Here is a 269,798-nt window from a genome sequence, read left to right on the forward strand (position 1 = left end):
GTTTCTCCTTATTTTCCCCTCAAAGTCTTTCAATCACTCAGTTCAATTTCAGTTTCAAGGTGCTTTATTTTCATGCCATGCAAGAGTGACAAAGAGCTACAAAGAACAACAGTAATAACAAAAAAATTAACTATACAACCTATAAACCAATATACAAATCATATGCACAGATACAACATAAACAACAACATAAACATGCTGCCATATTTGCGCAGCATAACATACAGTATGTAAATAATCAATTGCAGATGTTAACAGTCATTGCGCTTCTGTATCAATGCCAGGTTACCACATACAATACAGCTAGTGAGGCTGTGTGTCCTTCACCCAATAGAATTGGTGAATCAATCACTCTTTCACATACTCACACAAACACACATACCCGCAAGCACACACATCAGCCTATTTAAAATACAGAGTAAAAATGCAAAGCAATGGGCACATTTTAATGGTACAGAAACCTTTTTCTACAATCCACACAACTTTCAAGGCTTCAATGCATAAACACATTTAAGGAACCGCAATTAAATTGATTGCTGCTTCCCAATTCCACGCACAATCCTTCAAGACTTCTGTACCCCAATCCACACCTCACACTATGCGCATACGACACTCTTTCCCAACACAGGAGCTCTCAAAGGCCAATGCAATCAGGTCCAGACATGAGATACATTAGTTTGGGCTGGCCTGAGAGCTCTTTGGATGGAGGGGTATGAATCGGTTCAACAGGTGTGGCAGTAAGAAAACAAATGTCATAGTAACAGCCAGAAACTTGAACAGCAGAAAGTTCATTTTGGATTCATATGAATGCTGAAGTCCAATTATGAGCATTCTCCTATCACCAGCTTCTTTAACCTAATTATGGTTTTCTGTTTTTATGAAATCAGGTTAACTTGTTTTTCTGCAGTTGGAGATGAGAGATCTTGGGACAGTTACACATTTGCACACATGGATGTTTCAGGTTAACGAGACTCAGTACCAATTTGTTCACACCCCCCTCAATCCACAGCCATCTTTATTTTATTGAAAAATGAATTGCAGGAACATGCTGTATTAATAACAATAATTTTAGCCAACTGAGGATTCTAGAATGATGTTCCACTCAGTTACCACCTCTCTATAACCCCTACAGCCCTACAACCCCATGATCGCACTGTTCCACCATATTCCTCAATTTAAATACCACCCGCCTAGCTCCCCATACCACCCCTCATCCCTTTAGCCAAACCTAAGCAGCCATGCCCCCTTATCCCACAAAAGCGTGAAGTGCAGCACTGGACCTTCCCATTGAGAAGAATCATAGTCTTTGTCAGACCTCAGTTGAGATAATAGGCCATGTGATAAAAAACATAAAGAAGAACTAGGACAGGAAGCAGTTCATCCTGACCTGCAGATATCGTTTAAATGGAAATTAACCTCAGCTCCCCATGATATTTAACTTCCCCTCAAAGCTGTGTACTGTAATATTTCTTCTCTCATTTTTCACAGTGCAAAAGGCTTTACTGAGCTGTAGCGTTGGCATAACCGCATTGGATTTCTTAGTCCTGAGGACAAAATTAACATAAATCGCTCCCCCAGTCTGCTCATACAATGCTGCTGTTACAACACTGAAATAAATAAAAATTAAAACCATAAGTTGTTGGGTCACAACAAGATTTATGTTATAAGTTCCTGAATTTGACTGAACCACCTAATTACATGTTTTAAAAAATGCATTGCAAATTCTTGCTGCATTTCAGTGATGAGAAGCAAAACAATTCAACATTATGTGAAATGTGTTCCTGAAATCACATAATCACATACAAATGTGTGCCAATGTATAGCCAGTTCATAGTCTGTAAAATGAAAATCCAAACGAATAGCTCCACAGAATAAACCACAAAAATTACATGAAGCGTTCTATGAGCTGGAAAGTAACCCTAACAAGTAATACACTCTATCAGTGGCCCTCCATAAGAGCAATAATTAATGAATAAATACTACATACATTCATAAATGTCTGTATCTTATTACCATTACATACCAGGTGACACACACCATGTGCATATTTTTGGTTATTGACATAAGCATTTATGAATATCTATGACGTTATGTAGCTTTTACAAAAGACCATTCATGGATGTCATACACAGTAATGCTGAAATGAAACTGTGTGAGCTTTAAAAAACAAATGACAGTGGATTGAAGCAGATAAGGAGGAGAGGAACCAGTTGGGGGGTGTGTGGGAGGGGAGGTTTTCTCTGTGTGCAGCGGTAAGTGGCATGAGAGATGGCAGTAATTACACACTGTTAAGACTGGGACAAATTACGGGCATCCATAGAAAGCCATTAATTGCTCTGGTATATGATGTCTTCCCTCCTCTGTTCAGGAAGACCTGACACCACCATTTTAAAAGGGGAGAATTTGGCATTAGCCCATATCCATAGAACATGGCTGCACCTCCTACAGCATGTTTGTTTTGTTTTTATTTTAAGGAGTAATTCAAGAAGCATTATGATGCGTTGCTATGAAAAAACAAAAACTCCAAATTCTTTGCACCAGATCCATTACTCAATATCAAAGACAAAATACATTGTGGTTAGATTGGATCTATCTTTAAAAAACCATCATGATGCTATCTATATTGAGTGTGTCATATGTATCACTGTATCATATGTGAAATTATATATATATATAAAGTCACAATTTTATATTTTCACATTCAAGGAACTTGTGACTTTAAGCTTGCAAGTTTGAGTCCAAAATGGAACAATGCTATTGAGTGACTGAGCTGATATGGTTGTGCGATACTGTGATGGCGTGAGCTCCATGGTGGGTCTGATACTAGTGTCAGATTCTTTGATGGAGTTGTCCCTGCGGCAGAGCTGATATGTGCATAATAGGATATGGGAACTCATATGAAAGTGTGTGATACTGTCATGGAGTGGGTTCCACAGTAGAGCTGATCTGAGAGTGTGCGATACTGTCATAGAGTGGGTTCCACAGTGGAGCTGATCTGAGAATGTGTGATACTGTGATGGAGCGGGTTCCACGGTGGAGCTGATCTGAGAATGTGTGATACTGTGATGGAGTGGGTTCCACGGTGGAGCTGATCTGAGAATGTGTGATACTGTGATGGAGTGGGTTCCATGGTGGAGCTGATTTGAGAGTGTGTGATACTGTGATGGAGTGGGTTCCACGGTGGAGCTGATTTGAGAGTGTGTGATACTGTGATGGAGTGGGTTCTGTGGTGGAGCTGATTTGAGAGTGTGTGATACTGTGATGGAGTGGGTTCTGTGGTGGAGCTGATTTGAGAGTGTGTGATACTGTGATGGAGTGGGTTCCATGGTGGAGCTGATCTGAGAATGTGTGATACTGTGATGGAGTGGGTTCTGCGGTGGAGCTGATTTGAGAGTGTGTGATACTGTGAGGGAGTGGGCCCCACAACAGAGCCGAGGTGGGTGTAAGATGGAAATTGTAAAAGACGCAGATAGACTTCATCACAATCTGTGATTCAAGCACAGAAAAATGAATCACTCAGGAAAAGCTTAGAAAGAAAAGAGAGATTGCTACATTTCCAGTGACTTGTATGTCAGTGAAGCCCATGGGCCGACGTTTCCTCAGCACTGGCTCTCAGCCCTGCGCTTTTCTTTCTTAATGGATGTAAAAGTCATCAAACACACAGCAGATGGCAGATTTCTGCTGGACCTGCCAGCTGCAGATGAATCGGCGGGAGGCAGACTCTTCTAAACTTAGCAGCTTCTTTAATATTGGCTTTCATCTGTATTTTGCTGGGGAAATTAAACCTGGCTAAAGTTTTTGTAAAAATGTATATAAATACTGTAGATGCTGTAGCTCCCCCTACCTGACACACATGCATATAATTACAAGTAACTCCAAAAGTGATTTTGTTATTATTATTATTATTATTATTATTATTATTATTACAGTATATGAAAACACGATTGCATGAATACATACACATACAGATACACATACCTTAACATGCATGCAAACATATATGTGGATACCTGCAAGCTCATGCATGCATGCACACTCTCAAAAACATACGCACAAATATACTGTAACTGTACACACACACATGCAGATTGAGAGCACCTTCATTTCATTCACCACCAATAGTTTCATTTCACAATGGCCAGGGCCTACTGACGAGAACAAAGATGTAATTCTATAGGGTACTGCTAAGGCCTCCAGCTTGTTTGCTGTAAATTTCCTGGATTAGCATGGTCACATAGAAGTATAACAGGTCGTAGAGTATGGAACAGTTCCACCTACAGCGAACACATTTCCTTTCACAATCTCCCTTTCCTGTGCAATAATGTCTCCATAAGGAGCCCATTGACAGCATGATTCAATGGAGCCAGGGCTGCAGGCAGTATTGTGCACTTTCCTATTGTTTCCTTGAAATTCGTTATTTGTGTAACCATTATTAAGGGTTTTGAACAGTCTAAGCAGTTACACAAGGTGCACACTGTGTGCAGACTTACAAGATGAATCATTTCAGTTATTTTTTGCCCTCTGTGGTAATATGTTAGCTGTGGCAATGAATGCTATGCACTGCATATTGTCTTTTGCACTCTTTATTATAATTGTTACAACATATCATCCCATAGTGAAGCAATACAGAACTCAAAACCCGTACTATATCCTGAACATTGGCATGATAAGGGGGTGTTGTGGCAACCCCCAAACTATATTCATATAAATTAATTATGTCTGTACACATGTACATATGTATGTATATGTACATGTATATTTCAGATAAATATGATAATAAATATATGAATGACACCCAGGAGGCATCCTTAACAGATGCCCAAAGCATCTCGACTGACTCCTTTCAATGCAGAGGGGCAGCAGCTCTACGTTGAGGTCCTCTCTGATGGCTGACTTCCTCACCCTATCAATTTTGAAAAATGCGGAAATGATCTTGAATAATAGACTGTCAGGTGACTGCAACATATAATGGGGTTTTCAGCAAGGGCTAGATTCATGATGAGTAGATCGTATATGGGGGTATTCATTTCTCAAAAATAAATAAATATCTTGCTGACATACTTAGCCAGCAATAGCTAGCTAACGTCAGTGTTTGCAAAGCTTTGGTTCACATACCTACCATTGCCTTCAGCACTATGACACTACCCTAGTCTGCAGTAATGTTTTAGAATGAGTGATTGTGCAGGGACTATGGTAAGCAAGCTAACTACTTAAATATAAGAAGCTGTGTTGCAAGTTACAGTCAGCCATGTTGACCATAAGTCACACCTTTTTTTCATCAACGCTTCATAAAAACTAATAGGAAATAGTACAAATATAAGATGATATGATCAAAGAGAGAGCCACTAGACTACAGGAAACTTCTCAAACAAGCTGTTGTCTTGTCCCACCACAACACAATCCTTAACTGCATACGTGCCGTGATTGGTCAGAGTAATGTCGGCGTTGGTGAAAGGATGTCTTAAATTCTGATTGGCAGGACTAGATTTTTTGAAAATCATGGCCATCAGATTGTCTCAAAAATCTACAAATAAATGCAACCGACAAGCGATGCACAAATGTGAACCAGCTACATTTATTTGTGGACTGGCTACATTTATTTGTGGAATCAGTTACATTTATTTGTGAATCAACTGCATTTATTTGTGGATCCGCAGCATTTATTTGTGGATCAGTTACATTATTTATTTTTGAGACAATAATACCCCCATAATCATAGAGATGGTTTCCAGGTAGGAGCCTCTCTCAGGGGATTTACTCAACACTGGAATGTCTGATAGAATTTTTTTCACTGTTTATAAGGTAAGAAGTTGGTTATTTAAAAAAAAATTTTCACATTTGAAATTGTGTTTACACATACAGGAATACTTGTTTTCAGGTGCTCCTGAAAATGCTTTCAGCATAATGGAAAATAATACATTGACTTTTCCTAGCCTATGTACAAAAAGTTGATTCATTTGTTTAGCTCAGGGGGTAAGTTCTTTTTGTAATTCCCAGTAGAGAAGGATTAGCAGTTTGTTGTCTTGTTCCAGACATTTTTTCGGATTATTTTTAAATATCGTAATCATCAGTGTGAAGAGTCTTTTCTACTGTATGCAGGTTATAGTGCTGCACCCTGTATCAATGACCAATAAATGCAATAATTTCATGTTATTGTTAGATGCTGGCATCTAATTTCATGACCATTGGGCATTAAGGGTTTAAAGGAGACAAAAATTGTACATTTCCTATGTATTGCAAAGTCAGTATCTTTTCTGAGCTTGATAATGTATTTTATTTAAATATATTGCAGTATAATCAATTATACAAGCAAGCTGTATATTCAAGTTAAGCATGTGCGAAGTGAATTACAGTATATTTCGTAAATTATAGCCTGCAGCCCTGCTTCTTAAAATTGAGTTCTGCTGCAGTCTGCTACTCTGAGGACAGTAAATCTTACCACTGAATCTTTAGATAAGCCAGATACTCGGCTCCATGTTCTTAACACTGGACACTCTGTCTCTCCAGCGTTGAAGATGAAACATTCCAGTCTGGCACAGGTTGCCAACCAACCAGAGCCTCCTGTAGTTAAGCAGCAGGATGAGACGATGGAAGAAACCCAGGAGCAGAGTATCTCTGACATGTGTGACAAGATGCGACATGTAGATGAACACATAGATTATTCTTTTCAGAAGAGTGTGTGTGTGAGAGAGAGAGAGAGAGAGAGAGAGAGAGAGGGAGGGAGCGAGAGAGAGAGATTCATTACAGCATTCTGAGACTTGGTTCAAGCTAGATTGACAGCAGCTGATTGTCCTTTGCTTCAACTCTGCAATAGCAATTCAACAGTCACTGCAATTGCACTTCTCTCCCTCTCTCGCTACTCCCCCCTCCACCCTCTATTCTCTCTCTGTCCCTCCCATTTTCCACTTCTTGCTCCCACCCCCTGTCTCTTTTTGAAAGGTTTTTGGAAAAATCACAGGAAATTGCTCCCTCTCTCTAATGCAACGCATTTATCTTGGCACCTGAGGGGCCTGTCTGCAATCCTCTACATATCAGAAATTTAAAAGGGAAGAGCGGTCTATTTTTATGTGCATTAGGGTAGTATATTAAGGCATGGAACTCCCTGAGAGTTTTAGGGATGAAACACATCGTACTGTAAGGATCTTTTGTGTTGTTGTGGTTTTCAACTCAAGCACATCTGGACTGGTCCAGTAGTGTGCCCTGCCAAAAGCACTCATCCCTCACAGTCTGCTTTGAAATCCTGACCATACCAGTGTCAACGGTGCCTGGCAGTCCCATGAGGTGATTCCACTAATTAGTAGCACATTGGGATCTCGAACTGTTGCATGAGGTGTGCTCAGGGTAGGTGCGAAAACCTACAGGACAGTAGATCTCCAGGAACAGGTTTGGGCAGCCATGAACTATGGTATGCCTGCACAAACTGTGCATGAAGTGCACTCCTTCTTCAGTAGCTGAATTGCAGAATGAGAATCAACAATGTTGTCTTATATGGTAATATTGAGCCAGATACCAAACCTAATTTTAAAGATGCTTTTTTATTTTTTCGGTGCTTGCCCTTTTGCATTTGGCATGCAAGTTCCTCTGAATACTCACCGGGATTGTTGCACCCAACACCACCAATGAAAAATAACATATAGAGGTGCAATTACGGAATGCAAACAGATTGATTCAATATTGCTACAAAAATGGCACCATGAAAAGGTGTCAAACATGCCATTTTTTAAGATAAAAAAATGAAGGATTGACACTTTAACACAAAAAGGTATTAAAAAAAATGAAAACCCTTGGTTCAAATCACTCAGTCCCAGCACCCTACAAGCTCTTCTTAGACAAAAGACCACTAGTACCAAACTCCAGCTCAGTGCACCATATGACAAGGGCATTAAGGTGCCTGGCACACAAGCTCTATTGGCTATGGTCTGACAGAGAATGAGCCACTTTGTGAAAACAGAATGGGGAAAAATGCCTTTGTGTTACTTGCCAAAAGACAAGCGATCTTCCTTCCAAAACATCCTCAGGAGGTTCAGGCAGGGCAACTGATACCCCAGCAGGGGAAGTGGAGGTGACCTTATTCACAGAATCAATACTGGGCTGTCTCAGAACACATTTTCAAGAAGTGGGGGCGGGGATGGCTTTCATTAAATTTATGAGTTGAACTCTGGCAGCCTTCGCAAGGCTCACTTAATCAAAGGGCTTCAGAGGGGCTTTGCAACAGAGACATTTAATCTGTCTGAGAGACAGGCAGGGATCTCAGTGCTCAGGTGCTAATGCCCAGATATACTGGAAGCCCAGAAGGCCATTCAATAGCTGCATTTCCAAAGCCACCCTAATTCCGGGCAAGTTGGCATGTGCCGGCATATCTTGCTTTTCCATAGTCACTTCTGGGCCCCAGTGGTGCTTCGGTCGTCCCTCCTTCGCATCTCATGCCTGTGCCTTTAGCCCTTAAAATCCTCTTATTCCTTATTGGGTCAGTCAAGGTATAGGGGTGCAGTATGGTCAAGGGTGGGACTACCAAAATATGGACATTATCAGTCTTAATTTTAAGTGAATGTAATCACCACAGAAGCACTGTAAATGATATGGGCTGAGATCATAGAGGTTCTGTGTTACAGTACAGAATGCCCATTGCCACAGTACAGTACTTGACCATATCCTTTAATGTGTTTTCAAAAGCTGTATCAAATTGGAAGGTTTCCATTTAGATATCGCAGATACAGAACTTTAAATATTAAGTTCACAGACCTGAGCATTTGATGAGCCTGAAGAATGACTAAGAGAGGGGAGAGAGGGAGAGACTGAAAAAGAGTTTGATATTAATAAGATATTCATAATGAGGAAAAATTGTTGCAGTTTCCATTTCCACAAGACAGAAAATAAATGTAAAAATTGGCATATAAATTGAGATCCCAGGATAATGTGAATTGTGACTTTTTTTTTGTTTTGCTGTTATCAGGTGAAGCTAATTTACAGACCAAGTTTTTTTATTTCACATTGTATCCAATTTTATTTCACTACATCTATTATTCAGAACGAACTGGCTATCTTACATAGTATTGATCATCACCATTGTAGTCCTAGTCATGCCTGTCCAATCAGTACTAATAACTATTTTAAAAAGTATCCTGGGCTAATTACAGTAGCTTCATTTTTTATATATATATTATTTTATAAATCCATATTATATGTAGTCTGTTACTACCCAACATTAAATGTAATTTTAACCAAGATTTTGAATCAATGTGAAGATACAAGGTAGTTACTTAGCTAGTTGCCTATTCAATTTTTACTTCTATCGATAGTCTACCTGTAACACTGTTCTGAATGTTCATTATGGTTTGTAGTCTAAATGGTTAACTTTAGCTAATGATCACTATAATATAAATATTCAATTTAGTTCGAATTAGCTACAATGCAAACGACACACCAGCACGCGGATAAAACAATTAATGTAGTAAATAGAATTCAATTCTTTTATTCATAAGTCTTTTAAAGTTACCAATTTCTTGCGCATAACATTAATCATATTCATTATTATAACATTAATCGCGTAACATTAATCATATGTATTATTTTAATTTTAAGAATTATACAATATTCAAATTTTATCATTAATTTTGTTTTAAAGTCGCCCGTCACATGGTTAAATAAAAACATCACGTTATCTTTTGAGCATACATAAGTGTGCCAGTTTTTACATTTTATTTTCAAATAATAAGGGAGCTTCCCATCGATAGTTTATTGATAATGCCATATAGTTGGGGGATTGTTCCCCAGTTTACACATAGCTCACAGTCTGGCAAATGACTGATAAGTTAAACAATTTATAAGTAGAAGTCCCTTCTCACCTGCTCTCACTGAATGAACAGATCCGTGAGAAAATAAGAGTGAATGAGCAATTAAAGACCTCGCTAAGGACACGTAAACGGAGTGAAAATAATGTATGCTGGTTCTTGCAACGTGTCACCTTGTCTCTTCCGGCTGAAAATGGCAATATGATGTTTATAATAAAGCACCACTGTAGAATAAATCGCACGGATATGGGACTCCGCAGCCTCAACAAACGCAGAGAGGGGACGGGCAGTAAAGTTTTTTCCGTATCTCCTGTGTCAGAAAGAGAAATAGGCCATGCACACTCGCGAACTGATTTTCCCAAGTAATGATCAAGCGAAATATACTGCTGTTCAGTTGTTAATGATTTAAGCTTTAATTTGCATCTTTCTTGCTGTTCACGGGAGTCCCGCACTTCATTCAGCCAGACCATTACTGACATCCAGTGGTCGGATAGTGTACTACAATAGGAAGGATTGCGTTGTCCATGCCGCCACGACAGTACCTTTTCTTGTCAAACATGAAGCAACGCATACAACATCCCTCGCCATGCGAAATACAACATATATCAAACTTTATATCAAAATTATATAAAGGTCTATATGTTGTATTTATATTATTTTTATGTGAGAAAAAAGCTATTATAATCAACATCTGATGAAGAATATTGTGGCGGATGTAGGCTCAATTTAACTGTAGGGTGCAATTCCAAATAGTTATCAAATGGTTATTTAGATAACCGCTTGTAATTTAGTCATTTAAAACATTTTAATATCATTGGCGTTTGGTGGCTCCTGCTGGCAGCGAATGGGCAAAGCATTTTCCTGTCGATGGGAAGAGGGAACGTGCGGGATTGCGGTATCCTCGAATGTCACGTCACCGGAAAATAAAAAGGGTTTTTTTCTAAATACAATCCAGCCAGGTTTTCCAGCAAAGGCATAATGTAATGATAATGTTAATTCCTGTAACAGGGTTCTAAGGATCTATATCAGTAAAGGTTAGGTTATAGTAAAGCTAGATTCTGTGTTAAATTGAAGTTGGCTCTTGAGACGAAATTCGGTTGTACAATAAACCTGTCGTTAGCAGTTGTGGTTTTATATTATATTGTATAATTATAGTGTATAACTATATGATCCGCTGTGCGACCACTTACATTTCATACTCGACCCTTGGCAGCACAGAAAGTTATGTTTAAAATGGTAATTCCTGAGGAAGACCTCCTCCACTCTGGCTGCCCGAATAGAACGTCGGTGTGAGCGCATGCGCATCACAGTCCTTGTTAGACTGAGGGTGTTGATTTACAAGCTGCAACATTTTTGTGAGAAAAATATATTTTAAAATTCAAATACAATAAAGGAACGAATGTGCTTCAGAAAACGAAACTGCTACCGTCCTCCAGATCACTTTAGTGCAAAAATTGTAAGTATCACCAGGACGTCAACTACCGCAAGTATTCTGTCGGTTAGCTAGCTTGCAAGCTTCCTAGCCACAGTTGTAGCTGGTAAGATAGCGAGTAGATGGTGGGCTTTTCCCGTTTGAAAAGGTTTGTGATTATTCCAGAATAGGTCTTGATTACGAAGAAGTACGCAGTGTCCAAAATTTGTTATAGAATCAGACGAACTTCAAGTTTGGTTCATTAACCCGAAAGTATTGCAGTATGCAAAACATTACTGGGGCTTTTTCGGAATTGTCACCGCAAAGTGACTTCATCATGGTGTTCTGACTTTCGCAAAGGGAGAATGAAGATTGCAAGATCGCTAGCTAGTCTAGTTAGCAATTTTATTAGCCAGCTAGCTAGTTGTTTTATTTCAAACTATTGTACATTTTCTGCGTATTCTTAGTATGGTAACTTGTTAGGTGCAGTGTATCCGGATGAATCCTTTTAGAAAATAGGGTAGGTACTCGAATTATGTTTGTCAGTGTAGCTGAGATTCGTGTAACATGAACAATGTCAACGGTAGCAGTAGCAGATTGTCATGTATACAAGTCTGCTAGCTACATTCTCATGAATTTCAAAGCCGGGTTAGACAACTTCTTAGATGTGGTCGTACTGAATGTGCGCAGTTTTCTTTGTTGTTTTCCTTAATTAAATAAAGAGTTCGTGTTCTTTTTCCTTGAAAACCCTCAGGTTATCATTCTCAAACTGGTCCAATTACTTGGAATGCTAGTTAATAAGTTGAATTATTGCAAACTCATTGGGTGTGGAAAACCATGCTGGTGGCATGTAGACATTACAGAAGCGGTAGGCTACTGTAGTAATTATCTTGCCAACTTTTCAGTCTTCCTTCCGTGGGTTTGTGCATCTTCCTCTCTAAAGAATGTTCTCCTTGCAAGACCACCCCTCCACACACCTCTCCCCCCCCCACCCCCCCCAACAACGCCTCTCTCCTCTCATAACCACCCACTCCTTTCAGTGTGAGCTGTAGTAGGACGCGTTGACAACGCTTGCACTTAACCTTGGGGTGAATTCATTTTCCGTGCGGGCGGGGGGGATCCTGCTTTCTCTCACTGGGTAGACATTGAGGGAGTGCGAGACTTGGTGGACCTACCATCCTATCCACAGCATGTACCTTAAAACAAGGAGGAGGGAAGTCAGTGTCCTAGTGAAATGTAACTTGTCTGTTGATGATAGCACCAGTGTGTGAGGAAAGCTGTCGGTTTTCTGTTGTTGTGTTTGCGTCCCTGTTCATCGAAAATGTCTCTTCTCAATGGTTTATGATCGCCAAGCCCCTCAACAACATGCAAATATCTATTGAAGAACTGTGTAGCTGCAATTTGGGAGAACAGAAATCCTGTTTCCTCCCTTTTCTCTCACCTGTACTGGCAGGCTTCTGTCGTGTGACCTGCACTCTTCACTGGAGGAAATGCCACAGAAGACGGGGAATTAGTGGTGACTTGGTGAGAATTAAGGCACATCTGGCCTCTCTTCATGAGTTCCGTCCTTGCCCTTTGCTTCCTGGCTATGGACCTGGCAACCACTTTTTTAGTACTGCCACTCTCTGGAACTCAAATACCTCAGCCTTTGGCACATTGTCCCGGACCTGTCAGTCACGTTCCTCTGGCGTTTCCCTGTAGCACCGCCTCTCCACGGCGGTGGAGCGGACCTACGGAGCCTCCGCTCGCTGAAACCTGCATCACCGCTGGTCAGTGACTACCCTGGTTAAGATGGCCATTCGGCATTAACCAGGGCCATCTTACGACACGTTTATCACAAATTATTTATTTGTATCTTGTAGATTGGATTTTTTTGCTTGTGCTTGAGTCTTGGCTAAATGTTGGTCAGTTATACCCACTTTCTGAGCTCTATCCCAATGACTGCAACTTTTTCAGCTCCTCCAGGACTGCAGATTGGGGTGGGGGACTGGCATATTTATTTATACTGCCACCCATTTACTGTCAGAGTATATTCCTATTTTGAGGTGCAACAAATTAAAGTGGAACTGTCTAATCCAGCGCATTGTGCTGTGATGTATAGATCTCCTAAAATAAACAAGGATTTTATTGAATAATTTTCAGATTTTCAACTATGCCTGTGATTCTTTGTGATTTTAATATTCATGTTTGTTGTGCCGCTAAACCTGTCATTAGAGATTTTATTTTATGTCTTATTGACTCGTTTAATATTGTTTGGTTGCAATGTGGCCCTACACATGGAGCATGGTCACACCCTTGATCTCATTTTGTCCTTTGGCTTTCCTGTCTGTAACATTGAAATATGTGACACTTGCCTGTCTCATCACAGGCTCATTGTGTTTGATGCCACGTTGCCTTGTCATGTTTTCAAACCTCGTGTCCCTGGTTGTTGCTCTCACTTCATTACTGTGACTCCTCCACTGCCAGTCAGTTCTCTAATGGCTACATAGCTGCTCCCCACACCTGCACTGTAGAGGCTCCGCCTTCTCACCTGAAGAATGGCTCACTTTATTTAATTCCACCTGTTCAAACACCCTTGATTCGTAAGAGGCCCCTCTTAAAACCAGGCAGCTCAAACCCAGAACTCCGGCCTGGCTAAATGATGCTACCTCTGCTCTTAGACAGGTTTGCAGGAAAGCAGTGGGTATGTGGAAAAATGATAAACCTCAAGTGTCCTTTGGTATTGTGATGGACTGTCTGAATAAACCTGTTGCTGTGAGAGTAAAGTATCTCTCTGATATTGTTTCCAAAAATGGTCATAGACCCAAAGTCCTGTTTAATACTATAAATGGAGTACTTAATCCTGCTGTTCGTATTAGCCTTGATGTAGGCTATCCTCTGCAACTTGTGAAAAATTCCATATATTTTTTTTGGCATGATTGTTGCTATTAGAGCACACATCTGCTTATGATCCTTCTGACTCTCTTATGGGCACGTCTGTCCTGAATCAGTTTGACCTGTATCTCTGTTTTTTCTCACGGAAACAGTTTTTCATATGAAGCCCACAACCTTCCCCCTGACATTGTTCCCTCACACCTTTTTAAAGAATCTTTTGACATTGGCTCTAACAATTTGTCAGTTGTCAATAGCTGTCCTGTCTGGCTCTGCTCCTGCTTGTTTGCATTTAGCAAAAGCCCCCCTACAGGCCATATTGCCCTATAGCACTGCAAGCCTGAGTATGCTCATCCACACTATGGCTATCTCTCTTCCCCTGATGTATCGTTATAGTCAGCATAAATGTGTGGCCGTACGTCTTTGGACATCAAAATTTCCTTTGAAATTTAACACTGGGACGTGCTGTAGATCATGTGTGGCTAATTTGGTGTGAATCGGGGAAACAGTAGAAGTACAAAAAATGTAGCTTTGCAAAAAAATCTAAATGGCAGAACATTCAATATGGCAGACACTATTGGTTCTATGAAATTATTTGTTCAGCATGAGGAGGTAGACTTGTGGAAGAAATTAAGAGCATGTACATGAAATGGGACAGATGTAATAATTATTTAAATGTTGCAATTTTTCAGGTTGCGCTGCAGCGCCACCTAGTGTGTCAGTTGCATGGGTGTCCTGAATGATGAATTGAGTTTGAGCATGGGTGAAGGGTGAAAATTTAGCAGGAGACAAAAGGAAAATAAGAGTAAGAAGAAGAATAATCCTAGCAAAAACTGTTGGGGTCCTACGCACCCGTGGTTAATTTTTAATTAATTATAAATTTTTGTTTAGTAATGAGCAGTACGTGTGTGGCTCAGTACACAGGCCCTGTTCCATCAGAGCAGGACTCTGTGATGGTGCAGAGTGAAGCTCCACCCCAGTCTTTGGCCCCGCCCCTGCCCCCACCCACACAGCGCCCCAGCTCTTGCTGCTTCTGTTGGTGCTGCTGCTGCAGCTGTTCCTGGTACGGCCTACCACCACGACAGGCCTGCTGCAGGTACGTACTGTCATACTGTGCATGTGTATGTGTGCGTGTGTGTGTGAATGCACTTGTATGTGTACATGCATACATACAGATGGGTGACAGAGTGAAGGAAAAACCAACATTAAGTGTCTTAGTAAGATGTTGGGCAATCAAGAGCCACCAGAACAGCTTCATTGCCCCTTGGCATAGATTCTACAAGTCTCTGGAACTCTACTGGAGGGATGGAACACCATTCTTCCAAAACGTATTCCCTCACTTGGTGTATTGATGAGAGTGGTGGAGAGCGCTGTCTAACACGTTGGTCCAAAATCTCCCTTAGGACCCTCCCACTGTAGGGGTCAAATATTCAGGCCTTTACCATTCTCTTGGTGTGTGCCACACATGCACTTGTCGAGAATATGGTGAAGTATGACTCATCTGATCATATCACTTTTTTTCCACATCTCTGTGAACCAGTACCTATGGTTTTGCACCACTGACCTCTCGAATGTGCATTTGTCTTTGTAATGAGGGGTTTATGCACTGCAACCCTACTATAATATCACTCTATGTAGTTGTCGGCAGACTGTTCTTGCTCACATCCTGCATTGACATTCTCAGTCTCTGAGAAAGTTGTCTCAGTTGCTCTTCTGTTTTTCCTTACATATCACACTAATGAACAAGCATCAGGTCATTGAATGTGCACTTTCGACCACGATTTCCGACCCTATATACTGATGTTTTTCCCATAGGTCTAAATGCAGATGTCACTTTAGTCACTGTTCCTATTGAAACGCTAGCCAGTTGAGCAGTCTTTGTGACTGCATCTGTCCCCCAATAATGAACCCTCTTTAAAAGTCACTTGGATCTTTTCCTCTTGCCATCTTGATTCAAAATCGGTGTCAATTTTTATACGTGCCACTGAACATGATAGGATGTTAATTGCTTAATTGTATCATTCAGTACACCTGTATGGAAGCATCTACATTCATTATGTTTCTCCACTCATTTATTCAGGGTTTTCCTTTTATTTGTCACATTTCTGTATTTATATGTACATGCAGATGGTTTGTGTGTGCATGTGTGTGTACATACATACATACGTAGCTGTGTCCCAGTGCTTGTTTCTCTTCGTTAGGAGTGAAGAGGAGCGCAGAGTCAGGAGGAAGAGATGGGAGACTAAGCTGGAGACCCTCAGTAACTGTGAAGCCTGGTGAGAATATACTGAACTCGCTATACAGCCCTGTGCTCACTGTACACTATACAAGCTACACGTTATGCACATTATTCACACACTATACACACTGTGTACGATACACAAATTCACCACATAATATGCACATCGCACACACTGTGGACATACTAAACATACTATACGCTCTTCAGACTGAAAATACGCACTACAACATTCCCTATACACTATTCACTTAACAAGATACAATACGCCCAACCCAACACTAGCACATGCACTTATATTAGCACATGCTTACATGCGTGCACGCTATACACACATTAAACTCACTTAACATTTCATATGCTGTGAATTATTTACAATACACAAACGGTTACATGCTCACTGACATGACTGTACACGCTGTTATACACAACCACAGAAGAGTACACAGACGTGTGTGTTTGTACGTGCAGCTCCAAACCCTCGGCGGAGGAGATGCGTTTGTGGGCGGAGTCTTTCGAGTGTCTGATGCGGAACCCGGCGGGCCGAAACCTGTTTCGTGAGTTCCTGCGCACGGAGTACAGCGAGGACAACATGCTGTTCTGGCTGGCCTGTGAGGACCTCAGACAGGAGCACAGCAAGACGGCCATCCTGGAGAAAGCCCAGCTCATTTATGAGAACTACGTTTCCATACTGTCCCCTAAAGAGGTAGCCAATCGGAGTGTTCTTACTGTGATGCCAACAGCCTTTTGGAGTCATTTTTGTCACTGCATCTCTATTGTGGCCGAGCCAACTGGAGAACTCCTGTCATTGCACCTCTATACTGCCATTACTCTAGGAGGCAATTAGTGGTTATTTGACTGCATCTTCATTACAGCATGTCATTCTGCTTCCTGCCAATTGGCATGTTCTACAGCTAATGCTGGTTTACCCCCCCCCTCCCCCAGGTGAGTCTGGACTCCAGGGTTCGGGAGGTGATTAACCAGAGGATGCAAGACCCCACAGCCCACACCTTTGACGAGGCGCAGCTGCAGATCTACACCCTCATGCACAGAGACTCTTACCCCAGGTTCCTCAGCTCTTCTGTGTACAGGTCCCTCCTTCGAAACGGCTCCTGCTCCTCCTCTCTGTCATAGGCCTGGCTGTCCGTCACAGGCCACACCCACCGTCATGTCATGGGGACTTCACACACAGCCCGCCAAGAGAAACCACTAGTTCTCTCTCTCTACACCTACTACTTATTTACCCCCTTGTGCTCTGTACACACACACACACACACACACACTTTGTGTCTATGTCTGCTGTGTCTACCTTAGTACAATGTCAGTTGTAGACCAGGGAGCAAGCCAGCAGATCCTAATAATCAGACATCACAACATAATAGTGTCACGTCAGCGTGAGACTGGGTCTGTGCCTGCTGTGGACTTTTTGTTCACCTCTTGTGTAGCTGGGATTTTATATTTGGGAGCTAACGGTACACAAGACAGAAATCTGGGCATCAGTCAGATGCTGAGAAACTTATGAGTGTGTGTATGAATGTGTGTGTGTGTGCGCGCACGCCTCTGGGAGTGCTTGCCTATCATAAGAAATGCAGACTTGGGGCATTCGTACAACAAAAATGTAATTTTTTAAATAATCTTGACCATGAAAACGCACTCCAACCTGCTCAGTATAAGGTCTTGCACAGTTACGAACTGTTTAACTGTTTAACATTCAGCTTCTGTTGAGATGGGCATCCAGCATACGAAACTCAAGTCCGGTCAGGTTCTGCGTGTGGTTCGGGTGCAGTACCGACTGAACCGCTCTGGGCCTGGTTCTGTGTGTGGTTCGGGTGCAGTACCGACTGAACCGCTCTGGGCCTGGTTCTGCGTGTGGTTTGGGTGCAGTACCGACTGAACCGCTCTGGGCCTGGTTCTGTGTGTGGTTCGGGTGCAGTACCGACTGAACCGCTCTGGGCCTGGTTCTGCGTGTGGTTCGGGTGCAGTACCGACTGAACCGCTCTGGGCCTGGTTCTGCGTGTGGTTCGGGTGCAGTACCGACTGAGCCGCTCTGGGCCTGGTTCTGTGTGTGGTTCGGGTGCAGTACCGACTGAGCCGCTCTGGGCCTGGTTCTGTCCCTGTGCTCGATACTGGCCTCAGATCCTCCTGTTCGCCCCAGTCCACAGTGTACAATCAGCGCCAGCTCAGTTTATGTACCGTCTGTTTAATGCCAGACAATGTGCCAAATTACCAGATATTGTATATGCAATTTTCATTTACCAAAAGTTACCCAGAGTGCTCCTATTGTCATCCTAGTGGCCATTAGGAGTGTTTTCGTCACATCTCCATGTCACCACAACAGCAGCCATTCAGGAGGGCTCCCGTTAATATGCTGTGCTTTTCTTTTCCTTAATTCATACTTCTGAATTGTAGATTTATCACTGTACTGGTGCCAAATGTTTGAACAAAGCACTCTTTCCCATTTTTAGAATGGGCATGTATATATTTATATAACTTCCATTGTACTGTATATACATACTGTATCTTTGTACATTTCTGAAATAAATTCATAAACGTATGGCTTAAAAATAGCATTATATAAACAATAGCTCTGGGCAGTCACTGTTCCCAATCATGTGATATGTTTAGCTTTAAAACAAAGTGATAAGAATGTACACTGATTTGTGATTTTGGCAGTAGTACTCTCATGATTAGGTTTTTTTAATCTAATGACAGGCTGTGTATTTACAGAAAGCCAGACACCTGGGCGTCTTTAATATAGGGCAGAGGTGCTTATCCACAGAAGGTCTTTTCACTTGCATTTATCTGGCTGGTTGTTTTCTGAAGCAGTTTTGTCTTTAATCTTGCTTTCACACGTCAAGAGCAGCATCTCACCCTATATCAGATGCAAAAGCTGCATATAGCACAGGTATGTGTGCAGGTGGTTATGCAGCTGTGACACATATGTGTGCAGATGTTATGCAGGTGTGACACTGGTATGTGTGCAGGTGGTTATGTAGCTGTGACACAGGTATGTGTGCAGATGGTTCGCAGGTGTGACAGGTAATTGTGCAGGTGGTAATGCAGCTGTGAAACAGGTATTTGTGCAGATGGCTGTGCAGGTGTGACACAGGTAATTGTGCAGATGGTTGTGCAGGTGTGAAACAGGTATTTGTGCAGGTGGTTATGCAGGTGTGACAGGTATTTGTGCAAATGGTTATGCAGGTGTGATACAGGTATGTGTGCAGGTGGTTATGCAGCTGTGACAGGTATGTGTGCAGGTGGTTATGCAGCTGTGACACAGGTATGTGTGCAGGTGGTTATGCAGCTGTGACACAGGTATGTGTGCAGGTGGTTATGCAGGTTTGACACAGGTAATTGTGCAGGCGGTTATGCAGGTGTGACGCAGGTATTTGTGCAGGTGGCTATGCAGGTGTGACACAGGTATTTGTGCTGGTGGCTATACAGGTGTGGTACAGGCAATTGCACAAGTGGTTCTACATGCAGTGTGTGGCAAGGTGATTCTAACAACAGTTATTACAGGATTATTCTTGTTGTAAACCTGGTCTTGTGTTCTTAAGTACAGTCTAATTACACAGGCATCAGGGAAGAGCCCAAGGGCGAGGAATGCTTTGGACACCAAACACACATGTGAGCGGAGCTTGGGTGTAAAATCACGGTTGGATTCCATTTATGTTTGCCACTCTGCTTCAGAGACCTTACCTCTTCTCTCTGTTCTTTTTTTCTAGTTTTGTCAAGGAATCACACCAACGCACAGTACAATTATTCTCAGCAACATTTCAGAGAATAAGCTATTTATTTTATTTTTATGTATGTGTTTTTTACATTTGAAGATATGGAAGGATGATGAGGGCCGAGTTCCGTTTTATTATTAAATCCATCTTCTGAGAGCAGGTGTGCTGCCAATTAGGGCTTCTGATACTGGTGCTATTTCACCCCGTGACCACAGGGGGGTGCTCTGCCACATTGTGAACAAAGCTGTGCCTCAGCATCGATCACATCACATTTTGCTCAGTTCTCAGTGTACAGTCAATGTGAACTCGACTGATGAAGCTTTTTTTTATGGAAATAAATGAATTGAGCTTTGCTATAAAAAACTTTCTTGGCATGCTGGTTTTGTGTGAGCATGTGTGCGTGTACCACAAAACTTTCTTTAGACACGTTCTCTCACAATAGCTGGTCTCTCTTAATAGCCAGGAAAAAAATATGTGTACGCGTACAAAAATATGATACCCATAAGCTGTCAAGTTTTTTAAACACAGACCTACTTTTTCAGTTCCTCGTTGATTATCAATTTGATTATTAATAGTCAAATTATCTTTCACAACTGTGATACTGTATACTGCTACTGGTAGCTTCAGTTCCAATAGCATACATTTACAGTTAGGTGTCCTAGTATTAAGAAATAAAGTAGATGATAATTATAGGACAATAATTGTCTCCAACATAAATGCAGTGAGCTCCATGTTTGGGACAAAAACATACTTTGTCTTGAGTTGGCTCTGTACTCCACAATTTTAGATTTGTAGTGTAGATTCTCAGCTTTTATTAGAGGGTATTTTTATACATTTCAGAGCAACGTAATGTTTGACTTGACAGGTGTTTCTGATTAGTCAGGTGTGGTCAGTTGCTGAACTTAGAATTTAGACGAAAGCAAGGTTGGAAGTGTCTGGAATGCTGGAGAGGAGAAAGGGCTGCCTTGCGTGCAACATTACTCTGCGAGCACATTTACACACTCTTAGGGGTGGATTATGTGCCCATTGCTCTCTGACTGTTTTCACTTTTAGGGGTGAGTCGTTTGTAACATTCTACCTGACGATGTTTACTCACTTTCAGGGCAGACTGTTTGTGGCATGCACTCCCTGGCTGCACTTAATGTGTGAAGAAAGCACAATACAGAAAGATAACACAATGATCTGAGTGCAGCCCCTGAACATTTCAACAGCAGGGAGCAGGCCAAACCTTGTGAACCCCAGTGACACACACATACTTAAATAGATCTGTCTGGTGTAGTGTGTGAGTACAGGCAGGAACACATAGGCCACCGCATTAAGATTACTGAGGCTTCATTGTCCCTTGGGTCCAGCTCAGATATGCTAAAGTGGATCAGGAAGCTGGCTTTTGGCAGTGTATTGAGTTATGCAGGAGCAGCCCCAAGGTGGAACCAGAACATGAATTTTCAGTTGGTTTGAGTCGATTTGTGAGTTTCCCTCAAATCTGCATTACTGATTCAGGGGCACGCTTCTTCTAGGCAACTGTGATTGCAATGGACCAAACCAGGCAATGACAAAGTGGCTTTAAATTTCATCAATCAAAGGGCCATTTCTCCAGGAGACATCCTGGCTCTATTGCCTATGACACTGCCACGTAAAACATAAAGGTGCTGGCACTGGACAAATGTGCAAAAAGGTCATTTTAGTTATAACCTAGTTTTGAGAAGTTTTTGTATTGTTGCTTTAAAATTACTTATGTTCATCTCAATCGTATTATTATTATTATTATTATTATTATTATTATTGTTGCCTTTTCCCCCTTTGTCCTCATCAATTTGATGCAACTGCCCATCAATGCACGAAGTAGCTTAACTGGATGTACCCAGTGGTGCAGTTTAAAGTTTTAAATAGTTTTCATTTTATACAACGATCTTACACTTCCCTGTTTTACACTTTTTTGACTGTTTTTTATTTGTTACTTTACATTTTTTCTACTGCACACTTCTTACTGCAAAACACTGGGTAGGGGAAAATGTCACACTGGCAGATTTACATTTAAGAACTGAATGTCCATGGAAAATAATCCCTGTCTTTTTATCAAGATTCTAGAAAATTCCTATAACAATAAAATACTTCTATAATTAGCAGAAGTAGGAAAAGTTCCATAATGAGTATATTTGCTATTGAAACGCGCTTTAAGAAAACTGCAGTTGTGACAAAGACAGATCACTTAATAGCGTCACACTGTGTTGTTTTATGCTTCTTGTCCTGTTTTTTTTCTCTTTTTTTTCTTGATTCTATAAAACTGACATGGCCACAGCCCAGTAGCCTACTTTTGACACAGCATTTAATGTGATTTGTTGTGGACTAGTATTTCAGTGAACTATTGTTATTGTGTATTGTAAATGCAGCCACTTTCAGTCAATGAAACTTAAATCATGCAACACATGTATTCACAAAAGACCAGTCTGTTGCAGGCACCATATACTGTTCATGTATTGTATTTTGTAACATTAGTTTGATATAGAAGTGGGTTTATGTAGGATAGCTTAGGTTGTGATTTGTTTCATTATCCGGAAGTGTGGCCAAACCTCCCTATTAAAATGGATAAATTTAGGCTATATCTAAAAGGAAAATATTTATTACATTCATGTGTTTATTCATTTCAAATCATCCTTTCACAGTGCGTCGTGACGATAGATGACTCCTCACGGTGTAATGAGCAATTTGGAAGAAATTAGGAAACTAAAGGACACGCTGATTCAGCCTTCGATCAATAACCTACACCAGAGGATTTGGCAATGCGGCCATACGTGCAGTGTATTATGGAACCATTAGCTATTCCCCACGGGGGAACGGCTCCTCCCAGGCTATTGCACAAAACAGCGGCCGTGGTCGGAACATTCCCGCCAAAGTATTGGCTAAAAGTACGCTGCAGTAACTGCAATTATAATTTCAGTATTCAGGAGTGTAAAAACAAATGGGAGAAACTGGAGTAAAAAAAATGTGTCCCATCGCATGGAAGAGCTTCATAAGCAAATCTGCCATAAGACTGAAGTTATACTGGCTCACACAGGCATCTATTCCGGTAGGTTTATGTTGGCTAATCTTGTATATATAGGCTAACCCGTTAAATAGCCTACGATAGTCTATAATATCGTTATGTGACATGGTACAAAGGCAGTGTTACAAAAAAAATTGCGCTAACGAGGAAAATAAAGACATTCGTCATCCGACTGTAGGCTGTATATTAGGTCACAGCCTACCAGAACAGGAATCCTTAGTGTTCTTTACGGGACCCAGGGACAGGGCTGTGCGCCACGAAGGCAGTTCTCGTTGCTCCATCAACGAATGAGAACGAAAAACTGTCTTTCGCTTAGGTAATAGCTCTATAGGGACGTTTCCATTCCGTTTGTCCTTATGTAAATGATGGTCGCATTTACGTTTTCAATAGGCAAGCCCTTTCATTTTAAATGGATCCAGATTTGAAACTTGTTTTGATTGTAGAATAAGCTAAGAAATAGAAAAAAGTTGTCCATCCCACCGTACTCTCTCTCTCTCTCCCCCTCGCTCTCCAACACACACACACATACACACACACACCCAACACCACCCCCTTCTATCTCGCACTCCCTGTCCACTCTCTTACAACAAACATGGCCGCTAAATCGGATGGAGCAGCCGTGTCTTTGCAGAATGAGATCCCAGCTCCGAGCCTGCCTAGTCCCGAACAACAACAGCTACAATATCGTCATGTCGTGAGGCATTACTCGCTCCTGGACTGTTGCTGGGTGTTTTGCGCCCTACTGGTATTTTTCTCGGACGGGGCAACGGACCTGTGGCTGGCTGCGGACTACTACCTGAGACGGGAATACTGGTGGTTCGCCTTGACGCTGGTTTTCGTGGTCGTCCCATCTGTGGTGGTCCAAGTTTTGAGTTTCAGGTGGTTCATGTACGACTATTCGGATATGAATGGCAGCGGAAGCGGAGCCGCAGCGGTGAGTTCGGCCGCGGCCGCTGCAGCAGCGTCCACAGGAGACGGTAATTTCAGCACCAAGGCCAGTGGACAGCGGGGCGCTGGCAGCTCCGGTGGGGCTGTGGCAGCGCCCAACGCGGGCAGGAGGAGCGGCATTCAGAGGTGCTGCAGAGCTTGCGTCTGGCTGTTTCAGAGCATCATTCACATCTTGCAGCTGGGACAGGCTTGGAGGTAAGGCTGCTGTCCGCAATATCATCGAACAATTACAACGGCAGTGAAGGGACACACCTAAAAGAAAACACTCGATTCAAACAGTGCTAAGAGACAACACCTTGAATGATGTAGGCTGTATGTTTATGACGTAGCTTGTTCGGTGATTGGCAATGTGTGTGCTTGTGGGTGTAAGGGGAAGGAGCAACGTGGTATTTAAGCATTGCAGTTGTCGCAGCTGTAGGCGTTATTGGGGTCGTTATAAAGTGTACCTCTTGTTTGTAGCATTAACTATTAATTGATCATTTGCATTTCTGGAGCGGCGTGGTGCCACTTTTCCAGCCGGAGTTAACATTCACGGGTTATCCCGATAGTTACCTAATGCGGGAACATGCACAAGGGAGATGCTGTACTTGAGACCATTGAGTTGTACAATATTTATCGCTTGAAAAAAACTGAAAAATGGATTCGCAATTACTGTTTGGCCGCTGCAATTTAGAATCTGTGGAATCAGGAGAATCTGAAGACGGGAATACAAGACAGAGGACGCATCAAGCCGCCCATATTTCCGGTTGTCTTGACTGCTAATCGTTGTGAAGTAAAAAGGAAGCCTTGGTCAATGGACAATTCCCCCGCCGCGCGCGTGGCTGGAGCGAGGCCCGTCGCTTTATCCCGCGTTAATAACCCTTTGTCTGTGGTTTCACGGAAGGGGGGGGGGGGGGGGGGGGGGGGGGGGGGAAGCGAGTTAGGGGTGGTGCTTTGCTTTTATGTAGTGGAGCGGACTGTGTCACTGCAGAAGAGCCAAGGACAATTGAATAAATCATTGTCTTTAAAAAATAATTTTGTAAATTTGAAATGCCTCACTCATGGTTTTTCATTGACTCTCCCTGAAGTGTTCACAGCCATGCTATAGGAAGATGGCACATGTCTGCATTTCTGCACTTTCATATGCGTTCATATATCAGTTCCGACTCCTTTACCTGCGATTGTATCGCAGGTATTGACTCGGGCAAGTTATAGAGTTCAATTACAAATGACATCACCCCACACTTTGATGAGATGCAAGCATCCAATCTGGATGGAAACTTCAAAAGGCACAGAAGCAACAGCAAACTTCCATGATCCGCACAAATGATTTCCCTCCTGTGAGGTTAGCGAGAAGCTGGAAACAGAAGCCATGATTAGAGCAGTGGTTTCAAAACCTTTCCTTGGGTGCAACCAGCCAGATCCAGGTATTTTATTTTGTTGTCCATCTCATGCACACCTGGTGCAAGTAATCACAGGCTTGATTAGTTGTGGCAGGTGTGCTTGCGATGGAACACATCAAATACCTGGACCTGGCCATTCCAGCACTTTTTGGTAATTTGTATTTGTCCTAATATTGTAACTTGTTCTTCTCCCTAGTTTGGCTTGGCAGAAGTTACGTCAGAATAGTGTTCACTGTGTGAACTAAACTGTGTTCTTGGCTAGAAATAGCTGTATGAAACGAGTATCGTATCTTACTGAACCTGCGTTTTGTAGTTGTCCATGACCACGAAATGTAATGTAATGTACAGGCTATTAGACCACCTTACTAATGTTCATACAAATGTGTCGACGGAGTCGTGCTGGGAGTCAGTTCATTCAGTTGAAGGAATGAATTTGGAATTCAATTCATAAACTAAAAAGATTCCAAAATGTTCTATCAGAATTTTTCATTTTCCATTGACTTCCTGAATTGACTGAATTGAATTGTAATTTACCCCAGCTGAGCTCATGTGAAGTATGCTGTTGTGATGTGAAAGAAGATGAGAGACAGTGGTTGAATGAAAAAAGGAGAGGTTTGCTCAGTGATACTGAGGGTGGTGATCAAAAGCCTTCAATCATCATCCTAAACCCCACATCTTCACCATACCTGTCTGTAAATCCTCTACCTTTGTGTGTTACTTCCCTCTGCATACTCCCCTTGTTTTGTTGAAATGTGTCTAAATAAGGAAAGGGGGTGTACACTTAGCCAGTTGTCGGGCAGGAAGCTGGAGGCTTGTCTGGACTAGCCTACGCCCAGGGAACTGTCGGATGAGTTCGATGCAGGGAAGGGATCCAGACAGTAACTGGCTCCTCTCTGAGAGGCCTCTGTCCTGAAGACTTACTTCCTGGGCAGCTCTCCCACAGGGCTTACAGCTGAGCCTTTGATTTCCTGTTGTCATTTTAATTTTTAATGAAGGTGGTTATGAGAGAGGGGTAATTCCTCATCACATTCTCACTGCGCTGGTGGATGAATGAACACATTAATTAAAGAATGTGTCATTGAATTAATGCATGAATGGGCAAATTAGTGCGTGAGTGTATAACTGAATGACTCAGCAAGTGATTGTTTGACTGATTGAGTGAACAAGGGACTAAATGAGTGGGTGAATGAGTGAGTGTGATTGAGTATGTGAGCAAGAACTCAACATTGAGCTGAACATGCAAACTATAAGAGAGAAAAATAAACCTGCATACTACGCAGTATATAAATTACTAAAAACTGCAGTGAAGACACTGGCTAAGACATTGTCTGAGAAAGAAATTGTGCTGAGAATGCGTATTAAATCCACATGCTCACCATTTTAATCTCTCTCTCACTCTCTCTCTCAGTCTCGCTCTGTCTCTCTGTTAGATTGAACAGTTAGGACACCCAGTAATGTTCGATGTGTTCTTTGTGTTCTGCGTGTTCTGCTGTTTATTCCACAGGTCTCTGTGTGTTATCTCTGCACACAGAGCTTTTTAATTGAGCTGGTATGTAAATAACCTCTCAGCATTTGTATGTGTTATAATGGCAGTTATAATACCACTCAGTAATAATGAAATGTATATGAAGCAGATGCAAATAGATGAAACAAAAGTACTATTTGTAATGAAAGTTCATGATGTGGTGGACGTGCTCTCTCAAAAGTTTTGGGGCATCTTGAGATTCACATTAGCCACGTTACCTCCTCCTCCTGCAGCCAGCTTCTTGGTGCAGTTCTGATACATCAGAAATAGTTGTTTCATGCCTACAGTCCCTACCAAAGTGTTGCAAAAAATGAGCAAAGTGCAATTATAAGGGCCTGTTAATTAGGCTCTACCCTATAAATAAATTTTATTTTATTATTTTTTGTCTGTCAGAATGTCCAAAAGCTTAATATTTCCTGGACTGATAATTTCTCCCAGGAAAAACTAGCAATTGCCTGCTAAGGCAAACTCTAGTGTGTGCCTGTGTGTGCAATGGTTATGGGATTCAGGATGTGATTGTGGACAACAGAAATGTCTCTTAAGGGAGACTTGTCCTCTTTTCACTATGGTGAGAGCGTAGTGCTTTGAGATAGAGCTGTAGATTGAGTGCTTGCCTTGGGCTGCTTTTGGTTGGGCCCATGGTAATCAGGTTAACCAGGTTAATGCTGTTAGGCAATGTGTAGCTCATCAGCAGGGCTGGGGAACTACCCCTGTGCTTGTGTAGTACAGGAGATTTCCTCACCTATGAAGTGCTGCAGATTTCCTGGGAGCGGTGTGCGCTCAGATGCAAAGTGGTTCAGGTGTGCTGTTCATGCAGCTATTTTGGGATCAGTGTGTGTTTGTCGTACGTTGCAGGATCAGTGTGTCTTTTGCATGTTGCAGGATCAGTGTGCTCAGTAGGATCAATGTCCTGTCAGGTACGGAGCAGGAGGCTGGAGAGAGCAGAGAGGGATGAGACAGATAATCACATCAGTAAATCACCAAAGTGATGAATACGTCCCTGAGCACAGCTAAGCACTAATCCCCAGGTGAGGTATCTAAAGGGGCATTTTGTGCTTTAATTATTATTCTTAATTTGCATAAAACCCATATTATTTTCTATTTTCTTTGGACACAGAGTCCAGGAAGGTTTTTATTCTGAGAGCATCACCCAGGTATTCTAACCACATGAAACAGCCATGCATTAAAGCAAACATTTACATGCAGACCCTGCGGCCCTCCAAGGCCAGATTTCAGTGGCTCTGTAGGCACAGTCACAGTAGGCCATCCAGGGTCATGGTAGGCTGGGGGTGCTTTAAGTTGCCTCTTGTGCTTGATTTCTCTGTCTTTCCACCATAAATCCTCTCTGCCCAGTTCAGCGGACCCAGGCATCACCCTGATTACGCATTACTGCATAACACAAGATTAGCTGGTGCACTGTCAGGTCAGAGTGGGTCAATCTCAGTCAAACAGCTGACCAGTCAGACCTATTAATCCAACGGGGAGCGGGAGTCAAACCCGCAAACCGCGTTCAGAGTGGGGGACAGAAGCACAACGAGGAGGGGGGTGTGTGAGAGAGAATAAACCTTGGGGGGCGTGGCATGGCTGGTGTCCGGCAGGACGTCCCGAATCTGGGATTATGGCGAGGGCTGTTAGCAGATGGTCAGCAGGCTGTACAGATATATACATAATTAATCAGTAAGTGTACTGGTAGGGGGTTTTACAGATGGTGGCTGAGTCCCATAATGCACTGTCCTCCAGGAGGTCATCCAGAGCCTAGAGCTGCTCCTGACCTTTATGCACAGAGAAATATAAGGGCCTGTTTCTCTCTCTCTCTCTCTCTCTCTCTCTCTCTGTGGATATATTGCTAAAGGTTTACATACAGGAGCAAATGCATTCAACTACAAAACTGTGTATCTTGAAATAATAATCACAACATATACTGATATGCATATATAATTATATATGAATATATAAATATGAATTCTTAAAAAGTGCTTTTTATCTTTTTTTGTACCATTGTCTCACTAGTTTCTTTCACTCTGATTCAGAATTGGGCAGGCAGTTCCATATTGTGCTGCTAGCAAACTCCCCAGATTTTTTCAAAATCAGGTGTAGGGAAACCTGTGTAATTAGTGGGATGAATGTTGCCTTTCCTTTTTTGTATCTTCCTCAGGTTCGAAGGAAGTGGAATTCTGTCTTCGTCTTTAAGTTCACAATGTGACCTATTCTCTTTTCTTTTCAGTGCACTGACATTGACCCTTTGGAAGGGCTGCTTCACCAGAAAGTGATGTTGCTGTAGCAGTAGTTCAAGGCTGTTTTAGCAGAAGCGTTAGTGAAGAGAAGCAAACTCTCTGCTTCCTAATGACTGAAATCCTGCATCTACCCCCACAGACCACCTCTGATTCTTTCTCCTCTGGTAAATGTTTGCAGTCTCACATTTTTTCTGTGGGTGGAGAGGAGCTGCCCCCCTGGGCCATGAACTCATCAACTAGCCGGCATAGTTCTACGGCTGTCTGGTTCTGTGCTCATCTGGGGTAGACAAAGAAAAGTGAATAACCATAGTGAGTGAGTTCATATCAGTAGAAGTTACATCCTGTGATGCTTGCTGCAACAAATCTCCCAGCTCTACTCCTGTCACCAGGAGTGGTGGGGCCCCCTCAGATTAAGATGAAATAAACACAAGTTTGAGTGCAGAGAGCTGAAGGAGTGTGTGAGTGTGTGTGTGTGTGTGTGTGTGCATATGCATGAGTGTGTGTAGCAGGCAGTACAATGGTGTGCATTTGAATGCGTGTCAGAATGTGTCTGTGGTGTGTGTGTTTGCTTGTGTGTGTGTGTGTGTGTGTGTGTGTGAGAGAGCAGCCTGCCTGCCTCCCCTCAGTCTCTACACTTTGAGTCTGGTGCAGGCTGCCACCCCCTGAGAGGCTGACATATGTAACGGACGGAACCTCTGTAGCCAACTCCCCTCTCCAAATCGAAATCTTGCTCTCCCATGTCAGACACACATTCTTTTCTCACATGACTGTGATCTCTTTTTTTATTGTCTTGCCAACCCTACCCTCTGCTTTGAAGGACAGTGTTTTACATGCTCTTTTATTCCTGCTCTTGAAAAAATAACACCATTGCAATATGGCATAACTCACCCATTTTGGGTAACTCCTCTCATCCTTAACATTGTAGAACCCATATATTTATTTTTTATTTTTTTCAAGAAAACCACATTCCTCGGTCCATGAGTTGGTATTCATAGAGGTTGGTATAAGGTTGGAGAGTGGTGGTATTCAGAGTGTGAGGTTGGTATAAGGTTAGAGAGCGGTGGTATTCAGAATTTGTGGTCGGTGTAAGGTTGGAAAATGGTCAAACAGCTTTCACTGCTCAGCTGCACAGATCTGTGCATGGTCTGGGTAGTTCATCCTATTCACTTAGCCTCCAGTATCAGTGCATACACAGCTGGGATCAGCAGATCTGTACAGAGGCAAAGAGGATCAGACCTGGATGAGCACTGCCTCAGACCAAAAGGAAAAGACCTTCTGTCACCCCCTTTCCTGTCTGCCAGATTAACCACAGCCTGACCTGCTGCCGAAACCATTAGCAAGGCCTAGTGTCTGTGTCTACCCACGTTTAATACTGCATCCATTCCGAGGGGCCACTGTATGACACTGTGGAGCCCTGATTTTGGGGGTGCTGGTGATGCAGAACCCTGTATAATCCTGGTTCTAGGGACCCAGATGCCATCAGGCGGGTGGACAGAAAGGAGTGTTTGTAGTTCCACAGTTCTGACCGTTGCAGGTACCGTAGCTCATTCCAGCAGTCAGGGGCAAATGAGGGAAAGTAGCAGGGCATGTTGGCATGGATAGGAGTGATAGTCCAGGGGTGTTAGGCCTGTTGATTGATTACAGAAAGGATTTAGTGCATGAATCTGATTTATATTGCAGAAGGAAGGGAATAGCTGGAGGGGTGAGTGATGGATGGAATAGATAGATGGATGGATGCATAGCCTGATGAGAATGAGAAAGAAGAAGAAAAGAAGAAGAATAGATGATGGTTGATGGTTGCAGAATATAATAGATGGCTGATCAGTGCCATAACATTTACTAATGTTTTTATTCTTGTGTTTGAGTGTGACACAGACTACTCCAGAGGCAGTGACAAAGAGATATTACACACTGCGACTACTGCAGGAGTAAAAGGGTACCTGCGGACCAGAGCAGCCAGGAACTGCATCACAGAGCATCAAGCTGAAAAAATTGATAAAATGACGCTTTATCGGCATACACATAATGCATAACAGTTATAATTAGAATTTACATCAGTGCTACATCATTCACAATGTAAAACACAGAGGGGAACACTACCAGTGTTAGCCTAAACGACAGCGCTCCCATGGTGCCAAATAATGATCTGCTAAAGAACATTAACTCGTACTCCGTTAGCTACGATAATGTGCAGTCATCATTCTGACGAAAAGGAACAGACCCTGCAGATGCGTTCATACAAGGAAGAATAGTAGAATCGGATGAATACTGGAATGATGGATGGATAAACTCAAAAGGAAAAGAACTGGAAAATGAGAATGCAGATGAAAAGTAAGGCTGGAAGATGTATCATTATTGTGATTTTTCACATTTCCAATTTTGAATAATACTGAGGTAGATTGCCAGCTGAGAGGGTTTGGGGTTGAAATGACTGTATGATGTTGTTCAGGCAGTAATGGAATATTTTTCATTGATTGAGTGGCACACACTTACTGAGCAGACCTCAGTGTCCTCACCCCTGCAGTAGTCCACCCCTTCATCGTGCCCTTCTCTACCCACCCAAAGTCCTGTAGTCTGCTGTTGTGTCTTTGTTCCCTGAGCAGATCAGGGTTTTTGGGAAAGACTTCCCTCCTCCATTAGTATAAGAGTATCATCATTGCACAGTAGGGTTTCCAGATGTATTTGTGTATGTCTGGTTTGTGTTCCTGACCGGACAATATATTGTCCTGTCAGAGTAATTTGATGGAAGAAATCTATTGGCAGTTTGTAATGAATTTGCATCTCAATCACCCTTGTGATCAGTTTGCCGCAGTTTATTGGTTCCCACAGTGCACCCCTTCATTCCCAATAAAGCTTCCAACTGCGCATGTTGTCCGGTTTTGACAAATAATAAATCTGGCAGTCCTGTCACACAGGGATTGTATTTGGATGCATTTCTCTCCTACTGAGCTCTGAAGAGGTTACTCCAGAGGCAAAGAGAGCAGGGAAAGGGTGGAGGAGGGAGGGAGGGAGGGAGAGAGGGAGGGAGGGGGAATGAAGCAGATGCAAGAGAGAGTGGGAGAAAGAGAGAGAATTGTTCTTATTAAAGCCCTGTTTTATACAAACAAGGTTTCACTCTCACAGACACAAAAATCACATGCATTTCACCACTTGCATTTTCTACAAAAAGGTGTGTGAAATAACTCAGTTTTTTTCTTCAGAGGCGTAGAGTCAAGTTGTAAATAAAGTCCAACAAATAGTGTATTTAAGCATTTTGAGGTGATAATTGAATCATAATTGAATAAGAAAAATCTGCAATTGGACCAGAATAGCCACCAAAATGCATCAACACCCTCCTAGACTGAGGAAGTTTGGAGGTCAAACAGAGGGAATTCAACAGCCAAATATCTTGTCTGTGTAAACAGAGTATGTGTGGTGACAATACACAACACAGAAATGGTAGAACCTTCCAGAGCGTCGAGCAGCTGCCTCACCCCCTGTCTCATATTTTGTTTGTGTGCTGTTGTTGTTTTTGTCCACTGCTTTGAGTGTCATTCCAGCATTCATTCAGTTGCAGTGAGAAGCATCGTCTGATTGTGTTGGACAGCTGGCTGGTGATAACACACTCTTGCCTTAGCCTTAACCCTGCTCCAGGAAACCTCTTTCAGAGGAAAAGTCAATGTAACAAACAAAAAGCTCTGTTGTGTACCAATGTCTCTCAGTCGTTTCAGTCTGCATAATTAGTGCAGGCTATGTCATTAGCTTGGCTCATAAGGGAGGCAGGTGAGCTTTGGGATAAGAGACAGAGAGAGAGTGGATTGGCATTGGATCCTCTGTATTTGCACCTTCCCTCTAAGCTCATTAAAGAGGCCCTAGAGACAGCTATTATCTCGGCCTTATGAGATTATTAATGGCTTTACACACACAGCCTTTAAATTTACCACCAAGTATAGCACAGGTATGGCACAAGTGCCAGGTATGGCAGGTGCATTCTGTGTCTCTGAAAGGTATAATTGCAACATTGAAACAATATAGAAACACTCATACTAAAACTCTTTACTCCAACACCAGCAATCACTATTACCAATTCCTACAAACCACCTGTAGTGCAGAGAATATCTTCATTGGATGTTGGGAAATTGATGTATCTTCAGGTGCCACGTAAGAGCATATCCCGCACTAAGAACAGCACAGGACAAAATGCGTACTGTGCTGTTCCAGCTGTGGCAGCGATTGGCGATTGAATTAATCCAGATGCAAGAGCAGGTAATGTTGCAAGGATGGAATGGGAAAGCTCTGTGGGAGCCTCGAGGTCATCTTTTATTCCTCCCAGAAGAGTAATTATTTCTATGGCTTGGCGTTTGGCACAAAGGTCACTGGTGTCATGGATTCCATGATTTTTGTGAAAAAAGAAATAACTAGCAAGTCTCCTTAGCAGTCTGAATTTAACGCCATGTCCAATACAGCTTCCTAATTACTGTGTCCTTGACATATGCTTACTGTTTAGTGTGTATTTTTGTACACAATGGGCAGAATGAGAACATACCATCCATAGTATTTTCCAATGTAACTCCAGAAGTGTTGTAAGATGTCCCCCCTTGTAGTAAAAAGGTCCAGTCTCTTCCTCTCAGATTTATGGGACCCAAAGATGGCTCCGCCTCTTCTTCACTGTTCACTTCACTTTTACCTACTGAAAAGTTTGCACCCATATGCACTCAGCAAAACCTCGGAAATATGCATATCATGCAAGGATTTTAACCTTCTGGAGGAAAGCGTCATGGTAGGTGTAGTTCTCCCAGTCTTCTAGTGTGAGAGTGCACCTCTTCTGGTTGCATGGGGAGGCTTGCTTTAAGGTCTTGACTCTAAGTGAAGGTTTTATGCATGTAGTAACTGCTGTTTCCCAGTGTGTGTGCATATGAATGCATGTGTGCTTGTGTGCTTGCGTGCACACGCACACTCAAAGAACATTTGTATGTGATCATGGCTACAGTTTCCCTGTGAGTTTTCTGTGAAGTGCTGTTCTGGCTTGATGAACACAGGGTGACGGCACTGGCCAAAGCTCCTCGTTTACAATTTTTTCCTCTTTTACTCATGGCCCAACATAGCTTTTGGAATCGGAAGGTCTGTATGTGGGTACTTGAGTGTGTGTGTGTGTATTTGTATTGTGTATGTGTGTCTCTCTCCTTCTCTCACTATATTGGTTTCTCTTTTCTCTCTGTCTGTCTGTTGCAGAGTAATGTTTGATGTGTTCTGAAGTTTATTCCACAGGTCTCTGTGTGTTATCTCTGCACACAGAGCGTGTTAATTGCGCTGGTGCGTAAATAACCTCTCAGCATTTGATTCCACACTCTCCCTCTGAGACACCAGGAGTAAATTACATATTCACTGTGTTTTAATGCCGTGCACATTAGTGTCATCACAGTAATAATGCACTCAGCTTGGTAAGTGTCTTTGGTAAGCGTCCCAGAGGACAGCTGTAAAGTATTTGATAAATGGTTGATAAAGCGCAGTGGTGTATTAGATGCGCCCACCTTTTTGTGTTAGAAAAGTATTCATTTTAAGTAAAATCACCTCACCAGATGGCTTCTGTACTTGCAGATCTGTAGCACTAGCTTGCTAGATAATACAAGAAGTGCATATGGATTAGAAAAGAAATTTAAATGGATATAAAAGCCTACACCTTATCTATTGCCTCCATTTGGAAACACAATGTGTTGCCACACATAATGTTGCCAAATGGAGGCAATAAATAAGATTTAGGTGTTGGAGCATGTGACACACACATGCTCCTATAGGGCAGGCACGGTGTGATGAATGCATTTGTGTTGCAGACAGAATCTGTTTGACATGCAAATGCACCAGGCTGACTTTTGTGTGCTCTGCGTGCGGATTGGTTAAGGGTGGGGGGTGCAGTGGGGGTGTCTGTCTGCTGGGACCCATCCTCCTTTCATCTCACCACTGGAGATGGTTCCTTCAGCTCCTCTGCCCAAAAGATTCTGGGACTTTTTTCCCCCAAACCCCCGACTCAGGGCCCCCACTGCCCCGCTGCTGTTACGGTCATATCAAAGCCCAGAGAGATCTCTGGTCACACTGAAAACCTGAGAATCCATTTAGCCTTCCTGGCTTCTAAATGTTTTAATACGGCCTTTTAATGCTTTAGCAACGGCAGTGACACTCTTTTATTGACCTGACTGTCTCTGCCCTCTGTATGTTTCATTGGTTGAACATACTGTATGCTATGTTACAGAGATTCATGGTTGGGTGGTAGTTTTAAAGGGCTGGTGAAACACAGGTGAACTTGCACCAGTCAAAAACAAGCTTTATTTAGAGCTAGCCCTTAACCTGGGCATTAAATTGATTTCTAGCAGGAAATGAGAAATGTGATGGCATCTCATGGGTGAGTCACAGATGGTCACATGACTAGGGCAGGCCTTGCGCACTTTCACAAAAGCACTGCTTCTGTAGCCAATTTTCCACTGGGCTGACATTTAGATGTTTCATCTCCGGAAATAAGAGGTTGTCAAATTGTCATTTCGCTGAGAAGCCTTTGTTAAGTCACTAACCACACACAAATGCATGCTGACAGAAAGAGAAGGAGTGTGGGACATGTACACACACACACACACACACACTCAGTCACTTACCACATATCCAAAGAGAAAGACATAGACACACATTATTGTCCTTGTTCGATTTCCATGGATACAGCCAAGGAACCAATGAAGGCTGATTGGTGCTGTCCTGGACCAAACACCAATCACTGTGATGACTACTGCTCCCTCCTCTATATTTCCACTGCCATCGTAGCCCCAGCTGAGGGGAATCCATGGACACAACTGCAGCACAAACTGGAATAAGAGTGTTCCCTGGCTCACATGTGTTCACGTATTTTTCTTAAGTGTGTTTAGGTAGGTCATTTATTATGTAAACATAAATCTACAGACACTACTTTTGCCTACCACAGTCTGTCTTTTAGTCAGTCTGTGTCTTTATTTTGTTTGTTTTTTTTTTTTGTTTCTTTCTTTCTTTCTTTGGCTGCAGTGTCCCTGTGAGCCGTCTGTGGAAGCTTTTTGTTTACTCTTTTTAATTTACTTATGGCCGTCCTCTTTCTGAGACATGGCTTTTGGTGTAGGAGGGTCTGTATATGGATACTACTTGAGCTTCTAAACGCAACCTCAGCACAGTGAAGAACTGAACAGAACTGGCAGGCCATTGGACATTCAGTGCTGATCTTTGCTTCTGGGAGCTCTGCAGGAGAGATGGTGTGATTGCGAGTGAACATGGCAGACCCTGCCTTTGGGGACATCTAGTGCTAATTTCCACCAGCAGAATGTGACAGGGGCAATATGGGACAGCTGGTTGTCTCTGTCGTTGGGCCACTCCGTAAATGCATCACAGGCAAGTGTGGCCATCCCTGATACTGAAGAGTCGCATGGCGGCCTCCTTTGTTATCATGAAAATTGGCAACTCATATAGACCCACCAATCCAACTGTATAATCAGATGTTCAGTGAATCATTTCAGTGCTGAGTGACAAACCCAGCCGATTGTCGTTCTCTAAGTCCAGGGTTGGAGACCGCAGCAGTATGGTGCCTCAGAAGCTACCTGGAGGCTTTTGTGTTAAAGGCGTCATACACAATTTTTGTGATGAACCACATTTTTTTGTGTCTAAAGAGGAACGTGACATTTTCCCTGACACTCTGGGTACATCTGTGAACTCCTGACCCCTCACCTCTAACCTCTGACCTCTGACCTCCTCTCTCCTGTCTCCCTGCCCTTGCGGGCGCACAGGTACCTCCACGCGCTGTACCTGGGCGTGCAGAGCCGCTGGAGGGGGGAGCACGAACGACAGCACTACTACTGGCGCATGATGTTCGAGAGCGCTGACATCAGCATGCTGCGGCTGCTGGAGACCTTCCTCAAGAGCGCCCCCCAGCTGGTGCTGCAGCTCAGCATCATGATCCACAGCAACAAGGTCCAGCCCCTGCAGGGTGAGCGGCTGCATGTTGTTGGGACTGTGCCATCACGCCGCCATTAAGTCGTCACGTCTCGTCCATTACGCCATTACATTAATGCATCTCTCTCATTGCATCATCATTAATTCGCTTAATCTCACCCACTTACACTGACTTATCCTGCCCCTATCACCCCCATTCGTCCTTCTCCAGTGGGACAGCCACAGATTTACCCAGATTTTCCTCACCAGCCAGGTGTGCTGGTGAGAAGTGGATTGTGCGTTACTAAGGAAGGGTGGGGGCTGGGACTTGATTACCACTGGTTCATTATGAATTAGGCAGTGCTTATACTGGTGGCACAACATATTTTTGTGCCTTTTTCACGACCCACTTTGGCCACATTAGCAATGCCACATTCAGTGTATTCGTGCAGGCAGGGGTGTGCGAGGTGGCCCGTTTGAGACTACCAGGGGCTGGGGGTCAGCACTTGGCTCTACAGACAGGTGTGTGCTCTAGAAGGCTGTTGGGGCAGGTTTTGGTGAGTGTCCAGTGGGCTTTACCACTGGAAGTCCTAGAAGTGCTTGAAGAGTCCTCACCTGGTGGCTTTAGCTCCATCCCCTTTCCCTCCTGAGCAGGGATTGGTGGCAGTGGATGAGTGGCAGGAGGCTGGGGGGCAGCTTTTGGTTCCTCAGAACTGGGTGATTTCCTGATAGTGAATAAAAAAGCACTGTACACTGTACATGGTATGCACAAAGGTTTTTTTTTGTTACCTAAAGCAACACAACATGTGGTCCTTCATTGTGCAAAGTTGGTTTCCGTTTTTTCTTCTTTGGAGGAGGTGTGCCCGAGGGTGGGGGTGATTTTCACACCTGGGATTTTATTGTGGAATTAAGGCATTCAGCGAAACATAATTGCATGCTGTCTTTTTTACTTTTTGTTTTGGCAAGCTAAACTGAGCATATGGCTCACAAGGGGGTCAAAACAGGGGGTCTGCAAATTTAGTGAGCATGCTGAAGGGGGTTATCTTGATATGCCTGTGGTTTGAGTATGCATACTACAAACTGAACAACAATATTGCAATGTTTTGTAGAACTTGTATTGGGGGTGCAGTTTGTGTAGCTGGGGGTTGGGAGATCACATTGCCATGGTGGAGGCGGGGGGGGATGATTTTTGGCTAGGTTGTAATTTATTAATTTATTATAGAGGTTTTTGATTTGACACTTTTTTGGAGTTGTTTTTTTAAATTTTGTTTGAATTTCATTAAATTTTTTTCTAGTGTAATGAATTGACCATGATGTTTCATTAAAGTCAAAGTCTCTCTCTCTCTCTCTCTCTCTCTCTCTCTCTCTCGCACTCTGTCTCTGTCTCTCTCTCTGTTTCTGTCTTTCTCTGTAGGCCTCTCTGCCTCTGCCTCTCTGGTGTCTCTGGCCTGGATGGTAGCATCATATCAGAAGGTATTGCGGGACTCTCGTGATGATAAGCTGCCCATGTCCTACAAGGCGGTGATGGTCCAGATCCTGTGGCACCTGTTCACCATCGGGGCGCGCACCATCGCCTTTGCGCTCTTTGCCTCTGTGTTTCAGCTGTACTTTGGCATCTTCATCGTCACCCACTGGTGCATCATGACCTTCTGGATCATCCAGGGGGAGACGGACTTCTGCATGTCCAAGTGGGAGGAGATCATCTACAACATGATGGTGGGCATCATCTACATCTTCTGCTGGTTCAACGTGAAGGAGGGCGGGGCGCGCTGCCGTCTGCTAGCATACTGCCTGGTGACGCTCGTGGAGAACGTGGTGCTCACCGCGCTCTGGTTCCTCCACCGCGGCACCCAAACCTCTGACTTTTGCGCCCTGGTGGTGGTGTGCGTGGTGCTATGCAGCTACGCCTTCGGCACCTTTTTCATGTTCATCTACTACTGCCTGCTCCATCCTGACGCTGCCATCACTGCTGGCCAATGGGGTTGCATGGGGGACAGTGGGGAGACGGAACCTGGCCTTTCTCCTGTCCCCCAGCCCAGCGCAGTGACCAGCCCCCCTCGCACCCTGCAGAGGACTACGGGGTTGGAGCGGGACAGGGAGATTGGGGACAGGGACGGCTGTCCGCCTGTGTTCCAGGTGAGACCTTGCGCCCCGCCCTGCCCGGAGCCCCACCCAGTGCGGACTGAGGGGCCGGTGATCCGTATAGACCTGCCTCGGAAGCGCTACCCGGCCTGGGACGCTCACTTCATCGACCGCCGCCTGCGGAAGACCATCCTGGCCCTGGAGGCCACTTCCCCAGTCACCCCCCGTCTGCAGTACCGCACCTTGGGGTCTCCTACGGAGGTGCTGGAGTACGAGACTACCGTCTGACCCCTCCCCTCACCATCCTCCTTCACCCCCTCACTCTGTGTTCCTAGCAAAACTGGCTTATACACCCTCCCCCCTCCTCTCTCTCTGTCACTGTATCCAGACTCAGCCCATGTCATCCCATGGTTCCGCTTCTGGAAGCTTTAACAGTGTGGGAGAGTAGAGGCATGGGTAGAGGTGAGTGTAGCCAGGGTGCACCAACAGAACTGGTAGGAGTGTATAAGTATTACCGCCCCTTCCATTGCACCCATGTAACTTTAGAATACATTCATCTGATTGGTTTAGGGGCCCTTTCTGAAGTGACACCCACAGAACTGTACAAGAAATGTTCTTATATGTGGTGCCACCAGTCACAGCAAGGATCAAAGGTCAAGTGGTCAGAGTTCAGAATGTTTATAGCTCAGCCTACAAAGGCAGCAGGAGATTCTGGTAGAAGGAGCTGTAAATGGTAACATTGTATGGAAAATATTCATATTTTTAATGGTGACAATTCTCATGAAAGTTTAAAAAATTGCTAAAGGAAACTGAGTGCCTGGGAATCAAGACTTAATACTGCAGTGCCCAGCCAATTAATAATGCTCTCTCAGATTGTCACCTTAACCTTGCAGCAATTTTGTCGCGGCATTGCACAGATTTTACACTAAACTTATCTGTCAGTTGAGGTGTCAAATTAGCATTGATAGAAGGGAGGAGCTGTGTGTTGAATTGCTTCTGTATGGTGCAAACTTTATTACCTATATGGCATATCTGTAACTACTTATTTACTTTTTAAAATTATTTTTGTACTCAGTGGCCATGTCTTTGATATGATTCTTATGCTATAATAATTATATACATATGATTATTTTATTGTATGTATATATTAGACTGACATGACAGACTTGAGTGGGTGTTTTTTAGTTTCTTTTTTGTTGGTCACATGCTTCATACATCGCATGGTGACTGAAGCAGGGTACATAGTGAAGGGTTTAATAAGATAACAGGTTTCAGAGTATCAACATATACTTCACACATTCACAACCGTGCACATTTACAGTGAGGACATAAAAATTGACATAAAGACATAAATATACCAGATAAAATATAGAAAAACACCAGACACAAACAAGGGTTTTAATAGCGGTTTGTATACATGAATTTAAATAATAAGTGTGTGGGTATCCAGAGGCGGGTATGGCAATCTGAATGTCACTGAAACATTTTGCATAGTGTTAAATTTGAGTATATCTGACACAAAAACTGGGGAAAATGTTCTCTGGCAGAGTTCACTGAACCCATCAGCACATGAGCAGCTTACTGTACTAGCTGGGGAAGAGCTGTTTCGGTGTTCATGTCTGTGAAGTCGCAGAGAAAAGCTGTGATGCTGAATGTTTGTTAGGTGGGCAGAGTGAAGGCCTCTCGGTGGTATGTGGGATCCCTTCTTCTCTCTCTTGCAGCTAAAAGTGTTTCCTCTGCCCAACTAAACCTCGCACTGCATCAGTTTGTCTTTGATCAACGCCTAATAAACAGGAGTGCAGCCAACTCTCCTGTCTCTCTCCCTCTCTCTCTCTCTCTGTCTGACTCTCTCTCAGTGTTTGTCTGTCTGTCTGTCTGTCTGTCTCTCTCTCTCTCTCTCTCTCTCTCTCTCTCTCTGGTATACCCTGTGTTGGATAAGCATTTATAATCCAAGTCTCACAAAACTTTTATTTTTTGGTTCATTCAGAATTATTATTTTTTGTTATTACAAGACCACATAGAGAAAATCTAATGCAATTGGACTGTCCTAGGTGATCTGTGATGCATTTAAATTTGTTAGAAAATAAATAACTATGACAACAACAACAATAATAATAATAATAATAATATTAATATCATTTAGGGGACTTTGGGGGAAAAACAAGTTCACATTCCTAATTTTCAGGGAATGTTACAAATTTTGTCCTAATTTTTTTCATAATATATGAAAAAAGTCATGTCTACTGAGCTATTACAGCTTGCTGTCTCCTGATAAAAAAAAGAGGTAAAATAGTTTTTATTTTTTCGAACTGTTTTATTTTACTATACCCTGTTTCACCGTGATGTTTGTAGTAAGCTAAATGGTGAGTTTGGTGAGACTTGGAATTTATGGAAATTGAATGTTCTGATTGGTTGCATTGTACACAATGTTCTGCAATACACAGAAATGGCTGTTGTTCTAACGGAAATATTTACAGTATTCGATTTACCAATATCCCACTGTCATCTGTTTCAATGTTGGTGCTAACAACAAACCTGGTTTATACTTGAGTAATCTGTTTTATATGAAGCACACTGATTTAACCTGGGGGGTATTTTGCGAAGCTGGCTAAGAAAATCCGGGTTTACTGAAATGAACCTGACTTGATTTAGAGTTACATACCCTGGATCAGCTCAGTTTCACGAAGCTGGATTTCAGCTCAAGACAGCCAGGTTTGGCCATTGAAGTTTCGGGCGCATTCATGGAATATTTACACAGCCCGAGTAAGTGAATGTCCATGAAACATTTGGTTATAGTAAAATGGCAAAATAACGTGCAATTTTTACAGCAGATAAGCAGGAACTCATTATGGAGTTTTATGAAGACTACAAATCTATAATTGCAAAAAGGAACACAACAGTAATTAATAAAGCGAGGGACACAGCCTGGGAATCGATTGCCCAGCACATAAATGCGTAGGTAGTCCAGTTGCAAAATCAGTGCTGTGCTTTGCATCTCCTCAATTTAAAAAAAGTATTCTGATAGTATTTTTGTTGTGTATTTAAATGTTTTAATAATATGACAACATAAAACGGAAATACTTGACAAAAAAGGTCTGTAATGTGTTGTTTGTAAGCCAGTGGTCCATCCAATGGCCAGCTTGAACTACGTTCGCCAACTCCCAGCCCCAATGCATATGTGGCATGTAGTCAAGCTTGCTTCGTGAAACAGAAGTTATCTGAAAACCTATAAAAACTTACTGATAGAAAAATCAAATTTACCGCTTAATAACGCTTTGTGAAATACCCCCCCCCCCTTTTTTTTTTGCATCAGTTTGTGATGGTTTATATCCTTTTGTACTGGAATATTCTGGTGCAATCAATACTTCTGACAACACACAAGCAGTCATGCTTAACACCTTTCCTGTCAGACTGTTACTGTATACTGCAAAAAAAAACACAATAAATGAAACACGGTAATAAGTCTTCATTGGGAGAATAAACATAATGTGTAAACAGTGTCTGCCTTTACCAAAACGGGTGTCTGAATTCTGTCCTCACAAACCTGTCAAAACTCACAATCCTTTTCTTTAGGGACAGTTTGATACTAGCACTAGCGCTGTGAACACCCAACTGGGCATTGGGTTTGCACTGTGGTGAGAAGTTATGCGTTTCTCACGCTGAGCGCAGGGTCTTCACAAGCCTCTGCCTATCTTTTCTCACCTCTTGGCTCTCTCTTGGTTGGTCTTAAGTGCTGTGCAGTTCTAACAGGCTCTGAATTCACTTTTAAGATGAGGGTCTGGTCCTGGGAACAGAAGGCTAGCCAGGTTGGAGTGAGTGTGCAGCCGTGGGTTACCGTGTGCTGAGCCCCCCTGATGAAACCTCTCAGCTTGGATTCTCAGAGAGGCAGAGAGTCCACTGCAGACAGAGGTAATGTATTTGCAGAGTCTGCTGGCGTTCATTGTTACTCACTTGGCTTCTTGGGTCTGAATTTGTTGCTGATTTTAAAATGAAAACAAGAAGCAGATGACTGTGCTCCTCTCTTATTATTATTTGTGGCTCTGGAAACATTGTTATCCCTTGAACAGTCATGCAAATAAATAATTTATATTGGGAGGGGGAGTGAGAGAGAGAGTGAGAGAGGTATGTAGCCCTTACTTCAGGAAGCTCTAGTTAAAGGTCACTTCCTGTGACAGCAATGATACATATCAATGAACTTTGTGTAGTTAACAAACCTTCACATCCTGCAGTAGGCCGAACACTTTTTTTCTGGTCCTTATAGAAAGATATTTTACACTTCTCTTTCTTTCTCTGGAGCACATTTCCTGCAGGGGGATATTGAGATCACAGTTTTACAGCACCACCCTAAAACTTGAAACCCTGAAAAAACCCTGAAACTAAGCTGGCATGCATGTTCTGTGGGTGTTGTCACATCATAATCAGTAGTGTATTACCACAGTGTCACAGATCGCTGTGTGTAAACTTACTGAATCATCATTTAATTGCATAATGTTTTGGAAGGCCTACTCCCATAGCCGGCAGGGGGAGACGGATACTGCCCTCTGGTGTATGTAACAGATAGCTGCAGCTGAAGGTGGTGAGAAGTGGAGATGGTGGACAAACTGCTGCTTCTGAAGGTTTTTCCCTTCAAGCACAAGGCAACTAAGCCCAATAAAACAAAATTCCTAAACTGCTTTGATGGGAGTGATATGTCACATCCTTTTATAAAGTAACCTTTGACTCCAGACATTTTTCACTTTTACGATGACTCTTTAACATACGTACCATAGATATTTTTCATATTAGAAATGAAATACAGAATTAATTCTTCCAACCATATCCAAGCACTGCCTTGCACTACGAGGAAAATTAGTTGCATGGGAAGACACTTTTCTCCAAATTGCTTACAGACACAATTCCACTGAGATATGCCCCTCCCTGCCCTATTGAAGCAGTCTATGGGACAGGGGTATGCAAAAAGGGCTGATGCATTTCAGGGTTTCATGCCAAATTCTATTCTTAATGATTAATTATTAAGTCCAATCATACTCTGTCTCTGTCTGATTGTTTTAAGCTCATAAGCTATGTTGAAGACTACAGGTGTACCTTTGGTGAAAATACAGAAGTGGCCCAGTGCTGAGGCATACAGCTCTTTGTGAAACTAAACTGGCATATTCTGTTGGACCCAAATGACAAAATGAATACTTCAGCCCTGCATGTGCTGGAGGTTAACAGAAATGTTACCAGAAAGCATGTACAATATACAGTACATGTGCACACACACACACACATGGGATTTCACCCTGAATTCTATTTTACTTTCACAGTGTATAATGCGTTCATGTCCACTGCTGTCTGGCTGCAAGTAAGTGTTTGCTATTTGAGTTTCCACTTGACAGACGACACTGTAAGACATTGAGGCAGAGTAATCTCTTTATTTGATGGGATTTCAGGAGCAGAAAGAAACCGCCCAGGACCCTTCTCTACCAGAAGAGAGGCCTTACTGTCACAGACTAACACAAAAACAAATATAACCGCCCTAAATCTCATTGTTATTACTGTCTACAGAGAATGCAGTGGCCTAGCCCTGTTCAGAATATACTGATTCATCAATTCAGAGTGATAATAACAATTGTAGCCTTAGGTAGGTATTATATAGTAAGAGGTAAATTATGTTTTAGGAACTTCATGGTAGATCAACTACAATGAACTGTCAATAACTGCCTTGTCTGAACCATCAGTCGTTTCCTCCCCAAAGCAAAATAAAATGATTGGCCCCTGCCCATTCCTGATTCCAAACCTCACTCTCCCATCATTGCTATTATATGCACTGGGATATGAAGCTGAAGGCAACTTTCTACTTTTGGGTGAGTGAAAAAGAGTCTTATTCTGTCAGGGAGCTGTACTGTACCAAGTCGGGAGCAGGGGCCACATCCATTTCAGGAGTCCTGCTTGGCAGAGAATGGGAGGAGCCAGCAGGGAGCAGAGAGCTGCATCAATCAGTCCCCCATGTGAAATAATAGTATGCTGAAGTATACCTAAAGTAGACTATTTTACACTTTAAAATACTTTAAGTATAAAATAGTGTACTTGAGGTATACTTCAGTTTAATATTTTTTCACATGGGTGGGGACAGTGTGACCATGCTGGAGACCCAGGAGAGGCAATGTGGAGCCCAATTGCCCTCAAGAGTGTCAGCTTACTGTGATATAATGCAGCCTCTTATGTAATAATGCTGGATGTCATTCTGAGTCCCTCAGTGGCCTATCCTACAATCAACCCTTACCCCTTAGGGCATGCACCTCTGTCTCCATCAAGGGTTCCCCTGTTCCAAGCTGTAATTCTGCTCTCTGACTGGGCTGGATGTACTGCATGATGAAATTGAATGTGATGTTCAGGGACAGAACCGTGACTCCACACAGGGCTATCTCTGGAAAGGTACCGGCATGTGAAGGTGACACCCGTCCCCTTGTCTGTGCGCCTCTAGTAGGTGCTTACAGAGGAAACCTGGTGAAAAAATGCAAATAGGAAGCTTTGGGAGTATCAGGCTCATAGTGCTATAAGGTTATGTACTGCCCGCAGTACTGTAAAGTTATGAGCAGCCTGAACAGGCTCACAGTAAGCTACTGTAAGGTTATGAGCAGCGGGGTCTGGCACGTGGTCCTGCAAGGTTATTAGCAGCCTTGTCAGACTCGTAGTTGCCTTAAAGTTATCAGACAAATGAAGTTACCCTTTTATACAAACGATGTGACTGTCTGCATGTAGTCTGAATGTATTTGCAAAATCTATTTAAGAAATTTTCTTAACTCCTTTATCTATGTACGAATATATTTTCTTTTTTATTTTATTGAGGCGGGTGAAATACGTATAACTATGTGCATTCTCAGCTTTTTTGGAATTCCCTAATTTTACTGAAATAGTGTTGACCATGATGAAAAAGGGGAGGTGTCTGTTTATATTTTGTATATGTACATACACATACATTTCAATTATGTAGCTTTTTCTTTTATTATTTAGAGCTCTTTACTGAAAATATGTCGTCCAATACAAGCCACAGTGTTACCAGTCAACAGAAAAAAGAATGCAATTTTTTTAAAACAATGTAGCCGAGAACCCCTAGCAGCCAATCCCCTCTGTCCTATCCAAATACGTTGGAGTGGGCGGGGACAGGGGCTCACGCCGGGTAAAACGCTTTCGTTGTCTTATTTCTCTTTCACTCGAGAATGGCAGCTGATGCCTGCGGTTCCCACCGTGCGGCAGGCAATAGCTCGAGCACCAAACCACATAAAGAGCACCTGCGGAAAAGTAAGGATTCGCGCCGGAGACAGGCAGCTCTTCTCTTTCTCAACAATATCTCCCTTGACGGACGGCCAACGTATAACCTGAGCAATGGCAACGCCGTCCAAAGAGGGACCACATTTAACGGTCTGGACGCTGGGGCGCCGGTGGTCGGACAGCCACTGTTGTCGACGAGCAGTTACGGAACCTTCCCCAGTCTGTCAACGTCCGCGTCTGGGGGCGTCGTTACTCCTGCGCCGAGGACCGGGGTCGGCAGTGGTCCTCCTGTCCTAGTCCTCCCCACTGGTTCTGGCTTTACTGCTAGCGGGGTCAGCGAGCGGTTCCTGGAGGGGGTAAAGGCTGACCCGCTGGCGTCCCAAGCTAGTCTACTCTCCCCGGCTGCAGCGCCCCAGCTTGTCCCGCTGCTATCAACCTGTAAATCCCCGACCCTGCTCTCGGTACAGAGCTGTAATTCTGTGAATCTGGAGTCCCGACAAAGGTAAGTCACGAAAAAGGAGACATGATGGTTGAATTTCTCCTTTGCCTAGCTCACCGCCTGGCGTGATCTGGGGATTTTCAACCGTAAATATTACGTTGGCGTGATGCAGCGTTCCTTTGTGCCGTTTGCCAACGTGCGGGGTCAAGGCAACTGGAAAGTAAATAGCTATATCGTTACATTGAAGCTGTAGTGGGCTGGCTGTTTACCTTATCTCGAGATAATTTTTGGTTATTCTGTTCTCTAAGTTACAATGTTTTTCGGCTCCACACTGGAAAAACGTGGTAGTTCAAAGCCAGCTAACGTTTCCTGTATGGTTGACGTAAACGAGCAGAATAGAAATGTCCACTTCCGCATCTAGGGTTAGACTACCGTAGTTACAAAGTCTGAGTATTTTTTTTTTATGTTCATGAAAACAATCTGTTCTTCCGTTGGGAAACTTTCGTAGACATATCCTGTCAGTGGAATTGAATTCACTTTTACTGCAACGACAGTCATAGTTGAAATAAAATGTACCATTAGGAGGCTAATGGGAGGGACCACTACTAACCTGTAGCATTACTAACCTGCTAGTTTTTTTGTTCAAGATATATTACATTTGAGAACTCGTAACAGATTAGAACGACCAGACAGTAATTCAACCCGAGTTTGCCTTGGAGGCTGAATTGTTTTATGAGCTTATGTAACTTTGCTCCTCTGGCGGACTTCAGGGGCCTGTATCACGAAACAGGATTACTGAGTTAGATGGTTAAGTGTCGTGAGTAAAACCTGGATCCCTCCCAAAAGTAAAAACGGCTGTTTGGGGTTTTGCTCAGTGCAGTTACTGTATCCATCTAACTCTGTAATCCTGCTTTGTACGGCCCCTGGTTCCAGAGCTGAGGTACACTAAAAGGTTGGAGAACATGGATGCGCTCAACACTAACTAACGACGAGTAAATAATTAAGACTAGCATTAATCATACAAACTTTAGTAATAATAAGAATATTGTTGTCTAAACAACTACTTTATGTTTTAAAACAAAACATTTTTGTTTATCTGGATATTTATTGGAGGAGTTCAGGTAACAGTACTATAAACATGGTTTAGTATCCCACATGAGATTTGAATTTGCAACCTAATTTGCATCCAGACCATTACCCTACATTTCCATCTAGCTATGAAATGTTTTCAGTGCCAGACATGAAGTACTTCAGCCAGACCTGAACATGCTATATTGTATAACAGAAAACAGGAAATTAAACCTGCACAACAGTTGGATTTGAACTTTGGAACAGGTCCAGTGACAACAGCTAAACCATACTGCCACCCACAAAGCATTATGTAAATTGTAATATGTGATCACTATCTGACTGCCATCATACAGTAGCAGCATTGACACGCTAACAGTGACAGCACAGGTGCTATCAGACTACCAGATACTCCACTCCATATTCTTAACATTGAAAGTTCAGTTTCATTGCGTTTGATGCTGAAATGTTCCAGGTGGAGTCCTGTTGTTGCACCTGTCAGCTTTAGTTTCATTACATTGCTCACAGAGGTCTTCCAGTCAGCCCACTAGCCCCTTCCAACACTCTCAAAGTGTGTGTTTACTAAAGCATGATTCTTCTGCAAGCCTCTCCTGTGCTTACAGAAGGGAAGGGTTCTGGAGCCTATGGGAATCCCCAGTGTCAGGAGTGTTGAACTCCAGTCCAGGAGGGTCACTGTCTGCAGGTTTTTGGGGTCTCTTTTAGGCAACAGCCAATGTAGCCTTATAGACATCGGATGTGAACTGGGTGTCTGACACTACTCCCCTATGTCCTTCACATGACCTACAGCTCCAATCCATTTTGTCTGTAACCAATCCACTGTAACCTACATCATTCCCAAACTTAGGCTCACATTGAGATCCTGTATATGTTATATAAAGTCAGCCATCTTAAGGTTAAGGAAGGCATATTTCTTACTTTCTGTAGCTAAAGTAAGGCATTGCTGAATCTGAGGCCAAAAATGCCTATACCCTCAGGTTATATATACTGTCGGGCATGCCATGTGCAGGGCTCGATACTAACGTTTTTTCATTGTGGTCCCGGGAAACGTCCCAAAAAACAATTTTGAGCAACCAGAAAATGTGGACCGTCCCAAATTGAAAAAGTTGAATTGGCGGAGGGGGGCTATGTATAAAAAGTGAAAAAGTGCTGTAATTTCTACATGGTGAAACTAAAATTTAATAAAATACTTTTTAATAAAAGCTGAGAATCCGCAAATTAGCCATATGTGAATTGTTTGATTACAAATCTAAAATTGTGAAGTACAGCAAAATGAGTGCCATGGAAAAAGCCATCAATATTCCAAGCAATAAGGCTGTTTTGGTGCTTGCCTTACTGGCTATGCTAATTTGCAGAATACTTTTGGGGTTACCACTGTCAAATTTTTTGTTAGTAGGCTTTTAAATGGTTTTGAATCTTCTTCAGATTTAGAAATGGCTGACTCTGGGCATCACTGTCCAATAAGGATGTAACGATGCAGTCAGCTCACGTTTCTGTATAATACACAATACAGGGTTCCCGAATGGAGAATGCGTTTGTAAATATTACCGTTGTCCTAAACACTGTTATAGACACGTCTACTGAAAGGATTGCTCTTCAGATAGCACAACATGTGGCATTGAGCTTGGAATGATTGCTGTACAATGATGGTTGGGTGCAATGGCTGGTGTTGCGGGGAATTCAATTTGTTATCGTAGAATTTTCGCACCTCCATTGCGTACTGTCTGTCAGTGTCAGCTATTGGCGAGTGAGAGGGGGTGGGAGCTCAGTCGGCTCAGTCTGAGTAATGTGACAAACGAGGATGGAAACCAAAAAAACTTTTTCCTCTGCCATCCTGATGGCGTCCTGGGGATGATTTCTGATCCCAAACACATTTTTATCACCCCCAGGACCTGGGGGGTGCTGTTAGTCTCAAGCCCTGCATGTGTAGAATGTGGAGCAGGGCTTTTTGAGATCAGAAGGCTTGTTGGTTTGGATCTAGGGTGGGCCTCCTGCATGGCGGTGGTGTCTTTGAGAGAACACTTTAACCTGGCTAGTCTCAGTAAAATGCCAAGCGAAAGGAACTGTGTCATCTTTAATTGGGGGTGGGCATGTTGCACAATGGAGCAGAGACACAATGGAGACAAAATGATACTGCAACAAGCCTTGTAACTATGGCAACAGGCCATATGATGCAAGGCCAACAAGCTGATACGAGAAGCGTTGCACTGATTGGCTATTGTTGCCTGTGGGCTAGATGGACGGCCAGTGCTTATGATTCAGTGGAATCAGTTGATTCGGGAACAGGTGAGTTTTTGCTGGGGTGCACAAGTGATTACATGCACTTGAATTTCGCCCAAGGTCACTTAACATTTAAATCTTCTTCAAGGTCATTGTCTTATAGCTCTGCTGAGTTAATCTGTGTCTCTCACCCCTCTCTCCCCCTCTGTCAGTCTCTCATACTCTCTCTTCCCTCTTATGTGAATGTCTCAGTCTGTTACAGGGGATTAAGCCACACTCAGGAAGAGATGAAGGTTAATTCCATTTTGTAAATTGTTTTTGGGCGAGTAACAGTTTGGTTAACTGTGGCCTTTTAGAGCCAACAGTTTCATGGGTTTTAGGGTAGAAAGAGAAAATACAAGTTTGTGCAAGACACAAAATCTGCGTTACATGTCTGTTCAGCACAGTGCTTTCCTGTTTCTGTTCCCCATCTACGTTCTGTGTGTTCACAGTCAGCTTTTGCAATGCCTTTCAACAACTTCAAAGCGCAGTTCAGCTCTACTGCAGTGATTTGTGGGTTCCACAGCGTGATGTGAAGGGAGTTTATTGCTCTTATTGCAGTGTAACGATGCCTTCACTCACAAAAACATAAATGGAAGTGAAAGACGTGCTGATGCTTTGCGGCAGGAAGTGCAAAACAAGTCTAACTTGAATGATATGAAGAGGCTTCAGATTTGAGGCATAATGTCAACAATAACGTAATTAAGATGGCATATGTATCGCTATTCACTAATTTATCTGTCACACTCTTAATGATTTTTCTAATTGACTGAAATGCAACTAAAGAATAAATCGAGCATTTGAAGCACAAATTTCCTGCAAATATTTATTATATTTATATTTATATTTAGCTTTTATTCTTTGTTTTTTTAAATGTAGAATTTCATAGAATTTGGAGGGGAGATGGGGAGTGAAGAGAAGCTGTGGTTTGAGGGGAGGCAGAGAGGGGTCAGAGTGAAGAGCCATGGGGCGTATTTCACGAAGAAGGATTACTGAAGTTAGCTGGATGACTGCTCTGAGTAAAACCCAGAACAGCTCTTTTTACTTCAGTCCATGTTCCAGATCTGAGAGCGTTCCGGGTTTTACTCTGTGCAGTTATCCAGCTAACTCGGTAATCCCGCTTCGTGAAACACGGGCCCGGTTTGAGGGGAGAGGGCGTGCAGGGGATGAGGAATTACTTTCTGTTACTTAAATTAGTATCATTTGTAATATGTGTTTTATTTCTGTTGTAGTATGTTGTGTTTGTAGGGTACTCTTTGTAGACAGACAATTTTGAATCTATACATATTTCAGTATTTAATCTCAGGAGAACATTTGACTGACAAATGATTCAGGTTTTATGAAAATAGAGAGAGAGAAAGATGAACATGTGTAATTGCACAGAATCTTCCTGTGCAAGTAAGCTCAGGTTGCAGGAATGCTTATGCATGTCATTGGTACCTTTGTGTCCTGTGATAGCAGGTTGTAAGCAGCAGTAGATGCAGACAGTCCCCAATGCGAGCTGTCTAAAGACCCACCAGATACTTGGCTTTATAGTTCTAACATTTTGAGTTCTCACCGCCATTGAGGCCAAGACGTTCAGATTTGATGCGTCTTAAATGCATTTAGGGTTGAGGCCAAGTAAAATTCTGTGGGATTGCTCATTCTGTACTGTAATGTAGTACCGGAAACTCCTTTTGCCAACCACAACTATATTTAAGAAACAGATATGATGAAAGGAACACAGGAGTTGAACATCCATTGAGTCCAAACATGCTGTGACTTTCTGAGAAACTATGAGTGCATGAATAAATATTTCTTGCTGTGTGCCAGAGAGGGCCTGTAGTGCAGGGTAAAGTGTGCTTTTGAAATTTCTCATTAGTAATTGAGAATACTCGCCCTCACTTGCCCTTTGTGTGAATCACTGGGGCCCTCATCCCTCCACTCAGGCTTGGGTCAGGTTACTGAGGGCCTGCACTGTGAGAGTTTCAGCTGGGCATATGTTTAAACTATTCAGGTTGGGTGCCATGCTCAAGGGTACAACAAGTGTCTTACCTAGGAATCAAACCTGCAACCTCAATTCCCTAGCCATTATACTACAGTACACTGCCAGTGTTTTCTGTGGATATCTCAATTGGTTCAGCACTATGTACAATCTAACTGACTGATGGGCTGATTGATTGGTTCATTGTTTGGTTTCTTGACTGTTTGATTGAAGGGTAGATTGAGTTATTCACTAGTAGTTTGGTTGATTGGATGACTGGTCAGCTGGTTTGTGAGTTTACTGATTGATGTGTTCATGACTGGATTGATTGACAGTTGTGTCCTCCTTATTTTGGAACAGGTTGCGCAATCAGTCCGGCTCTTCTGTGCCAAAAGGGGGTAATAAGGTCCATTTCATCAAAAACATGAGGCAGTACGACACGCGGGGCAGCAGGTAAGCACTGCTGCACACTTTGGCACCCCAACACTACAGAACACTATTACACACAGTAGCAACCCAAATCATCTGTACACTAACACCCAACGCAGTAACCCAATACTACTGAGTGCCATTAGACAACCCAGTAACCCCACAGTACCTCAGCAACTCAACACTAATAACGACTAAATAACCAAAACCCAGCACTACTGAGCACCCATACACACTTCAGGAAGCCTATACTATTTAATACTGATACATACTGCACAGAATGGACCCTGTGGACCCAACACAAATGCCCAACCCAGTGACCCAACACTACTGGCTAATAATACGTACCTAAGCGACCAACTACTACCAGTCCAGTTTGGTATTGTCTAATCTGGGAGGAAGTGTAGTTTTAGGCTGATCTGTGTGTGTGTGTGTGTGTGTCTCTGTGTGTTTCAGGATTGTGCTGATCTGTGCCAAGAGGTCCCTGTGTGCTGCTTTCTCTATCCTGCCCTATGGGGAGAGCTTTTACCTCAGGTACTGTACAGCCTCTGCAGTGACATCACCCGCAGTGACATCATTGCTGTAACTTATGCCATGATGCAGAAATAATGTTTCCACATGCTTCAAACGAACTGCTTTTTCAGCACGTCGTAGAGCGTTGGAAACTCCTTTCCAACATTCGAGTATGGGAGGTCTGCGTCCAAATTTTTTTGTAACTTTCAGAAACTGACATTCCAAACCCGACGCCTACTTTCCACAGCAATTGACCAGGTGTGCAGGCATGCAATGGGCAGGGTTTCAGGTGGTCTGAAAATTATCCGATGTTGTTTGCTAACCACTAGTAAACATCAGAAGAAGCTGAACTACCCCGTTAAAAAAGAACCTTCTAAGAAAAACTGTCGGTGTTCGCCAGTATGCGCATTTGTATGACTGTTCACGATCGCTCATTCCAACTGCTTATGTCATCTGTCTTTGGGCCCATTTCAGTTGTCCTCATAACACGTCCTCACCTGGCCGTTTGGCTCTACCCAACAGAGGAGGTTAGGAAAGCACACAAGGACGTGTTACGAGGACGACTGAAATGGGCCCAAGGACAGATAACGTAAGCAGTTTGAATGAGCCCACAATGGGCAATTACTGTAAAAGCCCCACCTGCCGCTGTGAAATGACGTGGCTCCTCCATGGCATAGAAATGATAATGGGGGACTTAATTTGTGAGGAAAAAAAGCAGTGTGAAGCGTTGTGTGTCAGGAGGGTATGGTGCTGGTGGGTCAGTAATTGACCTTGCTAGTCTGTACAGCTGGATGTCTTATCATTTTCCGTTTTCCTTCACAAATAAATAGTCTCCCTCTCTCTCTCTGTATCTCTCTCTTTTTGTGTATCTCTATCTCTCTGTCTCTGTCTTTCCCCCCATCCACTCTCCATCTCTCTCTTTCCCTCTCAGTGACCCTAAACTGGATACCCAGAAGCAGAGACACTCTTCTGGGGGTGCCACAGCCACCCTGGACATGATCCCTGCCTTGGAGGGGGTGGAGCTGGGAGCGTATGGCAAGGTAAGGGGGCGGAGCTAGGGGTGTTGACTCACCCTACTTGAGTGACACTGATGGTGTTATGCAGGTCAGTGCAGCACTGCACTCCTCACCCTGTGACATTACAATCCCCTAGCAGGGCCTGCTACCCTCTTACCCTGCACTGCTCTACTAAATTTTAGAACTTTATTTATTTCATTTTATTTTTGGATTTGTTTGTCATCATACAAATTAAAATCTGGTGGTTGTTGTTTTCTCATTCGTGTTTTTCATGAGGTCAGCTAATATGATTACGCAGAGCTCAAACACACACTGGCCAGCACGCACACAAACTGTTCTCTGTTTTTCAGTGATGGTCATGTTAGGCTGCTTAGGCATGGACTTTTGATGGAACTGTGTGTTTGTGTGCGTGCGTGCGTGTGTGCGTGCGCCTGTTGTCTCTCCAGACGGTCTCATATGCTAGGTTCCTATTCCCCACCAATGCCCTGGTGAAGCAGAAGAGCGTTCCGGTGGAAATGAGCATGGGAGCGACCCCTCTAACCCGCAGCAACATCCAGAGGAACTACACTGCCTCCCGTCTCAGCAGCACCGCGGGACCTGATGCAGGTAAGAAAAATGAGCCATTTGTACTTTGTGGCATGTATAGCTAATTCTGAAATAATGTGCCCTTAGGGTAAATGGTCCTGCGGTAGATATTAAAAGTGTTATAAGTGTCAAGTTAAGGTCCTTAAATGGCTCCTTACAATTCAGTTGGAGTTGGACCTGTGGTTGGAATTAGAACCAGCACACACAGGGTCCCCCTGGACCGATTTTGGGAACACTATCCCAAGAGGTCGGAAATGTGGTTGTGGTTTTGCAGCAGTGACGCTCTCTGTGACCTCCAGGTGTGGAGGACCTGACGGACTACGACCCAAACCTGCTGAGTGACCCTCAGTGGCCCTGTGGGAAACACAAGCGAGTGCTGATCTTCGCCTCCTACATGGTGAGGATGCCAGCACCTGACATTAAAAGCCCAGTGCCCCAGCACTGTAAAGGGAATGGGGTGTTGGAAGGTAGAAAGGTGTACAAGACACACCCCTGTGCATGCATGTGTGTGTGTGTGTGTGTGTGTGTGTGGGTTTGTGTGTATGCTGTAAAAGTTCACACACACCCTCTGGCCTCTCTCAGACCACTGTGATCGAGTACGTCAAGCCATCTGATCTGAAGAAAGACATGAACGAGACCTTCAGGGAGAAGTTTCCCCACATCAAGCTGACTCTGAGCAAAATCAGGAGGTACGGGAGAGCGCTCTTCATAAACACTGTATCTGTCTGCTGGTGTAAAATTAACTGTGTGTAACTGTGAGAGACTTTATAAACTATGTGCGTCCCTGTAAGGTGTGCATCTGTTGGCGCGCACACAGGCGTGTGTGTGTGTGCGCGCGTGCGTGCATGCATGTTAAAACCCAGTGCGTCTCCCCTGCTCTGCAGTCTGAAGCGGGAGATGCGGGCGGCGAGTGAGGACTGTGGTCTGCAGCCGGTCACCGTGGCGATGGCCTACGTGTACTTTGAGAAGCTGGTGCTACAGGGACGGCTCAACAAGCAGAACCGCAAGCTGGTCGCGGCGGCCTGTGTAGTGCTGGCTGCCAAGATCAGCAGCGACCTCCGCAGGCAGGAGGTGAAACAGCTCATTGATGTGAGTACAGCTACTGAATGATCAGCCCACTCTTTACCCTTTTGTTATCATTAATTTTTACTGTAGCATTGGCTAGTCACTCATCTTTCCTTCATTCTGCAGAAACTGGAGGAGCGTTTCAGGATCAGCCGGCGGGAGCTGCTCCCACTTGAGTTCACTGTGCTGGTTGCCCTGGAGATGGCGCTCTACCTGCCGGAGAGCAAGGTCATGCCACACTACCGCCGTCTGGCACAACAGCCCTGAACCACGCCCATCAGAACTCCCCTGAAACCCTGGAACATGCTTGCATACACAACCACTCGAGCGAAATGATGATGATATTATCATTTCTAAGATGCTTTGTGATGGCAAAGCAGGTTACCAGGACTACCCTAAGGGGTGGAGCCATCTTGCATCAGCAGTTTGCTCTACTTTTGGTTATTTGATTCAATGATTGACAACGCTTGGATCCACCCCATCGTGGGAGTTGGTGAAGCCTGCAGTGCACAGAGGAGAGCTGAAGAGCTTTCAGGAAGCAGTTTATCAGCACCACGCCAGCACAGTGCCCCAGTGTGATCCAGTGCGCCCCATCCTTTGGCCTGTCCGTCTTCCAGACTCCACCTACTCACAATCCTTCTGTTCTTCCACATTATTCATTTTGTATTTGTTCTTCATTGTGATCTACAGGTGCAACTGTGTGTTTTGAAGATGTTTCAGAAGAACAGTCAGACTCGGGCATCTAAGCCCTATGTTCCACCCACATGCTTTCCTCCTTCAACAAAAAGGTTAATATTTCCTTTGTGTTTTTAGGTAAGGTGACCTTGGATCAGTTTCTGATCCCTGGTTGGTTGAAAGATGAGGTGTCCTTCATTTCCCTTTTCTTCCTCTTGTGAAAGATGCAGTGGCACAGGAGGCCGTTTCTCTGCTTTTAGAGTTTGTGAATGTTGTTTGAACCTTTTTTCTTATTTATCTTTTATTCTTGGATAGAGAAGAGATCTGAAATCCAAAGACATATCCACACATATAGCCCCTTTCACTATTTGTGGTATTTATTTTAAAACTAGCATTCTATTTGTGACTGAGTGAGTTGTTTCACTGTGGTTTTTATACCTGACTAATAGCAAGATTATTTCAGCATATGTTTTAGTGTATTTTTGATCAGGTGAGTAGAAGCACTGGTGTCATGAGAAATATGAAAGATTCTTGGTCTAAGTTAGAAGAGCAGTGTGTGGTTGGATTTTATTTTATATGCATAGATTGCTCTTCGAGATGTTGACCGGGTCTTTATGGGTGTTATTGTTATGTAGTGTAAAAAAGAAATTAAAAAAGCATTCCGGTGCTTGCTCAGGCCTGCTCTCTATGTTAGAGATGAAATTAATAGGCACGTTTCTGGTGCTGCCATGTCAAATTTTCTGTCCATCTCCTAGTGGTCCAGTTTCACCTGAAGAGCAGTGTGTGACAGTGTAGCCATCTCTACACTTTCTGTAGAATTTCAGTTAGCGTGGGACATGGTGTTGTGCGAGTGGTCATTTTAAAGTGATGAAATGTTGTGATGTTTTGTTATTCAGGAATGCTAGCGGAACATCGACACACACATGACTGGGTACAGCTTTGCTTTCGGTCCGATGGGGACGCACGGAGCGCTGTTTTGTAGATCAGGATGTCCATGCTGATTGGTCAGTCCTAGAGATAAGGCATCATATGACTGTAGCGCACTGTGTAATCACAGCGTTGAGGGCTGTGGATGCCAGTATAAACGTCTCTGTGTTCCTGAGCCTCTGTCATGTGCTGTGCTTTCTGTGTGTGTGACTAAACAGCTCCAGGGCTCCACACCTTCTGGTGTCATGTGTGATCTTGTTGAACATTTCTCCTTTGACTCACTCACAAAGAGATTTTTGGTCATGTGTTTTCTTGTTGACATTGTGTTATAAATCTAGAATAAGAGATGGTGTGTTTTGCACTTACATATCTGTGCTGTCTTGGATTGGTATTCCTGGCCAGTGTACACTGTATGTGGTGTGGCCAAAAAGTTGTCACTGTTTGTAAAGTACAAAGGGAAAAGCATCATCTGGCCGTTCGTTTTGTACTGAACAGACTGTGTCGTCTGTAGTTGTGCTAAAATGCAAAATGATGTGGCACGTCTTAAATGGTGAGACCAGCAATAGCAATCCTATTCATACAGAGAAAACTATGTGAAATGTCCTTATTTTAATGCCAACTGTCATCTTTTAAATTTTTTTGTTCTCAGGAAATATTTATCCTACATATTAAATTGAAAACTGTAGTTATGAGGGGTTTAATCTGTTTTTTTCCCCCAGTGCAGTGCTTCTGTTTGGGAAGCTGCATGTTCCTGTCTGTGGTGCAGTCTTTATGTTGTCTAGCGTGTTCTGCACAGGCCTCCATGGGATCGGCAGGATCTGCTGTAGCCTACCACTGGGGTTCCCAGACTGTCGGCTCAGACCCACTGGTGGGTCATGACTAGTGAGAGGGGTTGAAGTCACAAGTTATTGTACTCATTCCAAGGACATTGACACTAGTCAAATAAGGCACTTGCACCTGTCACATGCATTTTCCCTGCAGTTGTCTTGACATGCTAAGAAAGTGTTTTCCCATATTTCAACTTTTGTTTGCATTTCAATTAGGGGCGGTGCCACTGATAATGTTTGCTCATGAAACCCGGTTCAGAAAGTTTGGGAACCCCTGTCCTACAGTAACTCACTGGAGCTGTCCTGCAGCTTCTCCAAACTGTTCTTTCCCCACCCACGTGTCCTGGTGTGAGTGTTGGAATGCTGTTGTTATGATATCTAGTCTGTGGAACACTCCCCCACCCTCCGGCCTGTGCACCTGGAAGTCTCCAGGACAACCGCAGCCACACACAAATCAATCTCTGGCCGGGGCACAAAACATGCTGGGAAAGACTGTCGGTGATCCCTCGATTTCTGAGAACTATTATACGTTATATTATGCACAAATGTGGCTTGGGGAGTCAAATAACTTAATCCCCCTCCTGATTTCATGGGAAGCCAGAATAAAAAAATGGTAACGTTGCACTCAAAACGGGTATGATATGCAGTGATTGACAAAATAGGTAAACATACAGAGGAAGGGAAAAAGCACAGTTGTTGTGGCTCTTGGCCTGATTTCAGTGTGCTTCATTGTGCCCTGACCACATAATTTGAGTTATCTTGCACAAAATGACAGACATGCACAGATGGGAAACTCTTTGCATGGAGCTACTGATCCCGTTCAGGTCTGATGGCCATTTTCTCACCCACCTTTCTCCTCGCAGGGGTCCAGGCCCAGGAACTGGCACTGGCGCAGTAGCCATCTTGCTTTTGTGTCCACTGTGATTTTCTTTCAATTTTCTTTCTTTCAGAGCATTTGCTACAGTATGTCCGTTCTGTGGTGGAGCAGGGAAAGCACGGCTCCATAGACTCACCAGATGCTCCGCTTTTATGTTCCTTCCATCCCCTCTTCTTAACCACAGAATCTTCTGGTGCTATATTACAGTACAGAACTACCATTGCAGTATTGTACTCAGTTATGCACTTTCACATTAAGAGCCTCAAAACTTGAATGTTTTGGCTTCATTTCGGTGGGGGGAGGAGAGACACAACTTTTTGTGTTAGCGACCTGTGGTGTATTTGGTGGGTGTATGGATTCTGTGGGGAAAGGTAGCACTGGGCCCCCACCATCAACGTCCCTTCCCCTCATTGCACAGCAGCAATATACTAGCAGTAGAATAGCACAGAATGTGCAGTAGGGCAGCAATAATTCTGCAGTGTCACTCAAGCACTTGGTAGAAAGGTCGAAAAAGATTTTAAGACCCAGTGTGATATGGGGAAAAAACCGGTACTGATTCTTGTCTATGTTTTTGTGATTGGAAACCAGGTTTCTCCTATTTATTTGATTCTTCTCTTTCGTCTTTGCTTGTGTTTTTACATGAATTGTTTTATTTCGTCATGTTTCTGTTAGGCCCAATGATGATGCAATATGTGATTTTGTAGAATCTAGTCTATCTTTGACAGTTGTCACATTCGTTAATGTACTGATGTGGAAGAAAATCTATAATGGTTTGTTTTTTTCTGAAATGACAGGACAAATGATCAACTCAAATATATTTTCTGGCTGTCGACTACATGAGAATCTGTGTTTTATTTCAAACAAGGGAACCCAAATTTTATGTAAATTTCAAGATTAACAAACTGCTTTAATTTGTATACAGTAACTTAATTTATGTAATATTGCAGAACTGTCAAAATTATACATTATTAAACATTTATGCATTCATGTTTTGATAAATACAGAATATACTGATTTTGGGTATTTATTACATCCTGGTAGATTTGATTAGTTATTTCACAGTTGATTGATATGCAAGAGTGAAATTGGCTGTTGTAGAAGCGCTGCATTGTCGCCTTACTCTATACTGACTTCAGGTTTTTTGTACAGTTGGCAGTGTGCAAAGAAGCTTGCCAGGTCTTGTAGTAGTGACAGAGTCCCTACGGGTCTCCAGGCTTGACACAGTACCGGATGCACAAGGGTGTAGGTACATGACAAACCTAGATTATGTAATTGTACATTCTGGCAAATTAGAGTTGTAAAACTTTGCATATTGTTTCAGAGGACGTGATGTAACTATTGCACTGGGTTTTTATATTGAACATTGAACATGACCCATATAAAATGTGTGTACTGTTGCTCTCTATACGCAGCGGTGACAGTAAGATTTTTAAGCCTTCTGAGAAGTTTCTGCCAAACAGACTGTCAGTGATGGGAAGGGAGGTACAGCACCCCATCATGATCCATAAATCATCCTGCCCCCTCCCCCCATCATTACTGTACAGAGGATACAAGGAACAGAGCATGTTGTCTTAGCTGTTGCCATTTATTGCTGACAGACACTAGAAGGCATACCGCCAATTTCCGGCAGTCTTTACACAACATAATGATTCAGTCCATATAATGTGACTCCTATGGCATTCAAGGTACTTTTAAAAGTGAAAGGGCAAGTATGTGTGTAGGTATTAAAAGAATAGCTGTACTACTTGTATGCATAGGATATGTTCAATAAAGTGCTAGTAGTAGGTTAATTATACAAAAGTTTTTTTTTTTATATTCCTGACCATAACTTCATTGAATTTGTTGAACTTGTAAGTTCTTTTTTATAAACAGGACTAAATTGTTCTTACATTATATGAATAATAAAATATGATTATATATATATATATATATTGCTATAACAACAATGATATATCAATCACTGTAAAATGTTTATGAAATATTTTTTATTTCCTATGTTTAATAGTTTACGGGAAATTTAAATTCTGTACACGAGGTGTAAATATTTATTTAAAAAAATAGATGTAACAGTTATTTTTAAATTGGTTTTCGCCCAGAGAATCCGAGTATCCTTATAGGGACAGTTCACATTTTTTAGACCCAGGTCCGGTGCGGACTCGTCTAGCCCCCCTACCGCGAGTACACGTAGCTCATTCTGTGTTAGCTGTAGTGTTAGCTTGGTTAGCCAAATAACAGTGATGGGAACTGAGTCACCCCCTGGCAGCTTTTTAATAAAGAAGACACTGAATAAACTAAACTTAAATAAACACTCCGTCGTTTCTTTATTTCCTAGCACACATCATGTAATCAAAACGTGCTAATATAACAAAAAAACTATTTTAGTTACTTTTCCTTATCAGCGGAAAAGATGGCTAGTAACTATCCCCTGTTAAATCTTAGCGCTTGTGTAATGCTATGCTCTTACTTGACCCTGGCCTGGAAGTAGTCGCAAAGTTCGTAATCACTTCCTGCCGTCTGGCTCCTCCTTTCCGTGTCAGCCATTTCTGAGAGCAGGTAACTGGTCGTGTTGCTCGTGAAATAAAACTAAATACTGCGTGATTGTGGGGACAATTAAGCAAAGCAAAACGGTGTCTATGAATGTGAACAACTTACAGTTGTACGATTCACTGTTTTCATCATAAAACTACATTCTTCTGAGTATTTCCTAGCATTGTTGAAGCAAGCACAGTATGGCATCCGGGAGGCCACATGTGCTTGCTGTGGTATACCGTTTTATAGGGTACTGGAGGTACACGCAGTTGTATGATATGAATATCAATGTATAGCTACCTACTTGAAGGTTGGTGTGCACATACCCGCTCACTATATCAATGATCAATAATCGTTGATGTGTTGTGACTATAACAGATCGGTTAGCTATGATACGTTTGCTGTTGCTGGTCAGTTGTAGCCAATTGTGTGTTCGGGAAAGCTAACGTTAGCTAATAGGTGTTTATTTCCTCTGCTGTGAAGTTCACAGGAACAACTCAAGATGCAGAACGACGCTGGTGAATTCGTGGATTTGTATGTCCCACGCAAGTGGTAAGTAACAGCTATGGCCAACTAGCCATTATGAGCGTTTTGTTTAAAACACCAATCCTGTTCTTACGTGTGGTCTGTTTAAACATTGTCGGCTACCTAGTGCTAGCGACTTATGTACGGTTTTACCGTGAAATATGTGTATTTAATAGTAACACCACACTGAGCCTTTTACCAGTATAGATTTGATGGCGTTGGTTTGTGTTATTTTTTACGTCGATCAATCGTATATTTGCCCTTTTCGAACTAGCTGTAATTTTTGGATGAAAATTCTGCAGTGTCTGGAAATGTCGTTCATTTGGCTCGCCAATTGTCTGCCTTTCAGCTCCGCAAGCAACAGAATCATCGGAGCCAAGGACCATGCATCTATTCAGATCAACGTTGCAGAGGTGAGTTCAGTGATTTATTTTATTACCCTTGTGGGATTAAACACGCCTCAAGTCACAATATCATAAACAATAATTAATCGTCTTGACGTGTGTGTAATTTTTGGATACCAAACATACATTTTAATACAAACTTCATGGAACCACAGAGCCAGACGAATTAATAGGACAGAAATTGAATGGCAAGAACAGCCCCCCTCTTCAACTGTGCACTTGCCTGAGTGTGAATGTTCCTCCAGCTGCGCCACTGCAAGTTCCAGCACAGTGTTTATTACATATGTAAAATTTGGGAATTCAGCAGAGACTTGCATCCAGGAACCGACAAAAGTGCTTCTGTAGAGGTTTTGGCAAAGAGCACAAATGATGCCGAGCCAGTTATTTGTGCACAGACCTCCAACGTTAGTTGCCATAGTAGTTACATAAGTGATTGAATATGTATTTAATGCATTAATATCTGTATGCAATAAGCTTTGTAACAAAGGTGTGAGTTTTATTATAAAGTACTTGACCAAACAATGCAGATGTAAATAGTGGGTAGTGAATTAGCTTGTGTTTGTGAGTCTGTAATGGTCAGTCTGCTGAATTGGCACTGGTGGTTGGTCTCACTGTGTCTACATAATATAACCTTTTCTCTCCCCAGGTTGACAAGGTAACTGGCCGTTTCAATGGCCAGTTCAAGACCTATGCCATCTGTGGAGCCATCCGGAGAATGGTATAGTCCACATCCTGCTTTACAGTTTCTGCATGTGATGGCATATGAGTTTTGCATGTTGTAGTAGTAGTAAAACAGCTGAAAGCTTATCGAAAGTAGTATTTGATTTTTTCTTCTCATGTGCAAATGTGGCAATTCCCCAAGATATTCTAATTTGATTCAGATTTTTCCCTGGAACAGACTGACCACCAGAGCAAGTGTCCTGGTTAAAATCCCAGTCCTTTACCTTGCCAAAACAGTGATAATGTGTATCTCATTCCTGGCAGTCTATTAAGAGACCACATACACAGTCCATATGATGGGACTCCTACAGGCCTAAAATGTTGTCTTGACGCAATAAATTGACAAAGGCTGGTTTGTGTGTGTGAGAAAATTAATCTAATTTTGCTCTGATGTTCACAGGGTGAGGCAGACGACTCTCTGCTGAGGCTGGCAAAGAATGACGGCATTGTGTCAAAGTAAGCCCTTTCACTGTTGCCATTGATGTAGCTGAGCACGTCACTGTTCCATAACCCTGCGAAGGCGTTGCTGGATTGGTTCTTGCTCTTAAACTGTTTTGAGTCCCAGGTCTCTTCTAATTATGGTAACATTTAAAGAAGCCAAAACCATCAGTTCACTACATAAAGCTTTGAAGCTGCATTAGTTGTAGTTTTTGCTGTCTGTGTTAGCTGCTGTTGCAGTTTATGTTCCACACTGGGTCTCCACTCATCCGACTGCTCTCCCTTTCTTTCAGGACCTTCTGAATCACAGGGATGTTCTGCTTCCACTTTGTTGAATAAAATGTTGGAGAAAAATACATGGGTCTCATTCCTTTGTTTGCTTGTAACGGTCATTCTGTGCTGTCTCATTCACTGTTTTAGGACAAAAATCAGCATCTAGTTTATTTCATCGTTTAGTCGGGGGACAGGGCTGTCAGTGACATGACGTATGCAGTGAAGTTATCTACAGATCAGGAGATTAGAAATCTGGTTGCAGATGGTGTTCTAAAAGTTTCTAGTTTTTCGGAAAACAATTTTTAGTGTGGAGACTGCAACTTGGATCAGTTTAAAATCTCCAGAATCACTAGTCACAAGTTAAATACCAAGCCAGAAATCGAATGGGGAAATTTCACAGATTAGCCATCCAGTAATAAAAACAAAATGCACAAAAACATTTTAGGATTTAGTTGTTGACCTTTAAGAACATTTGATGTGTTTAAAGAGTTTAGCTGTAACAATGCATTACCTTACCTTTCACACTGTAAAGTCAGGATGCAAGTTTTTATTTGTGCTAGTGGTCCAGTGATAAACATGTTCACTGATTGGCTAGACGCTTGTGTGTACGGAGTTACGATTGGGTTGTAATAAAGCCAATCATTCAGCAAATCAACCAAGGTCAAGCTTAGTAGAGGAGTTTCATGAGCGCACTGCAGTGTCAGTTTGGTCATTTGACAAGTCAAAATTATTCTTATTCTTCAGTATCCCTCCATCTTCATTTGATTCTTATACAAATGCCCATTAGCCCCTTTTGAAATCCCTTATTTTAATGAATTGATACTGGTGCAGCAGAGACTTCATACGGGACATCCTTAGGAGAGCACTCCTACGCACTCGTGCCTTAGCTGTAGAGCCCACAACCGAGCTAACGTTCAACATAATACAGTGAATGCCTGTCTATGTGGGCTGGAGAAAATAAGACCACCTGAGGGTTCCGTGAAAACAAATGAAAAATATTACCCCACTCAGCCAGTGACACAAAGTGCAAACTAAATAAGGATCCAAATGCGGAAGACAAATAAGCACACACAAAATAAAATCCATCTTTTAATGGTGGTGCGTCATACAATTCATTTATTGCTACTTTACAAATAACTAAACATACACTTGTTGAGACGGATATGAAGTGTCTCACCACCAGCAGTAGTGTAATTACTTTTAAGTAACATTTAGATGCCTTCTGTACAAACAAGGTAACTACCCAAACAGGTAACAATTATTTTGTGATTTTTTTTCTTCGAAGCATAACAATGTGAAGACAAATATAACAAGGTACAATTAACAAAGAAAGGGTGAGAAAAATGTGAGCATGTGTTTTTTTATGTACCACACTTCTAAGATTTCTGAATGAGGATCAACAATCAGGGATGGAAGAGAAAAAAGTGTCCCAAGACACAACATTCATTTAATTTTATTAATGTTATTAATGGATATCAACTACTGTACATGATGAGGACCTCTCAATTTATTTTTATGTTCACATATACAGAACCAGTGGTCTGTATCTTACTAGACAATTCACATTCTAACAGACACATACAGCAAGTACTCATATGTACAGTAGTCTATTTACACTGTATACATGTCTTTAATGTACAGATACACACAGTGGTCATTATTTGCATAGATTTAAGCTATATTGTAAAAAGAAAAAAATGCACCGCAAATTTAAGTGATGACCTGTTACTGCACAAAACAAGTATGGTTTACAACAATGAGACAGAGACAGAGAGTATAGGATATTTGAATTGAATCGAATTGAAAGAGATAACGTAAGAGAGAGAGAGAGGACAGCTGATTTCTCCAGTTTTCACTTAACTGTAGCTGCATAATTTTACCATACAGCTGTAGCCTTTGTTCAGACCTACAAAAACCAAAAGTCATACACAATCTGGGCTCCATGTTTCTAGGACTCTGCAGTACAGCATCTGGCCAACAGTGCTTTCACACTACATGCTCAAATACAGGATGCAGGTCCCCATTTCTGAATGTGTTCACAGCACGTCATCCGTGGCAACTAAAATATGCAGGATATACAGTAGGGAAATACGGAAGAAACTACGGGCCTGTTGGCAACTCTAGCGCTCTGGTACAAAAAGGATGCAACAGAATTATCCTAGAAATCACTTTTAAGCTACCTGCATCACATGACACAATGAAACAGCCAACCTGCATCACATGACACAATCAGACAGCCAGCCTGCATCATATGACAATGAAACAGCCAACCTTAACAATCCCAAATAAGACTAGAATGGGGTCATGTTCACCAGACTGCTGAACCCCACTGTACAACAGTGGTGTGTTGGACATGGGAACATTACTGAAAACCAGGATTTTAAAAGACATTGTCTGTCTGTCTCTCTCTCTCAACAGATTGATACACAGGTTTTCGTGGGCTTGGACTGATACATTTGCATGAAACAAGTGACCCACAGTTCACTATTCAGAGACTGTGGGTCACTTGTTTCATGCAAAGTTTTAAAAAGGTTTTCCGTCTTTTCGATGTTAAAATGATGTTGCTCAAGGGCTAAAGAGAGTTCTCCTCAATCCCACTTGCAACAGCTCATGTCCGTACATCTAACTAACTACAGTGACTTGTCAGTAGCTAAAGACTGGAGACAACATGGCAATCGTTTTCTACACGATACTCACACACAGATGTGTACACCTTGATCATATGTTTTTTCATATTATTAATATTGGTTAGTATTATTATTATTATTATTTTGTATTATGACTAAAACATTTTTTGTTTACTAACTAGGTAAACAATGTCTTAAGCAGCTTTTCATTTTGACACCAAATCATTTAAAATCAGGATCGTATACATTGTGAAACATGCATTATTATAATGTACGTACATACAAATGTAGTGCTGCCAAAAAGAAAATACAAACAAACATCCTGACTATTGGTAATTAGCCGTTGTTAAAGTATATTACTGTTGGTACAGGGGTAATTCATACAAACTACGGCAATACAGGAGGGTGGAAGGGTGGGGTGTGAGCGGTGTCCATGACCTACAAAACAATTCCTCCGAGAGGCAGGGGTATCTCCATCAAATAAAACTATAAGCTCAACATCTACACACAAATGAATCCACAAGTAAAAATGAGCCAGCCACATACAGCAAACAGTGACTGCGACAGATTCATTCAGATACTCTGCAGTGAGGCTCTGGGTTGGCCTGCATTCAGGCAGCATGTTCACACAGTCTTTAGATGGGAGACGAGAGGAGAGCCTGTGTGAAGGCCTGGTCCTTCTCCCACAGCCTGATTTCATTTCAAACAAATCAATCCACAGTTTTCATCAGATTTTAAGTTCAGTCTCGGCCCAGAGAAAACAATCTAATTTCCCTGACAGGCCCCCGCATTTTCAGTTTTCACATTTTTTCTCAGGGTTTTTCCAGATTTTTATTTTGAATGAGTAAGAACAGGAGTGAATCTGTCTAAATTCCTAGAAATCTGAACATACAAAAATCTTGACGAAAAACCAAGTTAATTTTGAAAAACATAATTGCTTAGTCACCAACGTATTCAAATCCATCAGCTGAAGACAATTAGTTAAATTTCCTAGCAATACTAGGACATTAGACAACATTGTATTACAAGAACGAGGAACAACCCATCGTCAATAAATAGCCCAAAATGATTACTGAATAAGCTTTAAGAAAAGTGGTTTAATCCAATTCATTATTACATAAAACAAAATAGTTTTTTGTTTGACTATAGAGTGAAAGAGGTGGGCCTTAAATGGACTAGAATGGGTGGCAGGTGAGGCATATGCAAGTCCCCCTGCTCGGGAGTAGGCTCGAACATCCACCATAGTAACTTCTGACCTGTGGTGTCTTCTCTGTCTGTTTCGCCCTCCCTGCTTTCTCTGTCTGAATAAAGAACGAAGAGGACAGACTATTCACTCTCCTTTTTTTAATAAAAAAAGGTTTTATTCTCACTGCCTAGCACTGATCATGATTAAGCAAACCGGAAAATAAAAAGCAGTTCATGCAGCACAGCTGTCATTTCACCCCTCGCCTCACAATCTGTCATTCATTTTACACAATCTGCAGTTTATCACAATTGGAGAAAGGAAAAAGCATGAGGGTCAGGACTTTCTCCTTCATCAGCAAGCAAAGGGCACCGATCAGGAAAGCCACCTCGCTCTTAATATTACAGGTAACACAGCTGCAGGCCAGACTCAACCCACCACCCCCAGCTCATATACCTGAGCGGAAACCAGAGGTGTGAAGTCCAGGGGTCAGAAAGTCCACCCATGAACTTGGAGCGGATTTTACCGATTAGTTCTACCTCCTGGCTGAAGAATTGTGCTAATCATCAAATCCAGGTGTTGGGAACAAAATATTGGGGAGGACTTTTACTTTCTGAAACTGGAAGTTCCACCTCTGATAGAAACTAGGACTATGTTCCAGCGCATACTGTACGTGCACACTACCTTTGAAGTACAGAAGTTTGTGACTGATGTTTCATGAGCTATTCCTAAACTGAATCGCACAACTGTGCATATGCAGACAAATTCCTCAGATATGTTGTGTACTTCAGAAGACAGAAATCAGAGTGCTTTGAAACACATTATCTGTTCTTGCCAGATATTCAAATGCCATAGAAGAAAACACCAATTGAGGAGTTTGTGTACAAATCCAACATATGTTCTGTCTCCATGGTATTTCACTGTACAAGAAATACTGTTAGCACAACCACATCATTTCAAATGAGTCATAGATTTGAAAAATGTACTCTACCTACATGCAGATCAAAGTTCATGGCAGGGTGATGATAGCAATGTGCGTTCCACATGGAACCAAATGTACATTTTTTGGTTCCGGCTGTTCACTTGAGTACTTAGCAGTATGTACTCTTTAGCATTTGCAGCATGTGCCGGCGAGGTCTTGACCATTTGCCACGAACTGTAAAATCACTCCCCAGAGCAGCAGCCCTGGCCCTGGGAAGCAGCAACATCAGCAGGTTCTTGTTTCCACCTTAAAATCAGTAACTCATTCAGTCGATGAAAACCAGCACACCCTGTGGCCGCCCAGGCTCCTGTGCTGGAATTTCAGTAAGTGTGTGATTAGCTCCCTTGCTCCCTGGGGGCCTTGCTCTTTAGCTAACTGTATCTCATGTTACGTAGACGGGCGCCATGGCTGCGGTTCAAAACCCTAAGCAGAGCTACCCCTATTGCATATGCACAGATGCACGTGCTACCCGGATGTGCAGTGCACATGCCTGTGTATGGGGAACACAGGCCTGGTTTCAATGGACAAAGAGCGGTGACAAAACCTGGAGCAGAGGGGCATCTCTATTACACACCAAACTGGGGGTGTCTAAGAGGTACCTCGATCAATGCAAGGTAAGACCAGCAAATATTAAATAAATGTGCATATGTGTGTGTGTGTGTGGTAATATATAAAATTATATATACATATATACACACACATACACACACAGATGTGTGTGTATGTGTGTGTGTACACCCACATGTACCTTTTAAATTCACAGACAGTGGACAAGCATATTCATCAGAAGAGAAAAACATAAAAAACAAAAAACATTTCACAGCTATACCCCCACCCCCAAAAATAAAATAAATTACAATTCTTCAGTCAAATAAGCATCTGTATCCCTGATTTAAATTTTTTATACAAGGAGTCCATTGGGGTAGGTGAGTTAGTGTAGACATTGAAACAATCCAAGAAGAATAAAAAGCTTAAAAAAAAAAAAGAAAAAAAAAAGAAATTAGCCACACCCACTCAGAGCTTCCAAAGGAGATATGGTACTGTTTTTCTGATGGGTTTGAAGAAGGCCCCCACATCAGTAGATATCAGGACAGTCGGTATATTTCCTATCAAAGTACCCTCCTGTGTAGAGCCAGTCCTGGGACCCTGTGTATGGATTCGTACCTGAATGGAACCACCTGAAACAGAAGGTGAATATTGAGGAAACATCACAGAGAGACCCCCATGTTCACTAAGCAATATAGATGCAGCATCACCATGCTCAGACTGCTGAAATGGTGGAAGTAACCTTTCACTGCTCTGTGCTGCTCTCAGCTACTGCAGCTCACTTAAAATGACCATACATGACACGTCATTTACTTCAAATAATCACAAAGAAAGATGCATAAGGAGATGCTGCCACCCAGACCAGTTGAACCCCTTTCCATGCAGAGGCAACACTACAGCCAACTGCCCCGACCAGTCTGCACTGGAACAGACCATCTGGGTGCTTAGCAGCCCAGAGCATTACCTCATGGATTTATGGACTGCCCACCCCTCCAGCAACATGTGGCATTTGCTATTCAAATATCGATGATCACACGTTTCCATAATCATCTGTCACAGCACAGGTTTGCGGGGTTAGCTAGACATTCAAATCAAAGCATGCAAATTAGGTAGAAACTGGAATCATGGGAAAGTGTGTTAATTTAATGAAATGAACGCATTAAATGTGTGTTAAATGAATGCGTTAACTTAAACAGCCTTACGCATGCGTGTGTGAAAGCACCGCTAGACACAGACCCATACATACACACAGAGGGACAGACGGACGGACAGAGGAAGCCCACGGCCACGTGCTTATGAAACACACCTGGTGCTCCACTCCTCCTCGTCTTTGGCGCGTTCCTTCCGCGCCGCTCGCTGTTTCTCCTCTAGCCGTTCCTTCTCTCTGCTGGCCGTGTCTGCAGGGGATTAAACACCGCTAAGCCCAAACAGCCTCAGCTTTCTGTGTGGTCCACTGTGGCAGAGCAGTGAGTGGGTGCAGCTGTACTGGGGTGGGGCAGCTTGTGGGTGTGCCTATGATAGATGGGGCAGGGCATGGCATAGGTGTGATTGGACTGGGCATGGCCGGGTGTAGGCGTGGTTAGGACAGGTAGGGCAAGGTGTGGGTGTAACTGTACCTATATCACCATTCTCCATGGCTCGGATATCGGGGCGCAAGCGGCAGTCTGTGGGTGCGAGGATGCCGTCCATCCCTGGCTCCAGCTCATTCAGAGACATGGCAAAGCTGGTAAAATTATACATCTACAACAGACAGAGAGAGTTTATACATCTACACCACAGAGAAAAAGACCATGCCTCTAGAACTGAGAGAGACAGATTACACATCTATACCAGAGATAAAGATTACGTACGTGTGTGTATGTGTTTACGTGTGCATGCTTGCACAGTGTATGTATAGTGTGTGAATATAGGGTACCTGTATACTGGGAGCAGGGCAGGGTTAAGTGTGTACAGTGTATGTAGAGTGAGTGTAGCGTATGTGTAGTGTGTGAGTATAGGGTACCCATGTAGAACGAACTGGTGCGGTTTTGTGTGTACAGTGTGTGTAGCTTGTAGTGTAGGAGTAGACTGCATGTACCTGTACAGAGTGTGCAGGGCGGGGTGCAACTCTCCATAGCAGTGTGCTGCCGGGAACCACGGCAACAGTCTCCTGCACCTCAGGCATGTCATCTGCATCCTCGTTCTCCACCACAGCCACATCCTCCTAGTGCAACAGCACAAACATCCCATCACTGCGCCATGCCTACTTACATGTCAGTGGTTTACCCACTGCCACACACTAGACACCACCTACAGCTACGCCCACACCGCACGCACAACTGCTGGCTGACTCCCGTGATCAGTGTGGCTTATCGTGTTTTTGGCTCCATCTCAATTCTACACTGGAATGACCACATATAGACAGAACTCACATGTCCTATCATGAACAGTTACAAAAACAAACACAAAGACTAAGAGATCTATGTACTGAGGAGTAGGGAACCTTATGCAGTGGCTACAATGCTAGCATTGTACTGCTACAAATCCCAGTAGCATTGCTCTGCATATTGTATGGGTTATGCTAGCCAAAACTAGCATAACCCATACAATGCTAACACCAACATAACTGTTATAATGCTAACACTAGCAATACTCTGCTATAAAGATAACACTAGCATTATTGTGCTACAGGACCATTACTCTGTTATAACGCTAACAATGTGCGCTAACACACCAGCTACAAAGGCACCAGTGATTTTACCTCAACAGTGTCACTGCATATTCACTACAAGGAAAGTAAACTCTAAAATGTTAAACAAAAAAATTAATAAATGAATAATGAATCATTTTTACTTGACATTTTAAATAACCACAAATATGAAGCAAAAAGCTGAGCAACAGAACACTCACACTCAAGCCAAAACACATTAGACCGAAGGGCCAGCAGCTTGGCTTACTCAAGACCAGGTTGGCTTAATTGACCTGATTTTAATACACAATCCTGTGCAGTGATTGTGGAAATGGACATCGCGGAAACATCCCTGTCAGGCCAAGGTCTGGATACCAGATGGCCATCGCCATAATGTGTGAATTTACATATTTGTTTTACAACATTTCATTGCCTCAGTTCCTTGTTAAACGGTTTACTGACATTTAAAAGACATTTAAAAATTTAAAAAAAATTATATCCAATAAAATCCGCCCAGTTTTATCCGTCATGGGAAAGAAAGCAAGGTTAAAGGCATACTAATGCAAGATTTTTACCTTACAAACATTATAAAACAACTGTGCTAAGGCATGTCTATGGTGCCTTCACAAACTTGTGCCAAATTTGTGCACCTTTACCTGTATTTGTTGTTCTAAAATGTGTTTGGGGCATTTCTAGGCATGGCACTTTTTTTGAGTGGGAAGGGGTGGGTGTGGCTATAGAGCCTGTGGTTTGGGATCAGATTTCAGCAGTCTGTTGCTAGCTAGCTAGCCACAAGCTCAGATACAGCAATACAAAAAAACAAGTGAGAGGACTCGTTCAAGAACTTAACCATGGAATTGCTTTTTCTCTGTGGCATCAGCTGAAGTTCACCAAGGGGATGAAAAGCGACGTGGAGTTGCCATGTTTTCTGTTGGACCTGTAAGTAACGCTAATCAGCTAGCTATGTTAGCTGGTAGCTAGGCTGCCGAAATTGGGTACTCGGGGTGAGTGGGCACATCTGAAGACGGGGGAGATTTCTTTGACAGTAAACACAGGAGGACCACAGCAAGACAAAAAAACCCCGCATAGTATGCCTTTAATACAGAGATAAACTGGGTATAGCTTCCCTGGACAGGACATGGAAAAGGCCCTAGAGTGACAGCGGCATCTCCAGCACGAGGTGCTGCGCTCACCTGCTTGTGTTTCCGAGCGTCACCGGCCCCTTTCCTCTCCGTTTTGCGGTGCGCCTCGTACTCCTGCGGGTCCGCACTCCAAATGCACTCCGTCCACTTCCCATACAGCACTCTGTGCCTCCTTTTACTGACACCCCAAAACACAGTATGAGGATTGATCTATACACTGCAGATGCACGCACACACACGCATGCGCATACACACACACACATTTTTTGAGCTCACCTTTTGTCCTGGATGTAGCCCTCCACTTTGTGCAGCTCCTTCCCAAACATACCGCACGGCTTGAAGTTCAGCACACACTTATCTCCAGTACTGCACAAACCCAGCAGAACAAGGAAAGACAAGCATACATTAGTAATCCATGGCAATCGAGGCTAGATTCAGGTACCCAGAAGGCTTCAAAGTCCGTGTGATGAATTGTGGGAAAAAGCTCTGTGATGGATTGTGGATAAATGCTCTGTGACCGATTGTGGGTAAAGGCTCCGTGATGGATGGTAAGCAAATGCTCTGTAGGTAATTGTGCTATGACAAATTTTGGATAATGTTTGGCCATAGGACAGACATAGTACCACAGACACAAACCGAGCACCACTGCAGTACTGACCACCCCATAGCAGGCATTAACATATGAGAACAGTGCCGGTCCTAATGGCTCACCTGTGATTGAGGATCTCTACCGTGCCGTACTGCTCGATCCACAGCTTTCCCAGGATGATGTTGTGTACGCAGCAGAGGGGGTTTGTCCATGTGTACACCTCTTTATGTCTGAGGCACAGAGATCACCGCAGGGTAAGCATACACTGGGGACTTATAACCATCTGTCTTATAAGACACAGGGTGTTTGAAACTACCCTGTTGAATTACCTTGTAGCAGTTATTCAAGGATATAGACATCAGCACTTGCCCTTCAGCTTGAAAGGCTGTCCACTACATTGGCTACAGCAGTGTGTAGCTGCAGTTGTTTTGCTATATTTTGAATGTGGTTGGATTTGCAATCCTCTCACAAATAAGGCATGCAATTTGTCACAAAATAATAATAAAAATGCATACACACTTTATACACAAACGCATTCTCACACTCTCACACTCACTTCAGAAGCTCTAGAGTGATAGTTCCCCGAGGCTCTGCCTCCACACTCTTGCCCCAGAACTTGAGTTTGGGATAGATGGAGCCGTGGAACACAAAGTCCTGGTTCAGGCTCTCTGCATGGAAGGCGCTAATGGGGGGGTGATGGCTGACCTGCTCCGAAATCAGACGGTAACCCTCAGTCTCCCTGGAAGGAATAAAAAAGGAGAAAGAGAGAGACATCAAATATGGCTAGACCACTATTTTACACAGGTACCAAGAAGTGAAACTAAACACTTGGAAACAAATGTGATGTATGAACACTGTAAAGTATCGATTCAGTCATATCTGATGTGCTCTCTCAATGTGCTCTGTGGTATTTACAAATACCACAGTGCACAAAAAATCACATTCGTTTCTGAATGAAACTTAACATAGAAATTTAAGATTTATGTACACTGTGGTATTTCTAAATCTCATTTATTCAGCTAAGCTTTTAGTGTCTAAACCACTGTCCAACCATTAGATTTAAAGTTTTAGACTGACAGATTAGCAGAACAAATGCATACAGAAATCTCATTAATTTCTAGATATATAATATCTAGGCAGTTGTGCACTGAAAGGTCCGATTATACTGTATTCAATATTGTGTAACAGTGTATTGTACAATGAATACACTACCACACAGTCCAGGGTGGCTTTAAATTGAAAGAAAACTTAATCACAACCATGTACAAGGTCGTCAACCAGATAAAACTGATGTTTGAACTTCATTCCACACATTCATCTGTAAAGAATTATGAAGTCATACAGATAGCGGAATACTGTGCTTCACTGGTCTATATCTGTCAGGCCAATAGGAAGTGGTTTACCTCCACTCACTGTTGTGTGTGTGGCGTGGTTGACGCCGCGGTGGAAGTGCCCAGTTTCTACATACTGTACCAACTGCACATGTTCCCGCTAGGGCATATTGCTTACGTTTTAAATCCCAATTATTAGTTGATTAGGAATCAAATAAAAACTGAAGTGAAAATATTTATAGAAATATATAGCACATATAATAAAAACACCACGCACACACATTTTCTCTCTCACCTGAGGAGTTCATAAGTCTCTCCCAGCAGGGGGTTGAAGGGTTTGCCAATTCTGTCCCACTGAGACGCTACAGCAGAGACAGCAAAGGCAGCCACAGCCTGAGAGAGACAGAGAGCGAGAGTGAGAAACACCAATAACAGAACACACCTATTCATACACTAGACTCTCAGCACATTCTCATGTGCACAGGGTTAATTGTCGTATCGTGAGAAATCTCACAATACCCAGCCCAAGTATGTGTGTGTGTGTGTGTGTGTGTGTGTGTGTGTGTGTGTGGAAAGTCATTAGGAAAAAAGTTGATATATAGGGCTGTTGAATGGCTTATTCTGTTAAGGCAGCACACAGTACTGCACGGATGAGTTCTGATGAGAGAGAGCCAGTACGTGTGCGAGCGTGCGAACAGCGCTCTAACCTGCATACGGTCCAAAGGGTCGGGCGTGGCGCAGGCTTTGTGGATGAGGTATGTGTGCTCCATGTACTCGGAGATGCGCTGCAGGAAGCTGAGGGGCTCGTTCAGCACAATGGGCATGGCGATCTTCGACAGCTCCTGCGCCACAGCAGCAAGCACAACCAACACTGGTATGACGCAATACGTGCGACTGTGTGGTAATGGGCACAGGCGTGATTCATCAAAGCCAAGTGTGACACAACGTCCTGCATTCTCACCAGTCCGATGCATTTCTTCAGAATCCCCCACAAGCTGAAGTTATTCCGAGAGATCATAGACGCCGGTAAGGCAGTCCTGCAAAAGTCAAGCCAAAAACACATGCACACTGATTTAAATAAACAGCGTCTGGTAAACTAAACAAAGCACACCTGGGCTCTGCCTCACCTGCGTTGCCTCACTCCATTCTCCTGTAGCTGCCTGTCGCTGTCCTCCTGCGTCCCCTCAAACACTATTGCATCTTTAAAGCTGGCCTCCGACACCCCCTCGTAGGACTCGTCCGACTCCAAACCTGAACCACACATGTACGAGGCCACACACACAAAGAGAATGAAGAGAAACACATTGGTGGTGTAAAATGTAACATCAGATTGTACACAATGCTGGTTATTTGGTCTGCCATAAAACAGAAACATCCGAAACAGCATGAAAGCACTGTCACAGCACTGTCAGAAAGCTTAAAGTCCATTCAGTAGTTCTGGCTAGCCTGTGGTTCTTTGAGCACACTGCTGTCCTAACAGGCAGAAAGGTTGCGTCGGGGTTTGGGGCAGGGTTGTCGTGGGTTTTTGTAGCTCTTACCTGTCACGGCATCATAGAACTCCTCTTCGCCATTCATGATTGCGCACTGAAGCTGGCCAACTCTTCTAGTGTTGCATCATTCCCGTCTGTGCCGAATGCCGTCAATCGCACTCCACCACCAACCACAGCGCAGGCCTAGGAACCATGACACACCCACAAATTGATGCAGGCGACTACGACATCTAACGACTAACCCACCAATCACCGTGACAGCCAGCCTATGGGGTCAGGTAACAGCAAGCTGAAGTATCAGCAGGAAGTGGCGACCAGACCTCACAGTTCTACAGTGTCAGAGAATCCAGTTCTGGAGGGGCAGAGAGTCTGCTGGTTTATGGTGAGGTTCAGCTTATGTTAGGTTTGTCACAGTGTTACCATTTTGGAACAGTACTTCTCTCTAGGGTTTTCGACACACTTGTTCCTGGTTATGGTTATACACTTGTTGTACGTCGCTCTGGATAAGAGGGCCTGCCAAATGCCTGTAATGTAATGTAATTTTGACACTGGTGTTACTAGACCTCACAAAAGCAAACTAAATAAAGTGGCGTCAGCACTGCAGAAACATAGCGAAAATAAACAGGCCTACAAAATAAGAAATCAATTATTTTAAGCGTTGTACTTTAAGCACATAAGTAAAGCAAATACACAATAAGATAAATTAACTTGGGTAAATAACCAAAGGTGTGCCTACTCAGGCGGAGAGCAAGCTGAAAACATGCCAAATGGACACAGATGAAGGTGCCAGCGCATTAACTCAATCAGTGCCGGAGCAGGCCTAGATGATGCTCAAGTGGCTGCTCCTACGGCAAACCCCTTCTTTAGAAGGGTGCCTCCGGCTACACCATTCAGCACGCCCCCGTCACCTCATTTCCTCTGGGAGCCGCAAATGTGCAGGGCTGATCAGTGAGCTTTACCATAGCAGAGGCAGCAGACCCTGAGGAGCACCCTGTGACCCCCAGCCTATCTTTGGCCCAGCAGCGGAGAGGGCACCTGATAGCAGGCAGCAAATAAAGCAAAAGCCACCGCACTGGGAAGTGTGGCAGAAAGGCACCGCCCAGGTGGCTCTGAGCTGCAACAGGAGGAGACCTGTGGGCCGTGATCCTTATCGTTCTCTCCAAGCCTGCCTGCCGGGAACACGCTGGCTCTCTCCAACCAGACTGCTGGAGGAGTTCATCCACAGCTAGAACATGGAGCAGCAATTCTGCCGCCTGCCCAGCCCCCACTGGGGCTCCACTTTTGGACCATCCAGCCTATAGAGCTATTGGCATTCTGTGCCCCCCCCCACCACCCCTTTCAGAGTGCAGAGGAGGAGCAAGCAAATATCCTGTGTCTAATTCAGTTCAAATGCTACATGCAAGCAGAGTGCTTCAGGAAGTCAGATCAGCTTTCTGTGAGCTTCCTGGCAAAGGCTAAGGGCTTGGCCCCGTTATCGCTCAGGTCCGTGAGATTGTGCTCTCTGGCACCGCTTGCCCCACAATCTACCACTGCACCCGAGGTGTTGCAACATCTTGGACAGTGTTGAGGAGCGTTCCACTGAGTGAGGTCTGTGCAGTCGCTACTTTGTCATCGCTGCGCACTTTCTCCAGATTTTACAAGGTGAACCTTGCATCCCACTACACAATGTCTGCTGTCGGCAGGGGCACAGTAAAAGGTAGTTAGTACTATTCCTCCTGAACTTGCTGGTATGAGTCATCCATACTTTCAGCCGTACTGATGATCTGTCAGAATGGAAGTTATGATTGTAACTATGGTCCAATGAATACCTGGAAGACCATCAGTACATTCTGTGACTCAAAATCTTGGGGTGAGAAGATTCTGTCAGGCAGGCCGTAAGCCAACAGACGGTTTTATACTGCAGGGGCACTGACGTCACTGAGGGTAAAGTGACTCGACCTGCACAGAACGCAAGGGATAATATCCATACTTTCATCCATACTGACAGTTTTCCAGGTACTCGTAGAACCAGTTACATTCCTAACTTCCGATGTGCACACCAGCGTTTTTGTTTGACACGGCGGTAGGCACGGGGCAGGTATAAGTTTCACAAAAAAGATTTATACCCTTATCTAAAGTTATAAACCATAAAAAGTGCTTATAAGTATGATTATTTTAAGTCTGCGCAGTCAGAAACTGAATTAGAGCATTTAGAATGCTGGGCAGCCATATTGGCTTGGCACTCCAGGGGCACAGTGTTCAGGAATTCCACGGCATTGAGCAAGTTAAGTCTGTAACACAAAAACATACTGTACACATGCGCCGGGACTGGACAAAGAGAGCACTATGCTGGTTTAATAAGCTGAGTCACCCAAACACAGTAAGCATCACAATGCAGAGGGCCAGACCTATATTGGAACACGACGGAGCCTTCACTGGGGGACCAGGGGAGCCATAAACACACTCCACTGGCATCACCTGCCAACTCAACCACCCCCAATCACCTGCCCACTCAATCACCCCCAATCACCTGCCAACTCAACCAGCCCCAATCACCTGCCGACACAACCACCCCAATAACCTGCCAACTCAACCAGCCCCAATCACCTGCCAACTCAACCAGCCCCAATCACCTGCCAACTCAACCAGCCCCAATCACCTGCCAACTCAACCATCCTCAATAACCTGCCGACTCAACCAGCCCCAATCACCTGACCACTCAATCACCCCCAATCACCTGCCAACTCAATCAGCCCCAATCACCTGCCAACTCAACCAGCCCCAATCACCTGCCAGATGCACCAGCCCCAATCACCTGCCAAATCCAGCCGCCCCAATAACCTGCCAACTCAACCAGCCCCAATCACCAGCCCACTCAATCAGCCCCAATCACCTGCCAACTCAACGAGCCCCGATCACCTGCCCACTCAACCACCCCCAATAACCTGCCAACTCAACCAGCCCCGATCACCTGCCCACTCAACCACCCCCAATAACCTGCCAACTCAACCAGCCCCGATCACCTGCCCACTCAACCACCCCCAATAACCTGCCAACTCAACCAGCCCCAATCACCTGCCCACTCAACCATCCTCAATAACCTGCCAACTCAACCAGCCCCGATCACCTGCCCACTCAACCCCCCCAATAACCTGCCAACTCAACCAGCCCCAATCACCTGCCCACTCAACCATCCTCAATAACCTGCCGACTCAACCAGCCCCAATCACCTGCCCACTCAACCACCCCCAACAACCTGCCGACACAACCAGTTTAGAACTAGCACTCTTTTATTACAAAGCCAGTGATTGGCTGTTGACAGGGTTTTATTTTATAAGAAATATAGGAAGATAAAGCTAATATAGGAAGACAATGTGTTGAGTTGATTGTGGCAGTAAAGCCAGACCACAGTCACTGCCATGCAAAGTCACCACCTAAGCCCTATTTTCAGCCAGTAAAAACCCTGTTTGAGAAAAGAATAAATTCCAATAGGAATGTAGTTCAGGGTTGGCTGACACGCAGGGGACACTGCACTGTTATGTTTTAATGGTAAATGGACTGCATTTATATAGCGCTTTTATCCAAAGTGCTTTACAATTGATGCCTCTCATTCACCCATTCACACACACACACCAACAGTGAAAGGCTGCCATGCAAGGTACCAATCAGCTCGTTGGGAGCAAGTTAGGGGTTAGGTGTCTTGCTCAGGGACACTTCGACACACCAAAGGCAGGGTATCGAACCGGCAACCCTCCGACTGCCAGACAACCGCTCTTACCTCCTGAGCTATGTCGCCCCAACACCATACAAATGACTGTATTTTGTATCTATGTTGCTTAATAAAAGACACATGCATGCAACACCCCTCACTGCAAACACACACAAACACCTTTGTGTCACAACTCTCCAACGTGGAAAACACACACACACACACACACACACACACACACAGTATTGAGACTGCAATGACTCAGGACCTTCGGCTGATACCAACGCCTGACTACAGTCATGCAGAAGCAAACATATTTCAAAGCTCTGGGTGAACAGGAAAGCCACTTCATGAGGAAACAGGATTTCACAAACTAAAGCAAGCTATGGCAACTTCAACTCCATTTCACAAGACAGCCCTTACACAAAATAAGAACCTGTAAACCTCTCCATATGAACTAGCCTGTTTTTAGAGATGCTTTGCTCTTGTATGTGTTGTATACAGTCACCTTTATCGCTTTTGCCCCTGTATACATTTTCTGCACTCCTAAAAGAACAGCACAACATCCGTCCTCGTCAATGCCACTGCAGCTGCACTCTTCTTGGGAGTTTCTGACCTGTCAGGTATGCTTCATAGCCATCTTTAATACTACACCCAGCGACTTAATTACCACAATTAAGGAAGCCATGCAGAATTCTAAATGAACATGAGCAAGCAAGGTAGAGTTCCCAAAAAGAAAAAGAAAGTGGTCTACCTCAAGCCTTACAGGCGATTGAAATGTGTGTGAATCGTGAATCCGCGCGAGGGTTACAATCATTCCATCAAATACGACCAAAAACCACTGGCCTTCAGGTACTCCCCGCACCTTGATGTGGCGTTGCGTAACCCCTCTTCCGCCAGGTTCAAACATGACGAATTTATCCACCGTTTCTAACTGAGGTCGGAGCCGAGACACGTCAATTTAACAGGAGAGCAGTCTCAAGTTCACGAATTTTCAGCATTTCATCAAAACGTGCCTCGTTAATAACAGTCTAGCCACCTCACATGAAGCATCCTTCCCAATTACGCTTAGCCAGCGTTAGCATGAAAACCAAAAACGTACCCTGCCTACAACCGACGTTAGCACGCTTCAGAAGTCTCCATATATATAATGACATTATTAATGTATGTCAAAGTGCACAGCTAATTAATGATGGACGGCCAATACATGTGTCACCGATAAACAATCTCAAAGTAAACCAGGTAATATCCAAAATCTGTCATGCTTGACTCGCAGATATGGCTAAAATATATATATATTATTTTTTTAAAACAATTCAGTAGCCAGGTAGACAATGGACGAGTCGGACTGTTTCTGTTCCCAGTCGTCTAACGTTAGCTAGCTATGGGGTAGTGAAACATAAATCCCCAGTCGCATAATGCTAACCCCAAGATGTGAATACACATAGCTCGTGCTAGTTACATTCAGCGAGACAGCTTAGTTCTACATCTGGACGACCACGACCAACTTAGCAAGCTTAACCAGCTATTTTCAATAAACAATTAAATAGCTATGATATCTGGGTATGGACATTGTCCAATATCTGAAAAGGAGTAGGGCGCTGACATAGTGCAGTGTGCTAGCAAACATGCTCGTTATAAACAAGATATTAAATAGCTATCTGACTAAAACAAAAGCACTGACGAGCGATACGATTAAGAGCCATCCATAGTCTTCAGCACATGTACATTACAATACAAGTCCTAATTATCAGTAACGTTTGGTTGCATGTTTACAGCTATCCAGTTAGCTTTAGGAAGCAAACAGATAACGTTATCGGCTAGGATGGCCATTACTGAATAGCTCATGTTACCTAACGCACAACTGCAATGAAAGCCCTTTCACTGTATGCTCACGCATGGACAAAGACACATCTTAAATTAACATATTTACTTTACCTGTGTGGTTACTGATGCGAATGACGTTAAGTCGACTAGCAACAACACGTAAACTGAACACCACAATCGGTGAACTGACCCAGAGGCGGAAGTGGCGGATAAAGATCTATCCCGTCTCAAGCAATGAACCGCTCGGCCTGAAAGCATTGAGCGTACATAAAAATGCCTGAATCAAGGCAGAAGGAGGGTCGACGGTGAGGTGATTGAAAGGTCATTTGTTTAATGAAAGCGGATGAACAGTGGGCGCACCAATCGCATCGCTCCGAATGGAGGCGTCTTCCTGTGTTAGAGGTGGGCTACAACGTTGTTTTGGAGGAAGAGGAGCATCACTCATGGGAAACGTTCGTAGAGCGTATATAGGAATAGATATGGAGTTCAGTGGAAACGTTAGGAAAGCAAATTTGAATCCGCGTTCGTGTATAGATTACACTTTTTTTGAGGAGTGTCGTTGGCGAGGTGGATATAACATTATTATGGTGGACAATAGCATTTTTATTCTTGTTTTCCAGTAATCAGCAGCCAGCTCCATATTCACTACATTTCCAAAAGTATGTGGACACCTGAACATCACAACCATACGTATTTGTTGAACATCTCGTTACAAAACCATGGGCATTAATACCGAGTTGTATTCCCTTTGCTGCTGTAACAGCCTCCATTTTTCTGGGAAGGCTTTCCAGTAGATTTTGGAACATGGCTACAGGGATTCGCTTCCATTCAGCCACAAAAGCATTAGTGAGGTTGGGCACTGATGCTGGCTGTGTAAGGCCTGGCTCGCAGTCGGCATTCCAATTGATCCCAAAGGAGTTTGATGGGGTAGAGGTCAGGGCTCTGCAGGCCAGTCAAGGTCTTCCCCATCAAACTCAGCAAACCATTTGTTTATGACCATGCTTTGTGCACAGGGACACTGTCATGTCATGGCCTTTCCAAAACTGTTGCCACAAAGTTGTAAATGCACAATTCTCTGGAATGCCATTGTATGCTGTAGCATTAAGATTTATTTTCACTGGAACAAAGGGGCCTAGCCCAAACTATGAAAAACAGACCCAGACCATTATTCTTCTCCAGTACAGTTGGCAGCATTCCGCCAAACCCAGATTTGTCTGTCAGACTGCCAAACAGCGAAGCGTGATTCATCACTCCGGAGAATGCATTTATACTGGTCCAGAGTCCAATATCGGTGTGCTTTACACCACTTCAGCCAACACTTAGCATTGCACATGGTGATCTTAGGCATGTTTATGACTGCTCGGCCATGGAAACCCACTTCACGAAGCTCTTGACGACCAGTTCTTGTGCCAATATTGTTTTCAGAGGTAGTTTAGAACTCTGTAGTGAGTGTTGCATGTATGGTTAAATATTTTAGATAATAGTAATTTCATGAGACTGATTACTTATTGCAATTATACCGCTATGGCTATGAAACATGTGTCGTGCAAGGACTGTTACAATGGACACATTTTAATTATCTATCCTCGCTATTCTATAATTAGTAGAGGTATATTCCCTTCAAGGCCATTCACAGTGGTCCACATGTTTCCTATCTGTGTTTCCTACCCGCATATCTACCAATCCATTTACATTTTTTCTCTGAAATAATTCAGTTAAAGCATATAGCTTCTTCAAAAGTAGGTATCTTTAAATTGGTGTGTCAGAGCCAATTTTCTTTTATTTTTTCAACAGCTTTAGTATGTGTTCACATATTGCTGAATCTGCACATCAAGATATTGTATGAGACAGTAGCCTACTTTTTAGCCATGCGCATTGAAGGACACATGCTCCGAGACATTACCTGGTGCATGATTCATGTGCTTGAACATACGGTGTCCTCATTAATTTATGGGACAAACACATATTCTTGATTTGGGTCTGTACTCCACAATTTTAGATGCATAAAAGTATAAAATGCAATACTTCAGCTTTTATTGAAGGTTTTCTTTTAAAGAGTTTTGGATTCACCATTTAGAAATCACAACACTTTTTATACATAGCGCCCCCCAACCCCCAATTCTGGGCACCATAATGTTTAGGACAAATGGCTTCACCGGTGTTTCTGATTAGTTAGGTGTGTTCAATTGCTTCCTCAGTGCAGGTAAAAGAGAGCTTTCAGCATCTAGTCTTAATTCTATGCTTTTGATTGCCGTTGGCAGTCTGTTACTGGTGTTTGTCAACAGAGTTGTGCCAATGAAAATCTAGGAGCCATTATGAGGTTCAGAAATAAGAAAAAAACAGTCAGAGACACAGGCCAAACCTTAATCTGATCAAAATCAACCATTTGGAACATTGTTGAGACGAAAGAGAGCATAGGTGTACAGAGCCAAATCAAGAAAAAATATTTAATCGTCCCAAATGTTATGGAGGACATAGGCTAATTGGAGACATATGGATGGACATTTCATATTAACTTATGGACCGTTATTCAGTCAGATCAGTTTTCAGGCACATAATGCTTTATTTTTCTTTATTATTTGGTGTGGCAAAGCCTCTCTTTTGTTACATTTTGTATTGCTTAATTGATCTACATCTGAAATAATAAAGTTCTGAATTCTGAAAGTGTTGACAGCTAGTCATTGTAGTTAAACTATTTGTGGAAAATGAAGAGTTTGAAGAAGTGCTAAATAGTCACTACCAAATCTGCATTGGGTTAAAATCAGTTTCAGTGTTAAAAGTTATAGAACTTTAACCCTTGTTTCCAATAACCTTAATTAAGACATTAATTGGAACAAAAACCAGTATACAGGGATACTGTAGGATCAGGGCTGGGAACCTCTGACCTACAGGATTCAGGTAATCCGTTTTCCAGTCATCCCTTGGAAATCCTACTAATCTGCTTGCATCTGCACACACACTTCAGATTTGGAGAGTTTCTTAGCAGTGCTGTCACAGAAAACAAACTGCTGTTCTACACAGTGAAAGCATGGATAGGAATGCTCATTGTTATAGCAACAACATTTTTTTGTTGTTTCTTAGCAGCCAAAAAGAGGGAGCAATTATAGTCTTTCAGGAAGATATGGTAGGGACATCCAACAGATTGTCACTACATTTTACATAGTGATTTTTAGCTTGGCTGCACAATGGAGTGGTCTAGTGCAATAATGTATGTACTGGTTGATTGACAAAGGCTTTCACTTGTCTTTCGCAAGATTAATATGGACGCATAATATTACACTTTTAAACACACCATAGTGCTCTCTGTGGAACATTTGTGATAGCCTACTCCGCCATGGTTGTCCCTAGGGACAATTTTTTAAATGGGGTTTAGACAAAAGATAATTTTGTATAAACAAGATATATATTCACTTCCCTGGGGAATATAAAAAAATGAATGTGCATTTCAGTTTCAGTTTCATTATTAAATCTAAGCCCTGTGTATATTTTAAGCAACCCTTTTCTATTCAATTTGGTAATAGTCGGTCGAAGCCCAGTTCAGATCAAATATGAATTAAATGAGGCTAGAAGGCAATGTTTTAACGGAAAACTAGTGCTGCTGGCATCTCCGAAATGCCAGTTTTTGAACGCCCGATGGATTTTTCTGAAAACTCGTCATATGAAGATTAAACACAGCTTTGAATGCAAGTAATGTTTAGAGTTATAGTAATGTGCTAGCTTTGGACAGAAATACAGTCTAAAATGCGCATCCCATGTTTTTAGCATGAGATAAATAGATACTCTTATCCATTGGAACAACTGTAATATCCAATTCTGAAGTCGAATATCCAAACTTCTGATTATGTGCACTGTCCCCATTTCCTCATTTTGCTTGACATTTCAAAAAATTGGATGCGCTACACTCCATGAAACTGTAATTTAATTGTCCTTTCAATGTGGCGCATTGATAGGACATTTTTTCTAAAGACCCTACAATATCACACTGGTTCTGTAGGATTCTCTTCCCATGCGCAAGATTTGGTTTTATTTCTGTCATTTATTGTCATTCATAGATCACCACAAGATGGCTCTGTCAGACTATGAACAACAGTGAGTGCGAGCGCCCAAGTCGCAGATCAATTAGCCCTGGGTTAATCAAGAGGTGAAACACTGTAGCAAATGGGCATTTCCATTTGTGGAGAGTGTGAAATGTTTTGGGGTAAAAAGCTATCATGCTGGAAATGTTTACAATACGAAATTATATGCAATGTGTTGTATGTGCATGTATAATAGGAACTATGCAATTTAATTTCAGAGGTGGAAAGTCTTGGGGTCAGAAAGTGAAAGTCGTGCCATATGTTTCTTCCACCCATGAACTCAGCCTCCATTTGATTTAACCAATTAGTTTTATCTCCTGGCTGAAGAAGTGTGCTTATTGCAAATCCAGGTGAATGGAATGAAAGATATGGGATAACTTTTGCTTTTTAGGACATCACACCCAACAATCAATGGGTCTATTTGAAAGCATTAGCCTACTACAGAGGTGGAAATTGTTCTGGCGCTCCTATCCATGGAACAAAATCGATTGTAAAATGAAATATTTCAGGATTAGTTTTATGAAGAGAAAAAAAGTGGTTATTGTGTTGAAGGCTTGCTTTCAGCAGCAGTAGATGGGGTGCTTAAACCAGACGGGAGTTTCCAGAGACACCGATTGGTTAGCAAAGATAAAGTACACCAGCTTGATTGGAGGAGGAGATAAAACCCTGGACACTGATCGTTTGACACTTTGCGCTGTCAGCTGTAGCCTGCATAAGGTACCAAGTGAGAAATGTCAACTCTACCACGAGCTGTTGCGTTTTCTTCCCGGTTGTCATCCAGGAGACGTGCACAGTGATACATTTGGAGCTAATTAGTTTAAACAAAGTTAGGAGATTATGTTTCTGGTCTTTTTGTGTGGGCTTGATTATGTCCTTGTAAATATACATGTAGGCTAATACTGTTCGTGCCCAGCGGAATGAACGGCGATGCCACTTCACCAGTTCGTTTAATTAAGATCCAAGGGCACGAGGTAGAAAAACAATGAACTACGAGAACGGGGACGGTGTCACCCAGCGACAGCCACCGCAGTCTCCGCACCAGCTTAGAGCTGAGCAACAGCAAGCAAGCGACCAGAGGCATGCACAACGATCCATAACGCCAGCAAAACCTAAAGACTCGTTAGCAGCGTCCCTGACGAAGATCAAGGCGAGCTCCAGCGCACCAAACTTAAGTAATAGACCCGGGGACCGCAGCCGGCTGCCCCCGCGCACCCAGTGGAACGGGAGAGACTTGAAACCAGAGAAGGGGAAACAGTCCGGGAAACCCTTAGCGCCTGTCGCTGGCTCCCATATGCACCGCCGTAAATTGTCTGGCCCGAGGAAGCTGTCCGATCGGAGCAATGGCTCTGACGAGCTTACCAAGGATTGCACTCCGGACAAACTTTCGCCCTCCGACAGCAGCTCCGATCCCTTCGATTGCACTTCGGAGGAAAAGAAGTTTCCCACCACAAGCAGTGACACGGAATCCCTCAGTCGAGGTGCGGGGGTAAATGAGGGGAGAAGCGAAGTGGCGCACGGGGACGGGGTACCTGGCAGGAATGGTAGAGCTGACCAGCAGGTGAAGATGTCTGTGGGCAACGACGCTACTGTCTCACTAGGACAGGAGACTGGGCAGGGGAGAGACTCCCCGAGTGATGAGCGATCCTTCACTTCCTCCGACAGCCGTCTGAACTTCAGGGCTTCCTTCACCTTATCCGACCTGCAAGAGGAGTTAATCCACGGGATGCAGGAAGAATTCGTCAGGGAAATCGAGGAGCTCAGATCAGAAAACGATTATTTAAAAGTAAGTGTTATGTTTTTTGGGAATACAACGTGCATGGGTAGCTATTGGCCCAGATAGGGTTGCTTAGCACCATGAGAATATCTTCCAAAACCCTCATCGATTTTACGAGGATTCATGTCTTCTACATGAAATTCATGTTGGTGTGATGGTCCCCAATTTAGGAACGGTGAAACTGCAAAGATATGCACTGATTGTATAATGGTTAAGGAACTGGGATTATAACAGTGGTTGGCAACAAGGAAGCTATTGTTTTAGTAGTCTATACCCAACTCTATGTTGGCTACGATAACTAAGTAAATATTGTCGATCACTCTGTGTGTTGTTATGTTGTGAGTGAGAAAGTATGCGTGACGTAGCCTAGCCTGCTGTTGGCTATATTCTGTCTCAATTCGATTGGGTTGTGAAACTAGTCGACTCCTGGGATTAGCCTACAGGTTGACGTATTGTCTTGTGTCATCCGGTATTGTTTCTGACAAGCGACAGAAGGGCCTTGTTAAATAAGTACTTGGCCGTGTTAAGCGACTCAGAAGTCACTTGCAGCCCGTTAATACAGTCACAGTACACAGTCACTGGACAGTCTAATGTATGTATTGTGTCAATAACGTATTCAGCATGACAGAGTTGCGCGTTTTCATTTAGGGTTTTTCACTTTGTAGGCCTAAGTGAATGTTCTGACCCCTATTCTGACACCTCTATTGGCCAAGCACCTGGCACCCGGGCAAGTGCTGTAGTGGACTGAGCGCGTGCCAGGCTCATGGCCAGTTTTACCAGCGGGTGTACTGCATAAAACCAAGTGCCACAGAATGGCCCGCTTTCTGGAGACAGGAACAACACCCTTCTGTCAAAACAAACATCATTGGGCTCAATACCATGGCAACTAATGGATTGAATACTCTTACCAAACTGGACACAATATTATTTATTAAAAAGAAACAATGGCTCCAAAACAGATGAGTAGTAGTTAAACTAAAGTGTTTGGGAAAGGATCAGAAACTGTGGTGGGTACATGTGTAAGAAATTGCTTTGGAAAGCAATTTAATTTAATGGTAGCATGACACAAATTATGTTAACTCTTATTTATTTGCTTTCATGATACTGTGTTTGAGTCGTGGAGAGGATAAGACGGTGATAGTGGTGATGGTGATGATGATGATGGTGATGATCATGATGATGAAGAAGAGGGCAACAAAGATCGACTCATTGTTTCCACGCTGTGGCCACAGGATGAGCTGGAGGAGCTGCAGGCGGAGATGCTGGAGATGCGGGACGAGTACCTGGAGGAGGACGTGTACCAGCTGCAGGTGCTGCGGCAGCAGCTGGACCAGGCCAATAAGAGCTGCCGCATCCTGCAGTACCGCCTGCGCAAGGCCGAGCGCCGCAGTCTGCAGGTCGCTCAGACTGGCCACATAGACGGAGAGCTCATCTGCACACTGGAACAGGACCTCAAGGTGTGTGAAAGGGGGAAAAATGTTATAAAAATGATTCAAAAGCACAAAGAAGAACAGCTATTAGTGAAGTCGATAATGATATCCCTCCCCCCAGGTGGCGAAAGACGTGTCCATTCGGCTGCACCGGGAGCTGGAGGCAGTGGAGAGGAAGCGGGCGGAGCTGGAGCAGGAGAACACTGACCTGAGAGAGAGGCTGCAGGAGCTGGAGGTGGCCAGGCAGGTGCTGCAGGCTGAGATGGAGAAGACCAGAGAGGTATACCTGGGCAGGCCCTCAGGGGGGTGTGGCTGAAGAGGGTGGAGCTGCAGTGGGACAGGCAGAGCTGGAGTAAACTGAAGATCTCTCAGTGGGGTAGATTTAAGCTAGACCTGACTTGGTTAGGCCTGGCTAGACCAGGTGTGGACAGGTTGGGTTGGGCTTAGCTAAGTCGAGCTAGGCTGGGTTTCAGGGGATGTATGGTCACCATGAATCCGTTTGGTTAAACAAGTGCGGTTTGGTTTGGCTGGGTCAGTGTGGACCACCTGGATTGAATTAGTGTGGATCAGTTGGGTTGGGTCAGTGTGGATTGGCATCAACATGTGGCTCAGAATGGCAGCTGATTGGCTGTGATTAGGGGCAAATCATATTCTGCTGTTAAAGATCTACATTCAACAGTCAGGTTCTACTATAAAATGGCCTCTCATGTCCTGCAGGTGCTAGGAACTGTGAAGTAATTTGCCTCAGAAGTAAAGATGGTTTGTGGAACATAAATAAGTGTCTTGTTATTATTATCTATTTTTAAACTTGACTTACAGAGTGGTTCGGGTGGATATTTTTGAATCCATGAGAATTTCAGGTATCCTTTGATACATGTCACCATGTTGCGGGCAGGGGTGTAGCACAAAATTCCGGGCCCTATACATTGGCAGTCTCTGTGGGCCCCCTTCCTCTCTTTATCCATGTCTCTCACGCATCATTCCTGGCTTTTCGAGGGCCCTCCCCCCATTCAGGCACTGGGTAGCCAGTCCCACTTTTCCCCCCACTATGATGCCCCTGGTTGTGGGTGAGGGTGTGGTTTTAGGCCAGGAGTGTGTGTGCTGCTGGCCAGGCTAGCAGCTGGCCACAGGGGACGGGATGGGGGAGGGGGGGCTGGGCTGGGTTGTGCTACACAGGCATGTAGGAGTATTCATTGCTCATTGCATTGCTGCTGTTCTCATGGCATTCTTATGTGAGACAGAAAAAGAGGTTTTAAATGTCTTTATTTAAACATTTATTGAGAAAGGGAGAATATGAACAATTCAAAGAATGACACCCCCCCCCCAAAAAAGCAAAAATTTATTTAAAAAACAGTTGTAAAAATGTATGTCAATACATTAATCCTGAATTTAAAGGCTTTCTGTTTACCTACTCAGGAGGAAAAAGGAAAATAAATAAATAGTTTAAATAAAACTTATTTTACTGTTTGTGTGCTGTTGCATTTTGTTAATATGCTTTGGAAAAATAATTGTGTTTATCATGTCAATAGAATTACATTATGATTGAATTGCAATTGACTTGAGAGAGAGAGACAGAAAAGGAGGAGAGATGTAGAGACCAAGATATAGAGATGAGAGAGGGAGGGAAAGAGGAGAGGAGAGAGAACAGGAGGGTGAGAGAGGGAGAGGGTGAGAGAGAGAGGGAGTAGGTAAGAGGGAAAGGAGGGGGGGCATGCTCACACAGAATGACAGATGGGAAGGGCTTTTCTGCTTGTGAGGAATTTCCCTCCCCCAACTTCCTTTTACATTCCTTGAACAGTAGAAACTAAATATAAAGCATCGATTGAGCTCTGTTCTTCCTTTCTCCCTCACTCTCTCTCCGTTTCTCACCCTGACTGTCAAATTCATATTCAAATTCAAGTGGCTTTATTGACAATAACAGCTGTACAGATATTGCCAAAATGTACAGAAGTACATATATTGATAAAAATTAATAATCTGTGAACTTGCTCTCACCCATTGCTTCTCCAGCTCACATTTACAAATGACATACTTCAAAAGATGTTATTATTTTCCTTTTTATAAATTTGGGAAAAAGTGCATCTCTTTATCTTAATGGCTTGATGAACACTTTAAATGTGAAGAAAGAAGTGATTACACCGGGTCTTCAAAACACACACAATGTCTCATTCCGGCCTGGCCACTTTTATCTGTGACCTGCTGCTGCCACAACATGACTTCCTCGCCCTGCTCATTCTGACTGTGTCCAGTTGCACAGTGGGTTTCTGCCACCCCAGGGTTAGGATTTGCACAGTTGCAAAAGCAGCATGTCTGCCCTTCAGTGGGTTGAGCTGAATTCCTTTGGTATGGACACACAGTAACAGTTGCTGCTTTCATGGAAGGGTTGTCAAGAGTAACAGGAGATCTGTGAGAGCAGTGACCTTTATATTTGATAACCTCAAAGGGAAGGGGGTTCGTAGAGGAAAAATTGGGGTGCATTTTCAGAAAGGCTCCAGTAGGCCTTCATGCAAAAGTACATTGAGATCATGAGTTAAAAGGTGCTATATGGATGCATTACATCATCCATTATCCATGAATACATCATAAATACATCACACTTTTTCAGAGGAACAGAATATTTCAGAATATTCCCCTACCTGAAAGATTTATGTGACAGGGTGTGGGAGTTTATCTGGAATTCTTCGATAGTGGATTGGAGGAGTCACAGTACATTTTGAGGTTCCCTAGTCAAGTCTTGCAGTTGAATCTCACAGCAGGGTATTGTCTGCATACTCAATGCCAGACAGCTCAGTTAAAGATAGAGGGAGCTGTCGTAAGGTGAAGCTACCAGCACAGCAGAGCTTTTCAGCTTTTACTGATACAAGTTTGTGAAGGATCTGGAATCTGCTTATTGATTTATGGTGGGTTTCATTTAGGATTTACATCTATGTATCCCTTTGTGTGTGTGTGTGTGTATATGTAGTATATGGTGATTGCTGTAAGGCTGCACTCATGGCTAGCCATGTCAAAACCCCCACACAAGCTGTGGTGAGACATGTCTGGCTCTATTTATAGCTTTTGACTGCTGCTCTCCATCTGATCAAACCTAGGCAGTGCACCCCAAACATTCCTGTGATATTCAGTGGAACAAGTGTGTCAATCTGTACCCCCTTTAATTACACTCAAACCCCACCTATCTCATCAAGTGCCGGCCCTGACAACTTCTCTACACTGTGGCCAATTCCAAATTCTAGCACTCTCAACACCTCTCTGGTACAGGAACAAGATGTGTAGCTTTGACTTTGTGCATCTTATGTACTGTCCTGTTGTTTTACATAACAGAATTCGCTGAAGAGGAAAGGATCCCGGTCCTCCTTTAAGACAGAGAAGAAGCTCTTGTCTCAGGTAACAATTATTTAATTTACATCAACACTAACACTTAAACATATAGGGCCGGTGTCATGGACACAAATTAATCTTAGTCCTGTTTCTCATTCCATGCACCTGACTCAGCATCATGGGCAGCTGTGCTTTCTGTGAGCTCCATAATTTATGGGATGACATATTTGTTTCTTAATTTTAGCACTGCACATTTGTAGATTTGTAATTAAAAAGTTCACGTGTGGTAAAAGTGCACATTCTCAGCTTTTATTTAAGGCTATCCTTATACAGTTTGGTTTTACCATGTAGAAATGACAGCACTTTTTATATACAGTCCCCCCACTCCACTCCCATCTGGAGAATGATATGAAGTCTTTAGAAAAAGGACTTCCGTGGAAATTATCAGAGTATGGCAGGAGATCTGGCAAGGGAACGGAAGGGACAGAGTAGCAGACCTGTGTGATGTCAGGGCACTGTGATGTCACAGGCACTGATGCTCTCTGTCCCCCACAGGAAGACAGTGCCGATCTGAGGTGCCAGCTTCACTTCGCCAAAGAGGAATCGACACTGATGTGCCGCAAGCTGGCCAAGTTGGTCCGTGAGAGTGAGGGGATGGCTGAAGAGCTGGCACGGTTCCGCTCCCTGTATGGCAGAGCGGAGGGGCTGGTGGAGGGGCGGGCTGCCCCAGGCCAGAGCCACGCCGACACACGTGAGGCAGACATCAGGGTTCACCTGCAGCTGGTGGAGGAGGAGGCCAACCTGCTGAGCCGACGCATCGTAGAGCTCGAGGTGGAAAACCGTGGCCTGCGTGCAGAAATGGATGAGATGAAGCACCCGGAACTGCTGGAAGGGGCGGGGCAGCAGGGCGGAGCCAGCAGCAGAGCCAGAGCTGGGGAGGTGGAGCGACAGAGCACAGCACTGGTAGGGGAGGTGGACCATGGCAGGGTGGGGCCTGACCCCAGTGCACAACCTGAGATCCTGTGTAGCGGGGCTGCTGACAGGGTGATCCAGTACGGAAACCACGTCCTACTGTGCCACCTGGACTCCAGGGTGGAGCCACACCCCGGGGCTCTGAAGGGGCGCGGTGATGAGGGCCATGCCCACCGGACCCATGGGGGCCTCAGCCTGGGGATGGGGAACTTTCCAGCCCTCCTCAAAATCCGAGACCAGGCCTGCCTCCTGCACTCTGCCATCTGCCTCCTCATAGCCTCTGACTCCTCCCACCTCCACTCCCCCATCTGTCAAATGGCCACTCCTGCACCTCTGTCCCCCCACAGCCTCACAGAGCAGGGGATTCTGGGTAAAAGCCACACCAAAGTGGACACTCTGGCCCATGGGCTAGAGAACCTGCAGGTCCAGCTGCTGGCCTTCATGGAGAGGGTAGAGGTGCTGAAGGGGGTCAGGAGGGTGGAAGTGCAGGTTGGGGATGCCCTGCCTGCACATGTGGATGCCCAGGATGCTGAAAACCCTGTAGGACTGAAGGTAACCGAACTGCAAATGCACTCATGTTACTGCGCATAGCACAGTCAATGAAAATACTGAACCGTATTCTCATGGACTCCACAGGGACGCCACAGTCAGGACCAATCAGAAAAGCAGGTCAAAGGTCAGGCAGAGAAGGGGCATGGACATATCCGTGATCAGGCTGTGGCCAAGTGCACGCAGACAACGGAGCAACCAGACACAGTGGAGGTAACGTCACGGCTGGTCATGCGTCTACCAATAAAATCTGCTAATTCTTTCTTTTAACCATTAGACCAATAATGATTGAAGACATGGGGCCATATTCATAAAGCAAGTCCAATAACATGTCTTAAATTAATGACCAGCTAGTTACCCAGAATCCAAATGCAGATGTTACAAATTGTTTACAGTTTTACAATCTGTGTGGCTGCCGGCTGGCTCATTCAGTTAAGGCACTAGTGGTGCATCGACATGCACCAAGGTCTTGGATTGAATGCAGACTAGGGACAACTGAACGCAGCTGCGATTGGAAATAGCAAAATGGACATTGAAAATTAGGACGAGAACTGAACATATACAGCCCCACTCTGGGCACCAATATAAAAAAATAATAATGTGTGTGCATGTGTGTTGGTACCTGAGAGTGTGCTAGTGTGTGTGCTGGTGTAAATAAAGTTTTGCGTTTTGCCCCCAATCCAGGATCACAAGGGGTACTGGGTGGACCTGCCGAGGTGGGACGTCCTGCTGCCGGACTGTGGCCTGCAGACCCTACAACAACACAAGCTGTGCAGTCAGGACGGCCTGCTGCTCCTCTCACTGCAGCTACGTTGCTTCCTCAAGCACTGGCGCCATGGCAACAGGCTGGAGCTGGAGCAGAGGGGGCGGGACTTCCTGGAGGTCAGTCATTCACTCAATCAAGCAAACCCCTGAGCTCTTAAAGGGCAGTGATCTCACCCATGGGGATTCAAGAAGCATCATTTAAGCAGGGGAAAGGACCCACTGAGTGAGTGGCAGTTTCACTCAGGGCAAAGTGAACACATGAATGGAATAAATGAATGAATGAGTGAAGGAATGAAACGAGGTAAATTGAAGGACTGAATAAATGAATAAAGTGTGCTGTGTTTCAGATGAGCAGAGTGAAGAGCCTGTGTCTGTTGAGGGAGGAAGAGGGGCCAGCTGTTCCCCAGAGCGACAGTAGCTCCCCCTTGCCTGTCCAGGATCCCCTCCCCCTGGATAATCACAAACATACCATACCCCCGGATAACCACATGGAGGTACAAACCTACACACCCTGCACTCCACAGGGGTATAAAACCAGTGATTCAGTAACATTCAAAGCATGTTCTAATGAATATAATCAATATAGGACTAATGAGTGCATACATTTTTGCGAGTCATTTGGATGAGAGTGTCTGCCTTTCTGCTATATAAACATGAATTTAAGAACACTAGCTTTTGCTAGTTATTAGCATTAATGTACAATTGTATTAATATGCATTGTATTAATGTACAATTTTTCCCCACATAAGAAGGTTTAACTACAGACCAACATTGTGACAAACATGTATTTCTGTGCTGGGGTGCAGTTGGGGGGTGTGAGCTGTACCCTCCTGGAGCTGAAGGGGGTTCTGCAGGAGCTGACTGCAGAGATGCTGGTGGGACGGCGTGTGTCCGCAGACCTGGCCCATACGTTTGCCTGTGCCAGATCTGCCTGGGAGGCTGAGAGGACTGAGCTCCTGAGTCAGATCAACCAGGTGAGTCTTACCTTACACACAGGTGAGCCCCATTTTATACAAAGGTGAATTCTATCGGCGACAAATTAGTGCCATGATGGACATAGATGGTAAGTTACTTTCGGGTGAAATTAGCTAGCTAATGCTGTTAAGGCTGTGATGGACAGGAGCAGAGTGTGGTTGCCTAGTAAAAGCAAAAAAAAAGAAGTGCCTTTTTTAGGCTTCATAAGATCAAGACAAGCGTGCGTCTCGCGTTTTCAAGCCGATGAAGCGGCAGGGGGGAGAGGGGAGCCGAGAGCTCAGGGTGGGGCGGTGGGGGAGGCCGCCTCGAGTGCCGCGTTGTCCTCCCACGGCGTTGATATTTCCAGACGTGGGCTGTGGGTGTGGGGGGGGGTGAAGAAGGCTGCGCCCAGTCGCAGCTGTTGCGTTGTCCGGTGAATGAGGGACATCTTATGCGGTATAGATGTGGCCAGGGCATCGGAACTCACTTGGTCACACCCCCCATAACACCCCCAGGGCTACGGAAGCGGGAAACCCCACCGGCCACCTCAAGCCAGGCTTTCCTTTTCATGAGCTCCTCCTCTGGGAGCAGCTCATGAAGGCTGGGAGGCTGAACATTGTATTGCATATGTTTAGGAATTTAGTAGAGATGCTTTTAAAGAGCAGTTTACGCGGCGGACATATTTACGTACAATCCATTTCCACACCTGGATAGTTATCAGAAGAAATTGAGGTTAGGTACCTTGCTCAATGGTAGAAAAGCAGTTCTGTGAATCAAACCCACTACCTTTGAGTTGCAGATCCAGTTCTCTATGCACACACCGCCTTCCAGAGAGAGAGAAGTAATCTGTGCAGCTACAGAGATATAAATCTTAAGCTCTAATAAACTGAGCTCTGCAATTCCTCCAGTGCATTTACCCAGTTTCTCCCTTTATCAGTCTTATCAGTCTCTGCATGGTGAGAAATCAGAACAGGACACTTACACAGGAACAGAAGCAAATGGAACTGACCTACACAGGTAATATTAACCCCCCATATACACGCACACATGCAGTCATACATACCTCAAACACTCGCCTGCATATCCACCCATTACATTACAGGCATTTAGCAGACGCTCTTATACAGAGTGACTTACACAACTTTTTTTACATAGCATTTACATTGCATTCATTTATACAGCTGGATATGTATGTACAATGTTGTCCTGCACGGGAATCAAACCTGTGACCTTTAGGTTTTTTTTCCCCTCGTGTGATAGTTTGGAACAATGTGCAAAAAACCACATCTCCTTTTTTTACATCCCTATTCATGCAGCAGGTTAATCTTGTTATAACTCTTAATTGGCAGTTCTGTTGGGTCTCATTCAAAAATCAATATAAACAGTCAATCCAAAGAATCTGATCTAAGGGAAATAGGAATTGAGCACTAACGTCTGTAGGCTGAACATAGCTTAGAGACACGTACTCACCATGCAAACACTAAGACACTCAGGCTCAGCTCCACTGTATTAATGTCTTAATCCTCTTGACTCTGTTCAGGATTAAACACCTCTCCTCCTCCAGTGCAGAGATGCTTTGTCCCTTGCACACCTCCTCCATCCACAGGGGTGAGACTGCAGGAGCCAAGGGCCAATCAGGGCCCCGGAGGAGCTGCCAGTACCAGGAGAGGGCTGATCCATACAGGACCTGGGACGGTCCCCTCAGAAGCAGCAGCTTCCTGGATCTGAGCAGCGCGGAGGTGAGAAGGAGCCACACAGCGCCAGAGCGGACCGGCCTAAGGCTCTACTTCAGCCCCCCCGCCATGCGCCGCGCCCACCGGAGGGGGCAGGGGCCCCGGCCGCCCCTCGTCTCCAGCAGCAGCGGCAGCTGGCTCCCCCTGGAGGCCAACCTGAGCGATGACATGAAGGAGAGGACGCACTGCGCGCGACGGGCGCTGCAGAGGAGGCGGGCTGACGCCGCCTGCCAGACGGTGGGCGTGGCCGGCGCTGTGGCCGTGGCCAGTGTGGCTCTTCAGACTGAGGGCCCTGCCTCCGGCCGCCCCCCTCGCCGCCACCTCTCCAGCCTGGAGAGGGTTCCTGGTCATCCCCGCTGCCGCTCCCCAAAACCGCAACGCAGGGTCTCCACACCCTCTTGCCTGCCCCTCTCCACCTCCCCAGCCTCCTCATCCACCCTGTCCTCATCCTGTGCCTCCTTGTCCGCTTCTTCCTCGATCTCCTCCTTCACCTCCTCCACCTCCTCGGCTGCCCCCAGGCCAGAGGCGCCCACTAGTGCCCCCCTGTGGAGGGCAACGCGGGGACAGAACGGGTCAGCTTGGGCACGGTCCAGCATGCCCCGTGCCGGATCGTTGCCGGCCAGCCGCGGCGCTGGTGTGGTAGAGAGGGGTGGGGCTGTGAACCAGTCCGGGGAGGGGCCAGGAGCAGGCAGGGGTGTAGGGGGCAAGCCTGATGCGGGGAGAGGGACCGGGGCAGTGCACAAGTATGGCATCGTGCAGGAGTTTCTCAGAAGCGTGTGTGGGCGGGGCCAGGTGCCTGCAGCGAGTGGGCAGGGGAGGGGTGGTTCCAATGGGCGGGGGAAAACGGAGAGGGCCGCCCCCCGAGTGGCCGTGTCGGCAGGAAGTGACAGCGCCACGTGCATCGTCAATAAGCGGTTCATGAGGCACAGCCTGAGGGAGGAGCCAGGCCGGGGGGGCAGGGCTCTCAGTGCCAGAGAGAAGAGCAGGAGCAACAATGCTCTGGAGGTGAGACTTCCCCTCTCAAACCCTGCCCCCACCCTAGAAACCTCCTCCAAACCCTACCCTCATCCCTTACACGTTACACATTAACAAAAACACCTGGTGTTTAATTAGCAGTGCGACAATGAAGGAACAAGCGTTTTTATATGCAACAGCTTTTTCTTCTGAAGTTATGTCACCCTCCTCCTCCTCCTCCTCCGCTTCCAGGACACTGCATGCGACTGCACCCCTCACTCCTTGACCTTCTGCTTTGCCCGCCCATCACGTGCTGGTATCCCCCATGCCTCTGGCCAGTGTCGGCTGCACTCAGGGGAATGCTGCCAGTCTTCTCAGGGGAAAGGACAGCCAGCCGATGAGTGATGTGACACCTGGCCAATCACAGGAGTTCTCAGTGACACAAGCCTAAGCTTCACTGTTTAGAGACTGTCATCTTCAGGACCCTGTCATTCAATCCCAGACTCGTGCTGTTCTGGAACTCCGATGATAAACCCATCTGTGGAGAGTTTTTGAATGCTGAGTGTTAGAACCCATCTGTTCTGGAATGCTGAGCTTTAGAACCCATTTGAGGAATTCAGGAATGTTGACGTGTAGAGCCTAATTGCAGAGAGTTCTGGAATGTTGACTAATGAAAGCCATGTGTGAAGTTCTGGAATAACAGTCTAAAATCTGCAGTCAGTGTTCTGGAACATTTATCTGTAGAATCCATCTACCCATCTATAAGAGTTCTTATTAATTACATGCACTGCTTAAATAAGGCCAGTATCTTCTAGAATTTACTTTAATTAGAAACACTTATAAGGGGCGGAATGCAGATCACAGCTACATTGAAAATGGCAAATACTGAGAACAGTGAATAATATTATATACAAGAATGTTATTTCATTTATGTGATTGAGTATTTTTTTAGGTAGTATATTGCTCGTCCTTGCTGGGACATAATATTTATGTAAATACAAACATGATCAGAGTACTGTAATATAATTTTTATATATAATTAAATAAATAATAAAGTTAAAATAATAATTACTTTTACTTTTAAGTTGTAATTCAAATATTGCTCACAATAAATCCTGAATAATTTTTTTTTTTAATTCACAGCTTCGAGTGATTTGTGAAAGTTCACAGTACTGGGACATTTGAGGTGCATTTAAGATTAATAAAAATAAATAAATTGAATTCACAGCAGTAAACTAATAGTAGGGGAGGAATTCCTCTGATCCAGAACTTTAAAGGAAGGTCACTGTGGGGTTGTGGGCTCCTGGGAGAGCAGGGGGTAGTGGGATTGTTGTAGGTTATGTTTCCTGGGGAATACGTGATTCCTCAACAGCTGAGGATATTTCACACACCCTCACCCCTCCCCCATCAGAGATCCAGTTTCTCACAACCCTTCAATCATTGTCCACTGACCTGGATTCCTTACAAACAAATGCAAGCATTTGAATATTTTTTTCCTTGCACAAACATGGCTTGCCAGATTGTATATTGGTGATTGGTGAATAAATATTAACTCCTAATTAACATCTTGATTTCAATATTTCTATGACAGTGTGTGATTGGTCACAGAGGTCATTTGGACCCAAAACCCCTCCCTCCACCCTTTCAGTCTCCGGGCTGGGTAGAATGTCTGGCTGTTGATATATACAGTTACTGGGTGAGCTCCACCCCAGTAAATACAAACCCCTACAGGGGAGAGGAGAATGCTCCAGCAGGATGGCTCCATTTAACACTCTAAACAAGTGTGCGCTGGAATGCGTAGCCATGCAAACAAATATAATCAGCAGATTCACTCTGCCCCATTAAATAAGGAATCACAACAATTAGCCTTTCATCTCAGGCAGTGCTTAAAAATAGCGTTCTGAGTCAGACCGGTGTGGCGCATGACGTCAAAGCAAATATTGTTATAAACATATATTATCTGCCAACACCACTACACATATGGCTGTGCACTGAAAGTCCAGGGCCTGAGAACAGAACTGTAAAAGGAGGATCAAGCATAAGCGCAGAAACATCGCCACATCAAACAGACGAGCCTTTCATTTATCACAAATAATGTGGGGTATGTTTGGCGCTTCATGCATCAGCTACATTTGTCCAAAATTACTTAAATTATAATTATATCTGCACAAACATTTTAAGAAGTGATCTGGTAATCACTGTGACTTACTATATAGTAGGTTACAGGGTTGCAAGCAGTATAGAAGTATGATCTACTCATACAAAGAGCTGCTCTCTGAATTCTGAGAACAATATAATATAGGATTTAATTTGGCGGGGCAGTGCTGCAGCCTTACATGATTACTGTATATGGTAAACAGTATACCTCACAGTAATGGTAAAATATTACCAAAATGTAACCAGTTTGCCATAGCAGAAGGGACGGTGTGTGTGTGCCGTGAAAGTCGTGAAGTGTAACCGTCCTCACTTTTACTGGCCGAGAGCACTTGCAGGTAAAATGTGTCTGCACTTCAGTTGGTATTTTGCAATCTTTACAAGCCATGACTTCACAGTCTATAAATCTGGTCTTATAAGGAAAAGGTTTACAGGTTTGATTCCCAAACAAGACACTGCTGCTGTGCTGTTGTAACCTGAGTTGTTTCAGTATAAATGTATACTATGTTACAAAAAGAAACAGTCACTCTAAAAAAATGGAGAGAAAAAAACAAGGGACTTAGTCAGGCGGAGGATTAAACGCTCTGTCATCTCCTGAGGAGAAAGAGTGCTGCAGTATCAGAGGAGAGAGAGAGGGATTAATCTCTCACCGAAGTCCAGAGTACTGCTGCGAATGCTGTGGCGGCCATATGGACAGTGGGATTACAGACATGGCTGAAATCAAACTCTTCAGGTCTCCCAGCCTGAACTCCATCTCTGCCATGCAGTGCCACCTCTAGCATTAATAAATGTCTATACAACAAAACAAATCAACATTTCTGTCAAGATTGGTTTTCACCCAAGATATAATATAATATAAATACCATTTTGGTCTTCTTTGTATCACTTTAATGTCGAATAGAGTAGGTGACAAGTTGTCAATCAAGTCTGCAGTTCTAGCCCTTTCTGTCTCTTTGAGACTACATTTTCCCCGCTAGGGAATAACTGCATTTCAATCCGGAATCTTTCCACGTGTTTGCACAGCAAGTCATTCAGGATAAAAGCATCTGCTAACTGCCAGAAAAGTGTTAATCAAGCCTAGCTTTGTTTGGCTCCAGCAGACTAGACACAAGAAGGGTACAAGGCAGTGTGACTGGCTGCTGTCACACAAATTTGAAATTTGACCAACCACTCATTTATCTGTTCACCGTTACCTCTCTCCCTGACCCAGGGAAAGGGGTGGAGCCTGGTCATTTCAGTCTTTAGACTGACCAGGGATTCTTTAGAGGCCGTTGTCATGTAGGCAAATGAAATTCTGAATCTGAAACCTTCAGACAAAACAGATTCTGAAGCGCTGACCTAAATGTCATCCTGTCACCTGCAGCAAGAATTAGAGACTGAGCCTTAAAGAACTTAATGAGATTTACCTTCCCCCTAAACACCAAAATACACCCACACATAGTTATACCCACACACACTCTGTCACACATACAATATCTCTCACACATCCTCCCCAACACACATGTACAATACCTCTCTCACACAAACATAGTATCTCTCTCTCCCTCCCTCCCTCTCACACATGTACACACACAGTCCCCTCCCCACACACACACAATCTTCGTCTCTCACAAAAGCTTTGACAGGGTCACAGTGAGCAGCTGGTCCACACCCAAAGGATTTACAGGGGCACACCCCCCCCCCCCCATCCCCCCCACAGCTGCCCCGCCAACTCCCCGAACACACCCAAGTCTACAGAGCTGAAATGCATTCCACTCACTTTCCTAAATAATGTCCAGGGGGTTGTGTGACATGCACCAAAATCCAGCACCAACCAAAAACCCAATTCTGAATCCACTTCTGCTCTAATTTCAGTCTTTTGGAATTTAAGAATGTATTTTTTTTATGGTTTTGAGTGGTCTTTCATTGTTAAAGTGGTAAAACTAACAACTAACACTTTTTCTTTTTAATTCCTTGATTTGCAAAGAAATATTGTGATAAATTTACTGCACAGAAAAAAAGCTGTGTAATAAAGATTTAATGAAAATTATACACATCTGAGCTTTTAATGTGCCAAGTAGATATTTATCATTAACTCTCACTGGCACAGCACTGCCACCCTGTATAAATTATAGGTATTACAACAAGCTACAATGAACGGGCTAGTCTCTCACACACGTGTGCTTAAAGGTTAAGACCGGGCTACTCAACTCCAGGTCATGCAGGGCTCATTGTCTGCAGGTATTTGCACCCGCTATGCACTTGGGGTAACACCACTTGGGGTGTGTCCCAATACTCGAAAAATGTGTCCTCCTCCTCCACTACCACCTCATGTCCTTCGTGCCTCAGAAACCAATCTTTGTGTCCTCCCTCCCTCCAGTGCCCTAATATTAGAGGAGACGAGTGAAGCAGCTTCAAATTCGACTCCTAGCCCCCTGGCTGAATTATCAAACATGTCTCAAAACCTTACTGTATCATGTTTCCACAAGCTTGCCCATCTCTCTTAGCCCAGCTTTGTTTTCTAAATAGTTTACAGTATCACACTTAGCATAATTTTGCATTTTATTGTACAATGAAAAGCTTGATGTCAGCTGCATTGAAAAGCCTTTTTTTTTTAGATTTTAGCAGATGTAAAAGAGAGAGACTTGCATTCTGTGGAACAGCGCACCCTGCTGGGGATGCCAACTACACAGCACAGAAATCAGCATGCCCAGGCTCACTCAACCCATGCATGGCAATCATGGGTACTGACAAACTGGTCAAGTGCAGCCCTGCTCTTTCAGCTAAAAATGTAAGGAATACTTTTCACTGATGTGAATAAACTAAAAGTTGAAACTCATGATTTTATTCAGTTTTTTTAGTCTGGTTGTTCAGTCAAAACACAGAGTGGGTTATATAACAGAATACATATATAATGTTTTTGAAAGAAAATAGACAGCGTATCACAGAGCTCATGATAAGCTCTGAAAATCCCATACAATGAACAGGACATTCTCCTGGACCTCTAAAAACCACAAATTGAAATGGAGCAACCACAAGCAAATAAATCTTGAAATCTTGAGCTGTCACTAATTTATATTTCGACAAACTTGTCCATTCAAACATAAAACACCAATACAGTACCACAGAATAAGTGGGCCACTGACGATGAGCCACCAATTTGAATTGACCTCAGATCAGATCCCAGCTAAAAAATTTTTTAAAAAAAAGGTTCCAGTACTGTGATTTGTGATTGAATACTCACATAATACCACACAGTAGCAGACAGCACACGCGCACACACAAGCACACACACACACACACAAGGATGTACACAAACATATCTACCGTATCCAGTGATCCCTGTGAGGCAGAATATTTTACGGAACAGTGATCAGCTTTGAGAAAAAAAATTGAAAACTACTGAGATCAAAAGAGGCCAAAAAAGGCAGCCAAGAAGCCACTGAGAAACACATGGATACACTTGCATCAAAGGCTCCAGTATCTCCAGCCAAAACAATCAAAACACAAAATGCAAGTAGGCCTAAGGCTAACCTGCAGACACGAATAAAAAAAACATGTCTGTGTGTTATCGAGGACACACTCATCCCAAACTCCCAGTCAGATACAGAGAGGACACTTTGGCAAAAGAAATTCTACCAGGCTAAAAAATAAAAGTATAAATGCCAGGAACAATTTTTCTTTAAAAAAAGTTAAATCTATATACAATATACATAAATGTACCAGGGATCCAGGATTTGTGAGAAACATAATTCATAGGGTCTTTGATTTCCTTTAATTCCCCCCATGCCACTCTTCACCCCCCATATCCCTGATCCAAACACTATTTATACATCTTTTTCGCATCCCCGCCCCCTGGCCTAAGGTCACACAGCAGTGGGGCAGCGGTTGTTGAAGAGCTGCTCGATGACAGAGCTGTCAGCCAGTGTGGACACGTCCCCCAGGTCCCGCTCATTCTGTGCAATCTTGCGAAGGACACGGCGCATTATCTTCCCTGTGCCGGGAGACAGATTACAGCCGTCAGAGCAATAATAATAATATCTTTAAAACAATACTTATGGTAAAAGGCATGATGATGCCAAGGTATGTGGTGCCTGCATTGCATACAGTAACAACCCGACTGGTTACCAATACGATGGAGCCACGGCCTATAGCAAGCAACTCAGGTTTCGCAGTCACACATAATTGTAGCTTCAGTATAAATTTGTATGTAGCTTGGCTACTTTTAGGCTTGCAACAGGCAAAATTGGTACCAGCAGAACAACAGGCTACCCCCCTTGGCTAAAGCAGCTGCATCTGAACCACACCTCACTGGTCCTTGGGAGTGAAAAGCTAGAGCCACATGAAAATTCACAAGGAAAGTAGTGCAACTTTGCTGTTTGTACAAGCTGCTTTGGACTTACTTAAACGGCGTGTTTTTACTTTGGACCAAAACCTCCCAAATGGCCCTATAATAGCCACTGTAATGCTGGCAGGTCATTGGGAGCATTTAAAATCAGCAACCAATTTCAACCCAAAAACCAGCTGAGGTGAGTTCAATATGTAACTGAATGCTACAGTATAACTGACCATTTAGGCACTGAGTAACAATGAAAACCTACTGTGCTCCAAAGGCAGAAGTAAACACCACTGACTCAACACACTTCAAAGATTCAGAATCTGATTGTGCCACTGATGATGTCATCTGTGGTTTTAAAATGGTCTCAATGGCAGCAAGTCATGGCCAGTTTACCAGATCTTGTTTTGGGGAGTCCGGGAGCGTTCTGCATGTAATCCGGGGTGGCGATGGCCCCAATCTTCTCTCGCACTGTCAGGCAGAACACAAGAAAATATTCAGGATATTATAATATAAAAATCCCTCACAGGAAAGCATGCATTACATCAAAACCTAAAGGGTGAGCAAGGTCTCCCCCTACTGGATGAAGGGGAGATGAACAGACTGAGGACTAATGTGAACAATGGCAAAGCCTGCCTCAAGTGATGTGTGCACGTGGACAGGCACGCATGCACGCACACATAGATCAGTGCAGCTCAGAAGGAGCACTTAACTGAAGACTCAGCAGCACAGAGGACAGGTAAGGTCAATGGAAGGATGATGATGTCACTGACCCTGCTGCTTGAGCTCTGTCTCCAGGACAGATGTGTAGGAAACCCCATCTCTGAGTGTGACGAAGCAGTACAGGCTCTCCCCCTTCACCGGGTGTGGTCGGCCCACCACTGCAGCCTCCGACACGGCAGGGTGCTCCACCAGCGCAGACTCCACCTCCGCCGTGCTCAACAGGTGCCCTACACCATACGTATACACACAGTTACACACACACAGAGTGACAAATACATAGTCACGCACACACACACACACACATATACGCACAGTTACACACACACAGAGTGACAAATACATAGTCACGCACACACACACACACACATATACGCACAGTTACACACACACAGAGTGACAAATACATAGTCACGCACACACACACACACGTATACACACAGTTACACACACACAGAGTGACAAATACAGAGTCACGCACACACACACACACACATATATACGCACAGTTACACACACACACACACACACAGTGACAAATACATAGTCACGCACACACACACACACGTATACACACAGTTACACACACACAGAGTGACAAATACATAGTCACGCACACACACACACACACATATACGCACAGTTACACACACACAGAGTGACAAATACATAGTCACGCACACACACACACACGTATACACACAGTTACACACACACAGAGTGACAAATACATAGTCACGCACACACACACACACACATATACGCACAGTTACACACACACAGAGTGACAAATACATAGTCACGCACACACACACACACACACACACACATATACGCACAGTTACACACACACAGAGTGACAAATACATAGTCACGCACACACACACACACACACACACATATACGCACAGTTACACACACACACACACAGTGACAAATACATAGTCACGCACGCACACACACACACATACGCACAGTTACACACACACAGAGTGACAAATACATAGTCACGCACACACACACACACGTATACACACAGTTACACACACACAGAGTGACAAATACATAGTCACGCACACACACACACACACATATACGCACAGTTACACACACACAGAGTGACAAATACATAGTCACGCACACACACACACACACACACACATATACGCACAGTTACACACACACAGAGTGACAAATACATAGTCACGCACACACACACACACATATACGCACAGTTACACACACACACAGTGACAAATACATAGTCACGCACACACACACACACACACAGTTACACACACACAGAGTGACAAATACATAGTCACGCACACACACACACACGTATACACACAGTTACACACACACAGAGTGACAAATACATAGTCACGCACACACACACACACACATATACGCACAGTTACACACACACAGAGTGACAAATACATAGTCACGCACACACACACACACACACACACATATACGCACAGTTACACACACACAGAGTGACAAATACATAGTCACGCACACACACACACACATATACGCACAGTTACACACACACACAGTGACAAATACATAGTCACGCACACACACACACACACACAGTTACACACACACAGAGTGACAAACACACAGAGTCACACACACACGTATACAGTTACACACACAGTGACAAACACACAGAGTCACACACACACACACGTATACACACAGTTACACACACAGTGACAAACACACTTACAGTCACGCACACACACGTATACACACAGTTACACACACAGTGACAAACACACTTACAGTCACGCACACACACGTATACACACAGTTACACACTTACAGTCACGCACACACACACACACACACATATACACACAGTTACACACATACAGAGTGACAAACACACATAGAGTCATGCACACACACACGTATACAGTTACACACATACAGAGTGACAAACACACTTACAGTCACGCACACACACACGTATACACACAGTTACACACATACAAGTGACAAACACACATACAGAGTCACGCACACACACACACTCGTATACGCACAGTCACACACATACAGTGACAAACACACATACAGAGTCACGCACACACACACACTCGTATACGCACAGTCACACACATACAGAGTCACACACACTCGTATACGCACAGTCACACACATACAGAGTGACAAACACACATACAGAGTCACGCACACACACACACTCGTATACGCACAGTCACACACATACAGAGTCACACACACTCGTATGCGCACACCTACACACATACAAAGTCACACACACTCGTATACGCACAGTCACACACATACAGTCACACACACTCGTATACGTACAGTCACACATGTGACAGTGACAAACACACGTACAGAATCACACAGACACACACACATGCACATACATGCACACACACACACCTGAGACGTTCAGCATGTCATCTATTCTGCCAGTAATCCAGAAGTATCCATCTTTATCCCGTCTGCAACCTGCAGGTACAAATACATCAGTCCCAGCCCACATCAGGCACCGCCCCCAATTCATTCACAGACCCCATCCACCACAAAGGCCACACCCTTCTCACCCACAGACAAAGATACAGAACTTTTTCTGTCCATCATTTTCTCCCCACAATCCTACCATCTCCTGTGACATAGTATCCAGGAAACTTCTGGAAGTATGTGGCCTCGAACCTCTGCTGGTTTCCATAGACAGTCCTCATGATGCCCGGCCAGGCCTGTTTGAACACCTGAGTGAAGGGAACAGAATGGCACTAAATGAAACTGCGCCACAAACCTCCCACAATCCTGCTCTGCTTTTCCCTCTCCAGTTAACACTGGCCAACGCAGACAAGACCAGGAAAACCAGGCCCACCATCAACAAAATGAAATACATAAACCTACGCTGGGCTCCCCAACCCTGTCCCTAGAGATCTACTGTTCTGCAGGATTTCACTCCAACCCTATCAAAACACACCTCATTCAAAAGCTAGAGATCCTGTTGCTAAATGGAAGAATCGGGTGTGCAAAATTATGGTTGCAATGAAAAAGTATAGTAGACCTCCAGGAACAGGGTTGTGCAGCCCTTACATAAATTAATGAATACATGAATACACAATGTAAAAATGATTGAAGTCTCATTACCAGGTAACCGTCGCTTGGTCCTTCCAGCTCCTCCCCTGATTCATTCAAGATGGCGGGAACAACCCCGAAGAAAGGAAACGTCTAGAGACCCAAACACAGGGAATGGGCTTACCCACCAAAGCAGACCCAGAACACGGGTTACACACGGAATAAGAGTAATCAGGCAAAATACAAATGCCATAAAACAATTTTTCATTAGGAAAAAAAAGACTTTATAAAGTATCTGTTAATGAGCCTAGCTACTGTATTAAACATAGTTATATCAGGCCAGTGTGCTAGTCTACAGAGAGATCAGCCAAAGGAGATCACATTGCACTTTCCAAAATCCAGTACCAGAACATGCAACTTGGGGCCTGCATCTCCAAAACTGTATGAGGATATAGTCTTTCATTTTTGTTAGGAAACCAATACCACTACGAAACAAGTAATCCTGATGGGTATCCATTTAGCATGAAGAGCAGTAACACGATGGTGCTGTAGACTGTTATGACTGGGGGGGAAAGCTGAAATAATATGTTTTCAAAAAAAGCAGAACTCACAGCCGATCCTGGCTTCAGGGGTGTGGCAGCGGGCAAGGGGGTCAGCACATGCCCCCCCTGAGGGAGGAAGAGGAAGAATTACCTCATTAGCATATCCAAAAGCTCAAACCCATGACCCACAGTTGACCCGTTCTGAACTATTATCTCCCAATACAATGTTCTGAATTCTGGACCTTTATTTTCTTGCTATTTGTACATCTTCTCATTTCCATCTGCACAGTGCATCATTCTAAGAAACTCCTTATGATAATCAATACATTTACAAATAGGTGGCAAATGACCAATTGAGCCTGCTAGTGGAAAGCTAGGAAAATTATTTCCAACCCTTAAAATGTCTGAATGAAACCCCAGGAAAAACAGTGGAAGTGGGATGCAGAAAAGACTACCTCAATACTCATGAACATATTGGCAAAAACAGGCCAGAAGCTTTAAAAGGTAGTCTGAACTCACCGTCTCAGTCTGCCAGAAGGTGTCCACCACCGGGCACCTCTTCTCCCCAACCACACTGTAGTACCACAGCCAGGCCTCGGGGTTTATGGGCTCTCCAACTGTACCCAGCACCTTCAGGGAGTCCCGCTTGTATCTGGAGATACAAATACAAACTCCAGCGGTTTCACGGTTTTCAGTGATTTCATTTATCAGATTTCCTACCTGATCTTTCTAGTTTTAAGGGCCTTACCATTCAGCATCACTCCCCAGTGAGTGCGGGACTCACTCAGGCTAACTGGTGCCATACAATGAGACTCACTCAGGCTAACCGACGCCATGCAATGAGACTCACTCAGGCTAACCGGCGCCGCAATGAGACTCACTCAGGCTAACCGGCGCCGCAATGAGACTCACTCAGGCTAACCGGCGCCGCAATGAGACTCACTCAGGCTAACCGACGCCATGCAATGAGACTCACTCAGGCTAACCGGCGCCGCAATGAGACTCACTCAGGCTAACCGGCGCCATGCAATGAGACTCACTCAGGCTAACCGACGCCATGCCATGAGACTCACTCAGGCTAACTGGCGCCGTGCAATGAGACTCACTTCTGCACTGGAGCGCTGCCGTACTTCATCAGCAGGCGGATGGCCGTGGGCGCAGTGTAGAACTTGGTCACCTGGTACTTATCCACCACCTCCCACATGCGGCTCATGTCTGGGTATGTGGGCAGGCCCTCAAACTGCGAAAAGCAACGACAGGTCATCACCTGACACATAAATCACCCATATTCACACACATACTGTGCTCGTGCGTACACACACACACACACACACACACACAAGTATATGCACGTGCATGTACACAGTTTCCGCTGCCCTCACCAGCACGCTAGTAGCCCCATTGGCCATTGGCCCATAGGTGATGTAGGAGTGGCCTGTTATCCAGCCAATGTCAGCTGTGCACCAGTACACGTCGTCAGACTGGTAGTCAAACACCAGCTTGAAGGTAGTGGCTGTGTACAGCATGTAGCCACTGACAGTGTGCAGAACACCCTGGGCAAGCACAAAAGAGGGAGGTACATCAGTGCTTTTCTTTACAGTTCAGTCAGTGCCGAAACATTTACCCACAAATCCAAGAGAGGGAGGGAGGGAGAGGCAATCAGAGAGCAGGAGAAGAAGAGGAGGGAGCAAGAGAGAAAATGGAGAGAGAGACCGAGGTAGGGAGGCAGGCAGACCTGGCTAGCCAGAGAGAACAGGCTGTACTCACACCATCAGCAGAGACAGCTGCCCATTCTGACACAGGAACAGCAGGGGAAACCGGTTCCCACGAAACCCCTTAATTAATCCCAAATAAGGATCGGCTGCATTACAGACTGCCACGTCTTGCCAGTTCGTTTTTGTTGTTACACTTGCATAAAAAATTTACTGCTTGAAAAAATATCACTTAACAGCTGGGCACAGCGGGCTACTTTGAACTGATACGTTTGTACTTCAAATAATAATTACCGGAATTTAGACTGGTGTTATCGGTACATTTTAATCGATTGAATTTGCATCATTTGAGACAATGCTTGTTTGCAAACAAGAAACTACTGAAATGACCACGATAATCGTCTTTTGAAAAGGAATGACAAGGCAGTAAAATTATAATTGAATGTGGCTCGCCCCACCATGCTTTAACTCTGGTAAGGGCATTAAGCAACGCAATGCCTGCTGGGTCAGAACTCGCTTTTAGGCCAGCACTTTAATTTCTTCATTAATGAGGGAGCGTCGGAGGGCCGAACAGTCTCTACCCCTCACTCCGTTCTGGGACAAGCCTTGTACAAGACGGCGGCTCTCGTGCACAAGGAAAATGAGCGTTAGTGTGTCGGCAGAGTGACCAGGAGGTGAACTGGAACAGAGTGAGAGACACAGAGACAGGGAGGAGGGAAACAGAGGCAGATGGAGCAATGGCAGAGGAGAGACGGAGCAGCCGAAGCAGAACCTTGGGTTTTCCGGTGGAGCCGCTGGTGTAGAGGATGAACAGAGGGTCCTCAGACTCACACCACTCTGGCTCACACTCGTCTGAGGCCCCGCCCACCAGCGTGTGCCAGCACAGGTCCACCTCCGGGTTCCAGGGCACCTGCACGCAACACAGAGCTCAGAACATGGAACTGAAAACTCCAAAGAGCAGAGAGAGGGTCCAACACAGGCACATTGTGTCACTGTCTTTCTCTTCGCTCACGCTGACTGGCTTCCTGTTGGGGGTGCAGCTGTATTTGAAACAGGGTGCGGGTACTCCATTTCAAATCTGACCTCCTTTTATTGTTTCTTTTCTTTCCTTAAATATGACATTTGCATTGCTTTATATTTGACCACAACAAACGGCTTGCCAAAAGCTTGTATCCGTTTGCTTTAAAACATGGGGACTATGAGAGAAAGCAGGGGAAGCAATGGGTGAGGTTTTCAGGGGTCAAGATAACAAAAAAAAAAACATTAACAGAACAGAAAATAATTGCTGAAACCACCACCGCAGGCAAGTTGACAAGAAAAACAGCAGTCCCCACTGGTAATGATGTTAGTGATGCCGATGTAACATGCAGGGAAAATGGTGTTAAAGGCAAATGAGAAAAACAAAATGTGGCAAGATGGTTAGAACACACAGACGACATCCTGTGTACATCAGCACTGGCATTGAGGGGAAACCCCCAGAGAGACACACCACCCCTCTACACTTAATGTCCAGTAAAATACCAGTCAATGAGTCAGGTGGGTGGGAGGAATTATGCATCATGGGTAGAGTTCGGGAACTTCTTTTTTGCAGATTCTTCTGTGAAGGTTTTTTTTTTAATGTATTTATATTCATACCAGTAAAACAAAAAAACCCAAGTACACTGCATTTTAAATATTCTACATGGATGTGTCAGACTAATGAAAAGCAATGTATTAATGATTAATTATCGAAGTCCATTTTTGATTAACATTTTTGAGTCAACTCTCAGGATGACAGTAGCGCTGATTTTTAAATTATTTTCCAGGAAAAAACATCCAGTACTTTCATTTTCACAGTCACATGTGAACACAAATGCAGAAATCTGCACTTTTAAACCAGCTTGATTTATGTTAATACAGTGAAATGCAAAAAACACTGTGAAATATGGGGAGATGTGATTGGCAGAAAATTGACTGAAGGAAATCTGATTGGCTGAAAGGTCACAGCCAGGCACACCCATCCTCAGGTGTTTCCCTGTGCTGACCCACTCAGCCCTGGTTTGGAAGGACTGCCACCTCAGCCAGCCAGTTACCCTTCTCCTACAGACCTGACTGAACAACCTTAGAGTGCAGCACCCAATCACACATATTCAGGACTGTTGCAAGGGATCCTGACTAGATGACGCACGTGCACATGACAATAAAACATGTCCCTGCCAAACATTTTAACTTTCATTGCTCCCAATACAATTTAATCAGATAGTTAAACTATTCATTTGTTAAATGGATATGCTAAATTCTCTACCCAGATTATTTTCTCCCTCCTTTGGTACAGAGACAAAGACCACAACATATTGGCAGGACAAGACCCCTTCCCAAAAACAACACTGCAGAAAGGTTTTGGAAATATTTGTTAGCGTTAGCAGCGCAGACCAGGATTGAGCAGTTCTACAGGTGAGACTGTGAGTGACAGAGACAAAGAAAGCTACTAATGAGTGAGGAAGTATGGGGTAGGGTTATGTTCTGTCAATTACAGACCCCTAAACCACATAAAAGACTGCCCTGAACACAGCAAACGCCTGATTGGTTGGAATCAGTGATTCACTGACGGCACATTGGACTCTGCCCTCCCATATATCTAATCAGACAGCTGTTAGCACCAGCAACAGTTAAGACAAGGTTGTTAAAAGTGAAAAAATAAAGAAACATAAATATGCCTAAAATGCATAGAAGGAAAGGAACCTTGAGGGAATGCTGGGAAATACCTGGGGCTTGGGGTGGGTTTTCCTTACATTTTCTCTGGGTCTCTCCTGCTAAAGGGTCAGTTAAAAGATTACAGGAATGAACAGTGCTGTTGTACTGATGAAAATCAAAGTGGTGGACAAACCAAAAAAACAAGAATGAAACCCACAAAATTATATTTGCACATTCTGCAACAAAAATCATAAATTAGCCCAATGACAAAAAATACAAACAAACAGAAAGAGAAATTAAGGCTGCACACAAGTTAATCATTAATAGAAGGTGCTTTAAAAGCAATTCCTTTTTTACCAGAAGAGGTGTTAACCATTAACACTAAAAAATAATCCCTGTTAAAATGAAACAATGTGCAGTTAAATGTGCATGACTTCAGAATATTTTTTTAACCAAGTTTCCACCCAGCCTAGACCAGTAGTATCCTTTCACTTCACCAGACAACACAGCAAAACTTGTATTGTTATTGTTGTTGTTATTATTACATTATTGTATCTGTCTGCTTTAAAGACAATAGGCCAACACCAGAGCTACAGAAGATAACCACAAACAATTTTCTGATTGCTTGGTCATAGAAATCAAATCAGCACCAGATGCACATCACTGCTAGTGCTTACACCACACCCCAATACAGCACACCTGATGTAATTAAACCTGGTTGCTATAGTGACAGCAATATGCTACTGTACTTGTGTGACTATATTCTTGCTTAATTCTCGCTATTACAGCATTGGTGGTACACAGAAGTATTATGATATACATTAAACCTGACTACTATATTGATGGTGTTACACTGCATTAAGCCTAAAGTAAATGAAACTCGTTGCTATGGCATTGGTGATATGATGCATTACACCTGATGTACATTAAACCTTAAGAATGTAGCGATGGTGGGACCGCTCTCACCTGCAGGTCAGGGCAGGGCCGTTTGGCAGGTGGAGACTGGGAGCCGGGCTCTTCTTTAGACAGGTGCTTCAGCACAATGCACTTCTGAACCGACACACCCCTGCAAGACACACAGATCATAACATCCAGGTCAATCTGCACTAATGTGCACGAGTGAGTGAGATAGTGAGTGAGTGAGAAATTGATGGCTTCATCATCCATCCATTCATCCATCCATCTCCATCACTCACTCGCACATTCTCACTCACGCACACACACACACGCACACACACACACACACACACACACAAATGTAAACAGGAGCACATGTGCAGTAAATAATGCAGAACTAAGCTGTTTTCTCTCTTACATGTCCGTGCACTTCTGAAGAGCATCATCAGCAATCACCTTCAGGCTGACCAGCTTGTCTCCTCTGTAAAATCCATCTATGAGGAAAACAAACCACAATCTACAGTTACATTCACTAACTCAACTCAGGACAATTTATACATTCAATTAAACTTTTCCCAGGACAGTATTTATATACAATTTAAATGAACCCAGGATGATATTTACATCCAAATAACCCAGGATATTCAATACTCATATTTAACTTAACCCACAGCATTCATAAAAATATTCAAGAACAAATGTTTTATTTCTATTCCAGGGCTCCAAACATTGGTAGCACTACTGCCAGTAAGTTTTTCCAGTAAGTTTACTGGCACCAGTACAAAATTTGGCCGCACCCAAAAATCTGTCACGGCTCCACACAAATGGGTATTCAACTCTTTTTCCTTACCATCACATTTTCCATTTAAGCACAGCACATGCAAATAACCGCTAAAGCAGGAATAACATGACGCTCATCATCTGACACTGGTGTTATGTTGGGCACATGAGACACAGGTGGAGTGGGCACCATAGGCTTAACATCAGTAGATTTCATACTGAAAAAAGAAGCACGCTTCCTTTTATGTATCTTTGGCTACTAGCAGTGATGGTATCACCCATCATGCAACGAGCTCTGTCCAGTCCAATGACGGGCACTCTGGCTTTCAGTGAGTCAGATCATTTGGCTCAGCTCTCCAATAAGAACCAGCCCTTTCGGCTCCCAAACGGCTCTTCGTTCAGTAGCACTTCAAAAGTTAGCAATAGTTTGACCTATGTAACAGTTTGCACATGTATAATTTAAATTCTTCAATGGAATCTTATCTACCTTCCAATTACCAAAGTAACATTATTTTGCGTTGCGTTTGTTTTAAAAACTATGTAGATAAATGTAAAAACAGAAAACTATTTTACCTGTGAAACTGACCAATGAAAATGTTTGGAGGCACTAGGCAGATTTTTACTTGCATGTGGGTGAAATGGTTGCACCCTGGAGCCCTTGGAGGTGCTGTGGGGTCTTGGCTGTTTCTTACCGGCAGTGATTAGGATGCAACACTGTGAGTCCATGATCCTGTCGAACAGAGATTCTGCTGAAAATCCTGCAAACTGGATGACAAAGAAGAGATTCCAATTAAGAGCAGGCCCGAGGTCGGCAAACTCTGCATCATCTCCCACTAGCAAGTCATCAAGTGAAGTATACGAGTATGTGCACATGTAGGTGCATCTGCGTGCTATATGTGGGCATGTCAGGCTGTGTGTGGGCAGGGCCAAGTTCTCACTCACCACAATGGAGTGGACTGCCCCAATCCGAGCGCATGCCAGCATGGCCACTACCAGCTCCACCACCATTGGCATGTAAATGGAGACACGGTCACCCTTCTTCACCCCTGAGAGACAGAGACACACACACACACACACACACACACACACACACACACACACACACACACAAAAGATACTCCTTAATCACACACATATTACAATGTGCAGACACTGACAGAAATCACTGCACATTCAGCCCACACACCCTGGGGGGGGGGGGGGGGTCCACAGCACAGGGAGAGTCACACCGCAACATACATTTCCACGTTACCCACATCATTACACCTGTGCCTCATAACACAGGACCCACGTTAGACCCAGGTGATAGGGTTGCTTAGTGTAGCGTGCTCATCCATATTAATGCCCAGAATTTTGGATGAGGATTTCAGGTGTCCACATACTTTTGGCTATGCAGTGTATGTTAAGTTCACATTCCATTTTATGAGAAATTCTTGATTATCAGTGACTTACTGTCATATCAATTTGATATACTGTGGTACCAAAGTTGGTGTCAGTATTGAAGTCAAAATTTTGGCATGAGAACATTACCATGGGCTATATATAAACAAAGCATTTCTGGGTGCTGTTGAATTCTCATACTTGCACTCCTCCATTGAATGAGAAATGGGGGTAAAGGCCAGGCTCCACAAGCTCAGTGATAATTGTCGGTGAGCTCTGAATGGGAACATACCCAGGGACTTGAGGACGTTGGCGAACCTGCACACCTGCTGCAGCAGCTCACTGTAGGTGACAGTCAGCTCGTCCCCTGGCTCATTCCCCTCCCTGTAAACAGACACACAGGTAGAAATGAGAGCAGCCAAATGCAGATACACTTCACTTTAATGCAGAGCGGGACTGCAGCCAGCAGGCCCAGCTACACCGGAATTCACATCTAAATAAGAATATTCAAACACTCTTAAAATGCATAAACCCTATCTCAGACTATGTAGAATACACATTATAAATATGCATCTGACCAGCAAACTCCCTCATTGTTTTTTCACAACTTGGAAAAAAACTCAGTATACAGCAGAGCAACAGAGAGATGTGGCAAGATGGAACAGTACAACAGAATCAACATTTCATTTCCGTGCATGTCTCCCCCTCCCTCTCCCACTCACACACACAGACACAAGGAAGTCAAAGTATTTACGAAACAACCTGCCAGAGTTACGCTATTACGAGTGCAACTACAAATTTAATAAAAACAATCAGAAGTAATTTCATCATAGGGCTGCTCGATTATGGCAAAAATCATAATCACAATTATTTTGGTCAATATTGAGATCACGGTTATTTAACACGATTACTCAGTGACTTTGGAAACATCATGCATTTGTTGAACTTTAAAAAAAAAAAACATGTCTTTTAAACAGCGAATTGAACTTTAAATATAACTGAATTTAACTAAACATGCCACAGCCTGCCTGAGAGTGAGTTTGGGCTTTCAGAGAGGGGCGAAAGCGCACTGCTGTAAAGGGAAGGGGTGCGCTGGATTTATAACACAAGACAAAACGAGAGCATCATTGCGAAACGGAATGAGGCACAATAGTTTTATGTTGATTGTCTTGTTTTCATAATCGTTGGAAGCAAAATCATAATTGAAAATAAAATTTGATTAATCGCCCATTTCATCAGTCAGTCTTGAATTGCATTCATTACTGATAGTGTAGTTGTTTTGGTCAGTCAATATCGATAATTAAGACAGAGTTCATCCTCAGTAAGTTGTCATAGGACCAGAGCCATTGACATAAGTTCCATTTGGGCACGCTCTGCATTACTCAACACACTGGGCCAGAACGCAAGCTGCCTCCTTATACAGACTGACCAATGACAGACCTCTACAGCCTGACACGATAAGTGACCTCTACTGCAAGACTGGGTGCTTCTAAGCCCCCTCAATCTGAGGGACTTCTAAACCACAAGAAAAGGTGACCTCTATACTAATTCAATCTGGCTGACCTCTAACAGACAAGGCTGTGTGACATCTAACCTGGCACATTAGACTCAGTCAACTTTAGACAGCCTTACTGAGTGACCTCTAAACAGACTGAGGGCAAGATCCAGTAAGAGTTCTGAAGGAGTGGGATTTCCAGCGACAGTGTGTACAGCAAGAGGAAATCCCACACAATCAGCCCAGACCAGCCGAGCGTTGCCCAAATTAGAGCATGTGGATGGGTCACCGGAGAAAGGAATCGGTGAAAGTTGCAGTTCACTGACTCCTTTCAACAGGCTGTCTGTGATCTGTAGCGCAATGTGACATAATCACCCAAAAACTATAAAATGTGCAAGCATGGCCCCTCTCATTCAGTTTAAACACAGAACACAGTGTGGTAGCTAAGGCCGCTCTCCAACAAATGGGTAGATGGGAGGGTTAGGGTGCTTCAATGCATTAACTATTATATAAAAGAGATCTTTTAAAAAATTATATCCATTGCGTATCCTTGAGGAGCAAGTGCCTTTTAACCCTCTGGCAGTTCCTGGAGTTTTTTTTATTATTATTTCTTCTCAAAGGGATGGGGAGGAGAGTGCATTATTGTTCTGTGCTAAAGTGCAAACTTAATGTCCTGTTTTCCTACAAAATGCCTGCTTTGGAAGCCCCAGCAGATCTATCAGAGAGGAAGAGAGAGGCAGTAATGGCAGTCAGAGGACAACTGAACAAAACCAAGGGTTATAGCAGGGACTGCATTTCAAAGAAAAGTAAAAGCTATTCTACCAACACATTCACTCTGGGGTATTTTCAGAAAGGAAACCCAGGGAGGGCTTGACAGAGGTGAATTTACATGGATTTTCACAATATTCACTTTGGCCAAGAAAACTCAAAATTAAGCTGAAGATACAGTATAACTAGGTAGTATACAGGCACAGACACAGACACGCACACACGCACGCACACACCCACACACACACACGGCTTCACAGAAATAACAGCTATATTTATACTGGAGTCAGGCATCCCAGTACACAGCTCAGCTGAGCATGCCTAAGATCCTGCCCTTTGTGTCTGATAGCCTACACCAGTCAAGAAAAGGAACGGCCAGATCGTTCAACAAAACAAGACTAAAAACTGCACAAAATTAGCATTCATTTCACTGAACTCCAGGCACAATTGGTGATTTGTCCTTTTACAAAGGCACAAGGCTCAAATTCAGTCTGCGCTCAAACAAGTAACACATATTTACTCCATTCTCCCCACTCTCCCACGTGATAAATTTGTTGTTAAATGATAAAAATAAAAAAAAATTATAATACTGAAAGTGATTTGATAAAATCCTAAATAATCTAATTAAAACAGGCCTGACCTGATAAATGAAAATGCTCCTTTTTATCAACCACTGCTGCTCTGTCAGTTCATCATTTACTGCTCAGGCTACCTTACCATTCACCATTCAGTGTGTGCCTTTCAATCTAAAGTCCACATAGCCAATCATTCTCATTTCTTACAATTCTGAAACGTGGCAGGGGCAAGTCAAATCAACAGGGAACTTTGACTTTATTTTATGAAAACTTTGTCTATGCTCAGTCATATTCACAATGTGACACAGTATCAAACTGATTGGCTGCAGTCGTTCCTCTAAATTACACAATACCAGTGGCACTGAAGTGAATCCTAAACTACTATAAAATAGTTTGGGTGGTGGTAACTGAGGATGCGGCACATGATTTGCCCACTGACGACCAGCAATCCGGAAAACTTTTATCAAATTTTGTGCGCATAGTATTTTGACTGACAGGATAAGTAATGCACATGGCTAAGCAATGAAGGTCAGGCAGTGAGCACGTTAAATGACAAAGGGGCAGAGCAGTGGTGGAAGAAGGGACAGTCCGTGTTAATCGAATCAACCCCATTTAGTTCAAATTAATCATGTTTTATAAAATCATTTGCACTTCTTTCCATTATTCATTTTGCTGCTAGTTTAACTGCTTGTACTTTCACCACCTCAATTTTTCTCAATTTTTTTTCCTTGTTACTTCCACTGCTCATACAAGCATAAAGGACACCCGTTCCCAATACACAACAATTTTTTCTGAAGCAGTCTTCTGTGGTAATCCCAAAGAAAAAACTAAATTAGAGCCTTTCTGCAAGATTACCTCCAGGTGTAACACAGTTCCCAGCAGCAGAAAGGGCAAGGTTTACTTAGTGACATGCATCTGGGGACAGGAAGCTTAACATGATTATAACTCCTGACAAGATAACAAAAGCGTGACCTTTAACCTACCACCCGGTCCTCATAAAAAACAATGTGTACCGTGCATGTTCTGAGCTCTGAATTACAAGCAGAGTCCTGCCTCTCTCTCAGCTCCTTCTGATAACTTTGCCTCCCGATGTGGCCCTGAGCGTGCAGCATCTCCAGCTGTCCCAGCTCACTGCCTCCTACAGCACAGCCAGCCACCATTCAGGGCCAGGAGGCTCTTTGTGGCGCAGAGCCTGCTCACAGTACAGACTTCACCTGCTCACTCCTGACACCTGCTCACAGTACAGACTTCACCTGCCCACTCCTGACACCTGCTCACAGTACAGACTTCACCTGCTCACAGTACAGACTTCACCTGCTCACTCCTGACACCTGCTCACAGTACAGACTTCACCTGCTCACTCCTGACACCTGCTCACAGTACAGACTTCACCTGCTCACTCCTGACACCTGCTCACAGTACAGACTTCACCTGCTCACTCCTGACTCCTGCTCACAGTACAGACTTCACCTGCTCACTCCTGCTCACAGTACAGACTTCACCTGCTCACTCCTGACTCCTGCTCACAGTTCAGACTTTACCTGCTCACTCCTGACCCTGCTCACAGCACAGACTTCATCTGCTCATTCCTGACACCTGCTCACAGTACGGACTTCACCTGCTCACTCCTGAGTCACCTGCTCACAGCACAGACTTCACCTGCTCACTCCAGACCCCTGCTCACAGCACAGACTTCACCTTCTCACTCCTGACTCCTGCTCACAGCACAGACTTCACCTTCTCACTCCTGACTCCTGCTTGCTGACCATCCTGCTCTCCTCAACGCTGTGATGCCCTGCCCTCCTGAAGCAGCAAGAGTTGCACACAGTACAGCATGTGTCCCGTAAGTTCCCCATGTGCAACAGTACTGACATCACATCCTGAAACTCTCCACAGCCTCTAGACAGTCTAGGCCCCTAGAACTGGAATGGTAAGGTGTCATGGTGACCACTCTCTCTAGTCTCCTCCAGGGTGCATGACATCATCAAGTTCAACAGGAAGCCATTGGTGTTCTGGGCTCCACACAGGAAGTGCTGCCCCTGCCTGCGCTGTAGATGGAAGTTCACATGCAGCACAGACATCTGCAGGCTGGAGGGGAAAGAGCACTGTGAATGCACTGACGCACTCAAACACACGCGTGCACACACACACACACACACACACACTCAAAACTTTTGGAGGACAGCTGTACTTAAAGCACTTTTGATAATTGCAATACCCTTGGGGTCCTTCAAGGACACTACTACCATCCGGTAATAAACTACATTTAGACAGACAAAACGCATAAATAAAACAAATGTGTCTTTACTTGAAATCAATTCAGGAAATTAAGTGGCGCTTGTAAGAGCAGGCGTATAGAGCACTGGGAAAGGTTCCAGACTGAGAGGAGTCTGCCAGCACGCTGCCCATTAGCTGATTACCACTGACAAAAAGCCCCCGCATTCCCTATATATCACAACATGAGCTCAATGCTCGGCCATCATTTTTAAAAGCAGACGTGTGCAGTATCTAAAGCAAGGTACTCAGACTGGCTTCAGTATCTACTCAGCAAAGGTCATGTAAAATATGTAAAATTCAGAATGGGTGTATAAAAGCCAGGTAGACAGTACACATGTATGATAGTTCACAAGACAAACTGATGGAATATAAGGGAATGGAGTACAGTAATAATAATAATAATAATGATAATAATAATAATAATAATAATAATAATAATAATAATAATAATAATAATAATAAATAATAATAATAATAATAATGTTCTGCTCTGCTAAGCTCCTACACACAAACACACACACACAGAAGTATTGATTTGCACTACTACAGATTCCATAGACCCACCAGATAGTCATCTCTATATGTTTAACAGCAATAGTTCAATCTCTGCAATGTACAATCTGAATGTTTCAGCTTCAAAATACATCTTCTGTAAAAAATAAGGGGCGTGACCAAGGATAATATTATGGCAATGGACATTTCATACGGTGGTACAGCACCAGAACCTCCAGATAACAACAGGAACCTGCTGCATTAAAGCAAAAAGGACAAAAAGATCATAGGAGCTGAGTATGAGCTGAGTATCTCTGCTCCTCCAGCTCACCAGTAGAAGGCCACTTTATCCCCCAGGCTGCGTTCGTGGACGTTGCGGTCCAGGACGTTGTAGCAGATGTTGGTGGTGGCTCCTTCCATGCACTTGACATAGATCTTTCCCTTTGTCACATCAAAGTTATAGTCCAGGAACTTCCCAGTGGGCGGAGTCTTCCAGAAAAAATCTTCCGCAATTTTGCCCCAAAAATCTGAAATAAAACAATGGTGGTGCAGATAGACCAAAGTCAAACTTAAGATGAACATGAAGATTAAGATTTCCTTCATTGTCCATTTTTATGAAAATTATTATTGTTGGACCTTTACATGCATGAAAGACATGACAACTTAAAACAATAGGTGCCATGTGCAAAAAGGAAAAATAACATTACAAATATATTCTGTAAATAAGTATCAATAACCCATCTTACAGTACTTGTACCAGACTTACAGTAATATAAAATAAAAACACAGAGGATCACCAGTGATAGTTTCCACACACTTAAAATACTGGCCCTCTTAACCAGCTCTGCATGGAGAACCAGTTCGGGTAGAGTTTCTGTTTTTGTTTTCCCTTTCCCTAAACTACCCAAGTACTTCCTGTAACTCCAACCAAACACTCTATATGCTTCTGCTTCAGGATGGGCCGAGTTTTATAAAACAGATTGCAAAGAATACAGAATAATGTTACACAGTCTTATGTCCCACAATAAATTCATACAGTAATTAATTATGGCCATCACTTTATCAGCATATATAATTATCAATTAGTATCATGGTACTGCAAAGAACTAACTAGATTATTGTAATGCCAATATAGATACCTGCAAAGGACACTAAAATGTAGGAAAACTTCAGCAACAGCTTGAAGCATCCTATTCAATGTTGGTATGATGGGTGATATCGGTTGCCAGTGATCTATACTTCTGATCAACACACCCATCAAATTCTAAATCTGCTAAAAATGAATTCAGCAATCAATTACGTTTTCAGTAATCCGTTTTTAAAAAAAGACCATGGTTGTAGAGGAAAGATAGAGGGCTTACTGTTCGCTGTATATTAATATTAATTTAAACGTTTTGCACATTGCATGTTTCAGTTTAACGAGGTGCTAACACCTCCCCGTTGCGATTGAGCAAACTGGGATAAACGCAGCCCAGAACGGGCTACTCAAGACATTTCCCGCTTTGACTGCTCTGATGTGTGCGCAAGGAACAATTAGAGTGAAGATATAGAAATGTGCTGTTTTATTGTTACTCATAAAAAAGGCAGCTACAAAATAGGGGATTTTGCTTCCAGGCTGACCGATCATGGTTCTACTGGTCCGCCCAGGGCGGTGAATACTGAACAAGCATTCGAAAAAGTTGGATCGCTTTTGCAATTTCCTGATAAAGAAATTGGCGGAGAATCAAAATGTAACTGGATACCCAGTGTAGTGGAGCATGGCAAATGCTCAATAAAGTACTACGTCTTTAAAGAGTTCCTTCACCAACTTCACTGGCATTTAGGACGGTATGAATTGGGAGTCGTCAAAATGTCATGTAACTAATAATAATAACAAAAAAATACCTCATTATTGAGATTTTTGTACGTGCACAATGCACTTCACAGACAATACTAAAACATGATGAAAACAAAGCATGCACATAAATGTAGGAAGACGGGACAACAAAACCATGCCCTCGGGGCGTCAGGTGGCCAAAGTTGTCACAAAAATCCCCAAGAAATAAACCACTGACTAAAAAATGTCAGGGCACACAAGAAAACTCGCTTTAAAATACGCGGAAGGCAATTAAACAGTACATATCGTACATAACTGCATGTGCCCCGGTCGTGATCGCAGACTGGACTACGCCCCCTTAGCCTTACCAGGCAGAGGCGAATCAACAAAACAACGCTTGTGCTCACAGTGCATTTGTTGTCATATCGGTGGCTTGGAAGAACTCTCCACGAGCTCACTCTCTGGCAAAGTAACGCCCTAAAGAACACCAGTGTGTCTACATCGAAATAAACACTCCTGCAAAGAATACAAAAATAAATAACTAATAGATTCACTCACCATCTGGATTCTGAATTGACTTCAGGTAGAGCTCTTTGTACTTGTCAAAGTTGGGTACATGAGCGCGTTTTACCAGTTCTTGAGGTGCCCGATAAACATCGTCGTGTGGTACTTTGTCAGGGATCATTTTGCACCCGCTATGATACTGCCAGGTTACGGATAATAAGGTTGTGAAAGGGTGTTTAAAATGGGTCTAATATATCTGCCGCAAAACTGAGCAAAATAAAGCTTTTATCCAAATTATATTAAACTATACAGCAAACTCCACAATGCTAATATTCAAACTAAATTACCTGTAGCCTTTCGGTGTACATGTAATGTTCTGCCTGTTTAGCTTTCTGACGATAATGTATCAGCGCTGTATAGCATCAAGCCTCACTATTGTACCATGCGCTTACTGCAAGGTGCTCCAATCAACAGAAAAGGGTACACGAGCCTGTCAATGTCAGGTCAGGACAGAACCGCGGAAGTGGAGTCACCTCGCAACTAACGTCTGCTCTTGGTAGCCTGGCTAGCAACTTGATAAACTCACAACACTGAAAAACACTGGCTAGCACATCCCCAGAAAATTATTCTACTCTGGCACAGTGAAGTATTCTCTCTTTTCAAAATATCTGCTAAACGAAAGCCAGGCAATTATAATAGACTACTTGTCTACGACACAAAGGCTTTAGGCGTATAACTCAGAGGCTATCAATTCATTCAAATCACCATACGGTACACCCACGGTTCAGTGTTTAAACTGGGGACGAGCGGGCCGTTGTTGTCACTGTTCAAAGGTTATTTTCCAGAGCTACTCTGTAGCTAATTTCAAAGATAAAGACGCGCATGCATATGCAATAAGCCAAAACTGCATATTTAAAGGAACAGCGATAGTAACAGCCGCGCAGTTCGCCTCGTTGTGCTGAAAATCTTTACTGTTTGTCGCTCATTCTCGAATTCCCCCTCTTCTGCGCATTTCCGAAGACTAGCGAGAGCAGCAGGAGAACAGCTCGGCGCGTGAGGACAAGGGACTAGTCGGAGGGTTTGCTCTCACTTGGGCGGAACCTGTACGGTATCGTCCAATCACATCTTACTTTGATAGGTGACGTTCCAACATTAAAAAAAAAAAAAAAAAAAAAAAAAAAAACCTCTTAAAGCAACATAACGCCTGCAGCCAACAGCCTGTTGAATTCGGCAGGGCGAAAGTCCATTGATAGCCTTTATCACTTTCACCGTCTATATGCCATTGGTATCAAAATAAAATTATGGATTTAAATAATGTAGAATTTTAAATGCATAACTTTCTAATTGAGAAAATGCACCAACGGCATGCAGTACTTTCTGTTAAATGGTTGTAAACCACAGGTATCAAAATCCAGACCTAGAGGCCTACATTGTGTTTTTTTTTGGTGTGTTTCATCACCAGAGACTCAGTCGTTGGTTGACCAAATAATTCAGAGAGCATGGTAATTGCTTTAACATGGGAACATTGAGACATTATTCATTTAACATGAGTATATGTGCATAATAGGAGTATATGCAAAGTCAGTAGGATTACACCTGGGCTAGCCGTACAATGTGTATTAAATTGGAGTATGCAATGATCTAATGCACAATTACGTGGAATTGGTAATTGACTCTTGCTGAAGGCCTTCAGAAATCTGGTTTCAGTAGACTCATTTAAACAGTGCAATGTGTGGGCCAGTCTCCCAGATCAATGTGGCGAGAGGTAGCGGAATAACACTGGCCTTTATATGCAGGGCAGTCAGATAATCATGTCCTGTCAGAGACAAATGGCTCATATGATAAGTGGTGCACGAATGACCTGGTATGTGAAAACAGACCTTCCTCAGCCACCCCAATGTATCAGGCAGCTGATGATTATAAAAATTATAAAAATCCAATGCTTAGTCCCCACATCGGAAGATTCTGACAGGTCCTCGAAAGACCTTTTAAATGAGTATGTTAGTAGTATTTAGACTTATTTGAAGAATTTCAAGCTTTGCTTTGAATCATCTTCCCCAGAGGCAACATTGCTTTCCCCTCTGAGGACTGGCATGGCTTAGCCCATTTGTTTCCTTGCTCTGTGTCTTTTGTTGTGCAAATTTTGGGGGGAGGGCGGCAGACGGACCCCAACATAATCAGCTGGCCTGACTTCCTTTGGATGGGCAGGTCAAAAGGTCACACTCTTACTCATTTGCAACTTGACCTGACAAAAACATGTTGAAAAAGCAAACTGAAAACTAGTGAAGATTGAAGACTGTTATAATAATTTTTCTGCACTTGTCACACGTTAATTTACAGGAGTTAGCAGTGGTCGGAAGATTGTAAAAACGACATATCTAATTTCTTATTCCACATTAATATGCATATGAAACAGCGGATAAATATTTTGTTACATTTAACGTATTAACCATACAGAAATATATCTCTCAACACCAACAAAGAAAGAAAAGCTGAGACATTAATATCAATCCTCTTAACAATTATTAAACTAACGGTCTCATCACAAAGCGTATTTTAATAAACTTGGTAACAATGACATTGCAACGTTCTTATCAAGCGTCTTTCGTAACCTTAGCAACAATGGAACTATTACATAGAATATAAATACATTCAAAAATATATTAAAGTTAACCACAAGAGGAAGTCAGCTACATATAATGCAGAAAAATCATATTCTAATAATACAGCATAAGAATACTTGCTACGCACATCCACATCCCCTGAATAAAAAACCCCAGAACTTCTGGACCAACATAATCGGTGTGACTAGGTGAAGGAGACCTTTTAATATACGGGGTGTAAACAAAACTGGCAACCTCAAAATCTCCCTCTGAATCTTCTAAGGTATTAAAAAAAGAAGAAGGTTTATAGCCATTGTGTAACACCACTGTTCTCTCTCTCAAAAAATTATATTGCCACTTGCCACTCGGTAAAACTAAAAACACTGCACCTGCTAAATGCAGTAGTTACAGTGCACATGCAATTGTTCTGCATTTGTGTCAGTGTCAGTCAACATTTTATCAAGGGATCAGACAGAAGATGTATTAATTATTTAAGCGGATAAAGTTTGGAACCACTGGGACCTTATGTATCATGCTCAGATGGCACTGTAGGATAACAAAAACAACAATACCAAATCCGGAGCAGCTCTTTATAATTTCAATCCATGTTCCAGATTTGGGAGGGTTCCGGATTTTGTTCAGAGCAATTATTCAGATGACTCTGCAGAATTAGTTTTTTTTTTATCCCTCCCAGTCCACACTCCTAACCAGTGGGCGGCGGTAAATGCACCTTTAAGTTGCGTCCCAACCGCCCAAAAATCAAGAAGAATAAAATAAAGAATAAGAATGCTACGACAGATGTTTAACAGTAAATGTTTTTAGACGAATATGTTGTTATGTTTGCAAACCAGCTCTGGTTAAACTTTATAGATATATACACCTATTGAATAGGAATACTTAGAACAAACAACTTCATCAGCTGTAACTAGACAAACGTTACATTATTTTGTTTTGCGACGTCTACGAAGGTGCCATGGCGGATGTATACGTTGGTTTTGAATCGTACAATTTCAATGAAGATGCAAAATATAAAGACGGTTTAAAACGTCTGCGTCTAACCGACGAAAACTACGACCATATTCTGAAGTTGAAAATATTCTATTACAACAGGTTTGTGTTCTGGTTCATTGTAATTTGATCTGTAAGCACTAGCTAGCTGTCGGGCATATGAAAACACCCAATTGTTTCTTAAAATCACACTAGATACCTGTGTGTCGTGGTACAAATGTCTGGTTTTCAGTTTCTCGGTGTTTTCCCCATTTTAGGTTCGTCAGGCCCATTGAGTTAGAAGGTTACTTGCAATGGTGTGCGTCTCACAAAGCTCATCAGACACAAACAACAGATGACAGCATACTCGGACTTCAAGATAGATGCGGGAAATTATGCATTCAAAGAGACGACACCAACTCCAACTACGGCGAAGGGAACACGCCCAAGGACACCGGCCTCGAAGAAAGTCGACAGCCGATAGAAGCGCCTACACTCGGCCCTCAAACTAGTGTCAGTTCCGCTGTCACCAACATCGAGCCCAGCGCATGTCAGTCGTTGTCATTCGCAGAGGTGTTTCGGCTGATCCAGGCAGGAGAAGTCGTTCCAGGGGTCCAGAAACTCGACATCCAACCATGTCACCAGAATCCCACAGCTTCCAAATTAACCCGCAGACTGAAACCTTGGGAGAAGACTCTGTTTGCGTCCTAAAACAAAATGCTCTCATCGAGAATTGTGACTTTATACTGCTTCTTCTATTCCGCTGGTGCAGTAGCTTCCATTCAGTGAATTCAACGTATGGGTATGTGTCGCATGTATTGTATTCACACACACACACACACACACACACACACACACACTACATGGCCAAAAGTATGTGGACATCTGACATCCAACATCTCATCCAAAGTTATGGGAATTAATATGGACTTGGTCCACTCTTTTGCTATTTATACTAGAAGTTGGAGCATTGCTGTAGGTATTTGCTTCCATTCAGCCAGAAGAGATTTTGTGAGGTCGGGGAATGATTGGGTGATTAGACCTGGCTCACAGTTGGCTTTCCAATTGATCCCAAAGGTGCTGGATGGGGTTGAGGTCAGGGCTTTGTGCAGGCCAGTCAAGTTTTTCCACACCAATCTTGACAAAAGCCATTTCTACATGGACCTGCCACATACACACACTCACACCATACACACACACACACTAATTTTGGTTCAGAAAAACTTGCTTATGAATAAAGTGTCACTTCAATTAAAAAGTTTTAACTGGTGCATTAAATCAGTCTATGTACACAAGCATGAAAGTATATCTGAAAACCCCCCAGTGAGAGGTTGTGTGGATGCTGTTGCTCACCGCTGTGCTGAGGTCACAGGTAGGGTACCAGCTACGCAAAGCCAAGGCATCCATCACTTTTATTCTGTTGCCAGTTTCACTGAATTCATACTGAATTCTGCCTTTTTGGAAGGATTTAAAAACTTCACAATAACAAAAAATGGTGGAACAAGTAATGACCAAATGCAACTCAAAGCAAAGGCAGCTGTGGAGCAGCAGCCATTCATTAAATATCAGGCAAATCAACAAAGTATAGAAACCCATTCAATGCAGAGAATAACATGCAAGGATAAGTTACTCAAAGTACATGTTTGTATAGACCAGTGGTCCCCAACCTCGTTCTTGGGGACCCCCTGTGTATGTTGGTTAATGTTCTAACCGCAGTTGCAATCAGAATTTTTTAAGAACAAAAGTTTTAATAAGAAAAATTTTGTGAATGAGGGCCATTGTTCTTATTGTGCTTTATCGGAAACAATTACATAAAGAGGTTACAAAAATTTTTAACTGATCAAATTTGACTGGTGAATCAAAAGGCTCCTAATTAGGTTGCTGAACACTTGATCTTTCAGAATTTTTTCCATGAAGAAAATTCACTAACACTAGGTTTGTCTTGTAATTTGTCACAATCTACCAAATAGCTAATGGTTTTGTTGGCCATGTGTCCACACTTTCACCAATTAGGAGCCTATTGATCCACTACATTCTAATTTTAAAGTTAAATAATTTAGTTTCCTCTTTAAATTAAATTCTTTGCAATATAGCACAATGTGAATATGGGAGGTTTATTCTACATTGCATGGATAGCTATTACATAATGTGGCTTGAGGGAAAATAATCCCTGAAGATAAACATGAAAAGCACCTAATTAATAAAAATTTACATCTTACTAAAATTCTGGGATTGCAGTTGTGGTTGGAACAAAAACCAGCAACACAGGCTCCCCAGGACCGAGGTTGGGAAACCACTGGTATAGTCCATATTTTCAGTTGCATTAATACAACGTGCCCTCTAAGGAAACCTCCAAAGAGGTTTGTTTGGACGCAGAACCACAGATCAACAAGGCAGCAAACAGACACTGGGTAAATAGGACAGGAGAGGTGGGGTTAATGTTGAAATGAGGGTAGTAGGGTCCTATCTTTATCATCAGCAGTCGTCCTGGGTCTCCAGTGATGAACTGGGTATGACAAAACCCTCCTGAAGAAAAAGAGAGCATGACATTTAACTGTGCGTATCACAATAGTACATAAACATTGGGGCTCCACTTAGGACAAAGGGTTTAGTGTAGTGGACTCAAAAGCACAACAGGTATAATAATGTAACCCCTAAATATTACATTACATTACATTACAGGCATTTGGCAGATGCTCTTATCCAGAGCGACGTACAACAAAGTGTATAACCATAACCAGGAACAAGTGTGTCGAAAACCCTAGAGAGAAGTACCGTTCCAAGTGCAGGGAACAACCGCATAGTTCAACTTGGACCCTGAAGGATAAACTGATTAATACTAACACAAACGAGAACAGCAACAACGCAGTCTATGCAGAAATACAAGCAGTAGTTAAGACGAGTGCATTAACTAAGTCACCCACGAAACAGCTACCTAGTTAGAACCCTAAGCTTACAGTCAATTTAGAGATTACAGGGAGGTAGGGAGGGATGGGGAGAGGTGCAGCCTGAAGAGGTGAGTCTTCAGTTGTCGCTTGAAGTGGATCAGTGTCTCAGCTGTTCTGACCTCCACGGGGAGGTCATTCCACCATCGTGGGGCCAGGACAGACAGGAGACGTGTTCGGAAAGCGCAGGTACGAAGAGGGGGAAGTGCCAGGCGTCCTGAGGTAGCGGAACGGAGGGGTCTGGCTGGCATGTAGGGTTTGAAGATCTTGTAAAGGTATGCTGGGGCTGATCCCTTGACTGCCTGGTATGCTAGGACCAATGTTTTAAATTTGATGCGAGCCATAACAGGCAGCCAGTGGAGGGTAGTGAGCAGGGGAGTGACGTGGGAGTGTCTGGGGAGGTTGAAGACCAGACGAGCTGCAGCATTATATGAGTATGAGTGAAAACAGTTAAGGAAACAGATTAATTAGTTCTAAATGTGGGTGGAATGGTGGAAAATGTAGGGGGAACAGCGGTTTCCTTTATGCACAAACCTCTATCGCATAAAGGACCTCCAGGATGGTTTTCAATGTGGAGTCACCCTCTCCCTCTTTCTCCTGGCAGATGAACTCGATGCTCTGCAGTTTAGCAAAGTAGAAATCCCTCTCCTTCTCTGTGTCCCGCAGGACAGACTGCAGCACGGCCACCTGGAGGAGTATGATAGTTTACCCCAATTACATCCCTCATTTCTTTTGGCGAATGTTGCAAAATTCCCTGCACCATTCTGGCCCATCTCCCACTTTGACAAAGTAGGCCCACTTCCTGAAGGCACGCCTGACCTCTTGCACCAGATCAGCCCTCTCCTTGGCAACGCAGCCTGACATTGGCCCCAGCTCCTGATCATCTGCCATCTTGGATGGAACACTCTGCACATCTGCCACTGTCGACAGCTGGGGGGCTGACAAAAGGGCCGTTGTCACACACGGGAACCAAGACAGTGAGCATCACATCATAGACAAACTCATGCCAAGCATAATAGCCACATTGCACATACTGAACTACCCAGAAATGACCAGAAAAAACAGTATTATTCTGGATCAGATCTCACCCAAGGACCCTGCTATCTGGGAGTAAAATGTGTCCAAGGTATAAAGTTCAGGAAGGAAAGGATTTAATGCTTTTCTCCTCCAGTACCCACCATGATCACCGCTGTACTCAGAGTTGAGCACTTTGGCTGTGCTGGGGGTGGACTCTGAGGATTCAATGGCTGGAACAGCCTCTTGGTCTACTTTGACTTCCAGTAGGTTACAGTCTTGCCTTTGATGGCAAGAGTAGTTGGCATCAAAGAATTTCTTGAACCACTGCACAAACTCAAAGTTGTCTTGGAACTTCCCTCGGACCAGTTTCTCCACAGGGATGACCTGGAGAAGATGTGGAAAAGGCACATCAAAGTCCAGACAGAACACACATGGACCAGAGGAGAAACCAACCCACACAGCATTGTAGGGTATCATCATCCGAAAACTTCATCCTCGTGCATCTGAAAAGCAACAGTAATTTAGCAGGCAAACAACAACATATTACGGCTGAACATACCCAGTTTACTATCTGATCATTCTGCAGATTTAGCTTACCATATTATTTTCAAAAAGTCACACCAGGATCTGTCTGCATGTTAGCATCAAAGGTCACATACACTACAACTGAAAGAACATAAGCATTTACTGAGGTGTAAATCTACAAAAAATGTAACATTTTTATTCAAATTTTCATTTCCTGAAAGTCAAGAATAAAAACAAAGACTGAAAGGACCTAATGAGAGGGAAAGGGGCTGAATAAATATCTGAATTAATTAATAAAATTAATAAATATACAAAATATACTGTCAATGAAGGAAACACAAAGGACTCTGACTAAACAAAACAAAAATTACACACTTTGTCAACATGCATTTTCCTGAAGCTGACTTGCAGTATCTTGAAATTGTGGATGAATTCATGTTCCAGCCTTGCCTGGAATTTGACCTTCTTCAGAGGCACACAGTCTTCAAACAACAAGTCCATCAGCTTGCAATAGGCAGCCCCTGCAAAGACATCACGAACAGATTTCACAACCAGTAACCCTTATTACAGAGTTTATTCTCTGCAAGACCTTAGAGTACGAAATATGTACAGACAGCAATGTCAACAGGAACCTATAGGGAGCGCATCAGAACCAGGAAGTACAATGTTTTCATTCAATAGACATGCTCAGCTGTGTTGTTGGTCACATGCCTAATCACATGTACAACAAGGAAAGCGCATTGATGTGAGAAGGCTGCGTCAAAGCCAATCCACCCACTCCACGGGTGACAAACAGCAAAAAAAGTTTTCATACTGGCGATGTGCAGCGACGGCTAATTAGAGCGCCTATGTACAGAGATAGCAAAGAGCATCAGCAGGTTTATTCTACTGTATGTTGCTTGTGTATTATAAAATTAGCCAGTACAATAAAAGGCGCTAATGCAATGTTCATAGTACAAGGTTAGAAACATAATTAATTAGACCTATCATTTTATTAAACTATGTAGCTCAGCTATTAAGGGAATTCAGTAACAACACCACAGCTTTACTTGAACTCCTGGATTTACCTGAAAAGGTGTATCCCTGAGCTCGGGCATGAATATTTGGTACAGTTGTAAGCAGCACAAACTGGCACTTTGACCAAATAACTTACTTACTACAAATGTACACAGGCTTCCCTTTCCTAAGCTTCTGCATTACATCATAGAGATCTCCAGCTTGGGTGTGAAAATATGACTGCAACAAAGCAGTCATGCACTTTACACTCAATTTATCAAAGGATGGTACCCAACCCTCTCTCACCTGAGCACATTGACTCAATCTTCGTCAGGTTTGTTTTCAAAGTTGTGTTTATCCACACAAGGAAGTCATGACGACTAAGGTTGTCACTGGTCACCGAGGTAAAATGCACATTCACAGCCATCATCACAGCAATCTACAAGACCAGAGATGACATGTATTAATAAGAAATTAATTTTTGTCTTGTGATGAACGGAAATACAGATTTTAAATGGGGATAGCCTATCACATCAGCAGATAACATCATGCCACTGAGGGAATTTGAGGCCAAGTACAGTATTAGGACATTTGGCCGTAGTTTTTACCCAGAGGGATTTACACGGGTTACAGTACACAAATGTAGCAAGGAAGAATGAAATTGAGCATTATATACTAGAAAACTACAATTGAATTCGAAAAAAACGTTAGCTAAATTCTAGCTAATTAGCCATAGACTAGCTAGCCAGCAAACGTTATCTATCTAGTCTCTAAATAGTTTCGTGTGCTCATTTAATAAATGCTCAGTGAGCATTACAAATGTATATTGTTCGGGATTATTCCGTAAAATTGCTAAAAATACAAAGCATTGCAACATATTTCTCACATCACCCACTTCTTAACTACCAGCTGAGAACCAAGTGACTAACGTAGTTCGAGTTCCCGCGTCGTCAGATCCATAGTGATGACGTCACGCCACAACGATCGGGCGGTTGATGTCCTGTTGAATGAAAACGTCAACATGATACTACACACTACAGAATGTACAAGTAGGCCTATGGTTATTACTAATTCAACTGTGCACCTTCCCTTTTAGTGTGTGGCAGCTTCTTCACAAAACAAGTGTTCTGTGTTTAAAAACAGGCTCCCTCCCTGTCTTTTCTGCAACAGCAGAGATATGGGAATAAACTATTTCAGTTAAATTGATTTTTTAAAATTATTATAAGAAGATTTAGAAATTAGAAAAATTTTAATTAGAAAAACAAAACTGGATTACATTAAACGACAAATTTATACAAGCAAGCAGGATGAATGTGTATCTGAAAACCCCCAGGGTGATATTGTGTAGCTGCTGCAGGGCGCATGTTGCTCAACGCTACGCTAAACTCACGGGTAGGATACTAGCTCCGGCACGGACACTGCATTTGTACATAGAGCTCAGCTATGCAAGGCCATGTTACCTGTGCCTTGTGGAGCCTTTTTCGTGGAATAATGAAATGTAATACTGAATTTTCGAGTAATTATATTTTCAAAAACTATGCTACCGACGTACTGAGATCTGTAATTTTGTCCTGACGATTGTAATTGCAATGTTCGATTAAGGAATAAACGCCACTCATTTTAAGGTGGACTTTAAACGGTGCCTACTGTGGAATAGCCTATCCATCTGTAATTTTAGTATTTTAACGCTTCCACACAAGAGAGCGCTATTCAGCAAAGTACAAGACAACCTATAGCTATGTTATTCAACTTTTTAATACGTCACACTGTCCAAATTATGCAGTACCTGTCAAAATCACCAACTTAGCCTAATGCATCTTAGTTTTTCCCACCATAGCTAGTTTGGGACACTTGCAGCCCTCTGACGAGTTGCTTCAGTTTTTGTCATAAGCTTTATCAGAGCAGGGTTACATTAAGGTTTCACTGATGTGCAGTGTATGATGTTCATGATGTGTACGTGCATATACAATGTAAAGTAGACTCAGAAAGTATGGCGGCCACAGTGCTTCTTTGGCTGGACCCATAAACCGTATAAAAATATGGACGAAGTGCTTCATGATGTCACCCATTGATCTGCTATGGTTAGTGCCATACTATTTTTTACAGTCTCTGGTGCCATAGGGCTGACCCCCCTGTTGCGGTCCAGTTTAAACGCGAATGTCTGTGACTGAGTGATGAAGTTACACCACGCATGTCTACGACTGAGTGACTGACTGATGAAGTTACACCATTGGTCGGCCGGTTCGGTCCAGCCATACTAGGTTTTGACCTGGTTAAGATAGCAAACAAGAGCGGCGTAGTAATATGAGGTGAAGCGCATGCACGATGAGAGCTGTACATATATACGGTCTATATATACATCATACCGATTGCTGTTTTTTGTGATATAGTAACTGTTTGTGTCATTTATTCTCTTGTATGTCTTAACTCTAACGTCTCCCTATACTACCCTCTGACCCAGAAACTTCAAATATATGTGTACATGTGTGTATGCAAACTGGATTCCAGGCTTCTGTGTATTCTCTTACGGATACCCTAAAACCAGTGCAGTGCTGGTAGAACAAGAAACAGTATTTTCATCAGTAAAAGACAGAACCAGGGTTATTCTGAAACAAAGAGCATTTCTTTATTTTGCTTTAGATTCCCTCTGAGAGTATTACAGCATTTAAGTCTGGGGTCATTCATTTAGACTGGAAAAGAACTACAGGAAACACAACTGCATTGACAGGGAAATATGTGCTTTATATGCTTTATGCTAAATCTCCAGTTACAGAAAAGAGCTGGTAAGAATTTCCTTCACTTGTGCTTATAAAATGAACAATACATGACATCTGTGGCATGACCAAATTAATGTGATGCTGATGATGATGATAAAAATAGAAAAAACATAATTCCAGTTAGGGCTGCTGTAACAGTAACTTGGGTAAATGTGACAGGTCTTAATGCCATGTAGTTATAAAGCCAGATGGGAATGTCTGGCCTCTGGTTTATCTATGCAGAAGTGACTCAATGTTAAATGGTGGCCTGAGTTCCTCTGTGGCCAGAAAAGGCATATTATATGCTCCATTGCCGTGGCAGATTTGGTGGCCAGAGCTTTGGCTGCTCTAGGTGCACAGGTCCGTGTCCCACTCAGATGGCCAGCGAGGTGAGAGACCCAGAGCTGCTGATCTTCTTAAACCTGTTGGCTGCTGCTATGGCGATGTAATTTTTCTGACAGGTGAGAAGGAAGAGAAAAAGAAACGCATGGATGTGACTTTAGAAGACACTGACAAAACATCTTAAAACAAGGGTCTGCAACCTTGGTCCCGAAGAGCTGCAGGGTCTGCTGGTTTTGGATGTCACTTGGATTGTAAATTATCAGTTAATACAGTTACACAGTTGACGCATGGGTTTTGGAATGTGGGGGTTAGTCAGTAATGCTGTGTTCGGCTGGCCCACCTTCCACTTGCGCTTGGCCATGTACTTCCTCAGCTGGACCTGGGACTTGAGCAGGACGTTGCTGTGTCTGGCTCTGTCGTGGATGCTGTGCAGCCAGGAGTGTCTGAGACACTGTGCTGCGCTTAGGCGCCCGCTGCAACACACACACGCAATCATGAAGACACACGGACACACACACCCATACACAGAGTCATAAAGACACACACACACACACACACACACAGAGTCATAAAGACCTGCACACACACACACATACATACACACAATCATAAAGACACACACACACACACACAATCATAAAGACCCATGCACACACATATACACACACACAATCATAAAGACACATGCACACAGACACATTTTGCCATCATTGCAACCACTACCCAATGATGTGCTCTGGCCTGGTGATCAGTTATGATGATGTCATCTCTGTCAGAAGACTCTTATTTAAAAAAAATAACTCAGAGTGAGAGTACACAGTAAGAAGTTATGTTTTTAGCTGATATGAACACTTCAGGTTTTACTTTTACATTATATTTAGTCACATATTTTAAAGCAAGTAATCATGATGTTGTGACAGGTGCTGCTGCTCTGTTTTTAAAATTAGTCACAACTAGTAAGAGCAGAAAAAGAACCTGCTCTACCTTACCGTATTGGATAAATCAAACAGTGACAACAAAGCACAGCACTCAAATCCCAAGTTCACAAAAAGAATTTACCCCATTGTTCCAGGGATATAGGGAGAGTAGTAATGCCTTTCAGTCAATAAGATGACAAGCTCAGTGCCCTCAACCAATAGGAACACGGGGGAACTAAAAGGAGGCCACATTCCAGTGCTCCACCCAATTCTACCCACCCCCTCCTTCCTGCCCTCACCTCCTCTCCCGGATCAGCAGGTTGGAAACGAAGTCTTTGGCCTGGGGGGAGACATGCTCAAAGGCCTCTTCGTCAAAATACCAGTTCACACTGAGAACGTTGTTCAGCGTCTGCGTGTCATCATCTCCCATGAAGGGGGACAGGCCGCTCAGCCTGATGGGGACACAAAACACACATTCAGTGCTCAGGAGATCAAGGGGTGAGTGCTTGATGTTGTCGGTTGCAGTGGTGGCTGCCCGTTGGCTTATGGTTGGGGGTTGTCAGTCATGGTTGTTGTTGTTGTTTTGTGGCAGTGGAAGTCATGTCACATAGGGAATCTGGACCAATCAAGAGTACTTAGGTGACTCACAGCATGTAGGTGATGACCCCCACTGTCCACATGTCTGTGGGGAAGGACACAAAGTCAAAGTTCACAATCTCTGGTGCCAGAAACTCTGGAGTCCCGAATGAAACTCGAAGCTTCTCTCGTGGCTTATACCTGAGGACAGACAAACAGAAAAACGGAGGAATTCTGAGATTTGGAATGTAAAATCATAACATTAAGTATAAAGTACACTACATTAGAGCTGTAAAATATATATTTGCGTATTCAAAATACATATTCAAAATATAGCGGCGATCTGTTTAATTGCGCAAATGAGTTGATTTACATTTATACTCTGAAACAAAACATGTGTCTCTGGGAAAACCATGTAGATGTTAGGCAGCTTTTCCAGTCAATTCATCAATGCAGTTTTTGAACATGATTACTGACACTAAATACACATACACATATGTCAGCATGCCCGCGCACTCACGTGCCCGCGCACACACAAAAATGAAGGGAGAGAAACACTACCTCCTGGCCAACCCAAAGTCAATAATCTTCACCTGGTGCCCACTGCGATTCACACAGAGGATGTTTTCTGGCTGCAGGTCATACAGTACAGAGAAACAGATTAGGAACTGTCATCATTTTAATACTAACACTAACACACACACTAACACACAAACACACACACACACGCCATATGTATTCAGGTACAGGTAGCAGGTCTGTTTGATACATACACACACACACACCCATGCATATACTCATATGCTTGCACACACATAGCTACTTACATTCACACATGGCCATGCAAGGTCTCACCTTCAGGTCCAGGTGCAGGACGTACATCTGGTGCATGTACTGAATCCCCTCACATATCTGCTTCACAAAAATCATGGCATCCAGCTCTGTGAGCGGAAAGCTCTCATCTAAGATCCTTTCAAACAGCTCACCGCCCTCCACACTGCACAAAACATACACAGAGTAAACCTAAATCTTACCTGTACCCCCAAAACAATCCCCTCCACACTAAAGACAGAAACCCTCACTAGACTCTCCCCTAAATCGTAGCCCTCATGATTAATCAATAGTGCAGATTCTTTATGAATATGTCTCATTAGATTTCATAGCAGAGCAGCAACCTGATATATACATAAAAGATTATAACACAGAAACACAATGGCAGACAATGCAATGTGCACTGACTGCCAGGGAAAGAGCTGGAACCCCACAGGGTGGTAACATGATGACCTGGGACAGGCAGTGCATCTGTGTGTGAATGAGTTAAAATGAATATAAATCAGTTAGATCCTTTACATCCACTCTAGCACACAGTAGAAGATGTTAGATCTAGTCTGGCACACAGAAGACTCAAGTGTGATTCAGTTAGATCCATTAGATTCGGTCTGGCACGCAGAGAACTGAGTATGAATCAGTTAGATCCTTTATATCCACTCTAGCACACAGCAGACTGAGTTTTAAAAGATGTTAGATCCAACCTGCCACACAGAAGACTAAGTGTGATTCACTTAGATCCATCAGATCCAGCATTACTCACAACTCCAGGATCAGAACCACCTGGTTCTTGACCTCGTAGGCATCATACAGCTGGATGATGTTGGGGTGGCTCAGCTGGTTCATCACCTGTATCTCATTATGTGACATATCCTACCCATACAGTGCATGCACACACGCACAAACACACACATTCACACCCACGCAGTTGAGTGGTGCAGGATACAGTTAAAAATGGACAGATATACTAAAGCACACAGATACAGGTGGCAGACCTGCTTCACACACATTACATCATGTGTGTATAGATACAGGTAGCAGGTCTGTTTGATATACACATGCAAACACACACACACACACACATTAAAGCCATATGTATGCAGGTAAGGTAGCAGGTCTGTTTGATACTCACACGCACATACACACACACACACACATTAAAGCCATATGTATGCAGGTACAGGTAGCAGGTCTGTTTGATGCTCACACGCACATGCACACGCACACACGCACACACACACACACACACACACACACATTAAGGCCATATGTGAACAGGTACAGGTAGCAGGTCTGTTTGATACACACACACACACACACACACACACACATTAAGGCCATATGTATACAGATACAGGTAGTAGGTCTGTTTGACACACACACACACACACACACACATTAAAGTCATATGTATACAGGTGCAGGTAGCAGGTCTGTTTCACACTCACAGACGCCTTCTCTTTTGCACTTCGTGTTATCACGATTTTTGCTGCCAGCGTCAGCCCAGATGTTTTCTCTGTACAGCTGTGCACTGTGCCAAATCGACCCCTAAAAGAGCAGAGCAACATCAGGATCACCCGGAGTGGTACAATTGCTCTGTAAATTCCTTCTGTACTCCTATAATCATTTCAGAACCATTCAAACATCTTTATTTAGTAAATGGAGTGAAGTGTGCTTGCTCACCACTGAAAAACACTGTACTCTGACCAGTACTCCACACAGCTGGCCTCAGGTCCAGAGTACAGAGCTCTGGCCACTATTTCCCTGAATAAGGGGAAGGGCTAGTATTCCAGATATTAGGGCTGCTGTTGGTAGTGTGTGAGGACCACAGGACTATGATCAGTGAACAGAATTTGTTTTTAAACCTGACAAAACCGTACAAGCTAAGGACAAACAAATCAAATAACTTCTGTATTCATCCTTTCAACGAATCTGAAAGGATGGATTTGGGAGCTGTCAGTGAAACATCATTGGCTCAAGCAGAGCTGGAAAAGCATCTGCCTTTGAGTGCCCTCTCCCACCCCCTGTGGGTGCGTCTCTTACCCCCCCAGGATCTCCTGAGTGTTGATGATATAAGCGTCGTGGGGTTGGCTGGGTCGCACGGTCACCACACGATGGGGGAAGGGGGCAGGGTGAGGGGGGTCATCATCTAAAGGAAGGAAAGAAACCCAATGTCAGGGAGCAATACTCTCCAATCTCTCCACCAGGGGCAGTGTTTCCACACATCCAGCAGTATTTATCCATGCCAGGAGCAGTCATTACTCTCAAAACTACTACTTCACAACTGACCAGGCTGATAATTTGACAGAATTATATTTATATGCAGGCACTTGACTTAGAGATGATTCCAATTCCTCAGTGTGACAACTGACAGTAACAGCCAGCACACAGAGCTTCAGTATAAAGGGAGATTGAAGGTGTAGCGCTTTAAGTAGCACTTGCACATTGTGTTATCAGTGCCTTATGCCTGGAATGTTTTGAAAGAAGCAGGCATAGTGATTTACTGAAGCAAACTGCACTTCACACCCAGGGTCCCCCTCCTTGACCTCTATCATGCCTTTAGCTGAACATTAAAGTAAATGAAATGGCAAGCAGTTTCCCACTGTTTGCTGTTGAATAATACATTCCATAATACCATAACCTGCCTAACTTCTGGAGGTGTATCACACACACATACAATTAGACTTCACATTTTGGGATTTTCATAGAGTGAAAACAGCTTAAAATCTTAAACATGCAATCCATTTATATAGATGAATTATTTATGCTTATGTACCTTGCTCAGTGGTACAATAGGGATTGGAACAAGGACTCTAACCTGAAACTCTCTAACTTATCTGCAATTTCAATATTATCCTAGCCATTATGCTATACTGCCAAGATGCTTGCTGTGTCTTTAGTGCTGTTAGTGGAGAAAACAGCGGTGCTCTTCAGTTTATTACTGGCTCTATTCCCAAGAATGGGATGAGGGTGTGGAGTTACCCACAATCCCACACAGATGACAGATCAAACAGGCTTCCATTCCATCCACGTGGCAGCTGCATGTGGGGGTGGGTGGTTGTGACAGGGGCAGCTGCCCCCCCATTACAGGATCAGTGTGTTTGGAAGGTTAGATACCACTCATCGTTTAGGGATTAAAAAGGTACCCCTGTCCACGTGGGCAAATACCACAATTTCTGGCAGAGCATGTGAGGATTCTGCCACTAATCGCTGTAAACTTTCTGTAATCACTCTAGTCTGCCTACTTCTGTCACCTGCTTTTATGCACTGTACTCCGGTAGCGCTCTCACTCACATATAAAGTAACTCCTTGCTCAGATCAACTCCATTGTAATCAATCAACATATATTTAACTTTTGAATGCTCTCGTTTTCATTCGCCTCCCTTGTGCCAAACACTGATATTGTTTATACAATGCATTTATCTATGTTTATATATATATATATATATATATATATATACACACACACACACACACACACAGCACGTGTATTAGACAGGGGCACAAATTTGCATTGTTTTGCCCTGAACTCCAGCACATTGGATTTAAAATGAAACAATATGAGGTGAAAGTGCAGACTGTCTATTTTAATTTCTGTGTATTTACATCCATATCATGAATGTAGGAATTGCAGCTCTTTTTTTGGACCCAATTTGCAAGACCGAAAGTAATTGGACAATTGGCTGCTCAGCTGTTTCTTGGCCAGCTCTGTGTGTTATTGCATCATTAGTTCATGCACAAAAAAGCTACTAAAAGGTCTAGAGTTGGTAATATGTGTTGAATTTTCATTTGATTTCATTGCTGTTGTCTCTCAACAGGAGGACCAAGGAAGTGTCAATGCCAATAAAGCAGGGCATCATAGGTTAGAAAAATCAGAATATATTGTTTAGAGGCATAGCCAAAACATTGGGGATGTGAAAGCCAACTGTTTGGTATTGTTACGTAGCCAGAAAGCACTGGCAATGTTAAAAACTAGAACAATCTGTTATGGACAGATGAGATCAGTATTAACCTGTACCAAAGTGATGGAAAGAGAAAGCTGTGCAGGAAGAAAGAAACTGCTCATGATCCAAAGCGCCCCCCCGCCCCCCTCATCTGTGATGGTTAGGGTTAGGGTTAGTGGCAGCCATTCATGGCTTTGTCATGAATGGCTGCCACTGGAACTGGCTCACTGGTCTTTATTGATCATGTGACTGCTGAGAGCAGCAAGATGTATTTTGAAGTGTACAGAGACGTCTTATTTACTGAAATCCAACCAAATGCCTCAAAATTCATTGGACAGTGCTTCACCTTGCAGCAGCACAATGAGCACAAATATCTTGATAAAGCAATCAAGGAGTTTATCAAGGCCAAAAAGTGGAATGTTCTTGACTTGCCAATTCAATCACCCAAACGGAATCCAATTAAACATGTGTTTCATGTGCTGCATTCAGGACTATATATACACACACACATATATTTTATAATTAATAATTTAAACCTAGTTTTGGGCAAGACCATGTGGTGTAGTCCATAAAGCAACCAAATATGAACCCATTTAAGAACCTCCTGTGTGGTCAGGTGTTCGATTTGCAGCCATGACTGTTTGTGTTCTGTGTTCCTATGTCTATCTGTAAATCTGTCTACTTTCCCTCTGTCTTATTTAAGCGGAAAGCAGTAGTAAGCGCTTCAACAGAACACTAGCCATCCCTGTAGTCAGGCCTCCAGCAGTCAAATCCATGGGTACCTAGTATTTTCTGGCAGATGGGGGGCGTGGCTTTGGTCGTGTCTGGGAGCAAGGTGCAGTCAGGTGCCGTGCTCACTGTAATCTGAATGCCTGCAGCAGCAGATGGCTTCACCGGCACTGCTGGGACCCCTGCAGCTGCACTACATGTCTTTGGCAGAGGGGGCGCTGCTATGTCTGACGGATTCAGTCGCGAGGAGCCTCCTGAGTCCTGTAGCCTGACAAAGAAATCACAGGTCAAGACACGTTAAACAAAGCATTAGGGCATTTTTTTAAAATCATTGCAAAACAACACCCTTTCCTAAATAACATGTTTGAGGGTAAAACAGTAATGATCCTGATTTTCATAAGATCGCTTTAATGTAGTGATTTAGTGAGAACTGGTTTGGGCTATATTTAATTCTACTTTGGTTTTGCTATGCTTTTGCTATGCTTTTATCCTTTGTTTCTCTTATTACGAAAGCTTTTGGTTTTTTCTGCTTTTAACTTTCTGAGTATTATGAACTGCAAGTATGAAAGGTGCAACACAAATAGAGTGTATCTACTATTATAAATAATAATAATAATGTATTTTAAAAAAGCATTATTATTATGACAAATACACTTTAATTGCGTAGCACCTTTATTATTAAACAGATAGTTAACTCCAAAATACCTTTGCAAGGATTCAGGACAGCTGTGTACATGTCTGAGTGAACTATGGCTGTCGTTTGTCGTTGCCTTGGGAACTGTCACCGCCAGCAGCTTTCCCTGTGGGAGACTTGGGGCTGCCCCGCCTCCTGCCGTGGACGTGGTCACCGCCTTTGCTTCTGATGATGGTGGAGGGGGCGTCATGGTAACCTTTGGTTTTGCCTTCTCTGTATGGAACTGTCCCGGTAGTTTAAAGGATGAAGAGCCCCCAGGGTCTGATCTTCCATCCTTCACTTGTTGCTCTGTAGCTCCGCCCACACTGGTGCAAGACAGGGTTCCACTGGCACCGCTGCCATCATTTTTTTGTGCACCCGTCCTTGTTTGCTGAGGGGGTTCGTGATCCGGCAGCCCTGTTTTGGGGGGGTTGGTTTTTTGCATTCCCCCCATGGAGTTTAGAGAGGGCGCTGGCTGTGTCAAACAGGGCACTGTGGGATTAAATTTGGGCTTTGACCCTCTGTCTGGTGGGGGACTAAGGGCTTTCTCCACACTCATAGCCTTGTCCTTCCTCACATCATTCTTTAACTGTGCAGGCACACCTGTACAGGAGACAGCACAGTCAGCCCCCAGGCCTACCCATCATCCCGCTGCACTATCCATCAGATTCCTGTGCTGTGGTGATTGCTTCCTGTTTGGTGAATGTATCTGGTGAATAATGTTTTGTTTGTGGAATGTGAAATTTGAGCAGGGCACGATATGTCCAGGATTTAAAAGTGCACTGGGATACGTGAGCTCTTGGTCGTATTTATAAGTGTTCAGTATTTACCCTTCTGGCGAGTCACACATATATTCTGCTGTTTTAGGGTCTGGTTTCTTTTCTCTGCTGTGTTGACTGTACCCTCCTAAATAGAGTAGAGACAGAGCAGGTAAGCACACTAAACAGGGCTATGTGTAAACACATATCTCTACAGCATTTCTCCTTCATCTGTCTGATCATAGACTATTGCTACCCTTGCTTTTATGACATTCGTATATTGCAATATTCTGATTTGTCAAAAAAAAGTCATATTTGGCCTTTCACTCCAGGGTCAATTACTGTATCCACTGCTAAGGGCAGGGGGATACAACTGGTCCTGGAGGGCTGGTGTGTCTGTAGATTTCTAATCAATTCTAATCAATTACGCTGGCTAATTTTTTATAAACAGCTCTTTACACCAACAGGGGTTCACTCCTAAATTGTACCACAGGAAAACCTAACCAAGAATACAGTCTGCATGCATAACTGATGATTTAAAAAAAATATCAGCTTAAAGGAATGACTGACCAAATACGTATAATAATTAACAGCAGAAGTTGGCATAAACTCTTGTAGTCAGTCAGAATGATTGTCCCTGGTTGTGGACCCCTGGCTGAGGGTAACAGAAAGGTGTTTGGCTTAAAACAGCCGGCAGTAACAGTAAGAATTACTGGAGGTTGCAGTCACAGGCTTGGCGATCAGAGCCTGGGGCTCCAAATGAAAGAGTTGGCGAAGGAAATAGTAATAATAACAATAATGAATTTTATTTCCATTGCCCTTATAGCCCTTTTCATTTTGCAGTAAAATAACAGAGATTTACACAGACAATTTAGTGAACTACAAAATAAAACACAGCTATATAAAAACACTGGATCATCATTTGGACTACAGGTTCTATAAAACAACCAGTCTTAGCTACCATCTAAAATTTTAAGAAGGTCAAAACAGGAGACAAAATGCATTGGATCATGCTATCTACAGCTGGTATAACAAATGTATTATTTTTTCAAAATGAACAGAACAAAAAGTGTGGTACCTTTGCCTCTCTGCAGGAATTTTGGACTGGCAAGGACAGAGGTTTCTGAGGTATGGCTCTACCCTCTTGGCTAGGTGTGACCCCACCCTCCTGGGTGGGCAAAGCCCCGCCTTCTGAGCCCACACCCGGGACCAGCCTCTCCAAGGAGTCGAGGCGGTGGGCCTGGGCTGACAGCATGCTGACTATGGCCTCCTGCTGCGCAGCGTGCAGACTGCAGGTGCTGCAGAACGCGCAGCCAGAGGCCCGCGCAGGCAGTTGAGAGCTGGAGAGCACCAGGTCCAGCTTGTGCCCAAAGCTGTCCAGCTTCGCTTCCAGGGCCACCAGACCCCTGAGTGGGACCCCTGATGCCCGCGCTGTGCACATGACCACAGCAGAACCTGACAAGGCTGACCGCTGCGCTCCGCCAAGTCAGAGTCAGAGAAAGGGTGAGGGAACCAAAACACTCTACCGAATAAGAGACAGAAAAGAGGGACAACTGAGACCCGAATGCACACACAAGCATAGACACATACAGAGAAAGTGCGTAGACACACACATATAAACACATACACACATATAAACACATACACACATTCACCCACAGTAGAAAAATGCTCACAAGACACTCACACACACATAACCCTTTAGGACAAACACACAGACACACAAATACACACGCAATACATACAAACTCCTTACATTGTTATCTTCTGGTTGAGACCAGATTCTCCAATGTCGAAGACCACCTGCAGAAACCAATGGACAGGCAGCCCAGCTGTAGGGTTTCAGATCGGCTACATAAGCGAGGTGGGGGGTGCTGCTGAATTCTTCCTCTATCTTTCTCTGCTGCGGCTCCAAATAGAAGCTGAATATGGGGGGGGGGGAGGGGTTGTGGGGAGTGGGGGATTGTTAATGTTCCCTGATAATAGAGGCATGTGAGGCAGCTGGAGGCACATCAGATTTTAGGGACAAAGAGCATGCAGTCTTTCCATTTCACTCAATGGCATGTATAAGGACACACAGAAGGACAGGCACACACCAACACACTAAAGTTATTAAATTATTTTATGCACGCAAACATTCTTTCACCAACTTAGACCCACACACATAGACAGACACACACACTATGCATTCACACATGCACTTGCATGTTCACACATATTTCTCCTGCAGTTGGCTTTCGTAAGCAGGGTTTCACTTTGGCCCACAGAGAGCAGCCATAGGACCTTTACTTCCAGCAATGTTCACTAAGAGCAATTTTTAATGAGTTATACTTTTGCTAGTATATTAAGAGCTCCCAAACTGGAGCCTCTAAAAGAATCTCTGGGGTCTCTAGCAAAATGGAAAAGATATTTTACTTTTTAAGAATATTTTTACATACATTTTCACTTCCAGATGAAGTGTACCTTGTCTGGATTTCACACCTATAGTCATGTGCATGTCACTGAATTTTTTGTACAGTATTTTTACAGTAGCCCATGAAAAGAAAACCTGTTAATGAAACCATGATTCCCAGTTATGACATCTGGCAGGCTGCTCTGCACCACATTGATCCTCAAATCCATTAAAGCCAGAGCTGTGAGCCCTAGACCCCATCCACACATTTCACATTGTATGATGGGGTATGGAGTGAAATCTCCAGCTGAAAGCTGTATGTTAGGACAACAGAGGGAGACCCTCATCCTGGAGGGCTTTATCTGTAGAATTTTGCCATTTTTTATTAGTTGCAATACTTCGCTTCACCACCTGGGTGGTGTTTCAACTGTTGTATCAACCCAAGGGCCCTTAGCGACAGCTCAACAGAATGTATTTGCAAAGGGGCTGAGGGGAAATGGAATGGAGCATGTCAATCTAGGGGTGATGAACTCTGTACACAGTACAGTATTTCTGAAATATATGGCAACTTCTACTTCCTCCAGTTAACTAATTAGCTGTGTACACTTCACCTTGTAGATTAAACCACAGGACAACATATAGATACACAAAAACAGTCTTCAGTAGTTCATTAGCTTCAAGAAATGTATGTAAAGTGTCAGAAATCATGGTTGGAATAATTTAAGTCCAGGGACAAGGTACCCCACTGCCATCAAAACAGAACAACAGCTTCAGAGTTTGCAACAGTACTGCATGACACGAACAGCTGCCATCTCACGATACATTTTGAGATTTGCATTGGCCAGGTAACCTCCTCTTGCAGGCGGGTTCAGTTGGTTTTGATGTGAAAATCGTCATTTCACGCATACAGTCTACCAGCCTGCTGGATTGAGACTAGGGGGCTGTGCTTTTGAGACATTTGAAGTGCATATTTGAAATAAAGTCTAGTCTCTAAATATTTACAAGCAACCTTTTTTGCCAACAGGATAGCCAGAAGGATTTGCAAACTTTTGCTGGCCAGAAACAGGCAATTAATGGCTAAAGCAGAGGAAAAAGCCAGTTTAAGTGGATCACAAAGGAATAAAAGTGGCAGTGACAGTAATGACATGTTCAGTTTACAGGAATCTTCACCTAAAGCACAGTGATCGTGACATTCCCAATTCAGATAAGGTGGCATTGTACAGTTAACAGTACTTTCAGACTTTTGGAATCTCTCTGAAAACCATTGAAGATGTAGGACATGGCTGTCCAATTACTCTTTATAGCCCAATGGCTGTGACACTCGAGCATCCCCCTGAAGGCCTTGGGCACCCTTGGTGCCCCACCCACGGCTTCAAGCTCAGAGACTGCACCCACAAGGGGGCCCATCAAGAGACTGTGATAGACAAGCACTCAACTTTGACAGCTAGCACAGAATTACATTACATTACAATTGATTTTCACCAAATCAATTTACAAAAGAGCAGGCAGAGGAGATTCACTTAATCACTCACTCAGGAAACAAAAAGGAGGGTGCCAGTGTTTCAATGACTGTAGGTCACTTCTTGTCAACAGGGTTTTGAAATTGAGGGTAGTGTACTTTTAAAGCTACAAATGAATTGAGCCTCTAGGAAATAAATTCAACTATACTTAAGTTTGCAACACTTTCAGGGGGATGCAGGTTCAACCCCTCGAAGGGGGCAGGGCACAGTCACCGTGCCCTTTTCAAGGGATTAAGGCCGGCGCTGGCAGGGTATCATCGCATTTGCACAGACTGGGAAGAGATTTATGGAAATGATCTTGTTAAAGGACACTTACCTCGTCATTTCTCGATGCCGTTATAGCTGATCGTAACCACAGGAATTCACGGCAAAGGACAGATCACTCAGGACAGAGCCAGCAGGGGAAACTGAGCCCTCCCATTTTCCAGCTGGCCAGAGGCAGGGCGGCCCTAATGCCCCCCAGATGGCCAAACTTAGTCAGGTCAACAGGACAGCGCAGGGAAACCGTGAGAGAAATTTCACTGTGCCAGCAAAGGTCTTTCACTAATTCAAAACTCATATTTGAAGACAGAACACACACCTAGTTCAATAAAACTGTTTAATGAAAAACAAGAACACAAATGAATACATAAATAAAATTGAGGGAAAAAAACTAGCATAAAATGCAGGAGAAAGCATTGTCAGGGAACACCACATAGGACGGGGGGGGCGCAGTTGGTCAGAAGTGGGATCAGAGGCGGAAGCGGTCAGAGAAGTTGGGTGACTGAGGAACAGTCAAGGGCACCTCTCCCCTCTTCAGCTCCAGTGGTTTGTAGTGTCTGATCGGCTGAGCTTTGTGCACCTGTAGGAGAGGCAGATTAGGGGCTCTGAACATTAAAATTAACATTTTAAAACGGGACACTGAACTGAAAATCTGCTGACAGAACATGGATGGTTCAGCGACAGGGATAGCGTGGCGTGCTGCCATAAATTACAAACTTTAATGCCCCCAGGAAATCTCTAAGAATATGGCAAAATGTTCAGAGAACGTGCTGTTTAAGACTGAACCCAACAGAACATCATTTATAGCAGGGAGAAGGAAAAACATGAGTAGCACTGGAATAGGAAGAGGTACTGGGGGGGTTGAAAAAACTGTACCTGCTCCAGTCTGAGGCGGGTTATTTCGTCTTGCTCCCTCTCCTCCTCCTCCCTCCTCCTCTCCTCCTCCATGCGTGCCCGCAGTGCCTCCTTCTCACACATGGCCTGGTCAAACTCCTGCCGCTCTTTGGCCCGGCGCTCCGTGTTCAGCTGGAAGCCCTCCGTAACTGAGATTACAGGCATAGTCAAAAAGGGAGGAGGGCTCCAGCCAGCCAGAGAGAGAGACAGAGGGGGGAAGCCCCAACACAGACTGGCAACCAGCAGACAAACTGGACTCCCACTCAATGCTTCTCAAGGCCCTCTTTCCAATAACATTTTAAGTACAAATGTATGATGCAGGTTTTTTTGGGCTACAGGGCTGCTTTTAGGAGGACATGACATCTGGAAGTACGCTAACTTTGTTAACAAGAAGAGTAGGATATTCCTCCATGGATTCATGTATAGGAAACACACCGTGGGAACCCTGCACGCACAAACAAGCACCCAACACTCACCAACAATAGAGCGATTCTCCTTCTTTGGCAGGAAAGGCTCCTTGTGGACGACCGTGTTGGGTCGGGCCTTGAACATAGCTGCGTCCTGCTGCTGCTTCAGCTCCTCCTTCATCTGGGAGCAGAGGGAAGCGTTGGGACAGACATGCTCAAACATTTCGATGTGCTGCACTAGAATTAGGAGCAGCCTACAACACCACTTCAGTTCTGCCAGCAGTTAGTGTGGAGATGGTTTTTTATAATGTTCATAGCTAGGCTAGTTCAAAAAGTATGAATCAGATGATGCATGTGGTGCAGTTGGGGGAATTTAAAAAAATTACAAAATCATTTATACCAAACAGGAAAAGTGACATCACTGTTCCTAGAAAACTTCTGGTGGGTTGAGTGTTTTGTTGACAAGTTAATTAGCTTGCTGATATCAGATTCCCTGGGAGAATTTTCAGGAGCAAACAGATCGTTCATTTATGGTCTTGAACAATCCATTTGAGTAATAAACACAAAAACAGATAGCGGGGGTAGGAATTTACATCGACCACATGCAAAACCCAACAGCATTTTACACCGTTGTAACTGTTCAGTTCATTCAGGTGACTGATAACTCCTTTACGATGGCATACAATTTTTGTGGAGAAATACTTTCATGAGCTCCCAGACAGACGCTATTGACCAGTGTGTCATACTTGAGGGTTACAGTTGCAGATGAGACGGTAGAGGAGGGTCCTTGTTAAATAGATGACCTATGCAACAATGGTGGCACTAATGAACTCCGCGTTTGGCATAGTTGTCATGTATGGTCAACAAAGCTGGAACAGACTGGCCACTCAGTTTTGTTGCAGGAGCACTGAATGTCCGAGGTGAGCAAACTCAGGACGCCAGTGTCCTGGCCACCAGGGCACATGTGCAAACGGGTCAACATTGAGGCCGTGTGGTTCAATGGTAGTGCGCTCCTGTTTGGTGCTCTGCTCTCCTCGGTCTCTCTCTCCACACAACGCAGTCTGAGCCTAAGCATGTTGCACAGATGTTTTCTGGCAATCGCAGACTCCGTATTTTTTTTTGGGTCACTTCCTAAACCACCTTTAGCATAAATGACAGACCCACTGTTCAAAATGGTGCGCCCCCTGGTGTTGGGAGGAACTCACCTGCCTTACCCAGCGTTCACTCTTGGCTGTTCCGCGCTGATCTATCAGGAGCTGGAAGGGCTCCACCTGGGTGGGCACTGCCACCTTCTTTGCGGGCAGGTGAACCTCGCTGAAGTCCGGCAGCGGCTGTGCCTTGAACTTGGGGACCTGAAGGGTGCATGGCCAGAGGGTGGTATATTGACAAAGCCTAGTTCAAACTGAAACTAGGAGAGATAGGTGAAGAGGCAGCTCAAGGCTCTGGGTTACAGTGCTTTTTCCAGAATCCAAAGCATTCAAATATAGCTATAGTTGGCATTAGGGAATTTTAGCGTGTTTTGGCAGTCTGTTACCTCTTCGTTGCGTAGTTCCTCCAGTCTCCTCCCCTTGAGCGCCAGCCGCTCTTGTTCACGGGCATCGAAGGAGAAGGGGCACATCTCCACCTGGTTCTTCTCCGGCAGCTTGGGCAGGAACGGCAGGCCCATGTACGGCACGGGGTTCGCCTTCACCAGCGGGACCGGCTTCTCCTGCAGCACAGGACAGCTCGCTAAAACCCCAGCCTACAATAAATATGACTACTGCCACTGCCTCATTTACTCAACACGCAATCACAGACCTTGTGTGGGCTCACTGCTCAAAATGTGCCACATACTCATCCAGACAGAATCTGTCCATCCACTCACCGGCTCCACTTTGTGTTCTACACGCACACGGTTCTTTAGAGCGAAAGCAGGGGATTCTGGGACGGTTGGGTTCTGCACCCTCTTCTGTGGTACACCCTGAAATATGAAAAGATTTTTTTTCCCCTCCATGTAAATCTCATTAAGAAAGATTTTAAGGAGGATCTAGCCAACAGATGTGCTTCAAATACATATCTGCAAGACTGACCAAAGCGACTAACCCCTAAGGATGGTCAGCAATACAAAACAATTGTATGGAGCAATTCAGTTGGTTTTAGGCTTAGATCAGACACCTAAAACTGTAATACTAGTTTGAGTTTACCCATCAATCAGCAGCTCACTAAGGCTTTGGCCAAAAAAAGAAAAAAAAGAAAAAGGGTACTGGCCAATCAATGACAAATGAAGCACCACAACCCAGCAGCCGCTGTAGAGGGCATTAAGAACGCACCACCACGTCCTCCAGGATGTGCAGGGGGACGGGCCGGGGGTGGAAGGTGTGGTCCTGGGGCTCTTCGGGCTTGCGGCTGGCCTGCCGCTCCTGGATGCGCCGGTCTGTCTCCAGGTGAAAGGCCTCAGTCTGCGTGGGCTCTTTAGGAGCGGGCTTCTTGGGCATCACCGCTCCTTCCAAGATCTTCCTGTTCAGCTCCAGTGCTTTGAACTTAAACCTGCGGAACAGAAACGGCAGCAATGGACATTTTTAAACAGGGGGCCACAAGTTCATTTTCACCAGTGCTACAGAAACTGCAAGTTCACTCAGCTATACGAGGCTGCTCATTCACCAAGCCAATACCCATAACATTAAGGGGTGAACACACTTTTGATGTGTGAAACCACAGCCTTCATCTCAGTAGTAAGCAGTCTAGCTGACAGTGAGCTCAGTGAACAGGACGAGCAGCCCGTTTTAAAAATCAGCGAGTCAGGCTAGAGGACGCCCACTCCTTGTGAAAACATTTGAAGGAGTGCAGTATTAATGGAGATTCCCAGGAAAAGGCCGGATTGCGTTGGTGGAACATACTGTCTGATCTTCTCCAGCTCCTCCTCCTCTGCCTCAGCACTGCTTTTCACTGCCACGGGTCGGCTCTTCGGCCTCTTTAGGAGCTGGGGTGTTTGGGGGTGGGTGATTTTCAGCTTTTTATTTGAAACTGGGGAAGGACCTTGGGAGGGAATAAATAAAATCATTTAAAAAATCTGTCAAAAAGGTTTGCATCCTTTAACCTGCAGTTCAAAGATCTTAAGCAGCAGGTCAGCATACAGACATTACCACACGCAACCAGACACAACAACCAAGGCCCTGTTTCACGAAGCTAGATAACTGCACTGAGTAAAACCCAGAACCAGAAGTGGCTAAATTTAAATGTGACAAAACGTTTTGATACAATGTGTAAAGAGAAAAACAATTAAATTAAAAAAAAAAAAAACCCCATCTAGCAATACATATTGAAAGTATTTTAAAATTTATATTACGCATTAGAGGACCGCATGTCCTCTTGATAAATGATACATTTCTTCCAGTGCACTGTACCAATAGTTTCATTTTCATTGGTCAGTGGTCTTCGTAACCAACATGACACCCTCTTTCCTTCTCACACAGGACTTCGATGCTAGCAAAGCGGCACCAGACAGACTTAAATTAGCTGCAAATCTTCACTTGACTGATGGGCCAAGTGCAGTCATAACCAGACAGCAGCCGCCACATTAACCCGCAATACAGTACCACGCGGTTCCAAAAGCCTTCTCGTACCCTTCTCCTCCCTCTGGCGGCTGCGCAGGTGATAGCGGGCCGGCGTGCGTTTCTGAAACTGCTCGATCTGCTCTGCCACAGACACGTAGGCCTCAGTCTCCACGCGCTTGCGTTTAGCGGGGCCCGACAGGTTGAAGGGCTTGGGCACTGTGGCTCCCCTGGGACCATTCGCCTGAGGAGAAGTGAGGGGCAAGGGAAGAACGTCAGAGGTGACTGACAACACTTTCACCACACACTTCATGTTCAATGTGTGCCGCAAAGAAATTCAAACACGTTTGCGCCAACAGCTTTGGAAAAAAATTAAATGCATTGTGGTTACAGTTTCAATATAATCATTAAGCGGTGCATTTTCTGGCCAACAGCAGAGCTCCAGGGGTGGGCGGGACCTACAGGGGGGGCCATGTGCTTGCGAAGCTGGGAGCTGAAGTCCACCTCTTTGTAGGCGGAGTCCTGGGCCGCGTCTGGCTGCTTCAGCCGCTCGTCTGTGCGGAAGTGGAACTCCACCGGAACCGTGGTGGACAGCACCAGCTTTCTGGCTGGCTGACCTGGGTACCACACAGAGGGACTTTGACCAACACTGTTCACATTGCTCACAAATACAACTCTCCAACCACAGTACGGGACGGGCAGGTCTTAGTATGGTCTGAGTAGTACTGACTTCCTGTCACAGCTGCCTTGAAGCTGGCGTCGTTCCTCTTGCGCTGCTCGGCAACCTCCTTCTGCAGGGCCTGCATATGCTCCACCTCCTGCTGCTCTGAACTCTTGAGCTTTGTGTTCCTCCTGCAGACCAACCATGCCCACCATTACACAGGGAATGAACACTTCCCCATGCATTTGCACGGGGGGTGGGCTCTACTGAAAATGCTGGCAAACAGATCAGGACAGATTCCTCAGTTCAGTGCTTGTTCGGCATTTGACAAAGCATGAACGCATAAAAATGTAAGCCACATACAACCTTCCAAACTACAGAGCTAGCCATTTCAACCGCACAGCAAAATGTGAATTGAGAGAAGGCTTCACAAGCAAGGGGTGTGCGATATGACAGTCTTTTAAACATATGACACTAGCACTGTAGTTTCACGTCCTTTAGAGGCTAGCCAGCATGTCACTAGTCACCAGTAACATCACATCAGCTGCTTTTGTAGCTACAGGCTCAACTAATGAATTGGGTTAAATGAAAATGCCATTGCTTATTATTATCTAAGTCTTAATGTCAAATTCAGAGTAAAAAATATAGTTTTAATGGTTTTAAATGCAAGATTACAAGGAAGTATTGAAGTTCTGCATCGTTTGGAGCTCTAGCTTTAGCCCCAACTCTGCAGTAATGTTAGCTACCTCTGCTTTGCTCTTATCTGTGAAGCTCTGTGCAAACCTACTGGCTCTCAGTGCTCTGGCACCACTGAACAGCAACATGATTGACATGCAGGCATGGCAGAGAGCTGCTGTCCTGATTGGTTAAGACACAGGCACAGTAAAATCTGGAGTGGTGGATTTCAGAGCCTGAGACCAGTTTTCTTTTAGACCTTTTAATTTATTTATCTGTAAAGATGTCAAGGAATTTTTACCAAATGTGAAGTGTTCTACAACAAACTTAAATACTGCACCTTTAAAAAAAAGCAACATAAAAATGTGAATTGTGACATTTAAAAATTGTGGTTTGATACTCTGGCCATATCGCCGAACCCTAATGTGAGCTCACCTGATGCTGGACGGGGGCACAGCCGATCTGCGGGGCCTCTGGCTCCCAGTCGTCCCACTGCGGCGCAGGGACCGGGACACCGAGCTCCTGGAAAAACAAAAATCCAGCATCACGCATCAATTGGTGAGGCCACTTCATACATCACAATGTGCTGAACAGGCTGGTCATAAACCAGGGGTGCCCACATTTTTTGGCTAGAATTCTAGTTTTCCAGTGGCCAGCACAACGTGATCAACCGGGGTTCCCCTCAGAACCATAGTCATTGACACGTGAATTAATTATAAACTACTGGTAAATTTCTCCCACCAGGTAGTCGGACCTGGCATTACAAGTCCGTAGCTTGCCAACTAGCAGATAAAAACAAACGGAACACAGCTTTTTGCTATGACATATCTAAACCGTATCCCAGCATTGAAATGTCTTGGGTGGGCTGAAATTGCTTTTTTGTGGGACCTCCTAATAAGTATGGCTTACTTCCTGAAAAGGGTACTCCAAAATACTCAGCAAAACCCCAAAAATAAGTATATCTGAGGATTTTAAGTACATCAAGAGAAAATTTCACATACTTGACTTAAGTGCTCAACTTGTGTAGTCAACAGTAGGCAAGTAAGCAGTTTCAGACACTGCCTGGGACTGCATATGCATGCACATTTCTGAAAACAGAAAAACCTTGTATAGCAGTAGCTACTCTGCAGGCAGGACAGGTCATCGGTCCCCTCACCTGCGTGGCTTCTTAGTTGGGGGTGCGGCAGGCACAGCAGCGGGTCCCTTCCCTTGCCGTCTGCCTGCTTCCAAGCGCTTTGACACCCTGGAGAACAGGCAATACACAGGAGTCATCCATCCAGTTAAGTGCTTTAAGGGGGGGGGGGGGGGGGGGGGGGGGGGGGGGGGGGAGAACCCCCTCTTCATCTGCCATTTCCTAGTGCGCATGAACATTGAGGAAAATGGAAACTCAACTGCAGGGGTAAGATTTGCTCATCCCCATATTACAGAGCCATACAGATTTGCACTGATGCAACTCAAAACACTACAGTAAAACACTGCTTCAACATGGCACACAAGTTTAATGCCATGACAAACCGAAATGTAAATGAAATGGGCATGCACAACCACACACACACCTGCGTGGTTGACGGGATGGGCCGTTCCTCTGGTTTTGACTTGACGTAGATGGGCCTGCATTGCCCCATGAGGTCACAACATTTGGTATTGCCAGCGTATTCGGACTCCCTTGGTCTGTAACTGAATACGAGATTATACACAAGTTCCTCAAATATCTACAGAATCTGAGTCCACTCCAGGGCAGCTGCTCACCACAAAAGCACTGCAATTACCTCAATTTACTGTAATTTTGTAGCCATTTTTTTTTCTTTTACAGTGCATGACAATTTGCAAGGGGCTGGGAACAGCCATTAAAAGCAGAATTATGAAAACAGATCAGTGAAATACTGACCTCTGGCAGCATTGCCATCTTCACATCTGGGAGACACCACAGCCTTAGGGAGGTCCATTCTGCGGGGCCTGCCAAGAGGTTTCTCGGCCTTCGGAGTAATGAGCAGGCCCACTGTATTTGGGCCTGCCACCTGGTCTACAAAAAAAAATAAAAAGCAGTTTCATCAATTTAGATTGATTCTACCAACTGAACTTGCAGATGTACCAACATCACAGTACAAAACAAATCAGTTTACCGGCAGCTTCAGGCTAGGCATAAAGCCTCGTAAACAAAACCACAGATCTAGTCAATTTGCGTAGGTATAGACCATTTTGGAGCCTACGTCAACGTCCGGACATTGCGCACGCATCGTGGGTAGCAGAAAACAGCAAACTTATCAGAGTCGAGTTGACAAAGTCCCAGAAACACCGACAAAATATCTTGTGCTGTTGCCTGTCATTTGTATTGAATACCATTCTCGTGCACTCCCTTTGAAACAAATAGTAGACTGTAACATTAACAGAACAAACTAGACTAATGGTATCATTTTGTATATCTCGTCTCTGCATTGCCCATTTCATACCAGGTAAAGTTTTCTCCAGTACTCAACCAGAAATGAATGACGTAGGGCAAGTTAATAACTTCCATTTATAACACAATCCAGTTTATAGAGCAAGCATATAATTATTCAACTGGCATATTGTACTACGGCATACAGGTTATATGTATAGTTATCTGATAAATGACATACATGTTCCCACTTTCCAGAATGAATGAGCAAACGACACCGCTTTCAAATGGTTGTAGTTCTCTCAAGAATCATGAATACGACACAACTCCGCAAATTTGTGTTGCATCTAGAATCCCGATTTCCCAGACACAAGATGTTCTGGTGGACATGCCCGCTGGAAAACTCGTAAAAAAGAAAGATCGTAAATTCAACGAAACCTCAGCGGAATTAGCGCTTGCTAAGTAAACATTTTGGGCTCTGACAATATAGCTACCCCCGTAACAAATGTAGTGAACAATCACCTCTTTAAAATAACTAGACATTATGTCCTGAGGATCCATAATATTGTTTGCTATGAGTTAGCAAACTAACGGTGAGTTTCACGCTCAGATCTTTTTGCTACCACCACTAGTCTACATTATCTAATGTTAAGAGACCGTTCTTTCTGCACCAGTTTGACTCCGCCTACAAAAAACGCCAAAGTTTACCAACACCAAAATGGTCACGTAGCGCATTTCCTGTAATCAAATGTAGCTCACGTTTTTTTACATACAAAAAACAAATAAACCAGATCACTCAACTTACCAAACCAATTGTCAGCATTGTCATCTGTGTCCAAAGAACTAAAGTCAATGACATGGGACGGGGCATCAAACTCGTAAACGGCAGTTTTTTCTTCATGCAGATCCATTGCAGGCCAGTCTTCCTTTCGACAAACAAGTCACGCAAGTTGTTAACAGCATTCCGCTTAGTATAACAATTCTTTAACCAGCCAATGAGGCAGGTATTAACACATTTCGACTAGCTGACCATGCGATTCAAAAGAAACAAATGTAATCTACCAAGGGAATCATAGCTATTTCGCATCAGGAGAAAGCACAATTTAGCTTCTAACCAATAACTTGGCTAACCTCGTTGATAACTTTTCTACCTAACTAGCTAACCACCTGCAGAGCCAGAACTTACCTATAGCTAGCTAAGGTTAGCAAGACTATGTAGCTAGTTTGATTTCGCAAGAACTACACGGATGCAAAAACAAACAAAAAAACGTGCGAGTAAAACTGCAATCAATGTAATCACAATGAGCTACATCTAGTAATGTTAATCATGCTAGGTATTAACTAGTTATGATAACTAACGTTACTTTAAATCGCAGGCCAGTCATTGGGAAAAAGTACCCATAGACAATACCATTATATTCAGAAATTATAGCAACTACATCACCTCTGCGATTTGCTGTAAACAGGCGCATTCTTTCACTCTAGATCTAGCTATAGACTAATACTCACAAGAGCAGTAGTGTTATTGCTAGCTAACTTGTATTATGTGGGGAAAGGATTTTGCAAACTAAAGACTAAAGTGGGTGGCAGCCATGTCATTATAGGAAATCAACGCAAGTTAATTAGCGAGCTACTCGTTAAGGTAGCTAATTGGATACAGCGTTAAAGGACTAATTTAAGACATGATGGCTCAACAATTCAGCGCGAAAAAATAAAACTTCTGGCGAAATCACTGTTAACTTTAAGTGAATAGCCAACTAGCTAACGTTAGCTACATCAAGCGCTAGATGGAGTTTGGAGACCTTACAGAAGCGAACGCCAAAACAGACAAAACACAGTAAAGTGGTCAGTTCTATCTTACCTTTAAAGCCTTTGGCTCCACAGAGCGGATTTAAAAATAACCAACTCCCTACGTGGAAATTGCTGGAAATACAGCAACTGAGTAAATTTGTGTTTATAGCCAAGAAGAAAGCGACCCTGCTAGCACATCGACGGTCAGTTGCGATTTGAATTTCTTGCGATTTTAAACCAACCTATCGCCAGCAATTTCCGGGTTGGGGCTTGTTATCTGCAGTACCAAGGAGCCACGATGGGCGGAGCAAGGACGCCAAAAAAGGAAGCGAGCACAACAATCATAAAACTCATTCGATTTCTCCTTCTTTCTTTTTTCTCTTTTTTCCTCCTAATTTTTCTTATTCCCCTTCTTCCCTCAATTTTTCTATCTCTTCCCCCATGACCAAAACTACTGCTCCCCAACCCGAGGAAGCAAGAGGAATCTGTCGGTGATTTCTAACCAACCAGATCTTCCCGTTCTCTGCACCTTCATTTCGTACCAATCGGGACTCGTTACGCTCGTCAATTTCTTGCCAATCAAATGTTGCAACACAACTTTTAAACGAATTTCGACAAAATCCGCAAGAACGCAGTGGAATTTTGTATGATTCCTAAATTAAGAAATTAAATTAAGATGAAAACCTAGCTAACGCTCGTTTAGTGACAGAGACTGTCTATTTTTCTTCTACCATCTCTGATAGTAATTTAGCTGGAGGATACTTATGTTATATTAAATTTGCAGTATGTTGCTAAGTTTGGACCACCACACATGATTCAACCACCTTCATGCCAATGCCAACCTCTCTTGCACACCAGTCCTGGTCTAGTACTGTAAAATTCATCCAGATCATCTCCCCCTTCTTTACAGCCTCTGTGAGGACCAAATAATAGACCTTTGCCACTTCCAGTTCTGTAAGTTTGTCCTTATTCTTGTTTCAAGCAGCTGTAAAATGTAAGACCTGGATTATTATGTAACTGACAGTGCTTGTGAGTGTGCTGTGTATGTTTGTGAACCGCCTGTATGTGCCCTATACTGTCAGAGTGGATCTGCTGCTGCTGGTCCTGCACCTGCTCTTGCTCCCACCAGCTCAGGTGCACTGTCTGCTGATTAACCCACATGTCACCCAGACTAATTGCAAATTCATGCAGAAAATGTGGGCAATTCAGAACTGAGGCAACAGGGCACAGCCCTGTACAAAGCCACAATATACTGCCCAAATACAGAGACAGTGTCTAACAAACAGTGACTGGAGAATATTGAAAAGAAATGTAAAATTAGAACTTGTTTGTACCCATTTGTAAATAATATTTTTACAGAGTTGTTTAATTTTGTATTAAATCAATATTTTGGTAACAAGCCTTTTTTGTGTAACTTTTAAAAAGTTTTGAAGTCTTTATTTTGAATATTCTGAAAATAATACTTTGTATTGATAAGTTGTGTAATTTAACAAGATCTGGTTGTGCTATATTTTGTCAGTTATTTCTGGTTGTAATTTGTTTAATAGATATACTGTGTTTTCTTTTTTTGAAGTTATTTAAATAAAAGTATAAAAATTTTCATGCGGTTGATGGATATGAATTGTTTACTGAAAGAGCCATTACTTTTAATCAAAGGGCTAACTACTACAGACAAATCACTTGGTGCATTGTGACGGCCCACTGTAATCAATCTACAGTTCATGGTCTATATGCTCCTGTCTGCATTATTTAAATTATTATTTAAATTATAATTGGAGAAATTACGTTAAAGAAAAGCAGCCATGGTTGGTCCATGGCGTAGTGTGTAGCTTGACGCACAGACTCACGTGGCGAAGAGTCGAAAAATAGAAAAACACCGGCATAGTTTGACTGTGTTATAAGACACCGGTTGAAGAAAGAATAGCAAATGTGAAGTGTGGAGACTGCTATTGCCATTCTCCAGAATCGTGTTGAGTTTTTCACCTGTTGGAGATATTTTAAGCCTTATATTTTATTGAGGGGCAAGGTTTCTTTTTAAGAGTAGTTTATTTTGCTGTGTTTTATTTGTAATTAGTAATTGGATGAGTGAAATGCAATGTAATTTCCACACATGGATTAATAAAATATTCTTAACAGTGTGGTGGCAGAAACTCTGTCCTTAGGGTAGCAGGTTGCAGCACAGATAGGTATTCATGTGTATGGAGAAAACAACATAGTCACAGATCGCATTCAGTGTTTCTCTATAAATCAGTATTCGTCTCTAGAGGAAAATTCATCCAGATACAGCCCATATATCCCCTGAGAATAGCATATACTTTACAGCCACCTCATAAAGTGGCTGATCTGGAACGCCTGTATTAAGCCTGATATTTGAAGAACACCCGGGCACTCATTGTCAAGCTCATGAATTAAGACAGAACAGTCTTAAAGACACCAGAGCTTACAACAACTACACAGAAATGACAATGGCACCAAGATTCACTGGTTCTGGAAACAAGATGTCCCTTGGCCACAGGCAAGATAGTCAGAGACATGCCACCATTCTCTGGGCAAACGGCTACACACTCAAATGCTCAAATTGACACGTATAAAGATAAGACAAAATAAGCATAATTAAATGTACCCCACCAATCAGGACTAGACCTACTGTAACTGTCATATGGTCCTTTTGATATGATAATATGATTTGATACATGATATGATATGTGATAGTTCTACTATGTGAGATGAAACAACACAATTAGCTTAATAATTTTGCGTAAAAAGCTTGTGCTTGTTTTGGCATGTGAAATCAGACTCAAAAATGTGACACTGATAGACATGACAGTTTTGCTAAAGTACCAGTAACTGAAGTTACATTACATTACATTTATTTGGAAGATGCCTTTATCCAAAGCGACGTGAAGTAGCTCAAGACTGTGTCTGATTTGGACACGGCCAGGGTTCTTTGAACTTTTGTGGTAGTGGTTGTTCATCATACATCAAAGAACATACAAAACCCTGCCCCAAATCAAGAAAAAAAAAAAAGTTTCTGCCCTGAACATTATGGGGCTCACTATATATATATATATATATATATATATATATATATATATATATATATACATGTATTTAACACAAACACACACAACCCCCCGGTTATACAAATAATCATGGAAGTAATGCATGCTAAATAAATGGTGCATATAAAGCTGCAGATAAATGAATGTCCTCTTATTATGTGTGTGTTTACAGAAGTAGCTGAGATAATGCTTAGCTGTGCTGGGTGTTAATGCATCAGTGCAGGGCTCTTGTGAGGTCAGGGTTGTATGGAAGGCATCTGTGCTATTTCCCTGCAGGCAAGATTGAGGACCCTTCTGTCTCTCAGGGTGTCTGACACTGGACTGCTTCTCTAAATCAGGGTTTTCTTCAAGCAAATGTCCTTAAAGAAGCTAACATGAAGCTAACATCAGTCCAGAGCTGTTCGGCTGTCATTTGGTTCAAAGAAGGTTTATTATGATTTTCTGTAGTTACCACTTGTTTTATTAATGTATTTAACTGTATTTAGGTCTCAGCATTGTAATTTGCTCTGAAAAAGGGTCTACCAAACGGATGTAATATAATGTAATTTATTGAGAACAGACACACATGATCCAACAACAGATAACATTTGTGATCATCAGCAAACAGCATGTTGAGTATGAAAAAAAACGAAGATGCAGCAGAAGAAATCGTCCCCTGCAGCCTTCAATATGAAATACAGGATAAAATCCCCATGGCCTGGCCAACTCAGCCCTGCTGCAGTGCCCTCCATTAGGGATCTTAAAAAATATTCTGTGCACTTTTTATTTGTTTAAGACGCGGCAGGGGCGAGAAAGTGTAGCTGCAGGTTTGCTGGGCGTGTCCTGCTCGCCCCCTCTGCATAGTTTAGTAGGCTACCTTCATTCCATATAGCACTGATGTAGTAGCTCATGCTGGCAAGAGTTAAAGAAGGTGGACCTGCCTGAGCCTATCCACCAGAAAGGTAAGCTAGGTCATTATCCGGAGCTTATCAACCAGCTAGAAGTTGGGTCATTTCTCAATTGTTCTTTTTTGCGGTTTGCATACGATATTCACGCAAAAAACGAAAACAGTACCACATATCTATATTGCGATGTTAGCCAGGCACAAAGACGTTTCAAATGACCCGCTTTTCACTATAGCCTATTTCGGTATTTCTCAGTACAATAATAATAATTATAATGATCATGGAACGCTATAAAGCAAGCATGTGCTTTTTAATGTTTTCTTAACAGTTAATCCGTGCATGCGTGAGCCTGCTACTATAGGCTTAGCAGTGTTTTAGATGTGTAGGTTATAGGCTATAAATGTGTTTGTATTTAAGTGAAAGTTCTTAATCACAACCATTGTCTTTTCGGAAGAAGTCTTTGTAAAAAATTGTTAAAAAAAAAAAAAAAATCTTAGGCACTGATAATAATAATAATAATAATAATAATAATAATAATAATAATAAACGTATTAAACAGTTAAAAAAATAATTGTTCCAATTCCTTATGTTATATCGGCGTGTTAACAGTTGTAAAATTTGGCTACACATCCCTGCCTTAAAAATAGGTAAAATGGAAAGAAATCTCTTTGTTTTTTCTTTATTATAAGCGGTTTTAATAATATGATCATTTTAATTGTTTTCGTACATATCCGAATTGCCCGATCTACTGAGAAACGCAGTTCAGCTAAAAAGCGCAATAGTACGTTTTCTTTTTTTGGTTATGAACTATGAATATTTATGACTCCTTGCACCACAATAATTTTTGACCAGTGCGCAAGTTGATTTTCTTTCAGATAATCACATAAAGAGGAAATTGCCTTTCACTCTGTTTATGACCAGTTTTATAAGGTAAAAGGTGCATGGTCTTCCAGGGTCTTCTTCTGTCCTTACCTGATGTGTGACATTAGCTCATTTGTTAATTTTTTATCACCAAATTCAGCCCGAGGGGGAAATGTAATTGTTGTGTCTAAATTTCTCAGGTGTTTGGAAAAGCAAGACAGGAGAACGCTGATGAGTAAGTATCTCAGCTACTTCTGAGTGCATATGCCACTGTGTCTGTCTAGAAACAGACTAACAGTGAACACGGTGTGTGCTTGTGTGAATCTGCTTTTCACTGTAATGCAGGAGCCAGCACACTGCCGGAATCAAGCTCACGCCTTTACCTCTCAGGTTCCTTGCATGGTGAGCTACCAGACACTGTGGACACACATCGCCATGGCTGGATTTTTCATCCTCTTCTTTTTGAGTAAGACCGTTCAGACAATGTTGTCAGCATTATATCACAACCAAATGAGAATATAACTGGAATCTGTTGGGGAACCATTTTGTATTACACTGACAGCTTGGAGAACACATGCTGGCTCCCTAATCCCTGAGTATACAAAACAGTTTGTTCACCCTCTCCAGCAATGGCTTGCCCCAATACTCAAGACTGAGAGGACATGAGGATAGCAGGGAAGCACTGCCCGGTAGACCCATGGCAACCTGACCCCTGACCCTGCCCCTTCTCTTGTAGTGTCAGCACTCTGCACGGCTGCGCAACTCCTGCCTTCTGACCAGCAGGGCTGTGCAGGGGGCAGCTGTTACCCCTCAACTGGAAACCTCCTCATTGGTCGAGCCGCCAGCTTGACCACTACCTCCACCTGTGGCCTGCGGGGCCCAGAGAGGTACTGCATAGTCAGCCACTTGCAGGTAGGATACATATTCTCTCTCTCTCTCTCTTTCTCTCTCTCTCTCTCTCTCTCTCTCTCTCTCTCTTTCCCTTTCTCTCTCTCACACACACTGAAACACTGATACATATGCAATCAAATATAAATATGCATAAACTCACACTCACACTCATAATAAACAAGCACAAACACAAAAACACAAACACATGCACCTAAAAAAACATTCATACACAGGTAGGCATATGCATGCACATGCACACATGGTCACAGACACACAAACACATCCAGTAGGGGGTAAATAACCCTGCCCTTGTTTCCACTGGGGTAACTGACTTGCTCATGATTCCTGCTGCTTTCTATAGGATTCGGATAAGTGCTTCCTGTGTGACTCCCGGAGGCCATTTGACCCCAACAGATCCAGGCACAGCCATCGCATAGAGAACATAATCCACATGACCCACCACAATGAGGACCCCACCTGGTGGCAATCAGAAAACGGTGTGTCCGCATGTTTGTGTCTTACTGTGTTTTGCTTGTCTCTGCTTGTCTCTGATGGACTGTGTTCAAGTCAGTAGTGTGGTGTACAGGCAATGTGCGCAGTAGACAGTGTGTATTGTAAAGACTGTATTGGAAGTCTGCCTGAGTACAGGTGTCCATGAAGTATGGTGTCTGTAATCCTCTGGTCTCCTCGCAGGTGTGGAGTCAGTCAGTATCCAGCTGAACCTGGAGGCACAGTTCCACTTTACTCACCTCATCATGAAGTTCAAGGTGCTCTTATGTGTTCCTGTGTGTAAATATACAGTATGTGTGTAAAGATGATAAATTATTCTGTGGCTGTGCTTTTGTGTATATATGTGTGTAAATATTTGTTTGCGTGGGTTGTCTGACCCTGCCTGATCTCTTGGCAGTCGTTTCGGCCAGCGGCCATGCTGATCGAGCGCTCGGCAGATTTTGGGCGTTCGTGGAAGCCGTACCGCTATTTCGCCCACAACTGCACCAGGGCGTTCCCCTCCATCCCAGCCCAGCCCCTGCAGAGCATCGATGATGTCATCTGTGAGGAGCGCTACTCTGACATTGAGCCGTCCACTCGCGGAGAGGTGAGGGCCCTGGATGCTTCCGTATGGCTTACTGTACCAGCCTTAAACCGAACCTCCCTGGCCCCGTCCCACACAGAGCCCCCTGGACTCGCAGATTACGGGCTCGCAGGCATTAATGGCGTATTTCCGGGGACAGACGAGCCCACGAGTGGACAAGGGCCTGAGGGGTATACTAAGGGTGAAACAGACTTCTGACATCACCCAGTATGTGACACATTACTGAGAGACGGAGGCGCAACATTACTCAAATTTATATGACAAGGGAGGAAGCAATGAGTCATTCGACACCTGAACGAGGCACGTAGGAACTGTAAATTGCCTGGGGGTGTGCTGATGAGTGTTTCCGAGAATTGTTTACAGAACCGCTTTAAAATGGGTTCATTCTAATGACTTTTGAATGGAAAATGACATGGGGCGGTGGGGCAGTAAGACGAAAGGAAAGGTGTTTTTTATCGCGGGTTTGTGCAGTGCCATAAAATTACAGCAAGAATAATATTGGTCATATTTGTCAGCAAAAATATTAGCTAATGGAGCAGTCATGACAAAGTTGTGAAAAAAGAGGCAAAAATCAGAGATCAAGTGTTTAAAAAACATTGACTTGTTAAATTAACCAATATCTCGTACAGAAAAAACATGCACTGCTGTATTAACAGTAGCCTGAGAAGTGCTTGAAGTTAGATGGTGTGGATTTAACAAGAGGGTAGATAGACGGTGCAAAAAGGCAGGACGAGAGCCCACGCACTGTTTTCACAATGGGACAGCCCTAAACCCTCACGGGCTTAACGGGAATCTGCCTTTGAGTCCGAGTCCTCAGGTCCAGAGAATGAGATTCAGCCCCTCATTCTCTCTATGCCCCCTTATTCTACCTCCCCTCGCTGTTTGTCTCCCTCTTTCTACAGGTCATATATAAAGTGCTTGATCCTACTATCAATGTCAAAGACCCATACAGTCCTCAGATCCAAGGTGAGAGATTTGTACTTTAGTGCCAGTGACCTCATACACATGCACATATTACTCACATATTTATTTAAGTTCCTAAAATTTAAAAACAAAATTGGTGACCCCCAAAAGCATATACGTACACTTTTCAATACTTTCAGTTACAGAACAGATAATGGTCGCACACTGTATCTTGCACAAATTCTTTATCAGTGGATGACCAACTCCTTCCTCGGTGTCTAAAAAAACATTTTCCCTCACCTTTTTCCCTCTCTCCCTCTCTGCTCCTCCTCTTTCTCCCCACCCTCTCCCTCCCTCCATCTATCTTTCTTTCCCCTCCCTCTCATCTGTCTGTCTCTCCCTTCCCTCTTCCTCCACCCTCTCCTGTCCCTTTTCCCTCTCCCTCCCTCTGCCTCTCCCCTTCTCTCTTTCCCCTCTCCTCTCTCCCTCTCCTCCTTTTCTCCTCTCCCTCTTCCTCATCTCCCCTCCTTTACTCCCTCTGGCCCCGCCCCCCACCCCCTGGTGTGTTGTCTGTCTGCAGAGCTGCTGAAGCTGACCAGTCTTAGGGTTAATTTCAGCCAGCTGCACACGTTGGGGGACAGCCTGCTGGATCGGAGGCCTGAGGTGCTGCAGAAGTACTACTACTCTCTGTACCAGCTGCTAGTGCGCGGAAGCTGCTTCTGCTATGGACACGCCTCCCGCTGCGCACCCGCGCAGACACCTGAGCACATACCTGCCCGCTATGGCACGGAGGCAAGCATGGTGGGCACACACGCACACACACACACGCACACACGCACGCACACACACGCACACACACACACACACACACACACACACACACACACACATACTCTGTGTCTGCAGGGAGGTAGGAAACAGCCTGGATATGCCTCCTCACCTATCTTCCCCAGTTTGGTTTGTAGTGTGCTAGTGTACTGTATTTTGTGTCCAGTAATGAAGTACTTCTTTTACTTGTTAACAAGGTGCTGGTTTTCATTTTGTTGAGGCTGACTGTCATAGCCACCTTGTATGATGAAACAAATTGACTGTGCAGTTGTTGTAAAACTTGAATCAAGTCTTCTTTTATTGAAAGTGAACATGTACATGATGTAGAAGTACCAAAATATAGTGTATCTCAGGTTCTTTATACTCCACTGCGTACAGGTGTGCTCTAATCACACCGCTATTTGTGTCCCCTGTGGAATGTCCAGGAAACAGACCTGTTTACTTCAGTGTTATGCAATATTACACTACATTTCTCATTGTGACACGGGCACTGTGCTTTATCCTGATTGGTCCTGGCAGATCCATGGACGCTGCCTCTGTGAGCACAACACAGCGGGGCTGAACTGTGAGCGCTGCAGGGACTTCTATCATGACCTACCCTGGAGCCCTGCTGAAAGAGACCACACCCACACCTGCAGGGGTACACTCACCTGTCACACACACACGCACACCTGCAGGGGTACACTCACCTGTCACACACACACCTGCAGGGGTACACTCACCTGTTACACACACACACACACACCTGCAGGGGTACCCTCACCTGTCACACACACTCATCTATGGGGGTACACTCTCCTGTCACATACACTCACCTACGGGGGTACACTTGCTTGTCACACACACACACCAGAGTGTGACAGAATTGCCTCAGATTCCTTTCTTTACTAACTATGCATCACTCCACTGTTTCCCAGAATGCAATTGCAATGGCCACTCCAACCAATGCCACTTCGACATGGCGGTGTACCTGGCCACAGGGAATGTGAGTGGTGGGGTCTGTGATGACTGTCTCCACAACACCATGGGCCGCAACTGTGACATGTGCAAGAGCTTCTATTACCAGCATCCTGCCAGAGACATCCGCGATCCGACTGCCTGCGTCTGTGAGTTTATCACCCTTACAGGAACACATACAAGAACAGAGTTAAAGTTCACTGCGGGAACAGGGGTAGTGTCCATTACAAGAAGAGCGTTAAAATTCACTGTGGGATCAGGGGTAGCATCCATTACAAGAACAGAGTTAAAATTCCCTACAGGAGCACGGCTAGCATCCACTACAAGAACAGAGTTAATATTCTTTCACTATAGGAACACGGCTAACATTCCTTATGAGAACAGAGTCAATATTCTCAACAGGATCATTGTTCTCTTCATGCTCAAGATCAAGATCATGATTCAAGATCTGTAGTAGTTTTTAGTTGTGTTAATCAACCAATGGTATGTAGTCTTATTTTAGTCCTGACAATTATGTGCATTTTCTTAAACTTTTAATTCAATCAATTAATCATTCAATCAACACAGTTAATTAGGATGTTCTTCCTGCTTGAAAATGTTGTCCAATCCCTTCCAGTGTGTGACTGTGACCCTGCGGGCTCACTGAAGGAGGGGTCATGTGACAGCCACACCGAGCTGGCCCTGGGAATGATTGCTGGTCAGTGCCGCTGCAAGCCCAACGTCAGGGGGGATCGCTGTGACTCCTGCAAGCACGGCTTCTTTGGTCTCAGTTCCACCGACCCACAGGGTTGCCAGCGTAAGTGATTTAGTCCAAGAGACCCACACGGTTGCCAGTATCAGTGTGTGATTCAGGGTGACCCACAGGCTACAGAGGATTTAACAGAGAAGAGCGGTTACTGGTGTAAGCATTACAAAGGCTTTCTTTGCTAGATGTGAAACTGCTTGGATAACTACACGTGTGTGTATGTGTGTGTATGTGTGTGTGTGCTTGTATGTGTGTGTTCCCCTAGCCTGCCAGTGTGACCTTCGTGGGAGTGTCCCCGGGGGGTCATGTGACTCGATCAGTGGAGACTGTGTCTGTAAGAGACATGTCACTGGCCGTCGCTGTGACCAGTGTGTGGTAAGAACAAAGCAAACTCTCCAACTCTTCCCCAATCACCTGTGACTCATTTGGCTAAATTCAACCAAACCTTTCCCTGGGTTTTAATTTCCCACTCTTTAATCCTGTGTATGTACATAACACATCACCACTACACTGCTAAGCAACTTCCCCTCTCATTGTGTCTGTATTTTCACCAGGACATGCTTTATATACTGAACATAAAGTCACATTATGAGCCTTTCTGTTAAGCAGGATGAGTATCCATGTTTTTTGAGGATGGTGGATTTGGTGGCTGTTGGTCAGTATTTGACACATTCATTAGCTTGTCTTGTTTCCAGAACCAGTGGTGTGTAAAATGGAAGTATTTTGTAGTGCTGGGAATATAGATGAGGGTGGTGTGTTCAGTTAGTTGATGCTGACTCCCCCCTCCTCCCTTGCAGCTGGAGTTCTGGGGGCTGAGTCTGGACGTGATGGGATGCAGAGAGTGTGACTGTGACTTTGGGGGAGCGTACGGTAACAGGTAACACTCCTGCATAGCGCCCAATAACCTATGCATGATGCCCTGGAGGCCACTGTAGATTAGGATGTTAGGTAATGAAAACAGTAGTATAGAGGTATCCAAGCTCCTTTAGTGCTCTCAGGCTCTGTAGTAACCTTCCCCACACTGTGTGTGGGAAGCAGAAACTGTTCTGGCCTTTAAATAAACTCAGAAATCACTTTTAGCCTCTTGTTCAACACCTGTCCCCTATTTTAAAACTCAGCTGAAAACTAATCCTTTTTAGTTGACTTTTAAATTTTCTGTTGTGAATTTTATCACTAGTTCTGCCTATTTTAATCATTTCATTTTCATGTTCTTTTATTTAATCTTTTGTTTTAACTTACGTGTTGTTTTTTTTAAATCAATGTTTTGTTTGATTTATTTATTCTACTTCATGTACTTTTGGTTATTATTATTATTATTATTATTATTATAACCTGTAGTCACCATACTGATTGTGAAGCGTGTGCTGTGCGATGGCACTATACAAAACAAGGATTGGCTGATTAATTGATTGATGTCTGTGCCTTGGTTTGTATGTGGCACTGTCTGCCTGTCTGTGCCTCTGTGTGTGTCTCTGTCATTGTGTCAGTGCCTGTACCTGTCACTGTCCCTCTGTCCGTCTGTGCTAGGTGTGCGCCGGACAGTGGACAGTGTGACTGTCGTCCTCACTTGCATGGGCGGCGGTGCTCAGAGGTGCATGCTGGGTACTTCAGTGCCCCACTAGACTTCTATCGATATGAGGCAGAGGATGCTGCAGGCCACGCCCCAGACAGCCCCGCCCTTCCGGTGAGCATGCAGCAGCGGTCATCAGTTAGCTGCATGAATCTTTCTTGACATTGTAAACAATGATGTACAATTAAATAAATAAATTAGTTAACTGTAAATCTGAAGTACTTCTTCCACACAGAGTTGCTTGTGCATGGAATAGCTTACCACTTACTAGTACAGAGTGTAGCATTCTTTGTATTCATTATTACTCTTATTTTACTGGTGAGTCACATTGAGGTTTAAAACTACTTTGTATGTGAGACCTAGTGAAGATAGGGCAGACACAGCAGAGCAGAATAGATGAGCCAAAAAAAACTAAAAAAGACCAAACAGGCAATTGTATAAAAATGCATGCAGATACAGTTTTAAAGGTTGTCATTCAATAAAATCTTGTACAGTGGCATGTATTGCTGCTATGAAAACATGCAGCCCTGAATACAACTCCCTGAATGAGAGCTTCTTTCGGAAATTTGGCCGTGGTATAGAAAAGTAATTAAAGATTGTCTGAAAAAAAGCAGTAGAAGCTCCTTTGGGTGTTGTAGACTTTAAATAAAATGAGGAGCCAAAGGCTGGCTGAATGACCTGTTCTCATTTTACTTTTAACTTTAAAATGATTTGGAAAAAAATTCTATATGGAAGCAACATCCCTAACTATACCATCCCCAACCTCCCTTGTTACTCCCCCAGGGCCAGACGAAACCCATGGCTCAAACGGACTGTGAGGAGCATCTCAACAACCAGCTCCTCCGCCGCCGCCATGTTACCACACATCACCAACAGAGGGCAGCACTTAGACACAGAAGATGTCACCTGCAGCAGATGGTAAGAAAAGTGCACAGATAACTGATCTCTATAACATGTGGAATATCATATTGTAACTTTTCCTGGTGATGTCCCATATGCACTGTTCCCTCTCTCTTTTTTCTCTATTAATACTAACACAGATGGCCTGTAATGAGAAATTCGATGAATTTGGCATTTGTGTGTCTGCACACTGCAGGGAAACAAAACAGTCTCTGTTGCAGTGTTGCTGCTGTAGGCATTACCAGATGCTAAGAGATCACCAGTGGTCAGTGAGAGATATCTTCTTCCAGTTAGTGCTATCTCTCCTGATGGACTGTGTGACCTGTAGACTGGGTCATATACACTTACTTGAAATACTTTAATTCTAGTAGAACCCTGCACTCTTAATTTGTTGAATTGTTATGACTGCTGGAGAAAATAAATGTTTCTTTTAATTAGTAATCTTCAGGTGTTTTCAAATAAAGTGGTAGCCTGTCCTGTGTATTATTTTTAATGATGGGCTCTGGTGTGGAGACAGCTCAGGTAAGTTTACTGTCGTTGTGGAATGTGACCTCATACTCAAGCTCAGTAGCACTTTGACCTTCAACCCCTGCAGTGAGGATGCAGGTGTTTACCTGGTCTGTCAGGCCCACAGGCTGTGTGTCTGTGCTAAACAAAGATTTACACCACAGCAAAATTTAACATAAACTTTGGAGGATCAGTGAATGTGACAGGACAAGAGCTGTTTGTGTATGAACTGACTGTAATTATGAGTGTGCGATATACAGCGCAGTCCATAAATAAGGCCATAATTCCTAGGGAGATCACTCAATATGGACATAAATACCTTCAAATTAGAGCTAGCGATCTGCATATTAACCTCATATTCATTGTTTTATTTCAAATCCAATGTGCTGGATTACAGGGCCAAAACAACAAAAAGTATGTCACTGAAAAGAGCCATTATAAAAAATTATGGCCCTTTTCGGTTAAGATTGGGCACCCCTGGTTTAATCTGTTTTGTATTTATCCCTGCATTTTGAATTTCATATGTTCCCACTTTTAGTAAATAAGGGGAAAATGTATCATTTGACAGCTCTTTCTTTTTGTGTGCATATGTGTGTTCCCTAGCCAGATGTACAGAATATTCAGAGGAACCAGCATCCTGGCCATAGGGTCACCTGGAGTGGATCAGGATTGGCCAGAGTCAGGGATGGGGCGGGGCTTGTCGTCACCATTGACAACATCCCCTTTGCCATGGAGTATGACATCATGCTTCGATACGAGCCAGAGGTACAATTTCACATTTTACTAAAGCTGATCATGCCCACCGCTGTCTGTCAATGTCCAGTTCCTGTTGGCCTCTGTTTGCCTGCTGCTCAGACTAAGTCTGAGCACCAGGCAACAAAAACCAGCAGACTCTATGGCTCTCCAGGACCAGGACTGAGTATCACTGCAGTAAAAATAAAAATGCATTCATATAAAACAGGTTTTTGTTTTAGCCCAGCACTATGGCACCTGATTCTGCTTGGTCTTGAATGAAGACCATGATTAGTTAATTAGTTGAATCATGAATTAATGTTTTTATTTAACTTTTTTGTGCAAGTTAAATGTTGTATAACTGCTCTCATTTTTAATTTGGGCATTTCTCACTGCTTCTAACATGCCCCTGTACAGCATTTAAAAAATGCGGTAGCATGTCCAACAGTAGCAAGTAATCGAACTGAATTTAACACGTGCGTCGCTTGTAAACTTCGCTGTCAGTCATTGTCTGTGCTTAATTATTGGCAATTTCTTAGAAACTTAGTGGTGCAAATGGGATAATTGTTAGCAAAGTGGCTTGACAAAGAGTCTACCGCGACCTCTAACTGACAGAGGACCGAAGTACCATGAGAGAAAATAAGTGGTGGCTCTATCCATTGTGCATGTTATTAGGAAGATGTTTTACTCCTTTGAAGAACTTTGTACTAACCAGTGCCTGATTCTTATTGGGGTAAATATTGCTTTTACATTGGAATTCAATGAGTAAAAAAAAGAAGAACAGAAATCAGACCTGCTGTTACAGGTTCTATAGACTCATCTAATGCGGAGCTTTGTGTTTCTCACATTGGAAGTTCTGTCTCCCAACCAGAGTTTCCTGTAGTTAAGAAAAAGGGAGGATGGAAAGAAATCAGGAGTTTTGTATCTGGTGAGTCCCTATAATCTGTGACTATGCTAATGTGGCGTGGTCTGGGTCCTAGGCTAGGACTCTGTCCCCTCAGTCTGCAGAGGATTGGGAGGCCGTTGTCACAATCTCCGCTCTGCAGCTGTCCTCCAGCCAACGCTGCGGAAACGTGCTGCCCTCTGAACAGATGTTTACCGTCAGACTGCCGCACCAAAGACGGTACCTTCTGCAGCCAAACACAGCCACACTATGTCTCACTCAGACATAACCACACATGGCCACCCTATGTCTCACTCAGACATAACCACACATGGCCACCCTATGTTTCACTCAAACACAACCACACATGGCCACCCTATATCTCATTCAGACGCAAACGCAGATGGTCATAATCGCCACACCTGAGATGGTACCTACAGTACTATGTGTTAAGCTGATACACTTTTTTTGTATCAGCTTATTTTGGAGAGGAGCGAGGTTGTTCAGTTGCACATTCTATGATGTTGTGCAGAAATTGGCCAGGAGACAGATGTTTTTGTGTGTGTCTGACCTCAGTTATTTTATAATGATTACAAATGTGCTTTTACATGCCTGTTCGGGCATCACGGCAGACACCTGTGTGCTATTCCAAAATGGAGGCCTGCAGGGGAATTCCTCCATGTGACAGCTCAGGCACATAATTACAGGCACTGACCCCTAACTCTGACATAGTTTTCAATAACTCAGAAGAACAGAGCCTGCGGGTGACTGTGGTGGGGTGGATCCAAGCCCCCCTCTGACAGCTCTGGAGAGAGCTGCCCCCTCCCTGTGCAGTAGAGGGTATATGGGGCTAAGGTTAGTCATTGTGGGCTACTATGCAGGAAAGGTTAGGTTAGCATAGGTCTTGTCCTGGCGGCTCTACACTGGAAACAGAAACAGACAATCGTTCTTAATTCCACATGCTATGCTCTATGCTGTTTTTAGTTGTGCATGGTGCTATATGAAAACAGTCTAGATGGATAAACTGATATATTTTACACAAGTACAGTATTTTGATATATGGCTCTTTAATTGAAGATAATCATATCAATCTTGTTCTGTTGTGTTGCCTCTGAAACTGTCCCACTGAGACCACTCCCCCCTCCACCCCCTCCTCCAGGTATGTGCGTACGGAGCGGTCGCTCTGCTTTGAGCCCCAGAACAGGTACGTGGTTGCGATTCGTTTCCAGCGTCACGGCGCCCCCCAGAGAGACCTTGGAGCCTACCTGCTATCTGACTCGGTGGGTCTGCCAGGAGTCATATTTTCATTTCATTACCGTTTGTTCTCCTTCTCCAATTTTGGAATGGCCAGCTGTGTTCATAGGCCTGTCTAAGTTTCAGTCAGAGGAGTATGAGGTCTGTGGTGGGCGATGAGACAAGGACAATCAGGACAACTGAAACAAGGCATCAATATCAAGCAGTACATGTGCCACAGTTATTAGGGAGCCAGCTATAACTTGCACATTGCTGGTTTGAATCCCAAATGCGGCATTGCAACGTATTTCATATGCATAGATATATGTGCATAATGTGTAAAAAGTGAACTTTGAAGCTATTAATATTAATGAGCAGCATGCTGACTGCTCCCTCCTGGTCCAATCACAGTTGGTCCTGATCCCTAAGTACACGGAGCTGGCGGGTTTCCAGGGAAACAGCGAGGCAGAGCAGCGGCGCCGGGAGGACATGCTGCGTTACATGTGCCTGGACTCCTTCATGGCCTCGCCCATGGCCACTCTCACTCTGGCCCCCACCTGTGCCAGCCTCACCAGCAGCATCTCTGCCATAATGCACAACGGTGCACTGCGTGAGTCATTCAGCCACATGACCGTCAGCACCAATCAGCATTGCAGAGAAATCTCTGCTTTTTACGAGCCATTTACTGCTTATTTCATCATTCCCCTTTACTGCTTGAGTCCTCTGTACTGATGAATGCATGGCTTTGATAATGTAGTGAATCAAACAGAGTTTAATGTTAAGGGGGTATTTTGACAGCTGTGTTTTCTTGCCATGCATGAAAGTCAAAGTGACTAAAAATATCTGCACTACCAGTGTGATTTTGGTATATTTAGTTGATATTGTTAGACAGTGTGTTCGAGAGGGAACACAAGCATATTGGGCTGATAATGTGATGATTACCCCCCTCGCCCGTCTCGGCAGCGTGTCTGTGCCACCCCGAAGGTTCAGTATCAGCAGAGTGTGCCGGGGTTGGAGGGCAGTGCCAGTGTAAGCCAGGCGTGGCCGGCAGGCGATGTGACCGATGTGAACCGGGAACATTTGGGTTTGGACCACAGGGCTGCATAGGTGAGGACCGGAATTGCTCACATTTCTTTCCAGACAGGGAATGGATGAGTGTTTAGCATCACCTGCATTCACTGCAGGAACATTTGTAGTTTTCTAAATTACACCTAACATCTTAGTCAAAGGACAAAGTGATTTAAAAAGAATTAAAAGTTGTGATTTAAAATACTTTATGGGGGCTTGGTGGCTCCTCCTGCTAAGACGCTGTTCCACTGTACCTTCCTTCTGCAGCTTGTGAGTGTGACTCCCAGGGGTCTGTGAGCCCCCACTGTGACCCTGTGTCTGGCCGGTGTCAGTGCCACCAGGGGGTGTCTGGGCGCCAGTGTGCTACCTGCCAGCTGGGCCTCTGGGGCTTCCCCAGTTGCAGGCCCTGCCTGTGTAATGGCCACGCCCTCACCTGCCACCCGCACACAGGCAGCTGTCTGGACTGTCACGACCACACCACCGGCCACCTGTGTGACAGGTACGTGCTTGGAGCGGAGACGGGGGGTCGGGATGGGGGTGCGAGCACACCTTTGGACTGGCACCTGGGTAGGACCTATGATGTGCTTGTGGGCGGGGCCTGATGCAGTGGGTGGGGGCAGAGCTCTGCTGCATTTGACTTTTCTAGGTGAGACCTGCACTACATCCTTAATGTTTCTGTAGAAGTGGGAAAATGTTCTTGAGGAACTGTACCAGAGCATAGAAAAATGTATGAAAGGTTGAATGTAAGAATTCTGTCCTGCGATGAGATATACATTGTTAAAAATCAGGGATTTATTGTATAGTGCTGTAATATATATTCCCGCCAAGATATTTACCCCATGAATCACATAGGTCCTTACTGAGTAATAAGCATTTATAAGTCTTGTGTACTCTTTTCACACCAGGTGCGTGAATGGTTTCTATGGAAACCCTGTGCTGGGGTCCGGGGACCACTGCCGCCCCTGTCTCTGCCCTGGAGGACCAGGAGGTGGTCGCTCCAATGCGGACTCCTGCTTCAGTGATCCCACATCCAAACAGATCATCTGCCATTGCAGGCAGGGCTATGCAGGTGACAAAACCACATACAATGACCATATAAACCTGGCTCTGAACGATACTCATGCGCATTGAGACAACCACACAGCCTGCCGCACACACAAATGCACACAGAGCTATATATATTAGCCTGGCTCACAATGAGAATCAGAATGCAGTTAGACTATTTGTAACTAAGGCCAACAGTTGAATAAGTGCATAATTAAGGTGACTGTGTTCTTTCTAGCTATACTGTAAATGGGAACTGGCCTGTAATGGATTCCCAGGGGATCATCAAAATGGCCAACATATTTTCTCTTTTGTGAATGTTTTGCTTTGTAATGTCCATATTTTAGCCTTTCAGATACAGTGCACCTTGTTTACCAAAATAATCTGGTTTAAAGTGTCCTTAGTAATAGATAAATTACTGTAATAATAATGCGATATCATATTAATTAGAAATATTATTATTAATTTATATTTATATTTCACTAAATCAATTTCTGCTATAGATCCATAATATGGTACTTCTATTCATGATTCTGAGTACTAGCGTGATAAATAGCCATAACATTGGAAACCCTCTGTCCTGTCCCACCCAGGTCCTCACTGTGACCGCTGTGCCCCAGGGTATTTTGGGGACCCGGCGATAAATGGAGGTCAGTGCTTCCCATGCCAGTGTAGTGGTAACATCGACCTCCAGGACCCCGAATCATGTGACCCTCGGACAGGGCGGTGCCTAAAGTGCCTATACAACACGGACGGCCCCCTCTGTTCTGCGTGCAGGCTTGGTTACTACGGCGACGCTTTGCAGCAGGACTGCAGACGTGAGTTAATTTATAGACTCATGTAATGCTTTGAGTGGCATGTTAGTGAGAGTCTGGGGTCATTGCTTGCATATGTCCACGCATAAATAATTATTTCATGGGTCAAATAATTTTGAAATAATTTAACACTTTAGACAACTACACGTTGCCTTGATTCCTCCGTCCTTGTATCGCATCCTTTCATCTCTTCCTCAAGTCCTCGGTTGGGTGGAGCTAAAGAGGACTGAAAATAAGTGATTGGAAACAGCTGCTTGGATCCTGCTGTGTGTGATGATGCACATCCTGTCCCTTACTGTGCGATCTCTGCACTTCTTGTCCCCGCTGCGTTTGATGATGCGTTTCCTGTCCCGTGTACAGGCTGTGCTTGTGTGCTGGAGGGCACCCTGCCGTCCCGCTGTAATGGGGACCAGTGTCACTGCCAGGAGCAGACAGGGGCGTGTCCATGCCGGGGCAATGTGGTGGGGCTGTTCTGTGACCAGTGCGCCCCTCAGCACTGGAATTTTGGGGCAGAACGTGGCTGTGTGCCCTGTGACTGCCACCCCCAAAACTCTGTTGCACCCCACTGCAGCATGGTGGGTCACCTTGTGAACAGGAACTGCTTTGATAGTGTGTTTGCAATGGTCAGGCACATACTGCCAGTTCTTTATTACAGATGAAAATTGTTGACTTTCTGAGATTTTTGTCATCTGTTTTGCTCATTCACTGTTCTGGTATAATAATTTTTAATAAGTGGATTTATCACATCTTTGATTACATTCCACCTGTGTCTGTGCTGGCTGTGCCTGTGTACCTGTGTATAAATGAGATTGAAGGTATTCAGTTAACAGTCTGCATCACATCATTTCCTTTTTGACCTATGTGTCCTGCGTGCACTTCCTGTGTAGCACTAGTGAAAGATGCTTAGGACAGACTGTGATGCATTCACCCATAAGTGCTGGATCGGTTCTAAGTAAATCCATTTGTTTAAAAGGTGAGTGTATCTCTAGCTTGGTGTCAGTCTCCTGTTCTAACCCCAGCTTGTTAAACCTGGACAGCACCTTTCTGTTTGAAACTTCCTGTGTGACACTTGGACTGTGTGGTTCTGCTCCTCTGCAGGCCAGTGGCACCTGTGAGTGCCGGCAGGGGTTCGGAGGGAGAACGTGCTCAGAGTGTGAGAAAAACTACTGGGGAGAAGACCCTCAGACTGAGTGCAGAGGTAACACTGTGTTAAAAGTGGGTCAAAAGTGGTGACAGGTATACCATGACAGGTGTAGTGTGTGTACCAGGTGTAGTGTGTGTGACAGGTGTATACCATGACAGGTGTAGTGTGTGTGACAGGTGTATACCATGACAGGTGTAGTGTGTGTGCCAGGTGTATACCATGACAGGTGTAGTGTGTGTGCCAGGTGTAGCATAATGGTGATGTCCCCCACTATTCCCGCAGAGTGCCGCTGTAGCCCGTTGGGGTCAGAGACGCTGCAGTGCGACCGGGGGACCGGGGTGTGCAGGTGCCGGGAGGGCGTGTCAGGGCAGCGCTGTGACAGCTGTGCTCGTGGGTTTGTGGGGAAGTTCCCTGTGTGTGTGCGCTGCGACCCCTGCTTCCAACAATGGGAGCTCAGAATTCAGCAGCTGCAGCAGGACCTGGGCCACGCCCAGCACTTTGTCGGAAGGCTGCAGAAGAGCATGGCCACTAGAAGCCACACCCACATCAGACACACTGGCTTCAGCGCCCTACAGAGGAGCCTGACTCTGCTCCTGGATCTGATCCATGGCAAGGATTGGCTCAAATCCCACGAGTGGGTGTACCAGCTGCTCAGCCAGGCCACCGATGACCTGGGGTGGGTCTGATTCTTCTGTGAGTGCGTATGTGCAGTGTGTTTGTTAATGGGACAGTGAGTATGTTTAGGAGACAGTGTGTATATGCCTGTATATTTTGCATATGTATAGTTTGTGTATTAATGGGGCAGTGTGTGTGTAGTGCATGTACTTGTGTTTATATATAGTGTATTTGTGAATGGGACAGTGAATATGTGTCTGTGTGCATACTGTGTGCAGTGCCTGTGCATGAATATTGTGCATATTGTAGATTTGCATAGCATGTCTGTGGTGTGTGTGTGTGTGTGTATGTGGTGTGTGTGTGTGTCTGTATGTGTGTGTGTGTGTGTGCGCGCGTGTGTGTGCGTGCGTGTGCGGTTTCTATGTGTATGCAGTGTGTAAAGTGCTGTCCTTGCTCTGGTGGTTTAGGGCGGAGGCTGCACTGATTCACAGGCAGGCGGTGGGTGTGCGCGGGGAGATGACCCGCACTGTGGAGAGAGACGTGGCTCTGCAGCAGGACTTGAGTCAGGCAGAGATAGAGCTCTGGGGCATCAACACAACGTTCACACAACTACGTCTGCACCTCAGCCCTGAGTCCACAGGTAAACCCTCTCACATACACCTGCTCAGCCCTGAGTCCACAGGTAAACCCTCTCACATACACCTGCTCAGCCCTGAGTCCACAGGTAAACCCTCTCACATACACCTGCTCAGCCCTGAGTCCACAGGTAAACCCTCTCACATACACCTGCTCAGCCCTGAGTCCACAGGTAAACCCTCTCACATACACCTGCTCAGCCCTGAGTCCACAGGTAAACCCTCTCACATACACCTGCTCAGCACTGAATCCACAGGTAAAGCCTCTTACACACACCTGCTCAGCCCTGAGTCCACAGGTAAAGCCTCTCACATACACCTGCTCAGCCCTGAGTCCACAGGTAAAGCCTCTCACATACACCTGCTCAGCACTGAATCCACAGGTAAAGCCTCTTACACACACCTGCTCAGCCCTGAGTCCACAGGTAAAGCCTCTCACATACACCTGCTCAGCCCTGAGTCCACAGGTAAAGCCTCTCACATACACCTGCTCAGCACTGAATCCACAGGTAAACCCTCTCATACACACCTGCTCAGCACTGAGTCCACAGCTAAACCCTCGCCACACACCTGCTCAGCACTGAGTCCACAGGTAAAGCCTCTCACATACACCTGCTCAGCACTGAGTCCACAGCTAAACCCTCGCCACACACCTGCTCAGCACTGAGTCCACAGGTAAAGCCTCTCACATACACCTGCTCAGCACTGAATCCACAGGTAAACCCTCTCATACACACCTGCTCAGCACTGAGTCCACAGCTAAACCCTCGCCACACACCTGCTCAGCACTGAGTCCACAGCTAAACCCTCGCCACACACCTGCTCAGCACTGAGTCCACAGGTAAACCCTCACCACACACCTGCTCCGCACTGAGTCCACAGGTAAAGCCTCTCACATACACCTGCTCAGCACTGAATCCACAGGTAAACCCTCGCCACACACCTGCTCCGCACTGAGTCCACAAGTAACCACAGGGCTCTTTCGCTGCCTCAGTCTCACTGCCCTGTTAATGTAGTCCTGCTCGTGATCTCTCATACACACCTGTACATCTGGCCCAGATGTGCTTGGACTGGTCCGCGGCTGGTACCAGGTCTCTCTGGATGCGGAGCGGCAGTGCCGAGCCACCACCGGGGACCTGGACAGCCCTGTGAGGGGGTCTCACGGTACACGGAAACATGCAGGGAGTCTGCTGATGGGCTGGCGGGACAGCCTGAAGGACAAGTCCTTCGCCCAACGGAGGCTCCAGTGGCTGAGAAACAAGGTGAGTACGTTGTCACCCACACCTACTCACACACTCATACCTACTAACATCCGACGCCTAGTTTCACACCCGTGCATACTTACACACCACATCTACTCATTTACTGTATCTACACCCACATCTACTCACTACATCTACTTGTATACCTGAGTCTACTCATAGACCACTGTTTACTCATACACTCACATTTACACATACACCAGCTTTTACACGAACACCTGTGTGCACTCATACACTACATCTACTCATGCGCTATGTCTACTTATACACTAGATGAACATGTCTACCACATCGGCTCATACACTACATCTACTCAGACATTGTACTATGTCTACACATCCACCATGTTTATACACTGCATCTACTGCATTTACTCATACACCTGTGCCTCCTCATACGGTGCATCTACACATATACTGTGACTACTCATACGACATGTCTACTCATACACCTGCTTCTACTTACATATCTTCATCTGCACAAGCAAACATGTCTACTGATCCACACGCATACACCACGCCTACCCTACCACCATCATTATTGTCATCATCCTACTCTCCCAGGTGTGTGGCGGTCATGGCAGGGGGGATGGCGGTTGCCGTAGCAGCTGGTGGCAGAGACTGTGCGGAGGACAGGGGTGTACTCAGATCCTAAGAGGCTCTGCCCTGCAGATAGTCACCAACGTCACCGACCACATCACCACCACCAACAAACACCTGCAGGATGCAGCCAAGGAGGTCTGTCTTTGAGTTCTTGTGCGTGTATATGTGTGTTTGTGTGTGTATGTGCAGTCATGCATGTGTGCGTGTATCTGTGTGTGTGTGTGTGTGTTTGTGTATGTATGTATGTGCATGTGCACCTGTGGTTAGGTTAGGGTTAGGGTGTGTATGTTTAAATCTTGTTTTGCTCTGTCCAGCTGCAGGATGTGGGGATGCTGTCCCGTGCTGTGAAGTTAAGAGCTGCTGGCTCTTTGCTAACCACACAGGAGAAGACCCAGTTCTGCAAAAACTCAAATAAAGAGCTCAGGGACCTGCTGCAGGAGATCCGTTACTTCCTCTCTGGTTGGTTATCCGTTAGCCTGCTTAGCCTGCTTTGAGTCATGTATTATTTGAGAGATATTTATAAGTGGTATTTATAAGTTTGTGTGGAATCCTAGATGAAAGATAAAAATCTTTCAAATTATCTAATCTAATAATAGCAGAACTTGACCAAAATATTAGTAGAAGCAGAGACAACTTGATTTTTGAAAACCAGGCTTGATACAGTCTGTCAAGTCTGTAGGCCTGAATACTCTTCTCAATTCTTATTTTCATAAAATTTCACAATGAATTTTATGGTTATGATTATGATGGATGATGACGATGATTAAACCTTTTTTGATGTTGAGGTTGATGGTGATGATGATTATAGTGGTTCCCCTGTGGTTGCAGATGAAGGTGCAGACCCAAAGGCCATATCTTCGGTGTCTGAGCGGATCCTGGAAATCTCCCTGCCCATGAACGGCAGCGTTCTGACTGGCATTTTGAAGGAGATCCAGCGCAGTGTTGCCAATCTCACCCACACGCAGAGAGACTCTGTCATCGAGCAGGCCTACCGCACACAGGAGCTGCTCCAGCAGGCCCAGAATATACAGTGAGCAAGGGAGGGGGTGGGGGCCGAGGGAGGGAGCAATAGAGGCACACATACTGTACACAGAACTGAGGAAACGTGCCTGTGAGTGCGCTGCTTGTTCATGAAAACAACGGTCAGATCTTTGGGAAATTTAGTGGGGACAGAGTGCCCCCTAGTGATGGAAGGACTGACAATGCTCCAACTCTCTGCAGGTCACAGGCGAACCGAACCGAGGACACCACCAACCAGACCCAGCAGAGGCTGGATGCCGCACATATGGCCATCAAGACCATAGAGGCGGCCCTGGAGACTGACCGCAAGAACTCCAACATCACACGCAGTGCCATTATTGCGGTATATGCCCTCGTGCTGACAACACACAACAGCAGCCATGGAGTCCCAGTTTCAACAAGCCTATATTACATATTGTGTACAAATTAACATTAGAAGTCAAATTCAAAACCCTCATTATAATTCTTTCTTCTCTATCCCAGTAACTATTTAGTCTCTCTCCTCCTCCCTCCCATTCACCTTTCATTATCTCCCTCTCATTTCCTTTTCTTTCCATTTATTTTTCTTCTTCTATATCTCCCCTCTATCTTTCTTTTTTCCTGCTATCCTGTGTCTCTACACTTCCCCTTTTCTGTCCCTTTATATCCTTCTCTTCCTTGCTTTCTCCTCTTTCACTCTTCTGTTTCAACTTTTCTACCTCTTTCCCTCTTGCCTTTCATCCTCCTTAGCTTGCTTGCTCTCTTACTCTGTTTCCTTCTCTCTCTCAGATGGAAGATAAAATCCTGGGCATGGAGAATAATCAGACAGACACTGTGCTGCGATTGGCCAGTGTGAGGCAGGAGACAGAATCTCTGCAGAGGAAACTGAATGAGAGCAGTGTGGCTGTGCAGAGCATCAGGGCTCAAGCCAACAACACTGCACACACAGCCAGGAACCTAAACAAGGTGTGCTCCTGTGACCCCACCAATCACACATTATGGCAGTTACTAACTACTGCCAAAGCAGTTAGCACTCATTACACACTCAAGGCTTTCTGTGGCTCTGGCTTTTGGGTAATTTCCTAAAAATGTACAGACTGCAATAAACACAAGCACCCTAAAATGCACTGCACACTTCCTCGTGCCCAGTCTGACCCTGACTGTGTTGTTTGTGTAGCAAATCTGGGTCAAATATTATGTGAAATATTTTAAAGCTTTACATGCTGGTAAAATTTGAAAACAGATCTGCAGATCTGAGAATTTTCACAAAATGTGCTCACTAACCAAAATGTAGTCCCCAATGATTGATTTATTCTGGGTACTGATGAACACAGATGTTTCTTTATAAAGTTGTCAGTAGCCAGCAGGAATTATAGTGGTGTCCAGAGGGTTAAAGCATTTGACCTGAGCCGCGACTGTAGCATGTGCCGGTCACTAGGGATGTTTTTCCTGCACCAGGAGCTGGAGGAGGCCCAGGAGCGGCAGAGGGAGCTCGAGGAGCGGGTGAGGACAGCTGGCTGGGGAGCACAGAGTTTGGGCAACGTGAGCAAGAGGGTGACGGACATCCAGCAGCAGGCCCAGCATGTCCTGAAGAAAGCCACAGAGGGCATGGAGACACTGCACAGTACGACTGCGTCTCCCTCATTATTCCAGTGCACTGCACCAGACTGTGCTTTAGCTCAGTATTTACTGTACAGCAGAACCTCACAGATACAAACATACTGTTCTGAACTGAAATGCTTGTAACTTGTAAAGTGACTTGAAAATACACATTGTTAAGAGTCTGAATTCTTCACGATTTTAATTGTATGCTTACATTACTGTAGCCTTGCTGTTTAAAATAGGCAACTCTCATTTTGTAGCTAGTAGCCTTAGTTACAAATGAGCAAGCCAGTAGTACTCGGGATCTTTAAACATTCCCTTAAATATGAATGAACTTCATAAACCACACATCTCTTCAGTGACCCTGTTTTAGGATTCTTTTGAACTGGTTGGTTTTGTTCTGGCCCTTTTCATAATGATCACCATTGAGTTTTCCATTTTGCATTCTTTAGTGATTGCACTAAGTCCTGACCCTTGGAACAAAAAAAGGTATGAAGTCCAAAGCTTTATACGCCATTACAGCTTATTAAGCGTATAATTATAAGGAGCTTGATAAGCTGCAATGGGGTGTGAAGCTTCTGATTTCGTACCATTTTTGGTTCTTATGGAGTTTGTATCTCTGAGGTTGTGCTCTGCTTGTGCTGTTCATTTTGCATAGGGCTGGAGAGGAAGTTTCAGGAGAACAAGAGGAGGATGCAAGACCAAAAAGCAGAGCTTGCCATTCTGGAGCACAACGTTACAGCCATCAGAGACTATTTACGCGAGAGCATCCTCAAGTACAGCTCCTGCTAGTGGTCATCCCATAATCTTCCACTCTGGATTTCCTCAACGGGCATTCCATAGGATGAGATAATACATAAGATGAAAATGTTTAAACTTATGACCACATTATATAATATACATTTATGTATGTGTACATTATGATTACATAGCCCCCTCACCCAGGAAGCATCCCTTCCACAGAAAAGACCCACTGACACAGAATCAGACCCACTCATATGCGGAGAAGATCTCCCGCTGAGCTCTTTCTTCCACTGAGTATCTGACATATATGAATGGATGGCAGTGCAGAACATACCGATCATGCAGTAGTGAGGAAGAAATACTGTTGTGCAAAAATCCTGTTATTAATGTACCTTATTGTTCTGTAATTAACTATAAACAATAAACAAATACTTAGTATGCATTTTACTAAATAGTTTCAGGATATTAATTTCTATAATAATAATAGTAATAATAATAATCCGTTCAGAGAAAGTAGACAAACTTTTCTTTGGCTAAGAAGTGTATGGTCTTTGCTATTGCAATGCAAATTAGTTCGGAAAGCTTTGTCTCTGGAAGGTTTCAATTACGATGGCAAAAACTACGATGTTGTGTGCTTATGTCCCTGATGCCTACCGACAATTATTCAGGAAACATGTAAAAACTGCTAATTTATTGCTAGTTCAAGGTGTTTGCAACATTCATTCTGATTGGTTGGGCAAGAGAGGCTAGGGTGTGAAACGCCCAACCCTGTCCAACCGTTGCTGCCCCTGCAGCAACCTTGGATTCCGGGGACTGAGACAGAGTTTTGTGGAGTTGTTGCTGCAACAAACCATGGCAGTTAACGCAAACGCAGTGCAGTCTGCTTCACAGTCCTGATGAGTGCACCAAATTTGGATTAGTTTCATTCCCAGCATCAAGCTGACTCTGGAGGTCAGTACTGTGGTCAGTAACAACAGTGACGAGAAACAAATGAGGTGTGCGCAAAGCTTTGTTTTTGTCCTCCGTTGTTATATTAAACTTTAAAATAACCAGATAATCTACATCAGTCAGAGGAGCGATGCTAAAGATACAAAAACTGATTATACAGTACTGATTATGAATAACTAATGGCAATAGATAAGCAAAGGTCAACAACTTTAAAAATGAGACCTAAATCAATGTGCTAGTGCCAATGTTAGAGCTGACGTTTAGATATCAAATATCTGTGGGGTGATGTTACCATGGAGACAACAGGTCTAAAAACAAGTGAGTTTCTATTCTCATTTAACAAAAGCTCAGTGCAAATCATTGCAAACAAAATACGCTCTTTTTACACAAAATTCATAACTGTGTAAAATCAATATGATTAAAGGCATACATGGTCCATGTGGTAAATGATCACAATAATAATAATCATATTAACAATAATGAAAAAAATACATTAAATTAATACACAGTAGTCCACAACACTGTTTGCATGCAGGAACATTTCAAACACTCAAAAAAGGCAATAAAACTGAGATGGAGGTGTGAGTTTCAAGTGTTTTATGTCGGGTGGGGATTCCAGGGCTGGCCCTCCTCTGTTCCTCACATCTTCTGGATCATCACCTGGAATTTACCTGCAGAGACAGCGCAGAGTGTAAACACGTCCTTCACAGGTGTGCTGCATTATAGCTATCTCCAGCTGAAGGGCCTCTTCCGAAAGATGCTGCCAATAGACCCCACACCCACATACAGGAAAGCCACAGCCAGAAACAGTGAGAAAATGAGCACTTTCCCAGGATTCTAGTAATCATTTTTCAGTTTTCCAGTGGATTCAGATTCTTTGCAATCAACATCAGCATATTTTACATTCGTCTCCTGCATTTTGGGGGTGGGGGTAGTGCGGTTCAAGTTCCTGTCCCAACCCCACCCCCCCCCCAGCCATGTCTCTGTTTGCAGTGGTATAGCTGTCGTCTTAGACCAGGCGATACTTACAGGCAGGCATGACGGACACCTCTGCCGTTACTATGCTCTTCACCCCCAGGTTGGCCAGTCCGCCTCTCACTAGCCCACAGGTAAATGCCAAGTACTGCAAGAGAAGCACAAACCAGGTATTACTGTACAGCACACAAGAGACACCCTACCAAACATACCAGGGCTTCATCCATAAAGGACCTCAGAGTAGAAGTACTGATCTGAGACCAAGTTTCCCTTGTCCATGTCCTTACTATCCATTATGAGCTAAATGGGTAAACTGATCCTTGATCACCACTCCTGCTCAGAGATGTTTAATAAACGTGAGCCCAGGTGTCATCATGTAGCTGTGCAGAAACATACCATACGCGAATTGCAAACTGAGTTATTAGCATTTCTTGCACCGTATATGGTTGGCTGTGGAGAACTTGTGCAGGACCATATCATTTATTGCCAGCGCACGCTGTTCGCGATGTTCATTCTCTGACTGGCTGGGCAAGACTGAGGCTAGGGTGGGCAATACCCAATCCCGCCTACCCCAGTTTTTGCCCCAGGTGACACCATGCAGCTCCGAAATTTTTTTTACAAACAACCCACCCACCCACTCCATTCTCACTGGTGCCCAGATATGCTCCACTCCGTTAAACCAGAACACCACAGATCCAATCAGGTTATAGGGGAGAGTGTTCACTTAAGAAAATACCAGCCAACATAACCCTACCATACAGCGCCTGATGCTCATCAATCTCAGCAATATCATAAGGCACAACTAACAATATAATACATGAAAGCACTTTATTCAGATTTCGAGGTGCTCAAGTAACACAGTGCTACTACCCTGCTCTTCCCCCCAGTAATGTGTACTTGCCTTTGGGGCATGTTCTAAATACTGTTTTCCTGTAGAGAGCTGTGTCAGCAACCGGAACTTGTTATCCTGTAGCACATAAATCCCCTGCAAAATCATTTAAAAAAAACATTACATTTAGTCTGGGTTTGAGACTGGCTGCACAGCATAATGTACAGAACCGGATTTTCCATTTTGTGTTCAGTCTTCTGTCCGTTATGGTATGAGTGCAATCACATGAGGATTTTACATGAGTAACTACAGTAAAAAAAACAAAAACAAAAAAAACATGAGCCACACCAAATGCCCAAGTGCTGCCGCCCCCCCCCCCCCCCCCCCCCAGGGGCATACCTAGGCATTCTAGGCCCCCTTAAATAATACTGTTCTTCTGGGCCACCATTTTAAAAATAAAACAAATAGATTTTTTTTTTTTTTTTGCTGTGGGCCCCTAGAATCACCCCCCTCCAGCCCACAAGTGACAACCCTCCTCTTACATAGACAGGACACCTTACACAGAGCTGAACACAATGTTAAACATATGGCATAACACTAAGCGTGAAGAAATTACCTGGTGATTTGTTCGTAAGTTATCAATTTGCTTTTTGAAAACACTAGTCCAGAAATCTTTGCAGACAAACTTCATGACATCCAGCTCATCCTTGAACCGTGCAGTGTCTCGTGTGAATCTGACCGAGAGAATTACACATCTCAGACCTGCAGCAACAAGCAACCAGAGACACTATACAGTAGGAGGTGCCATCTTTAAGATGGGGATCCGACTATCCCAGGTCACTCTCCACCAAAGAATTGCGTCAACCATCATGCATAACCTACTTCTCTATCCGAACAACCTTGTTGCCAATCCTTTACCTGATATAACCTGGGTACATTCTACATGTAGGTTAGTAGAACATCTTGAAAAGTTCAAAGTATATCTAGAAAATGTACACTGGTAACACAAGACTCACTTTTTGTGGGGCATATATAAGTAAATTCATTTCTAAGGTACGTGACTGAAAAATGACATTTAAAACATTATTCTAAAACAACCAATAAAAATATAAACTCGATATAATTTGGCTAAATTTAAATTATTTAAAATTTAAAAAAAAAAAAACTCTGACAGACCTTTCGATTAGCCCTTGGCCAACACGGAATCCCATGTTCTCCAGCTTTGTAATGCACCTCCCGTTTTCCTCAAGGGGGACGCAAAATTGCGAAAGTTAGGCAATTTCAACGCAAAAATGGTTTATTAAACACGAATATAACCAGATATTGTTTACTCAGCCGTAGTCTACACGAAAGCGTCCGCATATGGATAGAATAGACTGGTCCTGTCAATAGCTTTCTAATGACTAAACTATAATACCAATTAAAATGTAAATGGTGGTGGTTAACGTTAGCTCGATATAAAAAAACGAGTTAGCTAGATAATAACGTATCGATACCTAGTGTTGCTAATTACAAAACTGCTAGCTACAACTTACCATCTCGCCGTGCTCTGCTGATTTGTAGACATACTGTATCAGTTCATTGTGAAGAAATTGAAAAAGCGCCTCGTCCGCCATCCTTGCCTAAATAAATGTACCCCTGACACCCTTTGAAAATACACATAAATGTATAACCACACAATAATAAGCAATAAAACGAATTAAGTGTAGATATCCAGCTAGCCAATGTTTATGTAGCTGTCCGAGTATTATTAGGCACGTCTCCGATGGTTTGATGGCTAAGATTAACTATAGAATGAATTCACGTAGCTCTAGAAACCCAGATGGTTGTCGTTTAAACGGCGCTTTAAGTGACAGCTGTCCGCTGATTAGCAGAACCAACACTGAAGACTAGCTAGTTCGCTCCTATTTAGCCAGCTAGGCTAACGTTAGTACAGCTGTCATATGTTAATAGGCCACTCATCGAGTCAGCGGAGTGCGGATCTCGTACTACAGCCGGGTATGATAGTTGTAGCCAATGAACTACAGCGGTTGTAACCAGAGACTGTAAAAAATAACTAAATAAATTAGATGCCTTCTAGTGCGCCTGTGTGTCATTTTATTTTCCCGATATAAATAGGAGCTTTTTAGCTTGCGGTACACAAGTGTACATTTTTTCTAAATTTAATTATTTATTGTTACATGGTAAAATCTTCTGGGATTACTGGTTAGTGCAGTTTATATGGATATGCCGGGTACACTACAGAGCATACATAAAAGCTGGAAAGGGTTTTGAGGATCCAGCCTAGTTCATTGGGCCCGGCCTGGCGGTGAAGCACAGGAAGTAACGGAAAACAGATCCTACTGCGCATGCTGAGGGCAAACCTAACACTTACCTAACACTTCAGCGCCCCTGCTGCTAATGTTAGGTAACAACATATACCAAAAAAGGCAACAATTCATGCTTTCCCACCTGTTAGCCTTTTCTAAATATCGCACATCAGTGTTTGTACAATCAGTTTTTAATAAAAAAAAATAGAGCAATCAATACACTTTATGTAAATATATTCTGAAAATACACTTACGTATTGGGTTACAAAAATTTAAAGGAAGCGTGGGTATGCAAAATTATGTCACAAGTATTTCAAATTGTGTAACACAATCTTGGTACAGACTTCAAGGAAAGAAATGTGGGCCAACCAACTGTTAATGTTAAAATTCCAAAATGTTATCATGCCAACATGAATATTTCATGTACATGCAGCACGTTGCTTCCCGAAGAGAACTGTTTCAATCTTTTGCATTACAAGACTTATAAGTTAGTCAATATTTGTCCATTTTACTTGTAAATATAATGTGATAGATACATCGCATTGGTGGGGATAGTTGCTGTGGGTATGATAGTACTGGACTGAACTACAAACTAAGGTTCAGACGTGGGGAAACGGATACAGCTAACTGAAGGGCAGGCAGGATTGGAAGTACATGATGTATCCGTACTCTATCTAAATATATTGTATCAGACTTGTCTAAGCACCACACAGTATGCTGTGCAGGTGAGCAGTGTCCTTTGAAGACTTTTGCTTTGGTGATGCAGGACTAGGCCTAAACATTGTCAGCAGAACAAGAGGCATACTGAAATCCACACCATGCACTAAAAGCATTCCCTTGCGACGCATTCCTCCATCATGCAGCAATATCTCATAGTGATTAACCATGCACTAACAGCGTTCCCTTGTGACAAATGTGTGACATCATTGCTGTAATATTGTATAGTTATAAACAATTTTTATGCTTGTACCCTTACTGCTACTTATCTATAAACCAGATTCTGAGCATGTGTCTGCCGTATAGGCAACAGAAACTAGGAAAGACACAGAAAGCAGGAGGCGCCATTGGTCAGAAAATTAGGCCTAGGTCTACTTATTACCAGTTATATGGTTATTCAGTAGCCTACTTACTCGTTTCATCACATTACCGTGTGCATAAGGCATATTCCCGTTTGTGACGGTAGTTCTGGAATGCGGTATAGTTCTTGGCAGACTAGTTCTAAATTGCCCTGCAGCTATGACACTGGGATCTCTTGATAAATATCCATTGTTCGAATTCAGACAAACTAAAGTATGCAGAACACAGCCTGCATGACAAATAATAATTTTCTTAAACTGGTATTTTGTGTAAGCCTAATATGTACTCCGTATGTTCAACTATAACTTGTATGTAAACCAAAGAAGGTAGACACAGACAGATTACTCTCGCTAGGATAGATGTATTTATGAACACATGCTTACAATTTTTTCATTAAGAAACAGTAACTTTTCTCATGTTCAATGAAATAAACGTACCCATACGGCCCCAGTCCGAATTGGTAGTTTTCCTCGTGCGCGGTTGGGTTAACGGTTAGTTCCGTTCTCTATGCCTGCACGTGTGGGGGGACGTTGAGTTAAAGTAACTGCTAACATTCGTCCAGAATGAAACGCCTACAAGTTAGCTAGCTAGATAACGTTTAGCCTACTTCCAAAACAGAGCGAATGAGAAGAAACTCTAACGAAAAATATTACGGTATCAATTATAGCTTCGCATTAACGACTAATTTCTAGGCTAATGCTTTAAAATGAAACGTACTACTTCGTAACAACATCCGTAGCCAGACAGATAACTTGCAGACTTTCGTCGGTTTGCTAACTGGTTAGCAATCTGGCCATTATTCCTTCTCTTTTGATCATCGGTGCCTTAAGTCACTGAGAGCTGAATGTTTCCTGTTCAGTAATGTTCCAGCAAAAGATAAACAAAACTCATCCACGAATTAACCAGCAGTGTTTATTTTATCGGAACAGATCGAAACATGTATCCCAACGTATGGAACATTAAAGAGATTTTAAGTATATCGAATGGGTAAGTACAGGAAAGATTAACAACGAAGCCCGGTTGATTTGATGTTGCAGTTAGCCCTATTTTTCAATTAAAAATGTTCCTAAATGAAAAGTTGACATTTTTATATAAATTCATAAAATGCATTTTATGAAGAGCAATATGATGAATTGCTCTCTTAACCAATTACTAACGTTCCAGAGTTATTTTTGTAATATTATGGTTATGGAGGCCTAATGTTGATCGATGTGTATTTAATCATTCTTGGTGTTTTTGTAAAACTACATTTCGCAGAGGGAGTAAATCCTCTGGCCGAAGTAGTGCCACCAGCGATTACTCCAGCCTGACAGACTCCCAGTTTCTGTTTGGGTCCCAGTTCTGGTCAGATCAAATGGGCCTTTCCCAGGAAATGAGTCTACAGTCCAAGAACTCTCAGCAAAACTCACAGGAGGTACATCTGAGTACCTCCCTACCCCTCCTGCTTTGTTTTAGTCATGAACCCCTTCTGTAGCATACCCCAACCGTGCTTCACAGTCCTGAACCCCCTCGAGCATAACCCAACTGTGCTTCACAGTCCTGAACTTCATCTAGCGTACCCCAACTGTGCTTCAGTCCTGAACCCCTTCTGTAGCATACCCCAACCATGCTTCACAGTCCTGCACCCCCTCTAACATACCCCAACTGTGCTTCACATTCCTGAACTTCATCTAGCATACCCAAACTGTGCTTCAGTCCTGAACCCCCTCTAGCTTGCCTCAACTGTGCCTCACAGTCCTGAACCCACTCTACTATACCCCAACTGTGCTTTACAGTCCTGAACCCCCTGTAGCATACCCCAAATGTGCTTCACAGTTCTGAACCCCTTCTGTAGCGTACCTCAACTGTGCTTCACAGATCTATACCACACCATGTTCTGTATTTTACTTTACTATGATTATGCCCTCATTTTCGCCCCAGTTTAGAATGCCCACTGTGGTATACAGCCAAATTCATATTATAATCTCTGAAGCTCATGCAGGAGAGTGAGGCAAAGCATACACTGTCCTCTGCAGCACATTGTTTCTTTTCACACTGTGGCCCACAAGCCAAGCTTGCATAGACAGTGGTTTTTTATCCTGGAGATTAAAGGGCCCTTTTGGCAAAAATGATTATGACTATGTGTGAGTATGTAGTTGGAAAATGAGTTTGATGTTTAGGTAAATGAGCCCAAAGTTTCAACAAACTACCACACCAAGCCTTACCTGTTCGGTGGAGATTCAAAGGACAAAAGCAAGATGCCGAATTTCACATGCAGCAAAACCAAAGGAATCCTGGGGCAGTTTGAGGAGGAGAAAAAAAAAGCAAAAGAGAAGACTGAAAGGTAACTATTCTTTTAAAAAATGATTATGTTCATTGACGTCCTGCAGTGTACGATACAGGTGCTATGTGTAATATTTCTTTCTGTCTTTTAGTGAGATGCTCATGAGTGAATTGTCACAGCTTAAGGAATGCATGGAAAATGTAAGATGTGCAACTGGCATGGCAAGGAAAACCAACTGAATACTCCACTTACTACTTTATAAAATCATGCCTTTTTGATTTTCATGAAACATTTGAAGTTCATGAAAAACTTTTGTTGGTTAATGATGAGAATGTGTGTTTGTTTCAGATGAAGAATTCCTTAAGCAGCATGGATGGAAACACAGGTTCTACTAAAAGAGTTGTAGTGGAAGCCTTGAATGGTTTCACAATAACATGTAAGTGGTATTGTCTGAACTGTAAAGCAACACATGTTAATACAGTTGATGTTTCTATTGCCAGAATTTGAAAAATGTTCTTTTGGCTCATAATCAGGGATATTATGTGAGAGTCTTAATGTATGTTTAAATTTTGATTATCGTTCAAACCTGTTCAAATTGTAATCTGAAGGGGGGAAAGAGATAAATCCAGTTTAATATGCTGTTGCAGCAGCGTCTAAATAAGATAAAACAGTGGCATTGTTTATAACTATCATACTTTATTACACAGTATGAGCAGTAGAGGGTGCTGCCTGTGAAGATTAAATGAATATACTGCTCTGTGCTTCCCTCTGGGTGATTTTGGAATAGTAATAGAACTGTTACAAATACGGTTTGTTTAAATAATACTCTGTGGGTAAAAAAGTAGATTAAGAATGTGCATAAAAATATGGATCTATATCATATCTGTATCTATATCAGAGCTATTTAACACCATTTCTGCTGGATGGGACCGTGATAGTATGAAAACACTTTGAGAGTTTTTTGTTATCATGTTTGATAAATGGTCAAAGCGCGAATCAATACTGCTACAGTTTTATTCAAAATAGGAAGTAGCATAGCTGTACTGTGTAATTACAGATAGTGAAGGTTAAACACAGGGGTTTGAGTGATGCCATTTCCTTTTGCTTTCAGTTCAGGGTGCTGTGGGCAGCATGCAAGAAGGCTTCGCAGTGCAGTTGGGGGCAGTGCTGGACAAGCTCAACTGCCAGTCAGAGGCCCTACGAGACATGGAGAACAGGGAGTCCAAGGTGAGCTGGGCAAAATAATTCACTTAGTGCATTTTGGAGCACCCTTAGATATGAGAAAGTACATTTAGGAGGACCCTTAGATACAACAAGTACATTTAAGAGCACCCTTAGATTTGTTTAAATATTTGATTAGTCTAGTGAGATAATATACAGGTAAATTTTAATAATGTGGTTTGAAACTGAAGTAAATTCTGGGAGTTCAGTCTGGTTGAAGGGGGCAAGAAAATGCACTACATGGTCTAAAGTATGTGGACACCTGCCATCCAACATCTAATCCCAAATAATGGGCATTAATATCGAGTTCATCCACCCTTTGCTGCTATAACAACCTCCACTCTTCTGGAAAGGCTTTACACTAGATGTTCGGAGCATTGCTGCAGGGATTTTCTTCCATTCAGCCAGAAGAGCATTAGTGAGGTCGGGCACTGATTTGGTGATTAGGCCTGACTTGTTGGCTTTCCAATTGATCCAAAAGTTGTTTGATGGGTTTGAGGTCAGGGCTCTGTGCAGTTCTTTCACACCGATCTATATTGACCATTTCTATATGTCTGCCCAGGGGCAATGTCATGCTGAAACAGGAAAGGGCCTTCCCCAAACTGTTGCCACAAACTTGGAAGCACAGAATCATCTAGAATTTCATTGCATTAAGATTTGCCTTCACTGGAACTAAGGGGCCTAGCCCAGACTATGAAAATCAGCTCCAGACAAAGAGGTGTCCAGATACGTTGGTCATATAGTGTACCTACCATGGATGAGGCAAACAGATTAAGACAGTGGTGAAAAAGAACTCCCACTAGAGATGGTGAAGAGTGAAGAAGGGGAGGCGCCACAGAAAGTGACATCATTGGGGAGAGGTGTGTGAAATCACCACAGGCAGTTTAACCACTGACATGGTCTGTTTCTGTGTTGTGTCTCAGGTAGTTTCAGAGGTGGCCACTCTGGCTACATGCATGCACAGCCTGCAGCAGGAGTTGAAGAGCTTGAGGACTGAGCAGGCCAGGAAGCAGTGCATGATGGGAGAGATGCTCTCCTGGCTGCAGGCTCTGACCTCCACTCAGCCGCCATCGGCCCCCGTGGCAGACAGTGGTGTGCAGACATCGCCCTGCCCCTGGGAGAGACTCTGTCTGGTTAGCGAGAAGACGCAGTACATCCAGAGCCTGCAGCTGAGCACAGGGCCAGCACCACAGCCTCCAGGAGTGACTGGATACTTTGGGCCACTGCGGCCCATTGACCAGGAACCCTGCCGAACCAGCGAGCCAAACCTGCGGGTTGCTGCCCACACAGAGCCGGAGCGAGCTGAGGCTCTGGCAGACAGAACGTGTGAGATGCATGAGCAGAAACCATACCGTACCCACCCTGCCACGGCTCACATGCCGGGAATACAAAAAGGTGCAGCCGACACAGGGCCGCAGGAAACTGCAGCTGCCTGCAGCCAGCCCGGAGCCACGCAGGAGAACCTCGGGCCCCTGTCTCGAGATGACGGAGGCATTCACCGAACTGGCGGAGTCCCTAAGCTAGCTGGCAGGCAGAAGAGAACTGCCCAGAGAGGGCAGAGAACATGGATGCCCAAGAGGAGGAAGAAGGTCCAGCCGCTGCGTGGGGGGCAGGGCAGTGGCAACAGGGGCAGAGCGATAATGCCTGCCCCCACTTCCTGCCAGAGTCCAGCCTATCACACGTACGAGAACGCAGGGGCATGCTTCAATCCCTGTGCAGGTTGGTCCCAGGACAGCAACAGCATACAATTTGTCTCCGGGTGTGAGGCGACCACAGCATCATGGGTAATACCACTCCCTGCAGCCAAGACTGAGATCACACAGAAGGGGTTTTGGCAGCTGTTTGATTTCTGTGATGATTCTGACTAGACACACCATCTGTAAGCATGCTGAGGTGTTTCTAAAAAAAGCCATCATCTGAATAGGACTTGTTCGTACCTAGTGTAGGTCAGGGGTGTCAAAAGCATCTGCAGCTTTTTCCTTTTAGTCAGCAATCAGTTCAGGCATTGGAGGAAGTTGCATGGACTCTTTAGCTAATCAGTGTCTTAAGTGAATCCCTTAAGAGCTGAAACACAGCAAAAATCAGCAAATGCTGTGGCCAACCAAGACTGGAGTCTTACAGCCCTGCTGTAGCTTTTGTTAAAGCTCCTAATAGATATTGGGTACTGTTATTACAGCAATGTACTGTCATATACAAGCCTTTCATTGCTTGCTCTATAATGATTAATTCCAGGGATTGTATGTTTAAAAAAAAAAAAAAAAAACTTTTTTTTATATAATATTAAACTGTAAAATGTATGGAACCTTAACACATTACTTATACATCAGAACAAAGGTTTTACAGACTGACCAAAATCTGTTTTAGGCATCGGTCAGTCTGCCACACTGATGCAGTGCTACTGCTGGTACTCAAGATCAGCACAAGCTTGTTCAACCGTTTTTAGCCACAGAAATGCACCATTGCCATCTGTCTCCTTGAAGACTTCGGCCAAACCACTTTAACCGATAAAACTACTTTTTGATCTATTAATGCTACGTAATTTCTTTCCTCTTCTTAACGACAATGCAAATTTCTGAGCACATTACTGTAGGAAGTCTCAAAATTCCTAGTCTACTACCCTCATGCAGTTCAGTTGGAATTCAAGACAGTTTTTTCCAGGGAATTTTCCCCAAAAACTCGTGTTTTTGCTTTTGTTTGCAATAGTGTCCCGTTAATTTATACCTTTGTGGCATGTTCCTTGATTTCATGATCAATAAAACTAACCACATATTTCTCATCTTTCTTTATTTAATTTTATTTTATTGGCTGAACAAATAATGCACTTGTGTTGCTAAATCACATACAGTAAATAAGAATAATGAAGAATGAACTTGTTTTTTATATCAACAGTGTTTAAATGTTTTCTTTGTTTTTGTTGTTTACTGTGCCTCAGATTGTGATTATCAGGCGTGTGCCATCTCACAGCTCAGTCTCTCCCTTCTCACTTCTATCGGGGGTGTTTGGATGAAATTTATAACAGTTGGATTTTTTTGTAAGCTTTTTACATAAAAGTGAATATTTTTTCATGATGCAGAGGTTAATGAGCACTAAGCAAGATGACTAACTGAGAGGGAAAACAGGCTGCTCTCTGTCTGATGTTTCTAATTTCAGAGGTCAATCTGCTCCAATAGTTTTTATTGTTGCCTTATCAAGCCCTGGGTCTAGACATTCTTCCGTTTTCTGAGCAAAACATTGCTGGCGTATGCTGTGTGCCCTGGTGTTTACGAGCACCAGCAGGCGATGTGTTTGTCTGTGCAGCGCTAAGATCGGTGTTATTGACCAGGTTTGAGCTGTGCTGCCTGTGAGCAACGCAAGGTGCAGGTCAGGCATCGGAGCAATGAGCCTCAGAACAGGGATGTTTTTGCACTGTATGTTTCTGTGCAAGTTAACATGCTGCCCCAGTGAAGTGCCTCCTTCGTGTCCCTGAGTATTTGCCTCTCCTCCTTCCACATCTCTGCCTGTAATGGAGCTGATTGATGATTACATGAGCCCTTTGACTTGTCCCATACAGAAGTGTGGAGCCTGCAGCAGACTCAGGTTTTCATTCAGTGTAATCCATAATAATAATAAGAATAAGAATAGAGAACTTTCCATGAAGCCTATGACAACGCACAAAGTAACTAAGAAAACAAGACGTGCATAAGCTAAAAGAACAACTGGTAACAGGAAGAGACAAGTAGTACATAAACAGGTGTTGAAATGCCATGGCACATATCCAAGTGATAACGAAGCTCTCTGTGGCTTTGATATCGATCATACCATTCATGGTTACAAATGCAAAATGTTTCTACACTGCTACCCTTTAACAGGGCGTGCAACAAGGCCCATGTATCCTCTATCCAGAGCTTAAGTATCCAGCACACAGAAAAACAAAGGTTCTCAGATAGAGTAGAAACCAATGTACCATGAGGCAAACTCTGTCCTTCGGAATCTCACCTCATAGCAGATAATGCTATGGGGCACACTCATGTAAGATGGGTGAGACCAGGAGTTTTACTAAGGAGGTCAGGGGGCAGGACTGGGAGAGGTATAGTCATGTTACTCCTCAAGTAGGTCAGGGGGTGGGGCCTTGAGGCCCCGGGGGTTGAGATTGGCCACCAGGCAGACATCATAGCTGTCATGCATCAGGACACGCCTCGCCACCATGGTCCACCGGTTTTCCCAGGGATCCAGCTCCAGGATGTCCTTGGTGATGATGTCATGCCGACCTGTGGTGAGACAGACACATGAACGTGACCTGTCACCAGCAGTGAAGCATCACTTTCCATCATTAGACGATCTTCCATTTACTGGTGTCTGACACCTGGGTGCCAGTAAAATTTACCCAATTGCTGGTGTGGCTTACCTGCTCCCCTGTAGAAGCCGCAGACGTAGATTTTGCCCCCTACTACACCGGCATTGGAGGCGTTGGTGTGCAGGGACAGCAGGGGCCCGGGAAGTGGGGGCCCTGCCCTCCAGAAGTCTCCATCTGGATTGTAGATCTCCACTACATCCAGGCAGCGGCGTGACTGCCCACGATCCACCCCCTCGCACCCAATGCCACCTGCAGGAAGAAGGAGCAACATCATGATGCCTGAATTTTTCCCATATTTTCTCCCAGTTTGGAATTCCCAATTATATTCACACTCATCACTCCAAACTCCATTATCAATCCAGGAGGCCCCAGAATAGCATGTATCTCATGAGTGCACTCAGCTAGTTTCTGCTTGGCTGCAGTCCACTATCTCAGCTGAGTTTAGGTTAGCACTGTCAGCTGTGTGTTATGACTGACAAATGATTTATGGTCATTCCAGTTACGTGTGCACTTTGGTTATTATTATAACTAGTGGGCATGTTTGGTTCCACCCCATCCTACCGCATGCTCACCCAAGACGTAGATCTCTCCATTGAGAGCGACGGCACTGCAGCGGTATTTGGAGTACCGCATGGGTCCACATTCGACCCATGTGCTTGCGCCAGGGTCCAGCCTGAACAATCGGCTGCTCAGGCATTCAGGTTCATCGTCTGGCCGGTCAAACTGTCGGGATGAGACGCAACAGGACAGGTGCGGTAGGAGGGGTAGAACAGGGGTAAGGGGTACGTACTGCTAAACATATACTCCTAGTGCTGCAGTAATTGCATATGAGTATTGCTACAGTGTTACAGAGCAAGAAGCCTTCCCATGCAACTGCCTTGTACTGTATCTAAGTGTGTGGGAATATATCAGTGCTTAGGAGTGACACATATTAGTGATACATATTAGGGGCACATATTAGTGCTTTCTCCCCCCAGTCACTTCCTCCTCATTCACTCCTTAGTGTTATCCCTTTTTAAAAGAGAGTTTTCATGAAAAATTGTGTTGCTGGGGCAATTTAGTTGGGTATTTTCTAAAAATAGAATGAAAGCCAGAATTATGGACCCTGCTGGGTAGCTTATCCTGTCAAAGCACTGTTTCATTTCATGGACAAATCCCAGGATCTGGTATCGAATCTGGATTGTGGCAATTGTACCAACTGTGGCCAGCAGCCAGCAGGGTGAGGCACAATTGGCACGTGTGACAGTGTCATCTTGCTGGTTGACTGAGCGCAAGCATGTCATGTCTGAGTGAGACCAATGTGCAAACTGCAGAGTGTTAAGAAATAGTGGCTGACATCACATGGGGAGAGCACATGCATGTCTGTGTTCTCCCAGATCAACAGAGGTTGCAAGGAGTGTTGCAATGTAAGCATGACTGGCCATTTGAAACTGGGGAGAAAAAGCATAATTTTGTAATGAGAAAGCCAGAATTATCCCCTAAGGCTGAAATAATTAGCCTGGAGTTATTTTGCTGCTAATTCAATTATTTCCCTCTGACATTTAACACTTTGTGCGTTGCACTGTTGAAGAGGCTCCCAGAGGTGATGGGCAGTATAGTGAAATACATTTTAATTGGTTAATTTTATTTTGAAAATATTTTAAATGTAAACTCCTTCAGGCTTTCACGCCAGTTACCTGTGGGGTCCTCCCTCCTAGCACATAGAGGCGGTCTTTGAGTGTGACTGCGCAGTGATAGGCCAATGGGAGGGGTAAGGGAGTCGTGCTTCGCCAGGCCCCACCCCGCATAGACCAGCGCTCCACTGAGTTGGTGATGAAGTATTGCTTCCTCAGCTTCATCTGCCCGCCCAGCAGGTACAGGGTGTCACCCACCGCGCCCAAGGCATACATATCTCTGTGCTCTGCTGAACAAAGCTTCTGCCAGCTCCCCTGGGCCGATGCCTTGTACCTGACGGGACAGCCACACAACAAAAGGAAGGCACAACAGAGGGCAGGGGGTCCTTTCAGTGACACGTTTGGCTGCAGTAATTATGGTCACATGTGGTTTCCTAGCTCATGAAACTGTCATATTCAAGGCTGAACATACTAATGACCAGTGTACCAGTCATTAAGCGGTCTGACAGATATCTAACCACCACACTGGTCATTAAGTGTTCTCACAGTTTTTCCTCTCACCTGTAGACGTCCACATTTCGGCTCTTCTCCCGAGCCATCCTGCGAGCTCCCGCCTCTCCCGCCACCACAATGTCATTGTCATGGGTAACCACACCGGCGCACACATAGCCCAATGCCTCACCATAGCGGGGGGAGGTGATGTAGTGGATCTGTCCGGTGGTGGGGGAGAAGCAGAAGCTGTAGTCGGAGTAGGAACCATGGCGGGACCGGATGCCCTGGCCCTCAGCACCAATGCAGAGCAGCAGGTCGACGGTCTCCATGCCATAACGCAGCTTCAGCTTGCGTGGTGTGGCTAACGGGGGGCATTGGATAAGCTCCAGCGCCTCCTGCACCATGTCCTGGCATTCTGCATTGGCCAACAGCACCGTGTTCCTCCGCAGCGCCTCTCGCAGGAAGTCTGGGCTCACGAGGGGCAGCCTGACCTTGCGGAGCAGCTCGGGGAGGCTCGCCGCCCGACGGTCCGGGTCGCTGTTCACCCAGCGCAGCACCACATCCAGGATGCTCTCCTCCCGCGACACGTTCAGGTCGTCCGAGCCGATGAGCGTTAGCAGCTTATGGCACTCCAGCTCCACCACCTCCTCGTGCAGGCACACCTGGGCGAAGTTCTGGCGAAGGTAGCGATGAGCCAGGTCGCGCAAATCCTCGGCTCCCAGGTCACGTGCGAAATGGTACACTCCCAAACAGTTTGAGGCATCCATATTTTCAGTCATGTGTCTCTGGCAGCGCACGAAGACATCGTCCAGCTGCAGCACGAAGGCGGCCACGGCCACACCCTGCACGTTGGCGTTGGACAGCGGTAGCTCTGATCGGTACATGTAGTTAAGGATGAGGCGAAGGATTTCGGGGGGCGTGTCCTGTAGTGTCACCTCTCTTCTGTTGCACTCCTGCAGGCCGCAGGTGAACATGGCCATGAAGTAGGGGCTGAAGGCAGACAACACCACCCTGTGGCAGGGGAAGCGCACGCCCTCTGTGACCAGCACCACGTCCGTCATCTCTCCCGCCTCCTTCATCCGCCACAGCCGGTCCATCAGTGACAGCCCGTGCTTGGACCGCAGATCCATGCTTGTAAACCCAGGGTTCCAAAATCAAATCCCACAGGGTTGTAGTGACTTCTGTTGTTTGGAGAGTTTCAGCACTTCTGTTTGATTAAGTCACTGGTTGGCAAAATAGTCCACACCTTTGCTTCCAAGGCCTCAGTTTGCAACTAACTGAATGGAAACCATAACCACTGGGGCCCTCCAGGACTGGAGTTTGAGATTCCTGTTTTAACCAGAGTGGGGATAAAGGGAAGTGTAGCTTTTGTGCAAGATAATTTTGGGGATGGGTGATGTGCTTATCTGAGAGAGAGAGAAAGAGAGAGAGAGAGAGAAACAAAACATATCACATCTCCCCACACACCATCAACTCATAATGCACCTCCATATTACGCCTCCTCCTATGCCACCACCTCATAATGTACCTCTATACTACACTTCATCTTATGCCACCTCCTCATAATGCACTTCCACATGTTGCCATGCTACTTCCACTACTGACAAACTGATTTGTATGTAATGGTGTTTGTTAAAAAAACAATTAATTAATTATGAAAGCATTCATTCTTACATTGATTTGTGTAATAAAAAAAATAAAATGCATATTGGTGGTCAATTTATTGTATAGGGACAATTTACAATTTGAGAGTCACATTTGGGAAATATATGGAGGCTATGCAATAGTTGCAATCAAAAGCTTTGTAGGGGTTAACATTAAATTGCTTTTAGGATTTTTGTCAATAGCAAATAATATTTTGTGTTTGGTTTGATTTGACAGTCAATGGATACTACGCAGGAATTTTAGCCTTGCTGTGGTCCTGTGTTTACAATCAATGAAGTCTCCATCTCCATCTTCAATGTCGCCTAGTCACCCTGAGTACCCCACCTAATGTAGCTAGCTGGATAGGTAGAGGTAACATTACTTACAGGTCCAACAGAAAACAGGTCAACTCCATGACACTTTTTAATCACCTTGGCAAACTTCAGTTGACACCACAGAGGAAAAGCCATTCCAAAGTTAACTCTAGTTCTTGAATGAGCCCTGTCTGTTTGTCTTTTTGCTTTGCAGTTTCTGGGCTTCTTCAGCTAGCTAGCAACAAACACTCTACTGAAATGTAATCCCAAACCACAGACTCTGTAGCCACACCGCACCCTCATCCCCCCACCCCACCCCCTACAAACACATACACACAGACACGCTGACACCAAGAAACTTCCCGAACACATATTAGAATAACAAATACAGGTAAAGGTTCACAAATTTGGTGAAAGTGTAAAGACAGAGATTGCCAGCACATAATAGATATGCCTGCATCGGTTATTTTATAATAATTTCAAGGTAAAAATCCTGCATAGAATGCTTTTCACATTCCAGACAATTTTTAAACTTGAATATGGTCATAAAACAGGTCAGCTGTGTTCTTAAACCCTCCAGGTCATTTAACAGTTCAATCCTTTAAGATTAAATATTACAAATATATGATTAGAGTGTTCTTAACGGAACATTCTAATGCTGATGTAACAATCACTGCTGGGAACTAAAAGCAATGGATTTCTCGCACACTTTTCATTTTGAAAAACATTCCAAAAAACCTACCCTTCAAAGGGTTAAGAACCATTGTACAGCATTCCCTTAAGTCAAGCAGTGATTTATATTACTAAATGCATTCAAGGGCATTCGAAATGAGCTGAAATTTTATGAAATTCATTTGCTTACATTTACTTTACATTTATTTATTTGTTTGCACAAGTCCAAATTAACATTTCGCTCATAGAGGGCAGACCTCAAGTCATGTCGAATCATGCCAGAGGTCAGTGAAGAGCTTGAAATATGAGAATTATTAGACTTATTATTAGATTTATTTTACCACAGGTCAGCAGCAACGATCTACGGCACATACCATTTGTCCCGGGCCTCGGCTCAAAAATGATGGTTGACAACAGCGCACATTAAACAGAGTCACTTAATGAGTGCAAAATAGTCATGGTATAATACTGCTTAGTGTCAAGCGCACAATAAGCAGCTGAAATCTCCCCAACATGCATCATGTGTCAAAAACCAGAAAAATAAGATTGCAGAGCGCTAATACTAATACGCGTAAACGCATGCATCCAATAAAGACCACAGTACCGGCCTCCGAGCCTCTTCCAAGACTTTCTGTTTTCAGGAAACAAAGGTATTATTTGTAATATTGACAGAAACTTTTCCAATCCAACACGGAGGGCTAGCTATGTACACACGTTGAACGGGTCTCCCTTTCTCCGCAACAGAACTTAAAATAGACCATGATGTAGCACGTGTCAAATTGCAAGCAGGACCGAGGGAGGAAACTAACATCAATTGTAAGAACTCAATTAAAGGACAGTAATACGAATTTCCAAGAAGCGTTCTATTTTAACAAAGTTATAATTCGTCTCCGTTTTTATTGTTGTCTTATAGGCTAAAGGCTTAGATCCACTATCTCTGAAATTACATTTGAGAGCTAGTGGAGTAATATTTCACAACATATATCTCTTTATATGATCATTCAAACCGTTTACTACTTTGCAAAAAAACGCGCTAGCATAGAGGTGTTGGCAAGCTCCAAATGACCCCAAATGTCAGGTGTTTTCTATGTGAATCGGGATGAGACCTCCACAATTACCAATATTTAGGCGGTAGTCTTACGTAGCGTTGAAACCATAAACGTTTGAATGCATATCTCATGTTTATCCATGAAAGAACGCTCCAGTTTGCTTTGTAGGCTAAGGAATGAAATCACTGTTTTTAATACTAGAGCGCAGAAACAAGAAGCGCTTTCTGGCTTCTCAGTCTGTGCTGTCGCTGCCCAGTATGCAGGATGAATCGTGCCTAAATAAACTAAATAAAATAATAAATAATACAAAATAAAATAATGAAAACAAATCCTGTATTTAATTTAGAAATAATAGGATAATTCACACCTCACGAATGTCCTTTTCACATCCTTTTCACAATAACGTACTCTTATTTAAAGTAAGATGTCCTGTCATTCAACACGAGCGTGGCTGGACCTACTCAATAATTAGGTATATCTTTTGCAATTGATTACTTCGTCTTGTGCAAAGAGCAGTCCCTGGAGCATGGAGTCTGAGGGCTCAAGTCAGCCAACTGTGCTAGCAGTGTTATGTTATAATATTCAGGTCAGGTTTAAGCTTTTTCCAAAGAAAAAAACAATGGACTGGATATTGGATTTTGCAATAGAATTGCACTGCATTAGGGATATAGGACAGCTGTTGTTTGAAGTCCTATAAAGAGAAGGAAGTGAATTTAGGAAGGGTTTCAATAAAACCCTACAGTCTTCTCACAGACATCAGCAGAAACCAGTTGCTGTAAAGATAACTGTAATCAGGGTTTGAGAACAAGGGCTGGTCTGTATATCTGGCTCTTTATTGGCTGCCTGCGACCCATCAGGAAGTTCGAGAGGTGTGTCTGCTTATCTAGCATTTTATTGGTTGTCACCCCACATGCAGTAAAATGTTAACTGTTGTCTGCCCAGCAGTTCTCCACGGATGTGCAGATGTGCAGATGTGTCAATCACCTGGGTTTGCTGCGTGACCAGGTTAAATACTGTCACTTTTTGGCAGGATTTGATCAGTTGAAGATTATGCTTTTGAGGGCCGAGATTATGCTATGAGCAGACTGTGTCATGCTTATAGAAATGGGAAAAAAATAATCATTTGGTGAACCAGTAATGGAAAAGAACAAGTCAGCACTGTGAATGCTGGCTCAATTTAGCTAACCCAGCCACTACATGTAAAAACCATTTGCCATTTGTAATGTATGAAATATCCATTGTGTAATGTGCCCTAGGGCACGGATCTCAGGTTACTGTTGGAGAGGCCCACAGTGTCTACTGGTTTTATGGTATGCTTCAGCACTTAAGAGCTTAATTTAAGTCCTTGATCGGCTAAAGAATCCCCACATCTTGGCCTAACCTGATTGGCTAGAGAGTCCCCACATCTTGGCCTAACTTCACTGCTGACTTCAATTAAACCACAAGAATTTACGAACTCTCTGGCCTTCCAGGAATGGGTTTTGAGATCCTTGCACTAGAGAAAGGCTAAGGAAAAGCAGTTTCAGTTTCAGCATACTGAAACCAGTATACTCAGCTGAGAGATTTTGGGAGAAAATATTTAAAAAACTAGGGACACCAGTATGTCTTAAGTTTGAATTAAATATATATTTGCAAAACCAGGATGCTGATCTCCAAGTACCTATATAAGTTAAATACCAGACAATGCAGAACAAAATTAAAATAGCCTTCTAGTATAATAGAGAAGGTTCAATTGCAGTAATTTCCCAGTGCCGTGCATCACATTATGCAACCAAATTCTTCACTGGTGATAATACACGTCATTTAACTCAGGCATTTTGTCAAGCATCTGCTCCTGAGAAAAGTCGTACTAAAGACTAGTGGGGTTCCGAATCAGCCCATAGGCCAGAGGGTAATGTTTAATCTGCCAGTACACGTATTTATGTTAATATTCACCATGCGGACGGAAGTCCTGACTGTGTCACTGATCTCTGAACCAAATGCTCCAACAGAGGGAGAAAACCACACAAATTGCTTAGTCTGCATCCCTCTCAGCACAAACAACTGTACCCTCCCCACTCTTACTCAACATGCTCTCCTCCCTCAACCTTGATTGATTTAATTTATAACTGTTAAAATCCCTGCAGAACAGTTTCTCATTTCTCCACACCTCAGCAAAAAATAGACCAACCAGATCTATCCACCAACAACTCATGCCATGTTCTATGTGTGAATGTTCAATATGATGAGTCTTACAAATGAACACTGTACACTAAAAGATGTGAAATGAAGGACATTGAAGCAATGGAACTGGCCTGCCATCCTGACCCGACAGGCCACATTGTGTGGAGTAGTAGAAAAAACAGGACCAAAAAGTTTCAAAATAGAACTAAAAAAGATTCACATAGCCTGTTATCATTGTCAAGTCAATTTCAGAAACACTAACATTTTAAAACACGATAAGAATTATCTTTACACAGAAGCACACCTCACACACGCACACACACACACAGACACACACTGATATGTTATCTCAGCCAGTGGTTGGGCAGCCCTGCTCTAGAGTCAAATGCATTCATTTTAGACTACAGGTCAGGTTAAATCTAGTGACTATCAGTGCATTAAATAGAGATGGGGGGAGGAGTTATGCCAAGTCAAATAAGAGAAATTGTATAAATTTACTCCCCTCTTATTTTTTGTATTTCACCAAATTCATTTCTTAACAAAATTTGAACGCAAAAGTTTAGCAAAACAAAGAACAGTGAGACAATCATTCATTAGTTTGCTTGTTTTTTCTGTAAGATAAAATAATTAATATTATGCTTGTTTAATATCTCATAATGAAACAATACTTTCACTTTTTAAAAGATACAATAAGGTAGAACACTGCAATAAAGCATGGGGAAATTAACCCGCATTTTAAAAAAATAATGAATGCAAAATCAGCTAATCTGCCCACCCTGACAGGCAGAGATTTTATTTAGCACCTTTTAGCACAGCGTAGAGGGAAAGCACATTCACTTGAAGGTGAGTGAAATTTGGGCAGGGAATTAAAAAAGAGCATAACACCGGAACCCGGGCAGTCTCAAACGGAGAGGTCCCAGAAACAGTTACGACAAAGTCTGACATAAATTAAGCACTGGGTACTGAATGATGAACAAGAAATAGAAACACAAAACATGTTCCAAATTTACACTAGTGTAGTCACTGGTTATGAAATACATCTCTCAAAATTGTAATCCCTCTTTTACCATAAATTTTAAACAGGTCAAATCGGCCCAAACTGAACAAAAGGGTTAACTCTAGCTCCAAGTAGAAACCTTATCTATAAAGCCAGACTTTTAATGAGCAATGACAGGATTCTGACAATGTTTTTGGGCTGTAACCTCATGTTTCCGCAGGCTCATTAAACAGACTTTCAGGCGTAAGATGGTTGTTAATATATGTCAGTTCCATGTGTGGCTTTGCGCTTCTTGCCTCATAATTTTCCTGCTGTAATATCCTGTAGCCTGGTTAAATATTAATGCAGGTTTACCATCACCGGAAAAAGGAAGGTACCCTTGCATGTCACCCGTGGTCACTGACTGTGATCTTCCCTCATATTAGTGGCAGATGCTGCACTGTGGTGGATGTTCCTTTTCTGGCTTCCCTGACCAACCGAGGAGCACATGGAATAGTTTTTAAAAATATGAAATTCAATGTATTTATACAGGAATAAAACATTGTATAAAAGGAGCAAACTAATGTTCAGAAGGTTCCTATTTTTCAGTATAATAAAAAATGACCAGAGACCAGAAAATATAAATTTTTTTATTATACTACAAAAGAGTATAATAAGAAAATTTGAGAAAATTTTGATAGGGCATACAATAATGTTAGATGAATGAGATGCAAGTGAAACGACATCAATTAAAAGCGATGCTATAAAAATAGCTGCAAGCAGTGATTACAGGTGCCCAACAATCATTACTAAAATAAAGCCAATGAATATGCAGCCAATGTTCTGTGATTCAATGTGGCCAGTTGATCCCAAAGCCATTGATAATGCATTTTAGTGGCTCCTGGTGGCCATATTGTTAGCCTACAAACTTTATGTTAATAATAAATATGCACATATTTAAATCTTTATGGTAAAGGAAAAAGAGTCTGTATATTGCATTGGTAACTCCCAAGTAATCAAGATTTTATGCTAAATCACCTCACAGCATAATCAAAGCTTCAAATGAATTCCATCTGAAGTGCACCTGTATACATAAGCTCAGGGTACCTGACATCAAGGAAAAAATTTAAAAAATCTGAACTGTTCTCACAAGCTTGCATGAGGGCATGCAAAAATGCAAATTATTCCTTTATGGTTTGACCTGAAGTGATGAAATTTAATAGATATATTCACACTCATGTCAAGATTCCAACCCCATGTGGCTAGTGAATCTGCTTTCCTGACTGATTGTGGAAGGTTGTTCCACCAGTGTAGGTTGAGGGCAGAGAATAGCTGGGGTCCAAGAAGCAGCAATTGAATGCTCAGCTGGCTAGAGGACGTTGAGCAGACCTTTGTGTCCTATTAACTATTAAATTAGTGAAAGTTACCTGTAAGTATATCAGATGGTCTCAGATGTTGTTTTACAAGTAATCAAGAATTTGTCCATTTAGTGCCATATTAACATGGCTTGTACTGTCCTCACAATTACAATTGCTTACCTTAAATTTCTGAATTCTGAATGTTGGAAAACATGTCTAGGTATGTCTTTACACTGTACCTGTTCCCTTGCTCTCATTCATTAGTTCGTTCATTCGTTCGTTCGTTCGTTCGTTCGTTCGTTCGTTCGTTCGTTCGTTCGTTTGTTCATTCGTTCGTTCATTCATTCTCTCTCTCTCACTGTCTCTCCATGGTTGTACGTGTGTGTGTTTACCTGAATGAAGTGCCATTAAAACCAGACAGCACAATCTTTCTTGGCAACTGCTTTTGGCAGTCTGTCACCAAATACAGGACTGGCCTAGTCAGATTGAGCAAAGCCCACAACACTAAAAGCATAAACATGTGAAAAGTTTCCAAGATTGTAAAGCTACATTATGTGCCAGGCCATTCCTTTCCAGTTTGATTAGGGGTAATTTGGCCCTGGTGGTGGGTTAAAGTGCTAAATGGCTTTTAATGGGTTATGGTGTTTTTGCTTTGTGTTCCTTGTGATGGTGTTATGCAGTTATTCTCAAAGTTAGCCATTAGGTGCTGAAGGACACCCATTCCACAGGTGTATAAATGAAAAGGGTTTGGGTTTGGCTGGGGGACAGTAGACGGTACACTGAGCTTAATGTATTATCTAACTTTTTGCTGAATCTGGATATAAACCTCAACACTTCGGAACTGACAGGACAAACAATACAATAATGAAATTCACTTCTACTCCACTAGTTCATCAGTTTCTGGGACCTGTATTCCTGAAAAACGTATTTTTATAGAAGGGGTCTGTTCTCACATTAGACATACACTGATAGGTTGGTGGTTTAAGGGCATATGTTTTTGGACTGTATTTACATTGACAGACAGTTGAACCATGGGCACAGAGCGGAGGGAAACACGCTACAGCGTGGACAGAGACCTGCTGGATGTGAAACGGCTGGAGGAAGCAGCACGAAGAGTGGATAACGCTGACAACATGTCACCATTCAAGTGTCTCAAACAATCACTGAGGTGAGAGAGGTACAGGCACAGGAGAGGTCTGTATTCGCAGTGTATCCGTAGTGAGAAATGTATAGGCATCTGAGAGGTCTGTGTGTCTGGGGAGAGACCTAGGCATTGCCCTGATGACAGGGATTTAGTGGCACAATACATTTTGATTGGTTAATTGATTTATCTTTATTAGCCATTTTAGCATTTTAATGATCTCATCTTTTTGTCTCTTGGTGCTACAACATGTTCTGTATAGTTAGAAGGGGAGGAGAAGTGCACTCAGTTGGCTGACCATTTCTGTTCGACTAATCTGTAATCTGCAAGCAGAAATTTACAGCCTTGGTTCCATCTGGTCCACAGGACAAATCACTGTACTGTAACTGCCAAACAGGAGCACAATTTAATGGCAATATATTGTTGCTGGTTTTGTTTACGATAGATTTATGAAGTTCACTGTTGCCGTTAGCTATTTTTACTGCTGTAATCTTACTAAATTGACTGAGTACAGTTAAAAGTGATACAGATAACATATTCTTCACAACAGCAGATATGTGAAGCTAACTGCCGTAGCTTTCAGGTCACAGGTTTAATTAGATGAGTCATACACGTGCAAACATAAGTTCACTTTTGGCTGGACCTGCGAATGACATGTACATGTTCTTTCTTGGGCAGTAGGTAATATTGCACCAGGTCAGCTGATGTTTGCAAACAGCTCTCTGTGCCCCGGACATATTGGGAAGATATTTGCAGATGTCTTTGGATGTCAGATGTCAGCGTACAGCTGTCCTCTCTTGTTGACATCCTTCCTGAAGGTTTTCAGGAGAATTTTGGAAGGAAAGTATGTTCATACATCCCAGTCATACGTGTCTGTGGCCAAGAATTACTAAGAGACCTGGTGCAAACATATGTTCTTGTGCAATTAACTACTTTTTACAACAGGAAAATAAAAAAGTAAACTTTAGTGTGAGGTTTGTCATTTGCAAACATAAGTGCTGGAGGTCTGACATACTATGTCTGTTCTGGTGCTGCTAGTTCAATTCTGATGGGCAGCCAACTCAAATCATAGGACCACTACCAAATTGCTGGTGGTGTAAGGATAAATCTCCATTAAAGTCTCAAATGAAAAAAAAATGTGTGTATAATATTTCATTTGATGACCCAGACAGTTTTTGTGTGTGATGAAGAATGTTTTATATACTTACAGAAGTTTCTGCTGACTTGCCAGGTTACAATAGTGGGTAAGAAGCGTATTTAAGGGTTTGTGGTCTAAAACAAAAAAATCATGTCCAAAGCCGACTGTAGAGCAACATTATTATTATTATTATTATTATTATTATTATTATTTTAAATAAGAGTAACTACTGTTCAATACTACAGCAAGTTCATAGATATGACACTTAAAAATGCCCAGTTACTGCTTTCAATGCCGCAAAATGTTTTTAAAATTAAATAACTTATTATTATTATTATTAATAATATTATTATTATTAATAATAATAATAATAATAATAATAATAATAATGAAAATTGGTGGGATTCTGCAAAAGTATTCTAGAATTCTACTGGGTTCTAAATGGTTAATTATTATTTGAGGCTTTTATCTAAGCTACTTACAAACACATCTAGCCAAGTCTTAGACAGGATATTTTATTGAGTTATGGTTGTTACTTCATTCACTGCAATGCTATGTAACTGTACTCACACCACCGAGGTTAGGCGTGAAGTAATTGTCCCCCACCCGATGAAATCGACATTGCATTATTGATGGGGGAAAACATATTTTATAATCACTTGTTAATGGGTTGAGCTCAAAAAGCCACACTCTCAGATGCTAGGCAACCAGCTAGCTACAGTCTCATGTGAATGTACATTTTGTGTAGATAATGAGACTTGCAAATAATAAACCAAAAACCATGTTTTAAGTCAATTCAAGATGATCGTAATGGACTTTCTGACTTAGTTTAACAGTACGCCTGAACAGCAATTTGAAATATTAGCAAATAAATGTTTTTTTTAAATTCTACTCCAATAGGTTTTATGAAGCTTTGCTGGCAGTATGAGCACAGGGCTGTTGACAGAGAATAATAAAAAAAAACATCTTTTACAAAATAAAAATATAGCTCAAATAAATAAGTGGTGCGGGTTGCTTTGCGTGGTGGCAAAGCAATCAAATTATATATGAGGTACATATAGTATATATAAATACATATTTCAAGTAGATGTAATTGAACTGTAATACTTCCCATCACTGATGGCATCCTGATTCTGTAAACCTGACTGCAGCTGGAAACTTCCTGGCGCTGTAACCAGCACGAAGGAGAGCTGTAATTGCTGATAAGCACAAATAAACATTGACAAAGACTTAAGAAAATGCACGGCAATAAAAGACATGGATGAGTCTGCCATTGCCTGCACTTTTATGGCCGCTCGCATTTATTGTATACATTTATATATTTATTTTTATGCCTGAATTCTCACCTCTCATTCCTCTGATTGGTCAGTTAGCTTTTTATTGTATTGGCAGGAGACAAAAGAGAATTCCTTCTCCTTTCTTCTGCTTCCCCCCTTATATTTTTCTTCTTCATACCTCTCTCTTTTCCCTCTGTCTCTCCCCTCCTCAGGTGTTCAGTGCCCAGGTTAAAGCGCAACATGGTGAGCTGGTTCCCAGTACTCTACTGGCTCCCCCGGTACTCTCTCTGGGAATATGGCATGTCAGACCTCATCTCTGGCATCAGTGTGGGCATCATGCACCTGCCTCAGGGTGAGTAAGAGTACAGCAGAATTAACATAAACACTCTCTACCTCAGAGAAACCCTAGAGAGTAAACACAGCAGAATGACCTTAGAGGCTCTGAAAAACAGAGTGACCATAGACTCACCATGCCAGTGTGACCATAGAGATTCACCCTTATCTCAGCAGCATGCTCATAAAAAGTAAATATAGGAGAGTGACCACAGAGGTTCAGCACAGCAGTTTGACCATAGAGACTCACTGCAGCACATTGACCATAGACTCACCACAACAGAGTAACCATGGAAGGTGAACACCAGAATGCCCATGGAGACTTACCACAGCAGACTGACCGTAGAGACTCAACACAGCACATTGACCATAAAGACTCAACCTTATCATAGCAGTGACCATAGATACTTAGCACAGCAGAGTGAGCAGAGATTCTCCACAACAGTGTGACCATAGATGAAACAGTCTTGATTATGGGGTTCTGTGTGACCATTTAGTATAAGTTTAAACCTCATTAATTTGTACGTTCCTCCATACAGGGATGGCATATGCGCTACTGGCGTCTGTGCCTCCAGTGTTTGGGCTCTACTCCTCTTTCTACCCCTCTCTGATTTATTTCATCTTTGGCACATCCCGACACATCTCTATAGGTGAGATGCATTCAATATGGCAGACTGCTTCTCATTTAACAGGGCAACCCGTTTCATGCAGGCAGGCTTGTAGTTTTTCTGTTTGTGTGCCAGTCTATATTTGTTTCAGCATGTGTCAGTGTGTGCATATACATAAATTTGTCTGCAAGCTTGTTCATATATACCTTTTATGTGTGCATGTGTGTACTTGGTGTGTGTGTGTGTATGTTGTGTATATGTGTGCACACGTGTGTGCGTGCCTGTGTGATTTGTGTATGTTGGGTATGTGTGTATATGTTGTGTATGTGTGTGTTGCAAATGATTGTGCTTGTGTGTGTTGCATATCTTTGTGTGTGTATGCATGTGTGCCTGCATGTGTGTGTGTGTGTGTTTAGGCACATTTACGGTGCTCAGCATCATGGTGGGCTGTGTGACTGAGCGCCTGGCCCCGGACCACTTCTTCCTTGTCCTGAACGGCACCAACCTGACTGGCGAGGTGGACATTCATGCCCGGGATGCCTACAGAGTCAGCGTGGCAGCCACAACCACTGTCCTGGGAGGAGCCATCCAGGTCAGCATTGCAACATGACCCACTGCAGTACTGACTCCCTTATGCTGCAACACTAATCCTGCTGAACCGTCCCTCTCACACTGCATCACTAATATTCTCAAACTGCAACAGACATTCTCACAAAGCACCACTGACATTCTCATACTGAAGCACTGACATCTCATACTGCAGCACTGAATTTCTCACACTGCAACACTGACATTCGCAAACTGAAGCACTGACATCTCATACTGCAGCACTGAATTTCTCACACTGCACCACTGACATTCCCATACTGCAGCACTGACTGTCTTGCACTGCCCCGCCATGCTGCTTTCTGAGTGAGTGAGCTGGTCCCTCTGTGCCTGTCTCCCCAGGTGGTTCTGGGCATGGTGCGGTTTGGCTTTGTGGGCACGTACTTGTCAGAGCCGTTGGTCCGGGCCTACACCACGGCTGCTGCTGTTCACGCAGTGGTGGCTCAGCTCAAATACATCTTCGATGTTTCACCCAAGCGCTTCATTGGACCCTTCTCACTGGTGTATGTGAGTGTCCCACAATCCAGCCTGACCTAATCAACAGTACTTTCTAATGTCTCCCTCTGCCCCTAGTGACTCTCCTCATCCCCCTCTCCCTCTTGTCTGCCCCTCATCCCCCTCTCCCTCTCTCTCCTCAGACACTGATAGACGTGTGCTCCCTGCTGCCTCAGGCGCATGTGGCCACCGTGTTGGTCAGTCTTGTTTCGTTGACTGTCCTCATCATTGCCAAAGAGCTCAACTCCAAATTCAGCCACAAACTGCCTGTACCCATTCCAGTGGAGCTAATCACTGTGAGTTTCTCTCTCTATCCAAAACCTCTTTTTGGGTTGAGTTCTGTCAGTAGAAAAAAGGGCACTGGTGGAATCAGTCATCATTGTGCGGGACAGCTTGGTAGGCTATATAGTAGAGGCCTGGGCTGCTCATGTCCAAGGACGATGCAGTGCTGGATGCTTTCTAGACTGCCAGTAAAGGATGAGGTGAGATGACAGGTCTGCTGTCTAGGTGAATGGCCTGCTCAACATTATGTATTCTTATGTTCTTATGTTTTAATTTGATTCCACACTGTCACGCTGATCTGAAATAGTAATTCATGCAAGGAGTGTCATGTTAATGGGAGAGGCCAACAGGAGTGTGTGCTTGCTTTGGAACCACAAGTCTGTATCCCCCCAACCCGCCTGCAGTGTTTTTACTCTTTCTAGGCCAGTAGGTTATACACAACTTGTTCCCTCTTCATCACCTTGCCACTGTATGTAATTAATCATTTAACTGCAGTAATAGCTGTTGATTTCTGATTCATGGACTGATGATGATCCAGTGTTTAGTAACATGTTCTGCTATCTTTCTTTTTCTTCCTTCCCTTTTTTCAAACATGCACGTGTAAGATTCCTCTGGCAGTCACGTTAGACCGATGTGCATGGCAGATTACAGAGACAAGAGTACACTGACACAAAATATATGTGTGTGTTGCAGATTGTTCTGGCAACAGTGGTATCTTACTACGCTGGCCTGAACAGCAGCTCAGGGGTGGATGTTGTTGGGGATATTCCGAGTGGGTGAGTGACAGTACTAGTTTTTTCTGGGTGGGGGTGGGTGCGGTGGTAGGATATCTGACAAAAAGGGTGTAGGGTCTGCTGGTGGTGGTAGCATCGTTGATAAAATAGGGGTGAATGGGGGTTGCTTAGCAGCTCGCCCGTCATTCCAAAGTATGGATGGATCCGACCGTGTTAATAGCAAGAGTCACCCTGGAGCCCCAATTTCAATTGGGAGGGAAAAAAAAAAATTAAAATGGAGGCCAATGCACTGTCAGCTTCGTACTTCATTGTGCTTCTGAACGCACTTTTTCTGAATGTGTTTTGTTGCCAGTCTTGTGGGTAAACCTTCTCCTCTCTCCTGTGTGTTTGTCGCCCATGTTTACTGCTCGCTGGTGGCTCATTCCAGGCTGAAACCCCCCAGTATGCCAGATGTCAGCATTTTCTGGGAGGTGATTGGCGATGCCTTCGCTCTGGCCGTGGTGGGCTATGCCATCTCCATCTCCCTGGGCAAGACCTTTGCTCTCAAGCATGGCTACAAGGTGGACAGCAACCAGGTGAGCATTGTGGAGCCACACCCACCAGCACTGTTAATATATACTGCTTCTCGCAGACTACCTGTCAGCTTCCATCTCAGATGTGTATGCAGTCTACCAGAACCCCTCCTGGGTAACCAGCTCCAGCTTCTCAGCTCTGTTCTTGTAGGGTACAGTGTGTATGCTGGGTTTCATCCAGCTGGGCTCTTGATTATGTAACTATTGTGTCCGACTATAGCTATGTTTAATTGAGCTCTTATTTAAATGTATGTTGTATGTCTTAAGTGATTGAGAAAGGTGACTTTGTGGTTTATGTGCTTGAAAGTCTTGTGAAAGATACACTTTCCCTTGTGTTTTGCCTGTATTAACACCATTTCTGATGTGGTTAAATCTTGTTAAATTCTGTGGTTGCCCTAAACAGGAACTGGTGGCCCTAGGTCTCAGTAATTCGATTGGGGGACTCTTCCAGTGCTTTTCTGTTTGCTCCTCCATGTCCCGCAGCCTGATACAGGAGACCACAGGGGGCAAGACCCAGGTGAGGCATGCACCTGCACACACGCTTACACACTCACACATGCATGCATGCACAGTCACACATGCGCACACATGCACGCTCACACATGCACTTGCATGCCTGCACATGCATGCAAGCAGACACGCATGCGCACACATGTAAATATACAGCTCATCAGGGTATGTGTCCACTTGCCTGTGTTATAGGTGGATAATGCTGATAGTAGTACAAATCACAGTCAGAAATTTTTATTGTAATGTTAGATGGTGGACATGGACTTCTCTGTGGTAGTCTGAATAGGGTTGTTGTACTTTCAGATTGCGGGAGTGGTCTCCTCTGTGATAGTGCTGGTGACAGTTCTAAAGCTTGGAGCCTTGTTTCATGAACTGCCCAAGGTGAGCCTGTTCTTGATCTGCCACTATTAGGCAAAGCAATGATGCCATTTCATAAATCTCAATCATATAAATGTCTGGTTATGTGTGTGCTTTGAGAGTATGTGTGTGTTTGTCTGTCACTAAATCACTAAATATATGTGTGCATTCATGAATGTTTGTGTATTTGAGTGTGTCTGGGGCCCCTAGAGGTGTGTGTACGTGTGTGTGCATGTGTATGTGTGTTTGGGGGGGGGGGGGGTTTCTTGTTTTTTTAAAAATTTCTATTTCTGTTGAGTTGTACATGATTTTGTTTACGTGTGTGTCTCTGTGACTTTGTGTGACAGGCGGTCTTGGCAGCTATCGTCATTGTCAACCTGAAGGGCATGTTCCGGCAATATTATGATATCGTAACTCTGTGGAGAAGTTGCAAAATTGACCTGGTGAGACGGATGTTTTTAAACAGAGAAAACACACACACACACACACACACACACACACACACACACACAGACAAATTCTGGCCTGAATCTCACTTGCCAATAAAAAGCAATATTATAGGTTACTAGCCATTAGAGATTCCAATATAGATTGCCAACAGATACAAATAAAACAAAGAAATGTTTACATATTTGGTTAATAATAATAACAACAACAACAACAACCATAATAATAATAATAATAATAATAATAATGTTTTACTGTTATTACAGAGTGGGTTCTCAGTTACGGTTTCCTTCTCTCTCACTCTCCCCCTGTCTCTCTGTCCCACGCTCTTTGTCCAAAGCTGGTGTGGCTGGTTACCTGGATCTCCACCGTGCTCTGTAATCTGGATCTGGGCCTTGCCATCTCCATCACCTTTGCGCTGCTGACTGTCATCTTCAGGACTCAACTGTGAGGCACTATACATCCCCCTGTCTGTCTGTCAGTCAGTCAGTCTTTTTTTTTTCTTTTCCCACTTTTTTCCTCCCAATTTCAGAATGTCCAATCATGCTCGTGCTGCAATGCTCATTGCAACCGTCAGTGCCATTTTATGAGAATGCAGACAAGCATGCCCTCTCATCTGAAACATGCACTGTCAACTGACACTTCTTATCACACCACAGTTGGCAAGTCGTGCTTGCACAGTATTTACACCTCATGTGCAGCTCAACAGGTAAAATCGTGGGTGCCGATTGACCAGCTGGGGTAGCTGGTGTGCAAAGAGATCCTTTCATCCTGGTTGACTGAAACCCTGCCTTCTTTGTGTGACACTAGAACCTAGTGTGTGTCAGCACAGTCATGGTCCAGACCCCACAGTAGTCCTTGGGGTTTCCATCCACTAGCACAGCACCTTAAAAGGATGAGCCACCCAGAAACCCGTTTGTCAGTTTGTTTGTAGGCCCATATGTCTATGCCCATTGGAATCCCTCTCCCTGTGATTTTGCTTAGTTGCAAATGTTTAGATACTGTTCTTTTCAGATTTTTGCTGAGTCACCTGCAACTTGATTCTGTCACACAGAGACCAGGCACACTGTGCTTCGTGTCAATATATGTCTGACGGCAATTCATTTTGTTTTGATTTTGGGTTTTATTATTCCAAGATTCCATTAAAGTGGTTTGTTTTGTGATTTGATTGAATTCACCATATCAACTGTCATGTTGCATGTAATGATGTGAAATTTATAATGTATAATATAATCACCTCTCTCATGCTCTTCCTTTTAGCCCAAAGTACTCTGTCCTGGGACAGGTGCCAGGCACAGAGATATACTTGGACATGGAGATGCACAGAAAGGTGAGACACAGAATATGGAAGAGGAGGAATTATGAAGCGTTACAGAGGATTTGGTGGGGTGTGCCTGACTCCTGTTGCCATGGCCACACCATGGCATCTCATAGCAGTTTTGCATTGCTACTCTCTGCAGGTGAGAGCAGTCTCAGGCATAACCATCTTCCGCTCCTCTGCCACTGTGTACTTTGCCAATGCTGAGCTCTACCTGGAGGCCCTGAAAGAGAAGGTGAGTATATGTTACCATGGGCACAATATAAGTCAGACTCAGTCACCACACACACCATAGGAGTCATAGTCACCATGACATGACAGGACACAAGATGTGTAAGAGTCAAGGTCACCATGGACACAAGCTGTGAAAGAGCCAGTGTCGTCATGGATACCGTTAGAGTCAGAGCTACCATGGATGCTGTGTAATTTTATGTATTCTTTGGAAATAAAGTGTTGTGTACCGTGTCCATTTTGACATAAAGGCAACATTTTTGACTATCAATGATGAGTCTCATGTACTTGGTGATTTTTGTTAAGTTGCAAATGCCTGTCAGCAGTGTTGGGGAGTTTGGTTGGCTTAAACAAAGACAAAAGGTTTCCAATGGCAATGATGATGGTTTACTTCTTGTTTTTATGAATGAAGACATTTTGTTTACATAGCTAGCAAGCAAAATAGATGAGGTTGGTGCCTAGTTGCTGTAGTAACAACTATAATGGATACTCTAAGTCTGAGCTGTATGGATACTGTAAGAGTCAGAGCTGCCATGGGCATTGCCAGCAGTTTGCGCTGTACCCTAATCACTGACTATTTTCTTTGTGTGCAGAGTGGGCTGAACATCACCAAAATGATCACCTATAAGAGGAGGCAGGAGGCAAAGCAGAAACGCAGAGAGAGGAGGGCAGAGAGGAGGGCCAAGAGCGAGGCCAGGAGACAGGTGGGTCACTGCACATCTATACATACCTGAGCTCACCTGTACATACCCATACACACCTACACTGCTGTTCACACTTACACTACAGTACTTGTCTATAATAATCCTTTCATTTGTAAAGTGCTCTTCTCATATTTTGTTATGTATGTTGTGTTATGTATAGCTGCACTCATGCACAGTTTGGAACATACCTATAGCGAGATCCATAATGTTCGGATCAAAGACATATTTTTTCTTGTTTCCCAAAGATCATGGAGCTCACTGTATACACTCCTGCACTACTTCAACACGCCTGTTCATGTCTCTGTTTCTCTTAGAGGGTAGATGACAAGACGGGGGATGGGGGGGAGGTGTTTTCGGTGGAGGAGGAAGCGACGCGTTGGAAGGAGAAAGAAGAGCAGGAGAGCCCAGCAGGGGGTGAGCCGGAGTGGAGCGGCCGGGAGAACGGGACAGTGTTCGTGATGCCGGCCACGCCCAACACCCTGAGCACGTGGGAGTACCTGAAGTGCGGGGACCCGGACTCAGCCACCCTGGGCTCCACCTCTGAGCTGGACGGTGACACCACCACCCTGGGTTCCAGCTGCGATGATACCCTCAGCAGGGACCTGGAGAGGGTGTCTCTGGGTTCTCTGGGCAAGTGGACCTGGGACATCCATTCCATCATCCTTGACCTCTCCACAGCCAACTTCATTGACACAGTGGCCATCAAGACCATACGAAATGTGAGTCGGGGAAGGGTTGGGAAAGGGTAGGTAGGAAGGATGGAGAGCAAGATTGGACAAGGGGGATATGGGGAGAAAAAAAATGCATTGGACATTGGGTTAAAGAAGGATAGGGAACAAAGAGAAGACGAGGAAATGATTTCAGGGGAAAACATCCTCTCAAATGTACGTTTTCTCTTCTATGATAGATCTTTCGGGACTTTGGAGAGATTGATGTGGATGTCTATATTGCTAGTTGTCAGGGTAAGTTTTGAGTTTTTAGTTGAGTTCTGTATGTTTGTGTCTCTGAATATCCGTGCTTCACCAAACACATCTAGCCAACCATTCCTATGAATTAATGTACCTAAGCAAAGCTGTTGCTTTTTTTTCAAAGTGTCTTAGGTCCATAATGAACATCACCTGTATTTTGGCTTATACCAACTCTTCGCTCCACATACTTAAAAGAACGTAACCTTGGTATTTGCCACTGGACTGAGCAATCATCCTCCTTTTATCTTCTTTTAACATTTACCATTACCAGCGGAGAGCACGTGCGAGATAGGTTGTGCATAATTCAAATGCGAAAAAAGCATGAGAACGTCACATTTTGAATGACGTGCAAATTGCAATGACCGAGAAATTCCGATCTGTGTGCTTAGATGACCGTCAGCATTGGCTGATATTTGATTCTTATTGGATTAATTCCACATATGAATGTGGCCCAAAACGGATCTGAAAATATCCGATTCCATGTGCTTTTTCCTGTTTACACATTCATAGTACACACCCGAAATGTGCCACTCGAGCAAAAAATTGGAACTGAGTCACTTTTACCCGGGGGGTGTAAACGTAGCCTTAGTATGTCAGCGTGTCCAAGTGTGTCATGGCATATCTGATTGTTTGTGCTGTGGGCTCCAGCCTCAGTGGTAGAGCAGCTGGAAAGAGGGGAATTCTTCAGCCATTCCATCACCAAGGGCCACTTGTTTGCCACAGTCCACGATGCGGTACTCTACTGCCTCAGCCACAGGGGGGCATCAACAGTGCCCAGCTACGAGTGTGCAGTGGTGAGCTACAAATACCTACGTGCATGTACACATGTACACACACATACACACACATGCGCGCACACACACACCCACACACACACACACACGTACATACACATACACACACACACACCCCTCTATCCTCTACAGCTGTGACACAACTACACACTAATATAGCACATTTGATTTGTTAGCGTGCTGAGCTGCTCAGAGCTCTTTACTATTCATTGATGTGCAGACGCTAAGCTCATTGAAAATAAGTGGAACTACAGTAATTAGTCCCAATTTGAAACATGTCATTCCAGACCATGCAGGGCAATACCCGGCTGTGACCTGAAGAGGAAGATTTCCTTCCAGGCTGTGATTGGACACCCTACTTATCCAGATTCACCAGCCACTCCAGAACCACTGCATGCCTCTTTCCCTACTGGAGAACAGACAAACACACCAGGCTCAGTAGGCCTATACACAGATCAGCTGCAGTACTCGACTCAGCACCTTTTATCGAGATGAGAGATAAAAATAGAAAAAGACAGGGAGAGGGATGAGAGAAAGAGGGAGACGGAGTATCTAAGAGATCTATAAGTGTGATCTAATGGCTGTTACTAGAAAACTCTTCTGACTCAACACACAAACATGAGTTATTTAACAGTTATATTAGGCTTTTCTGTTATTTTTAGCATATTATCATTAGACAGATTTCCTTCCTTCAGCATTTCTTTGTAAAATATTGCTTTCACATCAGTTAGTAAGAATATGAATTGAACATCACTCTATTAACAGATGATGCAGGTTTCCTCAGCATCCACCCTCCCTCTATTTTAGTGCTGTTTCTGTACCCTTCATGTGTCTGCTCTGGTGGAGCGGGAGGTGACGGTAGATGGAAAGACAAGTGTGGGGTGGGGTGAGACAGTCACTGGGAGGTTTCCCCACTCAGCCTGAGTTATTTTCTAAAAGAAGAACTCACTTAGCTGCCACTCACGTGATTTTCTGGGACACTGGAACAATGTCACATCAACATCCACTGACTATTTTTGCTAGAGAGAGGGCTTGCCCCTGCTCTCTAAACAGACCCTGCAATAGGTGTGTGTGTGTGTATCTGTTAAGTATGTTTTGTATTTGTTTATATATAAACTGACAGAAAGACAAAACATATTTGCATATTTTTACAATTATTAATCTAAAATGTAATTTTGTGTATAGGTAGTTACCATTGTTTCACATGTTCACTAGTGATTTACAGTATTGTTTAGGTAAATGGGCAAATGGGAAGTCTATACACTTGTTGGTCTAAATGCAGCATGCATAGCTCTAGTACCATTGTACAGCTTTCCCCCAAGGTCAGTAACAGAAACAGAATGAATCATTTTTGTTATTATGTATTCTACTGTAGGATGATATGTTGAAACAGGTATTAAAATAAAATTGTGGAAGACAGGGGTTAGCTTCTATTGCCACATTATTTTGTGCTCTTTCTTTATTTGCCCGTGAATATGTGTGTCTGCTGTATAACCCTTTATAAAACTCAAGTCTTAACACTGAATTCTGGATGGCAACTCAAGCATTAGCTGTAAGTGCAGTCGTGCCCCACATAGAAAAATCTGATCCTAACTGTCAGTGCTTTACTGCCCCCCCACTCACCCATTACGAGATTGACGGTGACTGTAGTAGTGATGGTACGGGCTTCCAGTTATGACTGGGTTTTCTAAACTGTGAGAAAAAAAAGGTGTAAAGTGTGCTCTTCTGACTGTGCGTGAGCTTAACTGGTGGACATCGGAGCAAGAAGCTGTTTGGTCCCGAATCAAATTCCAGTAGGGCTGCAGCGATAGCCATGACATGGATAAGCAAGACATGACGATGTCACACACTAGGCAGCACCTCCCAGTACTCTATTAAATCATGACACAGCCCATAAAATACTGCCTCTCCAATGAGTAGCCAACGAGACCAAAGAAACTTTGATGTCTTAAAAATGCTATGAAAAAGAAACAATAACACCGCCCCAAACTTTCACTGTCCATGGCCCTTACTGTAACTTAGTGTTGAGAAAAAAAGCTTGTTTTTATATTTACTTTCCGGTATATATTCATTCCTCTGTTTACTGTCTTGGTTTCAAAATGGATAAATTTGTTATCTACATAAAAGCTTGAATCTTACACAGCTAAGGCAAGTTGTCTGCATTGGGCTTAATGGTAACACAACATTATCATACTAAAAATGGTTTGACTTGGCTACTGATTAGCTAGTAACTGGCTAATGGTCATTAGTTATTAACATGATCTAACTAGTTATTAGCTAGTTATGTATACTCATTGACTGTGATCCAGTTTTTACATTGTCTAAACATTACCAGTTAATAGCTAATAGGTAGCTACTTGTTAAAACAAAAACTGAGGAGACTGGAGAACAGAGGACTTCCCACTTTTGATCAATGTTACGCTCCTGGCCTGATTTTTAACTGGGAACAGGCATGCAGTTCATACATTTATAATGTATTGCTGTTAGCGTCTAGTTTTTAGAAGATACTGTCCTGTTGGCCTGTCCACTGGCAGCAGGGAAAAGTTTTGAGACCAAACTGTGCTGTTCACAGGCCAGAGACTTCTGCAACATCAGGTAAATATGACAAACATCTCAATCTCTGTGATCCAGGATCTCCATGGCCAGAACTTTTCTCAAGAACACGCGATACACTGCCTACGCATGTTTGGAGAAGCATATGGAGGGGACCTGCACATGTAATAATTGCTTGTTGGGCTCTGGTCACTTACAGGACCTAACTGTGGAGTGAAACAAGCATGCATAGTAATAAAACTGGACTCTGAAGCTTCAGAAAACATTTTCCTTTATTAACCTTAATATAAGAGCACGTGCTCTATATTTCATAAATTACTCCAATTTTGAATTTTCTGTATAGCATTAAAGAAAGTGATTCAGTGCATTGTCAAACCAACACAAGTAGTGTGATCAAATAACTAACTACGATACATACATAACAATTATAAATACCATCCCAAGTACAGCTAAAAAGATGACGACACATTTGATTCAACTGACAGGTAAACAGGCTTCTAAGAAACTAAGGACTGTGACCAGTGTAGAGGGTTTAAATTCTGATGAGAACAAAAAGATCCATGCACACTGAATATTTTGAAAAAAATTTTAAGAACAAGCTAAGCTTTTGGTCAGTGGACCTCTCGTCATAGCTTTACAAAGAGTTTAAATTTTGCACATCAAGTTCAAGAGCTTGGACATGCATCACAGTTCAGGTGTGTCAAAATGCACTACGACCAAGGCTGTGATCATGTATCAAATGGCTAAAACAGGCACAAAGGAGACAAAACTTCAGCATTACTTTCGGAAACAGCATCCACATGAAAAGAAGAGAAAGATCTAAGAATGCAGTGCAACTGGGGTGCTTTTTTTGTATGGGGGGGGGGGGGGGGGCTGCAGTTCAGATGGCAATGGCCCAGTTAGGAGGCAATTTTGCACATCACTACAAAAGGGTACACAGCCCAAATGGAGGCGATTCATGCAAAGCTCCCCACAGGAGGTATAGTACATATATTTAGTTAAAGGATTTATAAGACACCAACTTGAAATGGAAAACAGAGGATGAGATTACCATGGCCATTATTATTATTATTATTATTATTATTATTATTATTATTTATAGTTGCATAAACTCAAACCCACCTGTCTCCTGAACTATACTGTGCATCTCAGGCAGGTCAAAGACAGGGAATTTTTAGGGGCAAAGCTCCCAACATATCCCTATATGTCCTCATGTTCCTTCATTGTGCATAAGTATATGTATGTGTGTGTGTGTGTGTGTGTGTGCGTGCATGCTTGCGTGTGTGTGCATCTGCATGTGCATGCATGTGCAAGGTTTGCACGTGAAAGGCGGACATCGTATTCCTCACTCCATGCAGACCCCTGAGCATAGCCATAAGTTAAACACATAACCCAGAAAACAACACTAGCGAAGAGAAAAAGAAAGTGCAGTACAGTTCCTTTGGTAAATGTGAATCAGGAGAAGAGGTGCACTAATGTCATTCATAAAGCCTGCCATGGACGAAGCTGGGACACTTGATACAAACTTGATACATCAGTAATGGGCCTCCAGTCTGCAATCCCATTGCTCCCAGGGGTATGTGCATGCATTGTGTGTTTCACAGTGGTTCTAAGTGGGAAGAAAATTCCAACACTGCTAAAACAAACCCCTTTAGTACAGGCAGGGAAAGAGGCAACAGGAAAGGGGGTTTGGAAACATTTAGGGGGAGGTGCTATATTAGGGAGAGGTACTTCATATCCTGCTTTATCGGGTTTGGTGAGGTTTGGGTGGGGGTGTGCTGTTTTTGGGGGAAGTGCCACAGGTCCTGGTGTGGGGTACTGGGGTAATTTAGGAGGTTAGGAGGAGGAGCTACATTAGGCGGAGGGACATGTTACAAGGTTCTGGTGGGGCACGTTGAGGGGAGGTGCACATTGGGCACATTGAGGGGGAGGTGCTATAGATCCTGGTGGAGGTGGTTGTGTTGGGCAGAGTCCTGCTCGGTATTGTGGGTCTCTGAACGCTGCTGCTGGGACACCAGCTGCTGGTACCGAACCTGGCGCTGGTAGTCCGGGTCCACGTTGATCCAGTTGTTGGCGATCCACTTGGTGCCACGGGTGACCACACAGCCACCATGCAGGGAGTACTCATCCTGCTCACCAACCCAACCTGAGAAACACACACACACACACGATCAGTGACAGCACAAATCAGGATTTCCTGCAGACATAGTTTTGGTGGGGTGCGGGGACTAGCACTGGGACGATAACAGATAGAGAAGGGATAAGAGAGTATATATTAGGTACTGAACCCCCAACCGCACAGAGGGCTTGAGAGTGGGCCGCCCTCCAGGCTGCAGCACATGCCTCGCCTGCTCATATTAATAAAGAGAATATGCACTTCTGTTTCTCCTTGTTTGTGAGACCGGATAGATTATGCTAAAGTAATGTAACATAATGTAATTAACATTTTTTTTCCAAGGTAAAAACGTGATCATTAATAAGTTGAGAACGTTTTAAAAATGGTTTAATAAGTGGGACATTTGTAATGCGGTGCTGAGGCTTAGAAAGTACGTGCCGTTCTGCAAGTGCCCTTCAAGCCCTGCCCACCAGTGCCCAGGTGCAACCTACCTTTGCCGTCAGACAGGTAGTTGTACCAGAAGACCGCTGTGCCCTTGGCCGGCTGCACCCTCAGGTTGCCCTTGTCACAGTGTTTTCGTGTGTCCAGAAGGTCCACATCATTCTGGATCAGAGACTGAAATAAAACAAAAAAAATCACAAATTTTAAAATGAATTCACTGTAACAACAATTACAAGAATGCATCACATCTACAGACACACACACACACACATATACAGACATTAGAGACAGATATGCATGCACGCATGCACACACACTCACGCACACACAGACACACACACCGCACCACTTCCTCATATGTCCTGTTGTCAGCCACAGGAAAGGTGGTTTCTCCGCCCCCCTCCACAGAATTCAGGTAGAACAGCACTGTGATGTACCTGCATAAACAAAACGCGTCCTTATAGTAGAACATAGACACACACACAAATCTGCACTCACACACAAACATGGATGCAAAGACACACAGACGGGCGCACACACACACACACACACACACACACACAGTAATGGGTGGTGTTCTCTCACCGACAGGAGGTCTCAAAGGGGGTTGAGTGGTTGGCTGCCAGACGGGTGTGGGTGCAGGCAGTTTCGGGATACACCGGGCCACTGTCATGGTGGGCATGGTAATGACCCCCCTGTTCGTAGCGCACCACCTGCAGGGGCTCACTCAGGTCCACTATGGAGGACGGCAATCGGGTCAGACGCGTGACCCTGGGGTCGGGGGTGAGAAGAAAGAGAGAATGGGAGGCAGATGTTTGGGATGAAAAGCAAAACATGGGCATTCTGGAGTGGGGACCGGGGCTGACCTCTTCCTGAGTGTCTGCAGAACGTGGTGTGCCCCCTCGCCCTGGTACAGCCATGTGTGCCTGCTGTTCCTCACCAGCTGGCTCTTCTTCACCCCACGCTGCTGCAGAAACCGCTGGAAAGCATTACTGCTCAGCCGTTTAAACTCCTCCAGGCTAAGGAAGCCTGCACACAAACACACACATTATGCACAACACACACACAGACACACATACACAGACATTATACACACTAACACACACATTATATACACCCACAAACACACACAGACATTATACACACTAAACACACAAACAAAACCACACACATTAAACACAATAACACACACACACAGACACAAACAAACACACATACACGTGAATGCATGCACATGCATACACACACACACACACACACAGGTTCTCACCATCGCCATCTGGGTCTGCCTGGAGCCCTGCGTATATCTCTCTCAGACTCTCTGGAGTAAGCCAGATCCCGTCCCGCACACGTGAATGGGTCAGAATCTAGAAAAAGCCAGACCCACAGCACTAGGATCATTCCCTAGTCGTAACAAACTGTAACCTACTGCTCTGCTTCAGAACTCCACAAACAAACATAACCTCCTTGTTCAACACACCCCCGTCACTGGATCTGTGTCTGTCATCCACCCCATTAGACACCTTTCCAATACACCTTTCACACGAAAGCAACGACCCGGGTAAAACCCGTGTTAGCCTTTGGTATGAAAGAGTCAGCGAGCTTTGTCCGACCTGTGTCTGCGACCCCTGCTCATGATCTGGATTTACATGGGTTCGACACGGCTTGGCTTCAATTTGAAGGGGTTACTCTATGCAGCACAGTCAGCTGACCGACCCTTGAACTTGTTATGCGTTTTACTGGCCCAAATTTCCAGAATCGTGTGTGAAAGGGGTATAAACAGCAAACCACCATCCTTAATAACCCTCCCTCCTAGCACTAACAACCCCCCACCTCTTGTAGCTGCAGTTGACCATCTTGGTTGAGGTCCAACAGGTTGAAGATTTCCTCTGGACTGAGGTCCAGCTGCTTGGTCAACTCCTCCTGGTCCTCAGGCACCATTACCTGGCTCTCCGTCAGGCCCTTCAGCTGAGCCAGCTGCACCACCACACTGCACTCCTCTTCTGATAGGAAGCCTGGGATCTCTACAAGTAAACACAGTACCAGCATATGAAACCATTACACTTTACCGTTCACAGACACACACAACACCATTACACAAGAATATCATGCGTATGCACGCACGCATTCGCACACACAAACACACACATCACAATTGCAAAGGAACACTATACTGTATCTTGTAAAAGAGGCTCTTGCTGCAGGTTCTTTTTTTTTTTTTTTTTAACCTTACATCTGCCCTCTTTTTCAGGGGGTTACTAACCTCACGGTCCCATCATCTATCTGTTAATACACACACAGTGTGTGGAGCGGGGAGGAATTCCTCAGTGGGCCACATTTGTTTTGGGAAAGTCCTGTGACTGCGGCCTGTGGTGGACTAATCTGTGACTACAATATCCCTTGCACACTGACAGTACCAGTACTGCCTCCACCACTACTCAACACTCATTTGGCCTGGGTGGGTGAGTAACATATGCTTGACACTTTGATGGGGATGTAGGACAGAGGCAAGTAAAATCCTGAATCAAATGACAACAGTGGGAATGATAAAACCACTCTCACCAAAAAGCAGAGGCTTCAAGCTCAGAGTCCGCATCTCATGGACTTTGTTCGGCACCAGAGACACTTTTTGGATGTGTCCAACCTGTACTCAAACATTTCAATTAGCAATTTAGTTAATTGCTATTTGCATGGACCCCAGCATTAGTTCAAGACAACCATTTGGCATTTTCAGAACCAATGTAATATGAGTACGCATGAGTTTCTTAAATGTGAAAAAAACAGCGAGATTGACAGTATATAATGTATCCCAGAAAATACACATCTGCATCACCCTTATTCCCTCAATCCGCGGAAGGTGCAGAGTCCGTCTGTATCCGGGGTCTGGAAACGGAGAAATGGGGGATGGATGTGAATGGTGATTGCTGCTCCCGCTCCTTGTGCTGGTTGTGGCTCCCGGACCGTTGTTGTAGTGCACATACAGCAGTAGGGCGATTACGTTAATTATGTAAACATGGAAAAAAACCATAACAACCATGAAGTAAGAGCGAGAACAAACACTACTCTTCTGCAGCGGGTGGCGCTCTCTGGACAAGGTTGGGAGGGAAGGCGATGTATCCTCCTCCGGGACATCTTTCTGAGGTTCCATCATCGTTGTCATGATACGTATTTATTTTGGTCTAGATATTTGGATTATATCGAGTTAGTCGATGTAGCTTCGTTTCCCGTGCTGTCATCAAACAGTGCGGCAAAGGTGGAAATAGCGAATAAAATGGGCTTAACTCGCTAACTACCACTAGCTAGCAACCCATGTTGGCTCATTTTCCTGCAAGCTAAACTGGCAGCTTGTAATGTAAGCCAACTGCCAAAATTAATAGATAAAGAGTTAGTCTAGCAATTAATAATAATAGTTAGCTGGTATCTTCATCAGCTAACGCCAGCAAACAATATATGTTCGGACAGGGTGTTATTTTATTATCTTTGATTTATCTATCAAGCTGATTTGATATTACCCTCGCTAATCAACAATGTGGATTGCTGAACGAAACGGCACATGTTGCCTTGTTAAACTAGCCGGCGCATTTTTATTTCATTTCTGTAACGTTAATAAATCATCCTAGTTCTTAGGCATCTAGCTACCTAAGTAACCAAGACATGAGAGCTAGTATACGCTGTCATACACAAACTCCCCCCATTCGGTAGAGCGTTCGCGATGCTTTTGGCTTCCATAGACGAAGCACATATGCAGCAAACACGATAACGTTAACAGAACAGCCAGAAAGATAACAAGCTAGCTAAGATCTGTAGACATCGAATTATTGTTATTGTTTGCGTAGCGATTTGAGCTGTCAGTATCCTGTGCATCACAAAAACTCAGCACAAGTGGTCAAGCTACTCACGTTAGCTTTCCTATATACAAGCGTTTCCTCCTGAGAAGATGGATTTGATCTCAAAATGACAGAATAAACGGATGATCATTTTACTCCATCACTAGTCTCGCCGCAGCTTACTTGTTTAAGCATGTAAGACGCCATTGCCCCAACAACTGCAGCATCTCGCACCCCGATGACTTCGTTTCTAGTGAGATATTTTGAAACAAATGTGTTTATGCATGTCTGCCCCCTGGTGGTAAATATCCATGTTTCCCTATAAATTTTTATAGCAGTGGTATTCAAAACACGGTCCTGGGTAAAACCCGAAAGTAAGTTCGCTTTTTTGAGTCATGGGTTCCCTTGTCAGATTTCCAATGCATTTTTCCCATAGGGATTTTGTTTTTTTGCGCCCATTAACATTACCACCGTGGATTTCTAAGTTATTTGCTTTTAAAAAGTAAGTTGTTAACAAGTTGTTATATTGAAACTACAACAATTGTCGCTTTCTGGCAACCGTCACTGGTTTCCATACTATTTTTTTAAGTCTCTGATACTAGCCCGCCTGCACGTGACGACCGTTGTAGTTTCAACCATTGTTATCGTCATCGCCCCACGCCAAGCGTTGTGGGAGGAAGTTTCCCATTCATTTTTGCCATGGACTTTTAAAATATTGCCAGTTTATTACATTTGAAAGTACTAACCATGGCACTAACCTGTTCCACGACTCCAGAATACTCGCTTGATAACAAAGTGTCAATCAATATTTGTATACAGTATATGGTATCAACTCACTCAAGAATAACTGCTATTTGTTGAAAAAAATGTGTAGGCACCGTAAGGGCTTGCAGACAAAGAACTACAAATCTGCTTCACCAAGACGACAGAGAATGCCAAGATGGCAGCGTGGCAGGACGATGTGAGTCTTTGCGCTGTCAGGTAGGCTAATTGAAGATATGTAGTAAAAAAACTATTTTGAACAAAAAAAAAATGTTTTTAGAACAAAAACTTCAAAAACCAATAACCAACTGAACTGAGAATAAAAAAACAAACGGTTAAAAACCACGGCGAAAGAAATGGCCGCCACTAGCGTGAAGGCTAGCAAAAACAAAAAACAAACAAAAAAAACAAACATCGGAGCTAGTCTAGTAGCGTAGACTCAAATCCCATTTTAAAAGCCTTTCAAGACCTCTCCACCAAACATGATGTTAATTCTGAGTTTTCATTTGAGAAAATCTGTTGAGAAAGCGACAGAATCAGACTCTGAATCAACATCGCCAACAATTTAAGGTTAACCAACTTGTCGTTGATATCAGTGATCAGAAAGACAAAGGGACCCATCTGGAGAACATTGTTGGAAAGCTAAAAGCAGAAAACAAAACTTCGAAAGTTAGGTTTGATGGTACTCAGACTCAGATACAGCTGGAGGTGGTCACTTAAGTTACATGGATTTTAAGGAAGACGACGGGAACATCAGAAGTGTCATTACCAACATCGCGAGGAAGGTGGCGCCAAAGATTTGCGAGAAACTGACCAAGGTCGTCAATATCGTACGTCGCCTTGGTCCACAGAGGAAGGATTGGTTTCTTTCTCGGTTATTGTGCTGTTTTCAATGAGCCTCTACCAAAACACAGTCTGGAGAGGGAGAGAGTCCAGGTATCTCCGTAATAACTATATATCCAGTTCACTGAGACTCAGTCAGTCCCCTGATGACGAAGGTGCTAGAGTGAAACTGTGGTCATGGGTTAAGAAAGCAAGAGAAGAAACTTCAAAGAACGTCATGGTATGGGGGCTCTGCCATGATCAATGGACAGATAATTGGAGAACTGGCATTTCTTACAGAAAACATTAACTTTGAATAACGCAGTCGTATGCTCCCATTTTGTCCGTCGGAGAATAAGTCTTGACTTACTCATTATTAGCTATGGGTTATTGCTATTGTTTTACTACTAGCCTACTTCTTATTTAGGTAAGTTACATTTAAGGCAAATCTATTTTCAGACTTTTTTACTGTTTTATAAAGATAAAGCATTCTAGGAACATGAAAGACATTAAACTTTTGAGCAGGCGTCATTTTCTGACATTAGAATCTTTTACTATAGAGGAACAATTGGAAATGACTAACTTTCAAATTGAGCTTGATCAAATGCAGTTAGATTTTGCAAAGGGAGCCTTTGTTAGGTCTATAGCCAAATATAAGTTACTTTTCCGCTCTTGAGAAAAGATATTACATTTTTTCAACCGATAAGCCTACTTAATAACATTGCATGCAGCCACTGTCCTACAATTTTTTTTTCACAATTTTGTTTATTAGCTTTCCAGTTTTTGAGATGTTGCTCATGTTCAAAATTTCAGTCTTGTGAGTAGCACTAACGGTGCATTGCTGCATTCATTTTGCAAGTGTCATTCAAAGATGGATGGACAAAAGAATACAAGAGAAGGAAATGCTCAGCTACCTTTATTGTCTGATGGCTTACATGAGAACAGTTCACAAGAAGTTCATATTGTATGAGTGCTTGTTACTGCGTCTCGTGTAGGTTTATCCCTCACTCGTGGACGTCCTTCACCTTAAAATAAATTGAAAAGCAGTTAGAATGTATGATCATTATCGCCAAATTTTATAAAAACTTTGATGATTGACCAATTCATTTCTAAATCTTAGTCTTACTATAAAATATGCATGTTGGTTTTGTACTGTACATTTAACAGTCTATGACTACATATTTACAGTAACATGTAACCTTTATTTACGTACAAACAGTTTGTATTAAAAAATTTGTTACAGAAAGTACCTTGCCAATGTCACGGCTCTTGGCTCTCAGCTTGTTGACCTGGGACTCAGCGATGTCGGCACGCTCCTGAGCTTCCTCCATCTCATGCTGCACCTTCCTGTACCTGGACAGGTGAGTGTTGGCTTGTTCCTCCTGTAAGAGAGCCCATTATTTACTCAAAGAATTATTACCATTACATGAATAGAACTTCTGTTCTTCTGTTTCTGAAAAGAACACCTATTCAGAATGGGAGAATTAGTTATATTAGGTTTGGTAAGGCTATTGTGGGAATTGGCTCATTACTCTTGGGGGGGTCCCCTAAAAATCATTGTAAGATATTGAGTGTGTCTCTTGCTGATGGTAGGTTGGGTTAGGTGCACAGATTTCAGGAATATAATGTTTGAAATATAGCTATTCTTTTAAGACTTGTTTGCTATCAGTGTCATCTTCTAATAAATAGGAATACACAGGGGATTGTGTTCTTGAGCCCTTACACTCAATGGTACAATCTTATAAGACATTTTAGCAAAAGATGACTGAAGTAGTTTTTGCTGAAGGTGTCTTTGGACTAATGACTAATAAATGGGATGAATAAATTTAATAATTAATTAATTATTAATTATTATAATTTAATAATTATCATTTTTTAAAATTTAACTAGCTTATTAGATAGGTGAACATGGCTGACACACAACTGGTTCTATGAAAGAAACATATTTGGTTAGTAGGAGACTCATAGCACCAAATGCAGTATTCAAGATGCACTGGCAAATTTGTTCCCTAGAAAATGCTAAATCAGCCAATTGAGCCCTGATTATTTCTATCCAAGCAGCTTGTTGAATTAATATCTTGACGTTGATGCCAATTCTGTTCCACCTAATGGGGTTGCCTGCCAAGATTTGTTCTCATATGGATGGTTTTGATATGAAATATCACATTGATACGCCATTAAATTAGTAAAGCATTCGACTTACAGATTCCTCGGACTGCCTCTTGTAGGCCTTCACTTTCAGTTGCAGCTTGTCCACCAGGTCCTGCAGTCTGTGGACATTCTTCTTGTCCTCCTCAGTCTGCAGAGGTTAAAGCAGATTCAGAAGAGGTACCATACATGGTTGTTGTCTTGTCCACTGTTTTTGGTAAAGATGTATAAAACCTTACCTGGTAGGTGAGCTCCTTGACTCTCCTCTCATATTTTCGGACACCTTTGATGGCTTCGGCTGCACGTCTCTGTTCGCTGTCAACTTCACCTTCCAGTTCACGCACCTCGATTAGAAAAAAAAATGGACATGATTATTATGTAAATATTATTAAAAAAGAAATGCAGCTGAATCATTGACAAACATGGGCGGCAGTGTGGCACAGTGGGTAAGGAACTGGGCTTGTAACCGAAAGGTCATAGGTTTGATTCCTGGGACACTGCCGTTGTACCCTTGAGCAAGGCACTTAGCCTGCATTGCGTCAGTATATATCCAACTGTATAAATGGATAAATAATTGCTATGTAAGTCGCTCTGGATAAGAGCGTCGGCTAAATGCCTGTAATGTAATGTAAGGTAATGTCAGAACAGTCATCAAGACAATATTGATTTTAAAAATTACTTTTCAAAGGTTTATAGATACAGTAATCAATGCTATTAGGTTGCACATTAAAAATGATTCTCGTTTTACCTGAAGGCATCTGGAATGATTTTCTATAATAACCATATGGATTAATGTTGTTTTGATTGCAAGTGACTCACTCTTATATTTATAATAATATTTTCGTAGAGCTGTGCTAATGCTCTGTATGGTTTGACATGATTTTATTTATGCTTTCCCCTCATTTTCTCCCTAATATGGAATGCCCTGGTGTTTGTATGTGTGCGTGTGCATGCGTGAGTGTGAGCATGTGTGTGTTTGTGTTTGTGTGTGTATCTGCTCATTGCTGCAGCCTTTGCCATTGAGTCTGTAGCAATGAGAAATTAAGTAGTGCTTGCACAGACATGACTCTGAGGATGATGCCTCGTGCGTTTAAAGGCTGATTCTGACCATGTTTTGTATCAGCTGAGTGCATTTATAGTAAAAATGCAATAAATGTATTTTTAAATGATGTTTGTGCCATTATCCAATGGATGATTTTGGTGCATTCATTTAATCTACAAATATTCCTTATTGCATATCTCAATCGGTTACCCTTGCTTCCAGTTTCTGGAGCTGTTTCTTTCCGCCCTTCATGGCCAGACTCTCAGCCTCATCCAGACGGTGCTGCAGGTCCTTGACTGTAATATCCAGGTTCTTCTTCATCCTCTCCAGATGAGCGCTGGTGTCCTGCTCCTTCTTCAGCTCTTCTGCCATCATGGCAGCCTGCAATTTTACACAGTTTTTTTTCATGCAGTTTTTTCTATTAAAAATAATTTTCTGAGGGCAAGACTGATGATATAATTCTTTTTGGCAACCAAAGCTCACAAAAGAGTAGGTGTAAGCCAGCGGTCCAGTGGAGTTTTACAGTACAGGCCCCATGTGGATACTACTATTATATCATTGTGCAGAGGGATGTACCTTAGCTGTTAAGAGAAAAATCCAGCTGTATGATTTACAGAAGAGCTTTAGCTTTATTATTTGCTCTGGATAAAATGGAAAAAATGAAGTAATGTAATGCACGTAAACCTGGTATGAGTATAACTCACATCTGTGATGGCCTTCTTGGCTTTCTCCTCAGCATTTCTTGCTTCCTGAATGGTGTCATCCACTTCACCTTGAATCTGAACAAGGTCAGCTTCCAGCTTCTTCTTGGTGTTGATAAGGCTGGTATTCTAAACAAAATTGGATATTTCTAGGTTGGCATGTGGATGTGATGTAATTCACCCTGTATTTTTGTACCAGGTCTGATAAACTCACTGACTCACCTGGGTGTGCAGCAGTCCCACACGCTCGCTTGCATCGATCAGCTCCTGCTCGGCCACTTTGCGGCCTCTCTCTGTTTGCTCCAGAGCAGCCCTCAGTTCTTCAATCTCAGCCAGCATCAGGTTGTTCCTGCGCTCCACCATAGCAACCTGTTCCTTCATCTCCTCCTGTCCTCTGATCGCATCATCAAGGTGCAGTTGGGCATCCTGACGCAGAGATTGATTAAATTAGTTATGTATAAAAGCCTGAACATTTTGGAGCTCAGCCCTGTCAACATATATTCTAGAAACATACCTTGAGCTGTCCTTGGACATTCCTCAGTTGCTTCTGAGCTTCAGCTGCCTGGCGGTTGGCATGGCTCAGCTGAATCTCCATCTCATTCAGGTCTCCCTCCATCTTCTTCTTGACTCTCAGAGCGTCGTTCCTGCTTCTCACCTCAGCATCAAGAGTTGTCTGCATGGACTCAATCACCCTCTGGCTGTTCCTTTTGATCTGCTCTATTTCCTCATCTTTCTCTGCCAGCTTCCTGTCAATTTCACCCTTGACCTGATTGAGCTCAAGCTGGATCCGGAGAATCTTGGACTCTTCATGCTCCAGTGTTGCCTGTAAAATTAATTTAGACAGTAATATGAATTGTGCTAAATACAAACTCTCTGGTTAACTTTGTCTAAATGTACAAATTTCATTTGAATGAAAGTACACAAAAAATGTCTGTTAATTCATAGATCACTAGTAGCTAACTAGAAAATGCACATAATTATTTTTTGTGTATTGAATTTGTATAAGTATTTGTACCTCTGCTTCTTCTAGGGCAGCTTGAATTTCAGCTTTCTCACTCTCTGCAGTCTTCTTGGCCTTTTCCAGCTCATGAATGGTCTTTCCAGTTTCTGCAATCTGTTCTGTCAGGTCCGAAATCTCCTCTGCAGGGACACATTCAAAAATGATTTGATACTAATGATGACAATAATCAATATAGAACATTTCATCAATCCATCACATCACTGTTTGCATCATTAGCAATTAGTGCTTTTGGTTGTTGATCATATGTAGATTGCAGATTTATTTTCAGTTTGTCACAACAACAGTGCTTTATTCCCAATTGTTTACACTGGCTGTACATACGCTGCAAGTTCTTGTTCTCTCTCTTCAGTGTCTCTAGTTGGTCCAGAGCTTCTTCATATGAGTTCTTCATCTTGAAGAGCTCAGTGCTGAGAGAACGGGCCTCTTTCTGAGCGGCCTCCAGCTCTGCCTGGCCTTCCTCATGCTTCTGCTTCCATTCTGCCAAAACCTGGACACACGATAAAACAAAGCCATTAATACCACTTGTAGCTGGCCTTCATTTTAACAACTGATAGTGACCTACCACACAGTTGTTAGTGACCCTAGCTTTGATGATTTACCTTGTCAAAGTTCCTTTGTTTCTTGTCAAGGTTGGCAGCCTGGGCATTTGCCCTCTCCACATCAATCATGAGATCCTCCACTTCACCCTGCAGTCTCTGCTTGGTCTTCTCCAGAGAAGCACACTTGGAGTTCACAGCCTCAATGGACTCCTCCGCCTCCTGCAGACGCTGTGCAAGCTTTTTCCTGTAAGGAGTGGGGATTTCATTTGTTTTGCAAGACTCTTTGTGACTGTGTGTTATGCAGTGGTTCTACAATGAAATGGTACAAAAGTGTTTAGTTACTTGGCCTCCTCCAGTTCCTCAGTGCGCTGGATGGCATCAGTTTCATATTTGGCTCTCCACTGAGCCACCTCACTGTTGGCCTTGGACATTCCACGCTGCAGCTCAGACTTGGCCTCCTGCTCCTCCTCGTACTGCTCCCTCAGCAGGTCACAGTCATGACGGGCTGACTGTAAACTATGGGCCAGGGCATTCTTGGCCTTATTTCAGAAGTTGGAAATGAATTAATGCAATTAGTTCTGCTGCTTCTGTTCTGTGGAGCTGTTAGGCTCTTCACACTATTTCACAACCATTAAATATTTTTTGAAGGTTTATTGTGAAAGCTTGTTAGATGATTCAAGAAAGATGTGGGAACTTTGTGTCTAATGTGAGGTTTAATTTTGGAAAATAAAGCTTCTCAAAGGGTTCGATTTAATTTGTGTAAATGTCTGATTCTGCATCATCATTTTAAAAAATTGAGCAGCCCATCATTAATTCATAACTTAGACATATTGACGGCAGTTGTAAATCAGATACATTATCTTTTGTTGCAATCCCTAGTTTGTTTGTGGAATTAGGTGCTTAGAAAGATGACATGATGTTTTAACCAGTTACCTTGACTTCCTCTTCAATGTGCCTCTTGAGCTCCTCAATCTGCTGTATGTAGGCTTGTTTGCTTCTTGTCAGTTGGGAAACAAGAGCTTCTTTCTCCTCTAACTGGCGACTCAATTCACCTGAGGAAACCAAAGTATTGAGTAACTCCATCATATTTTTCAACATGAAATGATTTAATGTAAAATGTCTGATTATGTACCATTTTCAGTAGAAAGTCTTGCTTTATGTGCACTTATGTCGTTCAGCTGGCGTACATGCTCATCATTCTTGGATTTGAGTTCACTCAGTTGGTCTTCTAGGGTACGGCATATTTTCTCAAGGTTGCTCTGTTGGAAAAAAGTTTGTTTAGAGTTCATCAGGTTTGGTGTTCACAAAAAGCCATTTGCTTCCAAAGTAATGCAAACCTTCTGTGTACCTTTGATTTGGCAACAGCCTCCATGTTACTGGAGAGGTCGTCAATCTCCATTTTGTATTCACTCTTCTCCTTCTCCAGTTTCTGCTTGACGCGCTGAAGGTTGTCGATTTGTTCTCCCAGCTCTGCCACACTGTCGGCCTGCTTCTTGCGGAGAGCAGCAGCAGTGGCTTCATGCTGCAGGGTGGACTCTTCAAGATCACGGCGCATCTTCTGGAACTCAGCTTCACGCTTCTTGTTCATCTCAATCTGAGCAGCAGTTGCCCCACCTGCTTCTTCGAGCCTTTCACTGATTTCCTCAAGTTCCCTGGAGAGATCAGCCCTCTGCTTCTCAACCTTGGCTCGTGCAGCACGCTCAGCCTCTATTTCTTCCTCCAGCTCCTCTATACGAGCCTATGGTACACAACAGTGTTGGTTTAGGACATACATCCCACTTTTATCAGCTGTAGTTTGTGGAATTTTGAGGCTTTGACGTATACCTGGAGTTCTTTAATCTTTTTCTGAAGCTGAACACCCAAAGTTTGTTCATCCTCAATCTTGCCGAGAAGCTGGCTCATCTCAAAGTCCTTCCTGTGGAAAATACACAATAAGCATTTAGATTTTTTTTTTGCAGGTTTATCATTACATTTGCTATCATTGCATTTATCTGAATCATCTCTTACTTCTTGATCTTTTCGTCTGACTGCTGCTTGTCATTCTCCAGGTCCATTATGGATTCCTGTGCCAGTTTCAGATCACCTTCAAGCTTTCTCTTGGCTCTCTCAAGGTCCATGCGAAGCTTCTTCTCCTGTTCCAGAGAGCCTTCCAACTATTGTAGGGAATAAATATTAAATATTGTTTTGTTAAAAATTAAATGGAACGAATATGGCCTTCATAGACAATGTTTTTTTCTGTTGATAATTGAAAATATTTTGGTTCTTGTTTTGGCTTTTGTTCCAGAGGTGTTCCATTTTTATCAAGATGCTTCATGTTATACTCACATCATCTACTTGCTGCTCGAGCTTGGTCTTTGCTTTGGTCAGAGTGTTGACTTTGTCCTCCTCTGCTTGGAGATCATCCAGGGTCTGCTGGTGTGCCTCTTGGAGGGCTTTCTTCTCCTTGGACAACTTGGCAATGGTCTCGTCCTGAGAGGCCATCTCTTCAGTCAGGTTTTTCACCTAAATAAATTAAATTCCACCATGTTAGGGAGATGTCAGTTCCCTGGGAAAATGTGCATACTCTATTGATGAAATGTAAACCTTGTTTTCTGTGGCATGTTTCTCCTTCTCCACTTTTGCCAAGGTGAGCTCCAAGTCATCAATGTCTTTCTTCAGCTCAGAGCATTCGTCTTCCAGTTTCCTCTTCTTGGCAGTGAGCTCAGCATTGCATTCTTCCTCATCCTCCAGTCTCTCATTTGTCTCTTTGAGTTTTGCTTCAAGCTGGATCTTTGCTTTGATGAGGCCCTCACATCTTTCCTCAGCATCAGAGAGGCCTTCAGCTTCCTTGAATGATTGAATACAAAATTGAATTAAACATTTCATTAGGAAGAGATGAAACTATGATATTGATTTAATATTGTTAAGGCATGTTAAGTAGACTAATTTCTTATTCAATTATTTTGATCTCAAGGCAAACTTACAGATGCAACAGCCAACTGTAGGTCATTCTTTTCCTGCAGCAGAGAGACCATTTTCTCCTCAAGCTCCTTCTTCTTGGCTAATGCCTTTGCCAGATCCTCTTTACACTTGGCAAACTCTTCCTTCATGTTGGCCATTTCCTTCTCAGCTTCAGCACTCCTGAGAAGTGGCTTGATCTTGAAGTAGACCTTCATCCATGGCCAGTGTTTCACATTCATGAATGAGCGGATGTTGTATTGGATGGAGTAAATGGACTCTCTGTGTAAGACGTGATCATAGTGAACAATGATTGGGAAATGACAAATTGCTAAGTTACTGCAGATACTCATATAGCTCTGGACAAAAATAGACACCTCATCAAATTTTCAGTTTTACAGTTTATGGGTACATGTCTATGTAAACTATAACTTGATATTCTTTCATTAACTATTGACCACATTTGATTTTAATTACAAAGATATTGTCTTTCGGAACATTTATTTGTGGAAAATGACAACAAATCAAAATACAAGAAATACACACTGTTGTTGGATAATGCAAACTAAACAAATTTATACCCATTAATAAATACTTAAAATGTCAATGTCTTCACATTGGAAGGATTCAACAATATTTGGTGGAATAACCCTGATTCTTCTTCAAAATATATGTGGTTTGTCTCTTGTTTTTCCAGAGCTGTATTTCAGTGTTAACATAAATTCATGTAGTACTGCACACTTACACTGGAACAGTGTCTTTACATGTTACATGTTTGCTGCATAGTAACACATACCTCCTTTCCATCATTTTGGCAAACTCTCTTCTCATGAGGAAGCCACGACAGAGGGCTTGAGTCAAGGTCACAAGTATTGCTAGTTTGTCATCTCGCATCTCCTCCAGGAGACCCAGCAAACCAGCTTTGAAGAACACCTGGAGGAAATATTGTAAATATTCAGTGTAAGACATAATAAGACATAACATGACCTGCATGGCCCATGCATCACAGATAAATATGATGATAGAACACAGGGTTTTTTAACATTATGTAACATGTAACATAACATTTTTTAATTTCAAACCTTACTTCAGTGGATTTTTAGAGTTACATGAAATAATATTTTAAGCTCAAGAACCAATTATCATTCAGAGAAATGCAGTCCCTCTATGGAGCTATTGGCCACAGTCACCACTGCCATGGTGGGAATTTTATCCGTGGCACTTTGTTGTACGTCGCTCTGGATAAGAGCGTCTGCCAAATGCCTGTAATGTAATGTAACATCCACGCCCCACTGTGTGGAGCCTTAACCTAATGAGCCATCCAGCAGTCCATGTTAAATTATCATTTCCAGAAATAGTATTGGTACCCGAGGAGTCTCTTACCTTGGTGTGGCCAAACTTGTACTGGGTGTGGTCCACATCAATGGACCCCAGGAGCTTCTCACAAGCTTTCTTGTTGTCAATGAACTGTCCCTCAGGGATGACACTGGCATTCAGTACTTTGTATCTAAAAGAAAAGACAACCCTTTTTAATGGAAAACATTGCTATGAAGTGTCCTGCCTTGATAGCCAGTCCTGGATTATTGCGAACAATTACGATTATGAGCATTTATTCACTTTTCAGATGCATTCATTGAGCTGATTTCAAATGTTCACCTTCAGCATTACAAATGTATTTACTGCCTCTTTGTTTCATGGAATTGTTGAAGTGACACACCAAATTAAATGCGCAGCAGTGACCTATGACTTGAACGTACATTTTTATCTGCTCACAGGGCCAGTGACACTGAAATCCATATGCAAGTATATTAAATTGCTTAAAGAGATGCATAATTTACCTCTGCTTGAAGTCACCATAGAGGATTCTGCTGGGGAAACCCTTTCTGCAGATTCTGATACCTTCCAGCACACCATTACACCTCAGCTGGTGGATAACCAAGAAGTTCTCCATGAGACCTAGAAAACAAGAAAACATTAAAAATGTTCTGAAATCTTCATAAGATGTACAAAAAACAATGTAAATGCTGGATAGTGTACCTGAATACAGTTTATTTTCTGCCCCAGGAATTTTAACTAGTTCACAAGTTGAGTTGATGTGATTCAATTCCGGTTGTTTGTACATTTAAATTATGGGAATAGCTTTAAATACAGTTTTTTACCTGGTGTCTTTGTTTCATTAGGAATCAAGCATCGCACAAAGTGAGGATGAGTGCTCCTCAGGTTGGTCATCAGCTTGCCCAAGTTCTCCTGTGGGATGTGAGGAGGCATTATAATGGAATTTAGAAGAAACTATATGGTGATATCTGTTAATTGTCTGGTATTTGTATTAATATTTAAAGTAGTGTTATGATTGAAAAGAGTGACACGGTTTAATTTAATGACAATAGCAGGGGTTGAGTAGAAAGGTATGTCTGGAAGAGGTAGCAGTAAGAAGGATGATCTCTAGGCAAAACAAACACATTTCACACACTGGAGGATTCCCTTTCAATAATTGATCATTGTGCTTGCAGATAAAATAGGGAATCAACAATCATATTATGTATAAGTTTAGTACTGTGCTAGGTCAGCAATGCTGTATGTTCCAATACTTGTCTTTTTTTTAAATGCTTTTCCCTCCTTTTTCTGCTCAATTTAGAATGGCCTATCATATTTTATCATTGGTCTTTGCCACAACCTCTGCTTTTGATTTGGGAAAGCACAGACAAGTACATGCTCTCTTCTATTGTGTCATGTCAGTCACAGCTTCTTACACAAACACAAAAGGCAATTTGCGTAGACATGGGTCAGAGGAAAACAAAGTTGCCACTGGCATGGTCTGGATTCATCACTTAAAAGGATGAGCCACTGAGCAGCAACTGTCAGCGAATCTTGAATAGCAGCACAGTTTCATTTGTATTCGAGTTAATACATTACCCTGAACATAGCAGACACAGTCTGGAAGGAGCCACCCTTCTTCTTGCCTGCCTTTTTGCTACCACCTTTTGCATCTGTTTTTACATGAGAAATTACACACTGGCATCAGAGTCAAAGCAATTCATTTTAAATCTATTTTTAACGAAAAATTCATTTTCAGTTACCTGCTTGAAAACAAATTTTAATTAGGAACTATGAATTCTGTTTTTGCATTGTAATTTCTTTTCAAAACTACAAGTACAATACAAGTGACTTTCCAATCTTCCCAATAGGTCTATAATGATAAACTTCTGTTAAATTGTATCTGGGTACAAAGAAGACTATTACAGTAATATAAATCAGCACCGCCATACCATCTGCAGCACCGTGGGATGCATACAGGTGGGCCAGCAGCTTCATTGAAGACTTCTGGTACAGCTGCACCACAGAGTCGTTCAGGGGGTCCTTGTTCTTGTCCAGCCAGCCAGCGATGTTGTAGTCGACAGTGCCAGCGTAGTGCACCAGGGCGAAGTGGGCCTCAGCCTTGCCTTTGGCAGGTTTGGGTTTTTGGAAAGCAGCGGTTTTACCCATATGTTGGTCATAGAGCTTGTTTTTGAAGGTTGTGTCTGAAGCCTTGGGGAACATACACTCCTCTTCAAGGATGGAGAAGATGCCCATTGGCTGGTGGAGGCAGAATATTTTCCATGAAAAGACATTAGGAGTAATTGGACATGTTATTGTCTATTGATAATAGAGGGCATCTCACTTACCTTCTCAATAAGCTCAATGCAGGCAGCCAAGTCCATACCGAAATCAATGAACTCCCATTCAATTCCCTCTTTCTTGTACTCCTCTTGTTCCAGCACAAACATGTGGTGGTTGAAAAACTGTTGCAGTTTCTCATTGGTGAAGTTGATACACAGCTGCTCCAAGGTGTTGAACTAAAATTTCAGGAAGATACAAACTGCTATAAAAATCTGATACCCTCACATAGTTAAAATGATCTTTCATGTAATTGGATTTGTGATTATATCACAGGACACCTCCACTCACATCAAAGATTTCAAATCCGGCAATATCCAAGACTCCAATGAAGTAATTTCTTTGTTGCTTTGTGTCCAACATCTCATTGATGCGAACAACCATCCATAAGAACATTTTCTCGTAGACAGATTTGCAGAGAGCCATAACATTGTTATGGACCTATTAATATAAAAAGAAAGGTCTTAACTGCCTTGTCAGAATATTTGTATTTGTTCTGTACATTTAAGCATTCCCTGAATGAAAACACAATTCTGGTTAACTTAATATACAATTAAATATATAATTATATAGGGTATTATAATATTAGAGTATTACACAAATTTAGATCCCTTACCTGTGGCACAGTTTGTCCCTTGGTCACAAACTCATTTCCGACCTTCACTCTGGGGTAACACAGAGCTTTCAGCAGGTCAGCTGAGTTCAGGCCCATGAGGTAAGAAATTTTATCTGCCACTGAAATGTAGAGAATCAAAGTTTGAACCAGAATCTTAAAATGAAAGACCGTTTGTATGCTCTCAAAAATAAAAAACTTCCCCGGGCAAACCATTGAATAATCATCATAGCTGTATCGTAGTGTACACTTACCCTCGGTGCCGTCAGGTTCAGCCTGCTCCTCGCGCTGCTTTTGCTTAAATTTCATGTTCCCATGATGCATACAAGCACCAGTCAGCTTGTAGATGCCCAGCTTCTCATCAGCAGTGAAGCCCAAGATATCAATGGCCGTCTACAATGAAATCAAAAATGTTTGTCAGTATTTATGTGGGATTCATGATTTTATACAGTACACTATGGGGCGACATAGCTCAGGAGGTAAGAGCGGTTGTCTGGCAATCGGAGGGTTGCCGGTTCGATCCCCGCCCTGGGCATGTCGTAGTGTCCCTGAGCAAAACACCTAACCCCTACTGCTCTGGTGAATGCGAGGCATCAATTGCAAAGCGCTTTGGATAAAAGCGCTATATAAATGCAGTCCATTTACCATTTACATTAAGATTGTGCACACACTGTTTCATAATCAAAATGCCAAAGAGTTCTGAGACTGGATTTAATCAAGACTGTCCTATATGTTTTACCCTACAATGCAAGTGTCATGAGTTTTTTTTTTTAAAATAACAGTTTGGTTAACATTCACAAAAAATTACTGAGTTTATGAATAAAAAACACTTCCATTCAATTTTAAGACAATATTCAAGACAAATAATGAGGGAATTCAGATCTTGATTAGCAGTTAGTGATGGAACATTTGGATTTTTAGCAGTTGAATGCAGCATCATTTATGTTATACATGTATCCATTTAAGAGGAAAGCAAAATTAAAATCATCAGTTAGAATTTACAACAACCTGCTTTCGCTACCCTTCCATGGTATTCATGTTTCTAGACAATAATTTTCTGTAAAATTTGGCTAAATGTAATTTTTATTTTTGGCAAAAGTCCAAGAAAGGGCAAGAATGAATGTATAAGGGGTGTGACCATCTGCTGACCAGTCAAGCTGTAGGGAAGTCAAGGTAAATGAGTGAAGTTCTGTATGGTAACCCCACTGCTTCACCAATACATGTGCAAAGCAGTACTTTTTGTGATTGGTTAGAGAAGAAAAAATCACTTACATCTGTGGCTATGAACTCCTCCACATCATCGATACTTTTGACTGAGATTTCTCCTTGGCTGATCATATGGTAGTCATATGGATTGGTGGTAATGAGAAGACCCTCTGTAAGACACAATAATCAGTTATACAGACTTTTCTGAAAACTTCAAATGGTATTCACAGAATTAATCTAGTGATTTCATACCTATCAGTTCGGGCTTGTGGCCTGTCATGAGCTGGTAGAAGATGTGGTAGCTGCGTTCAGCTGACAGCTGGAATGTTACTCTTGACTTTTCCAGCAAATCTGATGGACAAAAATATATTTTGATCAACAAAGTTTTTAGAATCATTTGATAAACTGAGACAGAGTATCAGGTAGACTTACAGGTTTCAATATCAGCAGAAGCCAGTTTTCCTGTTGTACCAAAGTGGATTCTGATGAACTTTCCCTAAACAATTAACAACATTAAATGGGATTAAATAGTTCCTTATTTTAGCACCGTTAATGTAGATAAATTAGAATTTAAAATAAAACTACAAACTTACAAAACGGGAGGAGTTGTCATTCCTCACAGTCTTGGCATTGCCATAAGCCTCCAGCAGGGGGTTCGCTGCAATGATTTGATCCTCCAGTGATCCCTACAGTAGACATCAGACACTTCAGAAATGTGCTACCGCAGATAAAGTTCCCAAGATATTTGCTCATTTTTAGAGACTCTTGCTGACCTGAATTTTTCCAGCTGCTGCTTCTGCTTTCTTTGGTCCAGCCACTGCGATTGTCGCAAAGTACTGAATGACACGCTTTGTGTTCACAGTCTTCCCTGCACCAGATTCTCCACTGTGGATAAACACAGAGAACACTTCATTTGATATTTAAAAACCCATTTAATTCTGTTTAAGTTTGAAAATTTAAATGGTTTTACCCGAGAAAAATACTTGAAAATTTTCATTACAAAAATAGTGTATTTTCATTTGATTTGTATTTGGCTGTTTGTGAACTGTGTTTATGAAAATATATGAGGTACATACGTAATGAGGATGGACTGGTTCTCACGATCTACGAAAGAATGAGTGGAAATATGATATATTACACATATCATATTTCAAAGCCCATGTAGAATTTCACATTTAACAATGATACTGATAAAATATTTCCATTCCTATCCATTTCACCTGCACTGGGTAAAGCAAGACAGATTTTACACGTGATTGAAGCTATTTTGAACTCCAATCTTTTGCTTTGGGTGCCAATAAATGTTTGCCATTCCTGACTCTCCCTTCCCATATTCAATTAACGAGTCTTGCAGCACCCACATTGTGTGTTTCTAACAAGTTTTGTCTCTAAGCCTCCTTCTTTATTCCTTTTGTACTGGGTTGATTGTATAATTTCTTCAACCAAGAACACTGAGGCAGGTATGGCACCATAATGGATAATGTGTATGACTGGTCTCCATGAAATCTTTTGTTGAATTTGCTGGAATGGAGTTTTTGACTGGAATTTGCTGGAATATTTATTGCTTTGTGGCATTTCTGTTGCCTTAAAACTGTACATACTATTGTATGCCGGTATTGTAGAGTAACCTGAACATCTTGTCCAAGAAGATACACTTACCTGTGAGCATGAACTGATAGGCATTGTCAGAGATGGAGAAGATGTGGGGTGGGGCCTCAACTCTTTTTTTGCCCCTGTATGCTCCCACAACAACAGAATCGTATACTGGGAGCCACTTGTAGGGATTCACAGTGACGCAGAACAGCCCAGAGTAGGTCTAAAACAGTGAAGCATACATTACATGCTTGGAGACATTCATTTATTTTCAATTTCAAATGCATTAAAGGGTTTTAGAGGAAAACTCACGTAGATCATCCATGCTGCATAACGCTCTTTGAGGTTATACAGCACAGTAGGCTCGTTGAGGTGGGTCATCATGGCCATGTCCTCAATTTTGTCATATTTGGGAGGATTCATTGGGTGGATGTCATCCTCCTTCACTGTTAATTTTTGCTACAGAAAATGAAAATGAAAGTGGTGGGTTGGTTGTATTTTTATTTGAGGGATGATAGTTCCATAATTCTGTTACGTGGTTATAAGCTACTTCTGAATAACAGAAGGTTTGTACTCAGGAAGATGAACTCTTCACAAGATCTGACTCTGATTTTATCATGGTCATCCCACTGTGCATATAATCCACCAACATCCTTGTAACATAGTTGGGTTAGCTAGCTAGCTTGCTGAAATCTGATGCTGCAAAGGTGATTATGTCACATGAAAATGGCTGGTCATGCCAACCAATAATCTTTAACCACTGCGTGCCTGGCAAAATCATTACTACAGTAGCCATTTTTGTTAATGGGACACAGCGTTTGTGCCTGCATGCGTTCCAACTGCATGCATACACAAAATAAATAAAAGATTTATGAATTAGGGAATAAATAAACACTTATTCTGATTTTATTTACTTTTGTATTTTTTCCATTTATTGCTATATATTAATTTATAAATTTCTAATTTAGGCATTTCTCCATATTGGGAGCTTTAGCTGTACTTACTTTCCCATCCAGAGTTTCAACGGTGGCTTTGCCCCCTTCTCTGCTAATGAGTTTCCCTTTGAGGTACATCTCCTTGGGCTCAGCCACAAAGTAGGCCGTTTTGGCATCAAAGGGTGTGTTCTGGGCCTCGATTCTCTCCCTCTCAGGCTTCCGGAGGTAAATGGCCGCCGGGCCAAAGACCTCCATCTCCGCATCGGTACTCATGATGGCGCTTTACTGAGGAGAAATAAAGGAAATATCAGCTTGAAGGTTTTATTCCTTTATGACTGTTGCAGCAAGTTATATTTAGACATACCTCCTTCAATGCCCGGAGAGAAAGGTGGTAGTTGGTGGTCTTTGAATGCTGAAAAAAAGAAGTTTAGCATTAATTAGCATTAATGTAAATTAAGCTGTTTGCTGAGTTTTTTTTAGGGGAAACATTACAGAGGCAACCGTTTCTTGACATATTCAATGACAAGTTGATACCCTTAAGTCTTTTTGTGCAATTCTCAGTGTAAATTAGATGAAATAACCATATATTTTATATTTATAGTAGTTGGGTTTATGACATTTCTCTTTGACAAACATGGAATTCATGTATGTTGCAGCATTTTTATTTTCTCTTATTTATGTATTTCAGTTAACATGATTAAATTTTACACAATAATCCCTTTGGGCTTCAAGCATTGTAAATCTGGAAGCTGTTCCAACATTACAGTAAATCGCACTCACCTTACTGGGTGCCAGGCTGTCCCTGGGGGTATGAGGGTGACATCTTTTATAGAGAGAGATTTGTCCTCACTCAGCAGAACTGATCCCTATTTGGTCATGTATTTTTACCCTCTTATAAGCTACCAAGCGCCTGTAGCAGTAGCAGTGATATTATTTTTATCTTGTGATAAATCATTGGAATTTTTTAATTAAAATAATAGGGGCTTCATAATGAACTGCTGAGGAACTTGATTGGGCAGAAACTAGGATGTATAAAAGAATTACTTGAATATATATTTGATCTTTTGTACAATATTTAATGGAAATTCTTCGTTCAAAAGTGTCACCATATCTTTGTGGACACACAGCTCTATAATTAACGTGACATGTTAATATTTCATTCATGAATTTTTAATTGGTCAAATGTATCTTTTTATTATAGTGAAACAATCATATAATTGTTCATAAATTTTAATAATTTTTCATATGTAGTTTTATGGCATTATTAAAGGTTAACTCTGATCCTTTCAGATCGAACTATTGTGCTTTTTCATGGCCCAGGCATCAAGGGGGGGAAGCCTAGTGTTGCTGTGCAGAGATAAATTAAGCTTATATAATCAATTAAGTTTTTAATAATACTGGGAGTGACTGGTTATTCCCACAACATTTACAAATAATGACACCTCACTGCACTAAAGATCAACAAGATTTTAGTGTGTTACTGAACACACAAACCAAAAGTATTTGCTTTAAATGCTTTGTTATCAGTGAATTTATTTATGACATAATCCTGGTACTATGTTTTCAACATCAAAGATTAATTAAATCTTTTTGTGAGGCAATGACATGTTAAATTGCCAATTATTAAAATTACACCTGACCCCTTTCATCTTTCTGATTTTTAAATAATTTCTCCTCTTTTCCACCAATTTGGAATGACCAGTTGTGTTTATCAGCACTCATAGCCACTGCTGTTGGTTACGGGTGCCTGATTGTCTAGTATGGCTGGTTGCAGGTGCAGGATGAGGCTTTGTCATCCCAGCTGTCTCAAACCCTCCCATCCCAAGGCAAAGCTAGAGCCGACTGTGTGCTTTTCTTCAAGACTACCAGCCATGGTCTGTACTGGCAGTCTTGCACATAAAAAATAATTTTTAAAAGTAGAATATTTTAAAATGAACGTTGCTGACTGAGTACTCATCAAAGTCCTTTATGATATATGCAAGCTATGCTGTGCTGCACGAGATAAACAATTCTTGCTGTAACTGTATGCATGAATACATTTGCAAAAGCAGAGGACATTTCTTTTATCCCCTAAATCAGCAAACCCGCTTAATGGTGAAAATACTGTTCTCTCCAAATTCACAGTTCCTTAGTGATGTGTATGTCTTACCTATTAATAACCCATGCAGTTTTATTGTTACAGTCCAGAAGACTATATGAGCTTGGGAATAATGTAGTACATTATACATTAAGCAAAGTATCAATATACACATGATTATTTAAAGACCAGATGAGGATTTTATATGTAGGACTCTACCATCTGACACAATGTACAGACATTTCCTTAGAGTCTTACGTACTTACAATGGATTCTGGCACTGCTGAGGAGCCTAGTTTAGCTGTGGAGAAGCCATGAAATGTCACTGGTGTACTGTTGCAGGATTCTTGCATGCCTTAGATTTCTACCATGAAATAAAACTGGGTGCAGGTTCCATCCATGAATTTCAAGAGTGACGACACCTCACAGCAGTACAGAGATGAGCTGACTTCAGCATTACAGGCACAATCATAATGTAGGATAAGCATACCAATTAAGGCCACTAAATTGGCATTTTTCATATACAAAGTCGTGATTTCTAGAAGGATGGCTAAAATAGAATGGAGGATTAATATAATAATAGAAAGGAGTTTCATTTATTTGTGAAAATATGTGAAAATTCTGGCCTGGGCTTAATGGTTACATGAAAATTTATCAGTGGTGCCATTGATAGACTGGGGCTACTAATGTAACTCACTTTAGCTCATTCAACATTTCAGCATTCAAGTAATATTAATTTACACCCAGCATCAACAGTAATGGATACAACTTGAAAACATATTTAATACAACAATATCTCATTCAGCAATTTAAAATGGTGCTAAATGTGGCCGATGCCCAAGCCTTTAGTGTTTGTCCTTGATTCCAAATTATTGCTACAGCTAATGCTACCAAGCCTTGGTAAATTGTTTTAATGCAGCACAAATGAATGTATCGTTTTACATGAATGGTGTCAGAAGGTGATGTCATTTTTCTGCAGGGAACAATATAACAGATAACTACATCAGAGTGTGCAATACATGCAACAGCCAATATAGAAGGATGCTAATTCATGCTGTATTCAAATATTTTACTAGGATTTGGTAGCGTTAGCTTTAGCAATAATTTTGAAGGTAGGACAGGGTATTCCTAGCTATCGTCAATTCTTCTTGCTAATTTTGTCATGAATATTAGCAAGCGCAAGGATTTGGCTATAGACGACAGGTTCATTTCTTAAAAGTGAAGTAATGGCAGTACAGTGTCATCCTGAATCCACTTGTCTGTTTGGTTGGAAGAACAGGCATTGATTCTCCCCACCAGTGCTAAAGCATTAGCCCATTAGCACAACTACAAATCCCATTTTACAAGTTTGCAAATTGACGTACACTGAAAGATTTGGTGCAAAAGTCGAGAGGCTGTAAGAGATTTATTTGGGAGGTTATAATTACTAAGTTGTCTTTGCACTAGTTGATTTGAGAGGTAATTACTGAGGTGTCTTTGCTCAAGTTTGAAACTGTTATTATGTGTATTCTCATTACAATCTCATTCACAATTTGTAAATCTATTCTACAGACTTATAAAACCCCATTTAGAGATATGTGAATCTGCACCGTTGATCGTAAACACAGGACCATAGGAAGGCTAAAATTCTTGTACAGTACCCCTTTAATGTCTCTACAATGGGAACCTATGGCAGCCAGTAAAGTCATTCTTTGTTCCATTTACCTCTGCTGTCTGGATCCTTCTCTTGAGTTCTGATATTTAAAAACAAAATTTGACTTCAAAAATTATAAATGTGTTTACCCTGCCTCATTTACCCTCCAAAACCAAGAAGAAAAAAAATGTCTTAGGACATCTTTCTTGTATCATATATGACACATTGGAGGATATCCATCCATCCATTTTGTTGCGGGTCGTGGGGGCTGGAGCCTGTCCCAGTGTGCATTGGGAAAGAGGCAGGAATACACTCAGAACAGGTCGCCAATCTATCGCAGGGCACACACACCATTCACTCACAAATTCATACCTATGGACAATTTAGAATCTCCAGTAAGCCTACCTGCATGTCTTTGGACTGTGGGAGGAAACCGGAGTATCCAGAGTTAACCCACGCAGACATGGGGAGAACATGCAAACTCCACACAGAAAGGCCCAGGCTGAGACTTGAACCCTGGACCTTCTTGCTGTGAGGCGACAGTACTGCTCACTGCACCACCGTTGGGGTGGTTACTTTCCACCCACGTTGGGGATCTACAACAGAAAAATACTTTCAACTGTATCTCATCCTTATTTTCACCTGCCAAACTGTAACTCACAGAGTGATCAAATATTCATTAATTCATTCATTCATTCATTCATTCATTCATTCATTCATTCATTCATTCATCCATCAGTTGTATATTTTCCATTGACAAGAGCTCACTGATGCTGATACTAGGGCTTTGGTTGTGCCACAGTTCACAGCTTCGATCAGAAATGTCCTGCCATGGCCGTCTGGGTAATGTAGAGGTATATGCACTCGCCTATCACCAGAGACCGGGGTTCCCGGCAGCGGTACTTCCGGCTTGGTCAGACTACGAACACAACTGGCAGTGTTTGCGGGTGGGAAGCCGGTGAGGGTACGAGTCCTGAGCGTTGCATTAGCGACTCCTACTGATTGGTGAGGGTGCCTGTTCAGCAGGGAGGGGATCTGGGGGAAATAGCGTGATCCTCTGCATGCGTTACGCTCTCCCAGTCAAACTCCTCGCTGTCAGGTGAAAAGAAGCACCTGGCGACTCCACATGTATCGGAGGCTGGCATGTGGTAGTCTGCACCCTCCCCAGACTGACAGAGGATAGCGCATCGACCAGGACTGTGATACACACAGGGAATTGGTATAACGACTAAAATTGGGGAGAAAATGGGAGAAAATGACAAAAAAAAGTCCTGCCATGTTTTGCAAGTGTATTCCAGGTGATTTTGTTCTTTTTCAAGTTATATTGTAGCAGATTACATACACTCCAGGTTCTGCGACTACCAAATAAATCACACTAGGGGTTCCCAACCCTGTTCCTGGAGAAATCTTTTGTGTGCTGAGTTCCATGATTTTGTACTGACTTTAACTCTGTAGGTTTAGCTCATTAGCATTGCTTAGTATTTGAACTCATATCCCACATACAGTTTAGCTTCAATGACAAGGTGTCCATCAAGTAATGTAGGTCCATCAATTAATCCAATTGTTTCTAAAGTAGGGGGCACAGAGACAACAGCCAACTTTAAAAATGTCTTATTACAAAGGGGGGGGGGGGGGGGGGGGGGGATCGTGGGCTGACCACAGAACTTCAGGAAACACTGAATTAACTGATACAAATTTTAATCAGAATCAATCAAACAGAAGTATGTGCCTACAGCACATTACAGAAATGTATTATTTTGAGAACAGATTAAGAGGTTAAGAGGTATTAAGAGGTATTTAATATGGAATATGAATTCTTGTAATGGGAATATCGTGGGTTTCTTCGGTTTCCTCCAATAGTCCGAAGACATGCAGGTAGGCTAATTGGAGACTCTGAATTGCCCATAAGTATGAGTGAGTGTGAATGTATCTTTAATGGTTGATTTAAACATTTTACACTTTTAAAACATATTCCTTTTAAAAAATCAAACAGGAACAAAAGCACATTTAAACATAGACATTTACAAAAATTACAAAACAAAAAAACACTCAAAAGGAAAACATAATTTACAAATCAATAATACATGTATCCATACTAACACTCACCAAGACAATAATTGTTTTAAAACATATTTTTTTTTACATAAAATGTACATTTTGAAAAAAAAAACAACAATACGTGCGCTTGGGAATGGGGTGAAGAGCGGGTGCCCCTCCTAGGGGGGTGGACTATAAGATTAGTTCTTTCCAGTGGTCCACCCCCCATTTCTCTCTCGCCAGGTCCTTGTTTTTCCGCCAGTCCACCAGAACGCCGTCCTGGAGGAGGCTCTGAATCCTCCTCCGGAGAGTGACCAGGTCCACTGCTGTTTTTTGGTAGACCTTGATGTTCCTTGTCTCCCACAGGACCTGCTTGATGGTATTGATAATCCCCCACTGACGCTGGAGCTCCATGGTCTTGAGTCCCTCTCGGGGACCGTAGAGGACTCTCTCAGCCGTCAGGGAGGACATCGGCAGCAACCTGTTTTGGGAGACAGAGGAAACAACAAGGCCCCAGACCCGCCTAGCCACGGTGCACTCCCAGAACAGATGGTGAATGTGTTCCGAGTCAGTGCAACCGTGGGGGCAGCGTTCAATCAGAGCTAAGTGCCTGCGATACATAAATGTTCTTGTGAGGAAACACCTGTGAGCTGTCATCCAGGCAATGTCTTTTTGTTTATTTGTAAGACACTTGTGTGTCACATTTGCCCAGATGACTTGCGGGTCCCGGGCCGGCCCTGACCTCGGGAGTACGGCTGTTTTGTTAGATCTTAAATAAGCCATGATGATTTTATAGCTCCACGAGGTCAAGCCAGCCCTGGGCAATCCTGCCCCAAAAGCAAAGTCCTTCAGCGCCTGATAGACAAAGGGGGGGTCCCAGCTATACGGTACAGTTAGGTCAAGCACACCTAGGCCTACTGCCTTTAGGAAGGGGGTGGTGTAGTACCTGGCAAAGGCACCAGAGGCCTTTCCCTCCTTCCCAGCGTTCTGGACCAGAGCGGCCAGACCCTGCACCATAATGATTTTAACTATGTCTGGGACCCCCCACCCCCTATTCCTCTCGTCTTTGAGGAGGGTGGCTCTGCTCAATTTTTCCATATTGCTCCCCTAGACAAAGTGAAAGACCAACCTAGCGATTTGATTGCTGGTGGCCTTGTCTGGGGGAAACACCCTCCCCACATTAAGAAGAATGGGCAGGACAATTGCCTTCAGGACGAGGATCTTACCCGCCATGGTCAGGGGTCGCGCACTCCAGCTTCGGGCTTTGTTTTGGACGTGGTGCAGGGCTCCCTCCCAGCTCGTTCGCCCTCCTCCGTCAGCCTGGAAGGTCACCCCCAAGAGCTTGATGGTATCTCTGCGCACAGGGAAGGAAACGGTTAACGGCTCACTATAATAAGGAGACAGAAACAGTTCACTCTTGTCCCTGTTGACCAGGGCGCCAGTGGCCGCACAGAAGTTGTTAACTTGGTGGCACAAGCGATGGAGCGACTATCTGTGGTGACGATGGTGATGTCATCCATGTACACCATCACTTTTAGCCGCTCTCCCCCAGCCCCCGACAGCGGGTAGCCCGCCACTCCGGGGCTGGCCCTGATGGCCTGGAGAAACGGTTCAGGTAGATGACGTACAGGAGAGATGCTAGAGGGCACCCCTGCCTGACACAGGACCTGATGGCAAACGGGTCAGAGGGCTGGCGGTTGACAACCACTCTGCCCGTTATGTCAGTCAGGCAGATCTTCGTCCAGCGCCGGAGGGGGCCAGGAATGTTCATTCTCTCCAGCACTCTCTCCAAGCACACATGACTCACCCGGTCAAATGCCTTCTCTTGGTCAAGGCTGAGAAGGCACAAGGGGGACCTCCGCTCCCCGGAGTGGACGATTAAATCCCTCGTGAGGAGCAGGTTGTCATTAATGGACCTCCCCTGCACACTGCAGGTCTGGTCCGCCCGATCACCGATGTTATCAGGCCTTGGAACCTCCTCATCAGCGCCTTCGCCATGATCTTATAGTCGACTGAGAGGAGGTTGATCGGCCGCCAGTTGCGGAGGTCCTTCAGGTCCCCCTTCTTTGGGACAAAAGCTACCGAGCTCTGTCTCAGTGAGGCCCCCAACCGCCCTTCCCTGTACGCCGCTCTAAAGACTTCCCCCACGTCCTCCTTCAGGAGATCCCAGTAAGTTTGGTAGAACTCGGCTGGGATTCCGCCAGGACCCGGAGCTTTGTGCTGGTTGAGGGTAGCACGGCCCGGGTGAGCTCTTCGGTGCTCAACTTCGGCTCCATCTGCTCATCACCCAGACGTCTGTCAAAGCAGCCCAGGAAGGTGTCCATGAGATCCTCCTCGGAGGGCCTCTCACTTTAAAGGCCCCCGTAGAACTCCCTGGCCACCTCACGGACCTCCGCCTCTTCAGACACCACCACACCTCTGTTGTTATAGAGAGACAAGATGTTGTTAGTCTTAGACCGCCCTGCGGAAGAAAAACCGCGTGCACTTCTCATCCTCCTCGAGGCCCTGGAGCTTGGAGCGGAAAAATAATTTTTCCCGCTCCTCCCAGTAGAGGGTGGTGAGGCTCTGTCGAGTCTGTGCGATTTTGCTGCTACCATCCAGGCCTCGGGACTGGAGGAGGCTCAGTCTCTGGAGGGCAGCATTGTGACGTACAAAACCTGCCCTCCTTTCCTTTGCCTTCCTCCGCCCGGCTGCCCGGAAGTAGCCTCGCACTCGCTCCTTCACCATCTCCCACCACTCCACCGGGGAGTCAAAAAGATGTTTCAGACTCACCCACTCCAGGTAACGTCTCGAGAAGGAGAGTTGCACCTGGGGGTCTCGGAGATGGCTGGTGTTCATTCGCCAGAGCCTCTTACCCACGGTTATGGATTTCTCCCAGGTCAGGGACACGGTCACCATGTGGTGGTCTGAGAAGTGCACCGCCTGGATCGAATAAGCGGGCACTCCCAGGCCTGGGGAGAGCAGAAACAAATCAATCCTGGTTGAGGAGCAACCAGAGGAACTCACCCACGTGTGTTGGGGGGGAGAGGCGCCCCCGGCGTCGTGGAGGGAGAAATCCTCTATGAGGGACCACAGCAGGTTGCTGGAACGATCCCGTCTGGGTCTGCTGCGGTCCTCATCTTTTAGAGCACAGTTGAAATCCCCCCCCCACGACAACCGACATTGTGCAATGTAACAGTGGTGACAGTTTTGTGAAAAGGGAGACCCTCTCGGCCACGCTGGTGGGGCCGTACACGTTGATGACCCTGAGTGGGGAACCTCCGACCTCGAAATCCGTGACGAGGATTCACCCACTCTCTACGATGTTACTTGATGTACATAGGGATTTTTCACCAACGTGCCGACTACATCAGCTCTGGCGATGTTAGAGCCAGACCAGAGAGAGTCTCCCAATCTCCATTCTCCCCCCAGAACGCCATCCAACTCCCGGAACGGAATGCCACATTCCTGGAGCAGGATGATGTCTGAGGGGACCTGGGAAAGGATGGAGAAAACGGTGTGTCGTTTGGCTGAGTCTTTGATACTACGGGTGTTAAGTGTTGAAATTGTAAGTGAATATGTCATGATAGGTTTTATTGTTTATGTGTGTCTGATGATCCTATGTTACTATTGGCGATGTCTCGACTGATTTTATTGAGTTTGTCCAAAACTGTGTCCGGGTTATTGTGGTGCCTACTCACCCCCGGACCATGTGCACTCACAGGCCTCCCCTCCTGACTGCCTGGGAGGTTCCGTCCTGGAGAGGTGGGGGCAGGTGTTCTTGTCCCAGGCTTCCCCCTGAGAGGAGGCTGATGTTGCAGACCCTTTAACAGAGTCTGGACCGGGGGCTGGCTGGTCCCTAATGGTTCTGGGTCGAAAAGTGATGGGGTTTTGAAGGTTTTCTTTGTAGTGTATGGGTGGTGGTGGAGATGGTTTGGCAGGGCGGGAAGGGGGCTCAGGCCTGGCTGTGGAAGGTGTACTGTGTTCCAGTTTTGAATTTGGCTGTGTTGTTTGTTTTTTTGTTTGTTGGCGAGCTATTGCGGGGTTGGGAGGTTGAATGGGGGATTGTTGACTTGCTGCGGCTGGTGATCTGATTCTTTTGCCCTTTCTTTGTTTGATTTTTTGCCAGGGTGTTATCAAATTGGAATCTGATTTGGTTGTTGAGGAGTCTGACTCCACCACCATAATAGGGGTGTCGGAGTCAGGCTTCTCTTCAACAGTGACGGGGTTGGTAGGACCTAATTCAACAGGAGGCGCTGTGAAGTTGGGGGTTCCAGGGGTGGTGATACAGAGGGTAGGGTCTTGTGCTATGGTCTGTGCTTGTGGGGGTGGGCTTCCAGGCTGGGAAGGGGTGGGAGTGGGTGGTCTGGTGCATGGCATAGGGGTAGGCGAGGGAGGCGGTGGAGCCGGAGGGGGGGCAGCAGATGGTGTTCGTGTACGAAAGGGGGCAATCTCTAAAGAGATGCCCCCTCGCTCCGCAGAGGTTACAGGGCTTTGGATCACGGCATGCCCTGGTCTCGTGCTCGCCGCTGCATGTCTTGCACTTGACCACCGCGCAGGCTGCGGCTTAGTGGCCTTACTCGCCGCAGTTCCTGCACAGCTTGGGCATGCCGTAATAGAACACCACCCCCCTGTGTCTCCCCAGCGTGATAGAGCTGGGGATGTGGCATACCCCCCCCCCCGGTGCAGAGGGGTCGGGGTTTAGCTGGACCAGCTATTTCCTGGCTCCGGTCCAGACTCCGTCCTCATCAAGGACTCTCCGGGCTTCAGATCTAACAATGCCATACCTGCCCAACCACGTACTCACATCGTGGTTCTGTACAGCTTCATTATAAAACTGCACAGTGACCACCTTGTTTTCCGTGTCGGACAGGGGCTCTACATCGAAATTACTGAGGGGAGCCTTATCCTTCCCCTCTCTATAGAGGTTCCAGAACCTCTCCAGGATGTTTGCACTTCTGAAACTAATTTAAAAAATGTCAGCGTTTCCAGGAACCTTCACCAGGCAGTTTGGTTCGCCAGGCACAAAGCCCATGGCTCGCCCATGAAGCACTGCCCGGCTAAATTCTAGGCGGGTCAAACCTGTCTCTTGTTTGCGTTTGGGGCAGCAGCATTGCTTGCCCCCCCTGTGGCTGCTGGCTCAGTGGTGCCCCCTACGGCTGCGCCCTTCACCCCTCGTGCCACCAGGGGGGACCACTAGCACCGCTGCCCCCTTCTCCGCTGTTCTGGAGGGTCATCCGGACAGCGTTATGGCGTCTGACTCCTGGCTGGGCTCCTGATGCCATCCTCTCTCTCACTCACTCAGGCTGGACCTAAGCAGGTAGAAGAGAAGGAAGCACAGGAACAGCGCTTAGCAGGTTGCTGGTCCGTCCCAGGGGGACCAAGCAGTGCTGAAACGGAGGGAGCTGATCTGGGCTCAGCTCCTCCAGGTGCAATGGGACCTCCCTTCCAGTAGGGGTGCCCGGCGTTGATCCACCATGGTGTCTTTGCTGGATCAGAGCGCCGCTGCCATTGTGGGGGGAGGTCCTCGGGTCCCCCTTTCCGCCTGCTCCTCGGCCTCGTCCTCTGGGTCCACCTGGTGGTCTGCTGCGGCCTGGAGAGCAAGAGAGGGGAGAACGGAGCAAGGGCGAAGGCCCAGCAAGGCTGGCATAGACTGGAGAGCGAGCTGCTACGGGCCTTCTCTCCGGGCAGCTCTGTACTCCCCTCTGGTCTCCGGCGATGGGCGTTCCGCAGCAGTGGTGTGGTCGCCGGATGGCGGGAGTCTTCTGGCAGGGGGGCCTCCAAGCGCTGTCCTGGCTTCGGCGTTGGGGGTTCAGCAGGCCGCAGTCAGGCCACTGGTACCCGCCTAGCCCCAACACTATAAGGTCCGGCCTGGTCCGCCGGTCTGATGCTCTAGACACAACCACGGTTAAGCCACTGGTACTGCGCTATCACACCAGACCTTCAGAGAGAGAGAGGAGGAGAGAGAGAGAGGCACGTCTGCTCAAATCACACCCAAGATCCACGAGCCCACTGTCCTCAGCTAGCTAACCAGCAGAGGGCAGTAGACTCGTGAACAATGAAGAGAAACCCGAGCACACGTGAGTGAGTGTGAACGGTGAGTGAATTGTGTGTGTTACCTGTGATAGATTGGCGACCTGTTGAGGGTGTATTCCTGCCTCTCACCCAATGCCTGTGATGGATTGGCGACCCCGTCCAGGGTGCATGCCTGCCTCTCGCCCAATGCATGCTGGGATAGGTTCCAGCACCACCCACATGCACTCTGACCAGGATAAGCGCATATAGAAAATGCATGGATGGATCGTTAGGCAATTAAAGTGTATGATAAAACAATTAACAATACAGCAATTGTAACTGTACACAGGGGTTCTCTGAGACCAGGGTTGGGAACCCTGGGATTTGACGCAACAAAGTTTTCAAACAGTCATGCTTCAAATGAAGCTGATCCTCTATAGGGATGTCTATAGGGATGTATATGCGTACCTAGTAGTAACCCATTTAATTTTATTGTTACAGTGCAGAAGACTATGTCTTCTTGGGAATTACACACTAAGCACTACATTATAATCGAAGCAAATTATCATTATTCACACATTATTGAAAACCAGAGATGGAAATGTAAGACATTACTTTATGTCCAGACGTGTCCTTACTATTTCAGTCAGGACAAATCCATGTGTTGGATTTGATTTTGGCACTGCTAAGGAGCCTAGTTTAGCTGTGGAGAAGCCATGAAATGTCACTGGTGTACTGTTGCAGGATTCCTGCATGTCTTAGATTTTTACCATGAAATAAAACTGGGTGCAGGTTCCATCCATGAATTTCAAGAGTGACGACACCTCACAGCAGTACAGAGATGAGCTGACTTCAGCATTACAGAGATACAACCAAAATGTACCTCCAATATTCAACACTTCAAAAAACCAAGAGGAAAAATGTATTATTTATGTCCATAAACCCACTAACTAAATTTTTTTTATCATGCCCCAAATTTGAGATGTTGTTTTGAATCATATGTGATCATTTAATTCAGTTCATTTTCTCATGCTGGACAAACAGGACTTTATCCTGCTCTTCTGCATCACCCTTCTCAAAATCAACAACATCTGTTGCACTTCGACTCATCTTCCTCATCATCATCATCTTCACTTCCCCTCAGAGCCATGCAAATCTTTCAATCTTCAGTTCAATATCAATTGTATTTTGAGTTCTGTTAAATTCACCTTGTCGAGTTCTAGTTAAAGTGTCAAGGTCACCTTTATTTGTAAATACAGTAGTTTTTGCAAAGATAATTAATCATTTTTGAACAAAAAGATATTTTCAGCCTCCAGTCCTGTTTCTTGAGGACATTCCATGTCTTTGATAAACTTTTTCAGGGCTTGACTTTTAAAACTTTCCTTCGTTTGATTTCTTATCAACTTGCCTGACTGGTAAAGTGTGAAAAACTTCTGATCCCTGATAAGCTATGGCAGTTTTTTTTTCTAAATAAAGGAACATTTTTTTGTGTGTTATTTTACTGTAGCCTGTACACAAAAGCATTCACAGCTAAAATGAGAAAAGGACTTGAAAGACTCTATAATCCTTTGTGGCTTCTGATTTTTTGACATGACATAACATGGTTTATTTCCATAATCATCCACTTTGTTAAAGGCAAATCAGTTACCTCAACAGCATGACCTTACACTTCCCAGCTTTCCCAAGAATTTAGCCTGCAGGGATTCAGTGACCTATTTTTATACAGGGTGTTTGATATTATAGGGCATCAACATTCCCTGGGAAAGATGATTGCCAAAAATGGATTGGGGACTAACATTCAGAAGTGGTTACATGTGTTTAATAAAAATGGTGCACTTGATCCATAGGGTGGGTCTATGAAGATGAAATACTGATGCAGCTGCTCACTCAGCGGTGCACTGAGAGCAATGCTATTTGTCAGGATGTGCTGTGACATTTACTGTAGAGTTGAGTTTAATATGCCTTCAGTATTCAACCCCAGAGCTCTTCCTGCTCTTACCATTGCTGCACTGTTCACTTTAGAAGATTTACTAAAAAGTAAGCTATTTTCTATTGTGAAATTACAAATTTTATTTGAGAGTAATTGTGTGATCTTGTTATGCTGTAACATGACATCTAGTAGGTGATTTTAGATTAAAGCTCAATGGTTGATCCTTATGGGAAGAGAATGTACTGCAATATATTTGCTCTCTTTCTTCTTAATGATGTCTGAACCCTGACTGATGCGGGACCAGCTAGTTATTATCAGAGAGGAAAGTGGAGAGTCTTTTAAAGACAGAATGTTCAAGAGTTTTGGACAAGAATGGGAGCAAAGAGACAGATCTGTAGTTAATGACAGCTGAGGAGTCAAGAGCAGGTTTCTTTAGTAGGAAACTTGAAGGAGGAGGGAAAGCATCTAGAAGATCAGGGGGAATTCACCAGAAAGGTGAGTGATGGATTGGACTTGTAACTATGGCATTGTTAATTAAAGAAAATTCCCACTTTTTTCTATATTCCAAATGGTTGTTGTATTTATTTATTTATCCATATTTGATGCCCAGATTGGATAGTAGGTGCCCTGTGACTGCTTAGACACTATCTCTATATTTTTAGTCATGTATATGCGATGTCAGTGTTTACATACAGAGAATTGCTCTATATGATGATGAGGAGGATGATGATCAGTATTATTAATTAGTACTAATATTATCAACATTATGTCTCTTGCTAAAAGAAGATCTTGGAGGGAGTGAGGGAGAATATCACCATGGGGTAGGTGGGTGGGAGCGAGGTTTGAGAATTGTCTACATTACTACATTACTATGTATATTATATTTTTTTCTAAGCTAAAAATCTGAAAATTTGATCAAAAAAAGGAGTGATGGGCTGGAGGGAAAGGAGGGTATCAGGTCAAGGGCACAGGTGGTTGCATGAGTGGAGAGCAGGAGTTCAGATACGTCAGCATCTGTGAGGGGAGAGAAGGCAGAGAGGAAGGGAGGGAGCATAAGTGGGAAGAGGGAGGAGGGATGGGAGAAGGGGTAAAGACAGATCCAGGAGCCTTGGTAGACTGAAGGAGCTGCGGATGTCTACAACTTTCTCATTGAAGTAGGTTGCAAAGAGGGGGTGGGCAGTGGAGGGGAGAGAATGTAGAGAACAGTTTATGAGGGTTTCAGGTTGTTGCATTGTTATGTCTGAGATAAATATACTGTCAGAAATAGTTTTTACAAATATTTTGCAAGTACTGTTGTTTTACTGCTAGCCAAATCAGTAAGTATGCAATGCATAAATAGCACTCTAGAATCTCTGGTGTTGCAATCTAGTTAACTTTATTAAATATGATGAAGTCACTTTATTTCATTGCTTTAGCAGACTACCAGTGGAAATCCACTGAAGCTGTAGTAGTTCCTCTCTTGAAATCAGTTAATGCAAGTTTGGCAAACTCCTGCACAGGCTTTTTGATTAATTGACCTGAAATGCAATTTCTGCCATTGAGCAGATCAGGTGCCATGTCCATTTGTTATAAAATCTGGAAATGCATTTTAACAAATCAGAAGAAGTAACCTTGTTTAAACTAATAATCTCAAAGATTTTCATTAAAATAAATGTCTTTTAAGTCACTATCTATCGCTGCATTGGGTAACACAATGGTGATTGAGCCTATTTTTATATGAATTTATACTATTATTATTATCATAATTCATGATTAAAAAACTTGGTGTTATTCCCGGGAAAAAATCACAAGCGGCGCACAGTTAGTGACGCGTTTTTCATCACCCATCAGTGGTTGGTCCGCCAGAGAGGGTAAGTGGAACTAACGCAACAGGCTCGCTCTTCAACTCACTTGCGTGTGAGCGGCGAACTGTTTTTTTCCGGTGTCTGCATGCGTTACAATAACAGAAAAAGGGGGGGTTAGGGGAGTTATGGAACCCTAAAAAGTTTTTGTGTAACATGAGAGATCATATTATTTGTTGATGTAGATTTCGTATTACATTTAATGACAATGTAACTTTACTAAATTACATAGCTATTTGCACAGCTAACGCTAGCTACCGGACCATGTCAAGAAAGACAACATTAGTTTAGACAACATTGCGCACAGTATCCAGTATAGGATTTTATCAATACCAATACCACTATTGATAATGCTTATCAATACCAATACTTATCAATACTCTTATCGATACTTCCTAATTTGGAGTGCAAAATACATGTTGTTAAAATAATTATCAGTACTACTTTTATATTAGTTTGGGCAAAAAATATTTAACAAAATAGTTCTGTTGAAAAAATTAAACGTTTTCTGAGACAAAACCTGATGCTGGGACCAATTGGTATATATACTGTAAATGTAATGTGTATTAAGAGAATGTTTAGTTCTTTAAAAAAGGGACAGTAAACCATCCTTTATTATTATGATAAAACTGAAAAATGTGTTACCAAAGTTATCTTTGTATGTCATGTTATATACTATATTTTACAGTTTAGAATTTTGCATTAAGAGGTTGAAAGTTGAGCACAAGGGATAATAGTGCCAGTTTGGTTGAAGAAGTTATTTAAATACACTTGATTAAAGATTATATTTTTCATGGAAAGAAGCGGTGATCTTTTTTATTTGAGAACACAGCATCTTCAAAGAGGTATAGATTTCATATTATACAACAATGTCTCTGTTTGCAAACGTGTGCTCCTACTTAATTTGGTACTCAAATGGCAAAGGAGTATAAGGCAGGGCTGGAGATAAGTCTAAGCATCAAGTTACACAAACAATTAATTCCTAGAGAGAGAGAGAGAGTAGGTGTGTGTGTGTTTGTGTTTTCTCAGAGTTAGGACTAAGATTCAGGGGCCAGGATTGGCCTGGTTTTTGAGCAGCTATTTGAAAGAAGCAACAGTAAGGGTAGGCCTAAGTGTTATGGAAGTCTGACACTTGATAATAAATAAAACTTATACATAGTGATACAAGTATATTATTACATTATCGGCTCCTATTATTACATTTTTAATGATTTTTTTAAACCCAACTAATAATGTAATAACCAGTCAATAATCTAATAACTTATTACATTATGTGCAAAAAGTAATTACGTCATTGGTTCAGAAATGTTATTACATTATTGGTAAGTTATTACGTTATCGACTTTTATTACATTAAGAACGGAAAAATGATTACGTTATTGGCAGTTATTACATTAACGGTAGTTATTACATTATTGGCTGCTACAGGGTCTCAACCTGAAGAAGCTTATTGAAAGAAGTGACTCGCTGAATCATCAAGGGTCCATATCAACATCCAGCATCCAGTATACTGGACATTTAGGAGTTGACCCATAAAATGTGAGTCTTTCTGATACACTGTACTCACAAAAACACTGAAAACAAACACTGCATGCCCATCATTTGTAAAAATGTGTACTTTTCTATGTAATTATTTCTGGTACTAATATTACAAGTATAGGTAAATTGGTATATCTTAGAAAGTGTATATATTTAAAATATATGTTCAAGGCCATTTAATAATACCACAAAAAAAAATTGTGAAATTCATTGGGGTTTCTGAATTGCCCCCTATCTGTGCAAGGTTGAATTCAAAATAGGAAATGAGCCATATCTCTGCAATGCTTTGTTGTATTGATGCAAAACCTGGCACCTTTCTTTATCAGGGGGCCTAAGGGGTACAGCAAGGGGTATAGCAAGTTGCATAATATTTGACCCACAATTTCTCTTATATATGCTGATTACTCTGCAACAAAGCAGATATTTTAATCAACCCTTTTGTGCAACATATGCCATTGGTGTCGGCCATTTTGTTTTTCAGTCATTTTGGACATCTCCTAGAGTCAATGCTGAATCCAGCTGCAATTTTGGGTTACATCTATGGAACATTTTCTTTAAGAGTTGTTAACAGACAGTTGTACGGTCAAACAATATGACTGCAATATACTAACAAATTTGTTGGCAAAGGCACCATAAAGGAAGAGGGGCCATATATTTGCAAACCTCATCTATTGGCATCAAACTTGGTACAGATACTTACCATAAGGTCTGGGGTCACACAACAATATTTTGTGAAATTTGACCACTTGGGGATGCTATCCCAAAATGCATATTTAAACCCTAATTACTCTGAAACTAAGGCATACATTTCAACCAAATATTATGGGGAACATTACAGTAATGAGTCTGAATTGAACAACCAGCAGAATAGTTCTCATGGAGGTACTATAGCACTTGGCCCCTTCATTGCTGCTAGCAACTATATTTATTACTATTATTAGGGGTCCAAGCAATGATCTCATCTGGGAAATATACCTGTACCGTATGTGTCACCACTCACTTGGATTGCTGCCATATTGGAAATGCTATTAGCCATTTTCCACTGTCCCCGGTTTTGGCCTAACTACATGAATAAGGCTTGACACATTTGTAGTGGGTACATCCTTGTGGCCACTGAAAGATTTTGGCATTGACTGACCACTTGCTGGCACTGTCATTTGAATTTCCAATATTCAGTCGTAACCCATAACAATTATAATTGCCCATTCTGAGTGAGACACTTGAATCCTAACTCACAGATCTTTTCTTATGGACTGATCAAATGGTTAGGAGTTACAATATCCTCTATTTAGAATTTTCTGCCAATATTTAACAGATATCTCTTTCTAGTGTGTCTGACATTGATCATGAAATTTGAGAGCACCATGACAAAAAGTTATCGAAAGATAGTTGCTAGGTCAAACAATAAGGTTGCTCTAAACAAATAACTTTGAAGGAGAAGATGCCAAATAGGAGGTGAATTATATCTCTGCAATTCTTTGTTGTATTGATGCAAAACGTGGTACCCTTTTTTGTCAGGGGGTCCAAGGGGTATGCAACAAACATGAACACTATACCAAGAAAAATGTATATATACTGATTACTTTGCAACAAAATAAAGTATTTCATCCAATGCTAAGTCCTACTCTGTTTTACTTTGGGACCAGAAACTAATGTCTCAAGATACTACTTTACATACAGAACAAATTTGCATAAAGGACCCATTAGCCTACGATTATAGATTTGCCATCATTTTGAATGAATTAAAAAACACTAAGATCTTTCTTCTCCTGGATGGTTTTACTGAATTGCCTGAAACTTGAATTGGAGCACGTACTCATGAATATCTTTAAAAGTTATATAAATTAAGTGGGTACACTTTAAAACAAAGAATGAGCATGTGGGTGTGGCATTTTATCAAAAAGCAAATAAATCCCAAACAGTTTGACATTATGTGATGAAATATTGTTTGCCTATTGATGACTCCATTCTGAAGCCAGTCCTAAATTGGATTAAGCCATAGAGTAGCACTATAGAGCTCATTGCTTTTTAAAAATGGAAAAATTGTCTTTAAATTATACTCTAAAGAGAGTGCTTCAAGCTTGCAAAGCGCATCCTGTCCGACCACAGCCTTAATTCCAAATGTTCAGATTACTGGACAGTGGAAAAAAATGCAACTAAACATTAACACTGAATAATTAAATAAATAGCATCTCTGCTTCTTCTTGTCATATCCTCTATTAATTTGAATGACATAAAAAAACACTTCTGGCTAACATGTTCAGGAAGCTGAAGCAGATAAGAATACTCTACCACTGATCTGAGAAGCAGGAATCTGATATTTAAAATGTCCAGTATACTGGATGGTTGGAATGAGGATTATACCACAGCTACTTGCCAACAAAATTAATTCTCTGCCACAAAATCATGTATATACTGATTTTATTATGCATATTTTTCCATATCTAGCTTCTGCCACAAAATAGTCCGAAAAAAAAAACAACAGCAATAATGGCTTTTCTTATCCTTGGCACTTCAAGCAAGTTCAACTAGGTCACAGAGTTTTTAATTTCACTAAGTTCACACTATTTACAAAAATTAAATTGGACAGTTTCCTATATTGTGAAGTGTGTCACTGTGTTAAAGGGAATTTTTTGGGGATGTTGA

General features: G+C 43.4%; 17 protein-coding genes across 32 annotated transcripts; 8 read left to right on the plus strand and 9 right to left on the minus strand.

Annotated features, from left to right (window-relative positions):
- Positions 1-11,083: 11,083 nt before the first annotated feature.
- On the plus strand, positions 11,084-20,407 carry LOC118211594 (regulator of G-protein signaling 19-like). The gene is made up of 5 exons (XM_035388930.1): positions 11,084-11,247; positions 14,991-15,169; positions 16,275-16,349; positions 16,784-17,018; positions 17,258-20,407. Exons 1-5 carry the CDS (start codon positions 11,191-11,193, stop codon positions 17,444-17,446), a joined length of 735 nt encoding a protein of 244 aa, XP_035244821.1. The 5' UTR covers positions 11,084-11,190; the 3' UTR covers positions 17,447-20,407.
- Positions 20,408-23,386: 2,979 nt separating this feature from the next.
- LOC118211593 (XK-related protein 7-like) lies at positions 23,387-42,669 on the plus strand. Its single transcript, XM_035388929.1, has 3 exons — positions 23,387-24,229; positions 36,945-37,144; positions 38,504-42,669. The coding sequence occupies exons 1-3, from the start codon at positions 23,679-23,681 to the stop codon at positions 39,457-39,459; spliced, it is 1,707 nt and encodes a 568-aa protein (XP_035244820.1). The 5' UTR covers positions 23,387-23,678; the 3' UTR covers positions 39,460-42,669.
- Positions 42,670-46,328: 3,659 nt separating this feature from the next.
- Positions 46,329-56,415, plus strand: cables2a (Cdk5 and Abl enzyme substrate 2a). The gene is made up of 9 exons (XM_035388719.1): positions 46,329-46,927; positions 52,533-52,625; positions 53,058-53,135; positions 54,046-54,154; positions 54,577-54,736; positions 55,015-55,112; positions 55,298-55,404; positions 55,600-55,804; positions 55,907-56,415. The coding sequence occupies exons 1-9, from the start codon at positions 46,374-46,376 to the stop codon at positions 56,045-56,047; spliced, it is 1,545 nt and encodes a 514-aa protein (XP_035244610.1). The 5' UTR covers positions 46,329-46,373; the 3' UTR covers positions 56,048-56,415.
- A 5,150-nt stretch (positions 56,416-61,565) lies between these two features.
- LOC118210734 (40S ribosomal protein S21) lies at positions 61,566-64,058 on the plus strand. 2 transcript variants are annotated; one of them, XM_035387142.1, is made up of 6 exons: positions 61,566-61,639; positions 62,099-62,167; positions 62,490-62,553; positions 63,191-63,262; positions 63,665-63,720; positions 63,996-64,058. In XM_035387142.1, exons 2-6 carry the CDS (start codon positions 62,118-62,120, stop codon positions 64,003-64,005), a joined length of 252 nt encoding a protein of 83 aa, XP_035243033.1. In that variant the 5' UTR covers positions 61,566-61,639; positions 62,099-62,117; the 3' UTR covers positions 64,006-64,058. The 2 variants fall into 2 exon arrangements, with proteins under 2 accessions (XP_035243033.1, XP_035243034.1); XM_035387143.1 differs by lacking the exon at positions 63,996-64,058 and having other exon boundaries at positions 63,665-63,724.
- A 993-nt stretch (positions 64,059-65,051) lies between these two features.
- Positions 65,052-82,351, minus strand: LOC118211186 (oxysterol-binding protein-related protein 2-like). Of its 2 annotated transcripts, none has more exons than XM_035388138.1 (14): positions 82,160-82,351; positions 76,582-76,716; positions 76,171-76,294; positions 76,005-76,080; positions 75,751-75,885; positions 75,339-75,436; positions 74,269-74,451; positions 73,835-73,942; positions 73,400-73,489; positions 73,175-73,301; positions 71,391-71,516; positions 70,930-71,053; positions 70,620-70,710; positions 65,052-69,945 (listed from the first exon to the last, which is right to left on the minus strand). In XM_035388138.1, the coding sequence occupies exons 2-14, from the start codon at positions 76,616-76,618 to the stop codon at positions 69,843-69,845; spliced, it is 1,422 nt and encodes a 473-aa protein (XP_035244029.1). In that variant the 5' UTR covers positions 76,619-76,716; positions 82,160-82,351; the 3' UTR covers positions 65,052-69,842. The 2 variants fall into 2 exon arrangements, with proteins under 2 accessions (XP_035244029.1, XP_035244030.1); XM_035388139.1 differs by having other exon boundaries at positions 82,239-82,342.
- Positions 82,352-86,830: 4,479 nt separating this feature from the next.
- LOC118211185 (protein SOGA1-like) lies at positions 86,831-100,034 on the plus strand. 4 transcript variants are annotated; one of them, XM_035388134.1, is made up of 12 exons: positions 86,831-87,907; positions 89,131-89,355; positions 89,450-89,608; positions 92,650-92,712; positions 93,202-94,170; positions 94,255-94,380; positions 94,852-95,049; positions 95,280-95,426; positions 95,739-95,906; positions 96,824-96,903; positions 97,427-98,624; positions 98,826-100,034. In XM_035388134.1, the coding sequence occupies exons 1-12, from the start codon at positions 87,107-87,109 to the stop codon at positions 98,976-98,978; spliced, it is 4,287 nt and encodes a 1,428-aa protein (XP_035244025.1). In that variant the 5' UTR covers positions 86,831-87,106; the 3' UTR covers positions 98,979-100,034. The 4 variants fall into 4 exon arrangements, with proteins under 4 accessions (XP_035244025.1, XP_035244027.1, XP_035244028.1 ...); XM_035388136.1 differs by having other exon boundaries at positions 97,451-98,624; XM_035388137.1 differs by having other exon boundaries at positions 97,493-98,624.
- A 3,490-nt stretch (positions 100,035-103,524) lies between these two features.
- Positions 103,525-125,836, minus strand: LOC118211092 (acetyl-coenzyme A synthetase, cytoplasmic-like). 5 transcript variants are annotated; one of them, XM_035387921.1, is made up of 19 exons: positions 124,812-125,836; positions 122,769-122,964; positions 117,123-117,214; positions 116,393-116,496; positions 116,143-116,215; positions 115,089-115,164; positions 114,740-114,839; positions 113,845-113,889; positions 111,873-112,010; positions 110,771-110,941; positions 110,495-110,628; positions 109,908-110,040; positions 109,458-109,514; positions 108,919-108,999; positions 108,416-108,524; positions 108,196-108,264; positions 105,816-105,992; positions 105,439-105,513; positions 103,525-104,700 (listed from the first exon to the last, which is right to left on the minus strand). In XM_035387921.1, the coding sequence occupies exons 1-19, from the start codon at positions 124,936-124,938 to the stop codon at positions 104,573-104,575; spliced, it is 2,085 nt and encodes a 694-aa protein (XP_035243812.1). In that variant the 5' UTR covers positions 124,939-125,836; the 3' UTR covers positions 103,525-104,572. The 5 variants fall into 5 exon arrangements, with proteins under 5 accessions (XP_035243812.1, XP_035243811.1, XP_035243814.1 ...); XM_035387920.1 differs by having other exon boundaries at positions 113,845-113,892; XM_035387923.1 differs by lacking the exon at positions 124,812-125,836 and adding an exon at positions 121,406-121,756 and having other exon boundaries at positions 113,845-113,892; positions 122,769-122,901.
- A 4,534-nt stretch (positions 125,837-130,370) lies between these two features.
- LOC118210494 (microtubule-associated protein RP/EB family member 1-like) lies at positions 130,371-134,930 on the minus strand. The gene is made up of 7 exons (XM_035386696.1): positions 134,726-134,930; positions 134,137-134,269; positions 133,210-133,355; positions 132,471-132,693; positions 132,112-132,230; positions 131,827-131,979; positions 130,371-130,873 (listed from the first exon to the last, which is right to left on the minus strand). Exons 2-7 carry the CDS (start codon positions 134,258-134,260, stop codon positions 130,823-130,825), a joined length of 816 nt encoding a protein of 271 aa, XP_035242587.1. The 5' UTR covers positions 134,261-134,269; positions 134,726-134,930; the 3' UTR covers positions 130,371-130,822.
- Positions 134,931-136,437: 1,507 nt separating this feature from the next.
- mylk2 (myosin light chain kinase 2) lies at positions 136,438-147,270 on the minus strand. The gene is made up of 14 exons (XM_035387275.1): positions 147,110-147,270; positions 146,432-146,875; positions 145,426-145,501; positions 144,628-145,198; positions 143,976-144,190; positions 141,293-141,398; positions 140,698-140,797; positions 140,013-140,122; positions 139,277-139,418; positions 138,983-139,053; positions 138,494-138,622; positions 138,145-138,297; positions 137,269-137,401; positions 136,438-137,040 (listed from the first exon to the last, which is right to left on the minus strand). The coding sequence occupies exons 2-14, from the start codon at positions 146,792-146,794 to the stop codon at positions 136,960-136,962; spliced, it is 2,250 nt and encodes a 749-aa protein (XP_035243166.1). The 5' UTR covers positions 146,795-146,875; positions 147,110-147,270; the 3' UTR covers positions 136,438-136,959.
- Positions 147,271-149,846: 2,576 nt separating this feature from the next.
- tpx2 (TPX2 microtubule nucleation factor) lies at positions 149,847-160,217 on the minus strand. 5 transcript variants are annotated; one of them, XM_035386759.1, is made up of 17 exons: positions 159,932-160,217; positions 158,876-158,996; positions 157,582-157,716; positions 157,250-157,370; positions 156,850-156,936; positions 156,129-156,215; positions 155,088-155,209; positions 154,820-154,974; positions 154,430-154,601; positions 153,704-153,842; positions 153,137-153,353; positions 152,692-152,787; positions 152,362-152,535; positions 152,042-152,179; positions 150,897-151,005; positions 150,403-150,569; positions 149,847-150,106 (listed from the first exon to the last, which is right to left on the minus strand). In XM_035386759.1, exons 2-17 carry the CDS (start codon positions 158,979-158,981, stop codon positions 149,996-149,998), a joined length of 2,136 nt encoding a protein of 711 aa, XP_035242650.1. In that variant the 5' UTR covers positions 158,982-158,996; positions 159,932-160,217; the 3' UTR covers positions 149,847-149,995. The 5 variants fall into 5 exon arrangements, with proteins under 5 accessions (XP_035242650.1, XP_035242648.1, XP_035242647.1 ...); XM_035386757.1 differs by having other exon boundaries at positions 150,897-151,008; positions 159,932-160,216; XM_035386756.1 differs by having other exon boundaries at positions 152,033-152,179; positions 159,932-160,216.
- Positions 160,218-163,834: 3,617 nt separating this feature from the next.
- Positions 163,835-186,869, plus strand: LOC118211854 (laminin subunit beta-2-like). The gene is made up of 35 exons (XM_035389373.1): positions 163,835-163,864; positions 165,014-165,134; positions 165,405-165,580; positions 165,921-166,056; positions 166,253-166,326; positions 166,467-166,655; positions 167,555-167,618; positions 168,136-168,356; positions 168,903-169,023; positions 169,301-169,489; positions 169,957-170,136; positions 170,351-170,460; positions 170,883-170,962; positions 171,613-171,769; positions 172,439-172,573; positions 173,666-173,827; positions 174,775-174,917; positions 175,837-175,957; positions 176,322-176,520; positions 176,874-177,017; positions 177,246-177,477; positions 177,884-178,047; positions 178,616-178,840; positions 179,198-179,412; positions 179,936-180,035; positions 180,264-180,657; positions 181,064-181,236; positions 182,291-182,493; positions 183,057-183,230; positions 183,410-183,554; positions 183,924-184,125; positions 184,317-184,458; positions 184,884-185,060; positions 185,553-185,718; positions 186,355-186,869. The coding sequence occupies exons 2-35, from the start codon at positions 165,068-165,070 to the stop codon at positions 186,486-186,488; spliced, it is 5,514 nt and encodes a 1,837-aa protein (XP_035245264.1). The 5' UTR covers positions 163,835-163,864; positions 165,014-165,067; the 3' UTR covers positions 186,489-186,869.
- Positions 186,870-187,448: 579 nt separating this feature from the next.
- Positions 187,449-191,452, minus strand: trappc6b (trafficking protein particle complex 6b). The gene is made up of 6 exons (XM_035389379.1): positions 190,728-191,452; positions 190,369-190,436; positions 189,809-189,926; positions 189,265-189,348; positions 188,418-188,511; positions 187,449-188,059 (listed from the first exon to the last, which is right to left on the minus strand). The coding sequence occupies exons 1-6, from the start codon at positions 190,806-190,808 to the stop codon at positions 188,028-188,030; spliced, it is 477 nt and encodes a 158-aa protein (XP_035245270.1). The 5' UTR covers positions 190,809-191,452; the 3' UTR covers positions 187,449-188,027.
- Positions 191,453-191,555: 103 nt separating this feature from the next.
- On the plus strand, positions 191,556-198,848 carry LOC118211856 (interactor of HORMAD1 protein 1-like). Of its 2 annotated transcripts, XM_035389377.1 has the most exons (8): positions 191,556-193,232; positions 193,508-193,565; positions 193,836-193,992; positions 194,738-194,901; positions 194,993-195,041; positions 195,190-195,277; positions 195,953-196,068; positions 196,986-198,848. In XM_035389377.1, the coding sequence occupies exons 1-8, from the start codon at positions 193,202-193,204 to the stop codon at positions 197,928-197,930; spliced, it is 1,608 nt and encodes a 535-aa protein (XP_035245268.1). In that variant the 5' UTR covers positions 191,556-193,201; the 3' UTR covers positions 197,931-198,848. The 2 variants fall into 2 exon arrangements, with proteins under 2 accessions (XP_035245268.1, XP_035245269.1); XM_035389378.1 differs by having other exon boundaries at positions 191,556-193,565.
- Positions 198,849-198,867: 19 nt separating this feature from the next.
- Positions 198,868-205,858, minus strand: kbtbd12 (kelch repeat and BTB (POZ) domain containing 12). The gene is made up of 6 exons (XM_035389376.1): positions 205,735-205,858; positions 202,570-203,906; positions 202,072-202,342; positions 200,968-201,118; positions 200,447-200,644; positions 198,868-200,309 (listed from the first exon to the last, which is right to left on the minus strand). The coding sequence occupies exons 2-6, from the start codon at positions 203,628-203,630 to the stop codon at positions 200,140-200,142; spliced, it is 1,851 nt and encodes a 616-aa protein (XP_035245267.1). The 5' UTR covers positions 203,631-203,906; positions 205,735-205,858; the 3' UTR covers positions 198,868-200,139.
- A 5,593-nt stretch (positions 205,859-211,451) lies between these two features.
- Positions 211,452-224,632, plus strand: slc26a6l (solute carrier family 26 member 6, like). Its single transcript, XM_035389301.1, has 19 exons — positions 211,452-211,844; positions 214,445-214,584; positions 215,105-215,215; positions 215,590-215,765; positions 216,122-216,286; positions 216,418-216,570; positions 217,250-217,332; positions 217,718-217,865; positions 218,266-218,379; positions 218,676-218,753; positions 219,077-219,172; positions 219,517-219,623; positions 220,437-220,506; positions 220,637-220,729; positions 221,319-221,429; positions 221,744-222,148; positions 222,337-222,391; positions 223,046-223,191; positions 223,479-224,632. The coding sequence occupies exons 1-19, from the start codon at positions 211,708-211,710 to the stop codon at positions 223,503-223,505; spliced, it is 2,415 nt and encodes an 804-aa protein (XP_035245192.1). The 5' UTR covers positions 211,452-211,707; the 3' UTR covers positions 223,506-224,632.
- A 1,366-nt stretch (positions 224,633-225,998) lies between these two features.
- Positions 225,999-232,396, minus strand: p4htm (prolyl 4-hydroxylase, transmembrane (endoplasmic reticulum)). Of its 2 annotated transcripts, none has more exons than XM_035389302.1 (10): positions 232,201-232,396; positions 231,135-231,480; positions 230,864-230,945; positions 230,135-230,325; positions 229,572-229,668; positions 229,168-229,330; positions 228,887-229,072; positions 228,648-228,738; positions 228,352-228,475; positions 225,999-227,890 (listed from the first exon to the last, which is right to left on the minus strand). In XM_035389302.1, exons 2-10 carry the CDS (start codon positions 231,459-231,461, stop codon positions 227,679-227,681), a joined length of 1,473 nt encoding a protein of 490 aa, XP_035245193.1. In that variant the 5' UTR covers positions 231,462-231,480; positions 232,201-232,396; the 3' UTR covers positions 225,999-227,678. The 2 variants fall into 2 exon arrangements, with proteins under 2 accessions (XP_035245193.1, XP_035245195.1); XM_035389304.1 differs by having other exon boundaries at positions 231,135-231,184; positions 231,365-232,396.
- A 2,215-nt stretch (positions 232,397-234,611) lies between these two features.
- On the minus strand, positions 234,612-250,930 carry LOC118211808 (myosin heavy chain, fast skeletal muscle-like). The gene is made up of 41 exons (XM_035389295.1): positions 250,882-250,930; positions 250,466-250,513; positions 250,171-250,386; positions 249,479-249,625; positions 249,233-249,389; positions 248,650-248,677; positions 248,347-248,458; positions 248,167-248,259; positions 248,006-248,069; positions 247,826-247,924; positions 247,640-247,743; positions 246,622-246,760; positions 246,371-246,489; positions 246,046-246,195; positions 245,763-245,933; positions 245,367-245,673; positions 245,014-245,087; positions 244,260-244,347; positions 243,939-244,056; positions 243,484-243,607; positions 242,897-243,033; positions 242,127-242,382; positions 241,747-241,989; positions 241,489-241,665; positions 241,171-241,316; positions 240,988-241,078; positions 240,512-240,901; positions 240,296-240,422; positions 240,097-240,215; positions 239,506-239,702; positions 239,224-239,407; positions 238,946-239,111; positions 238,619-238,743; positions 238,118-238,426; positions 237,826-238,029; positions 237,607-237,732; positions 237,113-237,283; positions 236,100-236,204; positions 235,916-236,011; positions 234,963-235,094; positions 234,612-234,737 (listed from the first exon to the last, which is right to left on the minus strand). Exons 3-41 carry the CDS (start codon positions 250,372-250,374, stop codon positions 234,717-234,719), a joined length of 5,820 nt encoding a protein of 1,939 aa, XP_035245186.1. The 5' UTR covers positions 250,375-250,386; positions 250,466-250,513; positions 250,882-250,930; the 3' UTR covers positions 234,612-234,716.
- Between the last annotated feature and the right edge of the window lie 18,868 nt (positions 250,931-269,798).

This window comes from Anguilla anguilla, chromosome 13, assembly GCF_013347855.1.
Source record: "Anguilla anguilla isolate fAngAng1 chromosome 13, fAngAng1.pri, whole genome shotgun sequence".
NCBI lineage: Eukaryota > Metazoa > Chordata > Actinopteri > Anguilliformes > Anguillidae > Anguilla > Anguilla anguilla.

Excerpts from the sequence above, each read along its gene's own strand:
- LOC118211856 (XM_035389377.1), top strand. The coding sequence starts at position 193,202 with ATGAGAAGAAACTCTAACGAAAAATATTACG. Across the intron at positions 194,902-194,992 it reads GCAAAAGAGAAGACTGAAAG|TGAGATGCTCATGAGTGAAT; the intron begins GTAACTATTCTT and ends TCTGTCTTTTAG. Across the intron at positions 195,278-195,952 it reads GAATGGTTTCACAATAACAT|TTCAGGGTGCTGTGGGCAGC; the intron begins GTAAGTGGTATT and ends TTTTGCTTTCAG.
- LOC118211186 (XM_035388138.1), bottom strand. The coding sequence starts at position 76,618 with ATGAATGGCGAAGAGGAGTTCTATGATGCCGTGACAG. Across the intron at positions 75,886-76,004 it reads TGAAGAAATGCATCGGACTG|GAGCTGTCGAAGATCGCCAT; the intron begins GTGAGAATGCAG and ends GCTGTGGCGCAG. Across the intron at positions 73,302-73,399 it reads GGCTACATCCAGGACAAAAG|TAAAAGGAGGCACAGAGTGC; the intron begins GTGAGCTCAAAA and ends TTGGGGTGTCAG.
- LOC118210494 (XM_035386696.1), bottom strand. The coding sequence starts at position 134,260 with ATGATGGCTGTGAATGTGCATTTTACCTCGGTGACCAGTGACAACCTT. Across the intron at positions 133,356-134,136 it reads GATTGAGTCAATGTGCTCAG|GGGCTGCCTATTGCAAGCTG; the intron begins GTGAGAGAGGGT and ends ATGTCTTTGCAG. Across the intron at positions 131,980-132,111 it reads GGGCTGATCTGGTGCAAGAG|GTGGCCGTGCTGCAGTCTGT; the intron begins GTCAGGCGTGCC and ends ATACTCCTCCAG.
- LOC118211185 (XM_035388134.1), top strand. The coding sequence starts at position 87,107 with ATGAACTACGAGAACGGGGACGGTGTCACCCAGCGACAGCCACCGCAG. Across the intron at positions 92,713-93,201 it reads AGAAGAAGCTCTTGTCTCAG|GAAGACAGTGCCGATCTGAG; the intron begins GTAACAATTATT and ends TGTCCCCCACAG. Across the intron at positions 95,907-96,823 it reads TCCTGAGTCAGATCAACCAG|TCTTATCAGTCTCTGCATGG; the intron begins GTGAGTCTTACC and ends TCCCTTTATCAG.
- cables2a (XM_035388719.1), top strand. The coding sequence starts at position 46,374 with ATGGCAGCTGATGCCTGCGGTTCCCACCGTGCGGCAGGCAATAGCTCG. Across the intron at positions 54,737-55,014 it reads CACCGCGGGACCTGATGCAG|GTGTGGAGGACCTGACGGAC; the intron begins GTAAGAAAAATG and ends TGTGACCTCCAG. Across the intron at positions 55,113-55,297 it reads TGATCTTCGCCTCCTACATG|ACCACTGTGATCGAGTACGT; the intron begins GTGAGGATGCCA and ends GGCCTCTCTCAG.
- LOC118211854 (XM_035389373.1), top strand. The coding sequence starts at position 165,068 with ATGGTGAGCTACCAGACACTGTGGACACACATCGCCATGGCTGGATTT. Across the intron at positions 166,057-166,252 it reads CTGGTGGCAATCAGAAAACG|GTGTGGAGTCAGTCAGTATC; the intron begins GTGTGTCCGCAT and ends GTCTCCTCGCAG. Across the intron at positions 176,521-176,873 it reads AATGCACAACGGTGCACTGC|CGTGTCTGTGCCACCCCGAA; the intron begins GTGAGTCATTCA and ends CCGTCTCGGCAG.
- kbtbd12 (XM_035389376.1), bottom strand. The coding sequence starts at position 203,630 with ATGGATCTGCGGTCCAAGCACGGGCTGTCACTGATGGACCGGCTGTGG. Across the intron at positions 200,645-200,967 it reads TGGAGAGATCTACGTCTTGG|GTGGCATTGGGTGCGAGGGG; the intron begins GTGAGCATGCGG and ends TTCTTCCTGCAG. Across the intron at positions 200,310-200,446 it reads CGGCTTCTACAGGGGAGCAG|GTCGGCATGACATCATCACC; the intron begins GTAAGCCACACC and ends GTCTCACCACAG.
- LOC118210734 (XM_035387142.1), top strand. The coding sequence starts at position 62,118 with ATGCAGAACGACGCTGGTGAATTCGTGGATTTGTATGTCCCACGCAAG. Across the intron at positions 62,168-62,489 it reads TTGTATGTCCCACGCAAGTG|CTCCGCAAGCAACAGAATCA; the intron begins GTAAGTAACAGC and ends TCTGCCTTTCAG. Across the intron at positions 63,263-63,664 it reads GTGGAGCCATCCGGAGAATG|GGTGAGGCAGACGACTCTCT; the intron begins GTATAGTCCACA and ends TGATGTTCACAG.
- trappc6b (XM_035389379.1), bottom strand. The coding sequence starts at position 190,808 with ATGGCGGACGAGGCGCTTTTTCAATTTCTTCACAATGAACTGATACAG. Across the intron at positions 190,437-190,727 it reads CAGCAGAGCACGGCGAGATG|GAAAACGGGAGGTGCATTAC; the intron begins GTAAGTTGTAGC and ends GTCCCCCTTGAG. Across the intron at positions 188,060-188,417 it reads GGTGTCCGTCATGCCTGCCT|GTAAATTCCAGGTGATGATC; the intron begins GTAAGTATCGCC and ends CTGTCTCTGCAG.
- p4htm (XM_035389302.1), bottom strand. The coding sequence starts at position 231,461 with ATGACAACGATGATGGAACCTCAGAAAGATGTCCCGGAGGAGGATACA. Across the intron at positions 230,326-230,863 it reads CTTGAAGCCTCTGCTTTTTG|AGATCCCAGGCTTCCTATCA; the intron begins GTGAGAGTGGTT and ends GTTTACTTGTAG. Across the intron at positions 228,739-228,886 it reads CCCTTTGAGACCTCCTGTCG|GTACATCACAGTGCTGTTCT; the intron begins GTGAGAGAACAC and ends TTGTTTATGCAG.
- LOC118211092 (XM_035387920.1), bottom strand. The coding sequence starts at position 124,938 with ATGATCCCTGACAAAGTACCACACGACGATGTTTATCGGGCACCTCAA. Across the intron at positions 114,840-115,088 it reads CTTCAGAAGTGCACGGACAT|GGGTGTGTCGGTTCAGAAGT; the intron begins GTAAGAGAGAAA and ends TGTGTCTTGCAG. Across the intron at positions 113,893-114,739 it reads GGCCCTGCCCTGACCTGCAG|CAGGAGAGACCCAGAGAAAA; the intron begins GTGAGAGCGGTC and ends CTGACCCTTTAG.
- mylk2 (XM_035387275.1), bottom strand. The coding sequence starts at position 146,794 with ATGTGCACAGCGCGGGCATCAGGGGTCCCACTCAGGGGTCTGGTGGCC. Across the intron at positions 144,191-144,627 it reads TGTCCTGAATCCTTGCAAAG|GCTACAGGACTCAGGAGGCT; the intron begins GTATTTTGGAGT and ends TTTCTTTGTCAG. Across the intron at positions 140,798-141,292 it reads ACTCAGGAGATCCTGGGGGG|GGGTCGATTTGGCACAGTGC; the intron begins GTAAGAGACGCA and ends CTGCTCTTTTAG.
- tpx2 (XM_035386755.1), bottom strand. The coding sequence starts at position 158,981 with ATGGATCTGCATGAAGAAAAAACTGCCGTTTACGAGTTTGATGCCCCG. Across the intron at positions 153,354-153,703 it reads GAGCTGGAGAAGATCAGACA|GTTTAAGTTCAAAGCACTGG; the intron begins GTATGTTCCACC and ends TCTGTTCCGCAG. Across the intron at positions 152,180-152,361 it reads AGGAACTACGCAACGAAGAG|GTCCCCAAGTTCAAGGCACA; the intron begins GTAACAGACTGC and ends TGCACCCTTCAG.
- LOC118211594 (XM_035388930.1), top strand. The coding sequence starts at position 11,191 with ATGTGCTTCAGAAAACGAAACTGCTACCGTCCTCCAGATCACTTTAGT. Across the intron at positions 11,248-14,990 it reads ATCACTTTAGTGCAAAAATT|TACACAGGCCCTGTTCCATC; the intron begins GTAAGTATCACC and ends TGTGTGGCTCAG. Across the intron at positions 16,350-16,783 it reads CTCAGTAACTGTGAAGCCTG|CTCCAAACCCTCGGCGGAGG; the intron begins GTGAGAATATAC and ends TTGTACGTGCAG.
- LOC118211808 (XM_035389295.1), bottom strand. The coding sequence starts at position 250,374 with ATGAGTACCGATGCGGAGATGGAGGTCTTTGGCCCGGCGGCCATTTAC. Across the intron at positions 246,761-247,639 it reads AGGAGTTCATAGCCACAGAT|ACGGCCATTGATATCTTGGG; the intron begins GTAAGTGATTTT and ends ATTTCATTGTAG. Across the intron at positions 237,284-237,606 it reads CCAAGAAGGCCATCACAGAT|GCTGCCATGATGGCAGAAGA; the intron begins GTGAGTTATACT and ends GTAAAATTGCAG.
- LOC118211593 (XM_035388929.1), top strand. The coding sequence starts at position 23,679 with ATGGCCGCTAAATCGGATGGAGCAGCCGTGTCTTTGCAGAATGAGATC. Across the intron at positions 24,230-36,944 it reads CAGCTGGGACAGGCTTGGAG|GTACCTCCACGCGCTGTACC; the intron begins GTAAGGCTGCTG and ends GCGGGCGCACAG. Across the intron at positions 37,145-38,503 it reads CAAGGTCCAGCCCCTGCAGG|GCCTCTCTGCCTCTGCCTCT; the intron begins GTGAGCGGCTGC and ends CTTTCTCTGTAG.
- slc26a6l (XM_035389301.1), top strand. The coding sequence starts at position 211,708 with ATGGGCACAGAGCGGAGGGAAACACGCTACAGCGTGGACAGAGACCTG. Across the intron at positions 215,766-216,121 it reads TCCTGGGAGGAGCCATCCAG|GTGGTTCTGGGCATGGTGCG; the intron begins GTCAGCATTGCA and ends CTGTCTCCCCAG. Across the intron at positions 219,624-220,436 it reads GTCATCTTCAGGACTCAACT|CCCAAAGTACTCTGTCCTGG; the intron begins GTGAGGCACTAT and ends TCTTCCTTTTAG.